At 38.7% G+C, this 285,350-nt stretch overlaps 6 protein-coding genes and 4 long non-coding RNA genes across 22 annotated transcripts in view; 6 read left to right on the top strand and 4 right to left on the bottom strand.

The window, feature by feature from the left end:
• Positions 1-43,909: 43,909 nt before the first annotated feature.
• On the top strand, positions 43,910-167,970 carry LOC131108714 (cadherin-7-like). Of its 2 annotated transcripts, none has more exons than XM_078792276.1 (11): positions 43,910-44,221; positions 96,832-97,126; positions 104,829-104,948; positions 125,345-125,512; positions 127,270-127,457; positions 130,683-130,936; positions 133,209-133,345; positions 135,883-136,004; positions 149,434-149,551; positions 153,227-153,475; positions 165,577-167,970. In XM_078792276.1, the coding sequence occupies exons 1-11, from the start codon at positions 43,967-43,969 to the stop codon at positions 166,080-166,082; spliced, it is 2,412 nt and encodes an 803-aa protein (XP_078648402.1). In that variant the 5' UTR covers positions 43,910-43,966; the 3' UTR covers positions 166,083-167,970. The 2 variants fall into 2 exon arrangements, with proteins under 2 accessions (XP_078648402.1, XP_078648403.1); XM_078792277.1 differs by having other exon boundaries at positions 43,911-44,221; positions 153,227-153,351; positions 165,577-165,677.
• Positions 67,498-72,885, top strand: LOC144899558 (uncharacterized). The gene is made up of 2 exons (XR_013627775.1): positions 67,498-67,628; positions 72,790-72,885. It is a non-coding gene; the product is annotated as an uncharacterized LOC144899558 (long non-coding RNA).
• Positions 138,707-185,548, bottom strand: LOC144899559 (uncharacterized). Its single transcript, XR_013627776.1, has 2 exons — positions 185,403-185,548; positions 138,707-138,768 (listed from the first exon to the last, which is right to left on the bottom strand). It is a non-coding gene; the product is annotated as an uncharacterized LOC144899559 (long non-coding RNA).
• A 512-nt stretch (positions 185,549-186,060) lies between these two features.
• cdh19 (cadherin 19, type 2) lies at positions 186,061-208,512 on the bottom strand. Of its 2 annotated transcripts, XM_078792273.1 has the most exons (13): positions 208,367-208,512; positions 201,302-201,591; positions 200,944-201,238; positions 199,480-199,599; positions 197,947-198,114; positions 196,249-196,439; positions 195,828-196,081; positions 193,907-194,043; positions 193,720-193,841; positions 193,531-193,648; positions 191,976-192,227; positions 189,981-190,024; positions 187,027-187,109 (listed from the first exon to the last, which is right to left on the bottom strand). In XM_078792273.1, the coding sequence occupies exons 2-12, from the start codon at positions 201,509-201,511 to the stop codon at positions 190,011-190,013; spliced, it is 1,881 nt and encodes a 626-aa protein (XP_078648399.1). In that variant the 5' UTR covers positions 201,512-201,591; positions 208,367-208,512; the 3' UTR covers positions 187,027-187,109; positions 189,981-190,010. The 2 variants fall into 2 exon arrangements, with proteins under 2 accessions (XP_057915834.2, XP_078648399.1); XM_058059851.2 differs by lacking the exon at positions 189,981-190,024 and having other exon boundaries at positions 186,061-187,109.
• Positions 188,079-193,022, top strand: LOC131108661 (uncharacterized). The gene is made up of 4 exons (XR_013627774.1): positions 188,079-188,658; positions 189,148-189,240; positions 191,705-191,772; positions 191,958-193,022. It is a non-coding gene; the product is annotated as an uncharacterized LOC131108661 (long non-coding RNA).
• On the top strand, positions 197,933-228,332 carry LOC144899557 (uncharacterized). 5 transcript variants are annotated; one of them, XR_013627770.1, is made up of 5 exons: positions 197,933-198,061; positions 203,070-203,266; positions 203,514-203,707; positions 219,074-219,204; positions 228,258-228,332. It is a non-coding gene; the product is annotated as an uncharacterized LOC144899557 (long non-coding RNA). The 5 variants fall into 5 exon arrangements; XR_013627773.1 differs by lacking the exon at positions 228,258-228,332 and adding an exon at positions 220,225-220,360; XR_013627769.1 differs by lacking the exon at positions 203,514-203,707.
• Positions 228,333-269,127: 40,795 nt separating this feature from the next.
• fen1 (flap structure-specific endonuclease 1) lies at positions 269,128-272,433 on the bottom strand. Its single transcript, XM_058059864.2, has 12 exons — positions 272,301-272,433; positions 271,837-271,929; positions 271,662-271,764; positions 271,483-271,585; positions 271,328-271,391; positions 271,131-271,240; positions 270,216-270,352; positions 269,930-269,996; positions 269,732-269,863; positions 269,514-269,665; positions 269,334-269,448; positions 269,128-269,230 (listed from the first exon to the last, which is right to left on the bottom strand). The coding sequence occupies exons 2-12, from the start codon at positions 271,916-271,918 to the stop codon at positions 269,153-269,155; spliced, it is 1,143 nt and encodes a 380-aa protein (XP_057915847.2). The 5' UTR covers positions 271,919-271,929; positions 272,301-272,433; the 3' UTR covers positions 269,128-269,152.
• Positions 269,741-278,542, top strand: tm9sf1 (transmembrane 9 superfamily member 1). Of its 7 annotated transcripts, none has more exons than XM_058059859.2 (9): positions 269,741-269,885; positions 273,413-273,630; positions 273,720-273,851; positions 275,178-275,300; positions 275,391-275,713; positions 275,783-275,937; positions 276,012-276,197; positions 277,530-277,803; positions 277,865-278,542. In XM_058059859.2, the coding sequence occupies exons 2-9, from the start codon at positions 273,466-273,468 to the stop codon at positions 278,256-278,258; spliced, it is 1,752 nt and encodes a 583-aa protein (XP_057915842.2). In that variant the 5' UTR covers positions 269,741-269,885; positions 273,413-273,465; the 3' UTR covers positions 278,259-278,542. The 7 variants fall into 7 exon arrangements, with proteins under 7 accessions (XP_057915842.2, XP_057915844.2, XP_057915841.2 ...); XM_058059861.2 differs by having other exon boundaries at positions 269,869-269,885; positions 273,416-273,630; XM_058059858.2 differs by lacking the exon at positions 269,741-269,885 and adding an exon at positions 272,460-272,919 and having other exon boundaries at positions 273,419-273,630.
• Positions 278,543-279,124: 582 nt separating this feature from the next.
• On the bottom strand, positions 279,125-282,332 carry nanog (nanog homeobox). The gene is made up of 4 exons (XM_058059862.2): positions 281,788-282,332; positions 280,118-280,485; positions 279,905-280,039; positions 279,125-279,715 (listed from the first exon to the last, which is right to left on the bottom strand). Exons 1-4 carry the CDS (start codon positions 282,173-282,175, stop codon positions 279,452-279,454), a joined length of 1,155 nt encoding a protein of 384 aa, XP_057915845.2. The 5' UTR covers positions 282,176-282,332; the 3' UTR covers positions 279,125-279,451.
• Positions 282,333-284,843: 2,511 nt separating this feature from the next.
• Positions 284,844-285,350, top strand: part of ipo4 (importin 4) — a 19,308-nt gene continuing 18,801 nt past the window's right edge. The window contains exon 1 of the mRNA XM_058060515.2: positions 284,844-285,213. Within this exon, the coding sequence (XP_057916498.2) occupies positions 285,148-285,213 (66 nt within the window). The 5' untranslated portion in view covers positions 284,844-285,147. The remainder of the gene's footprint in view (positions 285,214-285,350) is intronic.

Raw genomic sequence — 285,350 nt, 5'->3', positions numbered from 1 at the left:
CCTGAGGCGAAGCCTGATAGAAAATAATTGAGAACCTCTGTCCTAGACGGACCTAATCAATATGAAACAAACACAAACAGTTAGCGGTTTGGTCCGAAACATATCAAAAAGGTGGCAAAAAATGTCCATAAGTGGGAGCATATGTGTGTGTGAATATCTTGTTTTGTCTAAATCACAAAGATAACAAATCCGCTTTCATGGATGACTACAAAAAAGTCAAAATATTCACATTTGAGAAGCTAAAATCTGTGGTTTTAAGTCAAAAAACGATTAATCCAATACCAGAATAGTTGTCAATTAACTGCATAATGGATTAATCAATATAACAGTCACTAAAGTAATCATACAGCAACTTCATACTCAAATATACAAACATGTACCAATATGAATATTAAAAAAAACAACTCCTTAAAAGTTTTCCCATACTGTATTGCATCTGAGCAACGCATTCATTGGGGTGCTGCAATGACGTTAGCCCCTCTCTGGGCTCCTCAAATAAAGACACACATCATCAAAAGTATAAGATGCAGATGTATTTACTACACTAAAACGGTCTGAAAGTTTTATGAATGTTAAGGAATGTTTCCTCCCACATTCCAAAAACATGCTAGGTTAATTAGCGACTCCAAATTGTTCATAGGTATGAATGTGAGTGTGAATGGTTGTCTATATGTGCCCTGTGATTGTATATAACAGTATAGTGTATAAAAATATTGTATATAACAATATAACAGTCACTAAAGTCATCATACAGCAACTTCACATTCAAATATACAAACATGTACCAATATGAATATAAAAAAAACTCCTTAAAAGTTTTCCCATAGTGTATACTGTTCCCTTCCGGAATGATGACTGGACATTCCTATTATGTCCATGTTTATACTAAACGTGGAACCTTCAAGCATCTGCAAACTGACCTAAAACAGTACTGATTTGATTTCAGGTAGTGACAAAAAATATTTTTACAGTGGTTTGAACTGTATTTTCTATCAACACACACAAAATTAATGTTCCAAACACTCAAATAAACAAATAAAAAATAACTTCATTCCATCAAGTAATTGGCAATGATAAATTGAGAGCTACCAAGCGCAGGCTCATAATTGAATAAAAGTCTGCAGAAAGTAACAGCACCGCATAAAAATATCTCTTGTTAATTTGAATAAACAGCAGACAAGCACTGGGGATAAAAATAAGAAAAAGATCACAGGGTTCAACAATGAGAAAATAACATTAAACCATAATGATAAATGTATACAATAGCATGTATAAAATGGATGAATCTATTTAAGTAGAAATTGCATGTGAATGAACTGAAATGGGGCTGCACAGCAGCCAGGAGCTAGGAGACCCGAGTTTGATTCCACCCTCGGTGTGGAGTTTGCATGTTCTTCCCATGCATGCGTGAGTTTTCTCCGGGTACTCCGGTTTCCTCCCACATTCCAAAAACATGCTAGGTTAATTAGCGACTCCAAATTGTCCATAGGTATGAATGTGAGTGTGAATGGTTGTTTGTCTATATGTGCCCTGTGATTGTATATAACAGTATAGTGTATAAAAATATTGTATATAACAATATAACAGTCACTATATTCATCATACAGCAACTTCACACTCAAATATACAAACATGTACCAATATGAATATGAAAAAAAAACAAGTTTTCCCATACTGTATTGCATCTGAGCAACGCATTCATTGGGGTGCTGCAATGACGTTAGCCCCTCTCTGGGCTCCTGAAATAAAGACACACATCATCAAAAGTATAAGATGCAGATGTATTTACTACACTAAAACGGTCTGAAAGTTTAATGAATGTTAAGGAATGTTTCCTCCCACATTCCAAAAACATGCTAGGTTAATTAGCGACTCCAAATTGTCCATAGGTATGAATGTGAGTGTGAATGGTTGTTTGTCTATATGTGCCCTGTGATTGGCTGGCAACCAGTCCCGAAGTCAGCTGGGATAGGCTCCAGCATACCCGCGACCCTAGTGAGGATAAGCAAGTTTTATAATTTATGAATATTACTTATATTCCCAATAATGATAACAATGTAAACGCCTTATTTCCAAACCAGCTCCACCACCAACATCTTAAATAAAATAATTACTATGAATGCTGTCAAAATGAATAATTTAGCATTTTTTTTTAAATAATTGCCGCATTCTTATTATCAATTAGGCTCACATCTGCTAGTCGACTACGACTTGTGATATGATTACTACATTACTACATTGTCATTTAGCTTAATTAGTGATCTTTCATGGTTAACGATCCTGCGGTGCCAATCTGCTTCAATATTTGCTATTATGAGCTATCATTAGCGGCTGAGAGCGCCGTTCTAATTAAAATGAATGGCTCATTTATATACTCTCTCTCTTCCTCTCGCTCTCTCTCTCTCATCAAGACGCTGACACGTTTTCTTGATTGTTTTAGAGTGGCAAATTATGTATCGCCGATTTAACACCTGAGATTACCATACACTGTAACAAGTTAGTGAGTATGTTGGAAGACTTATGTAGAAACGACGCATCAATGTTATTGTTTCGGACAGTATATGTCAGAAAACGTGACAGAAATTGCACTCTAATGCACTCTATTTATAGATCACATGTTATTCACTATTCTGTGACAATTACATGGCACTTGTCTATACCAGTACAAGTTCTAATACTGTATATGCATGTTAGATTTTTTCATCCAATCAGATTTCAGCTTGTATGTGTTGCCATGTCAATGTAGTCTGCCCAGGGCCTTCAGAATCAGGAGTACTGGTCAGGTCCCTGTCACATATATACGATCTGCAACAGGGCTGGGATTTAGTGGTGTGTCGATCATGAACGAACAGGTCAAAAGAACTAGTTCTTTTTTGTGAATGGAATGAATGAGGTCACTGCCCTTAAAATACCCGTTCAGTCTGTCCGTGCTTTTTTTTGATTGGCTAGAGAGTCAGTTCACTGTTCCTTTTGCAGGGCAGACCTACCTACGTGGTTGACTATCTTATCCTATTGTTGTGCCTCGATCTGTGGCTGGGTGGGGTTAGCTGACTGAACGACCGAGACCGAGAGATTGACCGACACTCGTCGGCCGTTCATTCATTCATTCATTCATTCATTCATTTTCTACCACTTATCCTCACAAGGGTCGCGAGGGGTGCTGGAGCCTATCCCAGCTGTCTTCGGGCGAGAGGTGGGGTACACCCTGGACTGGTCACCAGCCAATCACAGGGCACATATAGACAAACAACCATTCACACTCACATTCATACCTATGGACAATTTGGAGTCGCTAATTAACCTAGCATGTTTTTGGAATGTGGGAGGAAACCGGAGTACCCTTAGTAACGATTGCAGCGTTGGAAGGGGTGGGGGAACGAAATGAACGAAATGAACGAAATGAACGAATTGAACAAATTGAACGAATTGACCAAATTGAACGAATTGAACGAAATTACCGAATTGAACAAAATGAACGAAATGAAGGAATTGAACAAAATGAACGAAAAGGATCTTTTTACTGAATGAAACTGAATGATCCGATTCACTGAAATGAACGATTTTGCCCACCATTTACATCAATTGACCGAAATGAACGAATTGAACGAAATGAACGAAATGAACGAAATGAACGAAATGAACGAAATGAACGAAATGAACGAAATGAACGAAATGAACGAAATGAACGAAATGAAGGATCTTTTTACCGAATTAAACTGAATGATCCGATTCACTGAAATGAATGATTTTGCCCAGCAGTTACATCAATTGACCGAAATGAACGAAATGAACGAAATGAACGAAATGAACGAAATGAACGAAATGAACGAAATGAACGAAATGAACGAAATGAACGAAATGAACAATCTTTTTACTGAATTAAACTGAATGATCCAATTCACTGAAATGAATGGTTTTGCCCAGCAGTTACATCAATTGACCAAAATGAACAAATTGAACAAAATGAACGAAATGAACAAATTTAATGAAATGAACGAAATGAACAAAATGAGCAAAATGAACAAAATGAACAAAATGAATGAAATGAATGAAGTGAATGAAGTGAATGAAATGAACAAAATAAATGAACGAATTGAACGAAAATGAATGATTGAACGAAATGAATGAAATGAACAAAATGAAGGATCTTTTTCCTGAATGAAACTGACTGATCCGATTCACTGAAATGAACGGTTTTGCCCACCAGTTACATCAAAAAATGTTCCATCCTCTGATTGGTTGATCAGAGCACAACTGTTCAACAGCACCTCTCTGAGCACCAAATTTACAAGCACAGGCGATCACGGATCTACCCAAATGCACCACCCACCACTATCCGTAATACCCGAAGGTTCAACCTACCAAAACCGTAAAACACGACTGTTTTAGTCGAAAACCAAACCATACAAAAACGGGGGCGTACATTGTTTGACTGCTGTATTTATTTTCGGTCATTGTCGTTTTTCCCTCAAGTCAACAACCATTGGTCTTTGTTCTCGGATAATCACATGTTCCTTCCATGTCATCTAAGAGCCATCTGACAATATCTTGCCTGTCTCTTATGGACTGCAATTGAGGCGGGTAGATTCAATGAAGGGTTGACGCGGTTGTTGTTTTGCATCGCAATTGCCACATGACTCCATAGTCGACATCCAACCCCCCCGCGGAGTTGACGACGGGCGACAAGCAGCTTGAGAAGACAACAATCATGGGAAATGATGACAGAAGAAGCCTTTCCAAAGTATGTTTGTGAGTCTCGGCTGTGTTAGTGCTTCCATTAAAATCACACAGTACTCATGGAGGAGGAGGAGGAGGAGGAAAAATAATAATAAAAAAAAGCATCTGCCGTAACTCAAATCAGCTTTCTGTCCCGGTAATGAAATTTGAAAGAAAGCCCTTGAGAGATTAAGGATTCCCTTTTGCCAGCAGATGTTTGTGAAATGAAAGAGATCGGAGGAAGGAAGCGAAGAGTGTCGTTTTGAGTCAGAATGTTCCGATTCTCCAAGAACACAGTAGACACGACCGCTTTGTACATTGGAAACGTATTAGAGCCCTCGGTCGAAGAATGAGCATTTAAACAATGGCGACTCGCCTTTATCACCGTCAATATTGAACAATACCACATCTTACTTATTGTGTGGAAATATGGGCTAATAACTATAAAAGCAATCTTCACTTGCTAAATGTACTAAAAAAAAGGCCAGTAAGGATAATTCATAATGCCGCCTACAGAGAACATACTAACTCCTTATTTCTAAAATCACAAATACTTCAACTTGCTGATATAGTTCATCTTCAAACAGCTAAAATAATACATAAGGCTAAAAATAACCAATTAGCTAAAAATGTCATCCAATACTTCTCTACAAGAGAGGAGAAATATGATCTCAGGGAAAAAGTACATTTGAAACACTTATATGCTAGGACTACGTTAAAAAGCCATAGCATTTCAGTATGTGGAATCAAACTATGAAATGGATTGAGTAAGGACCTCAAACAATGCACAACGATGAGCCAATTCAAGAAACAATACAAGCCGTTGTATTACAAGCAGTCCCATAAGTTTTCCCAAACTGTATTGCATTCATTGGGGTGCTGCAATGACGTCAGCCCCTCTCTGGGCTCTTCAAATAAAGACACACATCATCAAAAGTATAAGATGCAGATGTATTTACTACACTAAAACGGTCTGAAAGTTTAATGAATATTAAGGAATGTTTCCTCCCACATTCCAAAAACATGCTAGGTTAATTAGCGACTCCAAATTGTCCATAGGTATGAACGTGAGTGTGAATGGTTGTTTGTCTATATGTGCCCTGTGATTTTATATAACAGTATAGTGTATAAAAATATTGTATATAACAATATAACAGTCACTAAAGTCATCACACAGCAAGTTCACACTCAAATATACAAACATGTACCAATGTGAATATTTAAAAAAAAAAACTCCTTAAAAGTTTTCCCATACTGTATTGCATCTGAGCAATGCATTCATTGGGGTGCTGCAATGACGTTAGCCCCTCTCTGGGCTCCTCAAATAAAGACACACATCATCAAAAGTATAAGATGCAGATGTATTTACTACACTAAAACGGTCTGAAAGTTTAATGAATGTTAAGGAATGTTTCCTCCCACATTCCAAAAACATGCTAGGTTAATTAGCGACTCCAAATTGTCCATAGGTATTAATGTGAGTGTGAATGGTTGTTTGTCCATATGTGCCCTGTGATTGTATATAACAGTATAGTGTATAAAAACATTGTGTATAACAATATAAAAGTCATCATACAGCAAGTTCAAATATACAAACATGTACCAATATGAATATTAAAAAAAAGAACTCTTGAAAGTTTTTCCATACTGTATTGCATCTGAGCAACACATTCATTGGGGAGCTGCAATGACGTTAGCCCCTCTCTGGGGTTGTTTGTCTATATGTGCCCTGTGATTGGCTGGCGACCAGGCCAGGGTGTACCCCGCTTCTCGACAGAAGACAGCTGGGATAGGCTCCAGCAACCCTTGTGAGGATAAATGGTTGAAAATGAATGAATGTTTTGCTATTTCCCTTTTTTGTTGTGTTTTTGCTAAACACGTCAGGGTTGTTCGTACACATACTCTTGAGAGTCAATTTTTTTTCCGTTTTCGTTTAGTTATCTCGTAGGACACGGGGATGTTCACGCAGTAAAGCTTGTTTCATTAAGCGTCAGTTATCGATGAGTTGCACGACACCGGCTTCCAAACAGCAAAGTGTTTCTGTTGTGTTAATAGTCTTCAGGCTATTGGAAGAGTAGCGTAGCTCGCCCGGAGGAGTGCAAACAGCCAGACAGGCAGAAGAAGAACAATCGGGATTCATCAGGCGGGGGCCGCCTCCGAGCTCTGGATCGTGACGGAGTTAAATGAATTGGTCTATCAGCGCGACACCTGAGAGACGGTCTCAAGATAAACTCTTAAGGATCTTGCGGCGGGTGCACTGCAGCAAGGTCATCGTCACATTGCATCAAACGGGGCTGCTGGGAGGGGAGCTTTTGTTCTCCTGTGTGAAGTTCTATTTGCCACAGGAAACAATTAAGACTCATCTGTCAGCAACGCACTAATGCCTTCGCTCTCCATTCCGTGCAGGAAGTCTTTACTTGCTCATTTGTGCCTCAGTCGTTAAAGCTCCGATATGTTTGGGTGAATGTTGCCGCCATATTGCAGGAAGCTTTATCATTTTTTTCTTTTTTGAAGCGATAATATCATCACCGTGGTGATGCCTTTGAGGCTCTTAAAAAAATCGTTTTCCGTCAAGTGGAGGAGCGGTGAAAGGTCAGTTTTTTTAGAGTCACCAAGTTTGGCACCAAGCAATCACCTGCTCTCTCCGGCCGCTGCGTTACCGTGACTTTATCAGATGTGACAGCTTTTGGCCCAATAAAGTGGAGGTCTTTAACAAGTGTTCTTGTAGTCCAATGTGTACAGAAGGTGAGGGCAAGATTCCATCTGGCCCATCTTGAGGCAATTTCTCTCTCTCTCACGACGACTTTGATGTTTTTTGTCATCGCTGAAGGTCAGACACAGCCATGCCTAGGTTGACTTCAAACCTCCAATGAGATGATACTCAAATGTGAAAGTGTTTGGCTTGCTTGCAGCTATTTGTGACTTCAGGGAATATCTGACGGTAATGGTTTTATTTCATGCATCAGATTACAATTGAATGCATCCCATAATCAGTTCACAGTTCCACATGTCCAAAAGGAGTAGGAAGAAGCAAAGCTTATTAAATCCTACCCCTCCATCTGGTACTTTTACAATCAGTAACTGTTACATTTGTTCACTTCCTGCTTTCCTAATATAGTTTAAGTTTTTTATTTATTTATTTATTTATTAATTTTTGTCACGTATCAAAGTACGAGGTGATATGACCATACAATGACATAATGGGTACCATAGTAAGTGTCAATATAGTGATATGTATAGCACATCATGACTGGTTCAAGACTCTTCATCCTTGTATCAACTGCTTGTAAATAAAAATAAAAATAAAAATGAAAATGAAAATGAAAATGAAAATGAAAATGAAAATGAAAATGAAAATGAAAATGAAAATAAAAACTTTGTGCTGCTACTGGAATGGTAATGGTTTAATTTCATTTGAACATGCATCAGATTACAATTGAATGCATCACATAACCAGTTCACAGTTCCACATGTACAAAAGGACATTATTATATTATCCTAAATTTTTTAATTTTAAATTTTAAATTTTACATTTTTAATTTTTAATTTTTAATTTTTAATTTTTAATTTTTAATTTTTAATTTTTAATTTTTAATTTTTAATTTTTAATTTTTAATTTTTAATTTTTAATTTTTTATGATTTTTTTATTATTTGTTATTATTTGTTATTATTTTTTATTTTATTTTTTTTACAAGCAGTTGATGTTTGCTAAATACAAGGATGAAGAGTCTTGAACCAGTCATGATGTGCTATACATATCACTATATTGACACTTACTATGGTACCCATTATGTCATTGTATGGTCATATCACCTCATACTTCGGTATGTGACAAAAAATTATGAATAAATACATAAATGAAAAAAAACTTTAACTACATTAGGAAAGCAGGAAGTGAACAAATGTAACAGTTACTGATTGTAAAAGTACCAGATGGAGGGGTAGGATTTAATAAGCTTTGCTTCTTCCTACTCCTTTTGGACATGTGGAACTGTGAACTGATTATGTGATGCGTTCAATTGTAATCTGATGCATGTTCAAATGAAATAAAACCATTACCATTACCATTACTGTAGTAACACAACATTTTTTTGAAGTGATTCCATGTTCTCTCCACTTGGCCACCATGATGACTCTCCAGCACCGCATGCTCCATTGCTGTAAGGGCAGTCGACGGCATCAAAAATATCTTCCCTAGCTACCAATATAATGGCGATAAAGAACATAAGTGGCCCTCTTTGTAATGCATCAACAAACCAGTGGTGCAAAGTCATCTTATATAGCAGCTGGATGGCTTCATATTGCAGGCCACTTTGACGACGTCCAACGTTGGTGTTAGATGAGCCATTGATCCTTCTCGACAGGCTCTTCCAGGCAGGCGGTCGTCCATTTGCTCAAGCACTTCCCCGGGCACCATTGACTTTTCCCGCCGTGGCGTTTCGCTGTCACGGCGGGACGTGACATTTAATGATCGTCTGATGGAGCAATGTCACATTTGTCACTCATGGACGTCCACGAGAAAGCAAAGAAGCCCAAGAACGATCTACGCAGTGAACATTCCACCAAGACAATTACCAGCCGCCTTTTTTTCAACATCAATTACATTTCGAATTAGAGCCCTTTTAACCATCCTCTTGTGTTGGGGTCGGCACCGCCCCGTTTTACATTCATTCATTCATTTTCTACCGCTTTTTCCTCACGAGGGTCGCCGGGGTGCTGGAGCCTATCCCAGCTGTCTTCGGGCGAGAGGCGGGGTACACCCTGGACTGGTCGCCAGCCAATCACAGGGCACATATAGTCAAACAACCATTCACACTCACATTCATACCTATGGACAATTTGGAGTCGCTAATTAACCTAGCATGTTTTTGGAATGTGGGAGGAAACATTCCTTAACATTCATTAAACTTTCAGACCGTTTTAGTGTAGTAAATACATCTGCATCTTATATTTTTGATGATGTGTGTCTTTATTCAAGGAGCCCGGAGAGGGGCTAACGTCATTGCAGCACCCCAATGAATGCGTTGCTCAGATGCAATACAGTATGGGAAAACTTTTAAAGAGTTGCTTTTTAAAATATTCATATTGGTACATGTTTGTATAATTAAGTGTGAAGTTGCTGTATGATGACTTTAGTGACTGTTATATTGTTATATACAATATTTTTATACACTATACTGTTATATAAAATCACAGGGCACATATAGACAAACAACCATTCACACTCACATTCATACCTATGGACAATTTGGAGTCGCTAATTAACCTAGCATGTTTTTGGAATGTGGGAGGAAACCGGAATCCCATGCAATGCACATGCAAACTCCACAAGGAGATGACCGTGGGTGGAATTGAACTCGGGTCTCCTAGCCAATATCAGACATCCCAATTAAATATTTTCATAACTCATGGTGTTTTGTGGTTGAATATGGCCAATTATAGGAAAAAAACTATGCATATAAGCATCATTGATAAATTATGCAACTACACTGGACACTGCACAAGTCTAATTTATGTCTTAATTTGCCTATTTTGGGAGTGAAAAAGTGACTATAGGGGTGTTATTATAGTCTCGAAAACTCTAATAATGTTAAAACCCATATTTAGAAGGTTCTGACTGTAAAAATATTTCATTCATTTTCTACCGCTTATCCTCACGAGGGTTGCCGGGGGTGCTGGAGCCTATCCCAGCTGTCTTCAGGTGAGAGGCGGGGTACACCCTGGACTGGTGGCCAGCCAATCACAGGGCACATATAGACAAACAACCATTCACACTCACATTCATACCTATGGACAATTTGGAGTCGCTAATTAACCTAGCATGTTTTTTCTTGACATTAATATATATGGGTTTAAAATTGACCCGAACACCATCAATGTTTATTTAGTGATTAATTCTAAAATGAGAAAATAAATCAAACTAATACCAGGAAGCTAACACAAGAGGAAGGTTAAAATCCAACGAGTCTCAAACACATCATAAGCACCTCAATAGCAGTCAAGCGCATTCAATAATAAATAGGATGATCTCAAAAAAGATATTATCATCTCCTCCGCACAGGAAGTGATATTGTGACGTTTGTGTCTCTAACTGCTTCCATAACAATTCCCCTCTAAAATTCCATCCCCTACTCGAGGTGAATTGCACACTATTTGGCGAATACAAAAACATTCCTGAGTGTGTTCTTGCCCGAGGCGAAACGTTCATCGGAGGAGATCAAATCTGCACTGTAAGTTAAAAAGTCCGATAATAACGCGTCTCCGATTCATGCACTATAAATTTTGATGTAGGAATGGGGGGGGGCAAGGTTGGAAATTGAAGTGTTAATTTCCAAAAAGCTGAGGGAAGAGTTAATTAAGCCGGGTGCAGAGCTCGGTGAGAAAGTGCTGAGTTTTGGAGACACAAAATATTTATTCATCAGCCTATTAAAGTTTAATTCCTCTCTTTTTTTCCCTCCCCCCCATTTTTAAAAGGGAAGCAGAACGGAGGGAAGCTTTGAACATTTGACCTTATATGTAAAAGTGTAGGGGGAGTCTGAGCCGCCTTAGGGATCCACTTTAATCATTACAGAGGAGGGCGGGGAAAAGGGGACCCTTAATCGGACTCTTACATCAGTCCTTTGTCGTAATTTTATAACTTTTTGTCAAACCAGTAACATTTAAACAATGCACAATGATGAGCCAATTAAATAAAATTAAAATAAATAAAAATACTATATTAGGAAAGCAGGAAGTTACTATGGTACCCATTATGTCATTGTATGGTCATATCACCTCCTACTTTGTTAAGTGACATTAAAATAAAATAAAATAAAATAAAATAAAATAATTTAAAATAATTTAAAATAAGATAAAATAAAATAAAATAAAATAAAATAAAATAAAATAAAATAAAATAAAATAAAATAAAATTAAGAAAGCAGGAAGTTACTATGGTACCCATTTTGTCATTGTATGGTCATATCACCTCGTACTTTGTTAAGTGATAAAATAAAATAAAATAAAATAAAATTAAATTAAATTAAATTAAATTAAATTAAATTAAATTAAATTAAATTAAATTAAATTAAATTAAATTAAATTAAATTAAATTAAATTAAATTAAATTAAATTAAATTAAAACAAAAAAAAATTAAACTATATTAGGAAAGCAGGAAGTTACTATGGTACCCATTATGTCATTGTATGGTCATATCACCTCGTACTTCGGCACGGGACAAAAGAAATAAATAAAATAAAATTGAATTAAAAAATAAAAATAAAATATATGGTCTACAGCAGGGGTGCACAAACTACAGCGCAGGGGCCACAGGCGGTCCACCAACTATTTGAATGCAGCCCGCCAGTTGCTTTTGAAGTATTTCAACTTTTAACATACAAACCGGCAACATGACTAGCAAGTCGGATGTCATATTTACTAAAAAAAAACAACAACAACAACAAAACTGTAACATTAAATGATATTAGTTTGATGTGGTGTGATGTTTAAAGTGCTCCTGGAAAAAAGGGACGTGAGAACATACAGCTGATAGTGTAACACTTTTCCAGATAAAATTAGACAAATAATTCAAGGAAAATTATAAGCATAAAATAGTGTGTGTGTGTGTTTGTTAAATATACACTACCGCTCAAAAGTTTGGGATCACTTAAATAAATAAATAAATAAAATAAATAAAATAAATAAAATAAATAAAGTAAATAAAATAAATAAAATAAATAAAATACAAATAAAAAATTAAAAATCAAAAATTAAAAACTTTAACTATATTAGGAAAGCAGGAAGTGAACAAATGTAACAGTTACTGATTGTAAAAGTACCAGATGGAGGGGTAGGATTTAATAAGCTTTGCTTCTTCCTACTCCTGTTGGACATGTGGAACTGTGAACTGATTATGTGATGCATTCAATTGCAATCTGATGCATGTTCAAATGAAATAAAACCATTTCTGTTAACGGCGAGCATGCGACCTTCGTTCTGTGGAGAATCGATAATTGCTCAAGACAAATGAACACTTGACAGAACAGGAAAAAAAGATTCATCCCGTTGGAAGCAAACACCCCGCCGAGTGGCATAAAACACTCGACGGGGCTCCTTAAATCCTTCCCTGACATCTCGGATGACGCGACCAGGTCCCCGGCTGAGGAAGAACAAGTCGTAGGCTTGATTTGTCTGCCGCCTAATTACATAGCAACAAACGAGTTGCCCATCACCAGAATATATTGTCTGGTTTTATCTCAGGAACTCATCAAGTCGAGCCAATTAAAAGCTGCAACGGCGGAGACATCGGCGGCAGGCGTTCGGTCTCATTCAGTTAATTCATGATTGCCAATTAAAATAGAATAGCGTGCAGAGTTGTAAAGCTGTCAGGAGGGCCAAGCTAAATTACCCTTTTCCACTTTGAATGATGGACGCCTTCATCGCTCTCCGTTATCTTATTTATTCTCCTGGCCCGGGAGAATGGGCCAAGGGGGAGGAGATTTGAAGATGGTGTCATAATGCGGAAGAGTTCTTCGAACAGGCAAAAGCCCATTTTGATCGTTGGTGTGGCGTTATTTATAAGAAACAAAGCCAATGGAATCACATCGGTAGTCATGATCACGTTCATGTTCTGACCTCAGCTGAGTACTGTAAATGCTCTAATTATAGCCCAGGCGTTTATCGACCTAAACCACAGAGAGGATGGCAATAATCGGAGTGACTGTCACTTTAACAATAATCTGGAGTGCATGAGAAAATTGGAGGAAACTTTAGTTGTGGCACAAAACAGTGACTAATACCAGCAGCAAATACTTTCAATCAGCCAGTATTGCTGTACTTGTTTGCTTGTAGGAATGTGAAATAGAGAAAAAAGAATAGAATAAAATAAATAAATAAAATAAAATAAAATAAAATAAAATGAAATAAAATAAAAATATTGTATATAACAATATAGCAGTCACTAAAGTCATCATACAGCAACCTGACACTGAAATATACAAACTTGTACCAATATGAATATAAAAACTAAAGTCATCATACAGCAACTTGACACTGAAATATACAAACATGTACCAATATGAATATACAAAAAAACAACTCCTTAAAAGTTTTCCCATACTGTATTGCATCTGAGCAACGCATTCATTGGGGTGCTGCAATGACGTTAGCCCCTCTCTGGGCTCCTCAAATAAAGACACACATCATCAAAAGTATAAGATGCAGATGTATTTACTACACTAAAACGGTCTGAAAGTTTAATGAATGTTAAGGAATGTTTCCTCCCACATTCCAAAAACATGCTAGGTTAATTAGCCACTCCAAATTGTCCATAGGTATGAATGTGAGTGTGAATGGTTGTTTGTCTATATGTGCCCTGTGATTGTATATAACAGTATAGTGTATAAAAATATTGTATATAACAGTCACTAAAGTCATCATACAGCAACTTTACACTCAAATATAAAAACATGTACCAATATGAATATAAAAAACCTCCTTAATAGTTCAAGTTTAACATTATTAAAGCTTTCGAGACTATAATAACACCCCTATAGTCACTTTTTCACTCCCAAAATAGGCAATTTAAGACATAAATCAGACTTGTAATTGTATTTTTTTGCAGTAAATGTGTTCTAGTGGTGTGGATAAGAATTACATCGACGGTCTGTGGTGTGCTTGTGTGTCCAGTGTAGTTGCATAATTTATCCATTATGTTTATATGCATATTTTTGTCCTAATAATTTGCCATATTCAACCACAAAACACCATGAGTTATGTAAATATTTAACAGGGATGCCTGATATTGGCTTTTTTTTGCAGAAAACCGATATTGTCTAACTTGGAAATTTCCGATACCGATATCAGTCGGTACTGATATCTGTAACATGTCATATAATCTGTTGGTGGGATAAACACATACATGTTGTATACAGCATTTTTTAATATCGTTTTTTTTTATATCAAGCATCCCTAATATTTAATAATATATATTTTTGAAAAACTAGATATTTTTGTGAATGCTTTGCATCATTAACAGAAACACTTGGTCTATGAAATTGCATACAATGTGCCAAAATCCTAACTATCAGAAACAAAGTGAAGAGGAATTGAAGGCCAAAAAAAAGTCATGTGATGCAGCTACTGGGGTGTGGAGGTCCAATTTAACAGAGGGGGGAGAAAAAAAGTAAATAATAGTCGTCTCACGACAACACTTTAAGGGCCATTTAAATGTGTCCGAAACGAAGGTAACTTGTGGTGCCCGTGTCTCGCGCGCCATTAGGCCGCCGTTGCCGGGCTATTGATGGCCTAATTAAAACGTGTCAGCCTGAAATATGTCACTATTTTGGGGGTGGGCCGAAATGGATGGCGAGCATTAATTTCCACTTTCTCAGAGAGACCTTTTTAATGTCAGCTTGTGTCTACACCGCCAACGCTCCAACGCCGTCCTCAAACAATATGTCAAACGGCCTTGACAACGTGTTTGAACGTGACACCGCAGAAAGAGGAATAGTTTCTGAATAGTTTTACAAATATCGACAACCTTTTGACCGTTTTTTGAGTTTGCACTTGGATTATTTCGTGATGTTACCATAGTAACAATAGGAGGATGTTTATTTATAATCTATTAGGGGTGTCACAAGACGAGACGATACGTGAGATTGGTATGACTGAACCGAGGCAATTTGTACTGTCTATCAAACATTTGGAGCATTTCTTTAAATGCTGGCTTTTCAATTATTAAAGAGCATTGCAACGTCAATGCTTCGAATGTCAATTCAGCTTTTTATAACTTGATAGCTGACTGAACAAACAAACTTTAACCGAGGCAATTTGTACTGTCTATCAAACGTTTGGAGCATTTCTTGAAATGCTGGCTTTTCAATTATTAAAGAGCATTGCGACGTCAATGCCTCGAATGTCAATTCAGCTTTTTATAACTTGATAGCTGACTGAACAAACAAGCTTTAACCAAGGCAATTTGTACTTTCTATCAAACATTGGGAGCATTTCTCAAAATGCTGGCTTTTCAATTATTAAAAAGCATTGCGACATCAATGCCTCGAATGTCAATTCAGCTTTTTATAACTTGATCGCTGACTGAACAAATAAACTTTAACTGAGGGGATTTTTACTGTCTATCAAACGTTTGGAGCATTTCTTGAAATGCTGGCTTTTCAATTATTAAAGAGCATTGCGACGTCAATGCCTCGAATGTCAATTCAGCTTTTTATAACTTGATAGCTGACTGAACAAACAAGCTTTAACCAAGGCAATTTGTACTGTCTATCAAACATTGGGAGCATTTCTCAAAATGCTGGCTTTTCAATTATTAAAGAGCATTGCGACGTCAATGCCTCGAATGTCAATTCAGCTTTTTATAACTTGATCGCTGACTGAACAAATAAACTTTAACTGAGGGGATTTTTACTGTCTATCAAACGTTTGGAGCATTTCTTGAAATGCTGGCTTTTCAATTATTAAAGAGCATTGCAACATCAATGCCTCGAATGTCAATTCAGCTTTTTATAACTTGATAGCTGACTGAACAAATAAACTTTAATCGAGGCAATTTGTACTGTCTATCAGACGTTTGGAGCATTTCTTGAAATGCCGGCTTTTCAATTATTAAAAAGGAATAGTTTCTGAATATTTTTACAAATATCGACAACCTTTTGACCATTTTTTGAGCTTGCACTTGGTAACAGTAACAGTAGGAGAATGTTTTGAGATTTCTAATCTATTGACAAGACAATACATAAGATTGGTATGACTGAACCGAGGGAATTTGCACTGTCTATCAAATGTTTGGAGCATTTCTTGAAATGCTGACCTTCGTTTTTCTGCTGTGTCAACTATCAATAGATGGTGGGGTTATAATAGTTATCAAAAGCTGAATTGACATTCGAGGCATTGACATTGCAATGCTCTTTAATAATTTAAAGCATTTCAAGAAATGCTCCAAACGTTTGATAGACATAACAAATTGCCTCAGTTTTTAAAGAGCATTGCAACGTCAGCCTCAAACGTCAGTTCAGCTTTTTATAACTTGATAACTGACACAGCAGAAAAAGGACTAGTTTCATAATATTTTTACAAATATCGACAACCTTTTGACCATTTTTTGAGCTTGCACTTGGATTCCGAGAGTTATTTTGTTACGTTACCATAGTAACAATAGGAGAATGTTTATTCATTTACATGAGATGGGCATGACTGAACAAACAAACTTTAACCAAGGCAATTTGTACTGTCTGTCAAACATTTGGAGCATTTCTTGAAATGCTGACTTTTCAATTATTAAAGAGCATTGCGTCGTCAATGCCTCGAATGTCAATTCAGCTTTTTATAACTATTTTAACCCCACTCTCTATTGATAGCTGACACAGCAGAAAGAGGAATAGTTTCTGAATATTTTTACAAATATCGACAACCTTTTGACCATTTTTGAGCTTGCACTTGTATTCTGAGAATTATTTTGTTACGTTACTATAGTAACAATAGGAGAATGTTTATTTATAATCTATTGATGAGACGATACATAAGATTGGTATGACTGAACCGAGGCAATTTGTAATATCTATCAAACATTTGGAGCATTTCTTGAAATGAAGTGATTTTGTTACGTTACCATAGTAACAATAGGAGAATGTTTATTTGTTTACATGAGACGGGCATGACTGAACAAACAAACTTTAATCAAGGCAATTTGAACTGTCTATCAAACATTTGGAGCATTTCTTGAAATGCTGGCTTTTCAACTATTAAAGAGCATTGCGACGTCAATGCCTCGAATGTCAATTCAGCTTTTTATAACTTGATAGCTGACTGAACAAAAAAACTTTAACCGAGGCAATTTGTACTGTCTATCAAACATTTGGAGCATTTCTTGAAATGCTGGCTTTTCAATTCAGCTTTTTAGAACTATTTTAACCTTCCTATCCATTGATAGCTGACACATATGTACCCCATAGAAGACATTCCTCCATGTCATACCGCCATTAAAGATTATAAGAATTTGATTGGGCAGCTTTCCTGACCAATTACGTTGAAGTGCCTGTCCAACAAAGACATCAGTGACGGTCACTCATGACCCGTCCCTCACCCTGAGTGCACTCTCCTGCAGCCATTTGCTCACTTTCTTCTGTGTGCCGTCTGAATTCTACCCCCTGGGATGCTTTCTTTGTGGAGGCAAAACAACCTCCAGCTCCAGACGTGTCACGCCGCTTTTCCTTTAGACGTCTGGCCATTCCGTCCCCCCCCCCTCTCTCTCTTCCTTTTCCTGGTAGCAAGTTTCCTGTCGTCCTCCAGAGACGCGCCACCCGGGGTCAGGCTCTTTACAACAGATTAAAAGAGAGTGTCACTAATGTCACCCGGCCAGGGAATCAATGGCAGCACGTAGGAAATGAAAGCTGTGACGGACACGGACGACCACGTCGGGTCCTGTCAGAGAGGTTCTATTCACGGAATTCTTCTCATGGTGGCAGCTTGTAGGACCCTGAGGTGGGAGGCTGGGACCATGGAACACCCATGGGGGGCCTTTCTGGTTTAAAAAAAAAAATATATATATATATATAAAAAGTCAACACCGTCGCCATCAGCTCAATCAAGTCTTGCCACTGCAGGCGGAGCTTTGAGCTTGTTCCGGAATTTTTTTCCGGAAAACACTTAGATGCGGATTCAAAGACGTATAGCCATCAACGGATGTTCTTCATTCATCCTGATTTCCTATTGTAATGGCAGACAATGCGTCTGATCAGCGTTCATCATCACAGCGATTATTGATCTCCGGAAAACGGGAAAAGAACATCACATGTTTACACCGGTTCTCCATGTGGAATAGTTAAGTTCTACCCCTCTGAAAACATCCGTTGAATGAATCTGTCCTTGTTTTTCCTTCTTGAAATAGCATCCTCCTGCACTTGAAAGCTCCATATAAATATATATTTATATTTATATTTAAACGTCTGACTTTATTTTAACTTTGTCTTCCCAAAAAGTACTTGCACTGAGGAAAACATTAGTAATATATTTTTCTTGTGTTTGTTCTCCAACGTCTGACTCAGCAGGTGTAGTTGGCTCATTCCCACCGCGCATAAAAGACTGAATAAATTAAAAATGCCAACCAACATTGCAATAAACTTAGTATTTTATTGTGTTAGTGTTCTTGAGCAAGGCACCGAGACTCTGACTTGCATTGTAAACGCATCATAAGCCACGTTTACATGAGGAGTTTTTCCTTTTTCCGAATGGAATCTTTCCGAAAGCAATGGTATACATGGAAAAGGAATAAGGACGCAGGACGCACGAAGAAGAACGCAGTATATGCAGTAACAAGATACATCAATCGGATTGGGGAAAGGAATATTCCACAACTGTGAATCCGATTATATATTCATTCCGATTGGCACTTTTCTTTCGGAATGAGGTTACATTCTTTCCGTTTGAGCAAATAACCAGAATGGAATCGGAATATTTGGGTCCATGTAAACGTAACTAGTGAGACAGAGGATGGAAAACCGGGTTCGTAGATTCTTTCCGTTTTAGCAAATAACCTGAAAGGAAATGGAATATTTGGGTCCATGTATATGTGGCTAATGAGACAGAGGATGGAAAACCGGGTTCTTAGATTCTTTCCGTTTTAGCAAATAACCCGAATGGAATCGGAATATTTGGGTCCATGTAAACGTAACTAGTGAGACAGAGGATGGAAAACTGGGTTCGTAGTTTCTTTCCGTTTTAGCAAATAACCCAAACGGAATCGGAATATTTGGGTCCATGTAAACGTAACTAGTGAGACAGAGGATGGAAAACCGGGTTTGTAGATTCTTTCCGTTTTAGCAAATAACCCAAAAGGAATTGAAATATTTGGGTCCATGTATACCTAACTAGTGAGACAGAGGATGGAAAACCGGGTTCGTAGATTCTTTCCGTTTCAGCAAATAACCCGAATGGAATCGGAATATTTGGGTCCATGTAAATGCGGCTAATTAGACAGATAATGGAAAACCGTGTTCGTAGATTCTTTCCGTTTTAGCAAATAACCCGAACGGAATCGGAATATTTGGGTCCATGTAAACGTAACTAGTGAGACAGAGGATGGAAAACCGGGTTTGTAGATTCTTTCCGTTTTAGCAAATAACCCAAAAGGAATCGAAATATTTGGGTCTATGTATACCTAACTAGTGAGACAGAGGATGGAAAACCGGGTTCGTAGATTCTTTCCGTTTTAGCAAATAACCCAAAAGGAATCGGAATATTTGGGTCCATGTAAACGTAACTAGTGAGACAGAGGATGGAAAACCAGGTTTGTAGATTCTTTCCGTTTTAGCAAATAACCCAAAAGGAATCGAAATATTTGGGTCCATGTATACCTAACTAGTGAGACAGAGGATGGAAAACCGGGTTCGTAGATTCTTTCCGTTTGAGCAAATAACCCGAATGGAATCGGAATATTTGGGTCCATGTAAACGTAACTAATGAGACAGAGGATGGAAAACCGGGTTCATAGATTCTTTCCGTTTGAGCAAATAACCCGAATGGAATCGGAATATTTGGGTCCATGTGAACATGGCTAGCAAAACGTGCCTCCAACTGACCGATTTCCATCTTTTTGTACATTTGAAGACTATTTAAAGTCTTCACTCAAGGCCTGAGCTCAGGATCAACCCTTGGAACATTTGATTCCCTTTTTCCCCCCTGACAAAAACTTCGAGGCTCACCTGTCACCAGCAGGGCGACTCGGTGATGCTGACATGAGTCCTCACCACGGCCTTGACGGGATTTGCATTTCAATTCCAGGATCAGGACTCCCCGCCTCGCAGATGATACCAGCGCCCCGCCGGTGGTGCTGTTTGGTGTTCACCTGCGTCTTGTTTGTTTTTTTTGGCTTGTTACGTGGTTGCTTGAGAAACAGGGGGACTGTTTGAAGGCGAAAGAATGTGCCTTGTTGGTGTGAAAGAACGAGACGGGCGGTTGGTGGTGGGGGTGAAGAATGGAGGGGGGGTAAGGTTTGCAATAACAATCTCTTTGCCAACCAAGCAACCATGAGTGCCTTTGCTGGGCTGGGGTGAATGCTGAGGTTTTTCAAGCTGACTGCTGGAGCATATGAGCACACATCTTCCCCGCCATGGGAGACAAGACTGTCATGACAAAGCCCATGCCTTTGCCTTTTAAAAAAAAAAAAAAAAAGATACTATGCCGTCCTTTTCCTCCTCTTCATCGTGTCTCTGCCTCATCCTGTCCTCATTCCGAGCTTGTTTGCACTCTCTGTTTGCCTCTTCCTTCCTCATTGTGTATAACACAAGGTGACATTATTGTCCCTTTTCCTGAAAATAGGGGTGATGTGTAGTCAAGGCTCGCTGTCAAAAGCCAGGGTGAACATTTGCCACCTTTCAGAGAAACCCTAATTGAAAACCTCTGCAGGTCCAACAAATTAAACTACATGGGAAATAATCCCCCAAAGTGGCTTCCTGATGGGATCTTGCAAATCAGCATCAAACTGTTGCTCATTGTGGTTTAGTTGATTTTGAACATTATTTCAAATTTATTTTTATTTTTATTTTTTTTTTTCATATTGATGGTGTTCGGGTCAATTTTGACCCATATATATTAACGTCAAGAAAAAACATGCTAGGTTAATTAGCGACTCCAAATTGTCCATAGGTATGAATGTGAGTGTGAATGGTTGTTTGTCTATATGTGCCCTGTGATTGTATATAACAGTATAGTGTATAAAAATATTGTATATAACAATATAACAGTCACTAAAGTCATCATACAGCAACTTCACACTCAAATATACAAACATATACCAATATGAATATAAAAAAACAACAACTCCATAAAAGTTTTCCCATACTGTATTGCATCTGAGCAACGCATTCATTGGGGTGCTGCAATGACGTTAGCCCCTCTCTGGGCTCCTCAAATAAAGACACACATCATCAAAAGTATAAGATGCAGATGTATTTACTACACTAAAACGGTCTGAAAGTTTAATGAATGTTAAGGAATGTTTCCTCCCACATTCCAAAAACATGCTAGGTTAATTAGCGACTCCAAATTGTCCATAGGTATGAATGTGAGTGTGAATGGTTGTTTGTCTATATGTGCCCTGTGATTGGCTGGTGACCAGTCCAGGGTGTATCCCGCCTCTCGCCCGACAGCTGGGAAAACCCACGCATCCACGGGGAAAACATGCAAACTCCACACAGAGATGTCCGAGGGTGGAATTGAACTCAGGTCTCCTAACTGTGTGGCCTGAGTGCTAACCACCTGAGGTATTATTCTCCTCTATAGTCACCTCACCCTTCAAGAAAGTTACAATTGACTGAAAGTAAATGGGGTTCGGGGGCATGGAATGAAATCTCTCCAACAATCAGAAAAGTTTTCCCAACTCTTCCCGCCGCAATTCGCTCGCTTCACCGCGCTTGTTTGAGTCCCCCTTACCCCTCCGGACTGGAATAGTTTTGCCTAAATACACTTGATGCATTCGGACAGGCTTCTCAAGCTCTTGTTAGCATCTGCCAGCAGCACTCAAAGGTCAGGTTTCTACCTCACGTACTGAATTGTGATCTCTGCGTTGGCCTCAATTGAGCATATGAAGTCGCAGTCACAGCTGTAGACGCTTGGAATTATCTGGAGAGGAGTGAAGTCAGTACGCAAGAGAACTTTCTCCTCGATGCTGAAGGGAATTTATTATTTCGTTATGGTATTGTGCAAGGTAAGGGGTTGAAATAGTATTTAGAACCTGTAGTATTTATATATATATGCTTTTCTTATTATTAGTTTCACTGTTTCACAATACATAGCACAATCACAATTGCACAACACTAACATATGACCACCACAGTAACTATTCATTCATTCATTTTCTACCGCTTATCCTCACGAGGGTTGCAGGGGGTGTCTGTCTTCAGGTGAGAGGTGGGGTACACCCTAGACTGGTGGCCAGCCAATCACAAGGCACATATAGACAAACAACCATTCACACTCACATTCATACCTATGGACAATTTGAAGTCGCTAATTAACCTAGCATGTTTTTGGAATGTGGGAGGAAACATTCCTTAACATTCATTAAACTTTCAGACCGTTTTAGTGTAGTAAATACATCTGCATCTTATACTTTTGATGATGTGTGTCTTTATTTGAGGAGCCCAGAGAGGGGCTAACGTCATTGCAGCACCCCAATGAATGTGTTGCTCAGATGCAATACAGTATGGGAAAATTTCCAAGGAGTTAGTTTTTTTCTTTGTATTCATATTGGTACATGTTTGTATATTTGAGTGTGAAGTTGCTGTATGATGACTTTAGTGACTTATATTGTTCTATACAATATTTTTATACACGATACTGTTATGTACAATCACAGGGCACATATAGACAAACAACCATTCACACTCACATTCATACCTATGGACAATTTGGAGTCGCTAATTAACCTAGCATGTTTTTGGAATGTGGGAGGAAACCGGAGTACCCGGAGAAAACCCACACATGCACGGGGAGAACATGTAAACTCCACACAGAGATGGCCAAGGGTGGAATTGAACCCGAGTCTCCTAGCTGTGGGGGCTGCACGGCGGACGTGTGGTTAGCGTGCAGGCCCACAGTAACCAAGTAGTCGCAAATTATGTGATTATTGACTACATCACGGATAGCAACATGGCCTAAAGAACCAGGAAGTTAGCTTTTACTATCGGTACAAACCACTGTATGACTTGCTGGCAAACCTGCCAAAAAATTGAATTATTGCATAGTGGATACAGTTGAATATCATATGGTGGTCCTGCTTCCCGACACCTCACCTCACCCGCCTAGCCTCTGAGGCAATCAGCTCTTCTTCTCTCATTGCAGTATTACTACTATCTATAAACTTCTACTACTTCAATCTCCACCAAGCTTTGATGTGTAAATGGGAATGAATTCCAGATGTGCCACTTCAGCATGTAATGTCAAGGAGATGCAAATGATTAACGGATTCATGCTAAAGCTCAGCTATCCGTTTTTTTTTCTCTTTTAATGCATTATTTAGGGCTGCATGGCGATCAAGTGGTTAGCACGGAGGCCTCACAGTTAGGAGACATGAGTTCAATCCCATTCTCGGCCATCTCTGTGTGGAGTTTGCATGTTCTCCGGTTTCCTCCCACATTCCAAAAACATGCTAGGTTAATTAGCGACTCCAAATTGTCCATAGGTATGAATGTGAGTGTGAATGGTTGTTTGTCTATATGTGCCCTGTGATTGGCTGGCCACCAGTCCAGGGTGTACCCCGCCTCTTGCATGAAGACAGCTGGGATAGGCTCCTGCAAAAAATGAATTTTACACTGCAGCAACATTTCGAAACTATTATGTATTAGTGGTTGGTCGGATCTTTGAAGTGAACGAGCAGTCGTTTTGTGTGTGAGTTTCCATCCGTTTCCATCCATTTCTTTCTATTTCCTCACTAAGGTCGGAGGGGTATGCTGGAGCCTATCCCAGCTGTCTTTTGGGGGAAAGGTGAGGTACACCCTGGACTGGTCGCCAGTCAATCACAGGACACATATAGACAAACAACCATTCACACTCACATTCATACCTATGGACAATTTAGAGTGGCTAATGAAAGATGATGTGTGTCTTTATTTGAGGAGCCCAGAGAGGGGGCTTCACATTCCAAAAGCATGCTAGGTTAATTAGCGACTCCAAATTGTCCATAGGTATGAATTTGAGTGTGAATGGTTGTTTGTCTATATGTGCCCTGTGGTTGTATATAACAGTATAGTGTATAAAAATATTGTATATAACAATATAACAGTCACTAAAGTCATCATACAGCAACTTCACACTCAAATATACAAACATGTACCAATGTGAATATAAAAAACAACAACTCCATAAAAGTTTTCCCATACTGTATTGCATCTGAGCAACGCATTCATTGGGGTGCTGCAATGACGTTAGCCCCTCTCTGGGCTCCTCAAATAAAGACACACATCATCAAAAGTATAAGATGCAGATGTATTTACTACACTAAAACGGTCTGAAAGTTTAATGAATGTTAAGGAATGTTTCCTCCCACATTCCAAAAACATGCTAGGTTAATTAGCGACTCCAAATTGTCCATAGGTATGAATGTGAGTGTGAATGGTTGTTTGTCTATATGTGCCCTGTGATTGGCTGGCGACCCCGCCTCTCGCCCAAAGACAGCTGGGATAGGCTCCAGCACCCCCGCGACCCTCGTGAGGAAAAGCGGTAGAAAATGAATGAATGAATGAACTCTGTGTTGCCAGGTATTTAGACAATACTACTGTACTCTAATTACATCCATTTCCATACTATTATGCCTCATGTTGCCATATCTGTCGGTTGGAGCCAAAACCTTGGATGTTGTTATTGTTTTCATAGCATTTAATCGCATGTGCTTTCTCCGCTAAGCACTGTGTATCATTTTTGTAGGAAATCCTACTAAATCCTTGCAACAAGAGGCTCTCCCGAGCAGGTTTTGAATACTGAATAGCAGCCAGAGTGTTGACAAGAAGCGAGTTCACAGTGCCTTTTGTGAAGGCGGGGAGCGGGTAGAGTGCAGTTTCAAGCCCGAGCGGCTGTGTGACACACACAGCACAAGGCGGAAAAGCTGAAAAGCGAGCGGGGCCGGCGTGTCATTAGGATTCGGATCAGGACGTCGTTTCAATCGACATAAAACTTGCAGATGAATGAACACGTCTGTCTGTCTGCGGGTTTTACAGAACGTGCAGTGATGCCTCGTGGGAGGAGGGGGGGGGTTGATCGCCGAGGATGACCTTTTAGCTTGTTTACGATGTTTTTAAAGGAAAGAAAACCTAACTTTGAATGTTGATTTGATCGATGTTGAACTCTCACAGACGTTTGCTCTTGAAGATCCACCGCCTCTGTGAAAGATTGCAATTTTTGCACTACTGTATATCAACCAGGATTAAAAGTGGTATCTAACAGCGCACTAATAAAAACATTCATTCATTCATTTTCTCCTGCTTACCCTCACGATGGAGTCCATCCCAGCTGTCTTTGGGCGACTGGTCACCAGCCAATCACAGGGCACATATAGACAAACAACCATTCACACTCACATTCATACCTATGGACAATTTGGAGTCGCCAATTAACCTAGCATGTTTTTGGAATGTGGGAGGAAACATTCCTTAACATTCATTAAACTTTCAGACCGTTTTAGTGTAGTAAATACATCTGCATCTTATACTTTTGATGATGTGTGTCTTTATTTGAGGAGCCCAGAGAGGGGCTAACGTCATTGCAGCATCCCAATAAATGCGTTGCTTAGATGCAATACAGTATGGGAAAACTTTTAAGGAGTTGTTTTTTTATATTCATATTGGTACATGTTTGTATATTTGAGTGTGAAGTCGCTGTATGATGACTTTAGTGACTGTTATATTGTTATATACAATATTTTTATACACTATACTGTTATATACAATCACAGGGCACATATAGACAAACAACCATTCACACTCACATTCATACCTATGGACAATTTGTCCACAACCATGTCCGCTAATTAACCTAGCATGTTTTTGGAATGTGGGAGGAAACCGGAATCCCATGCAATGCACATGCAAACTCCACAAGGACATAACCGAGGGTGGAATTGAATTCAGGTCTCCTAGCTGTGAGGCCTGCGCGCTAACCATGGTCCATGTTACAGGAAATGATCTAGTGGGCTTCCTGGCTTGATCAACCAATCAGATGATATAATAATGCTTATGTTACTGTATGCCTGCTAGCAGGCTCTGTGAGTCAAATCTGAAATCTGATAGTATTTAAGTGACATGGGCCAGCATTACTGATTTTGAAGGCTCTGGGCAGATTACATTGACATGGCAACTCGAATCTGATTGGACGTAAAAGCTAACATACATATGCAGTACTGAAAGTATTACAGAAAGCAGAAAATGAAGACTTTTGGGAGTAAATGAATACAATTTCACGGAACGAATAGCAGAAGTTAAGTTGAAAATGTAGGTCAGTGCTTCTGATACCGCTTAGCCCAGCAGAGAAGGCTTTGGCGGCCATGACAGTGAGAATACAGTTTTTTCTCTTGAGGTCGTATTTCTTGTTTCTTCTCCCTTGTTGGAAAAAAAATCTGTAACCTCGACTTATGGCTGGAATATTAGCGACACATGCGACCGTCCATGGCCTTACCGGCCGCGATCGATGTATCCAATCCCCCGTGATTAGGTCGCGCATTAGCCCACTTGACCCCCTGACCCTCTTACACGGCGGCCGTCGGAAATGAAATCTTCAAAGACTGTTTTGATGCAAACAAGCTGACGGCTGAGGTGGCGGCGGGTGGGCGACGTCGCCGCCTCCCTGGCCTTGTAGCTTCAACATCAAGGTGTCTCTCTTTTTTTTTTTTTTTTTTTTTCCCACGACGCCCTCACGCAGCGAGGAGCGCACATGATTAAAAGAAAACAGTCTGCAGACAGAATGAGAGTACAATTAGATCTCCGCTAAGGCACGATGCATTTAATCCAGTCTGATGATAAATCAGCCTCCCGCTGTCAAGAGCGTGGTTGCATCGTACAAGAGTGTCATGAATGAATTTAGGATCACCGTAACGTTCTCACACAGTTGTTCTTCTTGCCCTGAATAGCCAACACATGTTATGACAGCTACTTAGCAGATCCAAGAAAGGGATCGATAATGCTTTTACAGTTACAGCACATTGACAGGTACTGGAATCGTACTGTCACCTGTCCACGACATGGTTATTGATCATCCGGCGCTTACTGATGGGTTTGTGAACAGTATCAAAGAGTGTATCGCTCCCAAGATGCTCCCAGTCAGTCGGTTGTCCAACCTACATTGGTTGAATCTGAGAACATTTTTGTGGAGATCTGGTTCAGGGACTTGGAGGACCCAGGGTTGGGAGAACTCCATTGGTAAAGTACAGTGGAACCTCGTTTTTTGGTCATTAATCCTCAGTAACTTAACGTAAAGTAACATAAAGTAACGTAAAGTAACATAAAGTAACACAAAGTAACACAAAGTACCGTAAAGTAACGCAAAGTAACGCAAAGAAACGCAAAGTAACGTAAAGTAACGTAAAGTAACGTAAAGTAATGTAAAGTAATGTAAAGCAACGTAAAGCAACGTAAAGCAACGTAAAGTAATGTAGTAGCGTAACAAAGTAGCGTAACAAAGTAGCGTAACAAAGTAGCGTAACAAAGTAGCGTAACAAAGTAGCGTAACAAAGTAGCGTAACAAAGTAGCGTAACAAAGTAGCGTAACAAAGTAGCGTAACAAAGTAGCGTAACAAAGCAGCGTAACAAAGCAGCGTAACAAAGCAGCGTAACAAAGCAGCGCAACAAAGCAGCGCAACAAAGCAGCGTAACAAAGTAGCGTAACAAATTAATGTAGCAAAATAGCATAGCAAAGTAACATCGCAAAGTAACATCGCAAAGTAACATCGCAAAGTAACATAACAAAGTAACACAACAAAGTAACGCAAAGTAATGTAACGCAAAGCAACGTAACAAAGCAACGTAACAAAGCAACGTAACAAAGCAACGTAACAAAGCAACGTAACAAAGCAACGTAACAAAGCAACGTAACAAAGCAACGTAACAAAGCAACGTAACAAAGCAACGTAACAAAGCAACGTAACAAAGCAACGTAACAAAGCAACGTAACAAAGCAACGTAACAAAGCAACGTAACAAAGTAGCGTAACAAAGTAACGTAACAAAGTAACGTAACAAAGTAACGTAACAATGTAACGCAGCAAAGTAACGCAGCAAAGTAACGCAGCAAAGTAACGTAACAAAGTAACGTAACAAAGTAACGTAACAAAGCAACGTAACAAAGCAACGTAACAAAGTAACGTAACAAAGTAACGTAACAAAGTAACGCAACAAAGCAACGTAACAAAGTAACGTAACAAAGTAACGTAACAAAGTAACGTAACAAAGTAACGTAACAAAGTAACGTAACAAAGTAACGCAGCAAAGTAACGCAGCAAAGTAACGCAACAAAGTAACGTAACAAAGTAACGTAACAAAGTAGCGTAGCAAAGTAACATAACAAGCAACGTAACAAGTAATGTAGCAAGTAATGTAAAATAACGCAAAGTAACACAAAGTAACGTAAAGTGACTTTTTTACGTTTTGTTATGTCACATTTTGTGTGCCTTTGATAACAGTCAGATTATTACATGATTCCTTGGCCAGAATTGGTCCATATTGTCCTAACTTTAAAATAACCACTATCCATTCTTCTACGTAACGTAACGTAACATAACGTTACTTTATGTCACCCTTGGTGGAAAAGATTTTGACACACCTTCCTTAACTGGCTTATTTACTCTTATTTTGTCCACTATATTGCATAATATGAGTGTAAAGGTGACTATAGGGGTGTTATTTCATGTCTACAGGGCTCTAATAATGTTAAAACCCGCCTTTAGGAAATCATAAACAGGTTTTATTATTATGAACATATTCCATTTATGAATCAGGAATCCTAATTTATTTATCACGGTCTGGTCTGGAACCAATTAACTGTGATAAACAAGGGATTACTGTAGTCCACTTTGGTTATGGATGTCTTGTGGGGTATCGAACTGGATGTTAGCATACCTGTGAGTCCAATAATTAGCCTTAAGGTGTAGATACCTTGAGGGACAGTCCCATCACCCAACATGACCGCACTGTGGATGGTTTATTTGTGCTGGTCCATCCACTAGCAGCTAAAGATGAAGACTTCTCGTCCTTCGGGGGTCATATTTTAATCATGGTCCATAAGCCTTTTAGTGTGCACATCCTCCTCCTCCACTCCTTGTTTCTCTTGTTAAGCCGAGAACAAAAAGACCCATCAAGCAGCGTGTGTCACCAGGGAGCAGATAACCGTTGGCCAGGTGAGCGGAGAGGTCGCAGCACGGCGATATGGAAAAAAAAGGGCTTTTAAGCGACGGCGATGGCGGGCGGCAAGATCCGGGGGGGGGGGGGGGGGGGTGGGATCACCTCGGGCATCTCCCGACCGAGCGTGATTGATGGGGAGGCGCTGATGAGCCCGGCTCCCAATGTCACTGTCCAATTAAATAACTCTCACCCGTCCACTGGAGCAGCCCTCTCTCCGCTAAGAAACCCACCCAGCCACGTCCCCCCCATCCCCCTCGGGGGTGGGGGGTGGGGGGGGGTGAACCTTCCGCCACTCCCCACTTCACCCCTCCCATTCCGCCAACTAACTGCTCTACCCATCATGACAGACAGGGGCTGCTCTTTCTATTAGTTTGGGTCAGCGCTCCATTCTTGCAGCCACAATGGACCATTGCTGCAAAATGCAAATAGAAAGGAAGCGGTGGGTGACTAATACCTGGAAGTGGGTGACTAATACCTGGAAGTGGGTGAAGTCAAATGGAAGACAAAAAAGAAAGTTTGCTCTTTGAAAAAACTGCAAGCAAAGGTGGAAAAGGCTTCAGTCACGTTCCACTTTTGCATAGTTTCCAAATACTTTTTTTAACATGAGAGCATGAATGCATCTTCAGGCTTATTAATGAGGGATGCTAATTGGATGAAATGCAACCCTCCGGAGTGTTGGCAATTAGATTGGTGACATTTGGGATATTTCAATTCGGGAATTGTGCTTTGCAGACGCAGTCTTGGTTTTGATCAGTGATTTTGTAACAGATGCCAGATATTGCATGCCGGGGAAAAAGTCACTCCCTGGCACCTTATGAGCTGCACTGAACAAAAGCAAAGCAAAGTAAAGTAAAGTAAAGTAAAGTAAAGTAACAACTGTATTTTTGTAATATTACATTATTGCCGTAAAATAATAATAATAATAATAATGTAATACTAATAAAATAAAATAAAATAAAATAAAATAAAATAAAATTAAATTAAATTAAATTAAATTAAATTAAATTAAATTAAATTAAATTAAATTAAATTAAATTAAATTAAATTAAATTAATGTAGCATAACGTCAACTCATATGTATCTCTGTATGTGACTTTCGTTCCGTTATGTTACGTCACATTACATCACGACATGTTATGCTACGTTTCATTACGTCACATTTTTGTGTGCCTTTGATAACAGTCAGCTTATTACAGGATTCCTTGTCTAAAGTAAAGTGAAGTGAAGTAAAGTAGCGTAACGTAGCGTAAAGTAGCGCAAAGTAGCGCAAAGTGGCGTAAAGTGGCGTAAAGCAAAGCAAAATAGCATAATGTAACGTGATGTAACGTAACGTAATGAAACGCAGCATAACGTCAACTCATATGTGTCTCTGTATGTGACTTTTGTCATGTTACGTCACGTCATGTTACGTCACGTCATGTTATGTTACGTTTCGTTACGTGACATTTTGTGTGCCTTTGATAACAGTCAGATTATTACAGGATTCCTTGTCCAGAATTTGTCCATATTGTCTAACCCTAACTTTAAAATAACTACGTAACGTAACGTAACGTAACGTAACGTAACGTAACATGCCAGATACTGCATGTCGGGAAAAGTCACTCCCTGGCACCTTATGAGCTGCACTGAACAATAAGTTAACAGTTCGGGATTTTCCCAGTTTAACGCTTCAGTTTAACACAGGTTTGAGTCAGAGCCAGTAGTGAAAAGTGATACTGTCTACCTGTTTTCCCTGTCCTTCCTCTGCTTTGTGAGGCAGCGGAGTCGAAGCTGCATAGATTCTGCCTAGCAACACCTACAAAAAATTGTTCTTCAATATTAGATAACAAGTCATATTGCAGTGTAGCAAGTACTTCTCCGAAGACGTTTTTTTTATTGACACATAATATGTTGTCAGTGCGAGGGACACACGCTAGCTAAATGTTGAAGGTGTCTCGAATGTTCCACCATCTTTTATCCGTTGCCTTCACATGCCATCTGTTGCTGAAAGCAGCCTCCAGAAATTCACTTCTCCGCACTCGCCGCACCCGAAAAGACATTTCCAGTTACCGTTACCTCCTCCTAGTTTTCCTTTTTCAATCCAATTCAACCTTTTTCTCCTTCTCATCTCATTTGGTATTCACTAAAGGAAGATCTAACGCATGGCAGACGCCATGGATGTATGAAAGTACGGCGTCCCTGACACCTTAAAGAGCGGCGCAGGATGACGAGTTGACAGCTGGGGTTTTTTAGATCGTCTGCTAGCGATGCTCATCTCTCATTTAGTCGGATATAGTTTGATATACACACTATTACAGTCTAATGTAGTAGTGGAGTCAATATATACTCAATATAATGTATTTATATCTTTGTTTTACTCGTTCTTTCTGTGCTGTTATTGACTTTTTTTTTATTATTGTATTTTTTTTTTCAATTATTGTCTTGTTCCGCTGATGTTTTGGGGAAAGTAACTTTTTTTCTAGTACTACTATTGTTTTAAAGAAAGTATTTTTCACCCTATTTTTTTCTAGTACTGTTTGTTATGTAGTTATTCTGGAAAAAGTCCCTAAAATTTTATTTTTTCAAATTTTTTTCCGTTATTGTTTTATCCTACTGTCGTTTTCTTTCAACATTTTTTTTCATTATTGTTTTGGAATAAGTAATTAAATATTGTTTATCAACTCTCCTCCTCAAATTTGCTCCATATATTTTTTTTTTATTTTTGCTGTTATTTTGGAAAATGTAAGTAAACATGTATTTTTCCCCATTTTTTGTTGTTCTTTTTTCTACTGTTGTTTTGGAAAATTAGCTAATATTTAAAAAAATTTTGGAATATATAACAATTTTTTTCCTCCAAAATTTTTTCCCATTATTATTTTTCATTTTTGTTTTGGAAAAAGTCAGTAAAAATGTGTTTCATTTCAATTTTCTTCCATTATTGGAAAAGTTTTTTTTAATAAGTATTTTTCCCTAATTTTTTTTTCAGGTTTATTTTTTTTTGTACTGTTGTTTTGGAAAAATACCAAAATGTTTTCAATTGTTTTGGAAAAAGTAACAACACCCCTGCCTCTTTCCACACTATTGTTTTATTCTGCTGTTGTTTTGGACAAAAAAATAACAAAAACATTTTTTTCAACATTTTTTGTCTATAATTTTTTTCTACTTGTTTTAGAAAAAAAAACTAAAAATGTATTTTTTTTCAACATTTTTTTGTCCGTATTTTTTTTCTATTCTGCTGTAGTTTCGAAAAAAATAACTAAAAATGTGATTTTTTTCAAAAAAATTTTGTGCATAATTTTTTGTGTTATTCTGCTGTTGTTTTAGAAAAAATAACTGAAATTTTATTTTTTTCAACATTTTTTGTGCATAATTTTTTATTTATTCTGCTTTTGTTTTGGGAGAAAAAAATCTTAAACACCCCCCCTCTCCATTTTCCAGTATTGTCTTGTTTGGGGAAAGGTACTGACATAGTATATTCCCTCCCAATTTCTTCCATGATTGTTTGTTCTGTTGCTGTTTGGGAGAAAGTCAGTTAAAAGTCATATATATATATATATACGTATATATATATAACATTTTTGTCTATAATTTTTTTCTACCTGTTTCGAAAAAAATAATTAAAAATGTGATTTTTTTTCGAAATTTTTGGGCATAATTTTTTGTTATTCTGCTGTTGTTTTAGAAAAAATAACTAAAAATTATTTTTTTTCAACATTTTTTTGTCCATATTTTTTTCTATTCTGCTGTAGTTTCGAAAAAAATAACTAAAAATGTGATTTTTTTCACATTTTTTTGTGCATAATTTTTTAGTTATTCTGCTGTTGTTTTAGAAAAAATAACTGAAAATTTATTTTTTTCAACATTTTTTGTGCATAATTTTTTATTTATTCTGCTTTTGTTTTGGGAGAAAAAAGTCTTAAACACCCCCCCTCTCCATTTTCCAGTATTGTCTTGTTTGGGGAAATGTACTGACATAGTATATTCCCTCCCAATTTCTTCCATGATTGTTTGTTCTGTTGCTGTTTGGGAGTAAGTCAGTTAAAAGTCATATATATATATATATATATATATATAACATTTTTGTCTATAATCTTTTTCTACCTGTTTCGAAAAAAATAATTAAAAATGTGATTTTTTTTCCCGAAATTTTTGGGCATAATTTTTTGTTATTCTGCTATTGTTTTAGAAAAAATAAATAAAAATTTATTTTTTTTCAACATTTTTTGTCCATATATTTTTTCTATTCTGCTGTATTTTCGAAAAAAATAACTAAAAATGTGATTTTTTTCAAATTTTTTTGTGCATAATTTTTTAGTTATTCTGCTGTTGTTTTAGAAAAAATAACTGAAATTTTATTTTTTTCAACATTTTTTGTGCATAATTTTTTATTTATTCTGCTTTTGTTTTGGGGGAAAAAAAATCCTAAAATCCTAAAACCCCCCCCTCTCCATTTTCCAGTATTGTCTTGTTTGGGGAAAGGTACTGACATAATATTTTCCCTCCCAATTTCTTCCATGATTGTTTGTTCTGTTGCTGTTTGGGAGAAAGTCAGTTAAAAGTCACATATATATATACTATATATATATATATATATGTTTTTTTCCCTATTGTCCTGTTGTGCTGAGAAAGTACCCAAAAAGTGTCGTAATATAGTCATATAGTTCATTACTTTCAAATGACAGTCATATAAAATATTATGGTTAGCACACAGCTGGTGGTCATCCTTGCATGGAGGAGGAGGAAGAAGAGGAGGAGGAGGCAGCACTGCGCAGGGTTTAGAGAGAGAGCAAGAGAGAGAGTGAGAGAGCGAGGTGGTGGTGGTGGTGGGTGGGGGGGGAGGTTCTGTCGTCGAGTCACATCCCCGACAGGGCTGAGTCTCGGTCGGCTCCATCCGACAGCAGCAGCATCAGCATCAGCAGCAGCAGCAGCGAGAAAGGAACCATCCCCAGAACCTCACTGAGGAGCTTATTCACGACAACTTCTTCAATGTGACGCACTCTTCTTCTTCTTCCTCCTCTCGCCTCCTCGCTCAGGCTGTAGTCAACTTCCTTCCATCCTCCGAGGAACTTCTTCTTTCTGTATGGTGAGTGTTGCTTTTGTTTCTTATGGCTTCTGTTGCTTTGCTGTGTAATTAGTATTCTGATGACATTTTTATTTATTTTTTTTCTGCGCTTGTGGTCTTCTAAAGCGGCCATTGATAAGCACATTCCCGGTGAGATAGATACATTCAATAGATCCGTTCAAGAACATGAGGAACAGGTGCAGAACTTTTCCTACCCCCCCCTTTTTTTATTATTATTTTTTTTATTAGTGACAAGGCACTCTGACAGCTGTGCACTGATGGATGCGCAACACGCGTGTCCCATGCAGCATCAGCATCAGCACCAGCGGTCATCTCGCATCCTTGACTCTTTTTCCACTAACCCCTGTTCATCCATACTGAGATAAAAAACACATGTAATCTATATAAAAATTACATTTTGCAAAATATTAATATTTTGTGTGTGGGAAAATGCATTCAATGTTTATGTTTAAATTATTTTATTGTTCTTCCATGAGGAGAAAAGGAATACTACCCAGACTATTCCGACACTTTTTAACATTCCACTCTACCTTTATGCGTACAACAAATAAATGAACCACCCCGACCCCCCCAACGGCGAATACCATGCATGATTCCGACTTCCCTTTTTCCGAGAATCTCTGTTACTCGCATTCACCTCAACACGTGATAAAAATCCAAAAGAATCCCCCCCCCCTCCCACCTCACTGGAATCAAAGCAGGTCTTTGTGGCCAAAGAGCGGGGGGTGGGGGGGGGTACTAGACCCGGTGTCCTCAACGTGCCCCCATGTAAAGATCATTAACGCCGTCTTATCGATTTTTTAAAAAATGCTGCATTTGTGAACACGATAGCCCCGAACCTGTTGCGTTCAATTGTACTGGGAGCAATCGGTACTTAATAAATTCCACAAAAATACACGCAAATATCTGACATATAATATAAATACTCCAAAAAAAGTGAATAAATAATAATAATAATTTAAATACCTAATAAAGATACACTATGTAGTAACTTTATATAAAAACTAAATAAAACTAAAAACCTATACAAAATACTCAATGTGAATCATATTGATGGTGTATTTGTAGGCGCCCCCTGGAGGCTACGGCACCCTTAGCATTTGCCCCTTTTGCCCACTGGACCAGCTGCCTCTGACGACAATAACCAGTGTTAAAATAACAGTAAAAAACAGAAATGAAATATGATAATGATAAATACGGAAAATAAAATGTATTGGAAGTGCTGTCTCTCTCCGTATGTGTGTGTGTGTGTATTAAAATAATATTTGTATTCAATACAGCAGATGAGATTTTGGTTTGGAATGTAGCGTTACCTCGTTTTTTGGTTACGGAATTCTTCCAAATTGTCAGAAATGTACAAAAAGCGAAGCGAAGGAAATCATGTAAATCCAATTAAAACCTTCCAGCCAGCCAAATATTATATTATATATAATAAAAAAATTATAAAATATTATTGTATATTTTATATTAAAATAATTTTAATAATTCTATATATTATATTAATATTTTATAGTAATATAATTTTAATTATTATTTTTATATATTCAATATTAATATAATTTATCATGTAAATCCAATTAAAACCTTCCAACCAGCCAAATATTATATTATATAAAATATATTTTTTATAAAATATTATTATATATTTTCTATTAATATAATTATAATAACTTTATACATTATATTAGTATTTTATAGTAATATAATTTTAATTATTATTTTAATATATATTCAATATTAATATAATTTATCATGTAAATCTAATTAAAACCTTCTAGCCAGCCAAATATTATATTATATAAAATATAAATTTTATAAAATAGTATTATATTAACACAATTTTAATACTTTTTATATAATATTTAATATTAATATAGTTTGAATTATTATTTTAATATATATATTTAATATTAATATAATTAATATAAATATTTTTTATAAAATATATATTTAATAGAGACTATTTATACATTTACATGCAGAAACGATGCAAAATCATTCTAAATTAGAAATGGATGTCTGACTCTTGTTGGTGAAGACGGCGAGCTTCCACCATCTCTCAGTGCCACAAGTTCGATTCCCACATGCCCGCCCACTTGTCTGGACATGTTCATAACAGACACATAATATTGTAGGATGCCATTTATCAGAGGAAGTATATGACGAGTTTTCCCCCCCCTACAACCTCCCCCAACCCTCGACCCCCATTTTCCCCATTCCCCCACCGCCCCCTGTGGCGCTGGTAATCCTGTTGTGCGACTGCTAAATGGGATTAGAACTCTGTGTGTAAGCGAAACGCAGCCCGGGGACGACTGCGAGGCTTTACGTTGGCCCGCTTTATCTCACATTTTCACTTCATTCAGTGTCACGGCTTTGACACTCGTCTTTCCTCCCACCGCCTGCCTGCTTGTCTGTCTGCCTGCCGCAGGACGTCCAGACGAAGGTTATGTTGTCTGACTGATGATGGGGTTGAATGATATCTGGGAAAACACAATTTGGGACTAAGGACTGCTTGTATTTAGGGTAGAGGACAATAATGCCCCCTATGGGGAGAAATAAGGTAACTTTTCCATAGACAAAAATCTATTTTACGGTGAATAGCGTCGTTGGATTTTTTGTCCTCATAGTTAATGGAGTTAATTATTCATTCATTCATTCATTTTCTACCGCTTTTCCTCACGAGGGTCGCAGCGGGTGCGGGAGCCTATCCCAGCTGTCTTCGGGCGGGGTACATGTTTTTGGAATGTGGGAGGAAACCGGAGTACCCGGAGAAAACCCACGCATGCACGGGGAGAACATGCAAACTCCACACAGAGCTGGCCGAGGGTGGAATTGAACCCTGGTCTCCTAGCTGTGAGGTCTGCGCGCTAACCACTCGACCGACGTGCCGTGCCGTGCCGCCCACTGACATTTTAGTTGAATGTTAAATTCATCACACATCAACTTAACACTCAACTTGTGTCCCTGACAATTACACAAACGTGCCCCAATTTAAGTTCATTCATTCATTTTTTTCTAGTTTTTTTTAATTCATTCATTTTTTTGTGTCCCAGTCACAAACCCAATTTAAGTTCATTCATTCATTCATTTTCTCCTGCTTACCCTCACGAGGGTGGCGACGGGTGCTGGAGCCACAACGACCTTGTCAACCCAATGGAAGTCGCACAAGGTCGTTATATAACAGTATAACAACAGTGTCATCTTACTGACATTTTAGTTGAATGTTAAATTCATCACACATCAACTTAACACTCAAATTGTGTCCCTGACAATTACACAAACGTGTCCCAATATAAGTTCATTCATTCATTTTTTTTCATTTTTCATTTTTTTTCTTTTTTTTCATTCATTCATTTTTTGTGTCCCAGACACAAACCCAATTTAAGTTCATTCATTCATTCATTTTCTACCGCTATCCTCATGAGGGTCGCGGCGGGGGCTGGAGTCACAACGAGCTTGTCAACCCAATGGAAGTCGCAGGAGGTCGTTATATAACAGTATAAAAACAACGGTGTCATCTTACTGACATTTTAGTAACATTAAATTCATCACACATCAACTTAACACTCAAATTGTTTCCCTGAAAATTACAGAAACATGTCCCAATTCATTTTCTACGGCTTATTTTCACAAAGGTCGCGGCGGGTGCTGGAGCCACAACAAGCTTGTCAACCCAATGGAAGTCACAGGTCGTTATATAACAGTATAAAAACAACGGTGTCATCTTACTGACATTTCAGTAACATTAAATTCATCACACATCAACTTAACACTCAAATTGTGTCCCTGACAATTACACAAACGTGTCCCAATTTAAGTTCATTCATTCATTTTCTACCGCTTATCCCATCCCAGCTGTCTTCGGGCGAGAAGCGGGGTACACCCTGGACTGGTCGCGAGCCAATCACAGGGCACATATAGACAAACAACCATTCACACTCACATTCATACCTATGGACAATTTGGAGTCGCCAATTAACCTAGCATGTTTTTGGAATGTGGGAGGAAACCGGAGTACCCGGAGAAAACCCACGCATGCATGGGGAGAACATACAAACTCCACACAGAGATGTGGAATTGAACCCGGGTCTCCTAGCTGTGAGGTCTGTGTGCTAACCACTCGATCGCCCTGCAGCCAAAACAGTATTTGGTGATCAACATTTTCAATAAAAGTGAGCATTAAGTAAGGATTGTTTCCTCAATATGCTTCATACACTATTTTGGCATCTCACAGCAACAACGGTGCCTTCAGGGACCGCCGAAGCAAGGGTGAAAGCTCGTGTTTAAGTCAAGTCAATGCGAGTTTTGAGGCCATTTTGACTGTTGAGGGTGGAATTGAATCCGAGTCTCATAGCTGTGAGGTCTGCGTGCTAACCACACAGCCGCCGTGCAGCCTGGAGTTAATTAATTGTCATGAATTAATTCATTTGATCACTTGCATATAATTTATTGCTGCTCCTGCCACAGTTTGATAAAACCAATCCTAGAATGGTTTTGTAGTTAGAGAATGAAAAAAAAATTAGAGCCCTCTAGACATGAAATAACACCCCTATAGTCACATTTATGCTTCTATAGAGAAGATAAAAATAAAATAAGTGCTTGCGTTTGTTGCTGTAAATGTGTTCCAGGTGGACAGGAAATGAGGTTTATTCTGGATTATTGTGCCCGTTGTGTTGTCAAGTGAGTGACCAGTGAATGCATCGTTTCAATTAGGAAAAAAAAATTATCTTAAATTTGATAGGAACTAATGTATGGTGGTGATTATTTTTCCATATAAAAATAATACATTTCAAGACAAACATGCATTTTATTCTGTTTTTTTGTTGGAATAAGTGTTCCCCAAAAAAGCCAAAGAAAAAGCAAAGTGGGTACAACAATCAGGGTACATTCTGACCTCCATTTGTGTACAACATCAACATTAATCTACTAATTAATTGTTAGACTTTTCCAGCCCCAGGCTCTTATTCTAAGACTTTCCTCCCACGTTCCCTGCAAGGTATTCCAACCCCCCCCACCCCCCCCCCCTTGAGGAGTGTTTACTTTGTGCCTCTCTGCTGTGGAGTATTTATGCTATCTTATACTCTGCTTAGTGCCAATCACTTGGCATCAGCAAAAGAGGCGCGTCGACGGCGGCAGGGTGGGAAAGACACTTGTCACATTAGCGCCTTTTGTTTGCCAGTTTTCCCCCGGCCCGCATTCTCTCCTTGGATCCTCATGAGTGGATGCGATCCGTGTGTTTGTGTTGTGTGTGTTTGTGTGTGTTGTGTGAGGATGGAGCTGACCCTTTGTGCCCATCCTCCACCTCCACATACCTTGGACACTCCTGTTGCCCGGCGGCTACATCTGCTCCACTTTCCACCTCCGACATGAAATTGTCATGCAGCTGCAGAGTGGTGCGTGCAGGCAGCGGCGGGCTTCACGGTTGAAGATGTCCAAATATCGAACATAAACCAGACTCAAGTGAGGCGTTTAAAGACACAGTGTTGTGTGTTGTCCACACCTCCAAATGTCTCCGCTCACATGACACATTTTTTTTGTACTGTTGTTTTGGAAAAATAAGTTTTTTTCCAATTTTTTTTTCCAATTTTTTGGAAAAAGTATCAACAACACCCCCGACCCACCCACTATTTTTTTTATTCTGTTGTAAAATTAAAAAAAACTTTTTTTTTCAAAATACTTTGGTCAAAAAACATTTTTATTTCGCTGTTTTGGAAAGAAAGATGTACCTACCCCCCTCCCACACACACACACTATTGTTTTATTCTGCTGTTTTTGAAAAAGAAGAACTAAAATAACTAATAATTTTTTTTAATGTTTTGTTCAGAAATTTTTTATTCTGTTGTTGTTTTGGAAAAAGGATAATAACAAAAAATAGTTTTTTTCAATTTTTTTTTTGTCCATCATTTTTTTAAATTCTGCTATTGTTTTGGAATACCCCCCTACCCCCATTTCCCATTTTTTGGGGAAAAGAACTGACATAGTATTTTTTAAATGTTTTTGTCCATAATTTTTTTATGCTGCTGTTGTTTTGGAAAAAAGTAATAAGAAAAAATTTATTTTTTTCAAAAAAATTTTTGTCCATAATTTAAAAAAATTCTGCTATTGTTTTGGAATACCCCCCCCCCCTCATTTTCCCATTTCCCATTTTTTGGGGAAAAGAACTGACATAGTATTTTTTTATGTTTTTGTCCATAATTTTTTTATGCTGCTGTTGTTTTGGAAAAAAATAATAAGAAAAAAATGTTTTTTTTCAAAAAAAATGTTGTCCATAATTTTTTTAAATTCTGCTATTGTTTTGGAATACCCCCCTCCCTCATTTTTCCATTTCCCATTTTTTGGGAAAAAGAACTGACATAGTATTTTTTTTAATGTTTTTGTCCATAATTTTTTATGCTGCTGTTTTTTTGGAAAAAAATAATAAGAAAAAAATAGTTTTTTTCAAAAAACATTTTGTCCATAATTTTTTTAAATTCTGCTATTGGAAAAAGAACTGACAAAGTATTTTTTTTTTATGTTTTTGTCCATAATTTTTTATGCTGCTGTTTTTTTGGAAAAAAATAATAAGAAAAAAATAGTTTTTTTCAAAAAAAATTTTGTCCATAATTTTTTATGCTGCTGTTTTTTTGAAAAAAAAATAATAAGAAAAAAATAGTTTTTTTTTGTCCATAATTTTTAAAAATTCTGCTATTGTTCCCCCATTTTCCAGTATTGTATACATAGTATTTTCTTAGTATTTTTTTTTATGGTTTTGTCCATAATTTTTTTTATTCTGCTGTTTTTTTTGAAAAAAATATAACAAAAATTTGTTTTTTTTTCAAAATGTAAAACTTTTTTGTCCATAATTTTTTAAAATTCTGCTATTGTTTTGGAATCGCCCCCATTTACCAGCATTGTTTTGTTTGGGGAACGGAACCAACATAGTATTTTCCCTCCCAATTTCTTCCATGATTGTTTGTTCTGTTGTTTAGGAGAAAGTCAGTTAAAAGTAATAATAAAGTAATATTTTCCCTATTATCCTGTTGTGCTGAGAAAGTACCCAAAAAGTACTGTAATATCGTCATATAGTTCATTCCACAGTGTTGCGTGTTGTCCACACCTCCAAATGTCTCCTCTCACATGACCTCCTGGAGTTTACATGACATTTCCAGGACCCTGAAGAAAGAAAGAAAGTGCGTGATCTCAGCCCCGGCCCCCGTTGCGCGTCCTCGGTGGGCTTCTTGAAGCCCCCCTCCCCCTCGCTTAAGTGGTCACCAGCCACACGCTTGGAAGTGTCCCCCATAGGCGGGAACACAAAGACAAGTGTGGAACATCAGAGGTTCATGCTGACGGCTCGGATTTATTTTTAATTTGGCCCACTCAGGTCATGTGACTCCTTGGCGGTGACATGTGACACAATGATGACCTTGCCGAGGTGCAGCCTGATAATTGGAGTCAGCTGACTGGCCTTTGTTGTTGCTTGCTGGCATTGCGGATTCAGGTGACCCCTGACCCCGACCCCCCACCACCCACCAGGTGACAGCAGGTCAAGGGCACACCTCTTTTTTTTTTAGACCTGTAAACCAGTAGGATCCACCAGCACCCCTCAATGCTCTTCTCCAGCGGATATCAGCAGCTGTGTGTAGGAACCCTCAGACAAAGCTTGTTTTTTTTCCACTTATGTGGAAAAAAAACATTTTTGAACAAAGTTCTCGATTTCTCAGTGAGTGATGTAAGAATAATTATATATAGGCCATCGGGAGTGCTGAGCGTGTTTTTTTTTTTGGGGGGGGGCGATTGACGGCTGTTTATTTATTTATTTAAGTTTTGCTGCGTCTTGCCTTGGTAACTATACAAGACAGCATTTTTTTAAAATATCTGTGAAGTATCCAGTGATAAAATTAGGACACCCCTTAAATGCCATGTGTGGCGCCCCCTTTTTGCTTTCATTCATTCATTCATTCATTTTCCACCGCTTTTCCTCACGAGGGTCGCGGGGGGTGTTGGAGCCTATCCCAGCTGTCTTTGGGCGAGAGGCGGGGTACACCCTGGACTGGTCACCAGCCAATCACAAGGCACATATAGACAAACAAAGTTTTCAAAGTCATATTGGTACATGTTTGTATATTTGAGTGTGAAGTTGCTGTATGATGACTTTAGTGACCGTTATATTGTTATATACAATATTTTTATGCAGTATACAATCACAGGGCACATATAGGCAAACAACCATTCACACTCACATTCATACCTATGGACAATTTGGAGTCGCTAATTAACCTAGCATGTTTTTTGGAATGTGGGAGGAAACATTCCTTAACATTCCTTAAACTTTCAGACCGTTTTAGTGTAGTAAATACATCTGCATCTTATACTTTTGATGATGTGTGTCTTTATTTGAGGAGCCCAGAGAGGGGCTGACGTCATTGCAGCACCCCAATGAATGCGTTGCTCAAATGCAATATAGTATGGGAAAACTTTTAAGGAGTTTTTTTAATATTCATATTGGTACATGTTTGTATATTTGAATATGAAGTTGCTGTATGATGACTTTAGTGACTGTTATATTGTTATATACAATATTTTTATACACTATACTGTTATATACAATCACAGGGCATAGATATATAGACAAACAACCATTCACACTCACATTCATACTTATGGACAATTTGGAGTCGCCAATTAACCTAGCATGTTTTTGGAATATGGGAGGAAATCGGAATACTCATGCAAACTCCACACATGGCGGATGGTGGAATTGAACCCCGGTCTCCTAGCTGTGAGGTCTGTGCGCTAACCACACAGCCACCGTGCAGCCTTCAGGTTAAGCAGGCCTTCAAAAATGTTTTGCTTGATGGTGGCCATGTTTTATAAATAATAATTATTGTGGTAGTGATTGAGTTAAAGTGTATAAAGTAACAGTAATAATAATAATAATAATACACTAATAATAACGTGATGTTGTCTCTCCTTGTCCGTCATTTCTCTGCTCTGATAGGTGCCAATTATCGGGGGCTTGGCGTTGAGAACCTTCTTGGCCGCCGCTGACCCTGTTAGCCATCTTTAATGTCAACTCCCCAGTGTCCAAGTGGAAGGAATTACTTCGCTTTTAGTCTCCAATCGGGGGAAGAAAATGCAGACGGGCGCAGCAGAATGCCGAGCTTGACTGCACCGTGGTGAAACGAGCTTGTGGACTGTGCGGATATAAAAAACCCTAAGGGGTTTTGACATTTCAGATTTTTTTTTATTATTTATTTTTTTTTTTTTTACTTTTTCTGGCCTGAGAGTGTTTTTGGAGCAGAGCGGGGACAAAGAAGGGGGGGGACGCAGATGATGGTGTGGTGCCGCTCAGGCGTACGTAGAGCCTTGGCTCTCCTGGCGCTCCTGGGCCTCCTGCTTCCCGTTCGACATGGGGGCTGCTCGGGGCCCGATGGCGGTGGCGGCTCTGGGGACGCCGACGAGTCCCTGCTGCACCCTGATGCACCCTCCCGGGGGGACCTGCATAGACACAAACGCAGCTGGGTATGGAACCAGTTCTTCGTGCTAGAGGAGTACACGGGGAACGAGCCTCTCTACGTCGGAAAGGTAAGCGATTTGTGTTTTTTTGTCGGCGTATTCACATCAAAAGCCATCCACGAATCAATAAATCATCATATAAAATGTGTAATAAACTACATTAATGTGTACTATAATAGTAAATAAACGATTAATCCTTCAACAGCGACGTTTAAATGAAAAGGCAGACAAAGTGGCGAATGCAGCATAAGCGACATATGTTGACTCAGGCGTCCTCAGGTAGCACCCAGTGTGTGTATGTGTATGTGTGTGTGTGTATGTGTGTGTGTGTGCGCACTGCAGTGGAAGAAATATTTGAAAAAGTGAAAGCAGGCATCATTAATCCTGCTGCATACAGTACAGTCATACTTCACATTGCCATGGTAACAACTCTAACAACAACAAACAAAAAAGAGCAGAAATACAGCAGACTTTTAACTTGTTATATTTTTTAAAAAATATTATCATTATATTTCATTGTAGGGGTGTCGCCATATAGTGAAAAATGAATTTAAAAAAAAAAAAAGAAAAATGAAATTTTTTTGGACTATGTTAATATATATATATTATTAGTAGGAAGCTTTTGTTTTTACATTGCGTGTTTTTTTCAGAATTATTTTTTTTTACAAAAAAACTTTATTCCAGGCTTTACTATGGACACCATATAGTGAACAATGAAAGGGTTTTTTTGTTGTTGTTTTTTTTTAAAAAAAAAAAAAGAAAAATGAAAGTTTTGTGGACTATGTTAAAAAATATATATTATGAGTAGGAAGCTTTTGTTCTTACATTGCGTGATTTTTTCAGAATTATTTTTACAAATACAATTTTTTTTTTTACAAAAAAACTTTACTATGGACACCATATAGTGAAAAATGAAAGTTTTTTTTTTAAAGAAAAATTACAGTTTTTTGGACTATGTTAAAAAATATATATCATTAGTAGGAAGCTTTTGTTCTTATATTGTGTGTTTTTTTCAGAATATTTTTTACAAATACAACTTTTTTTCCACATTATTCTCAGAATATGTTGACGTTCTTACGGTCATACAGTATTATAACTTTTTTTCAACCTCATTTACCAAAAATTTGAACTTTATTCCCGGCTTTACTATGGACACCATATAGTGAAAAATGATTACAAAAAATTACAACTTTATTCCAGGCTTTACTATGGACACCATATAGTGAAAAATTATTTATTTAAAAAAAAAAAGTTTTTTGGACTAAGTTAAAAAAATATATTATTAGTAGGAAGGTTTTGTACACACACATTGTGTGTTTTTTTCAGAATTATTTTTACAAATCCAACTTTTTTTTTTTTACAATAGTCTCAGAATATGTTGACATTCTTACGGTAATACAGTATTATAACTTTTTTTCAACCTCATTTACCAAAAATTACAACTTTATTCCCGGCTTTACTATGGACACCATATAGTGAAAAATGAAGTTTTTTGGACTATGTTAAAAAATATATATTATTAGTAGGAGGCTTTTGTTCTTGCATTGTGTTTTTTTTTCAGAATTATTTTTAAAAATACAACTTTTTTTTTACAATATTCTCAGAATATGTTGACGTTCTTACGGTAATACAGTATTATAACTTTTTTTCAACCTCATTTACCAAAAATTACAACTTTATGGAATAAAGTTGTAATTTTTTGTAATGATTTTTTACTATGGACACCATATAGTGAAAAATTATTTATTTAAAAAAAAAAAGAAAAATGAAAGTTTTTTGGACTATGTTAAAAAATATATATTATTAGTAGGAAACTTTTGTTCTTACATTGCGTGTTTTTTTTCAGAATTATTTTTACAAATACAACTTTTTTTTTACGTTATTCTCAGAATTCTTACGGTAATACAGTATTATAACTTTTTTTCGACTTCATTTACCAAAAATTAAAATTTTATTCCTGGCTTTACTATGGACACCATATAGTGAAAAATGAAAGTTTTTTTTTTTTAAAGAAAAATGAAAGTTTTTTGGACTGTTATAAAAATATATATTATTAGTAGGAAGCTTTTGTTTTTACATTGCGTGTTTTTTTCAGAATTATTTTTACACATTTTTTTTTACAATATTCTCAGAATATGTTGACATTCTTACGGTACTATTTTTCGACCTAATTTACCAAAAATTACAACTTTTTTCCTGGCTTTACTATGGACACCATATAGTGAAAAATGAAAGTTTTTTTTTTTTTTTTAAGAAAAAGTAAAGTTTATTATTTTTAAAAATACAACATTTTTTACGTTATTCTCAGAATATGTTGACGTTCTTACGGCAATACAGTATTATAACTTTTTTTCAACCTCATTTACCAAAAATTACAACTTTATTCCCGGCTTTACTTTGGACACCATTGGTGTAAATGTAAGTGAACCAGACCTGCACCAAAATATGATGGTTTCTTTCTTTGCCCCACCCCAGCCCCTCTATTTATGCATTTGGAAATTCCTTAAGTATTTTTTTGTGTACACCTGCTTAAAGGTAAGCAAACGGCGCTGAAATCAAAAGCAACAGAATCGACAGTCCAGTGTATGTGTACAATAAATGTTTGTGCTGATGTCACTGTCGGCCATTGTGAGTGTGTAAATGTGTGTTCAGTCTGTGCACTAGCGGGCCAGATGGGTCCTTGGAAGCTCTCTCCAGATCCCCGTTATCTCATGGAATTTTCTGGTCTTATTATTAAATTACTTTTTCCGTCTTTCCGGTCATCTGCGGGATCATCAACCTCCTCGGCGGGTATTTGCCGGGTCTGCTCTCGCAAAAGCCCATTTCCTTGCTGGCTCTGAACCGGATTAGCGTCTCCAGCTGGAATATTTGGTTACATTGGACCATCCTATTGTTCTGCTGCGTCGTCTTGCCAAGAACGGGGGAGGGTGGGGGGGGTGTCGTGTCGTGGGAATGCTTCCAAAGACTGATGAGGATATCGTTGATGAGTTCAAATGGAGGTTATTTCTTCATCCTGTTCTATCTCGGAACACCTCCATCCCAAGACCTCCACACATCATGTTTATATTTTCCCCCTTTAAATAAATCGGAAGTGGCGGTAATGTTTTAAGATGCACTCTAAGTGATTCCATCGATAAACTACTCACATATCCCGTTTTCCCATTTTCTACCTCGTGTAGTCCATCTTTCACTGCTTTAAAACCGACTCCCTCATTTCCGGATAAGCAACAAAACCGACAAATGACCGAGCAAATCATTTTTTTTTTTTTTTGTGGTGGTAAAATTCCTGTCACAGCACAATGTTTGCAAGGTCTGAGAGCCAATAAATGTCCTCTCAGCTTGGCCCGGAATACTAATCTTCCAATGGAAAAAGGGATTTAAATGCGACCAGATATAACGTTCCACAAAGTAATTGTATGAATGCTGAGAAGCATTCCCACATATAAAACTCCACACCGTTTTTCATCCAGTTATTTCCTCGACTTCAAGGCAATCCCTTGTCGGAATGTTCAGCTCATTGAGGTGACATAGGCTGGCTATCAGGACTGGTGGTTGCTGGTTCAATCCTCGATCCAGTTGTAATCATTCCATTTATTGATATTTTTCAACATTTATAACACTTCTGATTTTAGTCTGCCAAAAATGAATAGACAGATAGTAGAATAGTTGCTGGTTCAATCCCTGATCCAGTTGTAATCATTCCCTTTATTGATATTTTTTCAACATTTATAATGCTGCTGATTTAGTTTGCTAAAAATGAATAGACAGATAGTTAAACAGATAGTAGAATAGTTGCTGGTTCAATCCCAGATCCAGCTGTAATCATTCCAATTATTGATACTTTTCAACATTTATAACACTTCCGATTTTAGTCTGCTAAAAATAAATAGACAGCTAGTAGAATAGTTGCTGGTTCAATCCCAGATCCAGATGTAATCATTCAATTTTTTGATATTTTTCAACATTTATAACACTTCTGATTTTAGTTTGCCAAAAATGAATAGACAGATAGTAGAATAGTTGCTGGTTCAATCCCCAATCCAGCTATAATCATTCCAGTTATTGATACATTTTCAACATTTATAACATTTCTGATTTTAGTTTGCCAAAAATGAATAGACAGATAGTAGAATAGTTGCTGGTTCAATCCCCGATCCAGCTGTAATCATTCCAGTTACTTATATTTTTCAACATTTATAACACTTCTGATTTTAGTCTGCTAAAAATGAATAGACAGATAGTAGAATAGTTGCTGGTTCAATCCCCGATCCAACTGTAATCATTCCAGTTACTTATACTTTTCAACATTTATAAAGCTGCTGATTTTAGTCTGCTAAAAATGAATAGACAGATAGTAGAATAGTTGCTGGTTCAATCCCCGATCCAGCTGTAATCATTCCAGTTATTGATTACTGCTAAAAATGAATAAACAGATAGTAGAATAGTTGCTGGTTCAATCCCCAATCCAGTTGTAATCATTCAATTTATTTATATTTTTCAACATTTATAAAGCTGCTGATTTTAGTCTGCCAAAAATGAATAGACAGAAAGTAGAATAGTTGCTGGTTCAATCCCCGATCCAGCTGTAATCATTCCATTTATTGATATTTTTCAACATTTTAACACTTCTGATTTTAGTCTGTTAAAAATGAATAGACAGATAGTTTGACAGATAGTAGAATAGTTGCTGGTTCAATCCCCGATCCAGCTGTAATCATTCTAGTTATTGATACTTTTCACCATTTATAACACTTCTGATTTTAGCCTGCTAAAAATGAATAGACAGATAGTTAAACAGATAGTAGAATAGTTGCTGGTTCAATCCCCGATCCAGCTGTAATCATTCCATTTATTGATACTTTTCAACATTTATAACACCTGACACATTTTAAGGATCTTTCGACTCAAATTGCTTCATTAAGTTTATGAATAAAACAGTTGCTTTCACCCTGGTGCACACTGTAATGGAAATTTCCAACATTCCTAATGAAAAGTAACCATGTTATCAATCCCTGGAAATCACATGAGATCAGTATACAGTGTCAAAGACACTCCAGATTGCAGTCTGTGTGTTTTAAACATAACATGTTCTGCTGTCACTAGATTGGGAATTCTGTTTTCTTGTACTCTGTCATCACAACAAAAAAAAACATCCCTTTGGTTGTTTTTTTTAAAGAAAAAACGCCAATAAACTCACACCAAGTAAAGGATGCAGGCTTGATTTAGTCCCCTTGGTACAAAACATGGTGTGATGGAGCTGTCACATTATTTGTTCCTGGAGATCATAGTTGTCACAGTGTGATGTTGTTTGCCATCACAAGGTGACATGTTGCCGGCTGACACTGTTTGGAAAGGTCTGCTGTGTCACAAGGAGGACAACCCTTGTAGATATTGATTCTTTGGATGTAGAAAAAAAATAATAAACAAGAGCACACCTTCGCCCAGGCTGCAATACGTTGTCACATTCAGGACCTTCATATATACCGTCATTGTAATACATGAGTACACCACCAATGTATGTAGTATATACATATAAGGTTTACTTGACTAAATGTTAGGATTATTTTAGAGTGACAAAAAAAATGTTACGGGATTCCAGGAGTCCTTTATTCCAAAACGTCAAATGAAAATAGGCAATATGTCCCATAAGAAATAATGTAAATCCAAATAATCCATTCCAGACACCATTCATTAATTCTCTACCACCCTGGACTGGTCGCCAGCCAATCACAGGGCACATATAGACAAACAACCATTCACACTCACATTCATACCTATGGACAATTTGGAGTCGCTAATTAACCTAGCATGTTTTTGGAATGTGGGAGGAAACATTCCTTAACATTCATTAAACGTTCAGACCATTTTAGTGTAGTAAATACATCTGCATCTTATACTTTTGATGATGTGTGTCTTTATTTGAGGAGCCCAGAGAGGGGCTAACGTCATTGCAGCACCCCAGATGCAATACAATATGGGAAAACTTTAAAGGATTTTTTATACTCATATTGGTACATGTTTGTATATTTGAGTGTGAAGTTGCTGCATGATGACTTTAGTGACTGTTATATTGTTATATACAATATTCTTATACACTATACTGTTATATACAATCACAGGGCACATATAGACAAACAACCATTCACACTCACATTCATACCTATGGACAATTTGGAGTCGCCAATTTGGGTGCTTATTATAGATTTAGTTTGATGTCCAGGTTTTACTTGGATTGTATTCTCATTTAGTGTGTAATGGTAATGGTTTTATTTCATTTGAACATGCATCAGATTACAATTGAATGCATCACATAATCAGTTCACAGTTCCACATGTCCAAAAGGAGTAGGAAGAAGCAAAGCTTATTCAATCCTACCCCTCCATCTGGTACTTTTACAATCAGTAACTTTTGCATTTGTTCACTTCCTGCTTTCCTAATATAATTCAAGTTTTTTTGTTTTGTTTTTTATTAATTTAATTTAATTTAATTTAATTTAATTTAATTTAATTTAATTTAATTTAATTTAATTTAATTTAATTTAATTTAATTTAATTTAATTTAATTTAATTTAATTTAATTTAATTTAATTTAATTTAATTTAATTTAATTTAATTTTTTGTCACATACCAAAGTATGAGGTGATATGACCATACAATGACATAATGGGTACCATAGTAAATGTCAATATAGTGATATGTATAGCACATCATGACTGGTTCAAGACTCTTCATCCTTGTATTTAGCAAACATCAACTGCTTGTATTGTTTCTTGAATTGGCTCATCGTTGTGCATTGTTTGAGGGTTTTACTCAATCCATTCCATAGTTTAATTCCACATACTGAAATTAAAACTAAAACCGCCCAAACATTTATAGGTTTTCATATTTTAATGAGGAGAGCATGCAAACAATGACTTTTGGCTTTTTAACGTAGTCCTAGCATATAAGTGTTTCAAATGTACTTCTTCCCTGAGATCATATTTCTCCTCTCTTGTAGAGAAGTATTGAATTACATTTTTAGCTAATTGGTTATTTTTAGCCTTATGCATCAGAAGATGAACTATATCAGCAAGTTGAAGTATTTGTGATTTTTGTAACAGATCTCAATATATTTGTAGCCCTAGTTGAGCAACTAGTGGATGTCCGGTGGGATACATAGTGGCTGTTATTCAGGCATACATCACACATGAAGGACATCTGTGTTGAAAGCAGCGGGACACTAATTGGACTAAACAACAGGACCAAACGGCCAGACGACAGTCTGGTCGGCCTGGAAGCGGAGGGCCAGTGTGATACACTAGAAAACAGGAAGTCATTGGCTGGATGAAGCCTGGCTCGCCTTTAATGCGTTCTGTCACATTCCAAATTTCACAAGCAAATGTCTCATTATGCCTTGGCACCGCGCCCCCGGGTAAGAGCAGCACCGGCACCCGGAATCAGCCACGCTCGCTTGAAGCCAGCGGAAAACATGCATTTGGGAACGACACAGTCGGCTGTGACACACAACTTGAAGTCATTTTAAGCTTGACAAACACAACATAATGTGATTACAGCTTTACTCTTTAGGGCGTTCACGCCCCTTGAAAAGCAACCATATATGTTGCTTGTGTTAATTTGGGAGTCATGCATCGTTTCTCCATACTTTGATGGCGTCGCTTTACAGAAGCTACGGCAAGACGGAATGCTAGTGAGGTCAAATGAATGTTTTTTGTTGTTGTCGGAAGCTTGGGATCATAGAATATGGGAGTCTCTTTGAAAGTTTTACCAATGTCTGGACTGAGTGATTTTTTTACGCTTTATAAAAAGAAAAAAAGCAGAGAAAATAATTTAATAAAAAAAAAAATCCTACTCGCTACAGTTTGTTCAACGTCACGGAAGATTGAAGTATGAAAAGACAACATTTTTCGAAAAAAATTGAATTTGTGGCACGCACACGCAAAACTTTAAATTATTATTATTGATTCAAAACTATTGAAATTATTTGTGCAATTTACTGTTCATATTTGATGTCATCTATTCGTCACCACATTATTATTATTATTATTATTTATTATTATACGGGAGCCAGGCAACGGCATCTATCTATCTATCCATCCATCCATCAATCCACCCATCCATCCACCCATCCATCCATCCATCCATCCATCTCTCCCTCCCTCCACCCCCACCCCTCTCTCTCTCTCTCTCTCTATTTATCCATCCATCTATCCCCCCCTCTCTCTCTCTCTCTCTCTCTATCCATCCACCCCCCCCTCTCTCTATCATCCATCCCTCCCTCCCTCCCTCCCTCTCTCCATCCATCCATCCCCCTCTCTCTCTCTCTATCTCTATCTATCCATCCATCCCCCCCTCTCTCTCTATCTATCTATCCATCATCCCTCCATCCATCCCTCCATCCATCCATCCACCCCCCCTCTCTCTATCTATCCATCCATCCATTCACCCCCTCTCTCTCTATATATATCTATCCATCCATCCATCCACCCCCTCTCTCTATATATATATCTATCCATCCATCCATCCATCCCCCCCCCTCTCTCTCTCTCTATCTATCTATCCATCCATCCATCCATCCATGCATCCATCCATCCACCCCCCCCCCCCTCTTTCTCTATCTATCCATCTATACATCCCTCTCTCTCTCTCTCTCTAGCTCTCTCTCTCTATCCTATTATCCATCCATCCTCTCTCTCTCTCTCTCTCTCTATCTATCTATCTACCTATCCATCCATCCATCCATCCATCCATCCATCCATCTATCCATCTATCCATCTATCCATCTATCCATCCATCCACCACCCCCTCTATCCTACTATCCATCCATCCCCTCTCCCTCTCTCTCTCTCTCTCTCTCTATCTATCTATCTACCTATCTATCCATCCATCCATCCATCCATCCATCTATCCATCTATCCATCTATCCATCTATCCATCTATCCATCTATCCATCTATCCATCTATCCATCTATCCATCTATCCATCTATCCATCTATCCATCTATCCATCTATCCATCCATCCACCCCCCTCTCTCTATCTATCTATCTATCCATCCATCCATCCATCTCTACATTTGATCATTTGAATTCAGGCTTGACCAGATTGTTGCCAAATCAACCCAAATAAATCATGCTGTTTTGTGGTTGAATAAAACCCCTTATTAGTCATAAATTCTGCATATTTATGAAGCATTTTTCAAGCATACCAATGGAAAATGAACTAAAATACAAATATAAGGCATTCAAAAGACGTTGTGATGATTATGTATTCGTCTACACTGGTGTCTGAGTAGCAGCAATGTGACTGTAATGTTTATTGAGACACACAAGCACCAGTTTTGATTGCCGGTTTGAATTATATCACAATAAAAAGCTGCGGCTGTAAGACACCCCACGCTGCAACCCCACATGTCACTTCCTGTCCGCCCTCCGCTCTTCTCCATTAACAGAAGAACACATTTACAGCAACATGAACACAACACAAGTCTTACTTCTGTCTTATTCTTTTATATAATACATATTGTATTGAGTAATATACGTGTAAACGTGACTATAGGGGTGTTATTTCGGGTCTAGAGGTCTCTAATAATGTAAAAAAAATATTGTTCTCACTACAAAGGTTTCCTACTTTGCAGAGATTCACTTATCATGGACCAATTAACTGTGATAAAGGAGGGATTACTTAATGCGACTGCATTATTAGCAAGCTGGACTTTTAGCTCTTTAGCATTCCACTTAAAATGATGTTGTTTTCCCAATCACTGATCAAGGAAGTGTATTTTTTCAGTGTCTATCCCCAGTGGGATAAGGATATAGTTGAATTAAAAAATCTACATGTAAACAAGCACAGATGAGTAGTGGTTCAACTCCCTTCCAGGGTCAAAACCTGATAGACAACATCTGTGCTCGTGTCACGGCCTGTGGCGTGGTGCACCGCTTGCACATCTGTGACAGCGATGCTGAAAGGTACATGCAGGTTAGGCAGCAGCAGCTTGCTTGCTTCCCGCCCCCTCCGGATGCTTCTGCCTATCCCAGCAGGGGGGGAAGTCACATTGTGTACGTGTTTCTCCATCCAGAGGTGGGTTTGTTGTGTTTTAGGAAGCGCTTCTGCTGCTGATGCTTGACTAAGCTGCCTGCGGTCCACACATGGGTCCTTTCTTTATTTGAACTGTTGATTTACCTGAAGTCAGAAAGTAATGGTAATGGTTTTATTTCATTTGAACATTTGAATGCATCACATAATCAGTTCACAGTTCCACATGTCCAAAAGGAGTAGGAAGAAGCAAAGCTTATTAAATCCTACCCCTCCATCTGGTACTTTTACAATCACTAACTGTTACATTTGTTCACTTCCTGCTTTCCTAATATAGTTTAAGGTTTTTTAATTTTTTCAAAATTTTGAAATTTTGAATTTTTTTGTCCTGAAACGAAGTACGAGGTGATATGACTATACAAAAGGAGTAGGCAGAAGAAAAGCTTATTAAATCCTACCCCTCCAGCTGGTACTTTTACAATCACTAACTGTTACATTTGTTCACTTCCTGCTTTCCTAATATAGTTTAAGGTTTTTAAATTTTTTCAAAATTTTGACATTTTGACATTTTTTGTCCTGTACCGAAGTACGAGGTGATATGACTATACAAAAGGAGTAGGAAGAAGCAAAGCTTATTAAATCCTACCCCTCCATCTGGTACTTTTACAATCACTAACTGTTACATTTGTTCACTTCCTGCTTTCCTAATATAGTTTAAGGTTTTTAAATTTTTTCAAAATTTTGAAATTTTGAAATTTTTTGTCCTGTACCGAAGTACGAGGTGATATGACTATACAAAAGGAGTAGGAAGAAGCAAAGCTTATTAAATCCTACCCCTCCATCTGGTACTTTTACAATCAGTAACTGTTACATTTGTTCACTTCCTGCTTTCCTGATATAGTTTAAGGTTTTTAATTTTTTTCAAAATTTTGAAATTTTGAAATTTTTTGTCCTGTACCGAAATACGAGGTGATATGACTATACAAAAGGAGTAGGCAGAAGCAAAGCTTATTAAATCCTACCCCTCCATCTGGTACTTTTACAATCAGTAACTGTTACGTTACATTTGTTAACTTCCTGCTTTCCTGATATAGTTTAAGGTTTTTAAAATTTTTCAAAATTTTGAAATTTTGAAATTTTTTGTCCCGTACCAAAGTACGATGTGATATGACTATACAAAAGGAGTAGGCAGAAGCAAAGCTTATTAAATCCTACCCCTCCATCTGGTACTTTTACAATCAGTAACTGTTACATTTGTTCACTTCCTGCTTTCATAATATAATTTTTTATTTTTATTTTTATTTTTATTTTTATTTTTATTTTTATTTTTATTTTTATTTTTATTTTTATTTTTATTTTTATTTTTATTTTTATTTTTATTTTTATTTTTATTTTTATTTTTATTTTTTTTGTCAAGACTCTTCATCCTTGTATTTAGCAAACATCAACTGCTTGTATTGTTTCTTGAATTGGCTCATCGTTGTGCATTGTTTGAGGGTCTTACTCAATCCATTCCATAGTTTGATTCCACATACTGAAATTCTATGGCTTTTTAACGTAGTCCTAACGTGTTTTAAATGTACTACTGAGATCATATTTTTCCTCTCTTGTAGAGAAGTATTGGATGACATTTTTAAAGTCAATTTTTTAAAGTGAATTGTCTTAACTTCAGAAAATGCATTAAGAAATCAGCCTCATTTGGTGTTTTTTTCCCCCCATCATGCCAGATGGTGATTACCACTAATAACTGGCTTGAGGAATGGTCACATGCATTGTGTTGGAAGGCTCACATAAGTCAAATAAATCGGATTTTATGTTTCCAGTGTGAGTGTGACTGAAAAAAACAACCCCTTCACTACCCTTTGCCTTTGCAGATGATTTTGTCTGATTTTTCAAGGCACACAGAATATTGTCTTTTATGGATTATGATTATGATTAGAATCCTGTTTTTCAAAGTTAGTTCCTACTTTTTCCGTTCTTTAGTAATCAGCAGTAGAAAAAAAAGTAATCAGCAGTAAAAAATGAACATAGGTAAGTTTCAGGAAAATATCGGTTCCCAACTAAAACAAAAAGAAATTCAGCAAAAATGTTGTCAAAAGTATAACTTTTACTTTCACACATTTTTTTTTTTTGCTTTTGTGACAGTTCAAATATCTTACCTGTTACACGCTACACTCCTCCATGTTGTTCCACCTCCTAATTGCTGTCAAGTGTGTTTTTATTGCAAATGTTTTGGCTTAAAACCGCTCTAAAAGTGACATCCGTTAGTGGGCAGTTGATTTATCACCACTTTTTTTTATCTCTCACACAAAAAAAACATTTAAAAGATACAAAAAGGTACAAAAATAAAATATATATATTTTATAATTTTTAGTTTTATATTTATAAAAACTTATAAATACGCCTTTGGTATCGAATGAGTTAAAGGGGACCTATTATGGTCATTTTTCGGCCCTTTATATTGAGTTGTGGACTCCTATAGAGCAGCTACACACAATAACAAGCTTTCTAGATCTTCCAACATCTACACCTATTCCTGTTGAGATTTATCTTTTTAAAATGTCAGTCATGTCTGTGTGGGATCCCGAATCCGATTGGGAATTAGAGACTGGGCAGTTTCCCGAGTTTCTCAAGAAAAGAGGTTACTTCAAGACGTCGCTCTGTATGCGCATGCTATACTGCTACACAGAAAAGCTTTTTTTTCCCCATGACTAAAATAAAATAAAATAAAATAAAATAAAATAAAATAAAATAAAATAAAATAAAATAAAATAAAATAAAATAAAATAAAATTTATTTATTTTATTTATCGTTAATAATAATAACTGGCAAGAGGAGCAATAACATTTCTTTTGACACTTAAAATGATTTCTATAATGCAAAGTGGCAGTTGTTACTAATAACTGGCAAGAGGAGAGCTATCATGAATTGTACGGGCTTATGGATTTTGTGGATTATAAATAAATAAAATAAAATAAATTGTATTCATTTTTGCCGCTATATTTTATGCTAACGGCAAGCCAAGGCTACATTTCGGCGTATATGTCCAATGTAAATAGGCTAACCGAGATTCCACTGTATATCTATTTGACTTTTTGTTGCTGCCTCCTATAGGACTGTAGCGGAACAACAACCGCATACATGAGTTTGTCTGGAAAACCTGACGAGGAGCCGTTTATTTACATACTTCTATGCTTTTTCTTCTGACATAAGGTGACAAGGCTATTAAAACATTGCCGCTTCATGAATTGGCTTTCACACCTCATACCTCTTCTGATGGATGATAATATTTACGGGAAAGCCCATAAATATGTTTACGATCCTGAGTCATGGGCACGTTGTGACCCGGCATCCCGACGCCAATGACGTGTTGTGACAGTAATTAGCTTTATTCAGCGATATAATAACGCCACTGATAGTAGCTGCCGCTTCATTAGCATTCTGTTGGACGTGGGCTGTCAAAAGGGTTACAATCATAGCGAGCACGGCGTGGCGGCAAAGGTCAGTCTCAATAGCATCCACTCACACGGGGCTGCAGCTGGGGAGTGCTGAGAGCAGCATGTTGAGGAGGAGGGTGAGTCAGGCTGTCATGCAGGGTACGAAGGGGGGGCATGGCGCTTTGGGTACCGAGGGAGCAGGGATCACAGAAGGAAGAGCTCATGGTAGGCGTCTTGGGGGACTTTGGGGGGGATGCTGGGAAAAGCCTCCGTGTGAGCACCGGAATCATAGAAGACGAGAGTCGTGCTGCAGCACCTTTTGGACCGAGTTTATACCAGATGAGACAGGATGAGACGAGAGAGAGGGAGCCTGGGGTGTGGGGGGGGGGTTTGGGGGGGCGACATTGTTTACAATCTCGTTTTGTGTTAGAGTGAGATGAAGTCCTGCTGAGGTCAAGACAGCTTGGTCTCGCCTCCTGGTGTCCACATCGGTATACCTGCAAGAGCTGTATCAAATAATACTCCATTCTACTTCAACAGTGTTGTTATTATTGTGCTGGTATTACAACTGCCTTGACTTTCCTTATCATTAATAATAATAACTGGCGAGAGGAGCAGTCGCATTTTTTTTTTTGACATTTTAAAATGATTTCTATAATGCAAAGTGGCAGCTGTTACTAATAACTGGCAAGAGGAGAGCTACCATGAATTGGACTTTGTGGATTATTTCAGCACTTTCTATATATTCCCAGTTGGTGGATTTCATGAATAACTGGTGGGCGGAGCAATGGCATGAATTCCTTGGTGTGTACACTGTGATCTTGTTTATTAGCAGACACACTGTAGATTTTAATTTGGTAGGTTATGTTTACAATTCATATTTATTTCGATTATGCAATATGGCTGTTTTAATAATAACTGGCAGGAGGAGTGATAGCATTTATTATATGACACATCAACGTTATACATTTGTATGTGCTTGCGTGCGAGCAATCTGACTTTGTGGATTATTTGAACCCTGCCTGTTCATTTCAGGATTCCAAAGTGGCGATTTTCATTAAAAACCGGCGGGTGGAGCAACGGCATGAACATGAATTCCTTGATTGTACAGTGTACTTGTGCGTTAGCAGGTTTTGCGGATTATGTTGATGCTGTGTGTTTGTTTTTATTATGGAAGATGTTTTTTTAATAACAATAACTGGCAGGAGGATTCAATAGCATTAATTGTATGACACGTCATTACTCGTGTGAGCAATGTCACTTATTTTGTGAGTTATTTCTACACTGTTGATTAATTTCTAGGATTCCAAAGTGGTGATTTTCATTCATAACTGGCGGGTAGAGCAACGACATGAACATGGATTCTTTGATTGTACAGTGTACTTGTGCGTTAGCAGGTTTTGCGGATTATGTTGATGCTGTGTGTTTGTTTTTATTATGAATGATGTTTTTTAATAACAATAACTGGCAGGAGGATTCAATAGCATTAATTGTATGACACGTCATTACTTGTGTTACTTATTTTGCGAGTTATTTCTACACTGTTGATTAATTTCTAGGATTCCAAAGTGATGATTTTCATTTATAACTGGCGGGTGGAACAACAGCATGAACATGAATTGTATGACACGTCATAGCTTGTGTGTGAGCAATGTCACTTATTTTGCGGGTTATTTCTACACTCTCGATTCATTTTTTGATTTTCATTCATAACTGGCAGGTGGAGCAACGGCATGGACATGAATTCCTTGGTTGTACACTGTACTTGTGCGTTAGCAGGTTTTGCGGATTATGTTGATGCTGTGTGTTTCTTTTTATTATGGAAGATGTTTTTAATAACAATAACTGGCAGGAGGATTCGATAGGATTAATTGTATGACACGTCATTATTCATGTGTGAGCAATGTCACTTATTTTGTGGGTTATTTCTACACTGTTGATCAATTTCTAGGATTCCAAAGTGATGATTTTCATTTATAACTGGCGGGTGGAACAACAGCATGAACATGAATTCTTTGATTGTACAGTGTACTTGTGCGTTAGCAGGTTTTGCGGGATATGTTGATGCTGTGTGTTTGTTTTTATTATGGAAGATGTTTTTAATAACAATAACTGGCAGTAGGATTCGATAGGATTAATTGTATGACACGTCATAGCTTGTGTGTGAGCAATGTCACTTATTTTGCGGGTTATTTCTACACACTCGATTCATTTTTTGATTTTCATTCATAACTGGCAGGTGGAGCAACGGCATGGACATGAATTCCTTGGTTGTACACTGTACTTGTGCGTTAGCAGGTTTTGCGGACTATGTTGATGCTGTGTGTTTCTTTTTATTATGGAAGATGTTTTTAATAACAATAACTGGCAGGAGGATTCGATAGGATTAATTGTATGACACGTCATTATTCATGTGTGAGCAATGTCACTTATTTTGTGGGTTATTTCTACACTGTTGATTAATTTCTAGGATTCCAAAGTGATGATTTTCATTTATAACTGGCGGGTGGAACAACAGCATGAACATGAATTCTTTGATTGTACAGTGTACTTGTGCGTTAGCAGGTTTTGCGGGATATGTTGATGCTGTGTGTTTGTTTTTATTATGGAAGATGTTTTTAATAACAATAACTGGCAGGAGGATTCGATAGGATTAATTGTATGACACGTCACAGCTTGTGTGTGAGCAATGTCACTTATTTTGCGGGTTATTTCTACAGTCTCGATTCATTTTTTGATTTTCATTCATAACTGGCAGGTGGAGCAACGGCATGGACATGAATTCCTTGGTTGTACACTGTACTTGTGCGTTAGCAGGTTTTGCGGATTATGTTGATGCTGTGTGTTTCTTTTTATTATGGAAGATGTTTTTAATAACAATAACTGGCAGGAGGATTCGATAGGATTAATTGTATGACACGTCATTATTCATGTGTGAGCAATGTCACTTATTTTGTGGGTTATTTCTACACTGTTGATTAATTTCTAGGATTCCAAAGTGATGATTTTCATTTATAACTGGCAGGTGGAGCAACGGCATGTACTGTACTTTATTACAGAATCAGCATTCTCATCGTCACGATATTGTGGTTACACTTCTCACCCCGCCTCTTGAAAGGAACAGCGATCCCATGACGATATCGTGTTCCAAAACAGAGGTTCACCTTTAGCGCTTGTATGTACAAGCAATATTAACCTCATGAAATATTAAAGCAGAGGAAGGAATAGTTTTATTTCAACTTTTCTGCCTGCTTGCCTCTGCTTTTTTTTTTTTTTTTCCTGGTGGTGGGGCTTCATGTGTGGTTGCTACTGAAGTTTTCTGAACTGCTGATGTATTGGATTTTCGTCATCCCCAACAGGTCTGACTGTTGAATAATTCAAGATGGTCTGCAGCCTCCGTGGAGGGTATTGTAAAAAATATATATATATCTGTATTTGGGGGGCTACAAAGTGGATAACAGGTGGCCTGGAGACAACATGTTTTGAAAGGAGAAACAAAAAAACTTTTTTTTTTAACTCAGCCTTCAGTTCATTGGTCAAACCATGGTTTGCTTCTCAGGTTAAGCAAGGAAGAATAATTTACGTAGCCTTCCTTCTGATGTGACTAAATGAGTCCACGGTGGATAAAACACAGTCGGGGTTTTCGCACGTTGCAAAAAGGTGGCCGAGGGAGGAAAAAATTTCCACTAACTCCACTTTTGGCAATCATCCATTTTACAGCAATGAGTATTAATGATTTATACGCACTCAGCGGGGACATTCTAATATATGGCAGCACTCCTTTATTAACCCAATGAACCTGATCAGGGCTGTTTTCAAGGTAATTTCACATCCTTTGTCTTTATAAGGCCATATTTCCATAAGCCATATTGCTTTGGAATCTTCTTTTATCCACATTTCTGTTGGAGTTTTAGCAATAATTATATGACGCTTGAGCGAGGATAGCGCGGGATTTGATTTTGTGGCTTATTTTGATACTTGTTAATTTCTGGTATGCAAATTGGTGGTTATCATTAATAACCGGCAGGAGGAATGCTTTCAATTATTCCAATGCATGTTCCTTTTCTTTAATTTGTTTCATCAGAGCTCCAATAGCAGCCTCTATTAAGCCGGGTAATGCTTAAAAGGGGCTATGCATTTCCAAACTGTCTGTTAATAAAACCAGGAAGTAAAATATATAAGGAAAAAATATTTGAATCATAATAATTTTGCAGCGGCACAGTGGTCGAGTGGTTAGCACGCAGACCTCACAGCTAGGAGACCAGGGTTCAATCCCACCCTCGGTCATCTTTGCATATTCTCCCCGTGCATGCATGGGTTTTCTCTGGGTACTCCGGTTTCCTCCCATATTCCAAAAACATGCTAGGTTAATTAGCGACTCCAAATTGTCCATAGGTATGAATGTGAGTGTGAATGGTTGTTTGTCTATATGTGCCCTGTGATTGGCTGGCTGGCGACCGGTCTAGTGTGAACCCCACCTTTAACCCGAACACGGCTGGGATAGGCTCCCTCCCACATTCCAAAAACATGCTAGGTTAATTAGCGACTCCAAATTGTCCATAGGTATGAATGTGAGTGTGAATGGTTGTTTGTCTATATATGCCCTGTGATTGGCTGGTGACTGGTCCAGTGTGAACTCCACCTTTAACCCGAAGACGGCTGGGATAGGCTCCCTCCCACATTCCAAAAACATGCTAGCTTAATTAGCAACTCCAAATTGTCCATAGTTATGAATGAATGGTGTGAATGGTTGTTTGTCTATATGTGCCCTGTGATTGGCTGGCGACCAGTCCAGAGTGTACCCATCCTCTCTCGCCCGAAGACAGCTGGGATAGGCTCCAGCACCCCCCGCGACCCTCGTGAGGAAAAGCAGTAGAAAATAAATGAATGAATGAATAATAATTTAGCAAAATGGCACAAAAATCAAAATATATTTTTAATACAATATTTCAATTTATACATGCCAGTAAAACCACATAATTTCATTTTTCAACCCTTTATATTGAGTTATAACTATTAACCATATAAGGAAATCTGAACCTCTGTGATGTCACAAAGGAACAGTTTTACCACGCCTTCTGAAACTCAGCATTTTGAGCCATTTCTCACTTTTTTGGGCTCAATTCCAAATCCACAAACCTCATTATCGGAAAGTTTTAGCATCATTAAATAAGAGAATACAATTCATTTATAGGTCAGAAAAGTGGAAAATTATTATAATAATATAGAATGCTCCATAAAAGTTTGTTGCAGAAAATAGATACATTACAAGCCCCCCCGTAATGTACAATCTACACTAATGTATCCCATAAGACTCATTATATTTACTCCGAGGTAAATATCAGCATGTATTTCATATCCAAAACCGTTACCCAAGATCATAAAAATCATCATCTCCAAAATAAAAAAAACTCCCGGCTGTCGCCCCTTAAAGGTATGTGAATGTACATTTTTATGTTCAGAAGCTACATGTTGCGATGCCAGTTTTTTTTTTTTTTTTTTTTCTTTTGGCAAAGCGCTGTGGGAACGACATAAACGAGTTAAGCAAATTTCTCAGCCTAACCTGATTACTCCGTGTAATCTGCTTTTATTTGTGTGAGAGTGCATGTAAACAAGTCCAAATTGCAGCTGTGCTCGAGTGACCTGGAGGAGGAGGCTTCTACCTACACACACACACACACACACACCTCGAGACATTTACCATCCAACGAAGGGGACCCTAATATGCTAAAAGGAAGGAGGCGGGGGTGAGCACGGCGGCGTTGGCCACCTCTCGCTGTAATTATATTCAGTCATAATGAATCACGGCCCCCCTAATCCTGAATCAGGCTCCATTTTCCAGCATCGGCAGGAGGAGGAGGAGGAGGAAAAATGACCTACATGTGCTTGCTAAAGCTCTTATAGCACAGCTTCGACTTGTGCTTTCTTACTTTTTTGGCATTTACGCTCAAATCACACACACACACACACACATACACACACACACAGTGAGTGACTTTGAGCTGTGTTGAAAGTGAATGAGCGGTGCGCCATGCTTATTTCCATATCAGGTAGCAGCTTTAAAAGATTCATGGCCTTGTAATGTGGTCAAATCTTCTTCCCTTTTCCCGTTGGAATAGCAATGACTCCTCAACCTCTTTTTTTTTTTTTTTTTTTTTTTGGTGTTGCAGCCTAAACGGATGCACGGATGATCCTCTTTTTTACTTTTTTCACGTATAGAAGTGATCTTTTAAAGCCGACGGTAATGTCTGATCGGCAGCTTGTGTGCATTCCGCTTCAATTTAATTCAAGTGTAATGATCCGGCGAGATGGCAATTCATCACAAAACCAACATGCCTCCGTGCTTTTTAGTTCCAGTCTTGACTGATTTAGATTGTTGGAGCCCAGAGGTGCTTCATAATAGCACTAATAATACTCATATATGCATAATAGCGCTATTGAAAGGGGGGAATCAATTTTCACTCAATTTGCCCAAAGCATTCTTACTGGGGTCTGCGAACAGCGCGGACCTCCATTACACCATAATTATTATTTCATTTATTTTTTATTTCATCTACATATTTAAATTCTTTCACCATGAAAACATACTATGACTTTAAGCATGCTAACACCTAGCAAGATAGTGGTAAGCGTCTGTTATAATGCTAGGATGCTCATGTCAACATGCTAACATTATAAGGTTAGCATGCTAATGTTAGTGCTAATGATGCTAATGTTAAAGACCTAGCATAATAGCACATTAGCATGCTAACACCTAGCAAGATAGTGGTAAGTGTCTGTTATAATACTAGGATGCTCATGTCAACATGCTAACATTATAAGGTTAGCATGCTAATGTTAGTGCTAATGATGCTAATGTTAAAGACCTAGCATAATAGCACATTAGCATGCTAACACCTAGCAAGATAGTGGTAAGTGTCTGTTATAATACTAGGATGCTCATGTCAACATGCTAACATTATAAGGTTAGCATGCTAATGTTAGTGCTAATGATGCTAATGTTAAAGACCTAGCATAATAGCACATTAGCATGCTAACACCTAGCAAGATAGTGGTAAGTGTCTGTTATAATATTAGGATGCTCATGTCAACATGCTAACGTGATAAGGTTAGCATGCTAAAACCTAGCATAATAGTGTGTACCTTTGAAATTGCTAAAAATGCTACTATGCTAATGTTAATGCTAACGATGCTAATGTTATCATGTTAGTATATTAGTATATCAACATACTAACATGATAAGGTTAGCATGCTAAAATAATAATAATAATACTCATATATGCATAATAGCGCTATTGAAAGGGGGGAATCAATTTTCACTCAATTTGCCCAAAGCGTTCTTACTGGGGTCTGCGAACAGCACGGACCTCCATTACACCATAATTATTATTTCATTTATTTTTTATTTCATCTACATATTTAAATTCCTTCACCATGAAAACATACTATGACTTTAAGCATGCTAACACCTAGCAAGATAGTGGTAAGGGTCTGTTATAATGCTAGGATGCTCATGTCAACATGCTAACATTATAAGGTTAGCATGCTAATGTTAGTGCTAATGATGCTAATGTTAAAGACCTAGCATAATAGCACATTAGCATGCTAACACCTAGCAAGATAGTGGTAAGTGTCTGTTATAATACTAGGATGCTCATGTCAACATGCTAACTTTATAAGGTTAGCATGCTAATGTTAGTGCTAATTATGCTAATGTTAAAAACCTAGCATAATAGCACATTAGCATGCTAACACCTAGCAAGATAGTGGTAAGTGTCTGTTATAATACTAGGATGTTCATGTCAACATGCTAACATTATAAGGTTAGCATGCTAATGTTAGTGCTAATGATGCTAATGTTAAAGACCTAGCATAATTGCACATTAGCATGCTAACACCTAGCAAGATAGTGGTAAGTGTCTGTTATAATACTAGGATGCTCATGTCAACATGCTAACATGATAAGGTTAGCATGCTAAAACCTAGCATAATAGTGTGTACCTTTGAAATGGCTAAAAATGCTACTATGCTAATGTTAATGCTAACGATGCTAATGTTATCATGTTAGTATATTAGTATGTCAACATACTAACATGATAAGGTTAGCATGCTAAAATAATAATAATAATACTCATATATGCATAATAGCGCTATTGAAAGGGGGGAATCAATTTTCACTCAATTTGCCCAAAGCGTTCTTACTGGGGTCTGCGAACAGCACGGACCTCTGCCAAACACCATTATCCCCCCCCCCTTCGTATTGTGATTTACACCATAATTATTATTTCATTTATTTTTTATTTCATTTACATATTTAAATTCTTTCACCATGAAAACATACCATGACTTTAAGCATGCTAACACCTAGCAAAATAGTGGTAAGAGTCTATTATAATACTAGGATGTTAATGCTTGTTAAAGACCTAGCATAATAGTGCTATGTGTTTATAGACGAGTCTAGCAATGCTAACATGCTAACACCTAGTATGATAGCGGTAAGTGTCTGCTTAAGTTCATATTCATGGATATTGGATGTGTTTACTGTTTACTGTGTTTACTGTTTACATAAAAACAGCACACTGAGCATGCTAGTGGTAAGTGTCTGTTATAATGCTTGGATGCTCATGCTCAACCTGATAAGGTTAGCATGCTAAAACCTAGCATTATAGTGTGTACCTTTTAAATGCTATGCTAATGTTAGTGGTAATGATGCTAATGTTAAAGACCTAGCATGACAGTGCTATGTCTTTATATAAGAGTCTAGCAATTCTAACACCTAGCATGATAGCAGTAAGTGTGTGCTTAAGTTCATATTCATGGAAATCGGAATAAAAATGCTTGTATGCTCATGTCAGCACGCTAACACCGAGCATAATAGTGTGTACCTAAGAAAGTGGCTGAAATTCCACTATGCTAATGTTATCAGGATAGCATTGCAAGCATGCTATTGTTAGAATGCTAGTGATAGTGGTAAGTGTTTACATAAAAACAGCACAGATAGTGGTAAGTGTCTGTTATAAAACTAGGATGCTCATGTCAACATGCTAACATGCTAACAACCTAGCATAATAGTGTGTACCTTTGAAAATGGCTAAAAACAATACTATGCTTATGTTATCATGGTAGAAGTGCTAACATGCTAATGTTAAAGACCGAGCATAAGTGCAAAGTGTTTACATAAAAACAGCACATTAGCATGCTAACACTGAGCATGATAGTGGTAAGTGTCAGTTATAATGCTAGGATGCTCATGTCAACATGCTAACAAGATAATGTTAGCATGCTAAAACCTAGTATAATAGTGTGTACCTTTGAAAATCACTAAAAACGCTACTATGCTAATGTTAGTGCTAATGATGCTAATGTTAAAGACCTAGCATGATAGTATCATGCTAGCATGCTAACATGATACCGGGAAGGCTAAAGTCCTCTGACCATTTTTTTGTGACATTATATGCACAAATGGTGAAAATGGTCCTGTAACGCAATCTTATATAAATACATAAAATATGTATAAATATAAATATAAATATATAAATATAAATATATAATACATATAATAATATAATAAATATAAATATAAATCCTGGATCCAGATATAATCAGTTCTTTCATATCCCATTTCTAACATTGCTACTTCAGAACTTTCCAAGATGTGCAGTATCTCGGCAGGGAGGGGTCAGAGGTCAGAAGCTGGACTGCTGTGTAAATACAATAATTAAAATAATTTTGAAAAAAATTCAAGTCACAAAAGTTCAAGAATAAATACAAAGTAGTCTTAGTTCCTGTTTGACATTTATTTTGTATTTCTGTTTCCTGTGTTGGCACCATCTGCTGCAACTTTACCTTTGATTTGAAGCTGGCAACGCACCTGTTTCTCGTTTGTAATTAGTAGACTGTTTCAGTTGAGTCATTTCTTTCTACTCATTTCCGGATCATTATGGATTTGGGATGTTTGATATGCCGCCTGAGTCTGGATTTAGGAACATTTTCCTTGCTCCTCTTCCACGGTAAGCCTACTTTCTGTCCTCCCCAACCTGTCTTAGCAGTTTCTTTAGCCTCCTAGTGTTTTTGCTAGCCTTAGTTCCCTTCTTTTGTGGCTACCATCATATCTTCCAATACAGTTGTGACACAGCAACAAACAGGAGTAACATTTCTGATGCCTTTTGTGTTGAAAATGCAGAAATATGTCACAAAATTTATTAATTAATTTATAAATTAATTTTGTAAATTTATTTTTCCACTTTTTTGGCAAGAATCATCTTCCAATAATACCTTTTGGGCGTATTCCTGTAGCTTATTTTACACTTCTAAGATGTATACTAAGTTAAAAAAAAAACTTGATAACTGAATTTCCATGAAATACGATTCCTTGTGAATTTTTGTAGTCGGAGCATAGAAAACTTAATTGCAAATATGTTTTGTAAACATTATTAGAGCCCTGTACACAGGATCTAACATCCCTATAGTTGCCTTTAAGCTTATATTACCCAATCTGGTGGACATAATAAGTATAAATATACATTCGCGCGTTAGCACCTTGCTTTTTACTTCCTCCATCACAACGTCTTGATGTTTACTTTAGGCAAAATAATACTTACAATTACTTTAACTTAGTCACAATCATCTTCCATTAATAACTTTTTGGGCATATTCCTGTAGCTTATTTTTACACTTTTAAGATGTACACTAAGTTAAAAAAAAAGTGATAACTGAATTTCCATGAAATACGATTCCTTGTGAATGGAATATTTTTGTAGTTGGAGCAGACAAAACTTGTTTGCAACTGTCTAAATATGTTTTGTAAACATTATTAGAGCCCTGTAGACAGGATCTAACCTCCCTATAGTTGCCTTTAAGCTTATATTACCCAATCTGGTAGACATAATAAAGTATAAATATAAATTTGCGCGTTAGCATCATGCTTTTTACTTCCTGTAGTGGCTCCTGTTTCATCAATGTAGCATTACTGACAGTGACCAGTGTACAATACTACAAATCATCAATGTCTTGATGTTTACTTTAGGCAAAATAATACTTACAATTAGCTTAAATCAGTCACAATCATCTTCCAATAATACCTTTTGGGTGTATTCCTGTAGCTTATTTTTACACTTGTAAGATGTATACTAAGGTTAAAAAAACCTTGATAACTGAATTTCCATGAAATACGATTTCTTGTGAATGGAATATTTTTATAGTAGTAACAAACCTTTTTGCAACCGTCTAAATATGTTTTGTAAACATTACTAGAGCCCTGTAGACAGGATCTAACACCCCTATAGTTGCCTTTATGCTTGTATTACCCAATCTGGAGGACATAATAAGTAGGTTCATACATAATAAGTACAAAGTATAAATATACATTTGCACGTTAGCACCTTGCTTTGGCTACTGTTTCATCAATGGAGTATTACTGGCACTAATACTACATACAAATCATCACGTCATGACGTTTACTTTAGGCAAAATAATACTTACAATTAGCTTAAATTAGCCCAACTAAACACAACAAAGTGCAGTCAATCATGACCAAATGTTTATCCGTAGAGTCTAGGAAAAAGCTACATTGACGTTCCTTGCTCCTGCAGTTTTTCCATAGCATGTGAAGAATGTGTGCTGGTGCAGTGTTTGGACTCCAATGGAAAAGGGCATGTCTCCATAGTACCGTGAGTAAATATTGTCATCACCACAGGGAAAGCATCCGTTCGTTTAAGCAGCGACTCTCCAGACGACGTGAGGACCTGACCATGTACAGTCATGTGATCACAAGTAAAAGTGTTTACCAATGTTTGGAGGCTTGACATTTATCCAAAGTGGCCTTTAGTAAAAGTCATAGGCGAGGCGTGAAGAGGTTTTTTGATGAGGGTCCGCCATGTTTCTGGCTCCTGTGGGCCAGTGAGACAGACGCTGGTGTTTAATAGAGCAATATATCTGTCCCATCACCTCCTGGTCCAATCACACTGAAAATGAGCTGAGGCTTAAATGGAAGATGCAGGCCGCTGTTCAGGCAATTCAAAGTGCATGTAGAAGACGGATATTGGACCTGGTGTTTTAGCCAATAGTTCCATTTTAAGAAGACACGCCTGAATCAAGGCGTCCTATTATTTTATTTTTCCACATTTCTTACCTATAAATGTTGTATTCTTGTGTTAAACGATTCCAAAGTTTCAAATGAGTTTTAAGCATTTGGAAGTGAGGTGTGAAAAAAGTTTGGGATGGCTCTGAACGCTCGGTTTCAGTTAGTTTTTCTAACACTGGCTCCCTGTGACCTCACAAGGAGCCGGGCTTCCTTATATGGGCAAATGCATACATCTACATTTTAATGATAACGGTGAATTGTCGATAAATATGCAACATACTGCAATTCTTGAAGCGAGCTGTGCAGTATTTATTTACATTATTTACTATTGTTTTATGTTATTTATATTTATTTATAAAATTATATATTTTTATCCAATAGTTAGTGAAGGCGACTTATTATACTTTTTCCACATTTCTGACCTATAAATGTTGTTAAAATGTTGCATTCTCGTGTTAAACGATACCAAAGTTTCAAATAATGAGTTTTAAGCATTTGGAAGTGAGACGTGAAAAAAGTTTGGGATGTCTCTGAACGCTTTGTTTCAGATAGTTTTTCTAACACTGGCTCCCTGTGACCTCACAAGGAGCCGGACAAATGCATACATATACATTTTAATGACAACGGTGAATTGTCGATAAATATGCAACATATTGAAATTCTTGAAACGAGCTGTGCAGTATTTATTTACATTATTTACTATTTGTTTTATTTTATTCATATTTATTTCTAAATTATATTATATTTTTATTTATAAATTTTTTTAATGATGCTTTTAACACCTTCAGCCGGCATGGAACTATCCATTACTTTTTGGCTATGTATCCGTCATGTGTGATGACGTGTGATTTGATATCCTTGAATGAAGGCCCATTCGTTGCTGCTTGCGGCTTTAAGCAAACATACTCTCAATTTCCACACAAGTCCCCCAGCATGTGTTGTAGGCCAGATACACTCTGAAGCTCTGCTTCACTCTGTTTACGTTTGTTGGCTATGCTTCCCAGGACATCTTTCTATGAGGCAAGCTCAGGCAGAAGTGGTTGGAGTTGGTGATTCCCAGCAAGAGAAAAATATTTTCCAGAGGTTTTCTTCCACAAATTTAGAAAGTTCAGCTCAGCAGTAGTCCAAGTATGGGAGTGCGAACAATCACAGTTCTGCTCGTAGGCCAGGCGTGAGTGGAATAAATTGAAACTGTTTTCGAAATGCTAGAAAATATCGCTGGAATAGGTGCAGATTCTGGAAAATGTGCGGGTTATTGTGTGTAGCGGATCTATAGTAGTTCACAACTCTCATAATAGGTTTCCTTTAACAATCAATTAAGAAATGTATAATCATCCTTAATCATTACAAATGTCTTTTAGAATCTAAGAGGACAAATCAAGCCTTTTTTTGTGAGGGTGAGAAAAAAAACAATTATGATAATGCCGCTATTAAGCATATTTTCCTGACTTAAAACAAAAAAAAACAAGCCGATGAATATGGTTCAAAAGAAATGAGCATGTAATATTCAAGCCTCGGGGCGTTTGCTGCATAGCGCCAGCATCCCGACACGCTGCTTGGTTAGCATCACCGCTTTTAGAGCAGGCTGTCCCTGTTTAAGACGATTTAACATTTGGATGCTCTCATGTTGGACAACCAAAAACATAAAGCAGTATTTAACTTGCAGTTACTGTGGTGAGCTCATGGGAGCAATGGCTGGAATTGGAGTTTTATATGTAATACAGAGCAGAGAATGTGTGTAAAATATATTTGTCTAGTTATCCAATTATGGCTATTTTTGCCTTTTGATTCGGTAAGATTTTTCTGCAGGTAGTTATGATGGAGAACTATGAAGTCTGCCTAGCAACAACTGACTTATTCAGGGGAAAATGGTGCTTTTCTGCATTACTTATTTAATACATATAATTGCTTACTTGTTCTAATCAGCAAGTCTGGTGCTTGTGTGTCTCACCGAACATTACAGTAGCATTACTGACACCTAGTGACCAGTGTAGAATACTACAATATCAGTGTTTTGAATGCATCTTTTTTCAAAGTGAAATGTATATATTCTGTTTTACATTTATTTTAGTTGGGAGCTGATATTTTCCTGAATGTTATGTTCTACAGCTGGTTACTAAAGAACGGAAAAGTTTTTTTTTTTGAGTAATAATAGGCTGTATGCATCTAGTGATGTAACTACCGAACATTACAGTAGCATTACTGACACCTAGTGACCAATGTAGAATACTACATAATATCAGTGTCTTTGAATGCATCTTTTTTCAAAGTGAAATGTATCTTTTTTTGTTTTACTTCCCTTTTAGTTGGGAGCTGATATTTTCCTGAATCTTACTATGTTCTACTGCTGGTTACTGAAGAGCGGAAAAGTTTTTTTTTTGAGTAACTATAATGTAGTGACATTTTGAATTATGAATGAACTACATGTGATTTGGGCTGTTCCAAATACCGCTTATCCTAGAATACTGTTTCATACCTAAATGGCCGGTTGACCACCTGCCCCCCCCCCCCCCCCCCACATAAAGATGCTACTGGCCAAGCATGTCACAGCTCATCACCATTTACACTCCACACCATTTCCCACGTTTGTTTGCGTGCCAGCAAATGAAAAATGTGATTAAAATGACTTTGGCTGTGCAAGCTTGTGAGAGGAAATTCATAAAGAGTCTTTGAATATAAATGAATGGAGACACCAAAGGGCTTTTTTTTTTTTTTTTTTTTTTTTTACATGACTGTATCTGGCCCGACCGTATGCATGAACCAGCTCCTGGCGAGCGCTCTGTTTTATTTGATGTACTTTCATTGATTGACTGCCATGTAAAGTGGATCCGAACCTCCACGGCAAATAAAACAGTGGCAAATGACCCTTGAAAGTATTTACCCAGCTGCATTAGCGTCAGCAGTTAATTATCATGAAAGCCTCTTGCAGGCTAACGCTAGGTTAGTGTGCGTCGAAGCCACGTCTTGTCGACGACACTCGATCATAGCGTGATACTGCTTTCCCATCTCTCGGGGGCGGCGTGGCTCAGGTGGCTGGCGAGTCGTAGGAAGATTCCACACGGCTAATCTCCCAACCTTCCTCCCCTCAGGCTACATCCTGAGAGTGTCCTCCAGCAAGATGCGGAGCACCTGGGCACCTTACACGCCAACCCCCAGCATCACTGTCTCAGTATTCCGATGTGGAAGGGGGAAAAAAAAAGTGGATCGTCAAGTTACTCTTTGCTGCATACATCTACATTCTAATGACAACGGTGGATTGTCGATAAATATGCAACATACTGCAATTCTTGAAGCAAGCTGTGCAGTATTTATTTGCATTATTTACTATTATTTATTTTATTTTATTTTTTTTAAATTATGCCTTTTAACACCTTCAGCCGGCGTGGAACTATCCATTACTTTTTGGCTATGTATCTGTCATGTGTGATGACGGTAATTGATATCCTTGTATGGAGGCCCATTTGTTGCTGCTTGCGGCTTTAAGCAAACATACTTACATACTTTCTGACCTATAAATGTTGTTAGAATGTTGTATTATCATGTTAAACGATGCCAAAGTTTCAAATAATGAGTTTTAAGCATTTGGAAGTGAGGCGTGAAAAAAGTTTGGGATGGCTCGGAACGCTCGGTTTCAGTTAGTTTTTCTAACACAGGCTCCCTGTGACCTCACAAGGAGCCGGGCTTCCTTATATGGGCAAATGCATACATCTACATTTTAATAACGGTGAATTGAAGATAAATATGCAACATATTGCAATTCTTGAAGCAAGCTGTGCAGTATTTATTTACATTATTTACTATTTATTGTTATTTATATTTATTTATAAATTATATTATTTTATTTTTTTTAATGATTCCTTTTAACACCTTCAGCCGGCGTGGAACTATCCATTACTTTTTGGCTATGTATCTGTCATGTGTGATGACGGGTGGTTGATATCCATGTATGAAGGCCGATTCGTTGCTGCTTGCGGCTTTAAGCAAACATATTCTCAACTTCCACACAAGTCCCCCAGCATGTGTTGTAGGCCAGATACACTCTGAAGCTCTGCTTCACTCTGTTTACGGTTGTTAGCTATGCTTCCCAGGACATCTTTCTACGAGGCAAGCTCAGGCAGAAGTGGTTGGAGTTTGTGATTCCCAGCAAGAAAAAAATATTTTCCTCTTTCAGCGGCATCCAGATGTTTTCTTCCACAAATTTAGAAAGTGGGATTACTTTTTGGCTCTGCATCTGTCATATGTGATGACGGTGATTGATATCCTTGTATGGAGGCCCATTCGTTGCTGCTTGCGGCTTTAAGCAAAATCCACAAAGGATAAATATCCACCATATATAGCTCAAATTCCATAAAGGGTGTTCGGAAAATAAGTCCTCAACCTATAGATGACTCTGTGTGGTTAATTATTTCATAATTTATTATATTTGTTTACTTAGCAGAAACCTGAAAAAGTACTAAAGCGTTCAGTTTTAGTGTAGCTTTGGGGTGTGAATCTGAAAAAAAGTTGTGGTTCCAAGGAGCATTAGGTTAATAGTTTGTTTAGAGTGATGGTGCAAAACCTATTGAAGTTTCTATTCCACTGCTTAAAGGGTTGGAGTATAGTATCAATTTTAATGTGAATACAAAAAGCTATATATTAAATTTTGGACATGATCTAGTGGACTCTAGTTTTTGAGTATTACACTCTCGGTTATGGCCAAACATTGTCCCTAACAAACTCATCTGTTTGTGTAATCCAACTGGCTCAGCCATCTCTCCTTCTGCCCAGACACCAGCCAGTGTCTGTACAGTGAGATTAGAGAGCGCTAGCCGTTGAGCTAAAAGCTTGGAAAATAGAACTGCCGCCTCCAATCGCCTCCAGCTCGCCTTGTGTTCCGCGCAGGCTCAGACCAAGGCCAGTAAAACGTACTCTCAACTCCCACACAAGTCCCCCAGTTCAGTGGTCGACTGTGTAGTTATTTCCTAACTAACACAGTTACACCACAACTCTTTTGTTGAGCATGGCTGTAAAATAACCAAAATAAAATGAATTAAATTTTTGACACAGCCTTTGGAATGGATAAATAACAAAAACCGAGGTACTACTGTGTTGACTTCACTTCTTCTTTAGCAGGATTACAAAAAGATGAACATAATCCCTGCAGAAGATTGCACAGGGTTATACGAAGTAAGGAAAATGTAAGTCAATTTTAGTCAGGATATGATTTGTTGATTCAGATAAAATTGCAAATCCAAGGAGCTCTCATCACATTTTGCAGATGGTTTAGTTTGTTTGTTGAACACGATTAACCAAAAACTGCTATATGAACTTGAATCCGGAAAACGATGCGGATCAACGAAGCATTTAATCAAATTCCGTAGAGGGTCCGGTATGTTTAGCTTGCTTCTTGTCGTGGTTTGTATAGCATGTTGACACATGTGAAGTGGGTACAGGAGCGGGTTTGTTGCTGATCTCGATCAGGATTGTTTGACTTTGAGGGAGATTTATGTTACACACTACATACTACATGTTTCACAATTTGGTAATGGTTTTATTTCATTTGAACATGCATCAGATTACAATTGAATGCATCACATCAGTTCACAGTTCCACATGTCCAAAAGGAGTAGGAAGAAGCAAAGCTTATTAAATCCTACCCCTCCATCTGGTACTTTTACAATCAGTAACTGTTACATTTGTTCACTTCCTGCTTTCCTAATATAGTTTAGGGGTTTTTTTGTTTTTTTTGTCACGTACCGAAGTACGAGGTCATATGACCATACAATGACAATGGGTACCATAGTAACCGTCAACATTGTACAATTAAAATAATTACATTTAATTTGGTAGTACAGTCATCCCTCACAATATCATATTTTGACTAACAGGGGAGGGTCAAATCATACAAAATGGCTGGATAAATGAAAATATACATATGGCATTCAGAAGACCTGATATGTAGTGTGGCAGTTGTTTAGCTCTAGCGTCTTTTGGTTAGCATAGTTACAAATACTGCCGTGAGTTGTGGCTGACGGTAGCTCCGTTTGAATCCTTGTTCATAAAACCCATGAAGTTCAGTATCCTTAACTTTGGTCAGTCGGTGTCGGTAAGGTTACGTTGATGCGACCATAGCCACCTCAGGAAGTACGCTGTCAAGAAGCAAAGCTTATTTAATCCTACATCTCCATTTGGTACTGTTACATTTGTTCACTTCCTGCTTTCCTTATATAGTTTATGTTGGTTTTTTTTGTCACATACCAAAGTACGAGGTGATATGACCATCCAATGACATAATGGGTACTATAGTAAGTGTCAATATAGTGATATGTATAGCACATCATGACTGGTTCAAGACTCTTCATCCTTGTATTTAGCAAACATCAACTGCTTGTATTGTTTCTTGAATTGGCTCATCGTTGTGCATTGTTTGAGGGTCTTACGCAATCCATTCCATAGTTTGATTCCACATACTGAAATTAAAACTAAAACCACCCAAACATTTATAGGTTTTCATATTTTAATGAGGAGAGCATGCAAACAATGACATGCTATGGCTTTTTAACGTAGTCCCAAATGTAGTGGATGACATTTTTAGGCAATTGGTTATTTTTTGCCTTATGCATTATTTTAGCTGTTTGAAGATGAACTACGTATATCAGCAAGTTGAAGTATTTGTGATTTTTAGAAATAAGGAGTTAGTATGTTCTCTGTAGGCGGCATTATGAATTATGTTTACTACAGGACTTGGACTCCAAACCGACCATGACACAAGTTGGAAGGGAACATCTTCTGTAGGCAGCTCATTTTGAAAAGCAAAACATCTTTTTTCCCAGCTCTTCATCCCTCTTGAATAGAGGGATGCACTCCACAAGTCGGAGATGGAACAAACACAAATTCTTGAACCTATGACAGAAGCTGCACTTTACATCTCAAGGACATAACGCAAAGCCTGGTGAAATGGCAAAGAAAAACACGTGGATGACGGCAATTTTTTTTTTTTTTTTTTTTTTGACACTTTCAACCAACGCTGCTGTGATCCGTCGGGATTACAGAGATCTCCAACAAGCAGAAGTAGTTCAAACAATGAAAAACCTTATTAAACAGCAACACAAGCGAGCCTATGGGACGGGCAGACTTTTTGACGTGTACACAATCCTTTTCTTCCAGTAGTGAATATATTTAGTCCGAGTCAGGAAAGACTTAGAGAATCACTCTCCTGACTCCCATTCTTCAGTGGATGTGTGGAGCCAAATCCAATAAGAACGGCAGATCGTCGCCCAAATCCCGCTCTGAATCATCCCCATAGTCTTTGCATAGCCTTAGCCCCCTTGGCATCATTTAACACTGTCACACCATGAACTCATCTCCTCCATTCAAAATAAATAGGCTGGCTTCCAAGAATATCTTTTCTTTCTCTCTAACTCCAGTCTGGCTGTGTCAAAGCAGAGAAAATGGAATGAAATTTAGTCTGAATGAGGGGAACATCATTTTGTCTGGAATCGCATACTTTGTATTATGCAGCAGCCGCAAGCACTTTATGAAGTTATCGACCATATTTGGCTTTAAAATGGACTTTCCCTTGAATAATAGCATTTTTTTGAAAGCTAGTACAATTAAAATAACGATTACATTTAATTTGGGAGTACAGTCATCCCTCACGATATCATGGTTTGACCAACGGGGGAGGGTCAAATCATACAAAATGGCTGAATTAATGAAAATATACATGTGGCAGTTGTTTAGCTCTAGCGTCTTTGGTTAGCATAGCGGCAAATACGGCCATGAATTGTGGCTGACAGCAGCTTTTAAAACCATTAAAGTTCAGCATCCTTAACTTTGGTCAGTAGGGGTCGGTAAAGTTACATTGATGCAACCATAGCCACCGCAGGAAGTACGCTGTCAACGCTAACATGCGACGTCATGCTATAAGTTATTCATGTTTGACCAACGAGGGAGGGTCAAATCATACAAAATGGCTGAATTAATGAAAATATACTTATGGCATTCAGAAAACTTGATATGTAGTGTGGCAGTTGTTTAGCTCTAGCGTCTTTGGTTAGCATAGCGGCGAATACGGCAAAGAGTTGTGGCTGACAGCAGCTTTTAAAACCGTTGAAGTTCAGCATCCTTAACTTTGGTCAATAGGGGTCGGTAAGGTTGCGTTGATGTGACCATAGCCACCGCAGGAAGTACGCTGTCAACGCTAACATGCGACACCATGCTATGTTATTCCTGTCAGAAGTAGGAATCCTAATTCATGGAAATTCACTTATTGGATTAGGTCTGGAACCAATTAAGTGCAATAAACGAGGGATTCAAACATACAATTCTAACCAGGATGCTAGTCAACATCCTATTTCCCATATAAATTATTGGAAATATAAACAAAGTTGCATATAAAGTACCATTCAAAAGTATTGTAACGATGAGATCAATACTGATCTACAGGTTTTTGTTCAATTCCACTGCTTATTTAGAGGTAAAAACAACATGAAAACCAAAGAGCTATAAATGCGAGAAGTTATTTGAAGAGGTTGCTTACAGCCACACTGCCAATATTGGTTACAGCTGGCGACTATAAGAGACTGTGGTTCAGTCGTCACCACGTGGATCACCTGAAAGCACCTTGGCCCTGGACCTAAACATTCTTGGAACTTTCCTGATTTATGTGTAATCATGCACGCCCCGTCGTCCTCCCGATCCACATCACTATTTCTCCCTCCTTGTCCTTGTCGGCCATCTTCACGTGTGGATTTAGACGGTAGGAGGAGATTATTGATGGCGTCTCTCATCAGTGGCTAACCTCAGCCGAGCTGGCAGCCAGAAGTGCTCTTCAGCGAACAGCTTTTTAATCAAAAAATGTGTGTCAAACGGCAGCAGAGAGCCTGTGAGTGCTTGTGGAAAAGCAGCGGTAAACAAACAACGGCAATTATGCCTCGGCACGGAAAGGAAATATGAAAAATGTTTGCTTTAAAAAGTGTTTAAATCACAGAAGAAGGTGGTGGGGGGGGGGATTAAGGCCACTTCAACTCCAGGCGGTTCTCGAGTACGGTTCTCTCTGCTGCTGCACTAATGCAGTAGCTTGTTTTTTTTTTGTTTTTTTTTTACAGCTACACCTTTAAATCCACCTGTGACATTAGTGATAGTTGGAACTCATTCAATGTCAGCCATTTTTAAAAAGCCGTCTTTCTAGGTACTGGCCATTTCTGATGATTTTGACCAGAAAGGCATATCTTATCTTAAGATTAGACTCATCTTTCATCAGTGTTTCTACTTATCTTTCTACCTTCTGTTGTACTGTACTGTTTTTGTATCCTTGTTAAAACATATTGATCTTGTGTTGTTTTTTTTTTACTCCTTCCTTTGTCTTTCCCTAATGGCGTCCTACAGCCAGAACTACTACTTCTTTTTTTCTCCGATACGTAGAAAAGACATTTAATTCACCCTCACTACAATTTTTACATGTGTTTTTGTGTCCTTGTTAAAACATATTGGTCTTGTGTTGTTTTTTTCTCTCCTTCCTTCAAGAATCAATCTGGCCTCAAAACTCGCATTGACTTAAACACGAGCTTTCTTCCTATCTTTCTACCTTCCGCTGTACTGTAGTGTTTTTGTATCCTTGTTAAAACATATTGATCTTCTGTTGTTTTTTTCCCTCCCTTCATCTTTCTCTAATGGTGTCTCCTTCAGCCAGAACTACTACTTCTTTTTTTTTTCTCCGATACGTAGAAAAGACATTTAATTCACCCTCACTACAATTTTTACATGTGTTTTTGTGTCCTTGTTAAAACATATTGATCTTCTGTTTTTTTCCCTTCGTCTTTCCACACACAGCTAGTTCAATTCCACCCTCTGCCATCTCTGTGTGGAGTTTGCATGTTCTACCTGTGCATGCGTGGGTTTTCTCCAGGTACTCCGGTTTCCTCCCACATTCCAAAAACATGCTAGTTTAATTGGCCACTCCAAATTGTCCATAGGTATGGATGTGAGTGTGAATGGTTGTTTGTCTATATGCGCCCTGGAAATGTAGTTCGGCTCTTTTTAGAGAACCGACTCTTTTGAATCAGCTCTCTAAAAAGACTGGTCTCTTTCAACTCCAAAAATTGGCCCCACAGATTTTTTTGTTGTTGCTTAAATTCGCAAGTGGGACGCTTTTAGTGGACTAGCGGTTAGCATGTTGGCCACACGGTCAGGGTATGTGGAAGATATGCATTCAAATATCTGTTTAAAAACATGCATGTTAGGTTCATTATCCACTCTAAATTGTCCATAGGTATGAATGTGAGTGTGAATGGTTGTTTGTCTATATGTGACCTGTGATTGGCTGGCGACCAGTCCAGGGTGTCTTGCCCGAAGACAGCTGGGATGAGTGGTAGAAAATGAATGAATACTGTTTTGAGGCTGTCGCTTGGCATCTTATAATTTCACCTTTTTTACAAAATCAGCAGAGGATTGAGTTGTTTTCAGCCCTGCATATGGACAACAGTATGACAGTCCTGCTTGTGTTTTTAATTAAATATAGGAGTTGTTTTGAAGCCCATCATGGAGCCCTTTTGCGTCGCCGTACTGATTACGGTCAAGATGAAGCGCTGCCAGGAAACTCCCTTCCCAGCAGAAAAGACCCGGCTGTTTAATTATCACAACTCTAATTATTGTTATGAGTGCCGCATGACCCGTATGCCATCTCATTGACCCTGGAGTCATCTATAAGGATGGAAAAGAGGCGGCGATTGTCTGCAAAAAAAAAAACGTTTGAAAGAATTGGGCTGGATGAATAGTAGCTTCACAGAGAAGAAGGCTGATATAATTAGGTGAGATATAAAAGCTATGATGGATGGCGCTACATGAAGGAGGTGAAAACTTCCTCATTTTACCTGCAGAATAGCACTTTTAGGACATTTTATCAGACGGCCAGGGCTTTTTCTCCATTGAAGACAATGCAGATTGGCTGGAAGACGGATGGAGAACAGCCCTGTTAGAAAGGCCACACTTTTTTTTTTTTTTTTCCTCCCCAAAGCAGAGAACTAGCCTAAATTTTTATATCCTTTTCAGTAGGGGCCGCACAAATTGGACTGCATCTTTTTTTCTACCCCTTTTTTCTGCACGATCTGGATCAGATCCAAATTAGTCAGATTAAGCATTCCAAAATCTTATGCTTCAAATAAACAAAAAAAAAAAACACCCTAATCATTAAAAAGTCTTATTGAGAGTGGTGTTTAAACACATTATGCTAATTTTTGCCTAGTGCACAATCTGGATCCGATCCAGACTAAATTTGGAATTGGCATTTCCACTTCTGACCCTGCAAATACACCACAAAATGAATTAATGAAATCGTATTTGACAGACATCTAAACCTGTTTTAAATTAGATTTTTTTTTTCCTGCACGATCGGGATCAGATCTAGACTGCAATTGAATTAAAATCTGATCCTGCAAATAAACCAAAGAAAATCATTAATCAAAATAGTATTTTTGAGAGAGGCATTGAAACACTTTATGCTGAATTTTACCTCCATTATTGCCTAGTCAACAATCTGGATCAGATCCAGACTACAATTGGCTTTGGCAATTCAACTTTCTTTGGCAATCCTCCCCAAAGCAGAGAACTAGCCTAAATTTTTATATCCTTTTCAGTAGGGGCCGCACAAATTGGACTGCATCTTTTTTAGGAGGGAGGAAAGTGAAGGGCTTTGTCACATTACGATGAGATCAAGAAGGAAAAAAAGACACACAGCGACAGTGGAGAAGTCCCCTCGGAGCGCCGCCGTAATGGCTCCACCAAAAAAAAAAAACCTCGGCGACGCTTACTTTTTCATCATATCTGCGGAAAATGGGATTTAGCAAACTGTTTTCCGCCGCGCACCAGAAAGTGAGACTAACCTTGATGCCTTTCACCTTCACAATACAACAAAGTTCTCCCCTGCTCGTAAAAATCAGACACAAATCACCACCGGTGTCATTAAGCCAGGATTTTATTCTGTTCATCACTCCCGGCATCCATCGTCTTTGATGGGGCGTGTCTGCGTTCAAACCAGGAAGCAGAACACCCTTGTTCATCACACTGATTCATATGCATTTCCTGTATGGTTATGCATGATCAGAAATGGATGTTTTCATCTTAACACAACCCATCTAAATCACACGGTTCTGATTGCTGCCAAATGTTTAATCTTAATCAGATCTGGATTGAAATCCGGTTTGACCATACCAGCCTCTGACCCAGCAGGTAATAATCAATCATATCAGTAATCAATCATGTTTTACGACGTTTTTAGGGTTTTTTTTGCCAATTGTACAATCTGGATCAGATCCAGACTAAATTTGGAATTGGCATTTGGACCTCTGACCTTGAAAATACACCACAAAATGAATGAATGGTATTTGACAGACATCTAAACTTGTTAAATTAGATTTGTTTCTGCATGATTGCTCCCAAATGTTTAATCTTAATCAGATCTGGATTGAAGTCCGGTTTGACCATACCGGCCTCTGACCCAGCAGGTAATGCAATCAATACGTGTCTGAAAATGTTTTGAGGTTTTTAGTTTTTTTTTTTGCTAATTGTACAATCTGGATCAGATCCAGACTAAATTTGGAATTGGCATTTGGACTTCAGACCCTGACAATACATTACAAAATGAATGAATCGTATATGTCAGACCTGTTAAAACCTGTTCAAACCTGTTAAATTAGATTTTTTTTTTCCTGCACGATCTGGATCAGATTCAGACTACAATTGGATTAAGATGCTGAGAATAAACCAAAAAAATCATTAATTAAATTGTATTTTTGAGAGAGGCTTTTTTTTTGCTTAGTGCACAATCTGGATCCGATCCAGACTAAATTTGGAATTGGCATTTCAACTTGTGACCCTGCAAATACAGCACAAAATGAATGAATGAATGAAATCTTATTTCACAGACATTTAAACCTGTTGAATTAGATTTTTTTTCTGCATGATCTGGATCAAATCCAGACTACAATTGCATTCAGCATTCCAAATAAACCAAAAAAATCATTAATTAAATAGTATTTTTGAGAGAGGCTTTTAAACCCGTTGTGCTGAATTTTACCTACATTATTTCCGAGTGCACAATCTGGATCCGATCCAGACTAAATTTGGAATTGGCATTTCAACTTGTGACCCTGCAAATACACTAAGAAATGAATGAATTAAATCTTATTTCACAGACATCTAAATCTGTTAAATTACATTTTTTTTCTGCATGATCTGGATCAAATCCAGACTACAATTGCATTCAGCATTCCAAAATCTGATGCTGCAAATAAACAAAAAAAAAATAATTAAATAGTATTATTGAGAGAGGTGTTTAAACACTTTTTGCTGAATTTTACCTCCATTATTGACTAGTGCACAATCTGGATCAGATCTAGACTAGAATTGGCTTTGGCAATCCAACTTTTGAACCAACAAATACACCCCCAAAATTATTACATATTATTTGATAGACATTACCTATTTAACTCATATTGCAGAAAAATGCAGAATCTGGATCAGATCTGGATTAAACATTAGGTTTACATTTCCCGCTTTTTTTCATATTTCAAATGCATAGAATGTATTGTGTCTGAAAAGGCTAAATCCATTATTATTTACACATAGTAAATATGTAATAAATTATTTAACAATGTTTAAACGTAGATAGATTATGAGTACAATTATTATACATTAACAGAACAGAAAATGCACAGCTCATCTACATGCAGGGCAGTTTTGGTACTTAAAATATACAGTACATACTATAAAAATACAATAATAATGCTTGTTTATGAGCATAAATCATCTTTGATTTCATGCATGATACTTTACTTTAAAGTGCGGTGCCAAAGTTGCGCTAGTAAATTGTTATTGTGCCACACTGTAGGAAAAGAAGACGTGAAATTGTTACCTTGACCCCCTCCTGCCCCCCTGCAGCCCCCTTCCGACAAATCATATTCTTTGTGAGTGCAAGAGAAGCTGTGCGTCTCTGCGAATTCACAAGGTTGTAACTCTTTTATGAGCCAGAATCAGAGGTGGAAATATCAGGCCGGGCCGTCAAAACGTGGATATTTATAGCGCTGACTTTCTGCCTCCTCACTTCCTGTACAGTTGTGTGTGTGTGTGTGTGTCGGTTGTTGTTAAACGATAAACACTATGTGTTGTGTTGTGTTGGCCCTATCATAGCACACCTATCAACTGTAAGAACATTAGCGCAACCTCTGAAGTCTTTTCATTGAAAGCGATCCTTTTGACTCACGCTGATGCTTGCCGAGGTGATGCATGGCCTCATCCGGCACTTAAGCAGCAACGGTAACATTCATTTTGGGGAGTAGGGTGGTCCTGTCCGTGAGTTGAAGTCCAATAAGAACACCGTCTGTGCTGCCAAGGCTGAAAAAACATTCATCTCCTGTGAAATCAATGACTTCCATCTCCGAGCTCAATAGCTTAAAGTAGCTCAACTTCTTTATCCGCACTTTCTTTCTAATGTAATAAGTCTGCAAACTGAACTTGGAACATCTGACAGTATTCTTAAAGTGTTAAAATACAATGTTAGCTTTCCAAATGTGCAATCTGGATCCAATCCAGATTGAAACCTGGATTGGATCCAGATTGAAACCTGATTTGATATTACTTTCAGACCTAAAACATCACTGTTTGATGGTGATATAAGTAGCTGAATGAATACATTCATTGAGATTTTCCATTCATAAACTTACAATGCACACTGAATCTGGATCAGATCTAAATTGAAATCTGAAATTTGGCATAACAGCTTCCAATATGCATATTTGAGAGAAATATCAGGATTTGAACATCTTAAAGTTGATTTTCCATGTAAACCTTACATTGTATTATGTGGATCAGATCCGGTTTGAATTTGGTACAAATTACAGCTTCGCACACTGCAAAACCAGGTGTGATTGAGACAAATCTGGATCAGATCCTAATTTAAACCTGACTACAATTACAGCTTCCTACTCTATGAATACAATACAACACAAAACACACAATATTTGATCATTTTTAAGTATCTTAATTTTACAAGCAAAACCTACATTGCACAATCTGGATCAGATCTGGTTTAAATTTGGTTTGAAATTACGGCTTCGGACTCTGGAAGACCAGGTGTGATAGAGAGATGTGATTTTTTTTGTTAATGCTTGACTGCTGCCAATTTAAAAACAAATCTGGATCAGATCCTAATTTAAACCTGATTTTGCACATTACAGCTTCCAACTCTATGAATACATTACAACACAAAACACGCAATATTTGATCATTTTTAATTATCTTAATTTTCCAAGCAAAACCTACATCTGGATCAGATCTGATTTAAATGAAACTCCAACTTCGGACAAACCTGGAAAACGAGATGTGATAGAGATGGAGAGATGTGATTTTTAAAATAAAAAAAAAACAAATCTAGATCAGATCCGAATTTAAACCTGTCTAGCATTACAGCTTCCAACTCTATGAATACAATACAACACAAAACACGCAATATTTGATCATTTTTAAGTATCTTAATTTTCCAAGCAAAACCTACATTGCACAATCTGGATCAGTTCTGGTTTAAAATTGGTTCGGAAATACCTTCAAAGTGTGATAAATATATTACATGTTTTTTGTTGTTTTGGTTAAATTTTGATGGCTGTCAAATTTTCAATTTGAACAAATCCAGATTGGAACTTCATTTGACTGATTTGATGACAGCTCCCAAGCATACAAACACAAAGTACACCCCAGCTAATCAGGATCGTATCTGATGAGACTTGACAGGTAGAACTGTGTGACTCCTGGGTTAGCTGTTTGCGGCTGATAGGTGTGAGAGGATTGTCTCGCCTTTATCTTCACAGCAACTAACACGTGAAGAAGCTGTGAAGCGATACAATGAGCTGAGACCTTCTTAACGCACAAGAAAGTTGCTCTATAATTCCTTTTATTGTGACACCTCTGACATGACGCTGTCATCATGACACAAAGTATCGAACGCTTACTGTTAGGTCGACTACTTGTACTGGAAAAGAAAGTATCAAGATACTCAAAGTTTTTCTTATAATTAGTATGGATGGTATTTAATCAACAATTGTAGTAACATAATTTGAATCCAGATTCTTTTGGAGAAATATAAGTAAGATAGGCTGAAAATATATTAATGTGCTAACTTCACCAGTCATTGGGAACTGAAGATATTTGCTCAATTTTGCTAGCTAAAGATAAAAGCTAAAACAAACACATAGTCTCACATATACAGACAAAAATAAAATAATAAAAAAGGACTGCACCATAATAAGACCCGCTTACTTGTAGGTATACAGGGACTGCAGATATGCCATGCACTGGCAAATAAACGAAAGCAGAAACACCATGAAAAAAGCGGTTCAAACAAGGGCAGTGGCGAAAGCTGATTGGTCCAGGACTCCAGCTTCTTACACAATCTTGAGTGTATAAATACACGGCCGGGCAGGGAAAGGAATAGTGTTTTTTGCAGCTGCGCCGTAATAAGACCCGCTTACTTGTAGGTATACAGGAACTGCAGATAAGTCATGCCCCTGCGAACAAACAAAAGCTGTAACACCATGAAAGAAGCGGTTCAACCAAGGGCAGTGGCGAAAGCTGATTGGTCCAGGACTCCAGCCTCTTACACAATCTTGAGTGTATAAGTACACGGCCGGGCAGGGAAAGGAAGAGTGGTTTTTGCAGCTGCGCCGTAATAAGACCCGCTTACTTGTAGGTATACAGGAACTGCAGATAAGCCATGCCCCTGTGAACAAACGAAAGCTGTAACACCATAAAAGAAGCGGTTCAACCAAGGGCAGTGGCGAAAGCTGATTGGTCCGGGACTCCAGCCTCTTACACAATCTTGAGTGTATAAATACACGGCCGGGCAGGGAAAATTAAGGGTGTTTTTTGCAGCTGTTCTGTAATAAGACCTGCTTACTTGTAGGTATACAGGGACTGCAGATAAGCCATGCCCCTGCGGTTCAAGCAAGGGCAGTGGCGAAAGCTGATTGGTCCAGGACTCTCCTATTACACAACGGGCAGGGGAAAGAAGGGTGCTTTTTGCAGCTGTGCTGTAATAAGACCCGCTTACTTGTAGGCATACAGGGACTGCAGATAAGCCCACACGCTTAATCCAATTGTAGTCTGGATCTGCTCCAGATCATGCAGGAAAAAATGTTTAATTAATTCATTTTGTGGTGTATTTGTGCTTTTTGCAGCTGCGCTGTAATGAGACCCGCTTACTTGTAGGCATGCAGGGACTGCAGATAAGCCCGGATGTCTGTATTCCGTATTGTTGCCAGGAATAAACGATCTGGTTCTTATTCTATGATTTGGTTCTTGAAGATTACCTTATCTTTTATTCGAAACCCACTTAGAGTGGGATTTCTACAGAACCTCACTCCATTAAGCAGTCTCTGTAGTAAATACACTATGTTTGAGAAAGTAACTCTTCTACTCCTGGAGCGTTGGACACAAAAGCGTGAATTTATTTTATTTTTCATTTTTTGGGTGTGTCTTGTGCACCTCTTCCGTGTTTTCTGTGCTATAAATTTTCTAACAAATACACCACATGGTGGTGCTGTTATTAAACTTCATCGGTCAGAAGGGAAATAGCTGCAAAAAAAAAAAAAAAACACACCCACTGTAACTTTGTTGTATTTACTCCAAAAAATAAATTTGGTACACATCTTTTAAAGGACTGATAAGCACATGTTTGTGAAGTTTGAGCAAAATTGGTTGAAAAACACTGCTGCCATCAAGGAAAAACGCCTTTGCAGGGATGAATGATACCACCGGTCATTTAGGCAGCGAGAAGAAATAACAATGTTGACAAGCGCACAGTCTGACACCACCCAATACGGATATGATATAGTTCACCTCCCATTGTTCACGTTTATTTAGATGTGTCCATCAGACGGCTGGCAGCCTCCTGCTTGTGCACACGGGGGCGGGGGGGTGGGTGCAACAAAACAGTGGCGGCGGTTTGCATCTTAGTCGTCTTTTTTGTCACAAAGGAGCTTTGATTTCCTCCTCCATAATGATTTGAAAGGGATGCCTATTCCTGGCCTCCATTCATGTACATCCCTGTGATGAGGGCAACACACAAGACAGGCAAATAAAGAAATAATAAATAGCAAGCTTGCCCTGATTGCCAGTTTGATTATGTGCATTGATGTGGGCGGCGGACGGTGTCCAAAGGCGAGGGGTCTTTCTTTACTGTTCACTTTATTAAGCACACCTGCTAGGTGATTTTTTTTTTTTTTTTTTTGTACGGCTTTTAGTGCAGAATACATGAAAACTACAACAAAACTTTGCACAACTGCTTCCCTGACTTTAGTTTTGATATATGTATCGGTTATTATCAAGTACTAGCGCAATCACATCTCATTGCTTCTGGTGGTAAGAGCAGCCATAAGTATGAATACATATCATATCAAGGCACTTTTTGTTGCGTATGAAAATGCTATTCTCTCTTTAGCTGGAGATGGAATCTGTCGTCTTGTGATAGGGGGAGAATATAAATGGCGGTCAGCATTGTGAGCTCGTCTGTGAAGGACGAAAGAAGAAAGAGATCTATGTGTATTGTCTTGTATTTTTACCGTTAAGCCTCAAGAAGCAGCCGTCGGCGTCAAGGAGCATTGTTTATTATTTGAAAAGATTGAAACCTTTTTTATATTTGAGTGGTTGGGAACGGACTGAATCTTATGTTTCGAATGGCATTAACATGGTTATTTATGATTTTATTTATTTTAATTGCACAATTTAAATTATTTTAGGTTAATAGTAATTATTATAGACATAATTCTACACATTTTTTCACTATCAAATATACAATAACCACAAATATATATATATATATATATATATATATATATATAAAGTGTTTCAAATCATCAAAGTTAATGACAACAAAACTGACCACAAAATACAGGTTTATTTTTGTTTTTATTTTTTTATTTATATTCTTTAATTTTTTTTTTTATTTTATGTGTCCTGTCTAAATGCAGTTTTTAAATGAAACTTATTAAGGGAGAAAAAAAAACCCTCCAGCAAACCACAGTGAGAGCCATTATCCACAAATGGCGAAAACATCAAAGAGTGGTGAACCTTCCCAATAGTGGCCTACCAAATAAGGGGTCACAAAAGACCCCACAAAAACATTCAAAGAACAGCAGGCCTCACGTGCATCCGTGAGGTCAGTCTTCATAACGCCACCATAAGCGTTTGAAGATCTTCGAAGACCTTGTCTCAGTTTTGCCGGGAAAAAATCTTGATCCCCAAAACTTTTGAGAAAATACTCTGTAGTCTGATGAGACAAAAATTGAACACTTTGGAAGGTGTGTGACCAAGAGTAAAATATGGTGGTGGTAGTGTGATGGTCTGGGGTTGTTTTGCCTAGTCAGAGTCCGGACCTGAATCCTATCGAGATACTGTGGCATGACCTTTAAAAAGGTACTTCATGATGGAAAAACCTCCAATTTGGCAGAATGACAACAATTCTGCAAAGCTGAGTGAGAGACTCATTGCAGGTTATCTCAAACTCTTGATTGCAGTTGTTGCCCGACCAGTTATTTGACCAGTTTGACCAGTTATTTGACAACAATGACAACAATTCTGCAAAGCTGAGTGGGAGACTCATTGGTCGGGCAACAACTGCAATCAAGAGTTTCAAATAACTTGCAGTTATTTGACCAGTTGTATGACAACAACAATTCTGCAAAGCTGAGTGGGAGACTCATTGCAAGTTATCTCAAACTCTTGATTGCAGTTGTTGCCCGACCAGTTATTTGACATCAACAACAATTCTGCAAAGCTGAGTGGGAGATTCATTGCAAGTTATCTCAAACTCTTGATTGCAGTTGTTTCCCGACCAGTTATTTGACAACAATGACAACAATTATGCAAAGCTGAGTGGGAGACTCATTGCAAGTTATCTCAAACTCTTGATTGCAGTTGTTGCCCGCCCAGTTATTTGACCAGTTTGACCCGTTATTTGACAACAATTCTGCAAAGCTGAGTTGGAGACTCATTGCAAGGTATCTCAAACTCTTGATTGCAGTTGTTGCCCGACCAGTTATTTGACCAATTTGACCAGTTATTTGACCAGTTTGGCCTGTTATTTGACAACAATTCTGCAAAGCTGAGTGGGAGACTCATTGCAAGTTATCTCAAACTCTTGATTGCAGTTGTTGCCCGACCAGTTTGACCAGTTATTTGACAACAATGACAACAATTCTGCAAAGCTGAGTGGGGGGCTCATTGCAAGTTATCTCAAACTCTTGATTGCAGTTGTTGCCCGACCAGTTATTAGGTTTGGTGGCAATCAATTTTCCATTCCTGCATTTTGTATTCAGTTGTGTTGTCATTGAAAGGTCTGAAACATTGAAGTACCCGTTCATGGTTCCCCGGCGACACACAGTTAAATTGAAACCAGGATGAGTGTGCGTTGGGTGTCTCTCGTCTACAGCTGACTTCATCTCCATGGCGATAGCTGCCATTCCCGTCTTACAACATAAAACAGACAAGAGGAGGTTGAACCCCACAAGTGGACTTAAGTGAATAGATGAAAAGAGCCGATGTCAGTGACAGCTGCTTGCAATATTTGCATTTTGGGCCCCTTTTAGCTTGTTCCAACTCCATTGGACAGCATTTAAAAACTCCTAAATGAAATGAAAAGCAGAGTAGTGAAACCTAAAAATTCAAATTGAGAAAATCGCAAAAGGTGAAGACACGTGTTCAAGTTAGATTTCCAGGTATAACAAAAATAAACAAGCCAGCATGAACTCAGAGCGTCTATATTTCACCATAATGAGTATTTTATTCAGACTTATTGCTTGCATGTTTCATTTTTGAGTGGTTCCTTCTGCTGGAGGCGGCACTCAATTCCGAAGTACTCCGTGGAACATCCCCGGGCCCATTGTTGATTGAAGGCTCTCGAGCCCGGACCCGGTTTGTTTTGATGTAGTGTTGCTCAAAGCTTGCCTGCAGGAATTAGACCTTTTGTAGCCCCGTTGCCTTGAAGGGCTCTCTCGTGAAATAGCAGCAAAAGTTTCTTGCCGCACAGCGACGGACACACACACGCAAACGCTTGTAGAACAAGTGTGTATCAGCAGGTCTTGACGGGCTTTTTATGCTTTTTTAGCCTTGCACGGAGATAAATAAGATCAACACAAAGCTAGCAAGCAGGCTGCTCCCAGGAGAGCTGTTTGCTCACAAAGGGATGATGAGCATTCATTTGATGAGGGTTCATGTTCGTCGTGATCCCAGCCACTGCCTTTCAGCATTATTTTTACAAGTTGTACAGCCGAAACTTTTAAAGAGCACCGAAAAAAAAAAAGTGGCTAATAGGATCTTAATAGCTAAGGAAGGAACAAAGTGGTATACGTGCTCATAAAAGCACAACAACATAAAACCTAAAGGGATTATATTTTATTTATGGTAACATGGGATTTACCATAAATGCTACTGTTTTTGTTTCATTTTATTTCTGCAATGTGCCACGGGCCAGTTAAAGACAATCTGCAGGCCACAAAGGGTCCGTGGGCTGCATTTTTGACACCGCTGCTCAAATTAATGCCTCTAACAGCTGTGGCTGAAGGCAACCTCCTGAGATCATTCATTTTCTACCGCTTTTACTCATGAGGGTCGCGGAGGGTGCTGGAGCCTATCCCAGCTGTCTTCATGCGAGAGGCGGGGTACACCCTGGACTGGTCACCAGCCAATCACAAGGCACATATAGACAAACAACCATTCACACTCACATTCATGCCTATGGACAATTTGGAGTCGCTAATTAACCTAGCATGTTTTTGGAATGTGGGAGGAAACATTCCTTAACATTCATTAAACTTTCAGACCGTTTTAGTGTAGTAAATACATCTGCATCTTATACTTTTGATGATGTGTGTCTTTATTTGAGGAGCCCAGAGAGGGGCTAACGTCATTGCAGCACCCAACGAATGCGTTGCTCAGATGCAATACAGTATGGGAAAACTTTAAAAGAGTTGGGTTTTTTTAATATTCATATTGGTACATGTTTGTATATTTGAGTGGGAAGTTGCTGTATGATGACTTTAGTGACTGTTATATTGTTATATACAATATTTCTATACACTATACTGTTATATACAATCACAGGGCACATATAGAAAAAACAACCATTCACACTCACATTCATACCTATGGACAATTTGGAGTCGCTAATTAACCTAGCATGTTTTTGGAATGTGGGAGGAAACCGGAGTACCCGGAGAAAACCCACGCATGCACGGGGAGAACATGCAAACTCCGAAGGTGGAATTGAACCCTGGTCTCCTAGCTGTGAGATGTGCACGCTAACCACTCGACCGCCGTGCAGCCCCTCCTGATATTGTTTATATTTTAACTACCGTATTTTAAGTATTATAAGTCGCACAAGGCCAAAAATGCATAATTAGGTAGAAAAAAACATACATAAGTCGCACTGGAGTATATAAGTCGCATTTTTTGCAGGTAATTTATTTTAACTACTTGATCAAAACAGACATTACGTCCTCTTGGAAGGCAAGTTCTAACAATAAAAGAATATAGAACAGGCTGAATAGGTGTAAGATATGCTAACACAATGCTAACAGCTACACAAAAATTAAACATGAACAGAAAAGGTGTCCAGTCTTTATATAACATAAATAGGTTTTTTCATTTATAAGTTGCAGGACAAGCCAACATATGAAAAAAAGTGTGACTTATAGTCCGGAAAATACGGTAACACTGTTGCATTTGTCTGTTTTATTTACCTCTGCATGTACTTTAAAATGTTACACTGTTGCACTAATAATTGTACTCCCAAATCCACTAAGTTTGCACCTTAATACTATTACAACATTGGTTCTGTTGTGCACTATATCAATGGTAAAAAAAAATGCATATGAATGCAGTTATAATAACTCATTCCAAACAGCAAGAAGCTGGGAAATGTCAGATTTCCTGCTTCCCCCCTCCCCCCTACGTCTGAACTTTCTGATTTCCCAGTTGTCTTGAATGCAGCGCCACTCGAAGCCCAAATAAGCGATGCAAATTCAAAAGTGATGTTGATGACATTTAGCTGAAACCCGTGACGCTCCAATACATTCGTCTTATGTGTGTGTGTGTGTGTGTGTGTGGAATCAATCCAAAAAGTTCACACCAAAGATGGCGGCCGCCGCGTGCTTGACCGTTGACCCGACACGCAGCCTTCAACGGTGCCTCTTCGACGCCACCCCCCACCCCCCTCCCCCTGCGCTGCGTCGTTGGCATTTACGGGAAACAAACCTCCACGGATGACTTCCCCGAGATGAAATGTTGACTGTGTGTGCCGCCAAATAAACACTCAAGGACGCAAAAATTGCAATCATCACGCCCCCTAATGCGGCGTCCATGGGCGCTGATGGACTCCATTAATAAAAGACCTTTTGGCGCTGAGCGTGTTACATACGTACACTATAATACTATATAATATTTATATAATATTGACTCTAAAGCTGCACTTATTTAATGATATGTTGACATTTTCAACAATAATCCTGCGCTAATGCAAAGAAAATGTTGACAATGGGTTCTTGTCTTTGCTCTATATTGTGACAAACACAAACGTAATTATCTGTACACAGTAGCAGCTTACTCAGGGAAAAAAAAGGAAAGTAATCAAACCTGCTAATTGTTATTTTCCTGGGCTGTTAATTAGGTAGACACTTGACAGCAATTGATGGAAATGAACACAATGCATCCTTACAGGGAGATTTTCCTCGCCTCTGTCGGCTAAGTGGAGTGTTACGGCCTTGAAATAACTTTTGGTATGAATTTTACAATGACGAGTGGTTAGCACGCAGGCCTCACGGCTAAGAGACCCCAGTTCAATTCCACCCTCGGCCATCTTTGTGTGGAGTTTGCATGTTCTCCCCGTGCATGTGTGGGTTTTCTCCGGGTTTTCCGGTTTCCTCCCACATTCCAAAAACATGCTAGGTTAATTAGCAACTCCAAATTGTCCATAGGTATGAATGGGAGTGTGAATGGTTGTCTATATGTGCCCTGTGATTGGCTGGCGACCAGTCCAGGGTGGACCCCACCTCTCGCATAAAGACAGCTGTGCTCTGTGATTGTATATAACAGTATAGTGTATAAAAATATTGTATATAACAATATAAGTCACTAAAGTCATCACACAGCAACTTCACACTCAAATATACAAACATGTACCAATATGAGTATATATTTAAAAAAAAACAACTCAAGTTTTCCCATACTGTATTGCATCTGAGCAACACATTCATTGGGGTGCTGCAATGACGTTAGCCCCTCTCTGGGCTCCTCAAATAAAGACACACATCATCAAAAGTATAAGATGCAGATGTATTTACTACACAAACAGTCTGAAAGTTTAAGGAATGTTTCCTCCCACATTCCAAAAACATGCTAGGTTAATTAGCTACTCCAAATTGTCCATAGGTATGAATGTGAGTATGAATGGTTGTTTGTCTATATGTGCCCTGTGATTGGCTGGCGACCAGTCCAGGGTGTACCCCGCCTCTCGCCCGAAGACAGCTGGGATAGGCTGCAGCACACCCCGCGACCCTCGTGAGGATAAGCGGTAGAAAATTAATTTTACACTGCTGCAACATTTCGAAACTATTATTAGTGGTTGGTCGGATCTTTGAAGTGAACAAGCAGTCGTTTTGTGTGTGAGTTTCCATCCATTTTCTATGTCTTTCTATTTCCTCACTAGGGTCAGAGGAGTATGCTGGAGCCTATCCCAGCAGTCTTTGGGGGAAAGGCGGGGTACACCCTGGACTGGTCGCCAGCCAGCCAATCACAGGGCACATATAGACAAACAACCATTCACACTCACATTCATACCTATGGACAATTTAGAGTGGCTAATGAACCTAATATGCATGTTTTTAAACAGAGATTTGAACGTATATATCTTCCACATACCCTGACCGTGTGGCCAACATGCTAACCGCTAGGCCACTACGCGTCCTGCTTGCGAATTTAAGCAACAACAAAAAATCTGTGGGGCCAATTTTTGCAGTTGAGAGACAGCTCTTTTTAGAGAGCTGATCCTAAAGAGTCGGTTCTCTGAAAAAGAGCTGAACTTCTCATATTGAGTGTACATTTCCAGGTCCAATTGATAAATTGGGATTGGGAGAAACCAAATGTTATGGCAAGATACTTGGTTTTCTTACCAGGAAGTAAATGTAAGAGCTCTTATGAGTGTCCCACAGTCCAGGTTTCACTCTATATTTACAAATTAAAAAGTAATATTTTTGCTCAACAAACCTAAACAGTCCTGATCCGGTCGTCTGTCGTGCTAGTATGCATCAAAAGAAAGACGCTTGCCTCCGAAGTCCTAGATCAGACTCTCCTTTGTCTTCATCTGTGCTGCTTTGTGTCTGGGGAGGACTTTTAAGTCTCAGCGTGTGCTGCTAATTGAGGTATAGTGGTGTGCTTCGTTAAGACTGTTCCACTTTATGGACATCACACAGGTGGGACTTAAAGGTTTTTTTACTTGTCACGTTCACAAAGCACCGAGACGACTCGCTCTTCATTCAAACATGGTCAGCGGACGTTTGTTTTGTAGAAGGTTTAAAATGATGATGTCTGATCCTTCACCTTTTTTTTGCTATTAATATATCCTGGGAAAAAAAAAACAGGATGGAAAGCGCTTTCTTTTTTTTTTTTTTTTTTTCCCCTGAGGGTTTCACATCATTTTGTCCTCGGCAATTTCTCAGAGGACTTAAAAAAGAAAAAAAAGCAATCAAAAGGGACTTATTCGACAGGGGAACGTGACCCCAGCGCTCGCTGTTGACATCCGCAAATGTAAAAATCCGTCAAAGCCGTTTTTTATATCAGCGGTGTGAAAACTTGACTTGAAAAAATGTGCTTTACTATCACAAATGAAAGGTTTCCTCTAATAAAAAAAAGCACATTATTTATGATGTTGTAACAGTAATACAGTATGATTGGTTATGAGGCTTTTTTTATTGTTTATACAGGCTTCACTACATATCTTAAAATAAAGCCTGGAGCCCTGCCCGCTATCCGTCAGTCAGCTACAGACTTGAAAGTCTATGTTTATATTTATGTAAGTTTATGTTCTTTCAGCCAACAGGAAATCCTAGCAAATGACCAAATGTCCTCTTTTCCTAGGACATATTCCTTTTTTTTTTTTTTTTGACCCCCCAAAATTTTTCGAACTACTGTCTAATGCAGGGGTCTCAAACACACGGCTCGCAGGCCAAATGTGGCCCGCAGGACACTAGTATGAGGCCCCCGCCTTGATATGAAAGTTTAATGTTATGATATGGATGCTGTATGGTATCATGTACCCAGAAAAAATGATTACGTTTGATTAATGTTCATGTTAAAGGTTAAATAACTGTTAATAGTTATCCTCCCTATCCGTGTGGAAGTGGTAAGTTTTATATGGATGCTGTATGGTATCATGTACCCAGAAAAAATGATTACGTTTGATTAATGTTCATGTTAAAGGTTAAATAACTGTTAATAGTTATCCTCCCTATCCGTGTGGAAGTGGTAAGTTTTTGGCTTTTTTAAGTTTAAAGGAAATAACTTGAAGGCTACCATTTAGGTCGCTAGCTCTCTAGTTTGCGAGTTAGCATGTGTCTCAAGACCCTGCAGTTGCGCAATATGTTGTAAATAAAAAGAGTATAAATGTGACTATAGTCGTGTTTTGTCATGTCTACAGGGCTCTAATAATGCTTTGTTCATTTTAATTTGAAAAAAATAATTTGTCTACCCACCAACTATATGTGGTTTCTTAAGTTTTTATTATTTGCTGTTTTATTATTATTATTATATTTATTTATTTATTACTGATTGATTTTCTTTATTCTTGATTTATTTATTTTTCATCTTATTTTGTGTAGAAAAATAAAAATTAAGATATTTGAGAACAGTGGAATGTTTTATCAGAGCTTTTCTTGTAGAAAATTGGAACCAAAGCAAAGTTTTTTTTTAATTTTTTTGTTTTTAATAAATGCTTTTTTTTTTTTTTTTTTGGAAAACCTGATGCGGCCCAGTCTCACCCAGACCCTAGCTCCAGTGGCCCCCCAAGTAAATTAAGTTTGAGACCCCTGGTCTAATGTGTATTTTCTTTTCATTAGCTTCACTCTGACGTGGATAAAGGTGACGGCAAGGTGAAGTACGTTCTGTCAGGCGAAGGCGCCGCCTCCATCTTCACCATCGACGAGAACACGGGCGACATCCACGCCACCAAGAGACTGGACCGGGAAGCCCAGGCCTACTACACGCTTCAGGCTCAAGCGGTGGACCGCCTCACCAACCTGCCGGTGGAACCCAGGTCTGAGTTTGTGGTCAAGGTGCAAGACATCAACGATAATGAGCCAAGGTTCCTGGACGGGCCGTACTTCGCTGGAGTCCCTGAGATGTCCCCCCTTGGTAAGTTTCTACTTTGAACCTTTTATCGGCTGTCCCACCCGTTACAAAATGAACAGGGACACTACAAGAAATTTTGGGCCCCATTAAAAACAGTCCCATACTCTGTGCCTGAAAAGGTAGCAGCTGTACTGTTACACTACTGGGTAAAAATGGGTGAATTTTGCCATTTTTATTGTCCTCGTTATTTGAACACAGCACATGTTCTACATGAATGAAGAGCATATAGACCTAAAATATATTGGATTGGATTAATCATCTTAATCATTAAATTAAATTAAAATTATTAAAAAATACTCAATCTATATTAGGAAAGTAGGAAGCTACTACGGTACCCATTATGTCATTGTATGGTCATATCACCTTGTACTTTGGTACGTGACAAAAATAAAATGAAAAAAAACCTTCAACTATATTAGGAAAGCAGGAAGTGAACAAACGTAACAGTTACTGATTGTAAAAGTACCAGATAGAGGGGTAGGAATTAATAAGCTTTGCTTCTTCCTACTCCTTTTGGACATGTGGAACTGTGAAGTGATTATGTGATGCATTCAATTGTAATCTGATGCATATTCAAATGAAAAAAAAAACATTACCATTACCAAAATGCCTCAGCATCCTTCAATTTTTACTGTATGCCACCCTCACTGGAAACGGACAACCCCTGGTGTAGAGGATCTTTGATTCGTGTTTTTGCAGTAGATCCTTGAAAGCAGCACAGCACTCTTGTCATGTCAAGGATGAGCTGAGTTTTTGTTCAGATAAGTTTTCTACGTATGTCAAAGGGAGATTTTTTTTTTTTTACCTTGACATGTTTGGACTGTCATCTGCAGCCGTTAGAAAGAAGCTGAACATATAGTCAATGCATACCTGCCAGTCCTCCTGTTTTCCCCAGATATTGCCTCCTCTCATTCATGTATTTTTATGATATTTGTAAACATCGTTGGGGAAAAAAAATATCCCCCTCCAGTTCCGAAACAGCACAGCTTTCAGGCCACACTTGGTAAACATCTATGCAAACTTCTAAACATGTGATATTACATTACGTTACATGTGATATTGACAGTTACTATGGTACCCATTATGTCATTGTATGGTCATATCACCTCATACTTAGGTACATGACAAAAAAAAATAATAATTAAAAAAAATTAAAAATTAAACAAAATATAAATAAAATAAAATTGAGTAAAAATTAAAAATTTTAATTTTAATTTTAATTTTAATTTTAATTTTAAAATTTAAACATTTTAAAATTTAAACATTTTAAAATTTAAACATTTTAAAATTTAAACATTTTAAAATTTAAACATTTTAAAATTTAAACATTTAAACATTTTAAAATTTAAACATTTTTAAATTAAACTATATTTGGAAAGCAGGAAGTGAACAAATGTTAAGTTACTGATTGTAAAAGTACCAGATGGAGGGGTAGGATTTAATAAGCTTTGCCTCTTCCTACTCCTTTTCGGACATGTGGAACTGTGAACTGATTATGTGATGCATTCAATTGTAATCTGATGCATGTTCAAATGAAATAAATCCATTACTATATTATTTCCTGATTCGGCACGCTCTGCATCATGGGAACTGTAGTTACTTTAGCATAAACATAAAACTCTACTGCAGCTACAACTACCATTATCATTTTAACTTAACAATTTATATTATTTGTTTCAATTTTAATGTCATCAGAAATGCTTGTACTATTGGGAAAAATGGCTGACATTGAATGACTTAAGGGGTGATGTTGTGTGCCGCAGTCAAACCAGTTGAGAACCACTTATATAAGACTATCTTTAGGTATGAAGCTCATTTACATACATACAATGATTTATTTTCCGGAAAGACTTTTTTTTTTTTTAACGATGGTAATACACGTTCCACCAGAATCACTGAGATGAAAATACAAAGTAATTCTTCCCCTGGGCGCCACCTCAAACGTGCACACTAGCATACAGATGGAAATTAGTGTAAACAAATGTGTTGTTGTGGCTGCTCAGCTACCGTCAAAGTCAAAATGAAACTATCATGGGGTGGGATGGTGGGGAGGGTTTTTTTTTTGGGGGGGGGTAGCGCTTTGCTTACAACACCGATCCGGGATGGATTACACAGTCGGTGCAAAGCTCAGGCTTATGGAAGCACAGGATTAGCACAAGGGCTCCGAGTCTCTTCGTGTCCAAGTCGAGATAAGACGACGGCGGCGGCGGCGGCGGCGGTAGGGGGGGCCGCATTCTCACCACCAGGGTCACCTCTTTAGTCCTCCAGCTCATGTAAAGGCCCACCTTGGGTGAGGGCGGGCGAAAAAAAATGTCAAAGCAATTATTAGCAGGGATGTACCGAGCACCCGTCGTCCACAATAATTCCTTTATGGGTGTCTTTAAATCATTACCCCCCCCCACACCACCACCACGCTGATGAATGGCTTCAATTTGGACCAAATCATTGCATTAATTCATTAAAGTAATTTCAGGCAAGCACGCCGTCACCTTTTTCGGCCCCCGAGAAATCTCTGAAGGCTTTTGTCTTAATCACGGCGGCCGTGTCAAATAAAAGACGCCAACGCTTTGAGGACGGTCGTGAGGAGCGACGAAAAAGGAGCAGTCGGAGGTCTTCCTTACAAGCAGGGAGGGATGTAATGTCAACCCGAGTTCAATTAGAGTCAGTCGCCATTGTTCCTGTTCATAGAAACACTGTGCTTTACTGTCAAAAAGCTCTTTTCTATTGTTTTCATATGAATCTATTTAAGCAGGTTGCATAGCGGAACTATTGTTTTTTGCCAACATGTAGCAAAGAAAGGACAGGGAGAGTTGGCATGAACAAACTTTGACTATTTTATTCTAACACCTCCACATCAGGTAAGAATTAGCCTGAATCATGAATATGTTTTGCATTTTGTGTATTTATTCCTGTGTGTGTTTTTAAATCAACGCTGATGCACAGACTAACAACGGAAAGTTGTGTGCGACGCAAAATGTGTTGAATTTTTTTCGTGTTCAATTTTACGATCCAACGAAGGCAGCGACTTATTTACCGCTTTACATTCTTATTGTGCAGCTTTTAGTTCAACTTTGTATAACAAAAATAAGGATTACTATGCTAACATTTTTAGCATCATGGCTAACTGAAAGGTTTTGTCGTTGTTCGTTGTTGGTTTCAAGACTAAAAAAAAACAAATTAAATGTGATGCTAGCACCTGATTAATTCAATAAATGATAGCAATAGAATTTAAGCTAAAACATTACTAGCTTACAATTATTTTTGCTGTTTTTTTTTACCATTTTAAGTTTAAACTACTACGCTACGAGCTTTGATTTAACACGTGATTTATTCGCACATATTAGCATTAAGCAATCAAATTGTTGTTTTTGCCCAACGACTACGACTGCATACCTATCAACCCTCACGTTTTTCCCGTATCTCTGCGTATAGCTAGTCAACCTGCTACCTCACGGAAAATTTTGTGAGAATTTCTCCATGCCAAAATTGTCTTGTCAACATTTGGATTGATGGGATTAATTACGGAATTTAAGGTAAACAATTGTTTTCCGAGGAAAATGGGACAGCGCTGAACAACTGACGACGACTAACTCAGTAAACAGATTTGCTAAAACTAGCAGCTAGCATCATTCCGTGAACATTGGTAGTTGCTGTTTATGCTAATTTGTGTCTAGCTACAAGCTAACAAGACACAACAGTGTAAGTATTAATTTGAAGTTCAGTGAACATAAAAATGCGCAAAATAAACATATATATACTTTGTAAAAAAGATCTTCTGCTTTATAGCTTTTATGTTGACTTACCACATTAATTTATGTCTAATTTTAGCAGCAAGCTAACAAGCTAATGTTGTTTAAGCATTCATTTGAAGCTAGTGAATATGAAAATGTGAAACATATTCATGTACGTATTTTAAACACATAAAAATGACCAGCTTACAATCATATCTTCTGCTTTATAGCCATTATGTTGAATTATCACATTAATTTAGGTCAAAGTTTAGCAGCAAGCTAACAAGCTAATGTTGTGTAAGCATTCATTTGAAGCCAGTGAATATAAAAATGTGCGATATGTTCATGTAAGTATTTTATATACATACGTATAAATGACCAGCTTACAATCATATCTTCTGCTTTATAGCCATTATGTTGACTTATCACATCAATTTATGTCTAATTTTAGCAGCAAGCTAACAAGCTAATGTTGTGTAAGCATTCATTTGAAGCCAGTGAATATAAAAATGTGCGATATGTTCATGTAAGTATTTTACATACATATAAATGACCAGCTTACAATCATATCTTCTGCTTTATAGCCATTATGTTGAATTATCATATTAATTTAGGTCGAATTTTAGCAGCAAGCTAACAAGCTAATGTTGTGTAAGCATCCATTTGAAGCCAGTGAATTAGCCTGAATCATGAATACGTTTTTGCATTTTGTGTATTTATTCCTGTGTGTGTGTTTGCACCCGGGAGCGCACACTTCTACTTGACAGCTGGGTGTGCACAAGTTCCTGAATAAAATACCTGCCTTTCCCCTTCACATTAAACACGCCACATTTGTTTTCATTACGAGCAGATGACATTCCCTCGCCTAAGATACTGATTAAGGACCCGTATTTTGGTGCACAGCTGCGGCGTACGTATAAACAAACCCCGAGAAATATCGCCCCAAATCCGACATTCCGACATTGCGTGGATGAAGATGGACATGCATTGGAAAGTAGCGGATGACTGCACCGGAGCTTGAAAAATATATCTGTTTTTCAGTCTTTTGCCTGTAAATAACACCCCCTACCCCCCCCCCCCAAAAAAAAAGCTTTTTTAACTATGCAGCAATAATAGAGATTTAGCCCCCTCATCCTTTGACCTTGGTGCTTTAAAGCAGTTGTAATAGAAGCTGTCATGACTAAGAGGTGATGATATAATCCAGGTGTCCTCCTCCAGCCAGTTATATTGTTCACCGTACACGGACAAAGCCTGTTAATTCTGCTTTTTTTTTTTTTTTTTTTTTACGACCCAAAGAGAAGACTCTAATCTTCAATTTCCATGATCACTTCATTCTGTAAAAGCCCGTAAAACACGTCTTGCGTCGGTAAAAACGGAGCTTTTTATGAGCGGCTTTGCTTTCCGAAAAAAAGGCAGCGCTTTCTGTCATATGCTACAATATAAAAAAACGCTCGGCCCATTAAAGTGAAATATTCAGCTGCCCAACCGGAGAAAAACACATGGCAAATTATGCGCTTTGAGAATTTATTTCCAAGGTTATTTTACTGTTGTGTTGAGTTGATGGTTTGGCTGCTGTGGGTTTAAAATCAACGCTGACTAACAACGGAAAGTTGTGTGCGACGCAAAATGTGTTGAATTTTTAATTAAAAGCTCATCCCTCGCTTTCAATTTTACGATCCAACGAAGGCAGCGACTTATTTACCGCATTACATTCTTATTCTGCACCCTTTAGTTCAATTTTGTATAACAAAAATAACACTTACTATGCTAACGTTTTGCGCATCAAGGCTAACTGAAAGGTTTTATTATTATTATTTGTCGGTTTCAAGACTTAAAAAAAAAGAATTAAATGTGATGCTAGCACCTGATTCATTCACTAAATGATAGCAATAGAATTTAAGCTACTAGCTACTAGCTATTACTAGCTTACTATTAATTTTTGCTTAGTTTTTTACCGGTTAACTCACCATTTTAAGTTTAAACTACTACGCTATGAGCTTTGATTTAGCATGTGATTTATTCGCACATACTAGCATTAAACAATCCATTTTTTTTTCTACATACCTGTCAAAAATTTTTTGAGGATTTGTCCTTAATTTACCTTAGTTTTAAAATGTCAAAATTGTCTTGTCAAAATTTGGATTGATGGGAATTAAGGAATTTAAGGTAAACAATCGTTTTCCGGGGAAAATGAGACACCGTTGAACAACTGCCGACTACTAAATCAGTAAACAGATTTGCTAAAACTAGCAGCTAGCATCATTCCGTGAACATTAGCAGTTACCGTTTATGCTAATTTAATAGCATATAATCATTTTGTTGACCTCAGACATTAATCAGTGTCATGTTTAAGCAGCAAGCTAGCACATTTATGTTTCACAACAGTATGTAAACATTCATTTGATGCCAGTGAACATGAAAGTGCGCTAAATTTATATGTATATCTTTTACAAACAGAAAAATGACTAGCTTATGATATCGTCTGCTTTGTAGCTAATATCTTACCACATCGATTTGTGTCTAGCTACAAGCTAACAAGACACAACAGTGTGTAAGTATTAATTAAAATTAGCATAATAAACATATATATACTTTATAAAAAAGATCTTCTGCTTTATAGATATTTATGTTGACTTACCACAACAATTTATGTCTAATTTTAGCAGCAAGCTAACAAGCTAATGTTGTATAAGCATTCATTTGAAGCTAGTGAATATAAAAATGTGCAATATGTTCGTGTACATATTTTATACACATAAAAATGACTAGTTTACAATCATATCTTCTGCTATATAGCCATTATGTTGACTTATCACATTAATTTAGGTCTAATTTTAGCAGCAAGCTAACAAGCTAATGTTGTTTAAGCATTCATTTGAAGTCAGTCAATATAAAAATGTGCGATATGTTCATGTGCGTATTTTATACACATAAAAATGACTAGCTTACAATCATATCTTCTGCTTTATAGCCATATTGTTGACCTACCACATCAATTTAGTTCTAAATTTAGCAGCAAGCTAACAAGCTAATGTTGTGTAAGCATTCATTTGAAGCTAGTGAATATGAAAATGTGAGACGTGTTCATATACATATTTTATACACATAAAAATGACTAGCTTACAATCATATCTTCTGTTTTATAGGCATTATGTTGACTTACCACATCAATTGAGGTCTAATTTTAGCAGCAAGCTAACAAGCTAATGTTTTGTAAGTATCCATTTGAAGCCAGTAAATATGAAAACGTGCAATATGTGCATGTACATATTTTATACACATAAAAATGACTAGCTTACAATGATATCTTCTGTTTCATAGCCATTATGTTGACTTATCACATTAATTTAAGTGTAATTTTAGCAGCAAGCTAACAAGCTAATGTTTCACAACAGTGTGTAAGAGCTCATTTGAAGCTCATAAATATGCTAATATGCAAAATGTCCCCGTAACAGTGTTTGCTAATTGAGAGCATCCTTTGCATTACGCCTGATTGCGTCGTATATTTCATGCTCAGGACTGTGAGAATGTTCCGGAAACATCCTGGACAAACAACTCTTAAGTGCCCTTTAACATGGACAGCCAATCTAATTTGGCTTCTGGAACTTTTAAAATGGGAACAGAGTGAATTAAATCACCTTGCTTAAAAACAAATGCAGCCGCTCGGAGTGTTTTCTTTTTTTGTTGTTGTCTTGCGGCCTTGTTAGAGAAGCCTATTCAGCATTACATACAACAATAAGCAGTCATTACCACACTAAATACAAATAAAGACGGATAATGAGATTATTTACCGCCTCAGAAATCCCCCCCCCCTCCTTCTTTTCCAACTGCCTTTCAAGTTCAATCGGTCACACACTGCGATAATGTGACGACCGTTTCCGCAATTAGCCTCGTTTAAAAACTTGTGGCTGTTGCCGTGGTAACTAATGAAGGCCTGTCCGCCCCTACCCTTCCCTTGTCCTGTCCCCCTGCAGGAACTATGGTGGTGCAAGTGGCGGCCACGGACGCCGACGACCCCACGTACGGGAACAGCGCCAGGGTGGTGTACAGCATCGTGCACGGGCAGCCGTACTTCTCCGTGGAGCCCAAGACAGGTGGGTGTGTGTTTGCGGAGTAACGGCAGGCTGTTTAATTGACTGATGGATTGATTTGCTTGTGGGGTAGTTAAGTCATTAGGCTTGTCTGTCAATCAAATTGGAATTGGCAAGCCGACACTGAAAGGATACTGTACAACCTCTTAATTACGGTCACCTCAGGTGGTACAGGATTTTTGTGTAAAATGATAATTGGAAATCTCATTAGGGGTGTAGTGCTTCATTGATTTTACAATTTACAGTACTTCTTTTTACACTTAGTCATGGTAAAAAAAAAAAAAAAAAAAGTGGGACACATCATTCCGACACTTTTGTCTTTGGAGCTTTATGCTGCATGAGCTTCTTTTGCAGAATGTGATTTCCCTGAGGCCACATGACTGAAGGATCAATAGTCCTCTAATCTAATATAATAATAACTTATTTGTGCATTTTACTTAAGTATGGCACAAAATTCGCCAGCAAATTTACCCTTTAATTATGCTTTTTTTGTAAAAAAAAAAAAAAGTGTAATAGAATTTAATAAATAAAAATGTTCATTTATGTAATAAAAAAATAAAAATAAAATAAAAAGTGTAATGGAATTTATATGTACTATTTGATATACTGTGTGGTAAAAGTATACACGGCTGTTAAACAATCCAATCCACTTTATTCATATAGCACATTTTATGAACATTTTCCAAAGTGCTGAACAGACTAGAAAAATAAAAATTAAAAATAAAATCCAATAAATAAAGGTACAAATTGAATATAATCCAAAACTAAAAGACAAACATACAATATAGACAAACAACCATTCACACTCACATTCATACCTATGGACAATTTGGAGTCGCTAATTAACCTAGCATGTTTTTGGAATGTGGGAGGAAACATTCCTTAACATTCCTTAAACTTTCAGACCGTTTTAGTGTAGTAAATACATCTGCATCTTATACTTTTGATGATGTGTGTCTTTATTTGAGGAGCCCAGAGAGGGGCTAACGTCATTGCAGCACCCCAATGAATGCGTTGCTCAGATGCAATACAGTATGGGAAAACTTTTAAAGAGTTGTTTTTCTTTTAATACTCATATTGGTACATGTTTGTATATTTGAGTGTGAAGTTGCTGTATGATGACTTTAGTGACTGTTATATACAATATTTTTATACACTACACTATACTATATACACTCACAGGGCACATATAGACAAACAACCATTCACACTCACATTCATACCTATGGACAATTTGGAGTCGCTAATTAACCTAGCATGTTTTTGGAAGAGCATGGAAGGAAGAACCGGTGTCTCAAAAATAGGTTTTAAGTAGCCAGTACAACCCAGTTGTCCCGCCTCCAGCTGGAGTTAGACCTCTAAAAACAGAAAGAAAACTAAGAGAAGAACACAAGGTCAGACAAAGTGCAGAAACGTGGAACATAGTACTACTGTTACTACTAGAAATACCCAAAATAATACAGATTGTTAAACGAAATGTCACACCCACAGTGTCAATCATATTTCAACACTGCTCATGAAATGTCCTAAATAAAGCATGAGCATCCAAAAGCTTAAATGCTACAAATATTACATCCTCCCACCTGATGAAACATGAAAAACATCCACTAATAACGTTTTAAGCGCGAGGAAAAAAAAAAAAAAAAAAGCAGCAGCATCCTCAGATGTGAGCAAAGCCTGCTGACACGTCGGCCGTTTCACGACGAGCAGCGCAGCCGGCGCTATAGTCCTTGTCACGTCTCCGCGGCTGCCTCATTAGCCACGGGCCCCGCTCGGGTTCGCCTATACTTCACGTTAAGAACACGTAAAAATATCGTCTTGCCATAATATTTGGCTTCATCCTCTAACACTGAGAACACACACACACACACACGCACTGATTTTTTTATGAATGTACTTTTAATTCATGAAGTGGTGACAGCCTCTGCAATGCAGGGATTTAGTTCTCCACCAGGCAGGCTGCTGGGAGGAATACTTGACAAGGAAAAGGTTGACTGTAAACATTGGGAATGGTAATGGTAATGGTTTTATTTCATTTGAACATGCATCAGATTACAATTGAATGCATCACATAATCAGTTCACAGTTCCACATGTCCAAAAGGAGTAGGAAGAAGCAAAGCTTATTAAATCCTACCCCTCTATCTGGTACTTTTACAATCAGTAACTGTTACATTTGTTTACTTCCTGCTTTCATAATATAGTTTTATTTTTTTATTTTAGTCATGTACCAAAGTATTTTTTATTTTTAATTAATTTTAATTTCTATTTTTTTATTTTTAATTTAATTTTTAATTTAATTTTTAATTTAATTTTTAATTTAATTTAATTTAATTTAATTTAATTTTTAATTTTTAATTTTTAATTTTTAATTTTTAATTTTTAATTTTTAATTTTTAATTTTTAATTTAATTTAATTTAATTTAATTTAATTTAATTTAATTTAATTTAATTTAATTTAATTTAATTTAATTTAATTTAATTTAATTTTTTATTAAAGGCAATTTTTAATTTACTTTTTAATTTAATTTAAATTGTACATAAATTTAATTTGTAATGTAATTTAATGTAATGTAATTTTATTTTTTTGTCCCGTACCGAAGTACGGAGTGATATGACCATACAATGACATAATGGGTATCATAGTAACTTTCTGCTTTCCTAATGTTTTTTTATTCATTTTAATTTTATTTACTTTTATTTAATTTTATTTTTTTGTCACGTACCGAAGTATGAGGTGATATGACCATACAATGACATAATGGGTACCATAGTAAGTGTCAATATAGTGATATGTATAGCACATCATGACTGGTTCAAGACTCTTCATCCTTGTATTTAGCAAACATCAACTGCTTGTATTGTTTCTTGAATTGGCTCATCGTTGTGCATTGTTTGAGGTCCTTACTCAATCCATTCCATAGTTTGATTCCACATACTGAAATGCTATGGCTTTTTAACGTAGTCCTAGCATATAAGTGTTTCAAATGTACTTCTTCCCTGAGATCATATTTCTCCTCTCTTGTAGAGAAGTATTGATTACATTTTTAGCTAATTGGTTATTTTTAGCCTTATGTCTTATTATTTTAGCTGTTTGAAGATGAACTATATCAGCAAGTTGAAGTATTTGTGATTTTAGAAATAAGGAGTTAGTATGTTCTCTGTAGGCGGCATTATTAATTATCCTTACTGGCCTTTTTTTTGCAGTACATTTAGCAAGTGAAGATTGCTTTTATAGTTATTATTATTCCATATTTCCACACAATAAGTCAGATATGGTAGAACCAGAGAGCAATAAAGAGTGTGAAGTGATTTCTGATTGAGAACAAATTTTGCTTTGTTCAATAATAAACATTCCATAATAATGTAAATTGGAGTGGTGCTAGCCTTTCAAGTACCAATTCCACAACGGAGGTGGTTGAATAAACAATGGCTTTATTGCCAAAGCTGCTGTTGATCAAAACCCACACATGCACAGTAACTGCCTGGTCTCCACAGAATCCTTGAGGATGTTAAAGGATACTTCCTGTATTATGAGTTAAGAACTGAAAACATACATTTTGTCTTCCTTTTTGCCTCTTTCATATTTCAACACCAGTCAATGTGGCGAGAGGCGGGGTACACCCTGGACTGGTCACCAGCCAATCACAGGGCACATATAGACAAACAACCATTCATACTCACATTCATACCTATGGACAATTTGGAGTCGCCAATTAACCTAGCATGTTTTTGGAATGTGGGAGGAAACCGGAGTACCCGGAGAAAAACCCACGCATGCACGGGAAGAACATGCAAACTCCACACAGAGATGGCAGAGGGTGGAATTGAACCCTGGTCTCCTAGCTGTGAGGTCTGCACGCTAACCACTAGTCCGCCGTGCCGCAATGACAAACATATTGTTAAATAAAATGGTGCCTCCTTTCTTTAATAACGTTCTTGTATCAGATCATATTCAATGATGCAGGTGTACCTAATGAAGTGCAAACATCTTTCCGGGGCGGGAAATGTTACTTTGCCTCTCGGAGTGTAGTGCCAATCCCCGCTTTATTAACACCCCCACTACGCTCAATGTGCACCTAGTTACAGCTTTTGGGCCGACGCCAGCGTCCCCGACCACGACTGATTAAGCTCTCATTCCACCCCAACCAAGAAACTGATTGCATCTCGTGGCTGCGGCATGAGACGCAGCGTCAAAGCCGTTAAATAGCGAAGCGAGGTGTGACTGATGGGGCCGCCATGTCTCCTTTTGGCAGCGCTGACCTTCATAACCCCTACACGGCTCACCCGTTAAAATAAGGAGGGGGAGGGGCGAAGGATGTAACGTGTCTGTCAAGGGGGGCATCCGGTTACTGTCTACAAGGCTTTTATGGCTTTCCAGAAGTTTCTTTATGAGCTACTGAGGGGAATATTGGGATGCGTTGACCTCATCTTCATGGAGTTAACTTTCTTGAAGTTGGCGCTGCCAGCTCGGGCTTGAGTTCATACCTGCCGACACAGCAGTAATGCTACATTTTCTGCTATAACTTCGAAAGAAACTTAAACTGCGGAATGTGTTGAGTCATTTTCATCCATCTGTCCTCTTTCTTACACTTATTTGGGCAAGGAAGCCCAGAATTCCCGGTCTCTGTCCAAGACACCAAGGTGCTCCGAGGTCAGTGGTTTTCAAATAGTGGGGTGGGCTCAGGGAACTGTCCGGGGCGACTGCCAACATGTACAAAATAACCATACTCAACATGCTTGGGTCGCAGAGGTAATACCAGGGTCTATCCCAGCTTACTTCGGGTGGGTACACCCTAGTCTGGTCGCCACTCAATTCTGTCGGGCAGGTACACCCGAGACTGGTCGCCACCCAACCGCAGGGCACATATAGGACAACTCTATGGACGATTCCGTTTGGAATTGTGGGAAGAAACCAGAAAAAAAAACCCACACAGAACATGCCGGGGTCTAAAACCGGGGTCTATTCCAGCTTACTTCGGGCGGGTACACCCTGGACTGGTCGCCACCCAATCGCAGGGCACATATAGGACAACCAGAAAAAAACCCACACACACACCAACAGAAGATGCCGGAGTCTAGAACCGGTGTCTATCCCAGCTTACTTCAGGCGGGTACACCTTAGACTGGTCGCCACCCAATCGCAGGGCACATATAGGACAATTCTATGGACGATTCCTTTTAGAATTGTGGGAAGAAACCAGAAAAAACCCACGCACGCACCAGGAGAACATGCAAATTCCACACAGAGATGCCCAAACGGAGATTCGAACCCAGGTCTTCCCAATCTTACTGCTAACCATGACCATGAAATAAAAACATTTCTGTCTCCTCTGATTAAATAAAATAACTGAGAACCACTGTCCCAGGCCAACTGTCAGACATACGTAAACCCTCCAGTGTGACCTAGGTCTACCCCATGGCCTGCTCCCAACTGGGCATGCCCAGAACACCACGATAGGGAGGCGTCCGGACAGTGTGAAGCAGTGGCTGTACTACTCCTCCCAGTTAACCGAGCTCCTCACAAAGTTAGATACTAGCAATTTCAGCTCTTTTGGTCACTACCCTAAGCCCATGACTAAAGTTAAACTGTAGACCAGTCCGGTCCACGGATTCGCCTGACTTCCCTCAATCGTAAGCAAGATCCCGAGATACTTGAACTGAAGGTCACAACCCCGATGAAACCAACCGGACCACATCTGCAAATAGCAGAGATGAGATCCTAAGGCCCCCGAACCGGATGCCCTCATGGCCAGTTGTAAAAAGATCGAATGGCATGTCGCGGCGTAGAACTACAAGCTGTACCCTGACAATACACCCAAGTACTACGTCTTAGCCACATTTGAGTGCTTTCGACCTTTAACAATGTTTGCAAGAACACTTGAACCCGGTGATGAGTCTCTAGCGAAACGACGCCAATTAGAGCTAGCGGGGACATTTACTTAAGTGATTTCCAAGCAACATGTCTGTCCCATAAAGTCCCCATTACTCTCACATCACCACTCTACGCCACTGACATGGTTTTCATTAAGCTAAGTACGTTCTTTACTCTTACCGCAGTGGATCATTCCAGGGATTTAATGCATTTCTGTAAACAGTCCATCTTCTCCAACTCGGGAAGCAATCTTCAACCACATGGAAGATAATGGATCACGACCAAATATCCATTGAAGGTCTAGACTGAGCTACAACCCAGTCTTAAGACTCGTATACACTGAACGAGGACTATAGTGATGTGGTACTCTGAGACCCTAGAATGTCAAGGGCAAGGTGACATATAGATGATCCCGATTGATGAGAAATGAGGAGAGGATTACCGCGGCAACGGGAGGCCGTGGACGAAAGGTCACGGACGAGGCAATATTATTTCTTGGAAAAAAGGTAAAGGTGAGACATTCTTTTAGTTTCTCTTTGCTTGATTCTGTTCTGCTTAAAGAACAAAATGTTGATCATAGATCTTTCCGTGTAGATATTTACTAGGGATCTCCACGCGGTTAAGTAAAAGTTAAAGTAATAGGAAGAAGCAAAGCTTATTCGTTAATTGCTAATCATGGCACAATAGGTTGCATATGTTAAAACCAAAGAACAGTTCAGAGTATGGAGTGATTTTTTTAAATTTCTTACCACTTTGTTCCAGTATATATTCTTAATTTTGTCATCTAGAAACACCTAGAAATGTATTTTTGCTTATCTTATCCATATCTGAGCCGTTCTTTTTGTATTTGCGCATAATTTTACTTTCTGCTATGAGCAAATATCATTATTTTAGTTTTATTTAGGTTCAGGGATAGTCTGATTTCATCAAATCATATATTTTTTTAGCTCTTGTGTACTTCCTTGTGTACAAAATGTAGTAGTATTGTCTGCAAATACTAGCTTTAGAAATGACCTAAAGCTAGTATATATGATGAACAGTTTTGGTCCCAGTGTTGACCCCTGAGGTACACCGCTAAACTTGCAGCTTTATAACCAAAATGAATGGGAAGTAGGACCAAAAATGTGAGGGTGTTACACAATTTTTGTTCCTCCCAGCCATTCAAAAGACTCCTGTTGGTTATTTATGAGCTGATGTGACTTGTGTGTACACAAGTATTATTGTGTTTTTTGTGGTGCGGGTTCAATACCTTGTCAATACCACAGAACAAAACAAAGGGGGCCGGCCTCTACCTTTTCCTCGCAGGCCAGGATTGAGTGTTGTGGGGATGAGCGTTGGTCTTCTGTCTTTTGCTAGTTACTAATTAGTCCCATTTGCGGCACGGCCCGGGCCATAACGGTATGGAGTGATTTTTAAAATTTCTTACTACTTTGTTCCAGTATATATTCTTAATTAATTTTGTCGTCTAGAAACACCTAGAAATGTATTTTTGCTTACTTTATCTATGTCTGTGCCGTTCTTTTTGTATTTGCGCATAAATTTACTTTCTACTATGAGCAAATATCATTATTTTTGTTTTATTTAGGTTCAGGGATAGTCTGATTTCATCAAATCATATTTTTTTTTTTAGCTCTTGTGTACTTCCTCCAGAACAAAATGTAGTAGTATCGTCTGCAAATACTAGCTTTAGAAATGACCTAAAGCTAGTATATATAGTGAACAGTTTTGGTCCCAGTGTTGACCCCTGAGGTACACCACTAAACTTGCAGCTTTATAACCAAAATGAATGGGAAGTAGGACCAAAAATGTGAGGGTGTTACACAATTTTTGTTCCTCCCAGCCATTCAAAAGACTCTTGTTGGTTATTTATGAGCTGATGTGACTTGTGTGTACACAAGTATTATTGTGTTTTTTGTGGTGCGGGTTCAATACCTTGTCAATACCACAGAACAAAACAAAGGGGGCCGGCCTCTACCTTTTCCTCGCAGGCCAGGATTGAGTGTTGTGGGGATGAGCGTTGGTCTTCTGTCTTTTGCTAGTTACTAATTAGTCCCATTTGCGGCACGGCCCGGGCCATAACGGTATGGAGTGATTTTTAAAATTTCTTACCACTTTGTTCCAGTATATATTCTTAATTAATTTTGTCGTCTAGAAACACCTAGAAATGTATTTTTGCTTACTTTATCTATGTCTGTGCCATTCTTTTTGTATTTGCGCATAAATTTACTTTCTACTATGAGCAAATATCATTATTTTTGTTTTATTTAGGTTCAGGGATAGTCTGATTTCATCAAATCATATTTTTTTTTAGCTCTTGTGTACTTCCTCCAGAACAAAATGCAATAGTATCGTTTGCAAATACTAGCTTTAGAAATGACCTAAAGCTAGTATATATGATGAACAGTTTTGGTCCCAGTGTTGACCCCTGAGGTACACCGCTAAACTTGCAGCTTTATAACCAAAATGAATGGGAAGTAGGACCAAAAATGTGAGGGTGTTACACAATTTTTGTTCCTCCCAGCCATTCAAAAGACTCTTGTTGGTTATTTATGAGCTGATGTGACTTGTGTGTACACAAGTATTATTGTGTTTTTTGTGGTGCGGGTTCAATACCTTGTCAATACCACAGAACAAAACAAAGGGGGCCGGCCTCTACCTTTTCCTCGCAGGCCAGGATTGAGTGTTGTGGGGATGAGCGTTGGTCTTCTGTCTTTTGCTAGTTACTAATTAGTCCCATTTGCGGCACGGCCCGGGCCATAACGGTATGGAGTGATTTTTAAAATTTCTTACCACTTTGTTCCAGTATATATTCTTAATTAATTTTGTCGTCTAGAAACACCTAGAAATGTATTTTTGCTTACTTTATCTATGTCTGTGCCATTCTTTTTGTATTTGCGCATAAATTTACTTTCTACTATGAGCAAATATCATTATTTTTGTTTTATTTAGGTTCAGGGATAGTCTGATTTCATCAAATCATATTTTTTTTTAGCTCTTGTGTACTTCCTCCAGAACAAAATGCAATAGTATCGTTTGCAAATACTAGCTTTAGAAATGACCTAAAGCTAGTATATATAGTGAACAGTTTTGGTCCCAGTGTTGACCCCTGAGGTACACCGCTAAACTTGCAGCTTCATAATGAAAATGGGGAAAAAAACGGAAGTGGGACCAAAAATTACACAATTTTTTTTTCCTCCCAGCTATGAACTGATGTGACTTGTGTGTACACAACTATTATTGTGTTTTTTGTGGTGTGGGTTCGATACCTTGTCAATACCACAGAACAAAACAAAGGGGACCGGCCAGGAATGAGTGTTTTGGGATGAGCGTTGGTCTTCTGTCTTTTGCTAGTTACTAATTAGTCCCATTTGCGGCACGGCCCGGGCCATAACGGTGGTTGACTTTGACAAAGTACTTGGTCTGAAATACACTCCTAAGCTCCCAGACTGCAATGCTGCGTCGTAGCGATTAGGTGGCAGAGGGCTAACGGTCAGTGTGTTGCATCCCGGCTCACTTTCGTCCAACAACTCTCTCTCTACTCTGCTTTTTAATCCCAAATTGAATCGACAAGGTGCCCTTGGGGAAGGTGCTTAATCCTGAATAGGCTGAACTGCTTCCAAGCAATGCATAATGTGTGTGTGTGTGTGTATGGGGGGGTAAATACGTAGCCACGCCTAAAGCTGCTGGGTTATTTTGTAATTCATATTGATTGATTGCTTGTAGTTTAGTCTGAAGGTGAAAACGGCGTTAAGGACCGTGCTTGTAATTGATAGCCGGCTTGAGGGGCTTTGAACAGCTGCCTCCGGCGTGGTGCACCTCGGCGATACTGCGGGGTCCTTCAGCCACAATTACCCGTGCACATTAAGGTTGTTAAAGATGCATGCATGCAAAGTCAGAGAACCTCTCCAGGCTCGGAATAACAATAAGGGAATTTAGTTAGTCTCCGACACCCCCCCCCCCCCCCGACGCCTTAATTACATTGTGAAGGGTATGTAAAGATGTGACATGACTTGCTTCTCAAAAAGGCGTACACGTGAAAGTGGCAGGTGACGGCTGGCCAGACGGGGTCCGGCTTTGGAGAATCTAATTAAAACCAGGAGCTCAAACAAAAGGAAAAGGCCACATTCAAATCCCGACTGGCCGCTTGTGTGAAAATGTCAAAAAGGAGACGTCTGCTGGCTGTGATCATCTCCTGATTGAGATATTAGCACGTCCTCCTTGTGTGTGTGTGTGTGTGTGTGTGTGTGTGTGGAGGTGTGTGTGTTGTCGAGGACTCCTGCTGCGCTGACTGCTCTAAATCGAGAACATTACGGCTGAAGGCAACTCATAAATCTCGCCGCCTCCTGCTGCTGGCTAATATAGCGGCTTGCCGTGCAATTATTTCTTCCTGATGACAAACAACACATAAACATATGCACCGTGTGACGATGGGGAAAAACCATATCATTCCCACTCTATGATGATTTTAACATTGTAACGGGAATGTCTCTATTCCACTCCGTAGTCTATCGCCATGTTATGTTTTTTTAACAAGTTTATTATTGTTAAAAGCATATCAGGGGTTGTCAAGGATCCAATGTAGATGTACTAAGAAGTCACATACAAAAAGTCTCCTATCAATTTTCTTCTTAAATATGTAATATTTTGACTTTTCCTGTAATAGTATAAATTTTTCCCATAAGTAATTTTTCAAAAACTTTATTTTGTTTTGTTTACCTATTTTTTTCTGTGATATTTCAGCTCTATGCTAATAAAAATACATTATTTTTTCCTCATAATATTAGTTTAGTCTCATCAAATTCTGACTTTTTTTCTTCTTGTTAGAGTATGACTTTTTCCTCTTAATAATTTGACTTTATTCTATGGAAGCCCGTTTCCGCCACTGAAAGAAAAAATTTATCCCAATGGTAAGTCATAACTATGAGATAAAAAGTCTAATTTATGAGACAAGTAAGTTGAAATTATGAGATAAAAAGTTGAAATTATGAGAGAAAAAGTTGAAATTATGAGAGAAAAAATTATGGAATCACAAGTCAAAATTATGAGACAAGTAAGTCGAAATTATGAGATAGAAAGTCGAAATTATGAGATAGAAAGTTGAAATTATGAGAGAAAAAAATATGGAATCAAAAGTCAAAATTATTAGATAAAAAGTTGAAATTATGAGATAAAATGTAAAAATTATGAGATAAGTAAGTCGAAATTATGAGATAAAAAGTTGAAATTATGAGAGGAAAAAAATATGGGATTACAAGTCAAAATTGAGATAAAAAGTTGAAATTATAAGATATGAAAATCAAAATTATGAGAGAATCTAAATTCTGAGAGAAAAGAAATATCAGATAACAAGTCGAAATTAATAGATAAGAAATTATGAGAAAGAAAATCGAAATTAAGAGACAAAAAGCTGAAATTCTAAGATAAAAATTCATAATTATGAGATAAAAAAAATCAAAATTATGAGATTAAAATAATAATTTTGACTTTTAATCTCATAATTATGACTTGCCGGTTGGGATAAAATGATTTTTTTCAGTGGCGGAAACGGGCTTCCATATTATTTTCATAAAATTACATCTGTTTTTTTTCCCATTCCATTTAAATGTACCAACTCTTTCAACTTTTTTTTCTCAACTTTATTCCCATCATATTGACTTTGACAAAATGTTTATTTCTCATAATTTAATGTATTTTGTCTTTAGTATTTGGACTGGATGTGACTAAAATTGACTTTTTCTTGTTACTTTACAACAGTTTTACAACTCAAATAGTATTAAAACAACAGTATTCAGTCAGTAATCTGATCATGGTAATAAACCAAAGGGATCCATTAGCCGCTAGCTTTTGAAATGCTTTAAAATAGGACACATATTTGGAAGTCATGCCAACAGATATTTCATACACATATCTTCAAAATTCTACACTCATTAGACAAGGAGTCATTGATTTATGGGTTATTAGTTACTTGCCAAGAAGATGTTTTCTTTGACGGTGGCCATGTTTTTTAAGTAATCACTTTCATTCCCGTTAAGATCGTTACAGTGGGTTGTTTTGTAGTTGTTGCTATGTCAACTCAGTTCAATATATGAAGTTTTATGACAACATATGGCATATTTTTCATATTTTTTATGGCAAATAATAGCACAGGTAACATAATAGAGGTGCAAATGTTAACCATTTGTATTAATAAATCCCTTTTATGTTGGTTTTGTGTAAATATTGTCTTTTTCAAGCTGAAAGAAACACAGAAATGAAAGTGAAAGGATAATTTGGTTGTTTTTACAAGATTATCTCCCTAGGAAACGGTGTGTTCTCCTTCCCGAAAAGGCGCGATAATTGGACGTAGGTGGTATGGCGGTCTGCACCCGCAGTTTCTTTGTGTTCGAGCATCATGTGGCCCGTTAAGGCCCCCTGAATGACTTCAGCCATGCCTGAATGTCACCTGGCTGGAGACGCCGTCTCCGCGTTTTGTAAGGGGCTGTTTTTCTGTTACGGGATCCATTCCCGTGTAAATGGACCGCCCGAGGGGAGGGAACCGGGCAAATCCGACGCTGCCCTCTTCATGTTTAAGTGCTCATCACCTTCATCGGCGCCTCTCGCAGCTGCCCCGCAGAGCCAGAGGCCTCTTGTGAAAGTCTCAACTTTTATTTCCTCCTCCCAAGACAAATGTCAAGCATATAGGGTTTAGCGGAGGCGGAGGTGGGGGAGCGCGGCCCCCACCTGTCTGCCGCCAGTGGCAGCCAGATAAATGCAACAAGGCGGCTGGTTAGCACCGGAGGCGCAGAGTCAGAGCGAGGTGCGACGCCCGTGCCGTGATAGCGACAGAGGGATTTTAATCATCTCCTCTCCCCAGGAATGACACCGACGCCGCACGGGGTAACAAAGATAGAGCGGAGGAAGGGAAGGAGGGCGGGGGTTCTGGCACCCGGGAGACAAACAGACAACTTTACTGGGTGGATTAGTGACGAGTATGATTTTTATTTTAGTATTATTTTTAGGAGAGTTTGCATGTTCTCCGGGTACTCCGGTTTCCTCCCAGATTCCAAAAACATGCTAGGTTAATTAGCGACTCCAAATTGTCCATAGGTATGAATGTGAGTGTGAATGGTTGTTTGTCTATATGTGCCCTGTGATTGTATATAACAGTATAGTGTATAAAAATATTGTATATAACAATATAACAGTCACTAAAGTCATCATACAGCAACTTCACACTCAACTATACAAACATGTACCAATATGAATATAAAAATAATACTGTATTGCATCTGAGCGACGCATTCAATGGGGTGCTGCAATGACGTTAGCCCCATTGGGCTCCTCAAATAAAGACACACATCATCAAAAGTATAAGATGCAGATGTATTTACTACACTAAAACGGTCTGAAAGTTTAATGAATGTTAAGGAATGTTTCCTCCCACATTCCAAAAACATGCAAGGTTATTTCACGACTCCAAATTGTCCATAGGTATGAATGTGAGTGTGAATGGTTGTTTGTCTATATGTGCCCTGTGATTGTATATAACAGTATAGTGTATAAAAATATTGTATATAACAGTCACTAAAGTCATCATACAGCAACTTCACACTCAAATATACAAACATGTACCAATATGAATATTAAAAAAAACAAATCCTTTAAAGTTTTCCCATACTATATTGTATCTGAGCAACGCATTCATTGGGGTGCTGCAATGACGTTAGCCCCTCTCTAAAACGGTCTGAAAGTTTAATGAACGTTAAGGAATGTTTCCTCCCACATTCCAAAAACATGCTAGGTTAATTAGCGACTCCAAATTGTCCATAGGTATGAATGTGAGTGTGAATGGTTGTTTGTCTATATGTGTCCTGTGATTGTATATAACAGTATAGTGTATAAAAATGTTGTATATAACAATATCACAGTGACTAAAGTCATCATACAGCAACTTCACACTCAACATGTACCAATATGAATATTTATAGGTTTCATGGCATCATTACAAGTTATAAGCTCTGCTTCATTCTTCTCCTTTTCAGACCCTCTCCCCATTAGTGAGGGCGGTCATTTGTCTCACCGCAGGCTGCACCCTCGTCCTACTAACTCGCACCCTTCATCCAGTGCAGGTGTTATTAGAATCCACCACCTCAACTTCCTCCGAGTTGAGTCGGCAGGGTGTGGGGGGGCAGGGGAAGAAAAAGTTTTTCAAGCGCGCATTAAGGGCGCCTGGGTGGATGGAGGAGCCTTTGTGATGCAAGTCAGTAAACAGGGTTCACAGGTGTCTGCTGCATGCGGCAGGCGCCCAAACAGTGGTGCCGCTCTTTAATTGGCTTACAAGGTGGAGGAAGCAACACACGCGGCTCCAGCTGGATGGAGGGGGTGAACAAAAGGTGCCTTTCCTATCATAAAGGCATTGGAGAATGGACACATTATTTTGCAGCCACCCACTGTTTACTTTTCTAATGCACCGCATGGCATAAGTTCATTCCGACGGCATTAACACTGTTTATTTTTGAAGCGTCGTCGCAGTTGATGGCCATTTTGTCTCTCAAGGGCATTGATTCGTCCTTCTTGATTTTTGCGCCTGACTTGAATTAATTCCGATTCTTTGTTAGTAGAGATGAGATGTTCATCAAAAAAAAAGATTTACTAAGACACTCAGATGTTTGAATTTACTTCTTCCACATTCAAAATAATCCTAAATGTGCCTGAAATGGATCTGAACAAGAACTAGATATTATATATGGTTATATTGTACTCATGTATTATTATTATTTATTAACGCTGTAATGCTTGGGAGTGACCATGATGGATAGGATCAGGAACAAGTACATCAGATGAACATTACATGTTAAAGGCCTCAGAGATAAAGTCAGAGAGGCCTTACTCAGATGGTTTGGACATGTCCAGAGGAGAGATAGTGAATATATTAGAGTTGCCAGGTAGGAGGCGTAAAGGAAGACCAAAGAGGAGGTTTATGGATGCAGTGAAGGAGGACATGAGGGTAGTTGGTGTGAGAGAGACAGAGTTGGAGATGGAGGAGGTTGATTTGCTGTGGCGACCCCTGAAGGGAAAAGCCCAAAGAGAAAGAAGAACCCTGTAATGCCTGACCTAAAAAATAAGACGAAAATTTCAGATTAAAAAAATAAGTCTTTATATGAATCCTTAAAACAAAAATTGTTTGTATGATACAGCGCACCTTCTCTCCGTCACTATTTTTCTAAATGTTTTAATTCCTTAATAAATCATACTGTATCACGGTTGAACAGGCCTATTTTTAGTTTTAAAAAAATCTATACAAATATAAATTTCAGTTAGTTGTATGTATTTTTTGCATAAATGAAGCATGTTAAGGCATTCAAATTCAAAATTAAGGCATTAAATTAAGAGTAAAAGTTCCTGTAGGGGTGTTAGTTCATGCCTGGAAGGCTCTAATGTAAACAAAAACACATTTAGAAGGTTGTAAACAGGTTTTCTATGCTCTAAATATTCAATTTATTAATACAATAACATAAGATATGCCTTTTATTATCCCCATAAGAAGAAATTCCAGGGTTAGTAACACACAAAAGTATATTATGAAGCCCACAAGAAATTCACTTATCACTGTCATGTCTGGAACTAATTAACAGCAATAAATGAGGGATGACCTGGGAACATTTGTCATATTTTTTTGTTGACTTTTTGAATCCTTTTGAAATGTTGACCAGGTTGTATTTGAAATTCAGGCAATAATAATCAGAAAATTTGTTTTTCTTTTTTTTTTTTCCTATGAGTTTTCATCTTACATGCCTTGAAGGCTCTAATGTAAAAAAAACTCATTTAGAAGGTTGTAAACAGGTTTTCTATGCTCTAAATATTCAATTTATTAATACAATAACATAAGATATGCCTTTATTATTCCCACAAGAAGAAATTCCAGGGTTAGTAACACACAAAAGTATATTATGAAGCACACAAAAAATTCACTTATCACTGTCATGTCTGGAACTAATTAACAGCAATAAACAAGGGATGACGTGGGAACATTTGTCATATTTTTTTGTTGACTTTTTGAATTATTTAGAAATGTTGACGAGGTTGTATGTGAATTTCAGGCCATAATAATCAGAATTTTTCCCATGATTTTTCATCTTATTTTGCTAAGTTGTATGTGAGAAAACAGTTCTTTGTGTGGAAGTGGACATTGTGGCATTGTGTTTGTCCGGTGTCAATGTTGGACCCTGGTCAACACTTCCGTCGCTTTCAGCATCTGTTTGTTTATTTCTCCTCTTCCTTTCACTTTTCACTTTTTCTTCAACCATCCTGCTTTGTTGCCTCTGCCACTGTTGGACCCTCCTCTCCTCTCCTCTCCTCAACACTTTCATCCTCCTCATTGGTCCTACCACTGGAGCTTTCGTCATCACACTCTGCAGTGAGAATTCAATCCATAAATCCCACTTCATCATCTAACCTCCCTAAACTCCTCTGTGTTGCTCAAATTGCCATCGAGAAAGTGAAAAGAATCTTCAACGGTGTCTCCTGCCATCTTAAAAAAAGTTTGATCAATATTTTTTTCAGTATGATTGGGTTAGCAAAAATAGCATGAATAGATGAAGAGTCTTGAACCAGTCATGATGTGCTATACATATCACTATATTGACATTTACTATGGTACCCATTATATCATTGTATGGTCATATCACCTTGTACTTTGGTATGTGATGTGACATGCATTAAATTTAAAAAAAATAATAACTATATAGGAAAGCAGGAAGTGAACAAATGTAACAGTTACTGATTGTAAAAAAAAATGCTAGGTTAATTGGCGACTCCAAATTGTCCATAGGTATGAATGAGAGTGTGAATGGTTGTTTGTTATATATAATCAAAGGGCACATATAGACAGTTTTGTGTATAAAATATTGTATATAACAATATAATAGTCACTAAAGTCATCATACAGCAACTGCACATTCAAATATACAAACATGTACCAATATGAATATAAAAAAAAAACAACTCCTTAAAAGTTTTCCCATACTGTATTGCATCTGAGCAACGCACTCATTGGGGTGCTGCAATGACGTCAGCCCCTCTCTGGGCTCCTCAAATATAGACATACATCATCAAAAGTATAAGATGCAGATGTATTTACTACACTAAAACGGTCATGAAAGTTTTATGAATGTTAAGGAATGTTTCCTCCCACATTCCAAAAACATGCTAGGTTAATTGGCGATTCCAAATTGTCCATAGGTATGGTAAAAGTACCAGATGAAGGGGTAGGATTTAATAAGCTTTGCTTCTTCCTACTCTTTTTGGACATGTGGAACTGTGAACTGATTATGTGATGCATTCAATTGTAATCTGATGCTTGTTTAAATGAAATAAAACCATTACCATTACCAAAAATGGGTGTACAAAGTCAACTGGGATAGGCTCCAATTAGCATCACTGCTTTACAGTAGTGATACCGTAAAGTCTTTTGGATCTCTTGAAGATTAGGAGAAATTCTTGAGGTATCGACTCGGAAGCGTCACTTTTGATCTGCTTCTTCAAGCGGCAAAGGCGTCAAAGCAACTGAAACCGACAAAGACTGACTAATCTTCCATATATTCTGTAGGAATCTTTAATAAGTGCCATTTAATGAACGAGCGGCGTTGTGCGCTAAGTCATTAACTTTGAAAGCAACCGTGATTGCTTTTGAAGGATTAGCGCAGTTTTCTTTGCATTTTAAACGCGTTAATGTATCTGGAATTATTGTCTTTGGCGCCCAGAGATAAAGTTGAGATTGTATAAAAAAAAAAAAAAAATTGGCGGTAATGAAAAGAGGCTGTTTGGTATGTCGGACGTGCGTCTGGATAAGAGGCAAGGTTGCAGGCAAATGGCATCTAACGCCAGCGTTGACACGTCTCTGATGCGTCCCTGATCTAGATTGTTTATGACGGCTGGGACGGGCCGAAAAAATGCCTCGCCTGGGAGCCAAAATGTCCCCTTGTATGTGCTCGTGTCTCTTTTTTTTTTTTTTTTTTTTTTTTTTTGTCTCCACGTTAACCTCGTCATGTGTCGGGATGCGCGTCTATTTGTTGTGACAGCACGCAGACCAGCTACATTTCATTGTGGACGCTAAAGTAACCACATTTTGGCTTCGAAACGCTCATTGACCACTGTTTCCTCGTGACAGTTGATATTTGCAGGCCGTTTGTTTTGATATACGTACATGGCTGGGAACAGGCTTTTGGGAATTTAGGCCGACATTTGCAACCTAGTGGAAAATTCCAGTACAATTCCAAATACAAAAGACATTGCTGACACGTTATTAGGCCGTTTTTTATCCACTAAGAAAGAAAACGATATCTCATTGGGTGAAACAAAGTTCTGATCATTGTTGAACCCAATGTTAACCAGATCCGATCTGACTCTGCTGATCTGTTGTTTGGAGTACCTCAGGGCTCTGTTTTGGGTCCGATTTTGTTTTTGTTATATGTTCTCCCTCTAGGAAAGATTATCCAGGATTTTGATGATGTCTCCTACCATCTGTTTGCTGACGACATTCAGCTGTACTGTTCTTTTAAGGCTTCGGAGATACAAAAATTGAACTCTTTAATGAATTGTTTAGTGCAAATAAAACAATGGCTCGGCGCTAATTCCCTTCAACTAAATTCAGATAAAACTGAGGTGCTGATGAATTGCCCCTGATTGCCCCTGATGAAGTTATTCCAGGGATCAAACAGTATTTGAGTGCTCACAGCCTGTCTTGTAAGTCAAGCCTCAGAAATCTTGGAGTAATTTTTGACAAGGAAATGTCATTACAGCACCACTCAAAGCAGCTCACTCGGAATTGTTTCTTTCAGCTAAGAAAAATCTCGAAACTTCGAACGATTGTATCTAAAGGTGAGCTCGAGATGATAATCCATGCCTTTGTGTCTTCTCGTTTAGACTACTGTAATAGTTTGTTTTCTTGCCTAAACAAAAAAGAGTTGTCTCGTCTGCAACAGGTTAAAAATTCTGCTGCGCGGTTATTGACCCGATGCAACAGAAGGGCTCACATCAGACCGATTCTGAAAGCTCTCCATTGGCTCCCAGTCTCATTCCGTGTGAATTTTAAAATCCTGGTGCTCACTTTTAGAGCCTTGCACGGCCAGGCCCCTGTCTACATACGAGACTTGTTGCGTCCCTATACCCCCTCTCGGAGGCTGAGATCGTCAGATCAAAATTTACTCATGGTCCCTCGTAGTCGTTTTAGGACCCGAGGAGACCTATCTTTTCAGGTTGTTGCGCCGAGGCTCTGGAATGACCTTCCACCCTCCCTACGTTCGCTTGACTCTGTCGATGCATTTAAGAGTAACCTTAAAACTCACTTGTTTTTGCAGGCATACCCAGCTCAGTAGATTTAGGGTATTATGACCATCATATATTTATTTAGTCTATTTTATTGTATACTGTTTTTATGTACTGTTTTATGTCTATTTTTATTGTACATTGTTTTATTGTTTTATTGTATTTTTTATGTGTATTTTAACCCTGTGTTTTGCCTTTTGTGAAGCACTTTGTGACTTTTGTCTGAGAAAGGTGCTATATAAATAAAACTTACTTACTTACTTACTTACTTACAATGTTCAATAAACGGACTCAATCAGTCTTGTCCAATAGTGGGAGACCTTGTTGTCATTTGAGGCAGTGTACAGTTTAAAAAATTGTTTACTTAATAAATGATGGCTGTTTTGTGGTTTACTATGTCCTCTGAGTAGTCAAAGTGATGTGTAGTATTACATTAATGCAATACAGAGTCTGCAGAGTCTGAAAAAAAGTGAAAAAAAATGTTCTCCTCCCATTCCTTGTGGAAGTGGTACCTTTTTGACATCTTAAGTCTCTGTAAGCAAGTCTCTATATGCCAGCATGTCAGACTAGCTATCCTGTATATCAATTAAGTGACAAATGTGAGTATGGATGGCAATTGATGTCAATTTTTTTATGCAATATGTGATCAACTCACATTATGTTCGTGATACAACAAGGAACTTTCCCAATGCTAACATGTGAGTTATGGGTTATCGCAATTGGGTAATATGAGTGTAAAGTTGACTATAGGGGTGTTATTTCATGTCTAGAGGGCTCTAATAATGGTGAAAATCATTTATAGAAGGTTATAAACAGGTATTAATATTCAGTTCTACTTTGTGGAAATTCACTTATCACAGTCGGGTCTGGGGCCAGTTAAACAGTGATAAACGAGGGACGACCTTGATGTTTGTACAATCAAGTTTTTTGTAGGATTTGGATTTTTTCAAAAATTTTCACCGAAATTGTGTTGGTTTCCGTACATTTGCGTGTAATGAAGTAGTCTGATTGCACTGTACTGTATTGTATTGCAAAACTGAGTATTCAAACAATTCACCCTACAGATTGCTGACTCAACATAATCAGTGTTTTTGTCAATACTTTTGGGTGTCTGAAAAGGATTAATCTGATTTACATTAATCGTTTTAATCGTTCAAACTAAAAAGAATGCAGTTAACCGAGGTACTATGTACTGTATATGTCGTGCCGTCTCTTTTTAGGTGTCATCAGGACCGCTTTGCCCAACATGGACCGGGAAACCAGGGACCAGTACGTGCTTGTCATCCAGGCCAAAGACATGGTCGGCCAGATGGGCGGACTCTCGGGGACCACATCAGTCACCGTCACCCTCACCGACGTCAACGACAATCCTCCTCGCTTCCCTCACAGTAAGTACCGGCCGGAAATAGTATTTTCTTCAGTCCTTGATGTTTGTGTAGTTTCCAATGCTCAGTCATCAAACCCTTTCAGTCAATGAAAGGCGAAATTTACAACACATTTGACCATCATTTGGATAAAAGACTTATTCCTTTTAGAAAAGGCAAAAAAAAAGCCAATAACCTTTTTTTTTTATTTTTTGTCCCTAGTAAATTTCAGTTTGGCGCTATTGAAATAATGTGCAATAAATCAACTTATAAAGTGCACTTCGGATAACCTCAGCGGAGATACATTTAGTCGAAAGCTCTCTCCGACACTTTAAAAGTGGTTGAACGGCCACTTTGCATAATTACTGCTTTGGTTTTTTTTTCGGATACTTTCAAGTGCGGCATTCAGCTAGCCAGAAATGCATTTGGCTTAACAAAGACCATTGTCTGATTTATTGATACGTACGTGTGGCATCAATCAATTTATGCTCACTCGAGGCGCCATTGAGTTTTTTGTGAAAATAGCATTCTTTTGGTTTACTCGGATGAAGTCAAAATTGTTGGAGCAAATGGACCCATGATTTACTTTAACTTTTAGTTTAGCGAGTAAACAAAAACGCTACAAAACTTTGTTCATTTTCCAAGGAAACCAAATAAAATGAACAAAAATGTCAATTATATGACAAGCACTGGGGTTAAGATTGTATTGTTTTTGGAATATAATCAAAAATGGTACAGTCCATTTGTCTGATGGACATAAACACATACAGCAAATTGGTTTTGTTATAGTGTCAATCTGTTGTGGATGTGCGGGTTCTATCTTGCACCAAATTAAAAAATCGGTGTATATCCCTGCTTTATTCCTCATCAGAGCGACGGAACGCTTTGGCGTGGGATAACCAGGATCAATCCGACTGTATATATTTTTTTTATACTCTGCCTATTTCCTGGCCTGCTAATGGTTTCCGGGCTCAGCTTTAGGATTCAAAGGTGTTTGAAGGCTTTTCATGATAATCCAAAGGCAATCAGTTTCACCAACCAACACCTCCACCGCCCTTTGGCTCGCCGCACTCGCGGCTCGCCATCCGCCCCGCCATGCAGCCGAGTCAATTTGTGGGCTCCCCGGGCGAGAGGTTGAAGTTTCCACAACAAGTCATCAATGGCCGCTTAAACCCGCCGTTGCTGTCTCTCCGGGAAGATAAACTCACCGTAGGTTCTTGGTTGTGCTGCTGAAACCCTCGCTGGGTCAGGGGTTGCGATCAATGACGCCATTAGGAGAACTGATCAGAGTCCAGGACTGGTCCTTAGAGGGGGACCTGTATGGGAGGACAGGAAAAGGTGGAGGCGCAAATTGGACAAGCCATCCCCCCCCCCCCCCCCCCCTCACTCGCCTTTATAAAGAGCTGCTATTCCACGGTAAATTAAAAAGCCATTATAGAGATTACATGGCAGCAAACAATGTCAGGCAGATTAGCATTTAGACGGACACTTTAGGGGGGACACTGTCAGGAACACAGAAAGGTCTCGTAATGAGCTCTGTCATGGCGATTGGGAAGATTATGATTATGAATATGATTCCCGTCTTTATTCTTGTAAGAGTACTTCAAATCCGGGCAAAAAGGTTGAGAAACACAATGAAGAATTGTGGAGTAATAGAATATCTGAATGGCGGTTTCCTTTTTTGGATAAATCCGAATAGATACTTGGATGAATAGTGAAACCGTTGAGACATGAAGAAGTGTAAACCACAGGATCCCGTCTTTGTTCCGTCTTTTCCCCAGAAGTCAACCAGTACACCGTCTTGGAATCGCTCCCTGTTCAGTCGGTGGTGGCCCGGATCAAAGCGTCTGACGCCGACGTGGGTCCAAACGCTGAAATGGACTACCGTATCATGGACGGCGACGGACCCGGTCTCTTCAACATCACCACAGATGAAAACACGCAAGAGGGCATCGTCCTCCTTCTAAAGGTACGTAAACAAACCCCTAGAACTGATGGTTCCTTCCTGTACCATCTACTGTACACTGTACAGTGTCAAAGGTATTTCAAAGTACACTTATTACGCTGCTAATAAAACGGAACAGCCAAGCCATTGATTTTAATGATGCAAGGTTTCATTGGTTGGGAAGTATTAGAGCATGTTTAAAAGCCTTATATGACAAATCTGTTACACCTTATTCCACTGCAATATAATCCATATTGTGTCGACCTCATTAGGAAGCGTTATTGTGAGTTCCAGACCAGGTTTCATCACGTAATATCAGAGGTATCCGTTCCGGAAGCAATATTCACTCATTTTCTACCTCTTATCCTCACGGGGGTCACTGGACTGGTTGCTAGCCAATCACAGGGCGCATATAGACAAACAACCATTCACACTCACATTCATACCTATGGACAATTTGGAGTCGCCAATTAACCTAGCATGTTTTTGGAATGTGGGAGGAAACATTCCTTAACATTCATTAAACTTTCAGACCATTTTAGTGTAGTAAATACATCTGCATCTTATACTTTTGATGATGTGTGTCTTTATTTGAGGAGCCCAGAGAGGGGCTAACGTCATTGCAGCACCCCAATGAATGCGTTGCTCAGATGCAATACAGTATGGGAAAACTTTTAAGGAGTTGGTTTTTTTTAATATTCATATTGGTACATGTTTGTATATTTGAGTGTGAAGTTGCTGTATGATGACTTTAGTGACTGTTATATTGTTATATACAATATTTTTATACACTATACTGTTATATACAAGTCGCCAATTAACCTAGCATGTTTTTGGAATGTGGGAGGAAACCGGAGTACCCAGAGAAAACCCACGCATTCACGGGGAGAACATGCAAACTGCACACAGAGATGGCCGAGAGTGGAATTGAACTCGGGTCTCCTAGCTGTGAGGCCTGCGCGCTAACCACTTTACACTATGCAGCCCTATATAATGTTTGCAGAAACATTTATTATGCACCATGACTTTCTGCAGCCTCTCTAATGTATTTTTCTGTGCAATGCATGAGCTGCAAGGTGCTTGTCGCTGCCGTCCTTCCATAGAGAGGAAAAGCCAGCTTGATTTAGCAACATCTCATTCCATTAGCTCTGCTGATTGAATGAATTTTTACTGAATTTGACTTATATACCCAAGCTCACCAGCACGTGATTAGACTTTTACAACAAAGTATCATGAGCTTTCCTGGAGAAGGATAGGGTGCATGTACTTCAAATACAAATAAAAGGCAAGACTACAAATGGTTTCTTAAAAAAAAAAAAACTAAATAAATGGGACAAAAGTATTTGAAAATGAGTCAGTGCCTCACCAGCTGTGAACCTCACCACACGTCGCTGCGAAAATATGGTTTTGTTGCTCGGAGGCATGCTAATGAGCCTGTGTGAGTCCAACTGCTCGAAATGTATTTTCATCACAAAAACGTCTTAGCATGCTAACAAAATGGCAACTGGAACTGGTGGCCGAAACAGCTCATTTTATAGTAGAATTATAAAACTGTTTGAATGAAATCAGTTACATTTACTTTCATCGGAGACGTGACTCTTCCCAAAGACACGATGTAGGAGCAAGATCAACACCTTCCTGTTTAGCCCTCTTTATCAAAATGCTGGCACTTGAAACTTTTATGGCTCCATTTTGTGTTACTCAGATGAGAAACACTATTGAATTCAAGAAATAACTCATCGCAAAACAGGAAGGTGGTGTTGTGACGGGAGGTGTGGACCTCGCTGTTATAAAAATCACAAAGTGGTTAGCGCGCAGCTAGGAGACCCGAGTTCAATTCCACCCTCGGCCATATCTGTGTGGAGTTTGCATGGGTTTTCTCCGGATACTCCGGTTTCCTCCCACATTCCAAGAACATGCTAAGTTAATTAGCGACTCCAAATTGTCCATAGGTATGAATGTGAGTGTGAATGGTTGTTTGTCTATATGTGCCATGTGATTGTATATAACAGTATAGTGTATAAAAATATTGTGTATATAACAGTCACTAAAGTCATCATACAGCAACTTCACACTCAAATATACAAACATGTACCAATATGAATTTAAAAAAACTTTAACGTTTTCCCATACTGTATTGTATCTGAGCAATGCATTCACTGGGGTGCTGCAATGACGTTAGCCCCTCTCTGGGCTCCTCAAATAAAGACACACACCATCAAAAGTATAAGATGCAGATGTATTTACTACACTAAAACGGTCTGAAAGTTTAATGAATGTTAAGGAATGTTTCCTCCCACATTCCAAAAACATGCTAGGTTAATTAGCGACTCCAAATTGTCCATAGGTATGAATGTGAGTGTGAATGGTTGTTTGTCTATATGTGCCCTGTGATTGTATATCACAGTATAGTGTATAAAAATATTGTATATAACAATATAACAGTCACTAAAGTCATCATACAGCAACTTCACACTCAAATATACAAACATGTACCAATATGAATAAAAAAAACCTCTATATGTGCCCTGTGATTGGCTGGCGACCAGTCCAGGGTGTACCCCGCCTCTCGCCTGAAGACAGCCGGGATAGGCTCCAGCACCTCCTGTGACCCTTGTGAGAATAAACGGTAGAAAATGAATGAATGAATTTGATTTACACGGTTTGATTTGGTTAGCGTCGGTTTTGGATAAAGTCAGACCATCTGGAACGGAATAATGTCGCTAACCGAGCGACTGCATTGTCAGTGCTGACCGCTACCAAAACAACAGACAGTAAAAATCCCACTGCGCACGTCACTTATGTGTGTTTTGAAGAGCGTTCACATTAAATAGTTCATAATGATGTGTTCTATACATTAGCACATGACAATAGCGTGAGATTACTTTGAGGTCTGGCTCGTCTGTGGGCTGATTTGATCCTTTGTTTGATTTGTTGTTGCACATTCAGACAATTACAAGACGAGGCAAGCGTCACAGGCGATGAAAAGTGTCAAATCAATGTTCTCCCGCGCTTTATTAAACACGGCAATGAGCGGTTCAATAAGGCCGACCGAGATGACAGAATCTTTCAACAGCTCTCATTTTGCAGTGATTGTCAGCACCATTGTGTGCTCGTCCTGACGTCGATAATATTGCTCTCTCTACAGGCTAATAGCTACAGTCCTGGTCTTTTGTGTGAGCTTTATAGTAATGTCTATTTAGCGATAATCTGCCATTATCATGTGTACACATGTATTTATTCTCACAGCCTCTCGACTTTGAAACCAAGAGCAGCTTCTCTCTGCGGGTGGAGGCCACCAACAGGAACATCGACTCCAACTTCCTGAGTCTGGGCCCGTTCAGCGATACCACGGCGTTGAAGGTGACGGTGGAGGATGTGGACGAGCCGCCGGTGTTTTCTGCACCGCTCTCCAAGATGTCCGTCTCGGAGGATGTGCGGGTGGGGACATCCATCGGGCGGGTGTCGGCACACGACCCGGACACCTCCAACAACGGCATCAGGTACGAGACGGCATCTTCACATCCACATGTGGAGTTTTTTTTTTGCTCAGCTTCTCAATTAATTAAGACCAAATATTAGCATTTATGAAGGGAGCAAAATTTTATATACCGCTTATCCTCACTAGTGCTGGAGCCTATCCCAGCTATCTTCGGGCGAGAGGCGAAGTACACCCTGGACTGGTTGCCAGCCAATCACAGGGCACATATACGTAGACAAACAACCATTCACACTCACATTCATACCTATGGACAATTTGGAGTCGCTAATTAACCTAGCATGTTTTTGGAATGTGGGAGGAAACATTCCTTATGATTCGTTAAACTTTCAGACCGTTTTAGTGTAGTAAATACATCTGCATCTTATACTTTTGATGATGTGTGTCTTTATTTGAGGAGCCCAGAGAGGGGCTAACGTCATTGCAGCACCACAATGAATGCGTTGCTCAGATGCAATACAGTATGGAAAAACTTTTAAGGAGTTGTTTTTTTTTTTAAATATTCATATTGGTACGTTTGTATATTTGAGTGTGAAGTTGAAGTATATATTGTTATATACAATATTTTTATACACTATACTGTTGTATGCAATCACAGGGCACATATAGTCAAACAACCATTTACACTCACATTCATTTCATTTGAACATGCATCAGATTACAATTGAATGCATCACATCATCAGTTCACAGTTCCACATGTCCAAAAGGAGTAGGAAGAAGCAAATCTTATTAAACCCTACCCCTCCATCTGGTACTTTTACAATCAGTAACTGTTACATTTGTTCACTTCCTGCTTTCCTAATATAGTTTAAGTTTGTTTTTTTTTTTATTTTTTGTCCCGTACCGAAGTACGGGAGGATATGACCATACAATGACATTATGTGTACCATAGTAACTGTCCATATAGTGATATATATATATATATATATATATATATATATATATATATATATATATATATATATATATATATAGCACATCATGGTTCAAGACTGGTTGTCCATATGTGCCCTGTGATTGGCTGGCGACCAGTCCAGGGTGTACCCCGCCTCTCCTCCTAAGACAGCTGGGATAGGCTCCAGCATTCCCCTGTGAAGAATAAATGTCGGAAATTGGATATGGAAGAACTGATTCCATTTTGGGGGTGATCAGGATCACCATCCGGATCCAGCATTTTTTTTTTTTTTTTTTAAATGATAGGAGATAGGAGCGAGATAGGACCATTTTCTGCATTTGTGTATATAACTTCACAAAAAAATGGACGGAGCAAGTTTTCACCAAATTCGAGAAAGTATCAAAGACTGATCCAGATTATGGAATAATTCCTGATGTTATGACCCACAATATGAAAAAATAGTGACAAGAAATGAATCAAACCCAATTATACGGTGTTTGAGCCTGTGTAGTGTATTTATTGTACTGGGACTGGGAGATAAGAAGGAATCAGATGTTGAATATGTTTCTAGTATTTTATTAAGGACACATTGAACGTCATAAAATAGCGGGCTGAGTATTCACAGTGAAAGGCCACTTTAAAGTGCGCCACCACTGGTGTTAAGCAAACAGGCGACAGTCTTAATGCGCTCGAAAAGGAACTGTGTGGCTGTCACTAGCGGCGCCAGATGGCGAGTGTGTGTGTGTGTGTGTGTGTGTGTGTGTGTGTGTGTGTGTGTGTGTGTGGCGGGGGTGGTGCAGCATCTGCAAAAAAGTGAAATGCCATCTTGAGCAAGAGAAGGGCATTCCTTCAGTTGGGGGTCAAGGCTCAAACACTGGCACATTTGGCCTTTACGGTTCAGAAAACACAACCTCACGCTGTCTAGCGTTCGAGACCCTCGTCGAGCCACTTTTGCATTAATTGAATGGATATTGTTGCCTTTTCTCGATCGGGATTGTGAGTAATCAGAAAATCAAATTACCGCACCATTGAATCTGTGAATGCTTCTGTTCGTCCTCCTTGCCTGTCTGCAATATGATTTCCACCACATCAGCTGGAATTAAAATTATTGTGGAACTAATGGAGCCACCAGAGTCAAATTACTTTGCAATAATACCCTTTGGCTGTAGACTAATTGGAGTTGTAATTTTCTCATACAAAAAAAAAATGTACCAAGGTTGTGTGCTGGCCTCGGTTATTATCAACATTTATTTTTTTTTAATACGTTGGAGTCCTCCATGCATTTTGAAAATGTTTAAATTGTTGTGCTTAACCGAACATGATTGCATATGTCGTCAAATCAATTCCAATCAAATGGATGGCGTCTTTGTGTGTTGAAGGTACTCCATCGACCGCAACACCGACATGGAACGTTTCTTCAACGTGGACGCGCTCAGCGGCATCATCAGCACGGCCAAGCGTCTGGACCGGGAAGCCAACTCGGTGCACAACCTCACCATCCTGGCCATCGAGAGCCGTGAGTCAAAACAAACACGTCCACATATCCTAAACAAACCTTACACTATATTATTAAGAATATTTATGAAAAAAAAATTCATTTATAAAAAATATTTTTCTTTAAAATATAAATAATAGATTTATTAATATTTTATTTTATTTTTTACTGCACTTAACAAAGCTTAATAATTAGATGATTGTTGATTATATATTATTAAAATAATTATTGCCTTATCAGCCTAATTCTATTATAGTGGTTCACAAAGTGGGGCACAAGACAATTAGTGGCTAACAATCAAAATTACGAGTGCACCTGAACGCCTCACAGTGCGAATTGTTCATTGCTCTGTGTCCATCATATCAACAAATAAGTTTGAATGATTACTTGGTGCATTAAGAGCTGTTCATCTTAAATATTTCATTTCTATTAGCGTTCCTGTGGTTCTGCTCCAGCTTTTTCTAAAATGGTGCATTCAGGTGCATTAAACTAACATGATTATGATCATGATTAACTCTGATTAATATGAATTAAACTTTTAATCATTTCTGTTCAGTGTAAACCTAATACAGCTTCATAAGACTGGTCTAAAAGCAAAATGCTTCCGGGACAAAAGTAGTACAATTTTTCTTGGTTTAGGTCACTAAACCAAGCAGATATTTATAAGCAGCTGGTGGCAAAATTAAAATCGGACATTTTAAAAAGGTTGGATATGTTGACCTAATTTCCCATTGTCATATTGTTTCATCGCATTCTTCAATGTTTTTATTTTAGACATCAATGTTAAACTAACATGATTATGATCATGATTAACTCTGATTAATATGAATAAAACTTTTAATCATTTCTGTTCAGTGTAAACCTAATACAGCTTCATAACACTGGTCTACAAGCAAAATACTTCCGGAATAAAAGTAGTCCAATTTTTCTTGATTTAGGTCACTAAACCAAGTAGATATTTATAAGCAGCTGGTGACAAAATTAAAATCGGACATTTTCAGTTAAAAAGGTTGTATATGTTGACCTAATTTCCCATTGTCACATTGTTTCATCACATTCTTTTCGAATCCGTCCAATAAAAACGGAACTACTTTGGACACCCTTGGCTTTTACAGTTAAATGTCCCTCACTGTTCTTGTTTTTTAATTTATAAAAAATATTTTTCTCTAAAATATGTGATTTAATATTTTATTTTATTTTTTTACTGCGCATAACACAGCTTAATAATTAGATGATTGTTGATTATATATTTTTTAAATAATTATTGATCAGCCTTATTCTATTATAGTGGTTCGCAAAGTAGGGTACGTGAATAAAAATGAAAGATCATGATTGACTGATGAATGATCATGATTAACTCTGATTAATATGAATAAAACTTTTAATATTTCTGTTCAGTGTAACCCTAATACTTCCGGGACAAAAGTAGTCCAATTTTTCTTGGTTTAGGTCACCAAACCAAGCAGATATTTATAAGCAGCTGGTGGCAAAATTAAAAATGGTTGTATATGTTGACCTAATTTGACCTAATTTCCCATTGTCATATTATTTCATCGCATTCTTTTCGAATCCGTCCAATAAAAACAGAACTACTCCTGGCTTTTCCAGTTAAATGCCCCCTACTGTTGCTGTGTACACAAAGCCTAGTTGTCAAGGCTTTCATTTTATTGCCACCATCTTTAAACACCATTAGCAGCTCCCTTTTTTTGTTCTAGATGAAATAAGCAAGGAAAATAGAGACTGTTGATCCTTTTGAAGAGCCTGCTTGTTAAAGCGAGGTCTTCGCTAGCATGGAAATGTCGCTTCATGCCTCGATAAAGATGCATCCTCTTTAGTTTAGGGTGTCGGTGAATATTAATGCATTCATGAGTGACCTCTCAGCCGTGGGGGTTACATGCTGACTCAGGGTGGGTGTGCTGGTGTTAAGTGCTTGTTTTTTTTTTGTACATTTTATTTTAAAGCAGCATTTCTCTCTCTCTCCCTGGCCCCAAGGACACAAGTTTGTCCTTTTATTGCCTGCCTTTCAAACACAATTGTCACGAAAAGACAAGCCGCCTGTCAGCATCGCTTTTTTTTTCTGCACTCTTTGATTTAAAGACAGCTTTTTATTTACTCGCTCATTCCCGTGTGTGTGCGCATGCCCGATATAGCAGCATAACGATAATAATAGACATCATGACGCGTCTCTCGGCAGTCCTGAATGTGTGACTTGGTGGCACTAAACGCATCTTGGTCCAGCACTACCGATGGTCAACGTGACCAAAGATGTTCTACGGTTAGGGGACGCTGAAGTCAGTCACGTTCTATCCAAAAACCAGTCTGGAACCCCCCCCAGGCACCGCACGTCCTTTCTGCCGCCGTCACAACATCATCCCTGAATGTCAGCGCCTCGTCATTGGCCAGCAAACGGCGATGGCGCCCGCCAAGCTGAATCATCGTCTCGCACGCAGCCAGAGTCGTTTAGGCGGCAGAAGTTGCGACGTACATGAGACCGGTCGCCGTCACTTCCACTGAGATAGTTTACTCTAACAGGACGTCTCACTCTGTGTCTCTTTCAGAGGACCCCAACCAAATCGGTAAAGGTTTGGCTATTGTGACCGTGTTGGACGTGAATGATAACGCTCCTGTTTTCGCCATTGACTACGAGACCCTGCTCTGTGAAAACACCACACCTGGAACGGTAAGTCTGACTGACTTGAAATTTCTCCCACAGTTCAATAAGATGCCCTCCTGTAACATGACTGTGTTTAGTCGAATCACCATGAAACTCGGTACAAACATTTGGAGACCTGACAAGCATGTGTGTGTGAAATATGAGCAAAATTGGTTAAAGAACATGGCGGCCATCAAGCAAAACATAACTAAGTCCCCATAAGTCATTGAGACATTTGCCTTATTATGATAAAACTTTGAGAGCATCCGTGTGTGATAATATTTTTTTAGGTATTTTGAGCACAACATAAATACAATAAACAGACAAAAACTGACATTTTTTTCACATTTTTTTTAACTTTCCAATTATTTCAGCTTCATTCTGAAATAATCTTGATACATTTTATTTTTGAATTAATATTACCACTTTATTACCATAGTATTTTGAATTTTTTCCCCCAACCTAATTTTCCAAAAATTACAGCTTTATTTTGTTTAATTTTTCATAATATCAAGACATCAACTTTAATATTTCAGCTCCTTGCTACTAAAATTAGATAATTTTTCTCATAAAATTACAACTTTTTTTCTTTGTTCAAATATGACTTTTTCCTCAAAATATTTTGGCTTGATTCTCTTAAAAAAATTTTCATTTCTGCTGTTATCTGGAAAATTAAAAAGAAATAAGAGCAAAAATAGACAAAAAAACTGTTGTAATTTATGGAAAATTTGGTTATAATGTCTCAAGAATAAAGATAAAATATTAAGTCACAATTATGAGAAGAAAATTTACTAAAAAATTCAAAATATCTGGAAAATTAAAAAGAAATATTTTGACTTTTGACAAAAAAAAGTCAAAATATCTGGAAAATTTAAAATGAATATTTTGACTTTTTTAGTACAAAATTTAGTCAATTTTATGGAAAATTTGATTATACTGTCACAAGAATAACAACAAAATATGAAGTCACAATTACGAGAAGAAAATTTACTTAAGTCAAAATATCTGGAAAATTAAAAAGAAATATTTTGACTTTTTCACAAGAATAAAGATAAAATATGAAGTCAAAATTACGAAAAGAAAATTTACTAAAAAGTCAAAATATCTGGAAAATATTTTGACTTTTTTAGTACATTTTTCAGTACATGTTTTTTTTAATATTTTTGTAAATTTTCTTCTAAAATTTACAAAAAAGTCAAAATATCTGGAAAATTGAAAAGAAATATTTAGACTTTTTTAGTAAATTTTCTTCTCATAATTGGGACTTCATATTTTGTCTTTATTCTTGTGACATTCTAACCTAATTTTCCATAAATTACAACCGTGGGTTCTTGTAATATGACTTTTTTTCTTTAATTTTGTCTTTATGCTACTAAAATGATTATTTTTCATCATAATATTACAACTTTTTCTCATTGGATTACAACTTTTTTCTTTTAATATTTTGACTTTATTTTTGTAAAATTACTGCTAATTTTGTAAAATTATATTTGTGGAATCAATGGGCCAGCCAAGGACCGCGCATGGCCACTCGGCTGCACTTTGGATACCACTAATGTAATTTCTTCAAGGTTTATATATTATTATTATGATCTAAAATTATACAAGACGTTCCATCTTCACTTAGTGTTTATGGAACTCTGTGGCTGGGCTTCATTTCCTGTCTTTTATCATTTGGCCTCATTGTTGCTAAATGACCCGTGTGCCCGCTGTGCTGATTTATCCGCTGGTGACATTTGTGAAAATACAATCAGGCGCCTGTTGAAGGGGGCGTGCGGAGCTGTGCATGTACAATTGATCAGAATGACGCATTGTATTAGAAATGGCTATTAGGGTCTTTTTTTGGGGCGGGGGGGGGGCGAATTTGTTATTTGAGCTCTTGCTGCACACTTCTTTGTCACACGCAGGGACGGGTGGGGCGACAAAAATAGGAAGTGATCTCATTTGCATAAAGGAGACATTAGAAACCGTGCATTTCTTTGTGGCTTGGTGGCAATGGAGATTTCATGTGTGTTGCATTCACTGTTCAAAGCAAGTGTAGTGCTTTTCAGATTCAATTGTTAGCCAGACGTCAGCCTCAGGGATACAAAGTACTTATTAGTGTAAACATTGCGTCTTTATTAGCCGCCGCCATTACCGACAAACAGCAGGATGATTACCCTCCTTCCACTTGTCCGCAGATGATGATCGCTTTCTGATTTTAGAAAATTTCAAACAACACAAGCAGACTTTCTATCAGCCATCAATCAATCTACACACCCCGGACTCTCCGGGTTCGATACGTCGTTTGTCTATTTCACCCCCACGAGCGCTTCGCCAGATGATTTATGGCCAAAAGGACTGTGACCGTGCTGAAACAAAGTCATTGGCTGACAATCAAAGCGGGCCTCGGGGCCATGGCGACCGCCTTAACCCATGACGGTGTCATCAGCAGGCGAAGGCACAGCCAATGTGTAATTACACTGCTCAAGCAGACTGATTGCTTACTTAACGGGAGGGCTGATTTTAGCTCTTGGATTTCCAAATGACCTTTAACTAACATTCTTTTTGTCACTGTCACATGACAGTAAATGACATTAGTGGCCGAACACTCTGGGTTGGGATAAAAATGATTCGGAATACATGCTAGCAGATTTGTAATACAGAGATCCTGAAAGTTATATCATCATTAAATAAAAGCTCACTGACTAATGACCCGATTAATTACGTTTTACTTGATGGAAGCAAAGTTCATTCATTCATTCATTTTCTACCGCTTTTTTCTCACAAGGGTCGCGGGGGGTGCTGGAGCCTATCCCAGCTGTCTTCGGGCACCCTGGACCAGTCGCCAGCCAATCACAGGGCACATATAGACAAACAACCATTCACACTCACATTCATACCTATGGACAATTTGGAGTCGCTAATTAACCTAGCATGTTTTTGGAATGTGGGAGGAAACCGGAGTACCCAGGGAAAAAAACCCACGCATGCACGGGGAGAACATGCAAACTCCACACAGAGATGGCCGAGGGTGGAATTGAACCCTGGTCTCCAAGCGGTGAGGTACGCGCGCTAACCACTCGACGGCCGTGCCGCCGGAAGCAAAGTTCTTCAACCAATCTTGCTCAAATTGTATTGGATTTTTTATTTATTTTATTTATTGGAATTTTATTTATATGGTGAGGATTCGGCTTAACAACCTTAACCCTTTAAGTGACATTGCGACAAGCAAGTTTGCTGAATTAAACAAGCCGTTTCCGCAAATATAATTTACACCAGGATGAATGAGAATATTCACCAGCATAATACATACTGTATATATATCTATGTAATGGTAGCAGTAATAATAAATGATAATGATGATGGCTGGGTTTGCTTGAGAGACGAAGAAGAGTATTGCAAGTGGCTTAGTGGCTCAAATTCTGAGCCTGGTGACGTGATAATATGCACATTAGACGTAAATGTAAATGACATTAGTTGGCCCCCACTCTGGGTTGTGATAAAAATGATTCGGAATACATGCTAGCAGATTTGTAATACAGAGATCCTGAAAGTTACATCATCATTAAATAAAAGCTCACTGACTAATGACCCGATTAATTACGTTTTACTTGATGGCAGCCAAGTTCTTCAACCAATCTTGTGAAAATTTTACACACAAGAGCTTGTCAGCCCCTTAAAGGTCTGTACCAAATATGGTGGTGATTTGGCGAAACAACATTAACCCTTTAAGTGGCAAAGACGCAAGGTTGCTGAATTTAACAAGGCGTTTCTGGAAATATGTCAACAATTTACACCAGAATGAATGAGAATATTCATCAGCGTAATACATACTGTATATATATATATCTATGGTAATGGTAGCAGTAATAATAAATGATAATGATGATGGCTGGGTTTGCTTGAGAGGCGAAGAAGAGTATCACAAGTGGCTTAGTGGCTCAAATTTTGAACCTGGTGATGTCATAATATGCACATTACACAAGTCAACTGACTCCCATCATACGGCTATGATGTCACCACTTTTGTCACTGTTGATACCGACACTGGTGATTGACGGGTACTATTTAGTACAGCTGCCAGGTCTTTGTCTTAAACTACACACTCAGATATTTGACTTCTTGCACTGTTGTGCATCGTTTTTCTTTCCTTGTTAGACCCAGTTTGCGCTGCCCTCTGCAGGGAGTAGTTAACAGCATGGTGAGAGATTTTTGTTTTAGTTAGTTTAGTTCATATTTTGTCTTTATTTTTGTGACATTATGACCTAATTTTCTATAAATTACAACTGTCGGTTCTCGTAATATGATTTATATTCTTTAATTTTGACTTTATGCAACTAAAATGATTATTTTAATGATAAATTATTTTATTTTTACAACTTTTTCTCATTAGATTACAACTTTTAAGAGTGACGTATAGTGACTTGTGCATCGTTTTTATTTCCTTGTTAGACCCAGTTTGTGCTGCTCTCTGAAGGGAGTAGTTAACAGCCTGGTAAGACATTTTAGTTTTAGTTTAGTTAGTTTAGTTCATATTTTGTATTTATTTTTGTGACATTATAACCAAATTTTCCATAAATTACAACTGTAGGTTCTCGTAATATGACTTATATTCTTTAATTTTCACTTTATGCAACTAAAATGATTATTTTAATGATATATGATTTTATTGATTACAACTTTTAAGAGTGACTTATAGTGACTTGTGCATCGTTTTTCTTTCCTTGTTAGACCCAGTTTGCGCTGCCCTCTGCAGGGAGTAGTTAACAGCATGGTGAGAGATTTTAGTTTTAGTTAGTTTAGTTCATATTTTGTCTTTATTTTTGTGACATTATGACCTAATTTTCTATAAATTACAACTGTAGGTTCTCGTAATATGATTTATATTCTTTAATTTTCACTTTATGCGACTACAATGATTATTTTAATGATAAATTATTTTATTTTTACAACTTTTTCTCATTAGATTACAACTTTTAAGAGTGACTTATAGTGACTTGTGCATCGTTTTTATTTCCTTGTTAGACCCAGTTTGTGCTGCTCTCTGAAGGGAGTAGTTAACAGCATGGTAAGACATTTTAGTTTTAGTTTAGTTAGTTTAGTTCATATTTTGTATTTATTTTTGTGACATTATAACCAAATTTTCCATAAATTACAACTGTAGGTTCTCGTAATATGACTTATATTCTTTAATTTTCACTTTATGCAACTAAAATGATTATTTTAATGATAAATGATTTTATTGATTACAACTTTTAAGAGTGACGTATAGTGACTTGTGCATCGTTTTTATTTCCTTGTTAGACCCAGTTTGTGCTGCCCTCTGTAGGGAGTAGTTAACAGCATGGTAAGACATTTTAGTTTTAGATTTTTAGATGGAATCGATTAGCCTTATAAAATGATTAACTTGGATTTGATGCTGAGGACCGACAGTTGTTGATAGGCCTCTATGCAAAAATGTAGATCGTTATTTGAAAATCATCTGATTAATTTTAATTGTTTGTGAAATGTATAAAAATTTTTCTTTTCTCCAGATTCACAACAGATTCATGCTTTATTTTAAAATCATTCAAAACGAAAACTTAATTTAAATGGAATCGCCACTCGCTACCTGCGATAGGACCAACTGGTGTTAGCTGGTGGACCGGTACTGTCATACTCCACCGGCCTCCTGATTCCTAATTAATTGAAGTGCTCCTTGTGTGTGTGTGTGTGTGTATCGGCGGTAATGGCTGAGTCCGCTCGCTTCAGTCGCCCACTGGCTGTCACGCCCGCCGGCTTCTCCAAAGATGAAATAATAACGTTTGCCAGTCGGGACCAGGGTGGCGAGCGTGTGGCTCGCATTAACGGCGAGCGCAGCGGCGGCGTAACCTGCCATCATTCAGGCCTAATTAAGGCCACCTCCTGGCATCGGCTCCCCCCAGGACCAAAAGTTGCCACTTGCTACAGATCATCTGTCGCCTGCCATTTTATTAATTGATATCACGAAGGGGTGACGGGGGAGGGGGGTGGGGGGCGAGCCCCAGCAGGTGTCACATGGTCCATTATTCACTTTGGCTTCAAAATGAGTGCACTCGGCCACTCGTTCTGATCCTTGAACTGAACTTCCGTGGAATTTTTTTTTTTTTTTTTTTGATGACGCCCTCGCACCTTCATCCCAAATTATCACCTCCTTCTCGCCGCGGCAACAAGGTGAGAGGTGAAAGCAAATATGTCGATGCATACGAGATACGGCAAACACATGCTATAAAAAGACAAACATCATCACGCCGGGAGATCTTGGCAGGGAGTTTGCACACGAGACGTTTAAAGGCGGACGGAATGGCGGGGACTGTCAGCGTGCGGCGTCTTGGGTGATGTTTAGGGGCGCCGATGTCGCGGCGAGGAGCCGCAAAACCTGCAGGCCCGACACTTCCTCAGTCAGCATCCCCGTGGTGACAGCTGTCATATCGCCGCGGCGATAAGTGCCACCTGTTTGATGGGGTGCTTATTTATACTCATCGCTGTTTGACTGATAAGACGTACACATTAGAGCACTAGAACCACATCTTGCTCAGAAAAGCTAATTATATGTACTGACATCTAAGAGTAAGATGTCCATAGATGTTATAAATGAGCATCACATGGACGAAATGTTCATCTACCTCACTCCTGGACTGGTCGCCAGCCAATCACAGGGCACATATAGACAAACAACCATTCACACTCACATTCATACCTATGGACAATTTGGAGTCGCCAATTAACCTAGCATGTTTTTGGAATGTGGGAGGAAACATTCCTTAACATTCATTAAACTTTCAGACTGTTTTAGTGTAGTAAATACATCTGCATCTTGTACTTTTGATGATGTGTGTCTTTATTTGAGGAGCCCAGAGAGGGGCTAACGTCATTGCAGCACCCCAATGAATGCGTTGCTCAGATGCAATACAGTATGGGAAAACTTTTAAGTGTTTTTTAATTCATATTGGTGCATGTTTGTATATTTAAGTGTGAAGTTGCTGTATGATGACTTTAGTGACTGTTATATTGTTATATACAATATTTTTATACACTATACTGTTATATACAATCACAGGGCACATATAGACAAACAACCATTCACACTCACATTCATACCTATGGACAATTTGGAGTCGCCAGTTTTTGGAATATGGGAAGAAACCGGAATACCTGGAGAAAACCCATGCAAACTCCACACAGAGATGGCCGAGGGTGGAATTGAACTCGGGTCTCCTAGCTGTGAGGCCTGCATGCTAACCACTCCACACCATGCAGATAAGCGGCATAGAAAATTTATTCATTCATTTTCTCCTGCTTTTTCGTCACAAGGGTCGTGGGGGGGGGGTGCTAGAGCCTATCCAGCTGTCTTTGAGCAAGAGGTGGGGTACACCCTGGACTGGTTGCCAGCCAATCACAGGGCACATATAGACAAACAACCATTCACACTCACATTCATACCTATGGACAATTTGGAGTCGCCAGTTTTTGGAATATGGGAAGAAACCGGAATACCTGGAGAAAACCCATGCAAACTCCACACAGAGATGGCCGAGGGTGGAATTGAACTATGTTCTCCTAGCTGTGACGCCTGTGTGCTAACCACTCGTCCACCGTGCAGATAAGCGGCATACAAAATGTATATATTTTTATAATTGCCTAGCCAGCGTACGAATACACAACACACCTCACACCTGCACTACATCAATTACCACATTCTAATTAAAATCATTTTGATAATGAAGTGTTTTGCTACAGTAGGAATCGTATGGCAACCTCAAATTGGAGATGTTGTTGTGTGTCTTTTTTTCCCATCAAGGTGATAATATTGCGTAAACGTAAACTGTCAACATGTGGCAATGTTTATGTTCCTCACTTTAATTGTGTGCGTCAAGACGAAACGGCACCCTTTTAAAAGTCCCCGTCCGCCAATCAAAATGCTGCACTGCGTCAAACTCGGTATGTCTGTGGAAGTAGTAGCGTTGAATTGGTTCAGATCTGATTCCAAACCAGGTGTAAATGGCAGTGTGAAGGCAAAGTCATGCAGCCAGGAAGTTGATTCTATTGAATTCAGAGGTGGAGAAGAAGTTGTTGCCTCCTCGTCAGTCTTTAAACGAGAATAAATAGCTGCCTTTGAGTTGAAGAAGGGGGGGTGAGAGTGTGTGTGTAGAGGGGGGGGGGGGGGGGGATAAACAGCTGGCAAGCATTTTGCCAAGCTTTTATCGCACCACAAACATGCTGATATTTGCTTCCCCCGCTGTCGTTGGCACGCGGCGGCAAATAGAGGACACCTTTGTCCTTTTGTACCCCTTTCTTGGCGATGTACTTTCGCTTGTAAACCCCCCCCCCCCCCCAAAAAAAAAAAATTTAATTCTGTGACTCATCGTCGTCTTCCGTCACGGCTCTGCCGTTAATGTCTCTCAGCGCCAATTTATGTCTACATCCCTGCCTCTCTGCTTCCCATTAGAGAATTCCTTAGGAAAAAAGAAGCTGTATATGGGAAGCGCCTTGCATCAGCCACGCTAATGAAAGGCATTATACATTACAAAGTGTTTGATTTAAGTCTTGATTTGCAGTCCCAGCGATAAGCTGGGGGGGGGATCCATCCATCCGCGTGCATTCAAAGGACATCAAAAGGTTCAAATTGTGTTGCGGCTTCTGCTTCTTCTGAACGCAACCTCGCTATCAAGATGGCACATTTCCATAACAGAGTCCCCCCCCCCCCCCCCGTCGCTATTCAATGGCGGCTTTCGAGGGATACCAAAAGCGCTCGCTTGTTGGCGTCTACCTGTCATTGAGAGACATTTCATCAGATCTAATCCCTGAGCTGTATCCAAATAAATAACCTTTGTGTCCTGCTGTAATACTGTTTATGGGCACCAAACATGGAAATAATCTATCATATCCATCATTTGGGTTGCTTTACTTTTGAGAGAAGAAGCGACATCGGTTATGACGTCATAGAGACATAAAGCATCTTCCCGGGCTTCACTACGCATCATAAAATATAGGCAGCTACAGTGGCCTCTAACGTGTAATGTCCCTCTGATGTACTTTGTTACTGATCCTATCCATCCTGGTCACTCCCAATGAGAACCTCAGCATCCTCATCTCAGCTATCTCCAGTTCTGCTTCCTGTCTTTTCCTCAGTTGCACTGTCTCCAGAACAAACATGGCTGGTCTCACCAGTTTTGTATACCTTTCCTTTCATTTTAGTTTCATTTTGGTTGATTTGTTGTGGTGACCCCTGAAGGGGAAAGCCCAAAGAGAAAGAACGACAAGAAGTTCTATCTCTCCACTGGACATGTCCGAACCATCTCAGTCTGGCTTCTCTGACTTTATCTCCAAGGCCTCTAACATGTAATTTCCCTCTGATGTACTTTGTTCCTGATCCTATCCATCCTGGTCACTCTCAATGTGAACCTCAGCATCCTCATCTCTGCTACATCCAGTTCTGCTTCCTTGCGGCCCTCCATCTCCTTTTGAATAAAACTGGTATTGCTTTGGAATATGTTTTATCACTGCCCTCAGTCTCCTCTTGGATAAAATTAATACTGTTGTCCCGTTTTTCCGAGAATTTACCTTACACAATTTCTTGCTGCTTTCCATCTCCTTTTGAATAAAACTGGTATTGCTGTTCTGGGAGTGTACCTTGAATATGTTTTATCACTGCCCTCAGTCTCCTCTTGGATAAAACTAGTACTGTTGTCCTCGAATTTACCTTGACACAATTTCTTGCGGCCTTCTATCTTCTTTTGAATAAAACTGGTATTGCTTTTCTGGGAGTGTACCTTAAATATGTTTTATCACTGCCCCCAGTCTCTTCTTGGATAAAACTAGTACTGTTGTCCCCAAATTTACCTTGACACAATTTCTTGCGGCCCTCCATCCCCTTTTGAATAAAACGGGTATTGCGTTTCTGGGAGTGTACCTTGAATATGTTTTATCACTGCCCTCAGTATCCTCTTGGATAAAACCAGTACTGTTGTTCTGTTTTTGTGAGAATTTACCTTGATACAATTTCTTGCGGCCCTCCATCTCCTTTTGAATAAAACTGGTATTGCTTTTCTGGAAGTGTACCTTGAATATGTTTTATCACTGCCCTCAGTCTCCTCTTGGATAAAACTAGTGCTGTTGTCCCATTTTTCTGAGAATTTACCTTGATACAATTTCATGCTGCCCTCCATTTCCTTTTGAATAAAACTGGTAGTGTTTCTTTCTGGGAGTATACCTTGAATATGTTTTATCACTGCCCTCAGTCTCCTCTTGGATAAAACTAGTACTGTTGTCCCGTTTTTCTGAGAATGTACCTTGACACAATTTCTTGCTACCCTCCATCTCCTTTTGAATACAACTGGTATTGCTTTTCTGGGAATGTACTTTGAATATGTTTTATCACTGCCCTCAGTCTCCTCTTGGATAAAACTAGTACTGCTGTCCTCGAATTTACCTTGACACAATTTCTTGCTGCCCTCCATCTCCTTTTGAATAAAACCGGTAGTGTTTTTTTATGGGAGTATACCTTGAATATGTTTTATCACTGCCCTCAGTCTCCTCTTGGATAAAACCAGTACTGTTGTTCTGTTTTTGGGAGAATTTACCTTGACACAATTTCTTGCTGCCCTCCATCTCCTTTTGGATGAAACTGGTATTGTTTTTCTGGGAGTGTACCTTGAATATGTTTTATCACTGCCCTCAGTCTCCTCTTGGATAAAAACTAGTATTTACCTTGACACAATTTCTTGCGGCCCTCCATCTCCTTTTGAATAAAACTGGTATTGCTTTTCTGGGAGTGTACTTTGAATGTTTTATCACTGCCCTCAGTCTCCTCTTGGATAAAACTAGTACTGCTGTCCTCGAATTTACCTTGACACAATTTCTTGCTGCCCTCCATCTCCTTTTGAATAAAACCGGTAGTGTTTTTTCATGGGAGTATACCTTGAATATGTTTTATCACTGCCCGCAGTCTCCTCTTGGATAAAACCAGTACTGTTGTTCTGTTTTTTGGGAGAATTTACCTTGACACAATTTCTTGCTGCCCTCCATCTCCTTTTGGATGAAACTGGTATTGTTTTTCTGGGAGTGTACCTTGAATATGTTTGATCACTGCCCTCAGTCTCCTCTTGGATAAAAACTAGGATTTACCTTGACACAATTTCTTGCGGACCTCCATCTCCTTTTGAATAAAACTGGTATGGCTTTTCTGGGAGTGTACCTTGAATATGTTTTATCACTGCCCTCAGTCTCCTCTTGGATAAAACTAGTACTGCTGTCCTCGAATTTACCTTGACACAATTTCTTGCTGCCCTCCATCTCCTTTTGAATAAAACCGGTAGTGTTTTTTCATGGGAGTATACCTTGAATATGTTTTATCACTGCCCCCAGTCTCCTCTTGGATAAAACCAGTACTGTTGTTCTGTTTTTGGGAGAATTTACCTTGACACAATTTCTTGCTGCCCTCCATCTCCTTTTGGATGAAACTGGTATTGTTTTTCTGGGAGTGTACCTTGAATATGTTTGATCACTGCCCTCAGTCTCCTCTTGGATAAAAACTAGGATTTACCTTGACACAATTTCTTGCGGACCTCCATCTCCTTTTGAATAAAACTGGTATTGCTTTTCTGGGAGTGTACCTTGAATATGTTTTATCACTGCCCTCAGTCTCCTCTTGGATAAAACTAGGATTTACCTTGACACAATTTCTTGCGGCCCTCCATCTCCTTTTGAATAAAACTGGTATTGCTTCTCTGGAAGTGTACCTTGAATAGGTTTTATCACTGCCCTCAGTCTCCTCTTGGATAAAACTAGTATTTACCTTGACACAATTTCTTGCGGCCCTCCATCTCCTTTTGGATGAAACTGGTATTGTTTTTCCTGGGAGTGTACCTTGAATATGTTTTATCACTGCCCTCAGTCTCCTCTTGGATAAAACTAGGATTTACCTTGACACAATTTCTTGCGGCCCTCCATCTCCTTTTGAATAAAACTGGTATTGCTTTTCTGGGAGTGTACCTTGAATATGTTTTATCACTGCCCTCAGTCTCCTCTTAGATAAAACTAGAATTTACTTTGACAAAATTTCTTGCTGCCCTCCATCTCCATCTCTATTACAGCGTAATATGAGGAACTCTTAACTCTAGTGTTTGCTAATGTTGTTTAGTTTCCTCTTACAAGGTGAGACTTTTCTCACTGATGAAACACGAAGCGAGTTAAGCAACATTCTTTCATGCCAGTTTTGATAATTGGCAGCGGGTGGTTTACCACCTACACCACAACGCGACAGCCCACCACCGGCGGCGTTTAATCACAGCTGACAAGTGTTTAAGCCACGTCTCCACACTTCTTTTTCTTACTTTTTTTTTTTGTTGTTGTTTGGATATTCCAGCAGTCTGGGATGGGTGATAATTTATTGGGAATTGCCGGTGGGAGTCTTCTTGGATGCCATCGAAGGTTCGCCATAAAAGATTTGTCAGGTTTGATGTCAGCGACGCCCACTTTGACCGCCTGTCGTTTTGACTTCCTGCGTTCTCTCCCTTTTCTGCTACTACTTGAATTAAAGCAACATTTTTCCACCCCAAAAAAAAGGAAGCTAAATTGATTTTTGTACAGCAAATATTTATGAATAAAAACATCATTACCGCACATGCACATGCCAGCAGGCGCAAATAAATTGGTTTATTTGGTAATTTAATTCCATGCATTATTTATGCTCTCGTGTGTCAACAGTGCAGTATAATAACGGCGGTAAGAATCCGCATCGGCGTCGGCTTTAGAAGCGAAACTAAAGTGGGCTGAAACAAATAGCTTTGCTAGCTTGCGTTTGCGACTCGTGCCGCCTCGGGCTTGGACCGCTTCTTATCATCAGTCATTTTCATACGCGTAATAATAAAGAGAGGAGCATATGTATTTATTTGCTACAAGGTTATTATCTTTAATCTGAAGCCACCGCAGGAAAGCGGGAGTAGTTGAATCACGATGATGCACGCATTTAAAAAGGTGCTCACATTTTATTTTTTTTATTTTTTTTATCTGCTAAGATATGTAAATTTCTTTCATAATTACAACTGAACCTTTTTTGGAATTTTTTTTTTCTTCTATTGGAAATCAAAGAATTTCCAGGGTCAAACCAAACCTGCAGGCGATGTTTTAAAGTAACACTTTAACATTCTTAAAGGTCATATCAAACACTTTACACCTGCGCAATCCAACCAGAGTTTAGTACACGGGGGTCAAACATGCCCCCCCCCCCCCCCCCGCCCCTCCATTCTGCTTCCTGTTGTTTTCAGTAATGAACGCCTGCTATTATGAGGCGGCGAGGAGATTAACTTCATTATCGTTGTGATGTGCTTTTTTTATAATGAGAAACACATTTCATGCTTTGCCGTGCTCTTAATTACTTCCTGTATGAATGCAGATGTTTGCATTTAAGATGGCTCCATAATCTCCCCATCTCTATCTTTTGTGTTTTGTTTCAGGTGATCCAAACCGTCAGTGCTGTGGACGAGGACGAACCTCAAAATGGTCACCGTTTCTACTTCGCCTTGGACGCCGCCGTGGCCGGAAACCAAAACTTCACGCTCCGAGATAACAAAGGTAAGACGAGTATCAATACAGATGGTGGGGTCCTAAAACACTGCTAGAAATGACTCTGCTCTGGGAGTATATTGTGACGTGTTTTATCACTGCCCTCAGTCTCCTCATGGATGATATTGATACTATTGTCCTTGTTTTTGCAGCATTTATCTTAGATTTTTAAAATTTCTGATGCCCTCAGTCTTCTCTTGGATTAAACCAGTATGGTTGTCCCGTTTTTCTGACATATTTGCATGTGTTCTTTCTGCCCACAGTCTCCCCACAGATAAACATGGTGCTGCCCCCCCCCCCCCCCTCCACAACATAGACCTTAACACATTTTTTTGCTCTTTTGAAGTTAAGCTAGTCCTGTTTTTCTGGGTGTATATCTTGACATAGTGTTTTGCTGCCCTTATTCTCCTCTTGGATAAAACTAGTACTGTTGTCCCGTTTTTCTGAGAATTTACCTTGACACAATTTCTTGCTGCCGTCCATCTCCTTTTGAATAAAACTGGTATTTTTTTCAGGGAGTGTACCGTCAATATGTTTTATCACTGCCCCCAGTCTCCGCATGGATGATATTGATACAATTGTCCTTGTTTTTGCAGCATTTCCTTTAGCTTTTTAAAATTTCTGATGCCCTCAGTCTTCTCTTGGATAAAACCGGTATGGTTGTCCTGTTTTTTTACATATTTGCACGTGTTCTTTCTGCCCACAGTCTCCCCACAGATAAACATGGTGCTGTTCTTCCTCACCCAACCGCCCCCCCCCCACCCCCATAACGTAGATCTTAACACATTGTCGTCCTCTTTTGAAGTTAAGCTGGTCTTGTTTTTCTGGGTGTATATCTTGACATATTTTTTTGCTGCCCTTAGTCTCCTCTTGGATAAAACTAGTACTGTTGTCCCGTTTTGCAATGACACAATTTCTTGCTGCCCTCCATCTCCTTTTGAATAAAACTGGTATTGTTTTTTTCTGAGAGTGTACCTTGCATATGTTTTATCACTGCCCTCAGTCTCCTCATGGATTATATTGATCCTATTGTCCTTGTTTTTTCAGCATTTACCTTAGCTTTTTTTTATTTCTGATGCCCTCAGGCTTCTCTTGGATAAAACCAGTATGGTTGTCCTGTTTTTCTGACATATTTGCACGTGTTCTTTCTGCCCTCAGTCTCCCCACAGATAAATAAGGTGCTGCCCCCCCCCCACCCCCCCCCACACACACACAAGACCTTAGACCTTAATACATTTTCTTGCTCTTTTTGGGTTAAGTTGGTCCTGTTTTTCTGGGTGTATATCTTGACATGTTTTCTTGCTGCCCTTAGTCTCCTCTTGGATAAAACTAGTATTGCTGTCCCATTTTTCTGAGAATGTACCTTGACACAATTTCTTGCTACCCTCCATCTCCTTTTGATTAAAACTAGTATTGTTTTTTTTCTGGGACTGTGCCTTGAACATGTTTTATCACTGCCCTCAGTCTCTTCGTGGATAAAACTGGTACTCCTTTCCTTGTTTTTTGTCAGGATTTACTTTGAAACATTTTTTGCCCCCCTCCGTTTCTATTGGATAAAACTTTTATGTTGTCCTGTTTTTCTGACATGACAGGTTTTTGACATATTTTTGCCCTCAATCTCCTCATAGATATAATAGCACTGTTTGGTTTTTTTGATTAATGTAGACCGAACGCATTTTTTGTCGTTGCCTTCAGTGTATGTAGTTTTGGATTAAACTGGTACTGTTTTTCTGGTAGTATACCTTGACAGTTTTCTTTCTGCCCTCAGTGTCCTCTCAGATAAAACTAGCACATTGTCCATTTTTTCTTTACCTTTGTAAGATTTTTTGTCAGTCTCAGGATAAACTTAATACTGTTTTTCCGAGAGTGTACCTTGACAGTCTTTCTGCCCTCAGTCTCCTTCCAGATAAACAATAGACAATACCCTCGCCACATTTTCTTTAATGATGGTCTGTACAAGTAGGATGCAAAATAAATAAGCGTTCACCTCAAAGTGGAGCATGTCTGAACCAAGTAAGAGCATCCCACCTCAGAAAAATAACTTTATCCTGGCTATTTGCCTTTAGAGCATAATGATTTGTTGGCCACCTACACTCGGAAGAGTGGGTGGATGAAGCTGGAGTTCCTATACGGAAATGTATGTGTTAATTTGCATATATAGTAACCTAAAAAACAAGCTAAGGTTCATCCTATCATGTGTACTACCACAACTGCTCCCTATTGTTGAATTCTATTGGTATTGTTATCCTTTCTATAATGTATACGTACTGTAAACGTAAACACATTTTTAGATGTTAGTGTTCTAACATAGCTTTTTGGATAACAATTGTTTTTGACTTGATTGATTTTTACATATGGCTGCACGGCAGTTGAGTGGTTAGCGCGCAGACCTCACAGCTAGAAGACCCAAGTTCAATCCCACCCTCGGCCATCTCTGTGTGGAGTTTTTTCCCGGTAGTCCGGTTTCCTCCCACATTCCAAAAACATGCTAGGTTAATTGGCGACTCCAAATTGTCCATAGGTATGAATGTGAGTGTGAATGGTTGTTTGTCTATATGTGCCCTGTGATTTTATATAACAGTATAGTGTATAAAAATATTGTATATAACAATATAACAGTCACTAAAGTCATCATACAGCAACTTTACACTCAAATATACAAACATGTACCAATATGAATTTAAAAAAACTTTAAAGTTTTCCCATACTGTATTGCATCTGAGCAATGCATTCATTGGGGTGCTGCAATGACGTTAGCCCCTCTCTGGGCTCCTCAAATAAAGACACACATCATCAAAAGTTTAAGATGCAGATGTATTTACTACACTAAAACGGTCTGAAAGTTTAATGAATGTTAAGGAATGTTTCCTCCCACATTCCAAAAACATGCTAGGTTAATTAGCGACTCCAAATTGTCCATAGGTATGAATGTGAGTGTGAATGGTTGTTTGTCTATATGTGCCCTGTGATTGGCTGGCCACCAGTCCAGGGTGTACCCCGCCTCTCGCCCGAAGACAGCTGGGATAGGCTCCAGCATCCAACGCGACCCTCGTGAGGATAAGTAGTAGAAAATGAATGAATTAAGAGAAGAAAATTTACTAAAAAAAGTCAAAATATCTATACTTAATTTTCCAGATATTTTGACTTTTTTAGTAAATTTTCTTCTCGTAATTGTGACTTCATATTTTCTTTAATCTTGTGACATTATAATCTAATTTTTTTAAGTTTTTTTTTCAGCTAACAGCAGAAATCGAAAAAAAAACTGTTGTAATTTTAGGAGAATAAAGCCAAATTCTTTTGAGGAAAATTTCATATTTGAACAAGGAAAAAAATTTGTCATTTTAATTTTTTTTAAGACAGCTGGGATAGGCTCCAGCAACCCCCGTGAGGATAAGCGGTAGAAAATGAATGAATGATTTTCACATTGTCCGATGCGCTTTGTGCGCGGTGCGATGCATCGTCCTTCATCTTGTGAGTTTATCCAATCAATTCATAATAACTCCCGCTCTCTCCGGCATCGGCGTCTGCCACCCGACCGCTGTTAAGCAACAGGTGGTCACAGCGAGAGAGTGGCGGCACGGCACGCCACTTAATGAATAGTGTTAATGACACCATCTGTTGCTTTTTAATACAGGAAAGCAGTTTGCATAGTATTTGATGGTTTTTTTTTTCTGTTCTTTGCAGACAACACGGCATCCATATTGACCAAGCGAGGTGGCTTCCGGAGGCGGGAGCAACCCGTGTACCGTCTCCCGGTGCTTATCGTGGACAGCGGTAGCCCGGCGTTGAGCAGCACCAACACATTATCGGTGCGTGTGTGCGAGTGCGACGCTGACGCCGTGGCCTTATCTTGCGGCGCCGTGGCCTACACGGCGACCGGACTGAGCACCGGCGCCCTCTTGGCTATTCTAGGCTGCATCATCACACTGCTGGGTAAGGAGTCGGCGACCTCAGTGGTATGTGATTTATTTCCTCCAGTTCCAGGTGGAACGTCGCTGCAGAGGTGTTTGTCTTCCAGCATCTTTACAGTCTCCGACCTTGTTTGCTCCCTGTTCCTTCTCGGCTGCAGTTCCTATAGAAAAGGAATTAGCGCACACAACTAGTCCTTATTGGCAAGGTTTACCAAGTTCAAATACCATACTGGTGGCGCAAAACAAGCATCAGTTTATACTCATTGACTAGGTAGGATATCTCTACTCAGACTAGATAGGACATCTCTGAGGGGTTGGTGTAGGATGAAAAGTGTTTACCCTCTAAAGGCTGAGGCATGCCCAGATTAGAACAGTTTTACTATTTTGTGGCGCAAAACCAGCATCAGTTTATGCGCAACGACTAGGTAGGACAGCTCTAGTTTGACTACACAGGTAGTATTTTAAAAAAATATGCATTTTGAAGCAAATTTTACATTTTTTTTGGCCTAAATGAAGCATATTGAGACATAAAAATGACATAAAAATACAAATATAAGCATTCAGAAGACTCATTAAAAGATGTTTTAAAAAAATGTACCAATTAAAAAATCATGCAGTTTTGTGGTTGAATATGGCCTATATTAATATTTTTTTTAAATATGCATTTTGAAGCAAATTTTACATTTTTTTGGCCTAAATGAAGCATATTGAAACATAAAAATGACATAAAAATACAAATATAAGGCATTCAGAAGACTCATTAAAAGATATGTTTTTAAAAGAATGTAGCAATTAAAAAATCATGCACTTTTGTGGTTGAATATGGCCTATATTATTATTTTTTTAAAAATATGCATTTTGAAGCAAATTGTACATTTTTTTTGGCCTAAATGAAGCATATTGAAACATAAAAATGACATAAAAATACAAATATAAGGCATTCAGAAGACTCATTAAAATATGTGTTTTTAAAAAATGTATCAATTAAAAAATAATGCAGTTTTGTGGTTGAATATGGCCTTTTTTTTTTTAAATATGCATTTTGAAGCTAATTTTACATTTTTTGGCCTAAATGAAGCATATTGAGACATAAAAATGACATAAAAATACAAATATAAGGCATTCAGAAGACTCATTAAAAGATGCTGTGAGTGACATGTAGTATTCTTTATTTGAGGAGCCCAGAGAGGGGCTAACGTCATTGCAGCACCCCAATGAATGCGTTGCTCAAATGCAATACAGTTTGGGAAAACTTTTTTTAAAATTCATATTGGTACATGTTTGTTTATTTGAGTGTGAAGTTGCTGTATGATGACTTTAGTGACTGTTATATTGTTATATACAATATTTTTATACACTATACTGTTATATACAATCACAGGGCACATATAGACAAACAACCATTCACACTCACATTCATACCTATGGACAATTTGGAGTCGCTAATTAACCTAGCATGTTTTTCATGTTTATTTTGGAATCCAACCCATTGGTTTTGATTTTGAAATTTGAATTATTTGCAGGTTAAAATACATTTTCTTGTCAAATATGTAGAAGCTGTGCAAATCTGACCTTTTTTTTTTTTTGCATTTGACGTTATTTCCCTTTACTATTTTCAACCATTCAAGATCACAGGCCGATCCTTGGCAGGGACAGGCGGGGCGGAGGCGTAGGGGGGGGGGGGTTTGAGCTCTCCTCCCCTCCAATTTCCACTTTGGTAAACACACCAGTGACCTGGGTCAGCCCGTTCTGAATGCGAGCCTGCATGTTGACAAGCTGAACGCTGCTGGAATATTGCCAGTTGAATCAATTAGTCAGAGCTGGTTGTGTGTTTGGGGTTAGAGTGTTTGGTGTTGGCTGACGATGCAGTGCTTCGTTCTGTGGCTTCCGTGCGGTTACCTTGACTTCAAGTCCACCATGTTTGTCCGGCCTTTAAAAACTCCGTCGGCAAGGAGCTAACAAAAGTAAAAAAAAAAAAAGTAAGTTTTTAACTACTTGTCGCTGGACTTTCTCTTCCTTTTGAGCGCACTTGTCACATCTTCACTAGGGTAGGGTACCGTCTGAATATTATCCAATACCGCTCTGCCAAATCACTACTTTTGAAACGGTGCCGATGCTTAAACGGTGCCCAAACCAGTGCTTTAAAAAAATAAATGTCATAATTTCAGTGCTGTCAACTCTTTGAGGGATTGAGGTTTCACACAGCGGCGCCACATTCCGCTGTTCAAGTGCGCACATTCAGCACAATTCCAGCAGAAATGTATAATTAATAAACATCCGTATGGCAATGTTAGACTTTCATCATTCATGTTATTATATTGTTACGGCGCTAATCTGAGGGGTACTAGGTAGGACAGCTTTTGTCTGAGAGGCTGGTGACAGATCAATTTTTTTTATCTATAGGTTGAGGCATGCCCAGATTTAATCAGTTTCACTTTTTTGTGGCACTGAATCAGACATCAGTTTATGCTCAACAACTAGGTAGGACAGTTCTAGTCCAGTGGAACTGGATAGGACATCTCTACTGTGCTCAGAGGAGTTGGTGCAGGATGCAAAGTGTTTATCCTCTAAAGGTCGAGGCATGCCCAGACTTGATCAGTTTCACTTTTTTGTGGCGCAAAACAAGCATCGGTTTATACTCATTGACTAGGTAGGATATCTCTACTCAGACTAGATAGGACATCTCTACTGTACTCTGAGAGGTTGGTGCCGGATGCAAAGTGTTTATCCTCTAAAGGTCGAGGCATGTCCAGACTAACCAGCATCAGTTTATGCTCAAAGACTAGGTAGGACAGCTCTAGTTTGACTACACAGGTTATATCTACTTTAGGGGTTGGTGCAGGATGCAAAGTATTTATCCTCTGAAGGCCAAGGCATGCCCAGACGTGATCAGTTTCACTTTTTTGTGGCACTGAATCAGACATCAGTTTATGCTCAACAACTAGGTAGGACAGTTCTAGTCTAGTCAAACTGGATAGGACATCTCTACTGTGCTCAGAGGAGTTGGTGCAGGATGCAAAGTGTTTATCCTCTAAAGGCCGAGGCATGCCCAGAGTAGAACAGTTTCACTCTTTTGTGGCACAAAACCAGCATCAGTTTATGCTCAAAGACTAGGTAGGACAGCTCTAGTCGGACTACACAGGTTATATCTACTTTAATCTGAGGGATTGGTGCAGGATGCAAAGTATTCATCCTCTGAAGGCCGAGGCATGCCCAGACGTGATCAGTTTCACTTTTTTGTGGCACTGAATCAGACATCACTTTATGCTCAATGACTAGGTAGGACAGTTCTAATCTAGTCGAACTGGATAGGACATCTCTACTGTGCTCAGAGGAGTTGGTGCAGGATGCAAAGTGTTTATCCTCTAAAGGTCGAGGCATGCCCAGACTAAACAGTTTCACTCTTTTGTGGCACTGAATCAGACATCAGTTTATGCTCAATGACTAGGTAGGACAGTTCTACTCTAGCCAAACAATATAGGACATTTCTACTGTACTCTGAGAGGTTGGTGCAGGATGCACTAAAGGCTGAGGCATGCCCAGACATGAACAGTTGCACTTTTTTGTGGCACAAAACACCATCAGTTTATGCTCAAAGACTAGGTAGGACAGCTCTAGTTTGACTACACATCTACTTTAGGGATTGGTGCAGGATGCAAAGCATTTATCCTCTAAAGGTTGAGGCATGCCCAGACTAAAAGAGTTTCACTCCTATGTGGCGCAAAACAAGCATCAGTTTATACTCATTGACTAGGTAGGATATCTCTACTCAGACTAGATAGGATATCTCTACTGTACTCTGAGTGGTCGGTGCAGGATGCACGAAAGGCTGAGGCATGCCCAGACTAAAACAGTTTCACTATTTTGTGGCGCAAAACCAGCATCAGTTTATGCTCAACGACTAGGTAGGACAGCCAGTAAATTCATAGCAACTATGGATTGTAGCTAGCACTAACATATGTTATGATACTGAGTTTTGGTGCCTCCCTATTCTTGAGTCAGGTGTTCTCCAGGTCACAGTCATCCTTGCGTTGAGTCGTCCAATAAACCATCAGCGGTTGTAAATGAGAAATGGTTAACCCACAAGGTGTCACCTGGCGGCACATTAAAGACGCGGACAAAAGCCCAAGAAGTCGCTATTTAGCGCTCGGATGAGCCCCTTCTGGGGACACGAGAAGGATCCCAAGGACTTATACAATCAGTGAAATGAGTTCCATGATGAGGTCAGAACATGGCTTTATGTTCTTTATGTCGGCCAGACCAAGGCCGAGAGACGGGCAGATGGATGACCAGCATTTCTGGCCTTTTTGTCGTCTTTCATCGCTTTGCTGTCGGGAAAGATGAAAGGGTGGATGCAAACTGTTTGGAAAAGGCCGGCCGGGTACTTCATGTTGGGGATTGGACAAAGTATGCGTGTGTCACGTCCTTTAATGCTATTAAAGGGGTTCACGTACGCAAAAATGAAAGGATTCAAGGACCACTTTGATATTTTCTAAAGCAATACTTGGACATGATAATAAGTTAGAGATATTGGTCAAGAAAAATGGGTATTTCAGCTTGCTGATATACGTGGAAAAATGTTTTAATAGGACATTTAATAGGCTGTTATTTTTTATTTTCCAAATATTTCTTCGTACATAGTGTTTTATTTATATTATTATTATATATTATATTATATTATATTATATTATATTATATTATATTATATTATATTATATTATATTATATTATATTATATTATATTATATTATTATTATTATCATTATCATTATTATTATTATTATTATTATTATTACTATTATATTATTATTTTCATATTATGACTTCATATTATTATTATAATTTCCCAAAGCTATTATGACTATAAATATTAGAACTTTTTTTTCTACTGAATATTTTTTCTCACATTACAATAAAACGTTATCGTAATATTTATTCTCATAAAATTACATTTTTTTTATTTCTGCAGTTTTTAATTTACTTTTTACTTAATATAATATAATAAAACATAATAAAAATATTTAAAATATAATAAAACTTAATAGTACATTTAATAGGCTGTTATTTTTTATTTTTCAAATATTTCTTCAGTGTTTTATTTATATTATCATATATTATTATTATTTTCATATGACTTTATACCTAATATATTATTATAATTTCCCCAAGCTATTATGACGATAAATTTTTCTTTTATATTAACTCTAAGCTACTGAATATTTTCCCTCACATTACGAGTACAAGATATTTTTCCTTGTTAGAATACAACTTTTTCTCGTAATATTTTGACTTTATTCTCATAAATTTTTTTCAATTTCTGCAGTTTTTTATTTACTTTTTGTAAGTTTTCATCTTGTAATATGATTTTATTCACATTACTTAATTTTTCCATAAATTTTATTATTTTATATTATATTATTATATTACATAAATATAATTAATAATTATATTATTATTTTATATTATTACTTTATTTGTTTTGTTTCTAATTAGTCATATTATGACTTTTTTTGTTTTTTCCCTTTATTTCAACTTTATGCTGCTTAAAAAATTACAACCTTTTGTCATTAGATTGCAAGTTTTTCCTTTTAATATTTTGACTTTATTCTTGTAAAATGACTGCAGATCTTTACATTTTTGCTGCTGTTTTGGTTTTTTTGGGTTTGGCCCCCAGGCTGCACGTTGGATACCACTGTATCAGTACTATACTGAACCCTTTATGCTGCTTAAATTGTTATTCTCGTAAAATTACACCCTTTTCTTTTAGATTGCAAGTTTTTCCCCTTAATATTTTGACTTTATTCTTGTAAAATGACTGCGGATTTTTACATGTTTGCTGCTGTTTATTTTTGGGGGGTTTTGGTCCCACTGTACCACTGTATCAGTACTATACTGAACCAGGAAGTCACCTTCGATGGACAAGTGGCATTGAAGGAGGCCAGTGAGTTGATATTCTAGTATAAACACTACCAGTCAAAAGTTTAGAGACACTTTCTTATTCAGTAATATGGTAGAGTTTGGAGAAGTGTCTCCAAACTTTTGAGATTCTTCCTGAGGTGTGAGATAGACTTCCTGTCTCCATTATCAGCGGAAAAACACCATACTGATATGATCTGATATAATATTTATGGTCATATTTACAGTTTAAACCATTCTTTCCATCAAAACATAATGTGTTGTTGTGATAAAACCGCTGCTTTGTACTTGACGTCCTCTGTCTGAGTCCTTTTTTTCAAATTATCACGACGTAAAGTTTTCTTCTACATCCTCAATTTTAATGAAGTATGGACCCCACCGACGGTCAAAGTGTCCCAGCAGCTGACTGGAAAAGATCCAGTGCCTTCATTTAGCAGCATAGGTGAGGCAACGCGCCAAATCCCCAGAGGGCCAATTAGGACGTGATATAGAGTCTTAAAAAAAAAAAACACAAAACTGCACCCAGTTATTTCCGTCTCCCTGTCCGTTCACATCTTGTTTTCTCCCGTTACTCCTGTCTGTCTCTGTTTTTGACGTCCTCAGACAAGACGCCACTTGTGATCTTTAAGCTTGACGGCACTTTTTTTTTTTTTTATGTGTTTAAACAGCGTAATTATTTGTGGCGCCGCGCAGAGAACGAAGACGTCATGTTTTACATTTGAGTGTCATTTACTTGGGATTGTAGTGACAGTTTGAAAAAGGAGATTATTTTAAGAATATGGGAGGAAAATAGCGACAAAATGAATTGTTAAAGGTCCCGTGTTATTATATTGTGCTGCCATTTCAATGAAGTCTCAGAGGTACTGCAGTAGTACTATATTGGAAGTGAGTGGAAATACTTTGATGCTGGAATTAATGCTTTCATGCTGTTTTTTGTGTGTCTGTAGCTTTAATGCTAATGAGCTGTGTTGGCCACGCCTATAAGAAAGTCTACTGCGTGCTTTATTACCCACTTTTTTCACACTTTTTATGTTTTTTTAAAATATATATCATTAAAAAATCATGCAGTTTTGTGGTTGAATATGGCCTATATTAATATTTTTTACAAATATGCGTTTTTTGGCCTAAATGAAGCATATTGAGGCATAAAAATGACATAAAAATACAAATATAAGGCATTCAGAAGACTCATTAAAAGATGTTTTTTTTTAAAATGTATCAATTAAAATATCATGCAGTATTGTGGTTGAATATGGCCTATATTAATATTTATTATATATATATTTATATATATATTTTGAAGCAAATTTTAATTTTTTGTCCCTAAATGAAGCATATTGAAACATAAAAATGACATAAAAATACAAATATAAGGCATTCAGAAGACTCATTCAAAGATGCTGTGAGTGACATTGTATTCTACACTGCTCACGAGGTGGCAGTATTGTTATTGACACACAAGCACCAGACCCGATCGCCGGAACAGGCTTTTATTTCAGTTTTGACACAACAGTTGCAATAATCCCTGATTAAAATCACAAATAAAAATTATATCAACTGTCGACTATATTGGGTAAAACATGTGCAAAGTTAACTATAGGGGTGTTATTTCATGTTTGGAGGGCTCTAGCCATGTTAAAAACCATATTAAGAAGGTTGTAAAAAAGGTTTTCTATAATCATTCATTCATTCATTCATTTTCGACCAGACCGGACTGGTGGCCAGCCAATCACAGGGCACATATAGACAAACAACCATTCACACTCACATTCATACCTATGGACAATTTGGAGTGGATTAAAATGGTTATCGGACATCCCAACTTATGATTCAAGTTATTTTCTTGAAGTGAAAGTTATCTTTTTCATAAAAATCTGGTTTTCTCTTTTTAGTCAGAAACTGATATTTTCCTGAAACTTACCTATATTCAACTGCTGATTACTAAAGAACGGAAAAAGGTTGAGAAAAAGTTTTTTTTTCTGATGAAAGACGGGAGTCGAATCTTTCTTTTGGTAGGTTCCATGTTTATGTAGCCAAAGAACACAATATTCTGTGTGCATTGAAAAATAACTCAAAATAGTTATCACACATCCCAACATATTATTCAAGTTATTTTCTTGAAGTGAAAGTTATCTTTTTCATAAAAATCTGGTTTTCTCTTTTTAGTCAGAAACTGATATTTTCCTGAAATGTACCTATATTCAACTGCTGATTACTAAAGAACGGAATAAGGTAGAGAAAAAGTTTTTTTTTTCTGTTGAAAGATGGGAGTTGAATCTTTCTTTTGGTAGGTCCCATGTTTATGTAGCCATAAAACACAATATTCTGTGTGCCTTGAAAAATAACTCAAAATGGTTATCAGACATCCCAACATATTATTCAAGTTATTTTCTTGAAGTGAAAGTTATCTTTTTCATAAAAATCTGGTTTTCTCTCTTTAGTTAGAAACTGATATTTTCCTGAAACTTACCTATATTCAACTGCTGATTACTAAAGAACGGAAAAAGGTAGAAAAAAGTTTTTTTTTCTGATGAAAGACGAGAGTCAAATCTTTCTTTTGGTAGGTTCCATGTTCATGTAGCCAAAGAACACAATATTCTGTGTGCCTTGAAAAATAACTCAAAATGGTCTGATACTGTTTTTTGAATGAGTTAATGTTCCTGCTGCTTTTAACACCCACCTGCGTCCCTTCATCCATTTAATAGGCTGTGATTTATTATTTTTCAAATATTTCTTCATAGTGTTTTATTTATATTATTATTATATATTATTATTATTATTTTCATAAAATGACTTTATACCTAATATATTATTATAATTTTCCCAAGCTATTATGCCTATAAATATTAGAACATTTTTCTTTTATATTAACTCGAAGCTACTGAATATTTTTCCTCACATTATGAGTCAAAATTGTGATATTTTTCCTTGCTGGAATACAACTTTTTCTTGTAATATTTTGACTTTATTCTCATAAAAAAAATTCAATTTTTGCAGTTTTTTTATTTACTTTTTGTACGTTATCTCGTAAAATGACTTTATTCACATTACTTTTTCCGCAACTTAATTTTTCCATAAATTACAACTTTTTGTTTCCCTTTCTTTCAACTTTTACAACCTTTTCTCAAGGCCAAAGAACACAATATTTTGTGTGCCTTGAAAAATAACTCAAAATAGTCTAAAATGGCTGATACTGTTTTTTGGAAAAATGTCTGGGATTGAATGAGTTAATGTTCCTGCTGCTTTTAACACCCACCTGCTTCCCTTCATCTATTCAGTCTCTTCGCTTTGGTCCACTCTTGATGTCGGTCCTCGCTCTAATCCTGCGTCTTACTTCTCTAAAGGCAAAGACACAGCATCGCTAAGAAGATACTGATGATAAATTAGTGAATAAAGCACCAGCAGGTACCTGCAGCGATGCGTGCCGGGAGTCACCTTGTTCACCATTGATTGTGCAAAGTGGATCGCTGAAACTGCTCAATTAGGAAAAAAAAAAAACTTTATTGAGTGCAACCACCACTCCAACCAGTCCACTAGCTCATCCTCGCCCGTCGTGTCTGACTGAACGCTGGCTTATTTCCAGGCTGCCACTAAAGCTTAAAGAAGTTGCCTGGAAAGCTTCTTCCAGTTCACTTTGTGATTCACTTTGCAGGAATCAATCAGAAATGACAATGAGTTCCTTGAACTCATCACCGGAGATGATCATTCCCCCTACGTTGAATGTTGTTGAGTACCTTCCATCCACCTTCACGCCTATGTCCATCCATCTCCTGCAGCGTCCGTTTTTCTTCCATTCGCCGCCTTATTAGCGACTCTGAAGTGGGATGGAATCTGCTTCCTTTTTCGCAGCTCGGTCCTAGAAAAGAAATGTGGCGCCCACGGAGCGATATTTCACTGGCAGCGGGCTGACATTGATGGATGGAAGATCATTAGACGTTTGCCAGTTTGCTTGGGCGTCGGGTTATTTTCAGCTAGAATGTATGAGACACAGACGGTCATGGTTTCTTCTTGGAGGTTCTACAGATGCGTGTATGGTGGACTTCTGGATGGTTGATGAGCAAAATGGCGGAGGAGCCAATAGATCCCAACACCTTCAGTACCGGACAATTTGTATTTACCAAAATGTATTTACTGTATTCTAAACTGAAGAAAGCATTTAAAAAGCCATAAACTTACCACTTCCACACTAATTAGGAGCAAGTTAGCATGCTAGTTCGCCTCTGATGTATTTACTGTATTATATACTTAAGAAAGCTTTTCAAACACAGTGGGAAGAATGACAAAGAAGCCCTAAACTTACCACTTCCACACTAAATAGGAGCAAATTAGCATGCTAACTAGTTTGCCTCTTGTGTATTTACTGTATTCTAAACGTAAGAAAGCATTTCCAACGGAGTGGGAAGAAGGACAAAGAAGCCATAAACGTACCACTTCCACACTAAATAGGAGAAAGTTAGCATGCTAACTAGTTCGTCCCTGATGTATTTACTGTGTTCTAAACTTAAGAAAGCATTTAAAACGGAGTGGGACGAAATACAAAGAAGCAACTTACCACTTCCACACTAAATAGGAGCAAGTTAGCATGCTAACTAGTTCGCCTCTGATGTGTTTACTGCATTCTAAACTTAAAGCATTTAAAAAAAACAGAAAGCATTTCAAACACAGTAGGAAGAAGGACAAAGAAGCCATAAACTTACCACTTCCACACTAAATAGGAGCAAGTTAGCATGCTTGTTCGCCTCTGATGTATTTACTGTATTATATACTTAAGAAAGCTTTTCAAACACAGTGGGAAGAATGACAAAGAAGCCCTAAACTTACCACTTCCACACTAAATAGGAGCAAGTTAGCATGCTAACTAGTTTGCCTCTTGTGTATTTACTGTATTCTAAACGTAAGAAAGCATTTCCAACGGAGTGGGAAGAAGGACAAAGAAGCCATAAACGTACCACTTCCACACTAAATAGGAGAAAGTTAGCATGCTAACTAGTTCGCCTCTGATGTGTTTACTGTGTTCTAAACTTAAGAAAGCATTTCAAACTGAGTGGGGCGAAAGACAAAGAAGCAACTTACCACTTCCACACTAAATAGAAGCAAGTTAGCATGCTAACTAGTTCGCCTCTGATGTGTTTACTGTATTCTAAACTTAAGAAAGCATTTAAAAAAAAGAAAGCATTTCAAACACAGTGGGAAGAAGGACAAAGAAGCCATAAACTTACCACTTCCAAAGTTAGCATGCTAACTAGTTCGCCTCTGATGTATTTACTGTGTTCTAAACTTAAGAAAGCATTTCAAACTGAGTGGGACGAAAGACAAAGAAGCAACTTACCACTTCCACACTAAATAGAAGCAAGTTAGCATGCTGGTTCGCCTCTGATGTATTTACTGTGTTCTAAACTTAAGAAAGCATTTCCAACGGAGTGGGAAGAAGGACAAAGAAGCCATAAACTTACCACTTCCACACTAAATAGGAGCAAGTTAGCATGCTAGTTCGTCTCTGATGTATTTACTGTATTATATACTTAAGAAAGCATTTAAACGGAGTGGGAAGAAGGACAAAGAAGCCATAAACTTACCACTTCCACACTAAATAGGAGCAAATTAGCATGCTAACTAGTTTGCCTCTGATGTATTTACTGTATTCTAAACTCAAGAAAGCATTTCAAACACAGTGGGAAGAAGGACAAAGAAGCCATAAACTTACCACTTCCACACTAAATAGGAGCAAGTTAGCATGCTAGTTGGACTAGCTGGACTGGTTGCCAGCCAATCACAGGGCACATATAGACAAACAACTATTCACACTTACATTCATACCTATGGACAATTTGCTAACCACTCGACCACCGTGCAGCCAAGCATTATCCCAAAGAAGGATGCTTAGAGTAGTATTAGTCATATACAGTATGAAGGATACTTTAGGGTCGTATGTATGTATGTACTCTACTGTAAATGTACGTATATACCATAAAGTGTAATGCATGTCCTGTCAGCAGCACAGCCATCAAAGCGGACAAATGAGTCATCAGGTTGTCCATCCTATCCTTTTTTTAGCACACTTAGCTAATATCCGGATTTGGTAATTGTTGTAAGCGTCGGGCGTCTTCGGAGCTAAAGTGTCCCAGAGGCGCTTAATGGCGCCGTCAACAGTAAACGGCGTCATTTGTCACCCGGGTATTGAGTCCATCATGTCGTGTGTCTCCGCAGTGATGGTGCTGTTGATCGTGACCATGCGTCGAAGGCGGAAGGTGCCGCTCATCCTGGAGGAGGAGCGAGACATCCGAGAGAACATCGTCCGCTACGACGACGAAGGCGGCGGCGAGGAGGACACAGAGGCCTTCGACATGGTCGCCTTACGTAACCTCAACGTCATCAGAGACCCCAGCGTACGCCGAGACGTCACTCCAGATACGCCCACCTTCTTCCAGTACACCGCTCCATCCCGCCCGGCTTATAAGTCCCTTCCGGATAACGTCGTCTTCAGGGAGTTCATTTGGGAACGCCTGAAGGACGCCGACGTGGACCCGTCGGCGCCGCCGTACGACTCGCTGCAAACGTACGCCTTCGAGGGCAGCGGCTCGGTTGCCGACTCGCTGAGTTCGCTGGAGTCGCTGAGCACGGACTCGGATCAGAACTACGACTACCTCAGCAACTGGGGGCCGCGTTTCAAGAAGCTGGCCGACCTCTACGGAAACGACGGCGTCTTCTCGTAGCGTCCATTTTGAAATGAGTCATTTATTGCGATTCAGTCTGCCTTATCATCGGGAGAGAGTCAACGACAAAGACGGAAGACATTTTTGGGGTTTGTTTACGTCCTGGGATGGATTTGACTGGGAAAAACAGGAAAGGTTTGACTTTAGGAACGCTGACTGCTAATTCCAAACAGGAATTGTCCGTCTTTCCGAGCGGTCCCTGTCCTTTCATAGGAAGGGGGACATATCTTTGCTGGCATATCAGTGTCATTTGTATGTGTTTTCCGGGAAGACTGGGAAGTGGGTGGAGGGGGGTATACGTTTTATAGCGTCGCAGTACAAACACTGCTGCGCAAAACAGGAAGTGACATCATAAAAAAGAAACTAATGAAACAAGGACGCCGCTTCAAATGTCGTGTTTATCTGGTTTTTTTTTGTTGTTTTTTTTAATTCCCACTCCCGCTGCCTCACTTTGGAAGCTAAAAACAATTACGCGAGGTGGCTCGGGTTGGAATACCGGGAATGGGGGTGGGGAAACGACGGCGTCTTCTTGTAGCGTCCATTTTGAAATTAGTCAGTTCTTGCGATTCAGTCTGCCTTAACATCGGGAGAGAGTCAAAGACAAGACGGAAGACATTTTTGAGGTTTGTTTACATCCTGGGATGGATTTGACTGGGAAAAACTTTGAAAAGACTAGGAAAAGTTTGGCTTTGGGGATCGGCAGCAGACGCTGACTGCTAATTCCAAACAGGAATTGTCTGTCTTTCCGAGCGGTCCCTGTCCTTCCATACGGGGGGGGGCGGCATGTTTTTGCTGGCAAATCAGTGTCATTTGTATGCGTTTTCCAGGAAGACTGGGAAGTGGGTGGGCGTTCCACGTTTTTACAAACACTGCTGCGCTAAACAGGAAGTGACATCATAAAAAAGAAACTAATGAGACGAGGACGCCGCTTCAAATGTCGTGTTTATCTGGGGTTTTTCTTGTTTTTTTTTATTCCGCTTCTTGCTGCCTCGCTTTGGAAGCTAAAAACAATTATGCGAGGTGGATCGGGTTGGAATACCGGGAATGGGAGTGTGGGGAAAACGATGGCGTCTTCTCGTAGCGTCCATTTTGAAATGAGTCATTTCTTGCGATTCAGTCTGCCTTATCAGCGGGAGAGAGTCAAAGACAAAGACGGAAGACATTTTGGGGTTTGTTTACGTCCTTTCCTGGCATGGATTTGACTGGGAAAAATAGGAAAAGTTTGACTTTAGGAATCGGCACCAGATGCTGACTGCTAATTCCAAACAGGAATTGTCCGTCTTTCCGAGTGGTCCCTGTCCTTCCATAGGAGGTTGGACATATCTTTGCTGGCAAATCAGTGTCATTTGTATGTGTTTTCCGGGAAGACTGGGAATTGGGTGGGGGGGGGGGTCCACGTTTTTCAAAAAGGAAGTGACATCATGAAAAAGACGCTGCTTCAAATGTTTCGTGTTTATCAGTTTTTTTTGTTGTTTTTTTTTTAATTCTGACTCGCGCTGCCTCGTTTTGGAAGCTAAAAACAATTATGCGAGGTGGTTCGGGTTGGAATACCGGGGGGTTAGGGTGGGGGGTGGGGTTAGTGACATTGCCGCCATTAGACGCTAGAAGACGAAGAAAGTTTTTTGCTTCTGTAGTCCAGCTTGTACGGTCACCTTTATTAATGGAACACTGTATGATAGACATCGTCTTTTTCCACATTTCTTACGTCCGTCACGGACACGTTGTCTTATTATTTATTCTCCCCCCCCCCTCCCCCTTTTTTTAAACCATGAAATAAAATTGGCATTCAGCTCCATTATGATTTGTGTGGTAAATAAAAATGAATTGACTTTTTAGGACTTACAGGACTTACGGGACAAACAACGGAAGACAGGAGTAGGAGATCAAAGCTACGGTGAATCGTGTTCAATTACCTTTACATCCTCATGAATATGCATGTATGTGATTTAAATACTTCCTTGTCTCCTTTAAAGGAATCAAGTACACGACGCCAACTTCCAGCATGACTTTCCTGGGAGGTGAGTCTTTACCTTCCTGCTTCCAACTCCTCTATTCTTATTGGCCACTTACTGAGCAGCCAGGACACACATGTTCATATTTCTACTTTCTATCCAATCATCGACTCTGCTATGGTTATCGTCACACATTAACATATTGATTAATATGTATTAGTAAATAAAAAGTGAATAAGAATGTCAACATTTCTAGTATTTTATTATATTATAATGTACAGTGTATATTCAATATACTGTATTAAAAAATAAATAAGATTTTTATATAATATACACTAATATAAAATTTTTATTTAATATTTTTTTTAATTTTTTAAATTTTAATTAAAACATTTTTAAAGTGTTTTAATATTTGTTTTTATTTAAAAACAATTTACAACCATAGAATATTATATTTTATTAATATATACAGTATATATTCAATATAAGGTATAATGTTTTTAACTATTAAAAAAATAAATAAGATTTTTATATAATATACACTAATACAAACTTTTTATTAAATTTTTTTTAGTTTTTTTTTATTTTAATTAAAACTTTTTAAAAATGTTCTATTTGCTTTTATTTAAAAGCAATTTACAACCATAGAATATTATATTTTATTAAAATATACAGGGTATATTCAATATACGATATAAAGCAATTAATAAAATGTTTATATAATATACACTAAAATAAAGGTTTTATTATTTTTTTATTATTATTTTTTTATTAAAAATTTTGTAGAAATCTTAAATAAAATTTCATGTTTTTAAGTTATTTAAAAAAACATTTACAACCATAGAATATTATATTTTATTATAACATACAGTATATATTCTCTATTTTTTATTTTTTCACATTTTTTTTAATTTTTATATTATTTTATTTAGAGTAATAAGAGCACAAATCTCATGGTCGTTAGAAGCGGCTGCATTTACATTAAAAAAATTACAAATACAAAATTATAACCGTAGAATATTTTACAATATTTTATTATATTATAATATACAGCATATATTCAATATACTGTATTTTTCATATAATATACTGCAGCATTTATGTATTTACTACCATAGAACAATATATTATTTTATTTTAATAAACTGTTTATTTTTTCTTGATTTTTTTTATATTGTTATTTTATAAGAGCACAAATTAATTTAATGAGATGGTACAAAAAAAAAACATTATACTGATTTTTTTGTATGAATCAGCTTTAAACGTCATGTCGTTTTAGTAGCATTTAATTATTAAAAAATGCTATACTATACGTTTGTAACTAACATTAATATTAATTAAAAAAAATTTTAATAATAATAGACGATACCACGACTAAAATGGCCACTTTAAATCCGAGATGGACAAAAGCGAACCTGTGAGGCTCACTCTGATGTAAGAGTGTGCAACCGACTTTTATTAGATGCGTCCTTTTTTTTGTTTTTTTTTATTTCCAGGCTAAATGGCGCCGCTTGCTCAAAGGTATTGACTCTCGTGGTCGTTCTTTCGCTTTGAACCCGACACAAACAAGAGGACTTTGAAACAAAAGGCGTTTGAAATGATCACTAACCGCTAACGCCCGACTCTTCTTTAGCGGCAAAGGAGGCTGACTCCATGTCTTTTACGCCGGTTAGTTCTGATTGAGGAGCTGTCAATCAAAATCAGATGAACACGTCGTACAAGCCTGGCGCCGTGGGGGGGGGGTGATACTTAGCGGCAATCAGCGGTGGTGGTGGGGGAGGGGGTTCAATCTCAGTGATGAGCAGTTACGTTCCCGGAGTCATCAGAGCGCCATATTGACGGCGGGAACATCCAGTTTGACCTTTGACATCATCCTCTGTTTATATAATCTTGCAGAAAAACCTCCCGTTTCCTGTATGATGAATAATAAACCAGTTGTCCCAATACTTTAGCCCTCATATTGTATTATAGCATTATTGTTCCAAGCACATATAAGAAATATAAGTCCATGCAGAAAGAATGAGGAGAAAAAAAAAAAAAATTCAAGATGAAGAAGCGTCGTTTCTGCTGTGCCGCCCTCAGCTTTCTACCTTCTACTCCAGGATAGCAAAGCCATAGAAAACAACATTGACTTACTCAGGTAGCATTAGCATTAGCATCCCTAGAAGGGCTGCATTGATCATGCAGATTTATTATTATTATTATTGGGGGTTTATTATTTATTATTATCACGGGGGTTGCTGGAGCCTATCCCACCTGTCTTTTAGGCGAGAGTTGTAGTTCGCCCTGGATTGGTCACTAGGCAATGGCAGGGCTTCTTTTTTATATTAATTTGATATATGGCTAAATATACATTTTCTATTATTATTATTATTATTATTGTTTTTAAGCATGTTTTTATTATAAATAAGTATTATTGTAATATTGTAATAATAATAAGTATAATATAATATATGATAATATAAGATAATATATAATATAAGATAATGATAATGATAATGATGTAATATTAATAAAATATAATGAATATTGTAATATTGTAATGAATATCATTGTAATAATCTTGACAAATGATATAATAATGTAATAATGTAATAATAATATTATTATTATTAATTATTATTAATAATAATCATAATTATTATTAATAATAATTGATATATGGCTAAATATACATGTATTTCTATTATTGTTTTTAAGCATGTTTTTATTATAAATAAGTATTGTAATATTGTAATAATAATTATAATATAAGATAAGATAATATGATAATATAAGATAATGATAATGATAATGATGTAATATTAATAATAAAATATAATGAATATTGTAATATTGTAATGAATATTATTGTAATAATCTTGACAAATGATATAATAATATAATAATGTAATAATATTATTATTAGTAGTAATTATTATTAATAATAATTATTATTATTAATAATAATTGATATATGGCTAAATATACATGTATTTCTATTATTATTGTTTTTAAGCATGTTTTTATTATAAATAAGTATTATTGTAATATTGTAATGATATAATAATACAATAATAATAATAATGTAATAAAAATATAATAATATAATAATAATAATGTAATATTAATAATAAAATGTAATGAATATTGTAATATTGTAATGAGTATTATTGTAATAATCCTGACAAAATTGTACCTCTTACATTATAAAATAATACAATATTTCTACTTTGTATATGATTTTGTTATTATTACTTATTTTTAATTCATTCATTCATTCATATACATGTATTTCTATTATTATTGTTTTTAAGCATGTTTTTATTATAAATAAGTAATATTGTAATATTGTAATAATAATAATAATATTAATAATAATATTAATAATAAAGACTTTAAAATTAAAATAAATTAAAAAAATAATATTTGCAAAAATTAATCAGATTTTTAATGACCTCTCGTGGCCCACAAGCAGTACCACCACGACCCACCAGGGGGCTGTGGCCCACACTTTGGGAATCACTGTGTTAGGGTAAGCCATGGAGGGAGAACAAAAATAGCCCTGTGTAATATTGATTGAGATCTATCAGTCTGGACTCCAGCAAACCACAGTGAGAGCCATTATCCACAAGTGGCCGACCAACCAAAAACACCCCATGAACACATCAACGACTCATCTAAGAGGTCACAAAAGACCCCACAACAACATCCAAAAGCCTCACTTGGCCTCAGTTCAGGACTCCATTATAAGAAAGACACTGGACAAAAATGGTCGATTACTGCTAAACAAAAACAATCTTTTTTCCCAGAATGCATCTTGATGATTCCCAGGATCTTTGATCTAACGAGACAAAAGTTGGATCTTTTTGGAAGGTGTGTGTCCAATTACATTTGGCGTATTTTACCAACAGTAAAATATGGTGGTGGTAGTGTGATGGTCTGGGGCATGCCCTTAAAAAAAAACGTATAAATGGCTGAATGACGACAATTCTGAGCGGGTTGCTAAGGGAGAGGGTAGTTCTTATAAATTGTAACATTTTCTTCTCGTAAACCAGAAACGATGACCTCGGCATTGATCGCATGTGAAGCAAATGGGGGGGGGGCGCTATGTTGGGTGACGGGCCAGAACCTGTCAGGACAGCATTGGCGCTAATGAGGCGCAATCGACAGCGGCCTAATTAGCGGCGCTTTGTACTTGAACGCGCTTTCATCATCATTAGCCGAGACCCCCGGATTGATGGAGCGCTGAACGCGTGGGTGGCGTAAGTGTTTGTTTACCATGTCGACAAGGAAAATAGTTACATGCTACAACAAGCTGGGCGAGGAGGGGGGGGGGTAGGGGGCTAATGAACTCTCCTAAGGATTCAAACATGCGGCAAAGAGCGAGATTTAGCCGGTTTGGAGGCTTGCCATGCAAATGAGGAGGGACCAGTAAATCATCTATCAATGGGACGATTAAAGCGATCAGCAGGCTATAACGGCACTCGTGCACCTTCTTTCAATCTATCAGCGGCACACGCAAATCCATCAAGAGCTGATAGATGCAACATCACAATCCGACCGCCTTTGAGCTTATTAGCCAAAAATATGCACGCATCCTCTCATTTGCATAGCCTCATTTGCATATTTTTACATGCACGCCGCCTAATCATTCCACTGCCGCCTCGCACTTTTGTTTCTTTCAATAAAAAAAAAAAAAAGTACAATGAGGAGAGCAAATTATCCCGGTCTCATTTAATTGAGTTTGACCAGGTCTCGGCCGGGTGTCGGTGTAATCTCGCCGCCGCCGCCGCCGTCGCCGTCGTCTCTCCGCCAAGCGAGACAAGCCAAGCAACGATAAACTTTGAAGCCGCTCGCTGCTCCCTCTGCATTATTCATGACGCCGCCACTTGAGCATCTTCAAATGGACTGTCATTTCCTTTTACCTTCCATCACAATGCACATATGCTGTGGCGCACCGGGGGGGGGGGGGCATTGGGGGGGGGGCGTCTGATGGAGCCTCTGGAAGCAATCTGGAGATTAGCATTCACGCAAGCCAGCGCTACCTTAGGAGATAAAAGCCACGCAATAGCAAAAAATGTTCTTATTGTATCATTTGGAATATTATGTTATCATTTTACTGTATAGCCTCTTTTCATGGTAGCACATTAATATTTATTATTTCATGGATGAAATTACAACTAAATTAGGATTTCTGGGAAAAAGAAATGATAAAATAGAAGTTTATCTACCAACTTAGAAATATGACAACTTCATTCTCATAAAATTCCAAATTTATTCCCTAAAAAATCATAATATTGCAAATTTATCCTTGTAAAACTACAAAGAACTACAAAAAAATAACAAAATTACTTTCTAAATCTCATAATATTTCCATACTGTTGAAATGTTACGACTATACAGCTTTATTCTCAAAACGCTACTTTTCAACAATTACCGTGGTTAATGAGGAACCACCCTACCTAACCCTAACCACTACTCATTAGTTCCTCAGTAACTACTCTAAGTGTATTTGCCTTCATCATTAATTCCCTTCATTCATTATTAGTTTTATTATCTTTGGCGACTACTTTCTGTATCTTAGTTATTAGTTCTTCATAGTTCCTCAGTAACTACTCTAAAATTGTGCGTTAGTTGTTAGTTCCCATTACGACTTCATGAATTACTACTGGACTCATTAGTTATTCATTAGTTCCTCAGTAACTACTCTATATGTGTGCTTTAGTCATTAATTCATTAGTTCTCAGTAACTACTCTAAATGTGTGCCTTAGTCATTAATTCATTAGTTCTCAGTAACTACTCTAAATGTGTGCGTTAGTCATTAATTCATCATTAGTTCCTCAGTAACTACTCTAAATGTATGTGTCTTAGTCATTAGTTCTTTATTAGTTCCACTGTAACTACTCTACTCATTAGTTCCTCAGGTACTACTCTAAATTTGTACCTTTGTCATAAGTTCGTTATTAGTTCAACTAACTACTCCACTCATTAGTTCCTCGGGCACTACTCTAAATTTGTACATTAGGGCTTTATTAGTTCCACTGTAACTACTCTAAATTAATATGCATAAGTGATCAATTCCCATTACCTTTTCATTAGTTCCTCAGTAACTACTCTAAATTTTGCCTGGGTAATTAGTTCATTAGTCCCTCAGTAACTGCTCTATTCATTAGTTCCTCAGGTAATACTCAAAATTTTGCCTGGGTCATTAGTTCTTTAGTAGTTCCTCAGTAACTACTCTGAATGCATGTGCCTTGGACATTAGTTCTTTAGTAGTTCCTCAGTAACTACTCTAAATGTATGTGCTTTAGTCATACGTTCTTTAGTAGTTCCTCCGTAACTACTCTAAATGTATGTGCCTTAGTCATTAGTTCTTTAGTAGTTCCTCAGTAACCACTCTAAATGTATGTGTGCTTAGTCATGAGTTCTTTAGTAGTTCCTCAGTAACTACTCTTAATGTATGTGCCTTAGTCATGAGTTCTTTAGTCGTTCCTCAGTTACTACTCTAAATGTATGTGCCTTAGTCATTAGTTCTTTCGTAGTTCCTCAGTAACTACTTTAAATGTATGTGCCTTAGTCATTAGTTACTAATTAGCTCCTCAGTAACTACTCTAAATGTATGTGCCTTTGTCATTAGTTCTTTAGTAGTTCCTCAGTAACTACTCTTAATGTATGTGCCTTAGTCATGAGTTCTTTAGTAGTTCCTCAGTAACTACTCTGAATGTATGTGCCTTAGTCATACGTTCTTTAGTAGTTCCTCAGTAACTACTCTAAATGTATGTGCCTTGGTCATTAGTTCTTTAGTAGATCCTCAGTAACTACTCTAAATGTACATATGTGCCTTGGTCATTTATTTTTTAGTAGTTCCTCAGTAACTACTCTAAATGTATGTGCCTTGGTCATACGTTCTTTATTAGTTCCTCAGTAACTACTCTAAATGTATGTGCCTTTGTCATTAGTTCTTTAGTAGTTCCTCAGTAACTACTCTAAATGTATGTGCCTTTGTCATTAGTTCTTTAGTAGTTCCTCAGTAACTACTCCTGGTAAAATGAGCATTTCTTGTAGTATTTTAATTAAAAATGTGTCTACTTTCAGTAATTTGCATAGTTCCGTCGCTTATGCCACCTCCCTATTATTATTTATTTTGGTGAAGAGACCCCCCCCTTCCCCCCAGGAGTTTGTGTGTTTCCCCAGCGTCTGCCATTCAGCATTAACACATCATTAGCTCCCTCACTCGGAAAATTGGACGTCTCCAAAGACGCCCCCGCAGATGTCAGGAAAGCAACACTGGTTGACACGTTTGCGTCTTTAAGGCCCCAGGAGGGAAGATCTCAGGTGGATCTCCAAAAGTCTCGCTAGATGAAAGAACCCTATCAGTTGTTGTACATCCGAGCGTCCGTGGTCGGAACCATCAAACATCTGTCACATCGCTGCGACGTGGACGCGGAATATCTGACACTCTTATTCCACACTTATTCCCAGTAATGCTGTGTAGTCACACCTGGAATTTCACTTAAGAGGGAATTGGCGCAGGAGCTTAATGAGCTTCTCGGATGTCAGCACGGTGGCGCAGTGTTATGTGCTTTACATTCCGTAAGTCCAATTCCCAGCTCTGCTGCAGGACACGGCTGCTGCTGAGGAAATGCTGTCCGCCTCCATTAACAACCCCTCTGATGTTAGCGCCACGCTGACAAGCCTTAGCGTGTGTGTGTGTGTGTGTGTGTGTGTGTGTATAATAAATATGTTGGAGTGCATCTGCCTGTGATGCTCGTCTTGGGATGCGCTGTGTTTATATTGCTTTGGCGAGCAGCGCCAGGTGAAGCCTTCCTCGCTGCACTAACTGTGTTTGATGCCACACTACATTTACGCTGACGCCTCTTTTTTTTTTTTAACTCTAAGGTCATATTTAGATCTTTTAAGACAAAAAAAAATTGTATTTCCAGATTTGGATCAATGTGTTCTTGCCTTCCGTTCACCCCTGAGATGATGTCATGAAGGATTATTGTCACCGCAAACGGCAAACAGGAAGCGTCCTAAGTCGTCAGCATCCGCCGTGTTATTGATGCTCTTTATGAACAATGTCGCCTTTCATGCAATTTCCTTTCCTGCAGCAGAGCAGATTATATCACAGTGACTTCTCTATAACCATGGATGACATCTCATAGCAACTCTACTGAGACATGCATGGGATTTTTACTACTTATGGATACAATGATGCATCTCAAACATCATCTGTCATATAGATGATCTTTGATCATGTTTTTTCTTCTTCTGTCATTCATTCGTTCATTCGTTTTCTACTGCTTTTTCCTCACAAGGGTCACCGAGGGTGCTGGAGCCTATCCCAGCTGTCTTTGGGCGAGAGGCGGGGTACACCCTGGACTGGTTGCCAGTGGTGGAATTGAACTCTGGTCTCCTAGCTGTGTGGCCTGCAAACCACACAGGTCTAACCACCGTGTAGCCTGGTGTTGTGGTCATTCATTCATTCATTCATGTTCTACCGCTTATCCGCAAGAGGGTCACAGGGGTGCTGGAGCCTATCCCAGCTGTCTTCAGGCAAGAGGCGGGGTACACCCTGGATCAGCAATCAGTGCACTCATATACAGTCTGATTCATGGTATACACAAACATGTACTAATACGAGTTTCATTCATTCATTCATTTTCTACTGCTTATCCACACAAGGGTCGCCAAGGGTGCTGGAATCCATCCCAGCTGTCTTCGGGCGAGAGGCGGGGTACACCCTGGACTGGTTGCCAGCCAATCACAGGGCACATATAGACAAACAGGGTGGAATTGAACTCTGGTCTCCTAGCTGTGTGGCCTGCTACCCACACAGGTGTAACCACTCGACCACTGTGTAGACTGGTGTTGTGGTTCATTCATTCATGTTCTACCGCTTATCCTCATGAGGGTCGCAGGGGTGCTGGAGCCTATCCCAGCTGTCTTTGGGCAAAGAGGCGGGGTACACCCTGGATCAGCAATCAGTGCACTCATAATATACAGTCTGACAAAGAACATCAAACTAATCACACAGCAACTTGCACAAGGTGCATCTAATAAATACACAAACATGCACTAATACGAGTTTCATTCATTCATTCATTTTCTACTGCTTATCCTCACAAGGGTCGTCGAGGGTGCTGGAGCCTATCCCAGCTGTACACCCAGCCAATCACAGGGCACATATAGACAAACAACCATTCACACTCACATTCATACCTATGGACAATTTTGAGTCACCAATTAGCATGTTAGCAACCTAGCATGTTTTGGAATGTGGGAGAAAACTGGAGTACCCGGAGAAAACCCACGCATGCACGGGGAGAACATGCAAACTCCACACAGAGATGGCCGAGGGTGGAACTGAACTCGGGTCTCCTAGCTGTGAGGTCTGCGCACTAACCACTCAACCACTGTACAGTCCCCAATTTAAGTTGAAAAAAAACAACATTTTAAAATCGCATTCATTGGGGTGCTGCAGTGACATCAGCCTCCCAGGCAGCATTGCAGAACCATCCACCATTTTCTTTGCTTTCTATGCTCCTCCAATGAAATGGTTTTCTCAAACAAAATGCATCATGGTGAACTTCACAGAGATGGCCGAAGGTGGAATTGAACTCGGGTCTCCTGGCTGTGAGGTCTGCGCACTAACCACTCGACCACTGTACAGCCCCCAATTTAAGTTAAAAATCAAAAACAATATTTTAAAATTTGTGTCTGAGCAATGCGTTCATTGGGGTGCTGCAGTGACATCAGCCTCCCAGGCAGCATTGCAGAGCCATCCACCATTTTCGATGCTTTCTATGCTCATTTTCAAAATGCATCATGGTAAACTTCAAAATGTCTTTTATTCAGGGAGAACATGCAAACTCCACACAGATGACCGAGGGTGGAATCGAACTTGGGTCTTCTAGCTGTGAGGCCTACGCGCTAACCACTCGTCCACCGTGCGGCAAAATATATATATTTTTAAAGAGTCAGTGAAGAGTCTCACGGCAATGTCCCACCACTCCTGACTCCAACATCCACCCACATCGTACTTGGAACAGAAGTCAAGTTCTCCAAGAACTGCCATAGCCTTGCCCTCTTTCTTCTGTATCTCCTACGCAAAATCATTTGGTTCAGAAAATGTTGCACAAAATCCTTGAAATTGCCGCTAATTGAAGCAATGTTTACTTCCATAAAAACATGCAAAGTGTGTGAAGTCACATACTTTTGGTCGATCCGAACTGGGATTCATCCCCATGTGGATGTTCTTTGGTCATATTCAGCTCTGCTTCCAAACACATTGAGTCCAGTTGATTCCAAAGAGTTCAATTTTGGTTTCATCTGACCTCATTTCCATTCTGACCAGACTTGTTTCAGTCATTGAGACGGGTATGTACATGTGTCTTTTTAGGAAGAATCTCAAATTATTCAATTCCATACTGTGCTGCCAACTCCCTTGACATCATTAGCCATCTACTTCTGGGCCGGTTCTATTGATTTCTTATATTTATGGATTATTACATAACAGTAGTGTCTTTCTCACCAAGCTGGTTGTGATAAAATGTTAATGCTAGCATGTAGCCTATTCCAATCTTGCGGGGGTCTACAAATTAGTCCCAGGGGTTCTTTGGTCTTTCCCATTGTGTGTTTGTTCCATTTATGGATTATTGCACCAACAGTGGTGTCTTTCATATCTTATGAGTAGCCTATGTGTAACCTATTCCAATGATATTTTGACGGCTCTTTGGTCTTTCCCAAGGTTTCTGTGGTTTTTGTCCATAGTTAGTTCAGCTTTGAAGTTCTTTCCTAAGGGGAATAGGACTAATTTGTGTATGTCGTCGGCCCATAGCCGATGGGGGTCGGAATGCTTGCTGGTTTATAGGGGATCAAACACTTATTTTTCTTCACTGTAGACTACATTGAAGTCATTGCCTTGCTCTGACATTACAGTCTTGGCCTCTAGTCCTTTTTGTATTTTTTAAAATGTGCACCCTCCCAGCCAAAAAAAAGGCCCCACTAAGACATTTCACAGTCCAAAAAAAAAAGTCCAAAACTGACCCAGAACAAAAACCAAGAGGTCACATGCGTTGGTGGCGAGAAGACTTGAGGGATAAATTTGAAATGCCACGCCGGCTTGTCATGGTTACGTTAAAAAAAAAACATACACCTGCAAGGCCACGGCAATAACAAACAAGATATATTTTGTCACCACCACGTCGGCCCCCTTATACATTGTCTCCCGGAATGGCTGCAACCTTTTCGGCAACAAAGCTGCTCAATGTCAACACGCTGGCCCGCATGTTGACTTCTTAGTTTGCCATGCAGTAGCACATCCCGTCGCCTGTTTAGTATGCAGCCATTGGAGTTTCCTAAAGGTTACCAAACCTAATTAGACATTTATGCAGGATCTTCAAAGGTCTCTTCGTTATTAATGATGTGCTACTTGTGAGGACTGCATCGATGACTCCGACACCTCACAATATGTGCATACACAATGCAGGAGGATCTACCACACACACACACACACACACACACTAATATCACTGACCTGTGCAGCAATCAACAGGGTCAAGTACACCATGTGGACAAAAATAATGAGTAACTCAGTCAATTAGTACTGTACTTCTTGTAGGTACTGAAAAATCAAAAGTATTTGGGGGCCAATTTAAAAGGTTTTATATATTTAAATAACTCCCGATAGCGATAGCATCCCATGTTGTTATTGCTAATAACGTTAAGCGTTATTGCTAGAGCCGTCTCAATGGTGCGAAGGTTGCTATTTACATTTTAGTAATATTCTGTGTAACTCACAATGAGCTTGGCGAGCCATCGGCAAATGCAGGAGGTCATGAGTCAATATAACAACGGTTAACTGTTTCATCGTAAACATTAAACTCATCACGCAGCAACTTAACACTCAATCCTTACACCAAATATAGAAAAAATAAAGTTTAAAATGAAAAAAAAATGTGAAGTTCACCATGATGCATTTTGTTTGAGGAAACCATTTCATTGGGGGAGCATAAAAAGCATAGAAAATGGTTAATGGCTCTGCAATGCTGCCTGGGAGGCTGATGTCACTGCAGCACCCCGATGAATGCATTGCTCAAACACAATTTTTTAAATATTGGTTTGTTTTTATTTTAAACTTAAATTTGGGGCTACACAGTGGTTGAGTGGTCGAGTGGTTAGTGTGCAGACCTCACAGCTAGCCAGCCAACCTATGAAAAAAAGTGTGACTTATAGTCCGAAAAATACGTTAGCTATGTCTTCTGTGTTGACTTAAAGACAAAATTATTTACGTGAAATGACAATTTTGCGTAACATATTATATTCTGGCTGCACGGCGGACAAGTGGTTAGCACACAGGCCTCACAGCTAGGAGACCCGAGTTCGATTCCACCCTCGGCCATCTCTGTGTAGAGTTTGCATGTTCTCCCCGTGCATGCGTGGGTTTTCTCCGGGTACTCCGGTTTCCTCCCACATTCCAAAAACATGCTAGGTTAATTAGCGACTCCAAATTGTCCATAGGTATGAATGTGAGTGTGAATGGTTGTTTGTCTATATGTGCCCTGTGATTGGCTGGCCACCAGTCCAGGGTGTACACCGCCTCTTGCCCGAAGACAGCTGGGATAGGCTCCAGCACCCCCGCGACCTCCGTGAGGATAAGCGGTAGAAAATGAATCAATGAACTTAAATTGGGAAACGTTTGTGGCATTGTCAGGGACACAATTTGAGTGTTAAGTTGATGTGTGATGAATTTAATGTTACTAAAATGTCAGTAAGATGACACGGTTGTTGTTATACTGTTATATAACGACCTCCTGCCACTTCCATTGGGTTGACAAGTTAGTTGTGAGTGCAAATGTTTCCTAACTGACTCCCGAGTGGCAGAGTATTTAAACAGCTAGTCGTACATAGGCAATAAAGGAGATTAGAATTTAGCCATGAATTAGCCACAGCGCTGTGTAAGCCGCAGGGTTCAAAGTATTCGAAAAAAGTAGCACCTAATACATCGATATTGATTTTATTACGTTCCTAAAACATCTAAACCAGGGGTCTCAAAGTCAATTTACCTGGGGGCCACTGGAGCTAGGGTCTGGGCAAGGTTGGGCCGCATCAGGTTTTCCAAAAAAAACAAAAAAACGCATTTATTAAAAACAGAAAAATATACAATCTTTTTCAGTGCTTTGGTTCCGATTTTCTACAATAAAAGCTCTGATAAAACATTCCACTTAACTTTTATTTTTCTGCACAAAATAACATGAAAAATAAATAAACAAATCAAGAATAAATCAGTAATAAATAAATAATAATAATAATAATAATAATAATAAAACAGCAAATAATAAAAACTTAAGAAACCACATATAGTTGGTGGGTAGACAAATTATTTTTTTCAGAATAAAATGAACAAATCATTATTGGAGCCCTGTAGACATGACAAATAGTCACATTTATACTTTTTGTATTTACAACATATTGCGCAACTGCAGGGTCTTGAGACACATGCTAACTCGCAAACTAAAGAGCTAGCGACCTAAACGTTAGCCTTCAAGTTATTTCCTTTAAACTTAAATAGCCAAAAACTTACCACTTCCACACGGATAGGGAGGATAACGATTAACAGTTGTTTAACCTTTAACATGAACATGGGGTACATGATACCATACAGCATCTATATCAAACTAACATTAAACTTTCATATCAAGGCGGGGGGCCTCAAACAAGTGTCCTGGGGCCACATTTGGCATGTTTGAGACCCCTGATCTAAACGTTCTTGATGTCTTAGTAACTGTTGCAATTGTTATATAGTACGCAATATTATTAACACTAAGCAATTTCCTAAAAAGCTGCAGTAAAAATTGATCATCCACCTGCTTTTCATGTTTGTCACGTTTATAAGTACTCAAGTAGAAAAAAATAAACAATCTGTCTCTAGGCCTTTTTTTCCCTGATGAACTAAACTTGATTTAATGAAGTTATCTTGCATGTTTACATCGGCTCTCTGCTCTCCATGTAAGTGTATTTGACAAGACTCCACCAATAAAATTCAATTTCCATTTATTATTCCCATTCCGGCTTGAATCAATTATGAATGACAGCTAATTAGCGGCGTGGCGGCGGCCATCGCTCTCTACTGTGTCAAAGTCGACTACGTCTACCGGATGTCACTGAAGGTGGACTTGGACAGAAGGAAAAAAGAACTTTTTCTGTTCTGCAGATTGGAGTAACAAGACGTCACTAATCATCTGTGAAAGTGTGTGTGTGTGTGTGTGTGTGTGTGTGTGTGTGTGTGTGTGTGTGCTGGTAATAAGGCAAGAGAAAATGAAGAGGCTAAACCGTGCAAGTCATTTCTCATTTTGGCGGTGCCGCGCCTGTCGCAGCAGGAGGAAGTTGTCGGGTTTTTGAAGAATGGCGCCCACAACAAAGAGTGAGCGACAAAGACTCATTGCTCTGAGAAGAAAAAACAAAAACAAACATGAAAAAGTCAACTATTGCTGCCTGGATAGGTGCCTAAACCAGTGGTGTCCAAACTGTGGGTTGGGGGTTATTATCGGGACATTGCATGTTCTAAAAATATAATTGCCAAAAAAAGACAATCCATACATGAATGTTATATGTATATTATTTTAGTAACATTATTTTTTTAGAATTATAATATTATGAGAGACAAATAAAACAGATGAAGTTGTAATTTTTTTTTTATTAGGTTGTGGAAAAAGTATAAGAAGAGAGAATAAAGAATAAAGAATAATATTATAATCTTATTATAATAAGAATGATAATAGAATAAAGTCATAATTATGAAGAAAATGTTTCAAAAATAATTTGAAAAATATTTTTTGAATGCAGAAATGGAAAAAAAAACATTTTATGACAAAGTCAAAATATTAAGAAAAAAATGTCTAATCACATGACAAAAAGTCTACATTTTTGGAAAATCAGGTTGTGGAAAAATTTATGTTAAAAGAATAATTACAAAAATGTTTAAAAAAGCAAAAGTCAAAAGTAAAGTCAAAATATTATAATCTCAGGAAAGTTTACATTTTTCAAGAATATATTATAATATGAGGGGAAAAAATCATTTCAGTAGTGTTAAACCAAAATATTAAAAAAATATTTGGGGGGCGTAATATGATTATTATTTAGACAACAACAAAAAGGAAAATCAGTTTGTGGAAAAATGTATGTTCCAAGAATAATTAGAAAAATGTTTTTTAAAAAAAAGCAGAAATGAAAAAAATGTATTCATGACAATAAAGTCAAAATATTAAGATGAAAAAAATTATAATCTCACAAATTAAATTTTACAAGAATAAATGATTAATATTAAGAAAATAAAATTATTTTATTAGCAGTAAGCCAAAATATAATGTAATACAGTATAATATGTGGTAATATGATTAATATTGGGACAACAACACAAAGGATTTTTGGAAAATCAGGTTGTGGAAAAATGTATGTTACAAGAATAATTAGAAAATTGTTTTTTTATTAAAAAAAAAAAGCAGAACTGAAAAAAATAATTTATGACAGTAAAGTCAAAATATAAAAAAAAATATTATAGTCTCATGAGAAAAAGTTTTAATTTTACAAGAATAAATTATTAATAAGAAAAGAAAATAATTTTAGTAGCAGTCAGTATAAAATATAATGTAATACAGTATAAGATGTGGTAATATGATTAATATTGGGACAACAACACAAAGAATTTTTGGAAAATCAGGTTGTGTAAAAATGTATGTTCCGAGAATAATTAGAAAAAAAACAGAAATAAAAAAAACGAATTATGACAATAAAGTTTAATTTTACAAGAATACATTATAATATTAAGAAAATGAAATAATTTTAGTAGCAGTAAGTATACAATATAATGTAATACAGTATAATATGCATTAATGTGATTAATATTGAGACAACAAAAAGGAATATTTGGAAAATGTACTTGTGGAAAAAGTTGTGTTATGGCAATAAAGTCCAAATATTATGGGATTTACTTGAAGAAAGTTGATTTTTTTTTTTAATTAAAGAAAATGAAAAAAAACAGCTAATTTTATGAGAATAAAATAAAAATTTGTCTTGAAAAGTTGTCTTGAAATTTAAAAGTAAATTTTTTGAGGATTTGGGAAAATAATGTCATTGTAGTAACATAGAGGTGAATTTTTTTTTTTTTAAAAATATAAATTTTTTTTTTAATAATTATAAAACAAGCCAAAACAAGAGGAAAATAATAGAAATATTCAGAAAAGCAAAGACCGAAATTCATCGTGACATTCTGCTTTTTCATTTATAAATCTACTTATTATACATTATGTATATATATTTATATATGTATGTGACCCTCGCTGTAAAAAGTTTGAACACCCCTTTGCTGCAACCCGTACTCCCCTTTGTGACGGTAATAAAAAAAATTCCACTAAGTCTCCACGGACGTCATTAGTATGAAGTCCAGTAAACTCGGACTAGCATTGATCCTTATGTGATATGCAGGCGTCGTCCTGCCTCTGGTCATGTGACCGTGGCTTAGCCGTAGAAGTGAAAGGATCAATACGTGCTAGAAGCCCGCCATGCACTCCCACTCAGGCCGACACTGAAGCAGCTTTGGGTTTGTAATGACTTTATTTTGGCGCTAATACAGCGTATATTGTATATTCACGTACTGTATGTGTATGCTGTTGAAATGAGTCACATGACAGCCGCATGCTGCTTCCTGTGAGGCGGCTTTTCGGGTCCGTTCCCGCCGAGTGGAGCACTTAGCGCACAAAAAGATCTTTTGTTGGCGTTTCACCTGCACACATGCTTTCACGCCACCTCTGCACTTGTTTCTCCCGCCGACTACCGGATCACGTTTGACCTTCAGCTCAATTAGCGCATGAAAAGAGGGGGCGGGGCGTCATCACCGCGCAATTACCCCCGCCAGCTGACACCCACGCTGCTAGCATTATGCATTTTAAATGAGGAACTTTTGCTCCGGCAAAAAAATTGTGATGCTGATTGGATGTCAGCACCAAATGCTGCTTCGTATTTATAATAGGCTCCTCTGGAAATATCTTTATTTTACAAATACACATTCCCGCTATATGAATTATTATCATTCATACCTGAATTGCGTCAAATTATGATAATTTACAGGTCAGTAGCAGAGTATGGAGGTCTAACACAGGCACAATAATAATACCCAATATATATTTAGTACAGGCTGCATTTCATTGGAGGAGCATAAAAAGCATAGAAAATGGTGAATGGCTCTGCAATACTGCCTGGGAGGCTGATGTCACTGCAGCACCCCAATGGATGCGATTTTAAAATATTGCGTTTGTTTTTTTTTATTCATTCATTCATTCATTTTCTACCGCTTTTTCCTCACAAGGGTCGCGGGGGTGCTGGAGCCTATCCCAGCTGTCTTCGGGCACACCCTGGACTGGTCGCCAGCCAATCACAGGGCACATATAGACAAACAACCATTCACACTCACATTCATACCTATGGACAATTTGAAGTCGGCAATTAGCCTAGCATGTTTTTGGAATGTAGGAGGAAACCGGAGTACTCGGAGAAAACCCACGCATGCACGGGGAGAACATGCAAACTCCACACAGAGATGGCCGAGGGTGGAATTGAACCCCGGTCTCCTAGCTGTGAGGTCTGCGCGCTAACCACTCGCCCGCCGTGCCACTGTTTTTTTGTTTTTTGTTTTTTTAACTTAAATTGGGGCCTGTACAGCGGTCGAGTGGTGAGTGCGCAGACCTCACAGCTCGGAGACCAGGGTTCAATTCCACCAATAACATCTGGTGCTTGTGTGTCTCACCGATCCTTACAATAACATGACTGACACATAGTGACCAGTGTAGAATATTATATGTAAAATTTGCATGAATCTAATAATAATAATGGGCTGCACCACGGACGAGTAGTTATCGCGCAGGCCTCACAGCTAAGAGACCCGAGTTTGATTCCACCCTTGGGCATGGGTGGAACTCCGGGTACTCCGGTTTCCTCCCACATTCCAAAAACATGCTAGGTTAATGAGTGACTCCAAATTGTCCATAGGTATGAATGTGAGTGTGAATGGTTGTTTGTCTATATGTGCACTCAAGTCACAGTCACTAAAGTCATCATACAGCAACTTCACACTCAAATATACAAACATGTACCAATATGAATATTTAAAAAACACACTACTTTAAGTTAAGTTACTTAAGTTTTCCCATACTGTATTACATCTGAGCAACACATTCATTGGGGTGCTGCAATGACGTTAGCCCCTCTCTGGGCTCCTCAAATAAAGACACACATCATCAAAAGTATAAGATGCAGATGTATTTACTACACTAAAACGGTCTGAAAGTTTAATGAATGTTAAGGAATGTTTCCTCCCACATTCCAAAAACATGCTAGGTTAATTAGCGACTCCAAATTGTCCATAGGTATGAATGTGAGTGTGAATGGTTGTTTGTGCTAGTTTCCGATGCTTGAGGTAGCTGGAGTCAAAGGTTGCATCAGCGTCCACTTTGGTTTTCCTACCTTGAGCTCCAGTTTCCATGGTAACAAGGATGTTTATTTTTTTTAATAGACATCAGAAGACAGTGTCTTCCTCCCCTCCGCCATACCAGGGCGTCAGTCTGGCCCAATGAGGTCTAGGACCAGAGACTGGCTCCTCCTGGGTCCAAGACTCCAGGGAGCTGAGGGAGCCAGCAGAAGACCCCGAACCCTCATACATGTAAGTCCTCAAACAGTCAAAGGGGGGTGCACAGGGATCCTCATCTGCTTCTTCCAGGCGGTCCAGAATGAACTGCCTGAAGATTTCATCCTCGGGCCCGATGAGATGAGATTCCCTGAGGGACATCCGGATGCTGGCTCGGACCTCCTCCATGGCCAGCCGCCTGTTCCTCCTCTTTGGGTGGGGGCGCAGCGGGACGGGGACAGCGGCACGTTGCTGGCATGGAGGGCCCGAAACCGGGATGCGTCCTCTGGATTCCCCGTAGTAAAGCACCTTCTGGGATACGGTGTCGGGCAGGTCCAGTTCGCTCACGTTCTTGTGGTCGGCCTTTTGTTTGCGTCTGTGTCGTCTCAGCAGCAGCATCAGGAGTGACAGGGCTGCGGACAGTGGGGCATCATTACACCGAGACACCTACTGTAGACTGGAGGAACATGGCAGGAAAATGAAATAACACCAGCAGGAGTTGTCTTTTAGCTTGTTAGGGATGTCGGAGGAAGGCTTTGACTCAGTAGGGGACGGGAATCACATCGGAACTTACCATACAGTATTAGCAACACATTTTGCAAAGGATACACCAATTATCATATTCATATCACATTAAAAAATAAGATGTAAAACTATAATCCCCATCATTCAAAACTTTGCTGAACTTTCAACGATTTGTCCAAAAAGTGTTTTTAGGACAGATAATATTAGCAAAATTGTATATACAAAATACAAAAAATTACACCCTTGCCAAAAATGCATTTATAAATTATTAAAATCTAATAATGAATACAAAGTAATGCATATATTATATTTATATATTTTTATATATTATATTATATTATGTATATATATATATGTCAATATATTAAGTTTAGTTTTATATTTTCTTGTAATATTGAAAATTCAAAATAAGCAAATTAATTTAAAAAATCAAATAAAATCAATTAATCAATTAATTAATTTTATAAATATATTTGGGCTGTCAAAAATATCGGGTTAACGGCGGTAACAAATGTATTTTATTCATTCCGTTAAATTTGTTAGCGCATGCGCATTGGTCAAGCCACCGCTCTGTGGTTATGATGACAGACGGCGGCAAAGTGTGGCTCCCCACAGAGTCACAAAGAGTAATAAAGTTAAATATATATATATATATATATATATATATATATATATATATATATATATATATATATATATATATATATATATATATATATATATAATTATTTGTTTATTTGTATATATATATATATATTAAGTCTGTCAAAAATATCGGGTTAATGTTGGTAACAAATGTATTTCATTCATTCCGTAAAATTTGTTAGCGCATGCGCATTGGTCAGCCACCGCTCTGTTATGATGACAGACGGCGGCAAAGTGTGGCTCCCCACAGAGTCACACAGAGTCTATCGCCTCTTTATAACTTTATTCTGAGCTGAACACATCAACAGCGGTGCAATTCAAACACCATTTATGTATCTCAACTCGAAAACAAACACCTCTCTAAGTCCGTTCGTCATCGGAACACTTCCTCCAAACTAAACAGACCTCGAGATGCTTTCATGGACATCCCGAACATCACCACTTACTGGCGAGTTGAATCTCATTTTCTTCGTTGATATTATTGCTTAAATCAAATTACATGTAAACTGAAAATGACAGTATATTTTAAAACACTTTAAACATTTGTACAAATACTGTTTTACTAGTATCCGTTCTCTCACAATTAAACGTCGCTGCCGTTTACGACACTGCACCTGAATGCACCAGGGCAACCGCACAGGTGTCAGAGATGTCCTAACATTTGATCTTCAACTAACAATAAACGTGAGTAAACTGGTTATTTCTCATTCATTCAATGTTAGACGCTGTTTGCAGTCTTTGATATTGGAGCGTGTTGTGATTCAAACGCCGAGCTGGTCGCTAACCGGAGAGGTAAGTTAGCCTTGTCAGCATTGCCACCATATTGTTAGCATACCATGCTATTTCGGTGTGTTTAGCAACAAGTGTATTGTGCGCTGGTGTTTATGTTGCTAACTGCTAGCTTTATAAGCATTGCATTGGTAGATAAATATAATTATCTACCCTATAATTAATAATTATTCTTAATAACAAAGGCAAATTGAGCCAATTGGCTATTTCAGAAGTGTGTATCAAACTGGTTGCCCTTGCATCCATCACTACCCAACAAGTAATTCCGGGTTTCAAAAAGAAGAAAAAAAACAAATGCAAATAAAAACAATAAGTGGATATTCTTGTCACTCACTTTGTAACCCTTAATGCTCAGTACATTTTACTGAATCCCAGAAAATACACTCAAAACATTCATGAATTCATCTTAAATGACTTGGTGTTATTGAACGCAACTCTTCATTGCTCATAATAAAACAGTTCAAGTCTGATTCAAATAATCTGCTCTTAAAGGAACCATCCATCCATCCATCCATCCATTTTCTATGCCGCTTATCCTCACCGGGGTGGTGTGGGTATGCTGGAGCCTATCCCAGCTGTCTTCAGGTGAGAATTAAATCATACCAGTGATTAATCAATAGATTTTCAGACATGTGTGCCATCTCTTCAGTTAATTTGGCGCTGTTAATACATACAAATAATCCTTGATCTTTCTTTCAATAACATACAATAAAAATAAGGATATTAATCACGATTAATTAGTTTTAAAACTGATTAATCTGATTAAATATTTTAATCATTTGGATGTTTTGTCAATACTTTGTGCCACCCCAGGGCTAATTCATGGACTCCAAGGTGTTTGACTCAACATAAAAAAAAGGTACACTGCACAATATGGACAAAAGTATTGGGACATACGGACCTTCTAGTCCTAGTCCAAACCCTCATGGATGAATTCATAGAATACTTTGGTCCACATATTTAGTTTAGTGGTGGAAAAAGCAGCAACGGCGCAATGTTGTGCCTTGTTTATTCCCTGAGAGCGTTCCAACATGTTTGTTTTTGCTGCCACCTTTCTCATCTGTTAGGATGTTAGCATAGCCGATGCGGGCATTAATCTTTCATTGTGTGGGCCCGGGAACACCACCGAGCAGACGCGGTCATAATGAAGCTCTTCACCATGCCGCAGACGTCAGCGTCTCGAGACGGGCGCCGTGTCGCTCGTCACACGGCTGCCAGCTCTCGGCATTGTGAGAGAGCATGTTAAAGTTTGTAGCAGGGGGCTTTCAGTCAAAAGGGGGGTTTGTTAGTGAAAATCCCCGCTGTTAGGACACATGTTTGCGTACTTGCCACACTGTCGGAGAGGCGGAGACGCTCTAGCTCAGCGGATCTGCTGGGAAAAATACTTTCTTTACTACACATCCTGCAAAGTTTGATCCTGGAGATATCTCAGTGGATAAAATTAGTAATCAAGACACCATGGTCCTCTTGCCGCAGCCGCCGCTCTTGTTTCTCTGAACATTCTCACATCTCATTAGCGGAATCCTTTTCAGCTGCAAAAACAATCAATTCCGAGTTCACCTCGCTCTGCCGGCGTAAACAAAACATTGGCGATGACATTGTTCTGAAGAGATGAGGATGCAAGTCATGAAACATCACCTGGGGATGCTTTTCTATCAGCACTTTGTCAAAGATGGCTCACATCACAGGTGGGAGTTGCACTGGTGCTAGCTAGTCAGGTGGATGCTGAATCCCTTTGTTTCCGATATCCCGATTGTTAGTTTTTTGTTTTTTTTTGCATTATGTCTGGTTAACACGGTCGCAACCGGAAATCATACCTCCGTTCATTTATTTAAAAATATATGTAATTTACCAATTATTGCCACTAGGTAGAGCTATTCTTACCTACTGTTACGACTGCTGTTGCATGATTCGTTTGTTTTGGGTTTTTTTTAGCAGGATTATCGTTCATACTGAAACAGCACTTTTGCGGATATACCGTATTTTCCGGACTATAAGTCGCACTTTTTTTTTATAGGTTGGCTGTTCCTGCGACTTATAAATGAAAAAACTGTTTATGTTACATAAACACTGGACACCTTTTCTGTTCATGTTTATTTTTTGTGTAGCCGAATAACAATTGTGTTAGCATATCTTACACTTATTCAGCCTGTTCTATATTCTTTTATTGTTAGAATTTTCCTTCCAAGAGGATGTAATGTTGGTTTTGGTCAAGTAGTTAAAATAAATTACCCGCAAAAAATGCGACTTATACTCCAGTGCGACTTATGTATGTTTTTTTTTTCTACCTAATTATGCATTTTTGGCCTAGTGCGACTTATACTCCGGAGCGACTTATAGTCCAGAAAATACGGTAATCACACCATGACTCAAAGAATTAAGGATTGTCCAAACCTCTGAAAATGCTTCAATAATGTTCCCAAAAATAGCAAATTTTTTGCAAGTTTTTATGATTATTTTCTCTTTTTTTCATGACTATTTTGTCTTTTAGTTCAGTTCATGTTTTTTTTCTACTTAATTATGCATTTTTGGTGACTTATAGTCCAGAAAATACGGTAATCACACAACGACTAAAAGAATGAAGGATCGTCCATACCTATGAAAATGCTTCAATAATGTTCCCAAAAATAGCAATTTCTTTGCAATTTTTTATTATTATTTTCTCTTTTTTTCATGACTTTTTTTGTCGTTCAGTTCACCTTGAATGGCCTTTACCCATCACTATACAAAAAGACGGGGGTGTAGACTGGCACCTAACATCCTAAAGGGGGAGTACAGAGTGGGACTATCCAAAAACCTCAGCATACATAGGCATAAATAAGCACACTGTTTTTGAAAATCAACACGAGACTTGCACCAGGGGAGAGGGGAAAGGGGAGTGAAAGGGTTCCCAACGCAGCCACGGCCAATGCAGCCATGATTGGCACTTTACTGTTCAATAAACAAGATTAAACCATTCCCCTCTCCCCCTAAAATGACAAATGGTATGATTGTGTATTGTGTAATTCTGATTTTACTTATTTCACAATTGTTTGTGTCTCCCATTTAGGTCCCTGAGTACTGGTTGTGGGCGGTACCAGTAGGCGGACCTGTTCCCATTTTTCTCATCAGTTTCTGGTACGTCCCACCTTTTTATTTTAGTGTTTTTACCCAGGTTGTTTTTCATTTGTTCCCTACTTAGACCTTGCGTCTATAATGACCTTGCGCCAATAATAATAATAATAATAAAGATATTGTTAAATAATGATCTTTCTAAAGGCAGAATTATATTACATTCGCTTTGGATTGTGTACCTAATGAAGTGGCCGGTAATCGCTCACCTGTGATCAAGACCAAGCACACCAGAAGCCCCACAAAGGTCTGCACACTGACCCCCATGGACAGAGCGAGGGCCTCCACCCCGCCGGTGGGGCAGTGCCCGCCAGGCTGGCAGCTGCACACGCTGATAGTGAGCGTGGTGGTGCTGGAGAGCGCCGGCGATCCACCGTCCGACACCACCACGGGGAGGAGATAACGGCTGCGGTCCTTGCGGGTGAACGTGCTCCTGCGTGCTACGATGCCGGCCGTGTTGTCTAGTAGCGGTGAGAATGGGCGGGTAAGGGGGAAGCAAGCACTTCTTAGTAAGTGTTCTTAAAAAAAACATGCGCATGAGTGCTGGTATTTTTAGTGGAAGGCGAAAAAAAAAAAAAAAAAAGCTTGAAGTCGTGAATATACAGGACACATTTCAAAAAAGCTCAGTGAAAGAAATTAAATATGCAGCATGTGGTGTATCTGTTTCAGTACCGGCTGGGGCTTTAGGAATAAAAGCACATGGATGAAGGAGTTGAGCTCCAACATTCATTTCCTGCACAACTTCTTGGTGCTCGACGCTCGTCTGATTACTTTTAATCAAGCTTTCACGCTCATTAATACCAGTAGAGATGTTAAATAATACTACCAAGTATGAATAATTCACTTATTTCATGCTTATGTTTCCTACACTGTACTGTACACAATGAACTCATCAGCCATTAATGCTGACCGAGTAGATTTCTCTAAATTAGGGGTCTCAAACACGCGGCCCGCGGGCCAAATGTGGCCCGCAGGACACTAGTTTGAGGCCCCCGCCTCGATATGAAAGTTTAATGTTAGTGCGGCCCGCGCAAGTTTGATATGGATGCTGTATGGTATCATGTACCCAGAAAAAATTATTACGTTTGATTAATGTTCATGTTAAAGGTTAAATAACTGTTAATAGTTATCCTCCCTATCCGTGTGGAAGTGGTAAGTTTTTGGCTATTTAAGTTTAAAGGAAATAACTTGAAGGCTACCGTTTAGGTCGCTAGCTCTCTAGTTTGCGAGTTAGCATGTGTCTCAAGACCCGGCAGTTGCGCAATATGTTGGAAATAAAAAAAGTATAAATGTGACTATTTGTCATGTCTATAGGGCTCTAATAATGCTTTGTTAATTTTAATCTGAAAAAAATAATTTGTCTACCCACCAACTATATGTGGTTTCTTAAGTTTTTATTATTTGCCGTTTTATTATTATATTTATTACTGATTGATTGATTTTCTTTATTCTTGATTTGTTCATTTTTATTTTTCATCTTATTTTGTGCAGAAAAATAAAAATTAAGATCTTTGAGAACAGTGGAATGTTTTAACAGAGCTTTTATTGTAGAAAATCGGAACCAAAGCACTGAAAAAGTTTGTATATTTTTCTGTTTTTAATAAATGCGTTTTTTGTTGTTTTTTTTTTGGAAAACCTGATGCGGCCCAACCTTGCCCAGACCCTAGCTCCAGTGCCCCCCCCGGTAAATTGAGTTTGAGACCCCTGCTCTAAATCATCCAATCTACTACTTTGTGTGTACCGTAATGTATATGTTGAAGATACCTTGGTTATCCCGTATGGTAAAATTAGGATTGATGTGTATGTCCGGAACCATAGAGAAGTAGAAGTGGTGACCCTCGGAAGGCTCGTCTGGATCCACAGCGCTGAGCAGCTGGATGAGCTTAGAGATACAAAAACACACGGATGCCGATGTAGTGCTGTAAATAATGCATATCATCACATACTACATACCTCCCCCGCCTGTGTCCCCTCACAGATATACGGTTGGTAGTGGCCGGCCAGCCGCGGCGCATTGTCGTTGATGTCCAGCACTTTGATTGACGCCACCACCGTAGAGGACAAACGATTGTGCGCTGCAAGAGGAGTAAGTTACCGTGAATAACACTTGACTAATGTGTGACAGATTAAGAAGACGTACTAGCTTCCTTGGCGATGATGGTCAGATTGTGCCAGGTGGCCGTCTCGCGGTCCAAAGCCTTGGCGATGGTGAGCGTTCCATTGAGAGGGTCGATTCGGAAACTCTTTGTGGTGTCGCTGCTTTTATCTATGGAATACCTAGTGGTGAAAAAGACAATGAAAGATAATGAAATAATGACATTAGAGAGATACAGTGTAATTTATACAGAGGCTGATGTCACTGCAGCACCCCAATGAATGCGTTGCTCAGATACAGATTTAAAAATATTGTTTTTGTTTTTTTTATTTTTAACTTAAATTGGGGGCTGCACAGCGGTCGAGTGGTTAGTGCGCAGACCTCACAGCTAGGAGACCCGAGTTCAATTCCACCCTCTGCCATCTCTGTGTGGAGTCCTCCCACATTCCAAAAACATGCTAGGTTAATTGGCGACTCCAAATTGTCCATAGGTATGAATGTGAGTGTGAATGGTTGTTTGTCTATATGTGCCCTGGGATTGGCTGGCCAACAGTCCAGGGTGTACCGCGCCTCTCGCCCCAAGACAGCTGGGATAGGCTCCAGCACCCCCAGTCATTGCCACCAGTCATCAGTCCAAACAACCATTCATACTCACATGTTGAGCATTCATACTCACAAATTGTTCATACCTATGAACAATTCATACCTATGAACAATTTGGAGTCGCCAATTAACCTAGCATGTTTTTGGAATGTGTGAGGAAACCGGAGTACCCGGAGAAAACCCACGCATGCACGGGGAGAACATGCAAACTCCACACAGAGATGGTCGAGGGTGGGATTGAATCCGGGTCTCCAAGCTGTGAGGCCTGCGCACTAACCACTCGACCGCTGTGCAGCCCCCAATTTAAGTTAAAAATAAAAAAAACAAAACAATATTTTAAAATCGCATTCATTGGGGTGCTGCAGTGACATCAGCCTCCCAGGCAGCATTGCAGAGCCATTCACCATTTTCTATGCTTTCTATGCTCTTCCAATGAAATGTTTTTCTCAAACGAAATGCATCATGGTGAACTTCACAGAGATGGCTGAGGGTGGAATTGAACTCGGGTCTCCTCGCTGTGCTTGCGCCACAGATTAATTGGATTCATATTATTTTCTATTGAAAAAATTGCTTGGGTTTTCGGACATTTTGGAACAAATAAATAACAAAAATCAAGGTTTTTTTTTGTCTTCACACTTGGTCTGCAAAAAATATGGCCACAAAACACCCCCGTAGATGCCAAAATTGGTATCGCCGCCAGTCATCAGTCCAAACTAACAGCATGATCACAGTATTAGTGTTATCATAACACATTTATTATGTGTGTCACCGAGAATAAAAGTACACAAAATAACGAATCACATCAGCGCACTTTGCCGCAGAAAAAAAAAAAAAACCCACGCTGACAAGAGCAAACTGAATCATTTTAAGTGTAACTTTGGAAAGCATGCACATATTAATCACGGCGACAGCGTCACCAAAGGGACACTAATAGACGCTGGGCGCTGGATGATGTGCGGCGCCTGCCACCGGCAAGCTCGCCTCAGATGGACTCCAGGCGCCTCCCGCGCAAAAAAAAAAAAAAAAACGTGCCTCCCTTGCAAATGACATCAAATCTCAATTCCGGGCGCCGCCTCGCCTCACACGCCGCTTTATTACATTCCGGCGTCCATCCACGTCGCTTTGTGATAATACCACAATAGATAGAAAAGCCTGTGAGGTAGTGAGGGGAAAAAGAAATCATGATGATTTATTCAGCGGGACTCATTTCCGACAAAACTAATGTGAGATAAATATGAGCTTGTACGGTGGATTCAGACATCAAGGGTAAAAAAAAATGGATGCAGCGAGCCACTGACACTATTTGGAATCAAATCATTTTTTTCACTAAGAGGCGTGACACGGTTGAAAAAGCTGACCCTACCTCATGGGATCGTTGACGGTGTCTGTGTCCCGGGCGCTGACGACGCCGACGGCGCTCCCCACGGCGGCGTTCTCGGCCACCTTCCATTCATAGAACGGCGAAAAGAAAACAGGCGGCTCGTTGACGTCCTCCACTACGATCTTCAGCGTGGTCCTGTCCGTGAATTCTTCGAAGGGGAGGAAGCTGGTGTCCACTTGCTCGTTGACAGCGTCTACGGCCATCACGTAGCGTCTCTTTGACTCATAGTCCAATGGCTGTAATGATGAATTCCAATTATTGGGATTGTACTTGAATTACTCTGCATATTGATATGAATAATCATCATCTCATTATCTCTTTCCCATTGCTTTGCTTGTGTAGTGTAATACTATTTTGTGCATGTATTTGAAGTACTGTAACAATTTAGAGAGTACTGCATCACCTTGGCTAGCATGACCACTCCTTCTTGTGTGGCACGGTCAGTTTTGATAGTGAATGTGGCGCTCTCCTCCAGGTCGTCCTCCAGGCTGTAGTTCATCCTGGCATTGGCGCCGATGTCCGCGTCCTCTGCCATCACCCTACCCACTGTGGTGCCCACTGAAGCATCTTCAGGTATGGCAAATGTGTATAAATCTGGAAAAAATAAGCTTTTTTTAACATCTCTGCTACTGCTGCTGGTGGTGATATTCAATCATGTGACCAAACACGGACGGATGTGTGGTCATACAACATTTATAAGTCCTGGACACACAAACAGCAGCGTCTGTGAACGTGACATGTCTCCATCCTGAATTGATTTTCTTTTGCTACAGCATCCACTTGGTGAGCTTTATCACCCGGAAAGGTCTTTTCCTTCCATCCCCCAACCCCCCCCCTCCCAAAGGTCATGACAATGTGTGAATGATTACATCCATCCACGGGGCGACATGCAGATGAGCCAGACAAGACCGCCCACTTTAACATCTATGGCTTTACATTCCTAAGATGTCTTCTGACTCGAACTTCGACAAGTCTTAAGATAGCGTGGAAAATGGTCAGGGTGAAATCTGTTCCCTTTCCATTTTATGTCTCTTGAGGGGAGCAGTGTTACTTTATTTTAGTTTTATTATACTTCTATATATAGAATGAATCCAATGGGGACTTCATAGCACCGGCTGCACGGCGACTGAGTGGTTAGTGCGCAGGCCTCACAGCTAGGAGACTGGGGTTCAATTCCACCCTCGGCCATCTCTGTGTGGAGTTTGCATGTTTTTCTCCGGGTACTCCGGTTTCCTCTCACATTCCAAAAATTGGCGACTCCAAATTGTCCATAGGTATGAATGTGAGTGTGAATGGTTGTCTATATGTGCCCTGTGATTGTATATAACAGTATAGTGTGTAAAAATATTGTATATAACAATATTACAGTCACTAAAGTCATCATTCTGCAACTTCACACTCAAATATACAAACATGTACAAATATGAATATTTAAAAAAAACAACTTCTTAAATGTTTCCCCATACTGTATTGCATCTGAGCAACGCATTCATTTGGGTGCTGCAATGACGTTAGCCCCCTCTCTGGGCTCCTCAAATAAAGACACGCGTCATCAAAAGTATAAGATGCAGATGTATTTACTACACGAAAACGGTCCGAAAGTTTAATGAATGTTAAGGAATGTTTCCTCCCACATTCCAAAAACATGCTAGGTTAATTGGCGAATCCAAGGTTTAGGTATGAATGTGAGTGTGAATGGTTGTTTGTCTACATATGCCCTGTGATTGGCTGGCCACCAGTCCAGGGTGTACGCCGCCTCTCACCCGAAGACAGCTGGGATAGGCTCCAGCACCACCCCCCGCGACCCTCGTGAGGATAAGTGGTAGAAAATGAATCAATGAACTTAAATTGGGACACATTTGTGTAATTGTCAAGGACACAATTTGAGTGTTAAGTTGACGTGTGATGAATTTAATGTTACAAAAATGTCAGTAAGATGATACCGTTGTTGTTATACTGTTATATAACACCCTGTGACTTCCATTGGGTTGACAAGCTAGTTGTGAGTGCAACTGTTTCCTAACTGACTCCCAATGGAAAGGTTGTAAATGAATAAATGAACTTCATAACACCTTTTTCATTGTTTTTTCAGGCTACTCACGGTGCTGGAACATGGGCCCATTGTCGTTGACGTCGCTCAGGCTGACCGTGACGGTGGTCGACGACGAGAAGCCGCCGCTCAGGCCCAGCATGTCCTTCACCTGGACCACCACCAGGTACTGCTCCCTGGCCTCGCGGTCCATGTTGGGCCAGGAAGTCATTATAATCCCTGCCAGTTGGAAATGAGTAGTAGATGTAAACAATAGTATCTGCGCTGTACAAAGTGTCAATCAAGAATTCATTTGCGGGGGGGAAATGTATGAAGTTTGCAAATGTGCGCGGTTGACTGTGTGTTGCAGGTTAAACAAAGCCACGGGCAAAAACAATGGCTTGAAGCAGCACGGGTTCAAGTGTTCGACTTCTTACTTCAATTGTGGCTCATATGGGTTTGCATTTAGACATTTCAATGCCATATCTGCTCGTTTTTAAGGTCAAGTGCATGCGTGGGAAGAGCCGCAAGGCATAATTTAGGTGCAGAAGACAAATGATTTGAGGCAAAGAAGCTTCAATAATTGAAAGTTTCCAAAGCGAGACTATTTGGAAAGTATTTAGCATGGTTCCTGGTATACCTGTCTTTGGCTCCACGGAGAAGTAGGGCTCCCCCTACATGTCAATATGCTAATACACCAATAGTATAGCAAAGCTAATGTTGCTATGCTAACATATGAAAGGTGGTTTATAGATCATGTCAATCCGCTAAGATACCAATAGTATTACAAAGCTAATGTTGCTATGCTAACATATGAAAGGTGGTTTATAGATCATGTCAATACGGTAATATACTAATAGTATAGCAAAGCTAATGTTGCTATGCTAACATATGAAAGGTGGTTCATAGATCATGTCAATCCGCTAAGATACCAATAGTATTACAAAGCTAATGTTGCTATGCTAACATATAAAAGGTGGTTTATAGATCATGTCAATACGCTAATATACCAATAGTATAGCAAAGCTATTGTTGATATGCTAACATATAGAAGGTGGTTTATAGATCATGTCAATACGCTAAGATACCAATAGTATTACAAAGCTAATGTTGCTATGCTAACATATGAAAGGTGGTTCATAGATCATGTCAGTACACTAAGATACCAATAGTATTACTAAGCTAATGTTGCTATGCTAACATATGAAAGGGGGTTTATAGATCATGTCAATACGCTTAGATACCAATAGTATTGCAAAACTAATGTTGCTATGCTAACATATAAAAGGTGGTTTATAGATCATGTCAATACGTTAATATACCAATAGTATAGCAAAGCTAATGTTGCTATGCTAACATATGAAAGGCGGTTTATAGATCATGTCAATACGCTAATATACCAATAGAATAGCAAAGCTATTGTGGATATGCTAACATATAGAAGGTGGTTTATAGATCATGTCAATACGCTAAGATACCAATAGTATTACAAAGCTAATGTTGCTATGCTAACATATGAAAGGTGGTTTATAGACCATGTCAATACACTAATATACCAATAGTTGCTATGCTTGAACCATGTATTTAGCATGGGTCCTGGTATACCTGTCTTTGGCTCCACGGAGAAGTAGGGCTCCCCCTGCAGGATGGAGTAGATGAGCTTGGCGTTGTTGCCAAACATGGGGTCATCGGCATCCGTGGCGCTCACCTGGACCACCGTGGTGCCTGCCAACACAAAATAAATGTCACGTCCCTTTCTAGTATCTCTCCATATCACCACTTTCACCTTTTTATCATTAAAAAAAAAATCTGGCATTTTCTCCCGAGACCTCACTTCCTTTCCTCGCTGTCTCAGCGCCGTGTTTTTCGTATTCGAAAACCGTCCGCACCCCCTTCCTCATTCTGAGTCAAATACATTATGATTTATTAGGAGGGAGATATTATACTGCAAAAGCAGATTACACATAAATTGAAATGCTAATGTTTGTGGTATGAAAAGGGCACTGGCTGTAATAACATTATTTAAGGCAAATAAAGGCATCCAGAAAGCAATACATTTAACTTCCTATGTGTGGACAGATGACAGATGCTCATATAAGCTTCTCTTTTTTTTTTATCTTCAGTCAGGATATTTAAGTTAGCTTTGAAAAGTGCGATTGTGGAAACAATAAAGTTATTTGTGCGATGTCACAGAGTGGAACAGGGCAGGCTGTGCAGGCTTTGAGGTAAGAGATAAAGTTGCTACGCCACTGTTTCTATACTACAATGATAGTTGTGCTTTGCTAATGTAGCTATGGTACAGCTATGCTAACACACTAATTGCTTTGCTAGTAGGCATTCTACCTACTAGTAGCTGTGAAACACTCCTGATGTTATGGTCACATACTTTAGAGCAACGCCTATGTACGCCTATGTACCTATGCTAATGTATTTACGGTTGAGCAAAGCTAATGTTGCTATGCTAACATACTTATGGTATTATGTAGCAGTAAATATACAGCATTGCTAAATCAACCTTGTTACAGGAGTGCAACTCTCATGTCGCTATGCTAATATACTAATGGCAGTGTAAAGCTATTGTTGATATGCTAATATATGAAAGGTGCTTTATAGATCATGTCAATACGCTAATATACCAATCGTATAGCAAAGCTAATGTTGCTATGTTAACACATGAAAGGTGGTTCATAGATCATGTCAATATGCTAAGATACCAATAGTATAGCAAAGCTAATGTTGCTATGCTAACATATGAAAGGTGGTTCATAGATCATGTCAATACGTTAAGATACCAATAGTATTACAAAACTAATGTTGCTATGCTAACATATGAAAGGTGGTTTATCGATCATGTCAATACGTTAAGATACCAATAGTATTACAAAACTAATGTTGCTATGCTAACATTGCAGGGGGACCATATTTTGATTCACAAAAACCAGCACAATCGGCTCAGCAAAAATAAGAACACCACAACGACCACAACAAGACATGTCCTGGGAAAACAGGACTTTTGGTCACCCAAACTTGTAGCCACTCACCATTTGAATGAATCTGAGTAAAACGTACCAGTGGGACACATCTCCGGGATGCTGGACACATACGGCTCGTTCTGGAACTGAGGGGCATTGTCGTTGATGTCCTGCACCTTGATGATGAACTCTGATTGGGGCTCCTCAGGTTCTTGGGAGTGCCTGTTGATGGCCTGCGCCTGGAGGACATAGAAGGCCTTTTCCTCGCGATCCAGCTTCTTCAGCGTGCGGATCTCGCCAGAGTACTCATCGATCTCAAACGCATCTCCCGCACCCTCGCCTGACAAGATGTACTGGATGGCGGACTCCCCGCGGTCGTAGTCGGATTTGATCTGCATGAGAAGAAGCTTGATGAGCTTGATGAGCAGCGTGAAGGACATGGCGGTCGTTCATACCTGGCCGATAACACGAGGAACGGGGTCTTCCTCCGGGACAAACAACTGCTTCCAGATCCAGCCTCTCTTCAGGCGATGATGCTGGTGAGTGGACCCCGGGGCCGGCTGAGGGGCTTCCAGGTCTTTGGCGCTGTTCGTATGGCTCAGCACTGCAAGCAGCATCACGGCGGCCAAAACACTCCATCCTCGCGTGTCCTCTGCAGCTCCCATATTTGGCTTAAATGTTCAGTTCCTCAACTCCCGACGTACCCCATCATGCTGCGATGCGGCTTGGATGAATATGCACGTCTCTGCAATTACCACTTCCATTAATTACACAATGTTCCCTACAGTTCACAAAGACTGCAGAATAAGGATATTAAAGACGCTGCGGTCTTGAAAACCAAACATTAATTAAGCTACAAATGTGTTTGTAATCAGTATTCTCTCTTTTTTTTTTTTTTTACAGATGTACGTATGCTAACACATCCTAGAGTCACGGTTCACTAAACACACCCTACACGCAGAACATAGGGCCCCATTATTCATGTGGGCACAACCGGTGCTTGATGTCACACTGATTGGCAGCAGGCTGCTGAGTAAGAGGATATCAGAACTTGTCACTTAACAGACACTGGTGGTGTAATGGTACAGCTGCTCCCTTGTAAGACTGAGTTGGACTCATTCATTCATTTTCTACCGCTTTTCCTCACAAGGGTGGCAGAGGCTGCTGGAGCCTATCCCAGCTGTTTTTGGGCAAGAGGCGGGGTACACCCTGGACTGGTCGCCAGCCAATCACAGGGCATATAACAATTGCGACACTTACTGTGCCATTCGGGAGTCAGTTAGGAAACAGTTGCACTCGCGACTAGCTTGTCAACCCAATGGAAGTCACAGGAGGTCGTTATATAACAGTATAACAACAACGGTGTCATCTTACTGACATTTTTGTAAAATTAAATTCATCACACATCAACTAAACACTCAAATTGTGTCCCTGACAAATACACAAACGTTTCCCAATTTAAGTTATTTCATTCATTTTCTACCGCTTTTCCTCACAAGGGTCGCGGAGGGTGCTGGAGCCTATCCCAGCTGTCTTCGGGCGAGAGACGGGGTACACCCTGCACTGGTCGCCAGCCAATCACAGGGCACATATAGACAAACAACCATTCACGCTCACATTCATACCCATGGACAATTTGGAATCCTTTTAAGGAGTTGTTTTAATATTCATATTGGTACATGCTTGTATATTTGAGTGTGAAGTTGCTGTATGATGACTTTAGTGACTGTTATATTGTATACAATATTTTTATACACTATACTGTTATATACAATCACAGGGCACATATAGACAAACAACCATTCACACTCATATTCATACCTATGGACAATTTGGCATCGCCAATTAACCTAGCATGTTTTTGGAATGTGGGAGGAAAACCCACGCATGCACGGGGAGAACATGCAAACTTCACAAAGAGATGGTTGAAGGTAGAATAATTGAAAACTGGTCTCTCTCCTAGCTGTGAGGTCTGCGTGCTAACCACTCGACTGCCGTGCAACCGAGTTGGAATCAATACTGTAACACAGATATTTATATAAAAGGTCCCAACATGCTTAGCCGCTTGAACCACATAGACGAGGAAGGCCACATAGAAAACATCATACATCCAGTGACCATTCTCTGCTCCGACCGCATGGTCAAGACATTACACTATGTTGTGTCATGATGTTCTTCAGCAAAAACAAAACCCTTCTTGTCCTCATTTCAGCTTGAAAACAGGCTTTGAGCACAGACAAGAGCCGATATTGTACGTCTGGCTTCAACATGACACCGCACCGCACCCTGCAGCTGACTAATGAAGACTTCTAATGAGATCAATGCCTCTCCCAAGACGTGGACAAGCCATGAGGTGGATCAATGGTACTCTCTCTGATTAGGTCAAGAGTGCGAGGGTAACCCAAAGTCAGACCGAACAGGTGAGACACATATTGTATTGTACTGGCAACTTTTTTTTTTTTTTAGACCAGAAAACAACCAGGTTCCAATAAAAAAAGCAGTAAAAAGCTCATGAAAACTCAAGCCATCAAACTTAAAGGTCCCCTATTATGCTTAATTGACTTTTTAATGATGTCCCTTGAGTCTGTTTATGAGCACCAAACGTGAAAAAAATCATCTGTGCCGTGTATTCATGGCTTTACTAATCAAATATCCTCCCCTCAACAGGCTTCGCTACACATCTTGAAGTCAGTCAGACTTTACCAAACCATTCTAGCGTACTTGGGTTCAGCTGTTCCAGACTTGGTCAACAGTCCACATTCACAGTGGGCACTGTCCGCAAGGCCCCGTCGCTGCATTGATTCCCCAAAACGTCCCACACCCATCCTCAGGCGGTTGAGGGTTAGCCCACTGTTTCCACGGTAGGTGCTCACCACAGACTGTTCCCAGTGCTGCTTACCGAAAAACATGCTAGGTTAATTGGCGACTCCAAATTGTCCATAAGTATGAATGTGAGTGTGAATGGTTGTCTATATGTGCCCTGTGATTGGCTGGCGACTAGTCCAGGGATAGGCTGTCCCACCACCAATAACCCACCACGGGACCAAATAAATGTAAAAATAATAAAGTCCCAGCAATTTCATAGAGAAGGTGAGAAGGCGGGGTACACACTGGACCGGTCAATCACAGGGCACATATAGACAAACAACCATTCACACTCACATTCATACCTATAGACCATTTGGAGTCGCTAATTAACCTAGGATGTTTTTGGAATGTGGAAGGAAAACCCACACATGCACGGGGAGAACATGCAAACTCCACAAAGAGATGGCCGAAGGTGGAATAATTGAACCCTGGTATCCTAGCTGTGTGGTCCACGTGCTAACCACTCGACCACCGTGCTGCCTCACTTTTAAATTGTCCAGATATTTTAGACACTTTCAATCCAGGCTGTATAAAAATTCTGGAATGGATGAATAGGAACATTATTACATTATTTCCGATGCCAAAAAAAATCCGGATTAATGATGAAAACCAGGCTTCCACTGTGTGGAAGAGATATAATTTTTTGCACTTGGCAACACCTCAAGTACTGATACAAAATTTGAACGTGATGCGAATAAAACTGTGACTTTTCCACACACACACAAAAAAATCATCTGTGCTGTGTATTCATGGCTTTACTAACCAAATATCCTCCCCTCAACAGGCTTCGCTCCACATCTTAAAGTCAGTCCGACTTTACTCTGTTGCAGCAAACCATTCCAGCGTACTTGGGGCCACTGCATTGATTCCCCAAAACGTCCCACATCCATCCTCAGGCGGTTGAGGGTTGGCCCACTGTTTCCATGGTAGGTGCTCACCAAAGACTGTTCCCAGTACTGCTTACCAAAAGCACTTTTAAATAATAGGAATTACATTATTTCCTATGCCAAAAAAATGATGAAAACCAGGCTTCCACTGTATTTAAAATGGGATACAGATATCATTTTTTGCACTTGGTGACACAAAAAAACAATAAAACTGTGACTTTTCCACACACACACACACACACAAAAAATCTCAGGAGTCAACAAGTCAGGACAAGGAATTGAACTACAATAAATTCATATTAAAAATTATGTACTGTAGATTGTGTTCACACTGTATCACAGAGCAGTTAGCCAATCGTAAATAGAGTTCTCATACAAATAGAGATGTGTGGATGTGGGACAAAAAAGACTTTTTGTAAGTTTGGGGTTCTAACACACACACTCTCACCTCAATAACAGTAGCAAGCACTGTGATTGATTTACGATAGGAACCTTTACTTTAACATCCATCAATTACCCATGGGTAAAGACGCGTCGCACATACGCTCTACGGTCAATTTTCTCCTGTCAGAGGAGACGTCGACATGACATCCGCCGTGCGAGGATCTCGCCCCCTGTTTGGCAGCCATTCATTACGGCTAATAGGCCTTTCTCCACCTTCCTGCTATTTCCAGAAGACCTCCAGTAGCAGCAGCGTGCGCGCGCTCTGGGTACACGACGGCGTGACAGGATGACAACGATGCCGCCGTCTCACGATGTTAAGCACCGCACGCACCGAGGCGGTCGCATTATGTTCCCGTGAGCCGGGTGCTCATAAAATCTGGTTCCAACCACCTGAGTCGGGACATTAGAACTCTCGCAGCTCGCATCACACGGTGTCATATTAATCAGATATGTGCACCCGTTTGTGCAATGTGCACGTTTGACAGTGCAAATGATCAAATTAACCTCTTTGCAACCTGCTCTTCCTGTCCATAAAAGGGAAATGATTGCCTTATCTTCATAGCCCCAAAAAACTGACATTCCCTGTCCTATCGAAACACAAGTTCAGACAAGAAATGCCATTGTATTCCAGACAGCACCCTCCAATTGGTAATCATCATATTCATATATACAATAAAACAAAATGCAAACTTGAAAATATTGTGTTTTATCATGTTAAACTCGTATTGGTATATGTTTCTATATTTTTGAGGTATAACGGTTGAGTGTTAAGTTGCTGTGTGATGACTGTAATGTTGTCAAAAGTTTCCAGTTGGATTTTACATTATATTTTATAGTAAGGGGGGGATTATTTTGACTTGAAACTCACATGCTAAAAAAGTGTGAGTACTTCTGATGTTAGGTAAAATGTATATAGTTAATACAAATAGGGCAAACTTGAAAATATTGTTTTATCATGTTAAACTCGTATTGGTATATGTTTCTATTTTTTTTAGGGATAACAGTTGAGTGTTAAGTTGCTGTGTGATGACTGTAATGTTGTCAAAAGTTTCCAGTTGGGTTATACATTGTTTTATATTAAGAGGGGGATTATTTTGACTTGAAACTCACATGCTGAAAAAGTGTGAGTACCCCTGATATTAGGTAAAATGTATGTAGTTAATACAAATTGGACAAACTTGAAAATATTGTGTTTTATCATGTTAAACTCGTATTGGTATATGTTTCTATATTTGTGAGGTATTACAGTTAAGTGTTAAGTTGCTGTGTGATGACTGTAATGTTGTCAAAAGTTTCCAGTTGGGTTATACATTAGTTTTTATAGTAAGAGGGGGATTATTTTGACTTGAAACTCGCATGCTAAAAAAGTGTGAGTACCCCTGATATTAGGTAAAATGTATATAGTTAATACAAATTGGACAAACTTGAAAATAGTGTGTTTTATCATGTTAAACTCGTATTAGTATATGTTTTCTATATTTTTTAGGTATAACCGTTGAGTGTTAAGTTGCTGTGTGATGACTGTAATGTTGTCAAAAGTTTTCCAGTTGGGTTATACATTATGTTTTATTGTAAGAGGGGTATTATTTTGACTTGAAAGTCACATACTGAAAAAGTGTTAGTACCCCTAATGTTGGGTAAAAAAATAGATTTTTTATTGTAAGAGGGGTATTATTTTGACTTGAAACTCACATACTGAAAAAGTGTTAGTGCCCCTAATGTTGGGTAAAAAAATAGATTTTTTATTGTAAGAGGGGTATTATTTTGACTTGAAACTCACATACTGAAAAAGTGTTAGTGCCCCTAATGTTGGGTAAAAAAATAGATTTTTAGGGTTTTTAGAGTTAGGTTTTTTTTTTTAAGTTTTAATGGATAGTGACTATGTTAAGTAACTAATAATATATGTCAGAAACGTGTTCTGTTTGGAATCAGGAAGAATATTCCATCTGTTCAGCCTGACTTCCTTTTGAATGAACCTTCCAAGACAAAATGTCCTTAATTGGTCATTTGGGAGCTCGCGACGGGACACGTTGTTTACTGTTCAGCATTGTAAACCAATCAGCAGTGACACGTCGGTTGTTGTCTACAGCGAGACCCAAATGAGCAAAAACAACAGGGAAATGTCAAAGCATCATGTACTTGTTAGTAAGCAATTTGCCGCCGTTTTATTTACGCGCATGCGAGCGGAAACAGTCGGTGGCGAGAATTCCCACTGATGCTAATCAGACGTTGACGTCGTTCTTTTTGGAGGGGGGGGGGTTCGCACGGGAAAAATCAACAGCAACACAAAAATAATATACTGACCCGTACAGTTTGTTTGTTTTTATCCAAACATATTTTAACAATAAAAAATCCAACAAAGTAATACCTTTACCGAAAATAATTTTCAATTTTTTTTCTAATGAACTTTTTTATGCATGCTTCTCACTAACAAATGTTTTAAAGAACACATTTAGTTTAGTTTAAAGCATTTATATAAAACATGACTTTCAGCCTGTTTGCCATGTGGCTGCATTTCTACGCACGCTATTACCTCCCCTATAATAAAACACAATGTTTTCAAGTTTGTCCTATTTATTTACTATATACATTTTACCTAATATCAGGGGTACTCACACTTTTTCAGCATGCGAGTTTCAAGTCAAAATAATCCCCCTCTTACTATAAAACAATGTATAACCCAACTGGAAACTTTTGACAACATTACAGTCATCACACAGCAACTTAACACTCAACCGTTATCCCTAAAAAAATAGAAACATATACCAATACGAGTTTAACATGATAAAACAATATTTTCAAGTTTGTCCTATTTGTATTAACTATATACATTTTACCTAATATCAGGGGTACTCACACTTTTTCAGCATGCGAGTTTCAAGTCAAAATAGACCCCTTCTTACTATAAAAATATAATGTATAACCCACCTGGAAACTTTTTGACATTACAGTCATCACACAGCAACTTAACACTCAACCTTTATACCTCACAAATATAGAAACACATACCAATACGAGTTTAACATGATAAAACGCTATAACAAAGTAATACCTTTACCGAAAATAATTTTCCATTTACTGTATAAGCTGTATTAAATTCTGAGAACTATACATACAGTAAGCATACAGCTGTCGTCCATGCAACAAAACAGCCGCCTGACTGATTCCAAATGGCGCTCCGCCATTATGACTTTCAGCCTGTTTGCCTTTGTGGAGCCCCCCTTTCATGTGGCTGCATTTCTACGCACGCTATTACCTCCCCCGTGTGTGAAATTGTGCCTAATTATCTCCCGACAAAAGGTATCCATGCACCACACCCACCTGTTTGTGCCATTCTGCCAGCGCCACTTGTCCTTCTCCCCCCCCCCCAGCAGAGAGATCATCAGGCAACACTATCTGCTTGAAGCTGTCGCAGAGACATTGACTAGCTATAATGGCACAACAGCAAAATGGCCATCAGGAAGGAGACGAGAAAGGACCTCCCCCCCACCCCCACCCCCCTCCTGCATCTTCTCGCCCCTTTTGTGTCCTCCTCAAACTTCCCGGCTAAGAACAAACACTGGCGCTATTGTGTGGGACGACACACGCGGCCTTCATCGCCATGCAAATAGCCGTCCACACCAACCCACCCACCCACCAACACTGGACGTACAAATGGATCTCTCTGACTGTCATTTCTGCCAAACAATTGAGAGCTTTATTAGAGAGGGGATAGAGCCTGCATGCAGGGATGATAATTTCCCCCACTGTGAGGCTGCTGGTTGTGCAAGTGATATGAGGGAGATGTCCACCCCACCCCCAAGGAGGTGGGAAGGTTGGGGGGTCACGCTCTTAATGCATGCCTCAAACCAGATAGAAGTAAAAACAAAACAAAAACATTCATTTTGTCGATCATGACGCATTCCATTATGTATTCCATCACAATTACGTCAGACCAGACTAATCGAGCGCCTAAATAGGCTGCCATAAGAATTGTCTCTCACCACCTCTTCCCGTTACACCAGGATGACACCAAGGTGTTCCCCAGGTCCGCTATGTTTGTTGTCCTTGGCCTGCCCCTGGGGGCTACTCCTGGCTGGGCATGCCCAGATCACATGCCCAAGCCATCTCATCTGGTTCCTTGATGTGAAGCGAATAGACTCTGAGCTCATTTCAGCTGATTGTATTTGCAAAGCTCACGGTCCGATACAGCGATCTGCCTGCCGATTTTACACTCCAGTCTTCCCTTATGAACAAGACCCCAGGATACCCCCAGGAACTCCTCCACCTGGGTTAAGACCTGACTCCCAACCCGAAGGGTGCAATCCACCCTTTGCCGACTGCGAAGCATGGCCTCAAATTGAATATATCTGGCAAAATATCTGCCATTCCGAAAACTTGGAATGGGTGCTTTGCTGCACTCTCAGAAAGACAGGAAGTCCCTAACACGACAGACATGGTTGTTCTGAATGTTGCAGCAGGGGGCGGAGCTAATTGGCGGAAGGGGATCGGCATTTAAAGCAACCGGTGCGCCGATCGATCGGCCACCGATCGGTATCGGTCGATAACAGTGAAAAAGCTCAGTATTGATATCAGCCTCTACCGATTGGCGGTCAATTAATCGGCATACCCATTGCTTTCAAATGCCGATATCAGTAGAAAAAGCACGGTATTGATATCAGCTGATACCGATCTGTGGTCGATCAATCGGCGCACCTCTAATTTTTACTTATACTTATGTAGTACATAGTACTTTCTGAATGCAGAAAAACAGCGTGTTTCTGTATTACCGTATTTTCCGGACTATAAGTCACACTTTTTTTCATTGGTTGGCTGTTTCTGCGACTTATACTCCAGAGCGACTTAGAAATGAAAAAACTACCGTATTTTCCGGACTATAAGTCGCACTTTTTTTATAGGTTGGTTCTTCCTGCGACTTATACTCCAGAGCGACTTAGAAATGAAAAAACTACCGTATTTTCCGGACTATAAGTCGCACTTTTTTTTATAGGTTGGTTCTTCCTGCGACTTATACTCCAGAGCGACTTTTAAATGAAAAAACTATCATATTTTACAGACTATAAGTCACACTTTTTTTCATAGGTTGGCTGTTCCCGCGAGTTATAAATGAAAAAACTACCGTATTTTCCGGACTATAAGTCGCATTTTTTTCGTAGGTTGGCTGTTCCCGCGACTTACTATACTCCAGGGCGACTTATAAATGAAAAAACGAACGTATTTTCCAGACTATACGTCACACTTTTTTTCATAGGTTGGCTGTTCCTGTGACTTATACCTCAGAGCGACTTTTAAATTAAAAAACTACCGTATTTTCCGGACTATAAGTCGCACTTTTTTTCCATAGCTTGGCTGTTCCTGCAACTTACACTCCAGAGCGACTTATAAATGAAAAAACTACCGTATTTTCCAGACTATACGTCGCACTTTCTTTCATAGGTTGGCTGTTCCTGCGACTTTTACGCCAGAGCGACTTATAAATGAAAAAAGTAACGTATTTTCCGGACTACAAGTCGCATTTTTTTTCATTGGTTGGCTGTTCCTGCGACTTATAAATGAAAATCTGTTTATTTACATAAAGACTGGACACCTTTTCTGTTCATGTTTATTTTTTGTGTAGCTGAATAACCATTGTGTTAGCATATTTTACACTTATTCAGCCTGTTCTCTATTCTTTTATTGTTAGAACTTGCCTTCCAAGAGGACGTAATGTCTGTTTTGGTCAAGTAGTTTGTAAAATAAATTACCCGCAAAAAATTTGACTTATACTCCAGTTTGTTTTTTTTTGTACCTTATTATGCATTTTTGGCCTTGTGCAACTTATACTCCGGAGTGACTTATAGTCCAGAAAATACGGTAATCACACCACGACTCAAACAATTAAGGATCGTCCAAACCTCTGAAAACGCTTCAATAATGTTCCCCAAAAAATGTTATGGTTATTTTCTCTTTTTTCATGATTATTTTGTCTTTCAGTTCAGTTCATGTTTTTTTTTCTACCTAATTATGCATTTTTGGCCTTGTGCGACTTATAGTCCAGAAAATACGGAATTTAAAATGTCAAAATATATATATATAAATATATGACGCATTTAGCGGTGAGGTCCTTGGTTTTGTCATAATTGTGGTTGCATTCATTGGGCTAAACATCATTTCAACCGGGCTAATTACACAGCTACACCATGTCAATGGAAGCAATCATTATGCATTCTAAAAAAAAAAAAAAAAAGGACGAGTATCGTAAATGTCGCCGATGTGCTTCGAAGCGCCCGCCGCAGTTTGTCATTTTGGCGAGGAGTTTCTTCCTGTGAACTCGGTAGGTCCGATTGTGATTGGGTATCAAACACAGAAATGTCAGGACCTGCTCTGTGACATTTAAACCCGGCGCCATTGTAGACCTTGTCTAATTGAGCTTCCCTCATTAGAATGACAGGAGCGCCGGGATGAAAAGCTACATTTGTTTTGGGTTTTTTTTTTTTTTTTGTAGTGAGGGAGGAATCTATTTAAATTCTGTGAATGCGACGCTGACATTTGAGGGGCTGTCAAATAATGAGCACACAGTAATGGTCAGCATATTTGCCACAAGACAAAGGTGAGGCGGTCAAATCAGCATGATCATGTTGTATAAATAATGTGGGCTGTAACAATGATATATAATACTGCCATCACCAGGCTGCGATAATGTGCCTCCAACATGTTTTATTGTCGAGCTTTTCCTCCAAACTTCCTAATCAAGCACAGAGGCAAAGTTCACCAGCGTTCCGAGGCGATGTCGTCGTCGTCGTCACCGTCGGCGGATGTGCCCTTCAAGGCTCACATTCGCATGGGCGCGTCGTCGTAGCTTGTAATTGGAAGACGGCATAAAGCGTGGTTGGTATTCAGCTCAGTCGAGCCACGGCGGATTTGATGAGGATGTCACATTAAAAATGCATGCTCCTCATATGTTCTTTGGCCTTTTGCGCTCGGAGCCGTGGGAAACAGCGGACACTTATGACAAATAAGGACGACGCTGACGCCGCCCGAGGTGGATCGCGCTCCAGCCGTCGTTTGTCAAGCGCAGTCGCTGATGAAGTGGACAACATATTGGGCCAGAAACAACACAATATTGTTAACAAAATCATTCTACTGAAAGTCAGTTGCTAGGTTTGCAGGACCGGGACCGCGATCAGTGAATTTAGGATTCATTCATTCATTTTCTACCGCTTATCCTCACGATGGTCGGGAGGGGTGCTGGAGCCTATCCCAGCTGTCTTCATCCGAGAGGCGGAGTACACCCTGGACTGGTCGCCAGCCAATCACAGGGCACATATAGACAAACAACCATTCACACTCATATTCATACCTATGGACAATTTGGAGTGGCCAATTTACCACTTCCACACTAAATAGGAGCGTGTTAACATGCTAACTAGTTTGCCTCTGATGTATTTACTGTATTCTAAACTTAAGAAAGCATTTCAAACGGAGTGGGACGAAAGACAAAGAAGCAACTTACCACTTCCACATTAAATAGGAGCAAGTTAGCATGCTAACTAGTTCGCTTCTGATGTATTTACTGTATTCTAAACTTAAGAAAGCATTTCAAACGGAGTGGGAAGAAGGACAAAGAAGCCATAACCTTACCACTTCCACACTAAATAGGGGCAAGTTAGCATGCTAACTAGTTCGTCTCTGATATATTTTCTGTATTCTAAACATAAGGAAGCATTTCAAACGGAGTGGGACGAAAGACAAAGAAGCCTTCAACTTACCACTTCCACATTAAATAGGAGCAAGTTAGCATGCTAACTAGCTTGCCTCTGATGTATTTACTGTATTCTAAACTTAAGAAAGCATTTCAAACGGAGTGGGACGAAAGACAAAGAAGCAACTTACCACTTCCACACTAAATAGGAGCAAGTTAGCATGCTAACTAGTTCGCCGCTGATGTATAACAAAGAAGCCATAAACTTACCACTTCCACACTAAATAGGAGCAAGTTAGCATGCTAACTAGTTCGCCTCTGATGTATTAACCGTATTCTAAACTTAAGAAAGCATTTCAAACGGAGTGGGAAGAAGGACAAAGAAGCCGCTAACTTACCACTTCCACACTAAATAGGAGTTTTGACGCCATTACGTCTGAATAAGTCTGAATATGTCTCAATAATGAAACATATACAGCAACGCGGCTAATCTATGGCTTAATTATAATCTCCTGTACTTCAGAAGTACGACTAATGTTCGAGTTTAATGTTGTTGTCTTCAGGCTTCGGAGTTGGGGGGTTATAGCGGCACCTATTGCTTTGGAATGCAACGTACAGACATCTGTGTTTTCCACCTGGATGGGGATTTTTTTTAAATATGTCCCTATTCTCCTGGTAAGCAAAGTTTCATCTTCAGAAAGGAAAGTGACAGCTTCTTTCTAAAGAAGCCCCCCCCCAAAGGAACCAGCACACTCCCCTCCTCCTTGCCTCTCAGGGGAAATATAGTTTGGAATTTGAACGTGTGGTATCCATCAAGTTGATGATGAATGCATAATTAATTCCCATCATTCCTGTAATCCTTTTCCAGAGCCGAGCGGCTCAGCTTGGAAGCTGCAAGCCAGGCAGGCATGCAGGCATGCAGGCAGGTAGACCACCATCCTCTGCAGTTTTCACGTTGATGATAAATCGGCAAGGTTACTAAGTATTTACACAAATAAGTTGAAAGTTATCGATCCGGCATGCCACACTGTCGGACCCTCAGGGATGAGGTTCCCTCGGAAGAATACACAATCCCTGCGGGGCCCGCCTTCATCGGAGACGCAGATTGTTGTGAGACTGATCAATGAGAAGCACTGCTGAGCCATCAATCTAACGGCAGCGAAACGGGGAAGAAGGCAACATTAGCATGTATTAGCCGCCGTGTCCTGACAACGTCCTCTAGCCGGGAGTTGGGCAGAAAGGAAGCAAGTGCCGAGCGGGACACCTTATGAGAGGTGCTATTTAAAGACAACAGGGACGTCCCGGCGGCGCTGCGATCACGTCGCTTGTCACCGTGTAAAGGCTGTTAGGAAAATAGATATGCTGCTTCACTCCTACATAAGTTACACGGAGATAATGAAAGCTCCACATCACCCCTCAGTGACCTGTCAGCATCAGGTGGGATTCACGCCGGTGGAGCTGAATTCTGTTCTTATTTATGTACCTATTTTTACGTGACTGCTGTGTTCGTACCTGTCAAGTGACGACTCTGGAAAGCAGAGGTCCTCAATTTTATTTGTCCAAGGGCCTGAATTTTTCTCAGCAGACCTTATGAGGGCCGCATGGTCTATTAAAATTAAAATAACATTTTCTTCAGATTTATATGGATGTATAGTCCTGCATGGATGAGCACTTATCAAGTTAGAGGACATTATTCCGGTGATGTTTGGCAGGCCCGCATGCGACCTATTGAGGACCACTGCTCTTAGTGGCTTCTCGACATTGTTGTTTAATTTAAAAGATATTAATTTGTGGTCTGTCCGTCTAGAAATAAATTCACAGAAATTCTAACCATTAGGCTAGAAAAACATGACATGGTGTTAGCATGCTAATATTTGCATAGTAGCAAAGTTTTACCATGCTAAGTTAGAATTGCTAGTATGCTAATTTTAGTGTAGTAGCATTTTTAGCCGTTTTCATGGGTAGACACTACTATGCTAGGTCGGGGGGGGGGGCAAACTACAGCCCCAGGGAAATTCTAACCATTGGGCTAGAAAAACATGACATTTTTTAGGTGTTAGCATGATAATAATAATAGCATGTTAGCATTGCTATCATGCTGACATGGCCATCATAGCATGATAATATCCGCATAGTAGCAAAATAGTATGTGTGTTAAATATATGTTCTGGACCCCCGGACAATTTTGTTAACTCAATGCGGCCCGCAAATCAAAATATTTTCCCACCCCTGTGCTAGGTGTTAGCATGCTCATAATAGCATGTTAGCATTGCTATCATGCTGACACGGCCATCATAGCATGATAATATCTGCATAGTAGCAAATTGTTCATATATAAACAACATTATCATGCTTTGTTTAGCATGCTAATTTTAGCATGTTAGAATTGCTAGTATGCTAAATTTGGCAGAGTAGCATTTTTAGCTGTTTTCATGGGTAGACACCATTATGCGAGGTCAGGGGTGGGCAAACTACTGCCCGTGTTTGAATCCGGCCTGCCAGTTGCATGCGACCTATTGAGGACCACTGCTTTTAATGGCTTGTCGACATTGTTGTTTAATTCTACAGATATTCATTCATGGTCTGTCCGTCTAGAAATAAATTCATAGAATTTTTAACTATTGGGCTGGAAAAACATGAATTTTTTTAGGTGTTAGCATGGTAATATTTGCATAGTAGCAAACTGTTCATATATAAACAATGCTATCATGTTAGGTTTTACCATGATAAGTTAGAATTGCTAGTATGCTAAGTTTAGCGTAGTAGCATTTTTAGCCATTTTCATGGGTAGACACTATTATGCGAGGTCGTGGGGGGGGCAAACTACAGCCCCGGGGAAATTCTAACCATTAGGCTTGAAAAACATGAAATTTTTTAGGTGTTAGCATGCTAATATTTGCATAGTAGAAAATTGCTCATATAAACAACGCTATCATGCTATGTTTAGCATGCTAATTTTAGCATGTTAGAATTGCTAGTATGCTAATTTTGGCGTATTAGCATTTTTAGCCGTTTTCATGGGTAGACACTATTATGCTAGGTCGGGGGGGGGGGCAAACTACAGCCCCGGGGCCACATCTGGCCCACCGAGCGTTTGAATCTGGCCTGCCAGTTGCATGCGACCTATTGAGGACCACTGCTCTTAGTGGCTTGTCGACATTGTTGTTTGATTCAAAATACAGTGAAGAAAATAAGTATTTGAACACCCTGCTATTTTGCTATTTCTCCCACTTAGAAATCATGGAGGGGTCTGAAATTTTCATCGTAGGTGCATGTCCACTGTGAGAGAGATAAACTAAAAAGAAAAATCCAGAAATCACAATGCATGATTTTTTAACAATTTATTTGTGTGATACAGCTGCAAATAAGTATTTGAACACCTGTGTATCATCTAGAATTCTGACCCTGAAAGACCTGTTAGTCTGCCCATTAGAAGTCCACCTGCACTCCATGTATCATCCTGAATCAGATGCACCTGTTTGAGGTCGTTAGCTGCATAAAGACACCTGTCCACCCCATACAATCAGTAAGACTTTAACTTGTAACATGGCGAAGACCAAAGAGCTGTCCAAAGACACCAGAGACAAAATTGTACACCTCCACAAGGCTGGAAAGGGCTACGGAGCAATTACCAAGCAGCTTGGTGAAAAAAGGTCCACTGTTGGAGCTATCATTAGAAAATGGAAGAAGCTAAACATGACGGTCAATCTCAATCGGAGTGGAGCCCCATGCAAGATATCACCTCGTGGGGTCTCAATGATTCTAAGAAAGGTGAGGAATCAGCCCAGAACTACACGACAGGACTTGGTCAATGACCTGAAAAGAGCTGGGACCACCGTTTCCAAGGTTACTGTAGGTAATACACTAAGACGTCATGATGTGAAATCATGCATGGCACGAAAGGTTCCCCTGCTTAAACCAGCACATGTCAAGGCCCGTCTTAAGTTTGCATATGACCATTTGGATGATACAGAGGAGTCATGGGAGAAAGTTTTATGGTCAGATGAGACCAAAATAGAACTTTTTGGTCATAATTCCAATAAGCGTGTTTGGAGGAAGAAGAATGAAGAGTACAATCCGAAGAACACCATCCCTACTGTGAAGCATGGGGGTGGTAGCATCATGCTTTGGGGGTGTTTTTCTGCACATGGGACAGGACGAGTGCACTGCATTAAAGAGAGGATGACTGGGGCCGTGTATTGTGAGATTTTGGGGAACAACCTCCTTCCCTCTGTCAGAGCATTGAAGATGGGTCGTGGCTGGGTCTTCCAACACGACAACGACCCGAAGCACACAGCCAGGAAAACCAAGGAGTGGCTCCGTAAGAAGCATATCAAGGTTCTAGCATGGCCCAGCCAGTCTCCAGACCTGAACCCAATCGAAAATCTTTGGAGGGAGCTCAAACTCCGTGTTTCTCAGCGACAGCCCAGAAACCTGACTGATCTAGAGAAGATCTGTGTGGAGGAGTGGGCCAAGATCCCTCCTGCAGTGTGTGCAAACCTGGTGAAAAACTACAGGAAACGTTTGACCTCTGTAATAGCAAACAAAGGCTACTGTACCAAATATTAACATTCATTTTCTCAGGTGTTCAAATACTTATTAGCAGCTGTATCACACAAATAAATTGTTAAAAAATCATGCATTGTGATTTCTGGATTTTTCTTTTTAGTTTATCTCTCTCACAGTGGACATGCACCTACGATGAAAATTTCAGACCCCTCCATGATTTCTAAGTGGGAGAAATAGCAAAATAGCAGGGTGTTCAAATACTTATTTTCTTCACTGTATATTAATTCGTGGTCTGTCCGTCTAGAAAGAAATTCATCGAAATTCTAACCATTGGGCTGGAAAAACGTTTAATTTTTTAGGTGTTAGCATGCTAATATTTGCATACAAACTGTTCATATATAAAAAAAACAACACTATCATGCTATGTTTATCATGCTAATTTTAGCATGTTAGAATTGCTAGTATGTTAATTTTAGCGTGTAGCATTTTTAGCCGTTTTCATGGGTAGAAACCATTATGCTAGGTCAGGGGTGGGCAAACTACAGCCCGGGGGCCACATGCGGCCCATCAAGCGTTTGAATCCGGCCTGCCAGTTGCATGCGACCTATTGAGGAGCACTGCTTTTAATGGCTTGTCGACATTGTTGTTTAATTCTACGGATATTCATTCATGGTCTGAACAACTAGAAAGAAATTCATAAAAATTCTAACCATTGGGCTGGAAAAACGTGTAATTTTTTAGGTGTTAGCATGCTAATATTTGCATAGTAGAAAATTGCTCATATATAAACAACGCTATCATGCTATGTTTAGCATGCTAATTTTAGCATATTAGAATTGCTAGTATGCTAATTTTGGCGTAGTAGCATTTTTAGCCTTTTTCATGGGTAGACACCATTATGCTAGGTCAGCGGTGGCAAACTGCAGCCCGGGGGCCACATGTGGCCCACCTAGCATTTGACTCCGGCCCCTCCAGTTGCTTTATAAGTATTTCTACTTTTAACATACAAACTGGCAACATGACTTTGGATGTCTTACTTCTTAAAAAAAAAACAAAAACAAAAAACAACAACATCAAAACTGTAAAATTTCATTGCATAGTTTGGTGTGGTGTGATGTTTAAAGTGCTCCTGAAAAAACAGACATGAGAACATACAGCTGATAGTATAACAATTTTACAGATAATATTAGACAAATAATTCAAGGAAAATTATAAGCATAAAATAGTGTATGTGTGTTAAATATATGTTCTGGACCCCCGGACAATTTCGTTAACTCAATGTGGCCCATGAGTCAAATTTTTGTCCCTGTGCCAGCATGCTAATAATAGCATGTTAGCATTGCTATCATGCTGACATGAGCATCATAGCATTTTGGGGGATTTTCATGAATATGAATGTTCATGTTAGCATGCTAACACCTAACACGATAGAGCAATGTTCCAGGAAGGCAAAATGTCCTGAACAAAATTCTTAAAAAAATAAATCACCCCTAAATTGTCATCAATTCTTCCGTGGCCCATTTCCGACAATTCCTGCAAATTTCATTCAAATCCCTTCAGAACTTTTGAAGTTATTTTGAACACAGTCAAGCAAACAAACAGATAAATGTGTGCAAAAAACAACAGCATATGAAAAAAAACATGGTTATTTTGTTTCTTCATGCTTCTGATTTTTACCTGCATTTTTTTTTGTTTCAAACCAAAAAAAAACATGCAACAGATTTTTATTTTCCTATGAATGCAGTTATTGTGTATGAATGTTGCTTTTCAGATTTTCTGATGAGCTTCCTTCCGGATTTATTGATATTTTATGATGCCTTATGATTCTTTATTTGCAGCTGCACCTGTGTTCCACTGAGATGATGATGCTCCTTATGGATTCCCCAATTTGAAGAGAGTACAAAGATGATTAACAAAAGACGTGCAAGCTTCAAACTAAGCCTGCCTAGTCCTGGCCTGAGGACATCTGGTGAGAACATCAAGCTTTTATTTTCACTCTTGAACATCCAATATTTGCAACCCCAAAAAAATGAAAAAATGCAGTGATAAATAATGGATGAGCGTACAAATTACTACATCTCTCCACTTTATTTGTAAGCTGCAAAATAGCTATGGGGTGAGTGAAATGTCAGTTTAAGGGTTGAATATTAACACTCGGTCGGCAAGCGGACGCAAGCGGCAGCGGCTAATCTTTGCCCTCGAGGCACAACGGCTGCCGCGCACCTGCTAAAAATCCACATCCATATCCGTTGTAAAATGATTAGTTAATATTTCATATGGGGAGAATAGAGGAGGAGGGTAGTTATTGGACATCGGTTGGAGTCCACCATCAACTGACGTCATGTGATGTCAAAGAACATCAACACAAATCCAGATGCTTTTCATGCCGAGGCGCCACCCGCATTAATGTAGACAACAACCGTTATCAGCCAGAAGTTAATCAATTCCCATCAGCTCCGCCGCCGCTGCTGGCATTTGACGCTGCGCCGCTATTACGTTTTCAGTTTGGAGGAGGATTTGAGGAATCGATGTAGCGCCGACAGGAGTTTATGACGCCTCTGTGCGTGAAACTAAACACTGTGAAACGGCAGCGTCTGATTTATTTTGGCCAGTTGGCGCCGAGTCAAACAAAAAGGTGTCGATTTTTGATGTTTGATATAAATATTGCAGGAGGTAAAACACACATAGCGGATTGTAGGAGGTTCTCCTGGCTGGAAATGTTAAGGCTTTTCTCAAACTTGGATACATTTTTAACAATTGGGTGTTTATTTTGTGCTTTTTCTTGCTCTTAGTAATTCTTTGAATGCTCATATATTTATTCCCAATTTTTCGGTTGCTAACTACTCCTCCATTTCTGAAACAATTCAAACAAATCCAACATTAAAATATTCAGCTCACTCAGGACTCAGTGTGCTACCTATTTAGCTTTTTCAAAATATTCCCATATTGTATGTAATTTCATATTTTCACAACATATTTTTCCCATTAGGGCTGCACGGTGGATGAGTGGTTAGCGTGCAAGACTCACAGCTAGGAGACCCGAGTTCAATACCTGCCTCCGCCTGTGTGGAGTTTACATGTTCTCCCCGTGCATGCGTAGACAGACAAACTCCTATTTAGTGTGGAAGTGGTAAGTTTATGGCTTCTTTGTCCTTCTTCCCACTCCGTTTGAAATGCTTTCTTAAGTTTAGAATACAGTAAATACATCAGAGGCAAACCCCCGTGCATGCGTAGACAGACAAACTCCTATTTAGTGTGGCAGTGGTAAGTTTATGGCTTCTTTGTCCTTCTTCCCACTCCGTTTGAAATGCTTTCTTAAGTTTATAATACAGTAAATACATCAGAGGCAAACTTCTTAGCATGCTAACTTGCTAATATTTAAAACCCTGGCTGTTGTTTAGAAGTGTAAAAGTGACATGTCCGACATGGTGGCGTGAAAACTCCTATTTAGTGTGGAAGTGGTGAGTTTATGGCTTCTTTGTCCTACTTCCCACTCCGTTTGAAATGCTTTCTTATGTTTAGGATACAGTAAATACATCAGATGCGAACTAGTTAGCATGCTAACTTGCTCATATTTAAAACCATGGCCGTTGTTTAGAAGTGTAAAAGTGACTATAGGTATGTCACTTTCATGTCTGTATCTAATAATGGTGATTTGTGTTTACAAAGTCATAAACAGGTTTTCTATGCTGCTAGCATTGAATCTGAAATTGGGCTGCACGGTGACCGAGTGGTTAGCACACAGGCCAATACCATCCCTACAGTGAAGCATGGTGGTGGCAGCATCATGCTGTGGGGATGTTTTTCAGCAGCAGGAACTGGCAGACTAGTCAGGATAGAAGGAAAATGAATGCAGCAATATATAGAGATATCCTGGATGAAAACCTGCTCCAGAGTGCTCTTGACCTCAGTAGACTGGTCATGTACCTTGACCATATAGACCAGGGGTGGGCAAGCTACGGCCCGGGGGCCACATGCGGCCCACCAAGTGTTTGAATCCGGCCCGCCAGTTGCTTTCTAAGTTTTAACATACAAACTGGCAACATGACCTGCAAGTCGGATGTCTTATTTAGTAAAAAAAAAAACAACAAAACTGTAAAATTAAATTACATAGTTTGATAGTATAACACTTTTACAGATAAAATAAAAGGAAAATTATAAGCATAAAATATTGTGTCTGTGTTAAATATATATTCTGGCCCCCCAAACAATTTTATTAACTTAATGTGGCCCACGAGTCAAAATATTTGCCCACCTCTGATATAGACGGTAGACATTAGCACACAGCCAAGATCTCAAAAGATTGGCTTCAGAACCACTGGAGTGGCCCAGCCAGAGTCCAGACTTGAATCCGATCGAACATCTCTGGAGAGATCTGAAAATGGCTGTGCACAGATGTCTCCCATCCAACCTGATGGAGCTTGAGACTGCAAAGAAGAATGGGCAAAACTGCCTAAAGATAGGTGTGCTAAACTTGTGGGATCATATTCAAAAAGACTTGAGGCTGTAATTGCTGCCAAAGGTGGATCAACAAAGTATTAAGCAAAGGCTGTGAATACTTATGTAAATGTGATTTTTTTGTTTTCTATTTTTAATAAATTCAAAACATGTCAAAAAAACCTTTTTTCACATTGTCATAATGGAGTATTTTGTGTAGAATTTTGAGGTAAGAGATTAATTTAATACAGTTTGGAATGAGTCTGTAACATGACAAAATGTAGAAAAAGTGAAGCGCTGTGAATACTTTCCGGATGCACTGTATGTGCCCTGTGATTGGCTGGCCACCAGTCCAGGGTGAACCCTGCCTCTCGCCCGAAGACAACTGGGATCGGCTCCAGCACTTTCCGCGACCCTTGTGAGGATAAACGGTAAATGAATGAATGAATGAAAAAGTGTTAATTGGCACCCTTTAGTTGGTATTCAGAAGCTTGTAAGCCCCGCCTCCTCCCTTATGTACCCCCATTGTGGCCCCCTTCAATTCTATACATTTCAACTCGACTATATTTCTTGTCTTTGTTGTTTTGATGTTATTTTCAGTAAGAGTTGTTTTGCTGTGTACACTGTGTAATTTTAGCCATTGGAAATGTGCTGAAACACTGAACACCCACTGTTTCATTGACTTTTTATTCCTTTAGGTGGCAATTATGGTGCCTTTCTCTGAAATGTCTCTTTAAATCCCTCCCCCCCAAAAGAAAGTATCCCCCAAGCTGTTTGCTTTGGATGGAACAAGCGATGAAAATCCACTACATTGTAAGACGATAGTGGATGGTGGGAAGAATTTGAATGATTATTTTTTTTCCGAAGTTGGGTTTTTCTTGGGAGGTCAAACGTGCATCCTTGGAATAATTCAAGAGACGTGAGGTGCTCGCTCCTAACTTTCCTATTAAGAGCAGACAGGAGGCTTTTGTGTTTCTTTTTAACCTAGCAAGGCAGCGTGGACGGAAAGCTCAGAAAGCTATTACAACCTCCGGTAGCTTGTGAGGACACCTTGACATTTGGTCGGCAATTAGAGGCCCAACATCGAAACCAACCCTAGTCCATGGTTGTGTATGGGAGAACTGCTGGTGGGGTTGGGTATTGTTCCAACTTTTGATATGCATCCCAGGGAAAGACGTACATTTACACAGATACACGGCATTGTGTAATGAAGGTTAAACATCACAGCATATTGTAGCATACCAATAGTGAGTACTTTGGTCTTTAAACCATGCCATGGCATTGACGCTACATTCACCTCTTCTCTATTAGGGGTCTCAAAAGGCCCCAACATTGACCCAAAACGACACTTTTCAGAAGGTGCTGGAGCCTATCCCAACTGTCTTTGAACCAGAGGCGGGGTACACCCTGGACTGGTCGCCAGCCAATCACAGGGCATATGTAGACAAGAGAGGGGCTAACGTCATTGCAGCACCCCAATGAATGAGTTGCTAAGATGCATTAGAGTATGGGAAAACTTTTAAGGAGTTTTTTAAAATATTAATATTGGTACATGTTTGTATATTGTGAAGTTGCTGTATGATGACTTTAGTGACTGTTATATTGTTATATACAATATTTTTATACACTATACTGTTATATACAATCAAAGGACACGTATAGACAAACAACCATTCACACTCACATTCATACCTATGGACAATTTGGAGTCGCCAATTAACCTAGCATGTTTTTGGAATGTGGGAGGAAACATTCCTTAACATTCATTAAACTTTCAGACCGTTTTAGTGTAGTAAATACATCTGCATTTTATACTTTTGATGATGTGTGTCTTTATTTGAGGAGCCCAGAGAGGGGCTAACGTCATTGCAGCACCCCAATGAATGCGTTGCTTAGATGCAGTACAGTATGGGAAAACTTTTAAGGAGTTTTTTTAATATTCATATTGGTACATGTTTCTATATTTGAGTGTGAAGTTGCTGTATGATGACTTTAGTAACTGTTATATTGTTATATACAATATTTTTGTACACTATACTATATATATATATATATATATATATATACTATCACAGGGCACATATAAACAAACAACCATTCACACTCACATTCATACCTATGGACCATTTGGAGTCGCTAATTAACCTAGCATGTTTTTGGAATGTGGGAGGAAACCGGAGTACCCGGAGAAAACCCATTCAAACACAGAGATGACAGAGGGTGGAATTGAACTCGGGTCTCTGAGCTGTGAGGTCTGCGCGCTAACCACTCGTCCGCCGTGCATCCCCGGTTTTGTCCAGTTCTCCAGTTCTGGTTTTGGATTGCTGCCTTGGCTTTAGGGGTCCAAAAAGGCCCCAAAACGGACTGAAGGATTTTTAGTAGCAGACTCAAAAAAGAGACGATTCCTCAACAAGGTGTCTCGGTAACAATCTCCGGTCTGCCTCCCCTGAGCTGGATACCTGCCAAAACTGTACTTAGCCTCTTGCCCACAGCATGCTGGGATGCGCTCCAACAACCCCCCCGCCCCTCCTGCACAGACAAGAAGACAAGTAAGGTCACACTCATTTACGCATCTGTAATGTTCACCTCTCAGCGGCCAGAGCCTTGAGCATACAGCAGTTAAAGGATATTAAGTAACGCCCCTCGCGTTCATACAGTAAGAGACATTTAAAGAGGCACATTATTGTCTCATCACAGCCCATCATATCACCATGACGACTGACATCTAGCCAGGACCAATACAGACGGTCCAACAGTGCAAACTACTAATTACAATCAGAAACATATGCTTATAAGTCATATCAAAGTATATTCATTATGTGGAAGTTGTTATAATTAATAGAAACGGTGCGCTGTTCAACTTATTCATTCATTAATTTTCTACCGCTTATCCTCACAAGGGTTGCGGCGGGTGCTGGAGCCTATCCCAGCTGTCTTCGGGCGAGGGGCGGGGTACACCCTGGACTGGTCGTCAGCCAATCACAGGGCACATATAGACAAATAACCATTCACACTCACAAACATCTGGAAAAAAATATTTGATATTAATAAAAATAAATAAATAAAATTAAAGTAATATTAGATATTAAAAATAAATATTAAATCAATTTTCATTATTAAAATTTAATAAAATGAAAAGCCCAGATTAATATCACTAGATAACTAAATAATTTACAGCATTTTTGGACATCCTTTTGCATCACTTTTGTATGAAAGTATTTGACTTGTAGATACTGCATAGTGTGCTGCACGGTGGACCAGTGGTTAGCGTGCAGTCCCCACCGCTAGCAGACCTGAGTTCAAACCCACCCTTGGCCATCTCTGTGTGGAGTTTGCTGTACTGGTGGCCAGCCAATCACAGGGCACATATAGACAAACAACCATTCACACTCACATTCATACCTATGGACAATTTGGATCTTATACTTTTGATGATGTGTGTCTTTATTTGAGGAGCCCAGAGAGGGGCTAACGTCATTGCAGCCCCCCAATGAATGCGTTGCTCAGATGCAATACAGTATGGGAAAACTTTTAAGGAGTTGTTTTTTTTAATATTCATATTGGTATATGTTTGTATATTTGAGTGTGAAGTTGCTGTGTGATGACTTTAGTGACTGTTATATTGTTATATACAATATTTTTATACACTATACTGTTATATACAATCACAGGGCACATATAGACAAACAACCATTCACACTCACATTCATACCTATGGACAATTTGGAGTCGGCAATTAACCTAGCATGTTTTTGGAATGTGGGAGGAAACCGGAGTACCCGTAGAAAACCCACACATGCACGGGGAGAACATGCAAACTCCACACAGAGATGGCCTCGGGTGGAATTGAACCCGTGTCTCCTAGCTGTTCAACTCATCATGCATAAATTCATTTCAATTCGTCTCAATGATCAGAGTGGCAAACTTTCTTGATACTTGTATGTAACCATGACAACCAAGTCCAAAAAATGTTTTCCCCACAGTTAGCGGGAAGGGTCAAAAGTGTCGTCGTGAGGATAATTGCCTATCTACTTTTTGTGTCGTCGCACCACAAGGACCTTGTTGGAGTAAGCACACGGCACACGGCATCCGAACTCACCGCCAGTCGCATCATTATTTCTAGTTTGTGCCAGAGTTACAAAATGTACCTGAAGTGGTCATGCGGGTCACAGATGCTGGTGAGAGCATCAACCCAAAGACCTTTGTCGAGTGTTGGATCGGTAACTATTTTTCCCTACTCTCGTCCACACAAAAAAAAACGTTTGTCCACATAAAAAGGTATTTTGAAGGCTGGCATGCCGAAGCAGCAGCTTGCACTAAGCACAATAACACCACTTGTTTTCATGGGCCCATTTTAGTCCAGGAGGTCTGAGAAAAACCTCCAAAAGCTCATTAAGGGTACCAACAAGATGCAAAAAATGGTCTGAAACTGCACTTTTCAGAGGGGTCAACTTTCAGCTTTTTTAGGTTGCTACTTCTTTAAGTCAGGATGTCCAGGAATACCACCTTTCCGTTTAGTCAGGTGCCAAAATCGTGTTTTTAGGTAGCTACCACAGCTTATTTTGAACCTGGAAGGGTCCCAAAACCTCCAAAACACACACAATAACTGTGAATGCTAAGTATAGCCTATGAGTGTACAGTATTTACCAAAACTAGACAGGATGTCAATAACAGGAATGAGGCTATTTCAGATATGTGAAAATTCATCCATTCATTTTCTATGCCGCTTATCCTCACCAGGGTTACAGAACGGCCGTTCATGCCGTTGTTCTACACATCAAGTTGCGTCCCTCTTCCTGCCTGTTTGTAGATGGGAGATGAGGTAAATAGACACAGAAAATTAGTCAATTCATTTTCATTTATTGTGACACCGCTAACAAGAACCAATGTTGTATTCAGAGCCCATTGAATAGCTGCAAATAAAAATAAAAATCTGAAAAAAAATTCACCTTCAATATAAATAAAATTAAAGTAATATTAGATATTGAAAATAAATATTAAATAAACTTTTATTACTTAAATTAAATAAAAATGAAAAGCCCAGATTAATATCACTAGATAATAATAATTTACAGCATTTTTGGACATCCTTTTGCATCACTTTTGTATGAAAGTATTTGACTTGTAGATACTGCATAGTGCTGGAGCCTTCTTCAGACGAGAGGCGGGGGTACACCCTGGACTGGTGGCGAGCCAATCACAGGGCACATATAGACAAACAACCATTCACACTCACATTCATACCTATGGGCAATTTGGAGTCGCTAATTAACCTCGCATGTTTTTAGAATGTGGGAGGAATCCGGAGTACCCGGAGAAAACCCACGCATGCACGGGGAGAACATGCAAACTCCACACAGAGATGGCCGAGGGTGGGATTGAACTCGGGTCTTCTCGCTGTGAGGTCTGCACGCTAATCACTCAACAGCTGTGCAGCCCATTTTATTTATTTATACCTTTTCTACCTTTTTTCCATTCTTCAGTAATCAGTAGTAGAACATCTGGAAGTTTTGGGAAAATATCAGTTCCCGACTAAAATAGAAACATTAATTCATTCATTTTCTGTACCGCTTATCCTCACAAGGGTCACAGGGGTGCTGGAGCCTATCCCAGCTGTCTTTGGGCGAGAGGCGGGGTACACCCTGGACTGGTCGCCAGCCAACAATTATTGGCTTAATTAATATAATTGTAATTAATTATTATATAATTATAATAATATAATAATTAATTATAATAATATAATAATTATTGTCATAATTATAGTTATTTTTTAAATTTTATTATTGATTTATTTTATTGACAGTATTTTTATTTTACTGAGCTCTGGTTGTAGTATCAGTAAGGCCAGCATGGATAGTACTAATAGCAACATTTTAAAGCACATGCAGAGGTAGATAAAGTTACTGGATGTTGACGACTCATGACATTTCAAATGCTGCCATTTTGAGGGGTTAATAATACTTTTTTTAAAAATACAGCCACAGCAGTTAAAGAAGGCAACATTTTGACCCGTTGCTAATTAGCAACCCCGGTGGTTATTTGTTTTTGTAACCGACGCACCACATGATAACATCTATGAGCTTTAAATCACTCAAGTTGCGTTTCGCCCCACAGAAGCTCGTCTTTAAGCCAGCTGCTTTTCAGTATGCGTGCTGCACCTTGCTACTATTAAGAGCTTTGTAGGCTTGGGGGGATGAGGAGGGAAGGGGGTGACAATGATTCCCAGATTAAATCTTTTCAACTGCTCTTTATTTGCCAGCATGAGGGGGAACACATGAAATAGCAGACATCGGGATATGGCGTCTGTTATAATCTGTGGAGGTTGTTCATGCTTGGGTGAGGTAATTAGCAGCATGTCAACATGTTAAACACGGGAATGAACCAATAGAAGCAGAGTCATGACTGCACATGCATTTCATTTAAACAGCTGCTTGTTATTTGTTTATTATAGTATTACACAATGTGTTAGAATCCACTGCCTTATCTCCCACCCTCACATTATTGAGCGCTCACATCTTTTTTTTTCTTTTTTTTTAACAAGTAAAGCTGTAAATAATGTGACATCCATAAATCGACACCTTGCAGGCAGCATCTGGACCGGCCCGAGTCCAAGCAAGTCAAGGTCAAGGTCTGCACTCTCACAAGCTGCGCAGTCCAAGGTGATACACACACACACACACACACACACAGTCGACTTCACACTTCCATTCACGCAGCGCCGGTCGTCATGCAACACCGGATAGTTTGTTGCTATGATGTTAACACAACCAGAAGTGCACTCGATTAACTTCCTAGGTCGTTAGCTTGGCACTTTATACAATAACTTTAACAATTGTCGGTTAAAGTTAGCATCATAGGTGCCTTTTAATACATCTTGCTGCCAGATTGTGTTTTTGGGAACGATCACGTCTTCAATGAAGGTCAAAGTAACCTTCATTCTTCAGTCATTCATTTTCTACTGCTTTTCCTCACGAGGGTCGCGGGGGTGCTGGAGCCTATCCCAGCTGTATTCGGGTAAGAGGCGGGGTACAACCTGGACTGGTCGCCAGCCAATCACAGGGCACATATAGACAAACAACCATTCACACTCACATTCATACCTATGGACAATTTGGAGTCGCCAATTAACCTAGCATGTTTTTGGAATGTGGGAGGAAACCGGAGTACCCGGAGAAAACCCACGCATGCACAAGGAGAACATGCAAACTCCACACAGAGATGGCGAGGGTGGAATTGAACTTGGGTCTCCTAGCTGTGAGGCCTGCGTGCTAACCACTCGTCCCCCTTCTTTCATCACAAACAAAAAGTTTGTTTCTACCTTTTTTCCGTTCTTTAGTAATCAGTAGTAGAACATCTGGAAGTTTTGGGAAAATATCAGTTCCCGACTAAAAAAGAAACATTCATTCATTCAGTCATTTTCTACCGCTTTTCCTCACGAGGGTCGCGGGGGGCGCTGGAGCCTATCCCAGCTGTCTTCGGGCGAGAGGCGGATTACACCCTGGACTGGTCGCCAGCCAATCACTGGGCACATATAGACAAACAACCATTCACACTCACATTCATATTTGGAGTCGCCAATTAACCTAGCATGTTTTTGGAATGTGGGAGGAAAACCCACGCGTGCACGGAGAGAACATGTAAACTCCACACAGAGATGGCCGAGGGTGGGATTGAACTCGGGTTTCCTAGCTGTGAGCCGTGTAGCCCCCTTTTCTGTCTAATTTTAAAGATATAAACAAATGTTTTGTATTCAAATTTTGGGCTTTCTGGAACAGATTAACTGGATTAAAGTTATTTCTTATTCAGTCAGCATCTGCTTTGGTTAAAATCTGAGCTTTGGGAATGAATAAAAGACGCTAACCAAGGTTCCACTGTATTTTTATCTTTATTTCAAGACTAAAAGACAAAAAGTCGCCCACTGCTTCCTGGAAGATGGCGTTGTAAAACAGCAGGCTGCCAACTATCTGTCAGTCAGCTACAGACGTGGGAGATGTAAGTTTGATCTTTTTTTTTTCCTCGCTAACCTATAGCATAATGTCGATGTTGTTGCTAACGTTTGTGGCCCCTTGCCCCCCCCCTTAATGTTATCTTGTTGTATATGATATATGACATCTATTATGTACTGTTGCACATCCCTTCATCCTAAAAATCTTGGGTCAGTCTTTCACGCCGCAGCTAAGCAATATCACACACACATTGCATCAAAACAACGAGCTGGAACCCCAAAAGCCCCGCAGGCTCAATTAGATCTGGAGGAGCGCCTCAGGTTGGCTACACTGTAGCGTTGGAGTGTTGATCGATGGCGGGGATGCTTATCAGCCGCACTGTATTACAAGCACCTAATTGCAATTGATTCCCGCTTTGCTGTACCATTAATCGTAAATCCTGTCGCCAACAAAGTGCACATGTTCCACTTTAGAACTTACTTCCAGGGCGATGACGTCATCACTTTTAACGACCCGATCCATCCTGTACTTCATGAAAGAGGAAAGTGTATTGTGAATCCTTGTGTTTGTTTGTCTTAATCAGCTTGATTTAAACTACAGTTGCCAATCAGTATCTGACATTTTCAAGCATAAATTAGCTGTATGAACTACACGATATGTAGTATTTTACACCGGTTACTGAAATGTTAGGTGAGACACACTAGCACCAGATCGCCAGAACGCAGGCTCGAAACACAATCACCCGCCAAGCTAAAACACAACTCTGAACGACCAATGTTACTTCCTGTCCAACCCCCACTCAGCTCCCCAGCACCCAAACACATTTACAACAACACACACCAACACAACACAATATTTATGTCTTAATTTTTCACTTATTATGTCTACTATATTGGGTAATAGAGTGTAAAAGTCACTATAGGGGTTTTATTTCATGTCTAGAGGGCTTTAGTAATGTAAAAAAATATTAAATTAAAATATTAAATATTATTAATTATTAAATTATTAAAAATGATTATATTATTAAATTAAAAATAAAATTAAATAAAATTTCGAAAGGTTGCAAACAGGTTTTCTATGCTACAAAAAACAAAAAAATCCATTTATAATTAGAATTTGGACGTTTTGAACTAATTAAACGTGATAAAAAGTGTATTTTCAGTCGCATCAGTCCAAAAATATTTCATGAAGATGAAAAAAAAAACCATAAGTCGCACTAGACTTAATTTAGAAATTTATTTCATAAAATTCAAGACCAAGAACAGACATTTCATCTGGAAAGATAGATTATTCAACTCCACAACAGCACACAGAACAATAGGATTTAGATTAGAATTATTGTACTCCGGTTTCCTCCCACATTCCAAAAACATGCTAAGTTAATTAGCGACTCCAAATTGTCCATAGGTATGAATGTGAGTGTGAATGGTTGTTTGTCTATATGTGCCCTGTGATTGTATATAACAGTATATGTAGTGTATAAAAATATTGTATATAACAATATAACAGTCACTAAAGTCATCATACAGCAACTTCACACTCTAATATACAAACATGTACAAACATGTGTAATATGAATATAAAAAAAAAACAACTCAAGTTTTCCCATACTGTATTGCATCTAAGCAACGCATTCATTGGGGTGCTGCAATGACGTTAGCCCCTCTCTGGGCTCCTCAAATAAAGACACACACCATCAAAAGTATAAGATGCAGATGTATTTACTACACTAAAACGGTCTGAAAGTTTAATGAATGTTAAGGAATGTTTCCTCCCACATTCCAAAAACATGCTAGGTTAATTGGCGACTCCAAATTGACCATAGGTATGAATGTGAGTGTGAATGGTCGTTTGTCTATATGTGCCCTGTGATTGGCTGGCGACCAGTCCAGGGTGTACCCCGCCTCACGCCCGAAGACAGCTGGGATAGGCTCCAGCACCCCCGCGACCCTCGTGAGGATAAGCGGTAGAAAATGAATGAATGAATAAATGAATGAATTTTGACAAAAAAACTATATATAATGTTTTGTTATATTTTCCATCTCATTGCATATTTCGGTGCCCTGCTATTTGATAATGAAAATATGTCCACCCTCCCTAAAATGAAGCTAGCCATTGTTAACCAAACTTAAAAAGGATGCATTCGTCTCCAGCTCAACACCAATTAGTGAAAACAAGCACAAGTTGAATCATTTAAACTGTCTGAGTGCTCCCGCTCCCGTGCATTCATTCAACAATTATGCAAATTCTCTTATTTTTGATCTTAAGCTCACTAATTGTGTCTCCAGGTGATGTTTTTTTTGTCCTTTTATGTTACATATTTATCTAACATAAAAGCGTTTTTTTTTTTTTTAAATCCCCCAAAATATCACAACAGTTATTCATTCAAAGCAAATGAATCCCAATGCGGCGAATGGTACGTCCCAACCAGGGTAGCCTTGCATAAAATGTCCCCCCCTAATTCATGCTTGGAATGGCAATATTTCTATGTTGGTGTGGTGAATGAGAATAAAACTGTTGATATTTAAAAAAAAAAAAGATGCACCTTTTAAATCAGGCTTTTAACTAATATTTTTAAACTTTTCTTATGTTTTTATCTTTTTAGTCCTATTTTATGCTCTTAGTCTTCAGCTTTTAACTCCAGTGTTATGTTTTTATCTTTTTAGTCCTATTTTATGCTCTTAGTCTTTCGCTTTTAACTCCAGTGTTATGTTTTTATCTTTTTAGTCCTATTTTATGCTCTTAGTCTTTCGCTTTTAACTCCAGTGTTATGTTTTTATCTTTTTAGTCCTATTTTATGCTCTTAGTCTTCAGCTTTTAACTCCAGTGTTATGTTTTTATCTTTTTAGTCCTGCACTGCAAAAACTGCAGATCTGACCAAGTGTAATAATCTTATATTTACATATTGAACTTGTTTTAAGTATAAATGGATTATCTAGTGCTTTGTAAGGAAGATCATTTGACTAAACTCAAGTAAATGTCACTTGCCTTGTCTTGATAAGCATTTTTGTCTTTGTTAGAGTAATTTTTGACCAGATACAAGGCACGTCTGTAAACATCCACTAAAGTCTTATTTTAAGTACTAGTAACTCAAGAAAAAAACATCTAATTTCAAGCATCAGCTGTGGTTAACATTTCCCCAGCAGGTACATTCAGGCAAAAACAGAGGCTTAAATTGTTTTCATCTCTTTTAATTATTATCACACATACTATTATCTGGTCTCTTTAAGGAAGAGATGTCTATATACAATTTTTTTTGTATATAATTTTAAAATATTGGCCAAAAAAAAAATAATACAATTTTCTTAAGTTGTTCACATATGTTGACCTGCTATACATCATAACGCCTCACCATGGACCTTTCCCGAGTTTACCACTTGTATTTACAAATTCTCTGGCTTTTAATGTCAAAATTTCAGCTGTTAAAGTGTGAATTTCCTACTTCACGAGGACATCCAAATGCATCACGAGCCACACGCCCAAATTAGCAGTTGTGGCTAGCCGACCTTATGGCATCAGTTCACCAGAGAGCCAAGGTGGGGCAGCGACCGAGCAAGGTAAGGTAGAAATTCAATGTAGTTAAACATCAGCTAACCAAGAGAATTGCCAGTCAAATTAGAAAGGCATAGGGGATGTATGGAGGGTGCTCCAAATATAACAAGTTGACAGAATAACTTAATGAACTGTTAGCTGATTTAACTTTGTTAAGATAGCTTGCTAACTGCAAAACCCGTTTTGCTAGCTAGCTGCCTCGCTGATGGGGTGTGTACAACGAATGTAGCTAATTAGTCTCATGTAAATAAACTGTCTGTAGCTTATACCAGGTCAACTGACATTAATATCATGCGTTTTCCTTTGGTGTTCAGTAATTTTATCTGTTAAAACCTAGCTAACATTAAGGACTGCCTCAAGTCGCATGGCGCGAAGGGGATTTGATATGGTAAGGAAGGTTAACATTAGCCACTTGGTTGCGAGTCTCAGCAATGGTGTCTTTATAATTTACATGACATTTACCTTGTAAGAGCCTACCCTCAGCGCATATTTTTAGACACACATAGACTGATGTTAATAATAACTCAGTCTGGGCTCTTTTCAAACAATTGTAGTCTGTTACTGCGCTTACCAAGCAAGACTCATGTAAAATCATTAGCATTGATGTAACTTTAATGTACAAGGGCAACATAGTAATGGTGTTAGAAATATGCTTTTGGTAAATGATCTCTTCTCACATGTTACAGCTGCAAATATTACCAATGAGGTACTACCCTCATCAACACGAGAAGACCTGAGGGACCTTCTACCTGGGCCAGAGAACTTCCTCAGACGAAAGTGCATTTGGGAAACATTACATCCAGAGGTATGGATTTACTGTGAATTAATGAATGAGGTGTATCACAGACAAAATATGAATTGGAAAATTTGGATAAAATGCGTGATTTCACGAGTAGTGCTAGAAATGCACATGAATAGCATTTTTTCTTGACAATTTGCAAATTTCTTAATACTGTGGTGATATCAATCTATCATTAAACACATGGACACCTGTATGAATGTTGATTCATCCACACCTTGATGTTTTGTAAATAAATTACACTTATAAATATGTACACATATTTTATTTTAGATCAGTGTGCATCAACTGAGAACACTGATCCCCTAGAGGACACGCCCACAGACCAGGATAGTGATGACACAGGTAAATTGGTAAAGTTGTCTCTACACGTGTTATGTACTGAAGGTCCAGACTGAGGTACTGAAGGACAGTATTCACGAGCGTGACCTTACTCATTCCTACAAGAAGGCAATAGCTGAATGGGAAGAATTCAACAAAAAGTAGAGTAAGCCAAAAATGCACAGGTTTGTGACCAGTGTGACCAAAAATGGTTGATTCATGTTTGATTTGCCAAAATGTCACGGTACAATTTGTTGTTTGGTTTTAGTCATTTTGATTGAAACTCACTTCTAAATTTGTTATGAAATGCACGTTTAGGGTTTTGGGCTGGGTTTAGACCCCTCTGAAGACAATCTTTACCTTGGTCCTTGTCAATAAAAGCATGTTTTTTTTCTGAGAGCATTGTCATGTTTCCTTATTTTAAGAGCATGTGGTCTTATTTAGCAACCTAAAAACAAGAATTTCATAAATCTTGTTTTAAGTCATTTGATGCTAAAAAAATACCCTAGTTTTGAGTGATAATAAGCTTCTTTTGCATTAACCAAGCTTAACTAGATTGCTGGAAATTAGTCTTTGTGATCTCATTTCAAGATTTTATGTGCTATACTGACAGTCGGACAGACTGACTTGTTTTAAGACATTCACTTACTGCACTGGCAGCCAAATTTGCTTGTTTTAAGCACAAGCATGCTTATATCTACAATATTTAGCCTTAAAATTGACGGGGCATTTTTGCAGTGTATTTTATGCTCTTAGTCTTCAGCTTTTAACTCCAGTGTTTCCTCAGGGGGGTCCTCCACACTGGGGGCTCTGTCGGGTCTGCTGAGGGGGTGCTATCCCTGGGTCCCTTCGACCCGGCCGGCTGGGGGTTCCTCCCTTTAATGTGGGGGTCCGCCCGTCTGTCGGAGTCGGGGGGCCCGGGTGCTGGTCCTCCGATGGCACGGCCTGCAGCTCCTCCCAGTGTGGACGGCCCCAAAGGTGGCGTTTCCTTGTTCCTCAGTGCCATGCCATGTCTCCCTATTGTGTGTGTGTGTGTGTGTGTGTGTGTGTGTGTGTGTGTGTGTGTGGGTCTAGTATGGAGGGTGGGAAGGAGGGGCTTTCTTTTGTTCCTTTGTTTTTTCCTTTTAATTGTGGAAATTGTTTTAATTCTGTAAAGCACTTTGTGTTGCATGTCTTTGCAGGAAAAGTGCTATACAAATAAAGTTGATTTGATTTGAAAACTGGACAACACGGATTTCTAGAGCTGACTGTGTTAGCAATGTGGCACGGCTAAGTGACTAGCATGAGTTGTGGCCGACAGCAGCTCCTGTGTTAATGTTCTCCACTTGCTACCGCTATAAAGCACTCTTTGCCACCTATAGGACTGGAGTGGAACTGAACTGCAAGTCTTGAATTTTTACTAGGATGGAAAAATGGCCTTGGTAATACCCCCACCCTACCCTCACCCCCACCCCCTTCTCCCTAGTGCAAGTCGACACTTTAAGCGCTCCCCTCCTGCAAACAAACACTATTAAAGCAGCGCTAGGAAAGGTCATTACCGCTGACATCTTTATCTCAGGTCTCCTTTATTTAATAAGCAATCCCCCCTCAAGGCCTCCTGGAGGACTAGTCCCCCCCCCCGCCAACCGCCTCCTCCAACTCCCTGTGCTGCAGAGCAAATGCTGTTGTGGGTTGTGTACACCAGGCGAGTTGTCACTATTGTGTCCGTGCTTCTCATTATGGCAACTCTGTGCTGCAGTGATTAGTGTTTTATTGTGGGCTAGCATGTTTGGAATTATTTTGCGGGCAGCACGGCCTGACATGACAAAGTAATGCATCATGCACAATGTAATTAATCATAAAAGGGGGGGGGCAGTCATCATGTAATTAAACTATTTATTACAACAAAGGGAAGTGATACACTTGTAGTACTGACGACAATTGACCAAAAACAAGTCCACAATAGAAATGTAAATAAGTGTTGTACTTTTATATGTATTGTAACATGTTATGTAATGTCATGCAATGCGGAATGAGATCGGGAGTTTGGTGAACTTTTCTCACCGGTAACTGGTATGTTCTTGATGCTAACCAATACCTGTTAATAATAACTGTTAATGATGATAATTCACGGCTGCACGGCGGTCCAGTGGTTAGCGCGCAGAGCACACAGCTAGGAGACCGGGGTTCAATCCCACCCTTCGGGCCATCTTTGTGTGGAGTTTGCATGTTCGCCCCGTGCATGCGTGTGTTTTCTCCGGGTACTCCGGTTTCCTCCCACATTCCAAAAACATGCTAGGTTAATTGGCGACTCCAAATTGTCCATAGATATGAATGTGAGTGTGAATGGTTGTTTGTCTATATGTGCCGTGTGATTGGCTGGCAACCAGTCCAGGGTGTACCCAGCCTCTCGCCTGAAGACAGCTGGGATAGGCTCCAGCACCCCCCGCGACCCTCGTGAGGAAAAGCGGTAGAAAATGAATGAATGAATGTTTCTTTTTTAGTCGGGAACTGATATTTTCCCAAAACTTCTAGATGTTCCACTACTGATGACTAAAGAACGGAAAAAAGGTAGAAACAAACTTTTTGTTTGTGATGAAAAAACATGCTAGGTTAATTGGCGACTCCAAATTGTCCATAGGTATGAATGTGAGTGTGAATGGTTGTTTGTCTATGATTGGCTGGCGACCAGTCCAGGGGTGTACCCCGCCTCTCGCCTGAAGACAGCTGGGATAGGCTCCAGCATCTGTGACATCGCGAGGACAAGCATTAGAAAATGAATGACTGAATGAAAACCCGACTGAAACTTATTTTTTTTGTGCATTGTTACACATACTTATGCTAGTTCCATCAACAACAACGGCGACGATATCCGCTCTCCTTGGGATGGCTGTATCTTCCAGCACAAGACGTGTTTTCAGGTCCTCGGATAAAAAAAAATGCTAATGGACAACGAGCATCTTGTTGAATCTTTGTAGCGAAATTGAGAGGTACATATCCACTCGTATCAATGCGCCCTAAGAAATACGTTTAGGTAGTGTTTTAAATCATCAAAATACAACAAGATACTGCAACTATTACATGTTATCATCAGTGTAAGTGATAATGCATGATCACAGCATGGATATTAAAACCATGCAATGTTTTTTTAGAGGGCTTCATAGTCAAAATAGGTGTATCCCAATGATAGCATTGTAAGCTAGCTCATATTAACTCGTTTTCAGGTGTTATAATGCACAGAAAGTGGAAAGAAATATGTGTTCATGTTTCACATAAGGATTGCGAATGATGGGCAAAATTCCCCAAAAAGTGCAGTTCAAATTGTGACAAATATTAGACATTTATTTTTTCAAGCACTATCTGCTAGCCATTGGCTAGTTAATTAACCTGAGTTGCCACAATTAACCTGATGAATGTGCTTTCTAATTCTAATTCTAATTCCATTTTTTTTACTGAATTTTCCAAATGTTTTATTGTTAATTTATTTAATGGATTTAATTTACTGTTATTTCAGATTTTTTTTTATTAAATTTTTGTCTGTTGACTCCAAATTAATATCTGAAATACCGTAAATAATTCATAAAACATTTTCTTCTTCACACTCACTTAGCACCTAAATATAATATTCATACGCTGTCCCTTACTGTTTGTTTGTGCATTAACAACAGCGGCAAACACAAGCCATTACCGTCAATGGGATTTAAGCACAGAGCTCATTATATTTAACGCTTCCCTCTTTACCCGCGTTAAACTGCCACGTCTCCTCCAGTGTTAACGTATTACTTTTTACACTATTTAACGTTTATTTAATTGGAATCTGGCAAGCAGGAAATCAAGCTTGTTGGTGGCGAGATGGGACCAAAGCTGATGGAGGCAATGTGTTGTACTTTATTCTACGTGGGCTAAACAAAGTGCTAAACATAATATGTAACTAAAGATGTTGATCACAAGTGCCCGCAAGGCATGCTGGGTAGCCCAGCGGCAACAACAATATTCATTCATTCATTCATTTTCTACCGCTTATGCTCACGAGGGTCGCAGGGGTGCTGGAGCCTATCCCAGCTGTCTTGGGGCAAGAGGCGGGGTACACCCTGGACTGGTCGCCAGCCAATCGCAGGGCACATATAGACAAACAACCATTCACACTCACATTCATACCTATGGACAATTTGGAGTCGCCAATTAACCTAGCATGTTTTTGGAATGTGGGAGGAAACCGGAATCCCCGGAGAAAACCCGAGGGTGAAATCGAACTCGGGTCTTCTAGCTGTGAGGCCTGCGTGAAGATGATTTACAGGTTAGCATCAGCAATGTTGTTGCAAATAGGTGTATCCCAATGACAGCTCAAATTAACTTGTTTTCTTGTGTTATAATGCACAAAAAATGGAAAGAAATATATGTTCATGTTTCCCATAAGGATTGTGAATAATGGGCAAAAAAAAGTGCAATTCCCTTTTGGAAATGGAAAAAAACAAAGAACATTGACCACACCATTGACGTTATTGCATAGCATCTGAACACGCAAGACCGCTTGGCACCTCAGGGGGCACTAGTGAGCCATACCGCTAGCGTGCTTACATCTGCCATCCGTCGTTAAGCTCCGCTGGACCTGTCAGTTAAAATAAACGCCGGGAACCTTTGATGACGGGTCGTCGGTCTCCTCTCACATGAAGTTCACCGCTCTTAATATTGATTAAAGGGTGTGTTTTTTTTTTTTTTTCAGGCCTACTTGACTCTAAATTCTTCCCCCGGTGAATTCATCTATGTTCTCACCTCACAGGGACGCCGAGGTGACACGGTCCAGTCGATCAAGAAGCAATAGTCGCTTGACTGGACCTGTCACAAGCTCTCAGGCGATGGGATTCAAAACAAAAGGACACTTGCCTCAGCCTTTTAATTACATCCCAGAATAATAATCTATATCCTCCAAAAACTCTGTGGGCTTTGTTCTCAGCCGGGCTATCATTCTGGTGAGAGCTTGAGTGCTCGTAATTATACATAATGTTCCTTTGAAGGGGCCCGGCGGCGCAGTCTGCCTGCTGAAATGTGCCTCGTTTTTTAATTTAAAAAAAAAATCCAAAATAGGTTTAAGCGAGACAGACGGGGGACGTGGCGCTACATCACCCGGCAGGGGTTGGTGGTAGGGGGGGGGTTGCTGCGATGTCGCCACGGGGGCCTCGCCGGGCTGATTTATGCCACACGAGCGGCTGCCCTAATGCTAATATACTACAGGTAATTGAAAAGAAAATTGAATTAGGTCAACAGAAGCGGTCACACACGCACGGGGAAAAAAAGGCTTCATGAGAGCATCACTCCACCGCGGCCGCCATTAGCTAGCCATCCTGCTGCCAAGTCAAATATCAAGCCACCATATAATTGTTGCCGTTTTTCATTTGGACTTAAATGCGTCGCTCCAACTAAGATGACATTTACTGTTTTTTTGTCATACGGTAATCCCTCGCCGCTTTGCATTTCAAATCACAGTTCAAAAATATCTTCATCAATAAGTAATTACTATTATTATTCATTCATTCTCTACCACTCACATTCATACCTATGGACAATTTGGAGTCGCCAATTAACCTAGCATGTTTTTGGAATGTGGGAGGAAACATTCATTTAACTTTCAGACTGTTTTAGAGAGGGGCTAACGTCATCGCAGCACTCAAATGAATGCGTTGCTCAGTGCAATACACTATGGGAAAACTTTTAAGGTTTTTTTTAAAATACTCATATTGGTACATGTTTGTATATTTGAGTGTGAAGTTGCTGTATGATGACTTTAGTGACTGTTATATTGTTATATACAATCTTTTTATACACTATACTGTTATATACAATCACAGGGCACATATAGACAAACAACCATTCACATTCACATTCATACCTATGGACAATTTGGAGTCGCTAATTAACCTAGCATGTTTTTGGAATGTGGGAGGAAACATTCCTTAACATTCATGAAACTTTCAGACCGTTTTAGAGTAGTAAATACATCTGCATCTTATACTTTTGATCATGTGTGTCTTTATTTGAGGAGCCCAGAGAGGGGCTAACGTCATTGCAGCACCCCAATGAATGTGTTGCTTAGATGCAATACAGTATGGGAAAACTTTTAAGTATGGGAAAACTTTTTTTTTTATGTTCATATTGGTACATGTTTGGAATGTGGGAGGAAACAGGAGTACCCGGAGAAAACCCACGCATGCACGGGGAGAACATGCAAACTCCACACAGAGATGGCCGAGGGTGGAATTGAACCCTGGTCTAGCTGTGAGGTCTGCACGCTAACCACTTGTCTGCCGTGCCGCCGTTAACAAACTTTAAATGACAAAATTGAAGATATGATATGGTTTACTCCTCATGTTCAAGTGATGTTCCTGAACCATAAGATAGCAAGTTAATGAATGTCAGCTCACATGCTACCCATAGCTGCTAACAAGTCCATCACACGAGAGGCGTAGGGCATGCATTCGCAATTTTCTAATCAAAATCTTTGACATTTTCCGGCGATTAATTGCGACAAGAGCCGTAATTGAATGTCAAAACAAGTGGAATGCACTCTGGACTTGCCAAACGCCGCAGATTATGAATAAATAAAGAAATAAACAGCGGAATAAACAAGGCGCTTCAGGAGCTGCAAGCGGTGTCACGGTGAATCCCAATGAATTCATTCCGCTATCTGCTAATTGCATTGCGTGTCATTAGCGACGCTCTGAGTGAATAATGGCTTGTTTCACTTTCCCTGTCCGCCCGCGGCCATGTTATACTCTTTACATTGGGTCATGTAGTTCATAATTTCATAAACGTAATCAGTATCATAAAAATATACACTTTTCATGTAACTGTCATGGCTTTTGAGTTTAAGCTCTATGTTTTTTTTGTTACTGGAAAAAGTTCAAAAGATCACTCTGGTAATGAATATTATGCTGTAATGTACAGAAATGCATCCTATTGTACAAAAGTATTAAAAAGTATAGTAAAGTATATGCGTTTCAAGAAAAAAAGCAGTGACTAAAGACAATAATGGCATAACAAAGACAAAAAAATAGCATAAAGTTGAAATATATAAGGCTAAAATATGTATTTAGAAAAGCTGAATACATTTCAATATTATTTTTATAATAACAAAAAGCTTGAGATGCAGGCAGCTTTTCTCTATAAATATGAAAAAAAACTCTCAGGGTGTAAATTTACTCCAGATCTGACCGTGTAAAATGAATTTTAATCTTTTTTTAATTCTAAAAAATAACATTTTTAATTATTAGAGCCCTCTGAATGTGAGTGTGAATGGTTGTTTGTCTATATGTGCCCTGTGATTGGCTGGCCACCAGCCCATGGTGTACCCTGCCTCTTGCCCGAAAACAGCTGGGATAGGCTCCAGCACCCCCTCGACCCTCGTGAGGAAAAGTGGTAGAAAATGAATGAATGAAAATTATAAAATGTTGTATTTTTAATTATTAGAGCCCTCTAGACATGAAATAACACCCCTATCGTCACCTTTACACTCGTATTATCACAGAAAATGGATTACAGCTGCAACAGTAGCCTGTGTTTTTATTAATGTGCCTGTTGTGAAATATTTCCGACAACCAAAAGTCTGGTGCTTGTGTGTCTCACCGATCCTTACAATAACATGATTGACACTAGTCACCAGTGTAGAATATTATATGTCAAATTTGCATAAATCTAATAATAATAATGGGCTGCACTGCATTCGAGTGGTTAGCGTGCAGACCTCACAGCTGGGTGACCCGAGTTCGATTCCACCCTTGGGCATGTGGGTTTCCTCCCATATTCAAAAAACATGCTAGGTTAATTGGCGACTCCAAATTGTCCATAGGTATGAATGTGAGTGTGAATGGTTGTTTGTCTATATGTGCCCTGTGATTGTATATAACAGTATAGTGTATACAAATATTGTATTTAACAATATAACAGTCACTAAAGTCATCATACAGCAACTTCACATTTGAATATACAGACATGTACCAATATGAAAATTAAAAAAAAAAAATCAAGTTTTCCCATACTGTATTGCATCTAAGCAACGCATTCATTGGGGTGCTGCAATGACGTTAGCCCCTCTCTGGGCTCCTCAAATAAAGACACACATCATCAAAAGTATAAGATGCAGATGTATTTACTACACTAAAACGGTCTGAAAGTTTAATGAATGTTAAGGAATGTTTCCTCCCACATTCCAAAAACATGCAAGGTTAATTAGTGACTCCAAATTGTCCATAGGTATGAATGTGAGTGTGAATGGTTGTTTGTCTATATGTGCCCTGTGATTGTATATAACAGTATAGTGTATAAAATATTGTATATAACAATATAACAGTCACTAAAGTCATCATACAGCAACTTCACACTCAAATATACAAACATGTACCAATATGAATATAAAAAAACAACTCAAATTTTCCCATACTGTATTGCATCTGAGCAGCGCATTCATTGGGGTGCTGCAATGACGTTAGCCCCTCTCTGGGCTCCTCAAATAAAGACACACATCATCAAAAGTATAAGATGCAGATGTATTTACTACACTATAACGGTCTGAAAGTTTAATGAATGTTAAGGAATGTTTCCTCCCACATTCCAAAAACATGCTAGGTTAATTAGCGACTCCAAATTGTCCATAGGTATGAATGTGAGTGTGAATGGTTGTTTGTCTATATGTGCCCTGTGATTGGCTGGCGATGAATGAATGAAAAGTTTGTTAACTTCAGTATAAGAAACAAAATATGAAGTCATATACAGATAGTGGAGTAAAAGGTTTAGCAGACAAAGGAAGTTGGGTTCCCCGCTCCCATAAAAGGCCAACCAAAGCTATTTTGTGTTCATTGCGTGTTCTCCTCGACTGCCTGTTCTCCCATCCACAAGCACTTTGCAAAGTAAAACGTGCTATTGCACACCTGCTGCTCGCACGCAAACAATTGAGAGAATATTTGACAGAGCTGAAAAGCCCAGATGAGAACATGGAAGTTTACGCTGCGGCATGTTGGATTATTAGCGAGGGCCGCTCAGCTGCCGGCGGTGGCGGCGGCGTATAAAAATGAAGGGAAATGAAAGTGTAATATGGATCGCTTTGTTCCATTCACACCATTTCTGTGTCACACGTTTAATATGAGATGTTCTCTCGGCAGCTGGGTCGCACTCTTTTTCTTTTTTTTTTTTTTCCTCCTGTGAGTGAGGGGTTCCCAAAATGCGGGTTGGGATCCAAACTCCTGCAGGCCATTTTATTCATAAACATAATTCATTGTGTTCTTGCAAGTACATCATCATAGGTTTATGTGCAAGTTGATTAACAAGTTTAAATTGTTTAATGTTTTACTTTTTTATAATATATATATTTTTTATAGTGTTCTTACATTTATTTAATTCATTTTTCATGTAATTAAAGTTTTATTTATTGTTTATTTAATTATTTATTTAATCATAATTAAATAATAATAGCATTATTTTATATTAATTACATTATATATATTATTTAATTCCCCGCCTCTCACCCGAAGACAGCTGGGATAGGCTCCAGCACCCCCCGCGACCCTTGTGAGGATAAGCGGTAGAAAATGAATGAATGAATATTATTTAATTATATTACATATGTTAATATTTAATGTATTATTTAATAGTATTAAATTAATAATGACATTCAAACAAAGTAACAACTGTTATATAATTATATCTGATAATATTTCACATTATATATTAAATGATTAATGGTCAATTTAATTCATTCAATTCCATGTCAATTATTAAGTATCGCTTTCTATTTAATTTGCATAATATATATAGGCATTTCTTTGCTGATTTTATTATATTTTTATGGAACATGAAAGAAAGAAAATTCATGAAACATAATTACATTTGACAAAAGTTGATTAACAATTTCAAATTTAATATTAAATTATTAATTCATTTTAAAATGTGTATAATATTATAGATTTGTATATAGTGTTTTTATGTTTACTTTATTTATTTTTATGTCATTAACTATTTTTATTTAATGTTTATTTAATTGTATTTAATTAACTATTGAATCATAATAATCATAAATATTAATATATATTATATTAATTATATTATATATTATATTCTAAGTCTATTATACATATTTTTTATATTATATATATAATGACATAAAACAAATTATTATAAAACAATTATATAAATATTTCTGATTATATTTCACATTATATATTAAATGATTAATGGTCCATTTATTTCATTCAATTCCATTTCAATTATTAAGTATTGCTTTCTATTTAATTTGCAGAATATTTATATGCATTTCTTTGCTGGTTTTATTATATTTTTATAGCACATTGAACAGGGAAAATTCATGAAACATAACTGAATTTGACAAAATAATCATCGGCACAATAGAAGTGTACTTTCCCTTTAAGAAAAGGTTTTGGTCAAGAATATAATTAAGAATAATACTGTATATGTGTCCAGAAATGTGTTATATATTATATTAATTATGTTACGTATTATATACTAAGTCTATTATAAATATTTAATATTATTACATTAATAATGACATTAAAACAAATTATTATATAACAATTATTATAAAACAATTATATAATTATTTCTGATTATATTTCACATTATGTATTAAATGATTAATGGTCAATTTAATTCATTCATTTCCATTTCAATTATTCAGTATTACTTTCTTTTTAATTTGCAGAATATTTATAGGCATTTCTTTGCTTCATTTCTTTGGTTTCACTATATTTTTATGGCACATTTTCATGAAACATAATTGAATTTGACAAAATAATGACGTAGAAGTATAGAAGTGTACTGTCCCTTTAAGAAGAAGAAGATTTTGGTCTAGAATAAATAATAATAATACTGTATGTGTTTTTTACTATTATTAAAATATAATATAGAACATACAGGTATATCCTATCAGCAACATTGCTATGGTATCTATAGCCTCCTTTTATCCTTTGTGTTTGGCGTTGAGTGTGATGAGCGTGGACACTTTTAAGTCATGTGAGGTAGCAGAAGAAGTAGAAGAAGAAGAAGAAGAGGCCAAAGTGATACACGGGGGAGGGGCCAGTGTATGGATAAATAAGTCAACTTTACTTACCTGACAGCCAAACATAATCTTCCCTGCTGCTTCCCGGTCCCGGTCCGGGCTGGATGACGCTAACACATCGGGGCGTTGAAGCTCCTCTGGAGGGAGTTCAACTCCACGGTGCTGTCGGTATGGATGTCTCATGCACGCCCCCCTTGCTGCAATCAGACAGATATGCAAATGAGCCTGTAATGTATGCGTGGAAAAGCAAAGTTAGCCATCAATTCAAGACTCCTTCTGCTCCCAGAGCCCATTTCCCAGACATGACTAATGGATCTCTGATCATAGCCCATCACTGCCTCGACGGGCAGCGGGCCGGGGGAGGGTTTCGGAATAAGAAGAACATTCCATGACTTTTACATCAAAAAAAGACGCCTGAGAAGAAGTTGTTGGGCTTTATTGGTCGTGATTTGGCCGATGCTAATCACACGGCAAGCGAACATGAACAGGTTTAAGAAGTTAGCGCAGGGGTCTTAAATCTGAGGGAATTATTGACGAGGAGACATCTAGGTGTTTTTTAAGTGGACGGAAGGGGCCTCCAAACCAAAAAGGAGCTCAACGTCATCGCTTTCCTGCTGTTGTACACTCTCTAATGAACAACCTACCTTGATAGAGAAGGACGCCAGTGAAGAAAAAAAGGGAGCACAAATTATTTGAAGTATTAAAAAAAGTATCCCGCCATCACACGAGTAAAAGTCCATAGGTGGGATGGATATGCAAATTAGTACCTTTTTGATGTGAAGGTGAAAATGGCGGCACGTCTCCATGGATCACCGCATCGGAGTGTCAGAGAAAAGAGAGCAGGAATTAGACTTTCAAATGCACTCCTGTGTGTGCACCCTAACTTGAATATCATCCATCCAGCAGGCATCCACAGGATACACACTCCTGTGTGTGCACCCTAACTTGAATATCATCCATCCAGCAGGCATCCACAGGATACACACTCCTGTATGTGCAACCTAACTTGACTTTTATACATTCAGCAAGCATCAACAGGATACACGCTCCTGTATGTGCACCCTAACTTGACTTTTATACCTTCAGCAAGCATCAACAGGATAAACGCTCCTGTATGTGCAACCTAACTTGACTTTTATACATTCAGCAAGCATCCACAGGATACACACTCCTGTATGTGCAACCTAACTGACTACTATGCATCTAGCACGCATCCACAGGATACACACTCCTGTATGTGCAACCTAACTTTACTTTTATACCTTCAGAGCAAACATCAACAGGATACACACTCCTGTATGTGCACCCAAACTTGACTTTTATACCTTCAGCACACATCCACAGGATACACATGCCTGTATGTGCAACCTAACTTGACTATTACACATCTAGCAAGCATCTACAGGATACACACTCCTGTATGTGCAACCTAACTTGACTTTTACGTATACCTTCAGAGCAAGCATCAACAGGATACACACTCCTGTATGTGCAACCTAACTTGACTTTTATACCTTCAGCACACATCCACAGGATACACATGCCTGTATGTGCAACCTAACTTGACTATTATGCATCTGGCACGCATCCACAGTATACACACTCCTGTACGTTCAACCTAACTTGACCATTACGCATCTAGCAAGCATCTACAGGATACACACTCCTGTATGTGCACCCAAACTTGACTTTTATACCTTCAGCAAACATCAACAGGATACACACTCCAGTATGTGCAACCTAACTTGACTCTTATACCTTCAGAGCAAGCATCAACAGGATACACACTCCGGTATGTGCAACCTAACTTGACTTTTATACCTTCAGAGCAAGCATCAACAGGATACACACTCCTGTATGTGCAACCTAACTTGATTATCATCCATCTAGCAAGCATCAACAGGATACACACTCCTGTATGTGCAACCTAACTTGACTTTCATCCATCCGGCACACATCCACAGGATACACACTCCTCTATGTGCAACCTAACTTGACTTTTAAACATTGAGCAAGCATCAACAGGATACACATTCCTGTATGTGCAACCTAACTTGACTACCATCCATCCAGCACACATCCACAGGATACACACTCCTGTGTGTGCAACCTAACATGACTATCATCCATCCAGCACGCATCCACAGGATACACACTCCTGTATGTGCACCCAAACTTGACTTTTATACCTTCAGCACACATCCACAGGATACACATGCCTGTATGTGCAACCTAACTTGACTCTTACGTATACCTTCAGAGCAAGCATCAACAGGATACACACTCCTGTATGTGCAACCTAACTTGACTTTTATACCTTCAGCACACATCCACAGGATACACATGCCTGTATGTGCAACCTAACTTGACTCTTACGTATACCTTCAGAGCAAGCATCAACAGGATACACACTCCTGTATGTGCAACCTAACTTGACTTTTATACCTTCAGCACACATCCACAGGATACACATGCCTGTATGTGCAACCTAACTTGACTATTATGCATCTGGCACGCATCCACAGTATACACACTCCTGTACGTTCAACCTAACTTGACTATTACGCATCTAGCAAGCATCTACAGGATACACACTCCTGTATGTGCACCCAAACTTGCCTTTTATACCTTCAGCAAGCACCAGCAGGATACACACTCCTGTATGTGCAACCTAACTTGACTTTTATACCTTCAGAGCAAGCATCAACAGGATACACACTCCTGTATGTGCAACCTAACTTGACTTTTATACCTTCAGCACACATCCACAGGATACACATGCCTGTATGTGCAACCTAACTTGACTATTATGCATCTGGCACGCATCTACAGGATACACACTCCTGTATGTGCAACTTAACTTGACTTTTACGTATACCTTCAGAGCAAGCATCAACAGGATACACACTCCTGTATGTGCAACCTAACTTGACTTTTATACCTTCAGCACACATCCACAGGATACACACTCCTGTATGTGCACCCAAACTTGACTTTTATACCTTCAGAGCAAGCATCAACAGGATACACACTCCGGTATGTGCAACCTAACTTGACTTTTATACCTTCAGCAGGCAACAGGATACACACTCCTGTACGTATGTGCAACCTAACTTTACTTTAATCCATCCATCTTGATTGCTAACTTTCTTTCTTCATTCCTTTGCTTAATCTCCTTTCCTTCCATTGCCATCTTCTCTCCAACCTTGCTCCCCTATTGAATTGATTGATTTCTTTCTTTGTCATACTTCCTTTCACCATCTTTCTTCCTCTTTCACGTTTGATTCCTTCCAACCTTCTTCCATTGACCTGATCCTTTCACACTTTCCTGCCTGTCACATTCTTGCTCCAATCCCTCTTTCTTTCAAAACTTGTCCAGGTTTCCATGCTGTAGAACACGGAGCACGGCCTTGAGGGCTAACACACATGATGACGCTTCCTTCCTTTCTCCGTCCAAACGTGTTGTGTTAGTGTCGCTAGCGTGTTCCCATTCATCAAAGCTGACAGCTACACATGTTGGATAAAGAGACACATGGCCGTGATGTATTTGGCTTGCATTATTTATGGCGAGAGGCCGCATTCCCCTGAGGTAATACGTCTCCTGATACATTACAGCGCCTTGCCGGGGCGCGACACTTCCATAATGCCGCCACCATTAGCTCTTATGTAACATTTATGGTTTTTTTTCGCCGCCTGGATTCTTTTTGTTTTTGGCGACACGGGCAATAATAACACGGCAAAGTACGTACATGTGCAGTATTGTTGTTATTTCTAGGTTTTTGGCCATGAAGCTGCCCTTTAAAGGTTTATTAGTTTAGAAATATTCTATATTGTATTCATCTTCGGTCTTGTAACCCGCCATGTTTTTGCAGCTCATTTTTGATAATTTACCATTCCCTTTCAAAAAAAATCGAACAATGTAGAACAGGGGTCTCAAACTCAATTTACTTGGGGAGCGACTGGAGCTCGGGTCTGGGTGAGACTGGGCCGCATCAGGCCCCCCCCCCAAAAAAAAAACGCATTTATGAAAAACAAAAAAAAAAAAAAAACTTTTGTTCCAATTTTCTACAAGAAAAGCTCTGATAAAACATTCCACTGTTCTCAAATATCTTACTTTTTATTTTTCTACACAAAATAAGATGAAAAATAAATAAATGAATCAAGAATAAAGAAAATCAATCAATCAGTAATAAATAAATAAATATAATAATAATAATAATAATAAAAGGGCAAATAATAAAAACTTAAGAAACCACATATAGTTGGTGGGTAGACAAATAATTTTTTTTCAGAGTAAAATGAACAAATCATTATTAGAGCCCTGTAGACGTGACAAAACACGACTATAGTCACGTTTATACTTTTTTTATTTACAACATATTGCGCAACTGCGGGGTCTTGAGACACATGCTAACTCGCAAACTAGAGAGCTAGCGACCTAAACGGTAGCCTTCAAGTTATTTCCTTTAAACTTAAATAGCCCAAAAACTTACCACTTCCACACGGATAGGGAGGATAACTATTAACAGTTATTTAACATGAACATTAATCAAACGTAATCATTTTTTTCTGGGTACATGATACCATACAGCATCCATATCAAACTAACATTAAACTTTCATATCAAGGCAGGGGCCTCAAATTAGTGTCCTGCGGGCCACATTTGACCCCTGATGTAGCACATAAATGAATTTAAGACATGAAGTGTAAATGACTCTGGAGTTGCTTATCCTTCGATTATTGTTTTAAATGGTCTTCTTAATAAGGGTAAAGGGGTTTCATAGCATGTTTTAATGTTCATGTGGTTACATGTTTATATAACATATATGCAATGGTAACATATATGCAGCCTTGTCGCTATTGTGGAATAGTGTTTAGAAGTCATTATGTATACAAGACATGACTTAATCTCATGTGCCTACTTTGACTTAATGGTTGTTTCTTGTTTTTTCCCTGTATACCAGCGGAATGGCACCATTTTTCAAGCCGAATACTTCCTGAAAAGGTGTTCCTTCCGAGCAACGATCGCTGCCAACAACAGAACTTGAGGTGGGTCTCGTTCACTGCACTCACATCAGCCATTGTTGTCTTTAGCCATCGTCTTTTGGAAAAGAAAACAAATTTAGTGTATCACTTGGATACTGTGAACATCCAGCAGCAACACGATGTTTTGGTATGACTGCTATTTTGATGAAACATCGAGGCTTATACGTATAGTGAAAAATGAAAAGGATGCAAGGGCCACTTTGATATTTTGTGAAGCAAGACATGTAAATATGCAAATAAGTTTTATGTATTTCAAGCAAAACTGCATATTTGCTATGTAATATGGGTGAAAAAGTTTATTAATATGAACGTTGTTTTTTGCTGTTTTTTTCATTTTTGTTTTTTTATTTCTTCTAAAAAAAAATTTAATATTTTGACTTTATTCTCAGAATATTTTCACTTTATTCCCATAATATTATAGCTTTTGTCACAACCTTATTTTCCAAAAAAAACAACTTTATTTTTTGTTTGTTTCACACAATATTCAGACATTGAAAAAAATATTTTTTAGTGAAAAAATATTTTAAATAATAATATAACTTTACATAATATAACTTTATGTGCAGCCAATTTTTTTTAATTACAACTCTATTTGTTGAATTGTTCTTTTCAAATCACGTTAAGTTTTTATTGAGTATTTCAACTATAGGCTACTAATAATATGTTTTCCTCATAATATTAGAGCATTATTTTTGTAAAATTGCAGCTGTTTCTTGATAGATTTTTATATTATTTTTAAAAATTATAGAATTTTTAAATATATTTTTTCTTTTAATTAATTCATGTAAAAGTGCAACATTCATTTCTTTTTTTAACCACATAAATTCGGTTATCGTGTGTCTCAGATTATTATCATTCATTATTTTATCATTTCCACAGTTTCTTCACCTCTTCACCATTTTTGTTTTTTTATTTCTTCTCAAATAACATTGTTGTAATATTTTGACTTTATTCTCAGAATATTTTCACTTTATTGCCATAATATTATAGCTTTTGTCCCAACCTTATTTTCCAAAAAACAAAAACAACTTTATTTTTTGTTTGTTTCACACAATATGCCGACATTGAAAAAATCTTTTTAATAATATTATTTTACATTACTATTATTTAATATTTTTTCTTTTTGAATGTTACAACTTTATGTGCAACCAATTTTTTTTCAATTGCAACTTTATTCGTTGAATTGTTTTTTTCATATAACATTAATGACTATATTATTATTAACTATAGGCTACTAAAATGATGTTAATTTTCCTCATAATATTAGTGCATTATGCGTGTAAAATTACAGCTTTTTCTTTATAGATTTTTTATATTATTTTAAAAAAATTAAAGTAACATTAATTTCTTTTTTTAACCTCATAAATCAGGTTATTGTGTGTCTCAGGTTATTATCATTCATTATTTTATCATTTCCACAGAATGTTTCTTTACCTGTTGGCTAAAGGTAAATATTAATTAAAATGCAGCATTAAGGGATTTAAGGAGCTTCTACTCAGTTTGCATGGACACAGCAGACAATAGCTGATGTAATAGATGCCTCGAGTCATTTTAAGTACGAGAGTTTTGCTTTCGGAGTTCAAGCATTGATCCTTTAATCCAAGTTTTCCAGCAGCAGATCCTGCACTAAGCCCCTCTCATAAATAACTCATAAATAATGAATCATCTCATGAGGAGAAGTCATGTCCATTGCAGGGTAACGCTTTTTGCTTTTCTTTTTTGATTTGGGAAAAAGGGACGCTTCAATTATGATAACCAAGGTGTTTTAGTTGTTGTTGTTTTTGAAACATTGTTATAATTGTTAATAATATAAATATATGAAGTTTTTTTAAATAATTTTTTAATATTATTTTTGTCACGTACCAAAGTACGAGGTGATATGACCATCCAATGACATAATGGGTACCATAGTAAGTGTCAATATAGTGATATGTATAGCACATCATGACTGGTTCAAGACTCTTCATCCTTGTATTTAGCAAACATCAACTGCTTGTATTGTTTCTTGAATTGGCTCATCGTTGTGCATTGTTTGAGGGTCTTACTCAATCCATTCCATAGTTTGATTCCACATACTGTACTATGAAAATGTATCTGAACCTTTTGGAATTTCTCACATTTCTGCATAAAATCACCATCAAATGTGATCTGATCTTTGTCAAAATCACACAGATGAAAAAACAGCGTCTGCTTTAACTAAAACCACCCAAACATTTATAGGTTTTCATATTTTAATGAGGATAGCATGCAAACAATGACTATGGCTTTTTAACGTAGTCCTAGCATATAAGTGTTTCAAATGTACTTCTTCCCTGAGATCATATTTCTCCTCTCTTGTAGAGAAGTATTGGATGACATTTTTAGCTAATTGGTTATTTTTAAGACGGCACGGCAGTACTCCGGTTTCCTCCCACATTCCAAAAACATGCTAGGTTAATTAGCGACTCCAAATTGTCCATAGGTATGAATGTGAGTGTGAATGGTTGTTTGTCTATATGTGCCCTGTGATTGGCGGGCGACCAGTCCAGGGTGTACCCCGCCTCTCGCCCGAAGACAGCTGGGATAGGCTCCAGCACCCCCGCCACCCTTGTGAAGTTGTAATGTGTTAGTATTACACTTACTATTACATTTTTTGACTCTGCTTCCAAGCTAAAAGTGGCTAAATCTCATTTAACTATGCTGGTCAGGTGATTGAATATCTTATGAAAAACAAGCTAAAGCATCACATAAAACAAACAAGTTCCCTCTGACTGTCCAGTCTCTACTTTCGGATGGGATTCAGGATCCAACACATATGGCGGTATGTTAAAAGCGGACATTTTGAAAAGATACATCACAGTTTGATCCGATAAAGTTGGGTTCGCAGGTAGCGACACAAACCGGAAGTCCTTCTAAAGCACTCGAGAGTGTGACCAACCACAGCGGAGTGGGAGTGCCTCGAGGCAGTACATTAAAACAGACCGTTTTCGCGGGAAGCACAAAATCCAAAGAAATACAGATGAATAGGTGCAGATACTGGAAGATCTTTCCGTGTGTAGCTGCTCTATAGGAGTCCAGAAGTCAATACAAAGGGTTGAAAAATGAGCATAATAGGTCCCTTTTAATATTATAAAATTACAGGAATTTAGTTTTTGCAATATTTTAGGAACAAAAGCAGTGAAATATCATAATTGAATGAGATGATTTTTTCCCCCTGTGTTGGTTTTTGGTGGTACGTAAACATTCATTCATTCATTTTCTACCGCTTATCCTCACGAGGGTTGCGGGGGTGCTGGAGCCTATCCCAGCTGTCTTCGGGCGAAAGGCAGGGTACACCCTGGACTGGTCGCCAGCCAATCACAGGGCACATATAGACAAACAACCATTCACACTCACATTCATACCTATGGACAATTTGGAGTCGCTAATTAACCTAGCATGTTTTTGGAATGTGGGAGGAAACCGGAGTACCCGGAGAAAACCCACGCATGCACGGGGGAGAACATGCAAACTCCACAAAGACATGGCCGAGGGTGGGATTGAACTAGCTGTGAGGTCTGTGCGCTAACCACTCGACCACTGTGCAACCCGGTACGGAAACCACAGCATTTTAAGGCTTCGATTAGACGAAATGAAGTTGGGACTCATGAAGGCCTCAAACAGGACTTGCAGTTTTGAAGTGTATGACGACTTGAATGCCTTGTAGACACACATTGTACGCATCTAGTATGTGTGTGTGTGTGTGTGTGTGTACATGTTGACGACAATTAATCAAGAAGACAGCAAGCCTTTAGAGAAACTCCACATTAGTCAAATATTGCCCCTGACCTTTCTCTCACTTGCTCAATTTGCCTCCTGCCTGTTTCTCAATAAATCAACTGCAGGCGGGGAAGATGAGAAGGTAGTCTGGAGGAAGTTTGTCTCTCCTCGCGGCTCGCCGACGTCTTGACGAGACAGGAGTTGTTACCGTGTAGCAAAGGAACAGATTGCCGACGTTCCTCGCCGCACACATCCGTACGCATGTTCCACCTTGCCGACGACGTGCTCACTCACAGCGGCTGGAGACAGATTTTTAATAATACCAGATGAGACAATAAGTCTAAATCAACATGTCGGAATAATAACTCATTCCCACGGAAATGCCAGGACAATAAGGCGGCAGCTGTTGGCTAAACAGGAACATCCGCGGGGGATCATACGTGGGGATTTAATACAATAAAATGAGCGTCTGATCAACACGACACCCGTCTGTTACATTCGCTACTGACTCCACGCCAGACAGTCTACCTGCACGGCGGAGAGAACAATCAGTCCCGAACGCTAAATGATTTGCTCCCCATCAGGACACTATTGTACGGAAAGTTCAGTATGATATAATAAATAATAATCTGTCTTGTCACGAGTTTACCTGAGAACTCAATAGTACACCTCCGCCCACTTCCTGTTGTGAGATAATTCAGGCCTGCAGTTACTTCTGTATCAGTAATGTTGCTAACACCTGAAATATTTCAGTATTGGTGACCAGCCAATCACAGGGCACGTATAGACAAACAACCATTCACACTCACATTCATACCTATGGACAATTTGAAGTTGCCAGTTTTTGGAATGTGGGAGGAAACCGGAATACCCGGAGAAAACCCATGCAAACTCCACACAGAGATGGCCGAGGGTGGAATCGAACTCGGGTCTCCTAGTTGTGAGGCCTGCGTGCTCACCACTCTACTGCCGTGCAGCCCCCCTTCTTTCATCACAAACAAAAAGTTTGTTTCTACCTTTTTTCCATTTTTCAGTAATCAGTAGTAGAACATCTGGAAGTTTTGGGAAAATATCAGTTCCTGACTAAAAAAGAAACATTCATTCATTCATTCATTTTCTACAGCTTTTCCTCGCAGGGGGTGCTGGAGCCTATCCCAGCTGTCTTCAGGCGAGAGGCGGGGTACACCCTGGACTGGTCGCCAGCCAATCACAGGGCACATATAGACAAACAACCATTCACACTCACATTCATACCTATGGACAATTTGGAGTCGCTAATTAACCTAGCATGTTTTTGGAATGTGGGAGGAAACCGGAGTACCCGCAGAAAACCCACGCATGCACGGGGAGAACATGCAAACTCCACACAGAGATGTCCGAGGGTGGGATTGAACTCGGGTTTTCTAGCTGCGAGGTCTGTGCGCTAACCACTCGACCGCCGTGCCGCCGATGAACTACATCAGCAAGTTGAAGTATTTGTGATTTTAGAAATAAGGAATTAGTATGTTCTCTGTAGGCGGCATTATGAATTATCCTTACTGGCCTTTTTTTGTAGTACATTTAGCGAGTGAAGATTGCTTTAGTTGTTATTATTCCATATTTCATACAACTTTACCCTTGTAACATTTCCTTGTTAGTACGGCGCTAATACTCCTAATGCTCATACAGCTCTCTCCCAAAGTTTGACTGATATTGCCTTGGACTGCTGAGCTTGTCAGTCTGTCACTCCCGTCAACACAGAAGAACGTCGCCATTAGCATTCTTGTTTTTGATCCAGAAATATAACAGGAGGCAGACATAGATTGACTGCTCCAAGCGTGGAGAGTCTTTGTGGCTTCGGCTCTATTAATCACGCCGCCGCTAAAGCGCATTACAGTTTGCCGATGTGACAAACGACTGAAAGTGCATTCTTCTTCATTGCCGAGTGGATACATCAGGTTTAGCATTTAAACTGCGGTCAGGCTATCTAACATAACAAGATGCGGCGAAGGAAGCAAAACAGTAGTAGGTCTTGTGATATTTTTAACGTACGTCGACAAGATCATGACGTGTCCCAGCATTCCTTGCAGTGCATCGTGGGATGTAGATTACCAGACTTGGGTAATTGCTCGGGGCAGAGTCCCAGCGGCTGGAGTCACACTGATTGAGAAGCAAAGTGAGGACAGGCTCCCTCCGATAAGAAAAGGCCAGGGAGACGATGCGTTTGTGCTTTAACGAGCATAAAGGGTGTGGCGGTATCACGGTCCCGGTGTGGGAGGGTTTTTTTCCCGCCACCTCACGGTGAACTCGTGCGCACGTAATGATGGCCAGCAACCCCCGGGCCACACACACAGGGCGGCGTGGCATTATAATGAACTTCCTGCACCCACTCAGGTGGACACCATCCTGACTGCAGTCTTTATATCGCTCAGCTAGCATTAGCCACCCCACTCCCTTTAGGCGCATTGGCGTACGGTAATTAGTTTAGACTTCAACTCCATTCGCTTTTATTTTATATCTGAATGGTAATCGCTGGCTCAGGGCACTTTCCACAGCATCGCCACGGTTAGCATTCTGACTGGCGTGTAGCGTGTTCAATAACATGAGTGGACACGGTTTTTATAAATGGGGTTCACGTGTCTCGTTTCTGTGTCTCATATCCGTATGCTTTTTATTAGTAGCGCATTTTTTGTCTTTTTATTGAGTTGTGGACTCCTATAGAGCAGCTACACACAAAGCTTTCTAGATCTTCTAGACTCTGCACCTATTTCTGCAGTATTTCAACTGACTTCCTGCTTCCGACTTAAACAGTCTGTTTTATTTATTCCACCCCCTGGTCCGCCTCTAGGCACGCCCACTTTGCCGTGATTGGTTACACTTTCAAGTGCTCCTGAGGACTTCCGGATATGTACTTGCGCGTTTACTGAGTGCAGGCAATCTGCAGCTCATATAAGGAAGTCTGGATTGCATTGATGTCAATGGAACACGGTGTTGGGAAAAACACATAAATACATTTATGGGTCAGAAAAGTGTTCAAAAAAATATTCATATTTTATTTTATTTTTAATGAATTTATTGTCTCTGTATGGAAAAACTAACATGAGAATACATAACATTGTAACTACATTTATGGGTCAGAAAAGTAGAAAAAAACATCATAGGTCCCCTTTCACAGAAAAAAGAGTTTTCTGAATGAGAAGAAAATACGCAATTCTTATCATTTTTAGACATTAAAAGTAAAATATTCATATTTTATTTGATTTTTAATGAATTTATTGTCTCTGTTATGAAAAACTAACACGAGAATAGAACATTGTAACTACATTTATGGGTCCGAAAAATGGAAAAAAACATCATAGGTCTCCTTTCAGACAAAAATGTTTTCTAAATAAGAAGAAAAGACACAATTCTTATCATTTTTAGACATTAAAAGTAAAATATTCACATTGTATTTTATTTTTAATGAATTTATTGTCTCTGTTAGGAAAAACTAACGTGAGAATACAACATTGTAACTCCATTTATGGGTCAGAAAAGTGGAAAAAAACATTATAGTTCCCCTTTCAGACAAAAAAAATGTTTTCTAAATGAGAAAAAAAGATGCAATTCTTAGCATTTTAAAATATTAAAAGTAAAATATTCATATTTTATTTTATTTTTAATGAATTTATTGTCTCTGTTAGGAAAAACTAACATGAGAATACAACATTGTAACTACATTTATGGGTCAGAAAAGTGGAAAAAAACATTATAGTTCCCCTTTCAGACAAAAAAAATGTTTTCTAAATGAGAAAAAAAGATGCAATTCTTAGCATTTTTAAACATTAAAAGTAAAATATTTATATTTTATTTTATTTTTAATTAATTTATTGTCTTTGTTAGGAAAAACTAACACGAGAATACAACATTGTAACTACATTTATGGGTCAGAAAAGTGGAAAAAGCATTCTAGGTCTCCTTTCAGAGAAAAAAAAATTTTCTAAATGAGAAGAAAAGACACAATTCTTAGCATTTTTAAACATTACAAGTAAAATATTCATATTTTATTTTATTTTTAATGAATTTATTGTCTTTGTTAGGAAAAACTAACACGGGAATACAACATTGTAACTACATTGATGGGTCAGAAAAGTGGGAAAAACATTTTTATTCCCTTTTCAGACAAAAAAAAAAGTTTTCTAAATGAGAAAAAAAGACGCAATTCTTAGCATTTTTAGACATTAAAAGTAAAATATTCATATTTTATTTTATTTTTAATGAATTCATTGTCTCCGGGTCAATGCTGAGCTTGTTTTGACATGTTCCTTACTTAAAGCTTATGAAGGGGGGGGTTGCACATTTTCTCCCATTCGCACACCCGACAAGTGAATGAATGAATTTAGTGCCGCGGTGTCATGTGACTCCAATGACGGAATATTTTCACTTCCTGCAGTTGCCAGTTCCCGATACTTGTGACTCCTCAGGATATCCAGAATGAGATTGTTTTTATGACATTTCCCCCAAGACCTCAGGGTCATGTGACTCCAATGAAAGTCAACGATGAGGTCGTTTTTACAAGTCGTCACTTAGAGGTCGTGAGGAAGGGCGTATTTTCCTCCCATTTTTATGTCCACATGCTCCAATACGCGTATCATATGACAAATAGAGTCAATGGTGAGTTCACGACCGAAGCGTGATGAAGGACTCTTATGTTTGATCCACAATTGGCGCCATATCTGAGCATGTTTTATTTTTTTTTGCTTTATCAGGACCGTGCTCCTCGCTGCTAACACGCCTCCCCCTGACTCCCAGATTAAACATGAGCTCTGTCACGCAGTGCCTGGGCCCGCAACCGGCGGGTGGGGGGGGGGGGGGGGGGGGGGTAGGCCTAATGACAGCAATAAAAAACAAATGCAAATCATCACCTTGTGGGTTTGCCTCTCGCGTTAGGAGTCTGTCGCTCAGCCAATGGCTCGCTGGGATGGATGGCTGCCATCATGTTGCGGACACGTGCGTTCGGGAAATAAACAGCATGCAGGGCAAGGGGGGATTGGTGGGGGGGCATGACGGTGATATTATCAACGGAAGACTACAGTGAAGGCCAACTAGGAGGACTTTTTGGCAGCAGAAGTACAAGCGCACTGCTGACTAACTATGCTGTCCAAGTCCCCTTTCAGAGAAAAAAATGTTTTCTAAATGAGAAGAAAAGACGCAATTCTTAGCATTTTTAGTCATTATAAGTAAAATATTCATATTTTATTTTATCTTCAATGAATTTATTGCAGGGCGGGACGGCGGTCTAGTGGTTAGCGCACAGACCTCACAGCTAGGAGACCAGGGTTCAATTCGCACCCTCGGCCATCTCTGTGTGGAGTTTGCATGTTCTTCCCGTGCATGCGTGGGTTTTCTCCGGGTACTCCGGTTTCCTTCCACATTCCAAAAACATGCTAGGTTAATTGGTGACTCCAAATTGTCCATAGGTATGAATGTGAGTGTGAATGGTTGTTTGTCTATATGTGCCCTGTGATTGGCTGGCGACCAGTCCAGGGTGTACCCCGCCTCTCGCCTGAAGACAGCTGGGATAGGCTCCAGCACCCCCCGCGACCCTCGTGAGGAAAAAGCGGTAGAAAATGAATGAATGAATGAATGAATTTATTGCCTCCTTTTTGGGAAAAACTAACATGAGAATACAACCTGCATTTATGGGTCAGAAAAGTGGAAAAAACATTATTATTCCCCTTTCAGACAAAAAATGTTTTCTAAATGAGAAGAAAATACGCAATTCTTATCATTTTTAGACATTAAAAGTAAAATATTCATATTTTATTTTATTTTTAATGAATTTATTGCCTCTGTTGGGAAAAACTAACACAATAATACAACATTGTAACTACATTTATGGGTCAGAAAAGTGGAAAAAGCATTATAGTTCCCCTTTCAGACAAAAAAATGTTTTCTAAATGAGAAGAAAATACGCAATTCTTATCATTTTTAGACATTAAAAGTAAAATATTCATATTTTATTTTATTTTTCATGAATTTATTGTCTCTGTATGGAAAAACTAACATGAGAATAGAACATTGTAACTACATTTATGGGTCAGAAAAGTGGAAAAAGCATCATAGGTCCCCTTTTAGAGTTGTCCAAGTTGTTTACAAAGTACCAGGCAAGACCAAACACAACAAAAAGGGGAGCTATTATGCTAATTTTCACCACTTTGTTATTGAGTTGTGGACTCCTATAGAGCAGCTACACACAATAACCAGCACAGAAAGCTTTCTAGTTCTTCCAGAATCTACACCTATTCATCTGTATTTCTTTGGATTTTGTGTTTTTTCCTCGAAAACGGTCTGTTTTAATGTACCCGCCTCCAGACACGCCCACTATGCTGTGGTTGGTCAGAACGGCTTCCAGATATGTAGTGCAGGAGCTCTGCAGCCCCATATAAGGAAGTCCAGATCAGTTAGTAAAAAAAACTGTGCGGAACCATTGAAGACTTCTTTCAGGGATCACTTCCAAATGTGCAAACATCGCCAGCCAATCACAGGGCTTATTCCTGAAAAGTTGTATTGTCTGTCAAAATGGTTTGATCCTCACTCCCTTCCAACCAGGAACTGTTGTTGTGCCCCTGGGGTAAGACACTTCACCATTTAATGCTACCCAGTGCAGCTGTAGCTACAGATATAGTTTACCACCACTAGTGTGTGTGACTGAGTAAATGAGTGTCGCTTGTTGCTAGGCAGATTTCATAGGACTCAATGACAATATTGGTACTTTTTCAAAAGGATTATTCGCTTTTATGGGTTTTATTTACTGCACGTATAAACAAACAACCATTCACACTCACGTTCATATATTGAGTCTTGATTCCTGAAAAGTTGTATTTTCTTTCAAAATGGTTCGATCCTCACTCCCCTCCAACCAGGAACTGTTGTTTTGTCCCCGGGTAAGACACTTAACCCTCTAATGCTCCCCACTGCAGCTGTAGCTACAGATGTAGTTTACCACTACTAGTGTGTGATTGAGTGAATGAATGTCGCTTGTTGCTAGGCAGATTTCATAGGGCTCAATGACAATATTAGTACTTTTTCATAAGGATTATTCACTTTTATGGGTTTTATTTACTGCGAGGGGCGAGAAAGCTCAGTTTAAAAAAATCAACTAAAAGGTTTTGGCTCACAAGTGAAGAGGTGAGGCTCTTATAAAAAGGAAAAAAAATGAAAAAAGCATGTGGTTATGAATTATTTCTATAAATGTGTCAGCTCTGTGGATTTAGTGGACAGGAGAGGTCAAAGTAAACAAGAACATGGATGTAGTACCATACTGTACTGTGTGTATATAGAAAAGTCTGTCATAATAATAATATATATATAAAAAAAAAAGCAATGGCACCCTGAAATTGGACCTTGGGGGGGTTGGTCTGCGTGTTCCACATGAAATCTCCTCGCTCCGTGCTTCCTTGCTGAACAGGGCAGAAATGTGATTTTTAAAAAAGCGAGCCTGCAGCCTCGCGTCAACAGGTGAACGTGTGCTTATAGCCGTACGAGATAAGTCCGGAGAAGGTCAGGGATGACTTTTCCAGCAGATGGATCTCACATTGTCTCCAGTGAGGCGCTGTAGCGTGTAAGCTGGACTTAATCCTCCAGGCAGCGTGTACAGCTTGCCTTGCATTTGTCTCCAAATAAGACTTTTAAAGAGTTTTTTTTTTTTTCCTCCGCGGGGTGAAGATCCGCCTGTCATTCCTCCATAACTTGCAGGGAGAGGCGGTATGATTTGATACAAGGGCAACGCCTGACCCCTCCGCTCTTGTTAGTTCAAGCCTATGAAATATAAAATAGTAAGATTACAAGCTTGATATCCCATTACATTTGACTTCCTGGGTTTTTTTTTTTCCGTTAGGGTGTGTGTGTTAGTTATTAGCTTGTTTGGCTCCTTCGGGGCTCAAGGTGTCTATCGGTCAAAACAATCTCAACACAATTTTATGATGCATTTGTCATGCGGTTATATAAAGAGGACCATAGCGAGCTCACCCTGTAGAATAGCACTACAGCACAATGTGCACGGGACATTTAAGTTGAGCTTACTGCGCTAACAATGTCTTTTTCCACTATCAAATTTTATTTTCATTGTATAAAAGTTAGCTCAAGTTGCTATGTTGTTGAAGTGACAAACGACAGCATCATAGGCTGGAATATATCAGCTGCCTAAATGGGTGGCAATAATTTAGCTTTAGCTTATTGCGCTAACAATGCATTTTTACACTATAAAGTTTGTTGATTTCATAAATGCTAGCGCTAGTTGCTATATTGTTGAAGTTGAAACAATTTATCTCCTTCCTAAACAGGTAGCGGTAATCACAACAAGGGCAGTTTAGCTTTAGCTTATTGAGCTAACAAAGTATTTTTCTGCTCGAATGTATAATTTTGATTTCATAAAAGTTAGCACAAGTTGCTACGTTAAGTGACAAATGACAGCATCAGAGGCTGGAATATGTCAGCTGCCTAAACGGGTGGCAATAATTTAGCTTTAGCTTATTGTGCTAACAATGCAATTTTTACGCTATAAAGTTTGTAGATTTCATAAATGCTAGCGCTATATTGTTGAAGCAATTTATCTCTTGCCTAAATAGGTAGCGGTAATGAAAGGGCTTATCCATACAAGGACAGTTTAGCTTTAGCTTATCGAGCTAACAAAGTATTTTTCTGCTTGAATGTATTATTTTGATTTCATAAAAGTTAGCACAAGTTACTAAATTGTTGAAGTGACATACAACAGCATCATAGGCTGGAATATGTCAGCTTCCTAAATGGGTAGCAAGAATTTAGCTTTAGCTTATTAAGCTAACAATGTATTTTACACTATAAAGTTTGTTGATTTCATAAGTGCTAGCGCTATATTGTTGAAGCAATTTATCTCTTGCCTAAATAGGTAGCGGTAATGAAAGGGCTAATCCAAAAAAGGACAGTTTAGCTTTAGCTTATCGAGCTAACAAAGTATTTTTCTGCTCGAATGTATTATTTTGATTTCATAAAAGTTAGCACAAGTTACTAAATTGTTGAAGTGACATACGACAGCATCATAGGCTGGAATATGTCAGCTTCCTAAACGGGTGGCAATAATTTAGCTTTAGCTTATTGCGCTAACAATGCATTTTTACGCTATAAAGTTTGTTGATTTCATAAATGCTAGCGCTATATTGTTGAAGTTGAAACAATTTATCTCCTGCCTAAACAGGTAGCGGTAATCAAAACAAGGGCAGTGTAGCTTTAGCTTATTGAGTTAACAATATATATTTCTGCTCGAATGTATTATTTTGATTTCATAAAAGTTAGCACAAGTTGCTATGTTGTTGAAGTGACAAATGACTCCATCAGAGGCTGGAATGTATCAGCTGCCTAAATGGGTGGCAATAATTTAGCTTTAGCTTATTGTGCCAACAATGCATTTTTACATTATAAAGTTTGTTGATTTCATAAATGCTAGCGCTAGTTGCTATATTGTTGATGTTGAAGCAATTTATCTCCTTCCTAAACAGGTAGCGGTAATCAAAACAAGGGCAGTTTAGCTTTAGCTTATTGCGCTAACAAAGTATTTTTTTATTTTAAGTATTTTTTAAATTTTCTGCTATAAAGTTTTATTTTGATTTTAAAAATGCTACCACTAGTTGCTAGGTTGTTGATTTATGTGATCAATGATAGCAGAAGATGTAGCAATTTATTTGCTGCCTAAACAAGTAGCGGTAACAAAAGGGCTAATCCAAACAAGGACAGTTTTGCTTTAGCTTATTGAGCTAACAATGTATTTTTCTGCTTGAATGTATTATTTTGATTTCATAAAAGTTAGCACAAGTTGCTACGTTGTTGAAATGACAAATGATGGCAGCAAAGGTTGCAATGTATCAGCTGCTTAAACGGGTAGCAATAATCAGAGGGATAATCAAAGTAATTTAGCTTTAGCTTATTGCGTTAACAATGCAATTTTTCTGCTATAAAGTTTGTTGATTTCATAAAAGCTAGCACTGCTTGCTACTTTGCTAAAATGATGAATGATAGCAGAATATGTAGCAATTTATCCCAGCGGTAATCAAAACGAGGGTAGTTTGGCTTTAGCTCATGTTGCTAACAATAGAGGTCTGTGGCCCATGAATTGAAAAAATAAAAATGGCTGAAATGTTCATAACTAATGTTGTGGACTAAAAATAACATAAAGCTTTGACTTTTATTTGAGATCTAACTTTATTTGAGCCTTTTTCAAAATCAAACAAATCCCTATGTCGACATACATACTTGACTGTTCTTTCCATGTTTAATGCTAAGTTGTTGAAGTGACACACCGATACCAGCAGGGGGTGCTATTGGGTTACTTTGCTCTCTAAACAGGTAGTTCAGTTTGCCTAGAAGCAAGAGGAAAAGCAAAAATTTGCATAAGTCCCGCCCCCTCTCCAATAACATTTGTTTTCAATCAATGCCTCGGTAAAGTGTCATTTTCCGCCATTTTGGGTCTTGACCGGAACCCTGATGCAGGTGTGGGAGGTTTCCTCCTTCCCCACCCAGACCAGAAAAGTACCAAACACAAGGTAAGAGCTTTGGCTAGGATTTTGACATCATTTAAAACTATTTAAAACTCAAATGGGTCAGTATTGCTTTGTTCTCTTCATTTAAAAAATCGCTATTGTTATAAACAGTACATCCTCCTGCCATGATGTGAACACTTACACTATTCACGAGTATGCTATTTTAGTAGTGTTTCAGATTGACTAGAGTCTAGTAACCTCTGGTTGTAATGAGCGGGGGAACATTGAAATTGAAATAAAGAAATATATTTAATATATTGTCTCTTACTAGCATTGAGGGAATCACGTTATCACGGACTACCTGTTACTTTCACTTCCTCTACTTCTACCTCTACTCACTGCAGTGGCTCTGGTCTTATCCAAATAACACTACTGACACCTAGCGGTGGGAAGTAGAATGCACGCCGCAGGTATCAACGAAATCCGGTGTTCATTTTGGTTTTATGAAGAAAATAGTTAATGATTGAGCCAGTGTACGTCCAAGTAATCGTTGATTGGCTAAGTATGGATCACAGTTCATGTTCAAAGACTAGATAGGACAGCTCTAGTGTGAGAATGAAACCCATGATGCTTGCTCAAACATATTTACAGACAGTCCTATCGCAATTTGATTCAATGTCCTGGGAAAAGTAATAGAGGAAAATTGGTGTTATTTTAGCAGCATCAAGATGAAATACTAAAGAAAAAAGACACTATTTGGGTTGTAAAATAAGAAATAAAAGGATGTCATTTTTTTAATACAGTTTGTGACAAAGTCAAAATATTACAGGAGTAAAGTGATTTACGGGAAGAATTTTAAATTACCAACAAAAAACTGCTAAAGTTAAAATAAAAGGATGCCATTTTTTAAAACAATTTGCGTCAATAAAGTCAAAATATCATAGGAATAAAGTGATATTTAGAAAATAATTTTAAATTACCCAAAAAAAACAGCAAAAATTGAAAAAAAAAACATTTTATGAGAATAAAGTCAAAATAATAGGATGTCATTTTTTAAAACAATTTGCGACAATAAAGTAAAAATATTATAGGAATAAAGTGATATTACGAGGAAAATTTTAAATTACTAACAAAAAACAGCAAAAATTGAAAAAAAATAAATTTAATGAGAATAAAGTCAAAATATTGAGAGAAAAAAATAAAATATTCTAACGCAGTTTTGTGAGAAGAAACACAGTGTTTAAATATGTAAAAAATATTTTGACAAAACAAAATAAAGTTGTAATTTTTAAAAAAAAATTAAATTGAGGAAAAAGTTGTGGAAAAAAGTCAAAATATTATGGGAATAAAATCATACTACAATAAGAAATGTACAAAGTATTTTATATATATATACATATATTTAATGAAGTATAGTATAAATTATTAAGTAATATGACAAAACAAAATAAAGTTGGCATTTTTTTAGAAAATTAGATTGAGGAAAAGGTTGCGGAAAAAAGTCAAAATATTATGGCAATAAAATCATACTACAATAAGAAATGTACAAAGTATTTTATATATATATTTATATACATATATTAAAAAAAATATGAGAATAAAGTAAAAAAAATATAAAAAATTTCTAACACAGATTTGTGAGAAGAAACACAGTGTTGAAATATTTTTAAAATATTTTTCAAGTAATATGACAAAACAAAATAAAGTTGTAATTTTTTTACATTACATTGAGGAAAAAGTTGTGGAAAAAAGTATAAAATATTATGGGAATAAAATCATACTACAATAAGAAATGTACGTTTTATTTTATATATTTTATTTAAAAAATATATATTATAAAGTATTTTTTTAAACACAAAGACTGAAGTTCTTAATCATACACTTTTTCACCTGCTGTATATCAAAGCTAGTAATGAAATATACAGAATATAACTTTTTAGCATATACATTTGTTGCTTTACAAAGCATAAGTGTCCCTGTTATATGTTGTGTAACCATAATATGCTGTACCATGCACTCCATTCACATACCTTCTTTCATGCTGTTTCTGCTTGGGAGGCGGCGTGTTCCCCTTCACCTGTTGGCCGGGCCCCAACGCCGGCAAACCTTGAGTGTTTTATTAGTACAACATACAAGTACAACGTTCAAATAGAAAGATGAGTACTTGTTTTTGATACAGGAAGCTTATTGCTTATTAGGTCAATATGCGTATGCCAGATGGGTGCCGCCCTCATCAGGCTTACATGAAGTGGACAAAACCAAATCGAGTCGGGAGGGGTTGACAACGTTCACGGCCTGGCCTCAGCGACCAAGATATACGTATAACAAATATACGATCAGTCTTATAAAGATGAAGCATCACTTCAGTTTCTTGGTGCTGTCTCGCAGATGAAAAACATGGAGGTCCGCGAGGTCAGAATACTTTAATGCACTCAGTTAGCATTGCTCTTTGACCAACACGTTATGAAACAGAAATGTAGAAAAGGGACGCTTTGAAATTCCAGAACATGATATATGATGTCAAATACATATGTGCTGTATAAAATACCCTTCTTTTACTGACGCTAACCACCAGGCAACCATTGCGGCCCCTAGCAAGGAAGGAAGACAAAGCTAAGCCAAATGTCAAGAGCAAATGAAAAATATAATTGATGAGATGGAGCAGAATGCATGAATCAATCATGTGATCCTCACAGGGTTCCCGATTCCATCCAGGTCGAACCAAGGAAAAATACAAAGCACTAGGAAAACACAGTTTAACATGATTTCTATGCTCAGGCGTATTAATGCATAGTGTTATCTTTTGTGTATGATTGGTAAAATGATGTTGAATGTGTCATATTGCCTCATCTTTTTTAAACAAATATATATATATTTATTTATTAATTTAAATAATATTTATTTATTATATTTATATTTTTATATATTTATTATATTTATATTTTTATATATTTATTATATTTATATTTTTATATATTTTTTTATTCTTCATATTGCCTCATCTTACCTTAAGCAAATAAATATATATAATATTATTTATTAATTTAAATAATATTTATTTATTTTTTTTTATATTTTTATCTTTTTTTATCTTACCTTAAGGGCTTGACTGCTGCTGACTGCAATGGCACCTCTCAGATAGAAAATAGATGAATGGGTAATATGAATGTAAAGGTGACTATAGGGGTGTTATGTAACGTCAGAGGGCTCTAACAATGTTAAAAACTGTTTAGAAGATCATACACACGTTTTTTATGCCACAACCATTAAAAAAAATCCATAAATTACTATAGAATCCTACTTAAGGGACATTCACCGACTGTGATATTTGGTACATTTCGTAGATTGTTTACTTATGCATGTGGTAAAAAAAAAAAAAAAAAACTTTAACCATGCAGTATTACTCTTTCTCCTCTTTGCAGGCTAGCAAACAAGTCACAAATATATGAAAATATTCCATTTATAGATAAGGAACAAACTAACTGTGATAAGCAAGGGAATATTGTACAAAGAAAAAGCATTGAATTCAGCTAATTAGCAATGGGAGTAAATACTATTGGTTCTATTTCTTAGTGTAGGGATTTAGCGACATCTGCTGGCCGTGCATGAAACAACAAGTTAAAGAATTTATTGGTCAACTTTGTATAGGTGTCTAACTATAATAGTTATATAGTTAACATGTACAATCTTTATATGGTGTGTAACCTGGGGTGTATTGTTGGTTTTTAAATGATAATTAGGCTTTTTTTCCATAATGTGGCTGTTAGATTGTGAAGAAGCATGAAAAAACCCACATATCTAATATGAATTATTCATTCATTTTGTACCGCTTATCCTCACGAGGGTTGCAGGGGTGCTGGAGCCTATCCCAGCTGTCTTCAGGCGAGAGGTGGGGTACATCCTGGACTGGTCACCAGCCAATCACAGGGCACATATATGTAGGGATATAAGATCTTTCTGTGTGTAGCTGCTCTATAGGAGTCCAGAAGTCAATACAAAGGGCCGAAAAATGAGCATAATAGGTCCCTTTTAATATTATAACATTACAGGAATTTAGTTTTTGCAATATTTTAGGAACAAAAGCAGTGAAATATCATAATTGAATGTGATGATTTTTTTTCCCTGCTCAATTACTTCCTTTTTTTTTGCGTGTTGGTTTTTGGTGGTACATAAACATTCATTCTTTTCTACAGCTTATCCTCACGAGGGTCGCTGGACTGGTCGCCAGCCAATCACAGGGCACATATAGACAAACAACCATTCACACTCACATTCATACCTATGGACAATTTGGAGTCGCTAATTAACCTAGCATGTTTTTGGAATGTGGGAGGAAACCGGAATACCCGGAGAAAACCCATGCAAACTCCACACAGAGATGGCCGAGGGTGGAATTGAACTCGGGTCTACTAGCTGCGAGTCTTGCACGCTAACCACTCGGTCCACCGTGCAGCCCTATATGAATGAATATGTCTGTTATTTAGTACAGATTTCCAACACTTTAAACATGACCCTAAAATAAAAAAAACACTAAGCGTGAGTGAGACAATTAATTCTGACTTTATTCATTTGCCTTTTTTAAATCTGCCTGGTGTTCCTCCGGTCTTCAGCTTCTTTTTAGCCGATCCTTTCACTTCGGGCTCCTATGTGGGAGATACAAATTGCAGTCGAGTGAGCGCAATATTCGACACAGACTGTATACTTGATGAAGGTTTTATGGATTGTTGGACCTGAGATGTACTTTACCTTCCGTTTAGAAGACAGAGACCCAGTGACGGAAAAGAACGAGTCCAGTCGTCCCTGTGTGCTCCCCTGGCGACTCTTCACGATCTTCTTACACCCGTTTCGGATCCTGTCCTCGCTGCAAGAACGTGCAATCAAATCATCAGAAAAGGACCTGCATGGTTGATAACGTTTGCGTCTTACTTGAACTGTTTCTCATCACACATGAACTGCACCAGCCCGTCCTCGTTCGGCTCGCTCCACTTCAGCTCCACTTCGGAACAATCCACCACTTCCGGTTTCAGAAACAGCTGCCTGGCCTCCTTGAACAGCCAGTCCTCCGGAGCCGGGTGCTTCTACATGGAGGGTAGGAGAAGAACACATCAGAGACAAAGCCATCTGAGGTCAATGGACTTACTTACATTGGGGTCGATGTTTTCCAGGATCTCCTCGATGCTGCCGTGCTGCTTGATCAGGTCGATGGCTCGCTTAGGGCCGATCCCCTTGATGGTGCCGCAGTAGTCGCAGCCCAGAAGAATACACAGGTCTATGAACTTGGTGGGAAACAACAACAAGGTATGAAGGGGTCACTGAGAACACCACACGATCGTAAATCTTACCTGCTCATTGGTCAGGTTGATGTCCTGCAGGATGCGAGTAAAGTGGAACTCTTGGACTGGAAGCTTCCTATGAATATTTCTTTATTATTTTGCTGTATTTAGCAGCACAAAAGACACTCGAGTCTTCAAATAAGAAATACAATGAATCAATTCAATCCGCAGTGATTCGCATCCTTTGCGCATTTGCAGAGAATGCGCACCCTTGCCCTAAATATTCATATTTACTACACAAAATAGTACCGCTATCATGTTTTTAACAACTCCACCATGCATGTAATGACATTACTTGGCTTCGCTGGCAGTGAGGTGTCGAAGCAGGACGTTTGTTCCGAAAGTCAGCCCGTCCATGTCCTCTGTCGCCGTGGCAAAGACCTTCCCCGCTTTCACCAGAGCGGCACAGCTGGCCTCAGCCTCGCACGGCGCCTGCAATCATTAGGTAGAATTTGTAAAAAGCTAATGGGGTGCTGGAGCCTATCCCAGCTGTCTTCAGGCAAGAGGCGGGGTACACCCTGGACTGGTCGCCAGCCAATCACAGGGCACACATAGACAAACAACCATTCACACTCACAAAAATCTGGAAAAAAATTCACCTTCGATATAAATAAAATTAAAGTAATATTTGATATTGAAAATAAATAATAAATACATTTTTATTATTAAAATGAAATAAAATAAAAATGAAAAGCACAGATTAATATCACTAGATAACTAAATAATTTACAGCATTTTTGGACATCCTTTTGCATCACTTTTGTATGAAAGTATTTGACTTGTAGATACTGAATAGTGTGGTGCACGGTGGGTGAGTGGTTAGTGCGCACACCTCACCTCACTAGCAGACCTGAGTTCAATCCCACCCATGGCCATCTCTTTGTGGAGTTTGCTGTACTGGTGGCCAGCCAATCACAGGGCACATATAGACAAACAACCATTCACACTCACATTCATACCTATGGACAATTTGGAGTCGCCAATTAACCTAGCATGTTTTTGGAATGTGGGAGGAAACCGGAGTACCCGGAGAAAACCCATGCATGCACAGGGAGAACATGCAAACTCCACACAGAGATGGCCGAGGGTGGAATTTAACTCGTGCCTCCTAGCTGTGAGGCCTGCGCGCAAACCACTCGGTCACCGTGCAGATGGTTGATTTTTCAATGAATGCAAAAACAAAAAAAAAAGTTGATCAAGCAAAGCGAACCTCAATGTACGGCACTCCCATTAGGGCCAGCAGCTTCTTGCACTCGTCATTATGCTGCTTGGTGACTTTGACCAGGCGCTTAGTGAGTTTGTCAATGTTCTCCTGTTCCCCTAAGAAGATAAATACACTGTTACTCCTAAAGAGAAATACCGTGGAACCCAACGGCCGTTAGGTTGAATTAATATCATTTTCTTTACCCATTTCCTGGGCTTGTGCGAGCATCTTCTCAGCTTCTGCTCTTCTCTCCCCTCTCTTCTCCAGCTGAAGCCCAAAGGAGGAGTGAATTTAGACAATAATAGCCTTATAGCAATAACATTTCAATGTTTCTCCTGCTTGAAGCGCCCACACGAACCTCTCCAGACTTAAGCTGTGGGGGTTTGCCATCAAACACGTAAACAGGCTTAATGCCGTGCTCCAGCATGCGGATCGTGCGGTAGAACATTCCCATAAGGTGGCTGGGAATTGGAAGAGAAAATCAAGTGAGAAAAGGATTGTTGTGATTGGTTTGGTTTGTTTTGTGAGCAGCTGTACCTGGTGGTCTCGCCATCCTCGTTCTGTAGTACGTTTCCATCTTGTCGCACGGCAATCAGGAACTGATAGATACACATGGAAGCATCTATAGCGATTTTCCTGCCTGGAAAACGTGATAACGCTTATTATATGACCTTGTTGTTACACCATAGACATTGAAGCTTAATTAATTTACCAAAATAGTTCTTGATATCTTGCTCTTTTATGGCAGCAGGAGCCTGGTCCGCAATCAGTTTGGCGAGTCCGTGAATTCCCATTTTGGAAAGCTCTAAAACACAACACAGTATGATGCTAGCTTGCATGGCACTACTGAACAACTATGTGTTTCTTTCCATATTTATCCAATATTCCCAGCGGTTGTGTTACTTATGATGTATGATATCGAGGTTTAAATGTGGAATAAAGTTGTACCGAATTGTCCCGTTTTACAAAGTAATAACCCGGACTTAGCTAGCGAGCCGACAAACACGTAGGTTAGCAAAGTTATCGGTTAGCATTACAACAAAAACAACGCGACATGTCATTGAGCGTCATTCATGTCAGCGACACTAACATTAATGGACAGCATTTTAATAATAATAATCCAATTAATAAGCTTCCACTGACTTCCACTCCACTTATTGTTTACAAAACACTTACAATCGGTGTCCGCTTAACGTTGTGCGCCGCAGCCAGGATGTGCGTCTGTTTCGCGGGAAATGAAACGAAAGGCATTACTAATCTGTCCATCGAACGCGCCCGTAGAAAACAGAAGGAAGCGGTTCAAATCGATGCATCCAAGTGCGATTAAACAGGTCTTGTGTTCTAAGCAAGAATGCTGATTGGTTCCTTACAGTTACACGGAAATCCGGTCAACACAACAAATACTTCACCCATTGACGCTTCGTTATCGTTTTCAAATGTGTCATTTTGGTAACATTTAACTTATATATACTCATTTATTTGTCATATTGTTAAAAAGGTTGCGTTTATCGGGTATAAACGAGAAGAGAACATCTGAGGCGTGTTTTTTTCTCCGCCCACTCCGGAAAACTGAAGAGATCTTTGGTATTTTTTTTATTTTTATGGTGACGTGTAGTCAGTCGTCCCTCAAGTCTTGCATATCGTACATTTGTCAAATGATTGAACGAAATGGACCGTAAGACTGTTTAACGATTGACTTTTGCGAATAATTCGTCGAGAATTGTTCTAAAGCTTTACGAAGTGTCCGAGCAAAGAGGAGACGGCCGGGGCCTGGAGGAATCTGACGGAGAAACAGGTTTGCTGGACCAGCAGCTCACACCGGGTGATCAGATATTGATATTTAATTTAGCAATTCATAACCACTAATGTATATATAATCCAGAGACACGGCCAAAGTTACATTTAATCATTGTTTTGGGTTCGACCTGATTTGGAAGTCAAGTCAAGAGTTTTTCTTTAATGACAAATACTTGCAAAATGTACAGACATATAGATAATTTTGCAGTATATCATGGAAAAGAGTACTTCTGCCATCTTTGACTAGCACCCTTTTTGCAGTACAACCTTAACAACACAGATTTCCTGTCATGGAGGATCTTCTGTCAAAATGTGGATTTGCCACCCGCAGGCGTGCTAATGCAAGCGGCGGGACAAGTTTTTTGTTCTGTCATTTTGGAGATGATTTATGACACACCCAGTTAGCAGTTACTAGTGGTTGAATATTCACAAGTTCAATGTTCATTGAAGTGATGTCACATAGACTAAATAAGTAATGTTTGTGTTTGCAGCAGCAGGCGTTTTACACCGTGGGTCAGAGGTCAAGAGGTCTTCCACCAGGACGATGATGAGCCTCTTCTGCATCTTGATCCTGGGTTTTTTCTCAGGCGGGACATTGGGCTACAAGCAAGGGGACAACGTGACCCTCTATGTCAACAAAGTGGGTCCTTATCACAACCCCCAGGAGACATATCACTACTATACGCTGCCTGTTTGCAGGCCAGACAAGGTCAGTTGTTTAAACCTACACTTATGCATCCAAAATGTAGTACTGCAAGCATTTTCGTGCAATTAAAAAAATTTATATTTGTCCTCTAGGTGCATCACAAGTCCTTGAGTCTTGGAGAGGTACTGGATGGCGACCGAATGGCCGAATCATTATATCACATTCGCTTCAGAGAGAATGTTGAGAAGAAAATCCTTTGCCAGCTCACGCTGTCTGAGAAGCAGGTATGCTCAAGACTCTATGCTGTTGTGGGGCACCATCATATCGCCCATTGTTGGCTAACCGGCATGCTTTGTCATATATTATACTCCCCGGGTGGTAGTAGTAATGGTAATGGTTTAATTTCATTTGAACATGCATCAGATTACAATTGAATGCATCACATAAGCAGTTCACAGTTCCACATGTCCAAAAGGAGTAGGAAGAAGCAAAGCTTATTAAATCCTACCTCTCCATCTGGTACTTTTACAATCAGTAACTGTTACATTTGTTCACTTTCTGCTTTCCTAATATAGTTTAAGGTTTTTAATTTAAAAAAAATTTTTGTCCTGTACTGAAGTACGAGGTGATATGACCATACAAAAGGAGTAGGAAGAAGCAAAGCTTATTAAATCCTACCCCATCCATCTGGTACTTTTACAATCAGTAACTGTTATATTTGTTCACTTCCTGCTTTCCTAATATAGTTTAAGGTTTTTAATTTTTTTTTAAATTTTTTGTCCTGTACTGAAGTACGAGGTGATATGACCATACAAAAGGAGTAGGAAGAAGCAAAGCTTATTAAATCCTACTCCTCCATCTGGTACTTTTATTCCTTGAAAATGCTTAATTTCTGGATATTATGACCAATTGGTAAATAGTATCTGATCACAAAACAGCATATTTTATTAATAATTAACATATAGTTTTGAAAAATTCAAAGCACAATGTGTTGTGGAATGACTGTTAAGGCATTCAGAAGACATGATTATATGTAGTATTCTTCATTGAGCACTAGGTGTCAGTAATTTTACTATATTTTTTAATTTAAAAATTTAAAAAAAAGAAAACCTTAAACTGTATTATGGAAAGCAGGAAGTGAACAAATGTAACAGTGACTGATTGTAAAAGTACCAGATGGAGGGGTAGGATTTAATAAGCTTTGCTTCTTCCTACTCCTTTTGGACATATGGAACTGTGAACTGATTATGTGATGCGTTCAATTGTAATCTGATGCATGTTCAAATGAAATAAAACCATTACCATTACCATATTGTCTCCTCGCACTGGAACACATTTACAGCAACACAATTATGTCAACTATATTGGTTAATATGAATATCAAGGTGACCATAGGGATGTTATTCCATGTGTAGAGGGCTCTAATAATGTTAAAGCATGTGTTTAGAAGGTTGTAAACCTATTATTTGTGGTGCAAGTATGTCGAAAATTCACTTGTCAAGGTTGTTTCTGCGACAAATTAACAGCGATAAGCGAGGGATTACTGTAATTAATGAAGAGTTATTATGAATGCATGTGTTTATTTATTTTTTTTGTTGTTGTTTTTTTAGATGGACCAGCTTCGTGAGGCCATTGAGGAGCTTTACTACTTTGAATTTGTCCTGGATAACATTCCATTCTGGGGCTTTGTAGGGTACATTGAGGAGAGCGGCTTCCTGCCTCACAGCCACAAGGTATGACATCTTCTGAGTCTCTGAGGGGGGGGTGTATCGTGGGATGCATGAAAAAAACAAAAAAAAAAAGCATAGTTTCGTCTCCATCAGGTTGGCTTATGGACCCACCTTGACTTCAACATTGACTACAACGGCGACGCCATCACTTTCGCCAGCGTCTCCGTGAAGGACATCAAGCCCGTGCCTTTGGAGGAGGAGGCCGGGGCGAGCGGCCTGACGGTCACCCACACATACAGCGTGCGCTGGTTTGAATCTCTCCCGCTCAACGCCGAGCACGTCAGAGACTACTCGTTCTTCCCCAAAACCCTGGAGATCCACTGGCTGTCCATCATTAACTCTCTGGTGCTGGTGGTGCTGCTGCTGGGCTTCGTCATCATCATCCTCATGCGGGTCCTCAGGAGCGATTTTGCCAGGTCACTAATTAGTCACCTGCATATATAATATCATGGTTTAATAACACACAGTATGTAATGGTATAACAGGTATAATGCAAAGGAAGAGGCAGGCTGTGATGACCTTGACCAAGGAGACAATGGCTGGAAGACCATACACACTGACGTCTTCAGGTTTCCTCCTTACAAAAGTCTACTCTGTGCCATCCTTGGAGTGGGGGCTCAGTTCCTCACCCTCGCCACAGGTGGTTACTACTTATCAACCACACACACTTTGCACAATCAACAGATAGAGGACTCTACGGCTCATGTCTTGCAGGAATCATCGTCATGGCGCTCCTGGGGATGTTCAAAGTGCACCACCATGGCGCCATCAACTCGGCGGCCATCGTCTTGTACGCTCTGACCAGCTGCGTGTCGGGCTACGTGTCGTGTGGCTTTTACACGCAAATAAACGGGAAGCGTTGGGTGTGGAACATCGTCCTAACGTCGTCTCTGTTCTCAGGTAAGGGATGCGACAAATCCTCTTTTAGAGTCACACGTTTGTAATGGTAATGGTTTTATTTCATTTGAACATGCATCAGATTACAATTGAATGCATCACATAATCAGTTCACAGTTCCACATGTCCAAAAGGAGTAGGAAGAAGCAAAGCTTATTAAACCCTACCCCTCCATCTGGTACTTTTACAATCAGTAACTGTTACATTTGGTCACTTCCTGCTTTCCTAATATAGTTTTTTTTTTTATGTCACATACTGGAATACGAGATGATATTTGTCAATTGAATGTGTATGGGAAAAAACACACACACATTCTCAACCTCTCAGACATTCACTAATAGACAGTAGGTACTTTTTAATTAATTAATTTATTTATTTATTATTTAATAAAGCACGTGTACACTGGAACCTTGGTTAGTGTCCGCCCCGGTTAGCATGTTTATTCGTTAACATCAAAAATGTTCGGCATAATTTAGTCTCAGTTAGTGTATTATACGGTATTGTCTTGTGTTATTAATACACTGTGCGAGTCAAATGTGTTTTTACCACAAAACGTCCTATTAGCATCCTTAGCTTAACTACATTAGGAAAGCAGGAAGTGAACAAATGTAACAGTTACTGATTGTAAAAGTACCAAATGGAGGGGTATGATTTAATAAGCTTTGCTTCTTCCTACTCCTTTTGTATGGTCATATCACATCGTACTTCGGGATAGGACAAAAAAATAAAAAACCTTAAACTATATTAGGAAAGCAGGACGTGAACAAATATAACAGTTACTGATTGTAAAAGTACCAGATGGAGGGGTAGGATTGAATAAGCTTTGCTTCTTCCTACTCCTTTTGTATGGTCATATCATCTTGTACTTCGGTACAGGACAAAAAATAAATAAATAAAAACCTTAAACTATATGAGGAAAGCAGGAAGTGAACAAATGTAACAGTTACTGATTGTAAAAGTACCAGATGGAGGGGTAGGATTTAATAAGCTTTGCTTCTTCCTACTCCTTTTGGACATGTGGAACTGTGAACTGATTATGTGATGCATTCAATTGTAATCTGATGCATGTTCAAATGAAATTAAACCATTACCATTATGTGGTAATGGTTTAATAATTGTGGTTTACATGTTAAGGTTTTACAGTTACATAAAACATTTTTAAATGATGAATGAATGGGATGGGTGAACATTTAAGGTTACTTTTACTTTTACTGAAGACAGGACTGTTCCCAAAGATACAATATGGCAGCAAAATCAACACCTTCTTCCTGTTTGACACATAGTTACATGTTCGAAGTGAAACCAGACCAATGAAACTACGTCTTCATCCCACAGCTCCTCTGTTCCTCACCTGGAGTGTGGTCAACTCCGTCCACTGGTGGAGCCACTCCACTCAGGCTCTGCCGGCCACCACTGTGCTCCTCCTGCTGGGCGCTTGGGTGCTGGTGGGCTTCCCGCTCACCGTCATCGGTGGCATCGTGGGTAAAAACCGAGCGGGTAGCTTCCAGGCTCCCTGCCGGACCCGCAACATCCCTCGTCAGATACCCACACAACCGTGGTATAAACACACCGCCGTGCACATGGCCATCGGCGGCTTCCTGCCATTCAGGTGAGATCCTGTTGTTTGTTTTTTTGGGGGTTTTTTTGACTAATTTATATTTAATTTTTAGCGCCATCTCAGTGGAGCTGTACTACATCTTCGCCACCGTCTGGGGCAGAGAGCAATACACGCTCTACGGGATTCTACTCTGCGTCTTCGCCATCCTCCTCTCAGTGGGCGCCTGCATTTCCGTGGCGCTCACCTACTTCCTGCTGTCTGGCGAGGACTACCGATGGTGGTGGCGTAGCGTGCTGAGCACAGGCTCCACCGGCCTCTTCATCTTCGTCTACTCCATCTTCTACTACACAAACAGGTCAGCCATGAGCGGCCCGGTGCAGAGTACCGAATTCTTCGGCTACTCTTTACTCACGGCGCTGGTCTTCTCGCTGATGCTGGGTAGCGTCTCCTTCTGGGCCTCGCTGGCTTTTATTCGCTACATCTACCGCAGCCTCAAGATGGACTAGGAGTGCTTTGTGGAGATGATCGGATCTCACCTTGCGCATTTGTTACTGGAATAATAAGAACACGGGGGCCTCGACCGGGATGCTAAAGGGGCTAGCGCTGGAAGATGTCATTGCATAACAACATAAGGGATGAGCCCAATCAGGAGTGAAGCTGCTATTTGGTTCTTGTCAGCATCACTTTAGTTTTGATGGGATTTCACAGCATCAGGGGAGCAATATTGACATTGTGGCCACCTTTGACTGTGATGTAAATAATCTTTTAAATAAAATACCGTTTAGTAATAGCTGGTTTTGATGGCTTATTGGGCCGCTAGCCCAAGCTGCCAGGTAGTTGCCAGCACTGGAACACACACGATTACTATTCATGGCTACTATATTCGGTAACTAGTGGAAATATTACTATAGGGGTGCTATTTTATGTCCAGAGGGCTCTAAGGATAAACACTTGGATTTAACTGTGCAACAATTTATGTGTGGATTGACATTCTAAAATTCATTCATTCATTCATTTTCTACCGCTTATCCCATTCAGGGGCGAGAGGCAGGGTACACCCTGGACTGGTGGCCAGCCAATCACAGGGCACATATAGACAAACAACCATTCACACTCACATTCATACCTATTTGGAGTGGCCAATTAACCTAGCATGTTTTTGGAATGTGGGAGGAAACCGGAGTACCCGGAGAAAACCCACGCATGCACGGGGAGAACATGCAAACTCAGAGGGTGGAATTGAATCTGTGAGGTCTGTGCGCTAACCACTCGACCGCCATGCTGCCACATTCTAAAATTACAATTATAAACAAATTAGCAAAAAAATTATATTTCAGGGAAAAAATACTCAAATGCAATTTATGGGATTGGTTTTTAGCAGTTTATTAAAATCATCAAAACCACCCTTCTACCCATATCCGTTATTTTTCAGTATGCAGCCTCTCCCCTGAGCTAACCAAATATATACAAGACATTCTTCCAAGTTGTGTTCATAGAAACACGTGCATAGGTTTGACCTGTCGTCTAAACGTGCTGTATTATCAAGCACAAGGACACACCAACTATTTAAATATTTGTGTATAAAAATAAAACTAGGTGGTAAAAAAAAATGTATGAACAATGTACAATGTACTGAAAAAAAACAGTAGTAAAAACAGCACCTCCTACTGGCAGATATGTACATAGCAGTTTGAGGCGCTTAACTGGTGACAGGCTCTCCATCTTTGCCCTCAAAGTTGCTGTCAGGCTCGGTGTTGCTGCTCAGGTGGAACATACCAGGGTTGTACTCGTACTGGCCGACGCCCGAGGGCATGGGCCAGCCGGCTGCGGGCACCATAGCTTGACCGGGGGTCCCCGAGGGGTAACCAGCAGACCCGGTGGCGCTGCCCATGGAGGCCAGATAAAAGGACATATTCTGGGGTGTAGTCTTCTTAAAGGCTGGTCTTTGTGTTTCTGGTTGATACTGAAAAACAATACAGGAAGTTAGAATGTCATACTTCCTGTTTTGATGTTACATCTCGCCTTTAAGGTCTTAACCCCAACTATGGTTAAACCTCCATTATGGATGTGTTGCTGTGTGTCCAAGTCATTGTTTGTCTGTTATGAGCCAACAGGAAACCAGACAGGACGACGGTGAATGAGATTTCCTTACAGGTGGAACATAGCCGAAGAAAGCGCCGTGTCCTGGGCTGCGATCGGTGTTGGTGCAGTAGCGCTCCAACCTCCAGTTGTCGTCTTTCTGGTGTCTTCTTAGTTTCATTCTTCTGTTTTGGAACCAAGTCTTCACCTAAGAAGAAGAAGATTACATAATAAGAGGTAGCTCATTTGGATTCTCTTACACTTCCTGTTCCTGTGCAGCTCTCACCTGTTTGTATGTAAGCCCTGTGTGCTCGGCTAGGTTCTTCATCTCCGCAGGAGGGAGGTATCTCTGCACGCTGAAACGCTTCACAAGAGCGTTCATCTGGCTTTCCGAGAAAGCCACACGCACCTTGCCTTTAGGGGTCTCCGTAGCAGGGGTCGTGGTTTCTTTCTTAGGGGTGGGCAACGGCATCTGTAGGGGGAATACGTTGCCCACCTCCGTGTAGGAAGGCGGCTCACCCATGAACGAGCTGGAAACATCTCCGACACCCGGACTCCTGTCTGCGTCCCCACTGGGGTCTTTCTTTGGCAGTGTGGTAGGGTCCGCCGTCTGTGGGAGAGTTCCCTCTCGGTTGCTACCATAACTCCATGAATCTGTATGCGAGATCCATATAAATTATTTTGAAAAGGAGACAGGTCGCCAGCCAATCACATATAGACAAACAACCATTCACACTCACATTCATACCTATGGACAATTTGGGGTCGCTAATTAACCTAGCATGTTTTTGGAATGTGGGAGGAAACATTCCTTAACATTCATTAAACTTCCAGACCGTTTTAGTGTAGTAAATACAGCTGCATCTTATACTTTTGATGGTGTGTGTATTTATTTGAGGAGCCCAGAGAGGGGCTAACGTCATTGCAGCATCCCAATAAGTGCATTGCTCAGATGCAATACAGTATGGGAAATCTTTTAAAGAGTAGTTGTTTTTTTTATATTCGTATTGGTACATGTTTGTATATTTGAGTGTGAAGTTGCTGTATGATGACTTTGGTGACTTTTATATTGTTGTATCCAATATTTTTAGACACTATATTATATACAATCACAGGGCACATATAGACAAACAACCATTCACACTCACATTCATACCTATGGACAATTTGGAGGAGCTAATTAACCTAGCATGTTTTTGGAATGTGGGAGGAAACCGGAGTACCCGGAGAAAACCCACGCAATAAGTTACCGTCAAATTTGCTTCTTAGGCTTCCTCGTTGGTTTTAATACTTTTGGTGTGGCCATGGAGGCCTTTTTGGTCACTATACCCCTCGATTTTAATTTCCAAAAATGGTGAAATGAACCTCAAAAGAATCATATTAATAAATTGAAGGTTCTTTTGTTACCTGGGTATTACTGAGGGCTCTTAAATCAATTAGTTTGATTTATTTTCTCATTTTAGTATTAATCACTAAAGATGGTCTATGGTGTTTGGGGTCAATTTTGACCCATATATATTATATATATATATATATATATTGGTTTCAGCAACAGAACTTTAGTATGAACTGAAATCTTTTTTAACTGAATACTGAAAATTTTATAGTCGAAACCGACCCAATACAGTGGTCATAATTTCAACCAGACCATTTTAAAATGTGGTAAAAAAAAAATTTTTGGTTTTATTTTGTTGAAATAGAGTTTCCTGACAAAGTCAAAATGCCTTGATGCAATAAACAAATGTTATGTGATTTTTTAAAATGCATTTTATGCATCACAAGAGGAGGGCTAATGACATTTAACGACTCCAAATCACGTCGCAAGATGGCGCCCTTGGTCCGGATATAAACGAGAACAGCGTTATTGTGGACAAAAGTTACACCAAAAAGTTTAATATTCGTTCTTTTAATTTATATAAACTCGCGAATGTGAGCTACGTTTTTTGCTACACATACCTGGTGAAGCGTAAGCCTCCGAGTCACTAGTGGAGTCGCTCCCCGCTCTCTTGCTCTCCTCAGCGGGTGCATCGTAGGCGGCTCGGTGGGTCCCAGGCTGGAGGAGGAGGCGGTGGTTCGCTTGGCTTTCCCCCAGGTGGACGACACCTGGGCTTTGGTAGTGGCAATGGCCGTTAGCGACATGTTGCTCCGGGCTGTGAGGCGGGGACTCCTCCCGGGACCTGGCAGTAGCGGCGTAGTACACCTGTGCCACCCCGGGGGCGTAGTTGCTATAGTCGGCGTTGCCGGCGTGGTGCTGCTCGTGTCCGTGCTGGTAGACTAGGCCGTAGGCATAAGCATGGTAGGACGGGTTGTAGTTGTAGCTTATCTGTGTCTTCCAGTCTGCCATTTCCTTGGGAGCTCAATTTAAAAAAAACTGTTTTAAATAAAGTTTTTAAAAAGACAAACAGACTTAAGCACCGTGACCCGGCCTGGGAGGCCAAATTACGTTCGTAAATCGCGCCACCTTGTCGGCTGCTGTTTTTAAGGAGGCGCCTTGGCTGTGGACAGGTGTGGAGGCGGGTGTTGAGATTTCAGCCAATCAGCTTCCTTCACTCTTTCACAGCCGCTCTTTCATTGGCTCACTCCTTTATGTAGTAAAATAGTTAAATCAGGCCACATTAATCTAATTTATTCTTGTTTTTAACCTCATATTTTTGATATTTTTTTAAAAGATAAATTATGATTTAAAAAGTGGAAATTTAAATATGATTAAATCAGGCCACATTAATCGAATTTATTCTTGTTTTTAATCTCATTTTTAATATTTTGTGTATTTACAAGATAAATTATGATTTAAAAAGTAGATATTTCAATATGATTAAATCAGGCCACATTAATTTATTCTTGTTTTTAACCTCATATTTGTAATCGTTTGTGTATTTAAAATATAAATTAAAGTAAAAAAAGTAGGTATATGATATATATATATATATATATATATATATATATATATATGTATATGTATTATATGAATTGTATATATATATATATATATATGTATATTAATTTTTTGATTGACGTTATGCACTAAACCAGATTAAATATCTTACGTAAGTCACAAACAGAAAACATTGTTGCTAATCCTAAACAATATATCTCATATTTAAATACACATTACTGAAGATGAAAAGCTAACTGGTCTAAGAAAATATCTTGTTTGTGGAAAAATATGTATATTTAAACCATTTCAGATATTTAACATTGATTTAATTCAATCTTTTGCAGTGTAAATTGGCAGATACAGTAGATGAACTGAATTTCATGCCTCTTGGTTTAATTCCACACTTTGTTTTGTATTGTTTTTAAGGTACAACTGCCCTTTGACCTTTCCACAATCAAAATGAATGTAACAGAGCGAAGCAAAGCATAGTTTGAGCCTTCAAATAAGACATTTGTGTCATAGTACATAGGTTAAAAAAAAGTAGTAGTTCTGAGCGCCTTCCCTGTGACATAATGACGTGTTTTTCACGAGTCGATGATCACAAACAACCCCTCGCCCTCCTCGCTTTGAACATGTTGACGCAAACGCCCTCTTCCCTCATTTGCAATCCTTTTCATAAAGATGACTTAGATTAGTGTTTACATTTCCATCTCAGTTGCTGTTTGTGTTGCCCCCCTCCTTGCTGCTATTGGCATGATAATTATTCACTTAGCGGTGACAATATGAGCCTGATGGCCGCATCAGCATTTGACATATCCGACCAGACGTTGTACATTAGCATTGGAATGTACTCTGAAGACCCAGTGTGGCCTCTTGAGTCATCTTGTTGCTGTTTTTCTCTTTTAAAAGAAAACATAGGTGTTGCTTTTATTCATGGTCTGTCTCAAATGTTGAGAATCCAAGCAAAAACAAGCTTGTTGGTATGGGTAACAAAAGGTATATACAGTATAGTATTTAATATCATTTCAATTAATTTACCTCAGGATTGTTCAAGATGCAGCCAGGGGGCCTTTTGTGACCCCTTTTAAAAATACAATTATGGTAACGGTTTTATTTCATTTGAACATGCATTAGATTACAATTGAATGCATCACATAATCAGTTCACAGTTCCACATGTCCAAAAGGAGTAGGAAGAAGCAAAGCTTATTAAATCCTACCCCTCCATCTGGTACTTTTACAATCAGTAACTGTTACAGTTGTTCACTTCCTGCTTTCCTAATATAGTTTTTTATTTTTATTTTATTTTATTTTATTTTATTTTATTTTATTTTATTTTATTTTATTTTATTTTATTTTTATTTTTATTTTTATTTTTATTTTTATTTTTATTTTTATTTTTATTTTTATTTTTTGGCACTTATATTACACACTTATATTATTATTATTTTTTTTGTCATATACCAAATCTATTGTGATCCCCAGAAATGTATTTTCCTTCACCCTTTCAATGTCATTTCAATTAATTTACCTCAGGATTGTTCAAGATTTTGCAGCCAGGAGGCATTTTGTGACCCCTTTTAAAAATACAATTAAACTCGAAAACAGCACAAATGGAAAAAAATAGCAATAATTTTATGAGACGAATGTCCTAATAATTACAAAGTTGTAATCTTACAAGAAACGAGAAAAAACGAAATTACGAGAATTAAAAAAAAACAACAACATTGGAAGCATATAATTGAAATAATTTGACTGATAATTGGTAAGTACAATGACAATAAATCTATATATTTATTTTACATAATCAACAAAATCATGTACTTTTAGGTTTCTTTCAGAAAATAAAGAATTATAAGTATTTGTTATAGTACACGTTTGTGTTAGATATCAACAAATAGAACATTATAAAACAGGGTGTTTCGTTATCAAACCTTCTTTTAAAGTTGTAAATTGAACACATGGGACATAAATAAAAATACGTAATTAATTTAAATCTGATTAAAATGCAAAAAAAAAAACGAAATCAAGTACAGTGCTCTCTTGCCTATGGTTGATATTGTTGTTGTACATAGACCTCCTGTCCAGCTGGGGGCGCTGTTTATTTACATGCGAGTAAAAAACCGTCCTGTCCCTTTAACGCCATTCACGTTGTGCCGCAAGCAGGATCTTCCTCGCATGCCGACAGCTGAGGCTAAATCCCCGCTACCATCGCTTACTAACTTGTCACTGTCACTTCTTTAACAACATAATTTAAATTATATTCGCTTTAAAAACAGCAAAGTCATATCCACGTTATATAAACACAGCTTTTCTTTTGATAGCTTCTTGTTAGCGGAGACTCGCCGATCTGTTAGTCACACCAAAAGAACACAACTCCAGTATATTCAGTATTATTATAATATTTTAGTTATTTTTGTGTGTTTTTTTAACTCGACAATGACGGAAGAACTCGAGCAGATTCTCCTGCAAATGACACAGCCTGACAATGCTACTATCCAGCAGGTAAGACATAAAAGTCTTACTTTAAAAAAAACGTCAGCTAGCTTGAAGTTGACACTAAACCAAGCAAAATGGAGGATGAGTGAGTATGGCGGCACTGTTGTATCCTTTGTATGCATTTGATATGTGTTGTATACAAC

The sequence above is a fragment of the Doryrhamphus excisus genome, linkage group LG7 (genome assembly GCF_037039965.1).
Source record: "Doryrhamphus excisus strain RoL-2023G ecotype Guam linkage group LG7, RoL_Dexc_Guam_v1.1, whole genome shotgun sequence".
Taxonomy (NCBI): Eukaryota; Metazoa; Chordata; class Actinopteri; order Syngnathiformes; family Syngnathidae; genus Doryrhamphus; species Doryrhamphus excisus.
This window is presented reverse-complemented; position numbering and strand designations above follow the sequence as displayed.

Coding starts and splice junctions, on each gene's coding strand:
- fen1 (XM_058059864.2), bottom strand. CDS start 271,918: ATGGGAATTCACGGACTCGCCAAACTGATTGCGGACCAGGCTCCTGCT. Junction 271,765..271,836: donor AGATATCAAGAACTATTTTG/GTAAATTAATTA, acceptor CACGTTTTCCAG/GCAGGAAAATCGCTATAGAT. Junction 271,586..271,661: donor GAGGATGGCGAGACCACCAG/GTACAGCTGCTC, acceptor TCCAATTCCCAG/CCACCTTATGGGAATGTTCT.
- tm9sf1 (XM_058059859.2), top strand. CDS start 273,466: ATGATGAGCCTCTTCTGCATCTTGATCCTGGGTTTTTTCTCAGGCGGG. Junction 273,852..275,177: donor TCACGCTGTCTGAGAAGCAG/GTATGCTCAAGA, acceptor TTGTTTTTTTAG/ATGGACCAGCTTCGTGAGGC. Junction 275,714..275,782: donor CTCAGGAGCGATTTTGCCAG/GTCACTAATTAG, acceptor ATGGTATAACAG/GTATAATGCAAAGGAAGAGG.
- nanog (XM_058059862.2), bottom strand. CDS start 282,175: ATGGCAGACTGGAAGACACAGATAAGCTACAACTACAACCCGTCCTAC. Junction 280,486..281,787: donor GGAGGCTTACGCTTCACCAG/GTATGTGTAGCA, acceptor TCTCGCATACAG/ATTCATGGAGTTATGGTAGC. Junction 280,040..280,117: donor CAGGGCTTACATACAAACAG/GTGAGAGCTGCA, acceptor TCTTCTTCTTAG/GTGAAGACTTGGTTCCAAAA.
- LOC131108714 (XM_078792276.1), top strand. CDS start 43,967: ATGATGGTGTGGTGCCGCTCAGGCGTACGTAGAGCCTTGGCTCTCCTG. Junction 130,937..133,208: donor ACCTCCAACAACGGCATCAG/GTACGAGACGGC, acceptor TGTGTGTTGAAG/GTACTCCATCGACCGCAACA. Junction 149,552..153,226: donor CACGCTCCGAGATAACAAAG/GTAAGACGAGTA, acceptor TGTTCTTTGCAG/ACAACACGGCATCCATATTG.
- cdh19 (XM_058059851.2), bottom strand. CDS start 201,511: ATGGGAGCTGCAGAGGACACGCGAGGATGGAGTGTTTTGGCCGCCGTG. Junction 199,600..200,943: donor CCCGGAGATGTGTCCCACTG/GTACGTTTTACT, acceptor TTGTGTTGGCAG/GCACCACGGTGGTCCAGGTG. Junction 196,082..196,248: donor GAGTGGTCATGCTAGCCAAG/GTGATGCAGTAC, acceptor TCATCATTACAG/CCATTGGACTATGAGTCAAA.